Source organism: Neofelis nebulosa, chromosome 12 (genome assembly GCF_028018385.1).
Source record: "Neofelis nebulosa isolate mNeoNeb1 chromosome 12, mNeoNeb1.pri, whole genome shotgun sequence".
Lineage (NCBI taxonomy): Eukaryota > Metazoa > Chordata > Mammalia > Carnivora > Felidae > Neofelis > Neofelis nebulosa.
This window is the reverse complement of record NC_080793.1, coordinates 86,547,533-86,816,944: the sequence shown is the minus strand read 5'-3', so window position 1 is coordinate 86,816,944 and position 269,412 is coordinate 86,547,533. Positions and strand designations below refer to the sequence as shown.

The following is a 269,412-nucleotide window of genomic DNA, read 5'->3' as shown; positions in this document are numbered from 1 at the left end:
CCATGGATCAAGTAACGTGCTAAAGGCTGGGGATGGAAACTCGATGGAGACACAGTTGCTCACCGTTTTGTAGGTGATGGAAACAGGCGAGCCCAGCTAAAGAGTGGGTGGCAGAGAAAAGGAAGAGACTGGTTTTGAGCAGGGAATTTGTTTTTAAATTCAATTTATGTTGACTAGCTCATGGTTATGGTTTAAAAAGAAAAATTCAAAAGGCACAGGGTACCTGGGTGGCTCAGTCAGTTGAGCATCTCTTGATCTCAGCTTGGTTGTTGATCTCAGGGTTCTGAGTTCAAGCTCCCTGGGGGGCTCCCCACTGGGTATGAAGCGTACCTAAAAAAATAAATTCAAAGGATACAAAGGTGCATTACAGTGGACAGTTTCTCTTTCCCAAACCAAACTTCCAGTTACCACATGTGCCACTGAAGAAGCAACCACTGTTACTCATCCAGAATACTTTTTGGTTATTCTTTCAGAACTATTCTAAACAAATACAAGCTAAATCCTATCTCCATCTGCCATCTGAAAATCTCTATATTATCAACACAAATCATAGTACTCTCTACACATTGTGTTTTCCAATTAACCATGTGTCTCAGAGGTGTTTTTATGTGTGAACATAGATGTCTGCCTAATTTTGAAAATAGTCTGACAGTGATAAACATTCAGATGGTTTTATATATTTGCTCTTATGAACAATGGCGCAGCAAATAACCCTGTCGTGGGCGTTACTTTATATGTGTTTACAATGTGTAGGAAGGATCACAAAGAAATCTGATCAGACGGGGGCAGAACAAATTGGACAGATACCTTGGGGAAAGATTGAAAATGACATCATCTTACACATACATGGAACGATCAGGGTTATTTAAAATAATATTCTGTCCAATAGGAATGTGTGGGCCTTATTTGGAATTCTGATTCAAACAAGAAGCTTAAAACATTTTTGAGACCACTGGAAATTTGATTTGATGATATTTAGGAACTGTTAGAATGCTTTATGCGGGTGCACCTGGGTGGCTCAGTCAGTTGAGTGTCTGACTTTGGCTGAGGGCATGATCTCACTGCTGGTAAGTTCGAGCCTTGCATTAGGCTCCCTGCTGGCAGCTCAGAGCCTAGAGCCTGCTTCAGATTCTGTATCTCCCTCTGTGTCTGTCTCTCCCCTGGTGGTGCTCTGTCTCAAAAATAAATAAACATTAAAGAAAAGAATAAGGAATGCTTTTATGATAATGGTCTTGTCATGTAGAAGCGAAAGGCTGTGTATCTTTTATACAAACATACTGAGGTATGTATGGATGGAGTGATTGGATACCTGAGATTTGCTTCAAGATAATATAGGAGGGAGAAAGTGGGTGGGCATTGCGTTGAGTTGGGGCGCCTGGGTGGTTTAGTTGGTTAAGTGTCCAACTCTTGATTTCAGTTCTGGTCATGATCTCACGGGTTAGTGAGTTCGAGCCCCACATGGGGCTTTGTACTGACAGCAGGGAGCCTGCTTGGGACTCTCATTCTCTCTCTCTCTCTCTCTCTCTCTCTCTCTCTCTCTCTCTCTCTCCCCCCCTCTCTTCCCCTCTCTCCCCCTCTCTCCCCCTCCCCTACATGTGTATGTGCTTGCTCACACTCTCAAAACAACAAAAAAAACTGGCTGTGAGTCAGTAACTGCTGAGTGATGGGAATATAGAGTTTCGTTATACTGCTCTCCTTTTGTATGTGTTTGAATTTCTTCATAATCAGGTTTTAAAAAGACACATAAAGGATACATTGTTAGAGGTGGAATTGGCAGGTCCAAGACCCCATGTTTGCAATTCTGATCAATGATGCCAATGTCCCTGCTAACAATATTACTAATTTAAAACTCATCATCACACTTCTTCAGCTCTGCCCATTTTATAGGTGAAAAATGACATGTGGGATCATTTTTTTTTTAATTTGTAAATGTTTGTTTATTTTTGAGATACAGAGCCAGGGAGGGGAAGAAAGAGAGGGGATGAGAGGATCCAAAGGAGCCTCTGCACTGATAGCAAGGAGCCCAACATGGGGCTGGAACCCACGAACCTAATCGTGACTTGCGTCAAAGTCGGCCGCTTAACCGACTGAGCCACCCAAGCACCCCTGACACGTGGGATAATTTTAATTTGTATTTCTCTTACTGTGAATGCAGTTTGGCACCTCTTCATGTCATTAGCTATATTTTTTTGCTGTGTTTCTTACTGATTTGTGGGAGAGCTTTCTACATTCTGAGAATAGACCCTTTGGTGGGGGCTTTATGGTTTGCAATTTTATCCTTCGGTGGGTTTTTTCCCCCATGTAAATTGTTTATTTGAAGACTTCTCAGTGTTGTGTCCTATTAGGAAAGTCTTTGCCACTCTGTAATTTCTAAGAATTTTCTTCTTAGGGTTTTACTTCTCACAATTAAGGATTTGATCCGTCAAGAATTAATTTTGATGTAAAGAGTGAGATATGGACCCAACTCTGTTTTCCAGATTTTATCCACATGTCCCAACACATTAACTGAATGATTTCTCTTTTCCTCACTGGTGTATAATGCTATCTTCATCATGTAGTTCAGTTTTGATTATGCCTTATGGTTGTTGGGCCAGGTAGCAGTTTCTACAGGGTCCGCACCTGCTGTCACCGTTAACCTTTCAATAGGCCTCAAATCTACAAGCTTAAGATAACACCTAAGCAGTCCTAGGCTTTAAGTTCATAAATGCACTTCTAGTGTTCTCTTACTAGCATACGATATATTTTTTTAAGTTAAATTTTTTTTAGTATTTATTTTTGAGAGACAAAGCACTTGTGGGGGAGGGGCAGAGAGAGAGGGAGACACAGAATCCAAAGCAGGATCCAGGCTCTGAGCTGTCAGCACAAAGCCCACCATGGGGCTCAAACTCAGGAACTCTGAGCTCATGACCTGAGCCGAAGTCAGACACTTTACCACCCGAGCCTCCCAGGCACCCCTTTCTGACATAGAGTATTAGTGTTGTCTCTCCATTCGCACCACGAACTGCTTTCCGGTTTTATCTCTTTTTTATATTGTGCTCCGTTCTGTCAACAAGTACCTTTTCTCTTCCGAATCAATCATACTACTAGAAAAAATTACCACTGTTTTCATAGTTCTCATTTCCTCTCTTTCCATTGTGGTCATCGACCGCTTCTTACCTAAGCTCTCAACATCGTCGTGGCTTTAGTACTGAAAAGCAGGAGAGGTGGTCATGTTTGTAGGACCTCTCAAAGCTAAACACAACATAACCATGTCGTGGACGGAGGTGGATACCCTTGTTGGGCCCCCCGGAATGGTCTCTTACCCCTCAAATGCGTCTCTCGGTGTGGGCGTGTCGCTTGGACTTCACCCTTGGATTTTACCTTTGCAAGGGGGACGGTCACCATACCTGGAAATGCTTTCTACCAAAGAGAACGGTCCAAAAAAAGAACATGTGTGTTCCTAAAGTGATGAGTTCCTCCTCCTTGAATGCGTTCAAGAAGCTGCAGGGCAGAGGGAAACCTGTATGATCTTCAGGCTGGCTTCTGCCTTGAAATGACTCATATTCCAACTCTTTCCTCGAGGATTCATTTGCCCTGAATTCCCTTCTGCCTTTCTTCTCCTACAATCCTTGCCCTTCAGAAGTGAGCTCAGACATCACCCTCCTCTTGGAGCAGTCCTTCTCTGACACCGCTCTCTGTTTCCTCAAGGTAGGTTAGCTGCTCCTTTTCGGTGTTTCCATTTAAGGTAACACACATCACTAACATAGAATGTGAGGCACTTACTTTAATGAAGAGAGACTTAAACATTTTCCCATTAGGAAGTTTTAGAAGTGCATTAGAGAAAAATTGTAAAAATCGAGTAGAGCGCTAATCACCCGTACAACAATAATAGCATGCCCAGATTCTGAACTGTAGTAATGCTTACAACAACCTGTTGTGCTATTCCTGTCTTATAGGTAAGGAAACAGGGAAGTTAAATGACTTACTTGCGAGTGCACAGCAAGTAAATGGTAGAGCTGGGTTTTGTTCCGGACTAACCAGGCTAACCAACAGGTTGCAAAATAGCATATACATAAACACCACCTACAGTGTCATCAACCAAAGACAATTACTGTTAATATTTTAACCTGTGTCTTTCCATTCAATTACACACACACACACACACACACACATATATTTAACCTGGTCGTGGTCATATTGAACATAAAATTATAGATCCTACTGTCTTCATTCAGCATTTTCACAGGAGCAATTTTAAGCAATTTTTTAAATGTTTTATTTATATTTGAGAGACAGAGAGACAGCAGACGAGCGGGGGAGGGGCAGGAGCGAGGGAGACAGAATCCGAAGCAGGCTCCAGGCTCTGAGCTGTTAGCACAGACCCAGACGCGGGGCTGAGATCATGACCAGAGCCGAAGTCAGATGCTTCACCAGCTGGGCCAGACAGGCGCCCCAAAAGCATTTTTGATGAAAAAAAAAAAAAGCCTTTGTAAGCATTATTTTAAAGGCTACAAAATGCTCTGTATTTTGACTGTGTCATCTGTAACTAAACCAAATCTCTCTTATGGAAATAAATATGTTTTAGTATTCTATTATAAGTAACGATAAAAATAGGTTTGAGAGCTTTTTGTTGTTGTTGTTCTTAAGGGTTTTGTTTTTGTTTTTTGTATTCTGAGTAATTCTTTGAGACCGTTTGGCTAGATTTTTTTTTTACACCATTCTCTTTCAATATGGAGGCTTTCCATGTGCTGCTGGTCCTGACGTTTGTTCTTCTGAGGACAGCCTTTCTCCACTCCAGCCTGTTGTCTTTTCCTCCGGCCAACTCCTGTTTGCCTTGGGTAGGCGGAAGGCTAACCCTTCTAGCCTGTCCTCCAGGATGGCCTCCCGGCCTCCGGCAGCATTCAGCCCCCTCCCCCTACCTGTTCGGCCCCAACAGCTTCATTTGGCCTAGCAGAGCCCTCAGCTCAAATGCTATCTGCGTGCAAACAGGACTGCGAGTTCCAGAAGGGCCGGACAGTGGCTGCTTTGTTCACCGTTTGATCCCCAGGTTCCAGTCCAGTGCTTGGCCGATAGCTGGCAGTCAGAACTGCTAGCAGAGAGAGTGAAGTATTTGATGTCTATGGCCAGCTTGTTTTGCAGTTTGCCTCACGGTCCACTCTTAGCCCCGAAGAGAGGGAGTGTCTTGCACAGCGGCTTAGTCAGAACAGCTTTGCTCCTTGTTATTTGCTCAATGAGAAGTGAAAATGACATGACCCTTTTGTTTTACCCAAGTCTATACTGTTGATTCACTTCAAGGTTCCCCACTAGCCTCTCACGTCTTCAAGGATGAAGGCCGTCTTGTCTCTTTGGCCCCAACACCAAGTACGGTTGAAGACCTCTCTGTATTAGTTCTTACAACGGCATGTAAATCTGTAATCACCTTAAAAATGTTAGAAACAACAACAACGGACTGACTGCTCTGCACTGACGTAGCCCGAAGCCCCACTGGGGAGGGGAAGAAAACTAGCGAGCTCTGAGGAAAGTGGTGGGGGTCCTACCTGCTCGTCTTTGGTGACACAGATTGATAGGCAGCGTGGTACAATACGAAGGACATTGAAACTAAAGCACATGGGATTTTGCTTTCTGCTTTCTGGTTCAAAGCTTTGGGAAAATTGCCTCGACCTTTATCATCTCTGTTTCCTCATCTGTGAAAGGGAGCGCTGGGGGATTTCTTGTTAATATAAAAAGAGAACGCCCCTCTACTTTATCTTCAGTTGGCTTCCCTATGCCAAATCCTAGCACATAGGAAAGATAGGCATCTCTTCTACATCCGGCCAAGTCCAATCCCAATTCCTGATTATATACCTACGACACAAATAGATTTCATTTTTAGCTCCTGGAGTGTTTCTCGGCAGACAAATAACCGTCCCATTTGCAGTGCACCATTAAAATGAATTCCTTTATGTTAATGCAGTGTTGACTAATAGAACTTCATATGTTGATAGACATATTTTTATGGCTTAAAACGTGAGTAGTGCCACTGAGGAACAGAACTTAAAATTGTATTTAATCTTAATTAATTTATATTTAATAGTCCTGTGTGGCTAGTGGCTACCATGTTGTACAGGACAGTATTAAGATAACTTGTGCCTGGGTTGTCCCTTTTAAAATTTTTTTTTTTTCAACGTTTTTTATTTATTTTTGGGACAGAGAGAGACAGAGCATGAACGGGGGAGGGGCAGAGAGAGAGGGAGACACAGAATCGGAAACAGGCTCCAGGCTCCGAGCCATCGGCCCAGAGCCTGACGCGGGGCTTGAACTCACGGACCGCGAGATCGTGACCTGGCTGAAGTCGGACGCTTAACCGACTGCGCCACCCAGGCGCCCCTGGGTTGTCCCTTTTAAAATAGGCACTGGCCCCCAGGAGCAATGCCCTTTTAAGACATTGACCCCTCAGTCACATGAGGTTGCCAGCATAAACTGGCCTACTACTTCTAGGACTAAAAGGGAGTGAGACAGAGGAAAAGTAATTTGGATATGACAATGAATAGAGCTGCGGGATGGGGCAGAGAAGTCTGAATGGGGGCGGGGTAGGCTTGGGGGTGGGGCATTTCAGAACAGATTCAGATCCTGGGCGGGATGGGGGTGGGGGGCGGTGGCTCAGGAAGAGCCTAGAGTGCAAAGGGAGTAACTAAGGCAAGTTGTAAGAAGACCACGGTTGCTGAATGCAAACACCTTTGCAATTTTGCCCAGACCTAGTTCTGAGAAAGGCAGAGAGAGAGATTTAGTATTCACTAGAGAAACTGTATTTCCTTTAAGATCTTTGACGTCCCCATCAGTAAATGATTAGGGTTGTAATTGTAAACTGGGACATTCAGATGAAGAGCTGGATGATTAATACTCAAGCCAGAACAAAGAAATTATCAAAAAACAAAACAAAACCCAACAATCTTCCCAACTTTCAATAAAGGAAAAAGAGTAGCTTTTTGAGAGGAAAAGTATCCGTTAAGCCTGGTGAATTTCTTCCACTAACTGAATTATTTAAGTATTTGCTCACCTCCTTCTCTTGAAATTTGCCTGTGTCGTCCTAGGTAAAGTGTGCAATGAGTGGAAACAGCAAAAGATTGCAGTGTCTCAGTTGTTTGGAATCGTCACTGACCCAGTGAAAATTGTGGGTTTGGGAAAAAAGAGTGAGGGTTGTGGGCGGCTGCTTGTAACAAAACACTTTTGTTGCCAATGTCCTGTAATCAGGCTTCATCTGGTGGTGGGGGGTGCTCCCCCTTCTGTAAGCCCATCCATCCTTTAAAATTTTTTTTTTTTGATGTTTGTTCATTTTTGAGAGAGAGAGAGAGAGAGAGAGAGAGTGCTTGCGCATGCAAGCACGGGAGGGGCAGAGAGAGAGGGAGACACAGAATCAGAAGCAGGCTCCAGGCTCTGAGCTGCCAGCACAGAGCCCCCCACGGGGCTCAGACTCACAAACTGTGAGGTCATGACCTGAGCCTAAGTCAGCCTCTTAACTGACTGAGCCACCCAGGCACCCCAACATGGTTCTTTTTTGTTCGCTTTGCCCCCACTGCCACGGCTGATCTTGCCACTTATTCTGCCATTTTGGAAGTGGATGCCATCCAATTCAATGTAAAGTGTAAACATGCTGTGTCTAAGACCCTGTGGTACTTCTGAGCTGGGAGGGACCCAGTGGTCCTCTGCTCCCACCATTCACTTTAGAGATAAGGAAACTGAAGTGTCCGATAAATCAGGTGATTTACCCAGCGTCCCGTAGACAGTTGAGCTGGTACCTGCCTGACCTTGGAACCCTGTTCTCATTCCCCCTAACTTGACATTGCTCTGGCATCACTGCATCTCGTTTTTCACTTTGAACTTGTGTCCATGTGAAACAAGAAAATTAGACATCTGGGAAGCGTGCTTTTGAGTAACTTAAATATCAGATCCTGACATTTAATAGAGATCTAAGGTCCATGACCGCAGACAAATTGCTTTGGCTGGTCTGATTCCACAGCAAATGTCTCAGTCCTTCATTTTGTGTTGGACGAGGTGTAGTCACAGTTGGACTTCGCATAACTTCCAAAACCAACATCCTCTCTTTGGCTCAGACCAGAACCTTGCCTATTTTCTGTGGTACAGTAGACTCCATTGATCTTTAAAAAGTTGAGCCTTGTATAATTTGACACAGCTTCGCATCTCCGTTCTTCTGGTTTCCAGTGTTGTCCCCTGGTCTCTGCCTCTGGGTGTCTCTTTCTCCTCCACGTACTCTGAGAGGAGAAACTCTCTCTGACCAAGTCTCCAGAAGACCAGAAATGAGGCTACTGAGCCCTGCATTTGATTTAGAGAGAAATTTGTGTTTGAGAATTCTGCCAAGGGAGGGAAATACACCAGAGACCATGGAACATCTGCTCCATGCTGGTATTACTGTGATGATTGGGGCTCCCTGGAGTCGGGGTGAAGATGAGCCAGTGGATGGTCCTGAGGTGATTTGCCCATTTGAAACGTGGCATCTGTGAAAACCTAGTAAAAATACAAAGAATGTGCCTGAACAGATGGTACGTGAAGAATTCTGGACTAGAACAATTCTCGGGGAACCCTTAAAGGTGAATAAATGTGGCCAGGGGAAGGGATTATATATGATTAATAATGACTCTGTTATATTGTTAAAATTGCATACGTAGTTGCACTCCAAAGACTGTTTTCGTTTCTGGTTTTTGTTGTTGGTTTGGTTTTTTGGGTACAGATCAAAGTTACCAATCAGGCCAAATTACATAGTGCAGGTAAGTACTTTCCACCCAGCTTTCTAGAATATCATGTCTCCACATTGCAAAGGTTATTCACAAAATCAGAACAGAAGAGTTAGACCTTGGGTCATGAATGAGTGTGTGGGAGTTAGACTCACTGAAAAGCATAAACAATAGATTTAAGTGAATATATTTGCAGCTGTATTGTTCTTCTATTGACGTAGAAGAAATTCTAAGGCAGTGCAACTGACCTTAGTGAACTCCATGAGAAAAGTCAGTATTCTGGACTGAACGTCAGTTTGGAACTTGATTAGCAAGGCATTGCGAAAAAGAGTTAGAGAAGAGATAAAAATTACTTGAATCGACAGAGCAACTATTTGTATGTAACCCTATGCATGGTGCTGCTAAAAGGCTGGTGATTAATAAGTAGCTTATTCTTTCAAGAAGGGTAATGATTTTCCTTGGCCCCGTAATTTCACTCTTGATTTAAAATTATTTTGGCAAAAGTCAATTTTAGCTTCTGTTACATGAGAACATCACAAACTATGACTAAATGAAATCATTTTAAGGGGCTGTGTTTCTTGCATAGGTTATGATTATATTCAGTTTCATGGAACAGAAAGCTAACTTAAGAATTTACACGTAAAAAAAAAAAAAAAAAAAAAAAAAGAATTTACACGTAGACATTACTTTGCCCCTGTGACCAAGATTGGCAGTCCAGGGTTGGTGGAAGGTAAGGGTGTCACCAAGGATGAAGAGTCCTCATGATTATTTGTAAACTGTAGAAAGGTGCATCATTTGGTCCCAAATACACACTGGTTTTGTCATTCTTTTTTTTTTTTCTGGATGAGTAGGTTCTGCTGTGATCTTTCTATCCAGTGTCCATGTTCTAACATGAACTTGTGTTCCAAACCTCTGGTCATGATCCTGATACCTGGAGTTACTCAGAACAATCTACCTTGTGAATTGTATTGCTTCAAAAAGATCCCAGATCATGTCAAAAAAAATCAGAGAAATGTACAAAGAAGAAAATAAAATCCACCTCATATTTTATAGCCCCAAATAACTGCTAACATCATGATGAACCTTCATCCAGAAATTGTTACATTTCTGTATGTCTATATATACATATGTATGTGTACACATGCATATATAGCCACACATATGTAATTGTATACACATATTGTGTTATTTCCCACTCCTATTTTTATAAATAATTATGTATATACAGGATTGTGTAAAAATTTGCCGAGTGACTGGAAGTGCAGTCTTAGCTGCATTCTGAATTATTCAATTACACCAGGACCCGTTTCCCCGCCCCACCCCCTCGCCATCTTGCTTTTAGCCAAACATGAATGTAGAGGAATTGTCTGCAGTAGGTTGTCTTTCGATTTGGATATATCTTGTTTTATGATTCTTGGTACGGTTTTGTAGATTTGTTTACAAAAATTCCAAGCCCACCTTGTTCAGTTTTTCCTGAATGCTTTATTCACTTGACCAGCCGTTGTCAATGAGATATTGTCTATGTTGCCATTTCTAGGTACTCATCGCTAGTAGAGAAAAAAAGTTATTGAACTTTGTATATTTATGTTACATTGAGCCATCTTACCAAATGATCTTATTCTAGCAATTTTGTAAAAAAAACTAGTGTTTCTAGAAACAAAATCATATCAATAAATCAAGAGAGTTACCTCTGCTTTTTAACATGTATCCAGAATATATTCTTTGAATTTGCTCATAGCTCCAAGGCAATATTGAAAAGTTACAGAAAAGAATAGGAATTGAAAATTTACAAAGTAGCATGAGAAATACCCAATTAATACATGCTGCAGATAACTCGGTTGAACCAAGCACATGAAAAGGATGACAACTCCCACTCTAGTAAGATAAAACATACCATAATGAATGAAAAATACTGTTTCATTGTTACATATTAAAGTGACAAAAAAATAAAAAAAACTATAACAGTTATTGTTGGTGGGGCAAATCCTTTGTTGTTGTTTTTGTTTAGGACGATTGTAAAGTTTATTTAGAGAGAGCATGCAAGCTGGGGAGGGGCAGAGAGAGCGGGAGACACAGAATCTGAAGCAGGCTCCAGGCTCTGAGCTGCCAGCACAGAGCCCGACGTGGTGCTTGAACTCACAAACTGTAAGATCATGACCTGAGCTAAAGTCGGCCAGTTAACTGACTGAGCCACCTAGACCCCCTGTTTTAATTGGTATTGATATCAAGCTTTATAAATAGTTGTTATATATGTGGGGTATGTTCCTCAATCTGAACTTTTCTTTTTCTAGAGCGTGTTTGCTATTCTTGGGCCTTGGAATTTCCATATGAGTTTCAGAATCTACTTTTCAAGTTCAAAAAAAAAAACAAAAAAAAAAACGTTGGGGGCTTGGATTAGAAATGAATTCATTTGATTTGTCATTGTGAAAGAGTTGCTATTTTAGAATAGCTAATCTATATCTCTGCATTGATTCAGGCTTTTAAAAATGTCTTTCACCTCAACATCACTTATCAGGGAGATGCAAATCAAAACTACAGTGACCTATCACCTCACACCTGTCAGAATGGCTAAAATTAACCCAAGAAACAAAAGGTGTTGGTGAGGAGGTAAGAAAAAAAGGGAATCCTCTTGTACTGTTGGTGAGGATGCAAACTGGTGCAGCCACTCTGGAAAGCAGTATGAAGGATCCTCAAAAAATTAAAAATAGAACCACCCTCCTGTTCAGCAATTGCGCTCCTTACCCAAAGAATACAAAAATACAAACTTAAAGGGATATGTGCACCCCGATGTTTATAGCAGCATTATAGCAGCCAAACTATGGAAATGGCCCAAGTGTCCATCGACTGATGAATGGATAAAGAAGACGTGGTATAGATCTATACAATGGAATATTACTCCACTATGGGAAAGAATGGAATTTGCCATTTGCAACGGCATGGATGGAGCTAGAGTATAATGCTAAGTGAAATAAATCAGAGAAAGACAAATACTATATGATTTCACTCATATGTGGTATTTGGGAAACAAAGGAGCAAAGGGGAAGTAGGCAAACCAAGAAACTGACTCTTAACTATAGAGAACAAACTGATGGTTACCAGAGGGGAGGTGGATGGGGGGGGGGTGGCGGGTAGGGGTGAAACAGGGGATGGGGATTAAGGAGGGCACTGGTGATGAGCACCAGGTATTGGAGGGAAGTGTTGAGTCACTATATTATACACCTAAAACTAATATTGAGCTCTATGTTAACTAACTGGAATTTAAATAAAAACATAAAATGAGTTTTAAAATTTTCTCCTTAAGGTTTTGAACATTGTTTACTGGATTTACTCCTGACTTGGATTTTTTCTGCAATTATGTGTGCCGCCTCTGGTGATTTTAAAATAGGTTCACACCTTCTTTGAAATGCCTCCCTTTAAACGGTGAAGCTTAATTCTCCTCCTATTAGGTGTGAGACAGATTGAGAGACTTCAGACTAAGAAAAAAAATAAAGCAGAAGAAATTCAGAAACAACAGCATAAAGGCTTCCTCCTTGCTCTTTTTCAGATCGTTCTCTGTGCAGGAATGCAGCTGTAATGTCATGAGAATACTCCTGCAGTCGTAGAGAGAGGTCCAAACGCAGAGAACTGAGACCTGGTGGAGCCCTGCCGCCTCCAACCACATGAGTGGCCATCTTGGAACCGAATAGTCTAGCTGCAGTCAGGCCATTCAGGTGACGACATGCCTTCTACCATGTGACGGCAACCTCATTAGAGACCTTGAGCCAGAACCATCCAGCTGAGCCACTCCTACATGCCTAGCCCTCAATACCATGAGAGGTAAGAGGCAAAAAAAGGTTTGTTGTTTTAAGCCACTAGGTTTTAGAATACTTCATTACAGAATAATATATAACGAATATGCCTTGTTAAAAACGCTCTTTTTGTTGGCTGCTGTATGGAAACCACATTGTTTTTTTACGTTATTTTTTTTTTTAGCCGGCTACCTTGCTAAGCTCTCTTACTAATTTCATTAATAAGTTGTCTGTAGATGGTGAGATGTGTGTAGACATTTCATATGCACTTCCGGCAGCTTTCTTTACTTCCATTCCTTATTTTTTTCCTCCTTAATGCAGGTGGCTTGGTGTTCAGTGTGATGATGACTAGAAACATTGATAGTGGGTGTCCTTGTTCTGTTCCTGTTTTTAAGGGAGTTTTCTGATATTTTTCCATTGCTAGAATATCCTTATTGGGTAAGAGAGTTCTTGCTCACTCTCAGTTGACGCCCTCAACACACGAATACACGCGAACTTGTGCTAGTATATCTGTAGTTACAGACGCAGTTCACATTCTTTGCGTGGAAATGATAAATGAGAAGACACAAAGACACAAACACTTAAAATGCTGTTGGATATTGCCAAATCACCTCTCAGCATGTTGCATCATGAGAAAACTCCATTGATAGTATATGTGCATGTGCATTTACTATTACATAGTATGTGCACATTCTCCATGTGTCCTCAACCATTTCGTCTCCAGTGATAACCTCCCCATTCTCTTCAAGTAATAGTGAAAACGTCCAGTTGTAGAGCAGTTACTGTGTTCTAGGCACTGTTCTCTGGCTTCCTTTATATTAGCTCACTGTTAAAAAGGTGCTTTCATTAACCCCAGTTCACAGGTGAACATCTGTGGCACAGAGAGTTTTGATAACTTGCCCAAAGTCCCACCGCTAGTGAGTGGCACGGCCAAGATTTGAACCCAAACAACCAGCCCTCGAGTTCATGCTCTTAAACGTTATGCGACACGGCCTTTTACAGCTGGCAGCTAGTGAGTGTTTGCCCTGTGGTCAGAGCTGTGGTAACTCCGTCGTCACCATCTCAGCAAGAACTCTTATCATCCTCAGTAGGTTGCCTGTCATAACACATGACACCCCTTCGCTGTTGACTGCAAGTATTGATTCGATGGTGTCTTGACTGGATGGTTGATGTCCCTATGCAATTTGATCTCCTAGCTGGTGGCTCCTCCAGGCCATGGAGAGCTGCCCCGGGACTAGAGCTAAACTGAGATTTATTGCATGATGTGGGAGAAGGCATGTGGTTGTGGTTTGAGCATTCATATCTGTATTGAGCAAGAGACGGTCTGAAAAAGTAAGGGCTCGGGAATGAGAAGGACTGGGGTCTCCTTTTCTGTTCGGCTTACCAGGTAGGGTTTATTGAAATCTCAGAGCCTTGGATTTTCTCATCTGTGAAACAGGGACAAGGGTAGTTGCTTTGTGGTGGTGGTAAGAGAATTAAGTAAGATGACGTGTGTAGAGTGTGGTTGGTATCTGGTATGCAGTACTCGCTCTACAAGTGCAAAGTCCCTTCTTCCTCCCCGAGGACAGCTGTGTGTCAGGGTCACACATCTCAACGTGTGAGAGTACAAAACTAGCCCCAAACCGAGACCTAAAATTTAGGGAGTAATCCATCCACACCCAGACAGCTGAGACTTGATAACATGTGAGCAGATAGTTTTACTAATGTAGAAGAAGTACATGAAAACTTCCTGTGAGCCAGGTATAATTCACAATACATTATATAGATCTAATTTTTAAAATCCTCAACAAACCCCATAGGGTATGTATGATGATGATTCCCATTTTGTGGATAAAGAAACTGAGTTACGAAGAAGGCACTTGCCCTTGGTCACACAGCTAGCAAATAGCAGAGCTGGGATTAGCACTCAGGCTATCTGGTTGCAGTCTTTTTTTTTTTTTTTTTTTTTAAGTTTATTTATTTTGAAAGAAAAAGCACAGGTGGGGAAGGAGCCGCGGGGTGGGGAGAGAATCCTAAGAAGGCTCTGCACTGTCGGCGCGGAGTCCAATGTGGGGCTCGAACCCATGAGCTGTGAGATGGTGACCCGAGCCAACATTAAGAACATCCAGAGTTGGACGCTTAACCAACTGAGCCACACAGGTGCTCCTGGTTGCAGTCTTTTTTTTTTTTTTTAATTTTTTTTTCAACGTTTTTTATTTATTTTTGGGACAGAGAGAGACAGAGCATGAACGGGGGAGGGGCAGAGAGAGAGGGAGACACAGAATCGGAAACAGGCTCCAGGCTCCGAACCATCAACCCAGAGCTTGACGCGGGGCTCGAACTCACGGACCACGAGATCGTGACCTGGCTGAAGTCGGACGCTTAACCGACTGCGCCACCCAGGCGCCCCAAGGTTGCAGTCTTAATCACCATGTCATTCTATCTCTGTGACAGCTCTGAAGAGAAATTCCTGACAAACCTCTTAGGGAGAGAAGACCTACTAACACATTCACACCTTAGGTTTCTTCTTGGCAATCCATTTCCGGTGCAGTTATTATTTAAGGTTGCTTTGGTGCAACCTTAACAACGTTTGCTAAGGTTAAGTTGAATCTCTGCTATTTTGTTTGCCTCACAGAGGATCTTCCATCCACTGGCCCATCCCATCATTTCATTTCCTCATTCAACAATATTTCTTAGGCCTGGAGGGCGGGACAAATGCATGATCACCCTTGAAAGCACAAGACTAGTTCCACATCCTGTTTGTCGATTTCCGAGCTCTGTGACCTTGAGTAGGCTCATCTGAGCCTCCGCCCCTTTAGCTTAAATGGAGGCAATAATACCCACTTCTCTGGGTTATTCCTTTCATTAGCTAAGATCGTGTTGAAAGGGAAAGTGATTTGGAAACTAAAGTGCTATGCAAATATTATTTGATAGAACTATCCCACAAAGAGGAGCCAGCCAGAAGCCTTTGCTTACTTAAGCAAAAACCTGGCTTTGGGAATAGGAAGTGCATTAAACTGCTCACTGTCCTTTGATTGCTGATCTTAGCCAGGGTTTAAGCTTTAGCTGTGGCACCTGTATGTGACGAGAGAAGCTTTGAGGAAAGCTGGCGCAGGGATCCCACTTTGCCTTCATATAAGTATCTCCATGGGAATGTGATAGGTTTGTCAGCAGAGCGTGGCATCCTTTGCGGTCCAGAATACAAATTGAAATATTACGCTACAAAACCATTAGCATTTCCTTACACAGAAAAGCTGTTAAAAAATACTCAAGTGGCTCATGGGACTTGGTAGCAGAGGTGAACTGTACCAAGGAGCTCATGCTGTCACCACAGAACACGTCTTCACATCTCCCAGAACCATTTCAAACAGCAAGGAAGCCTGATGTCATTTGCAGAGGACTTCTTTCTTCTTCCAGAAAGTTTTGTTTGCCAGTGCCTGTCCAAACAGCTGGTTCCTGGAGTGACTCTCTGAATTACACTCAACTAATAATACATGTGTGAAAGTCCAATAAATACCACTTTCTACCCTTGCTTTGCAAGGATTCTTTAGATCTGAACCCAGACCTGAGAATCTGCATTTTTAAGAGCTCTGGGGTAGATGCTCATTCATAACTAGATAGGGGAAGCATGGCTGGAAGATGAGGGTGTGCCCAGCAGTGGGACGGAGGAGTTTCCGGGACTAAGCTGGTGTTGGGAATGCTCTGTTCACTCCCATCATCCATGACCTTTTTCTTTTCACGTTTTTCGAATAGTTTTCTGGACACTGGCAGCCTCCCAGTTTTAAGTCATTTTACATTATTTCTTCAAGATTTTACCTAAATTCAAGTAAGTTAACATATAGTATAACATGGCACCTGGGTGGCTCAGTCGGTTAAGCCTCCAACTCTTAATTTTGGCTCAGGTCATGATTTTGCAGTTGATGAGATCAAGCCCCACATCGGGCTCTGTGCCGACAGTGTGGAGCCTGCTTGAGGTTATCCCTTTCCCTCACCCTGTGCCCTTCCCCAACTCTCTCTCAAAATAAATAAACACTTATTTTGTTTATGCCTTGATTAAAAAAAAAACACACACAGCATGGAGGCTGCTTGGGATTCTCTTTCCCCTCTTTCTGTCCTTCCCCTCCCTCAAAATAAATATTTATTTTGTTTATGCCTTTATAAAAAACACATGGAGTGTAGTGTTAGTTTCAGGAATAGAGTTTACTGATTCATCACTTGCATAGAACACCCAGTCCTCATCACAAGTGTCCTCCTTAATGCCCATCACGCATTTACCCCATCCCCCATCCACGCTGTTTTAAAGCTATTTCATGACAATATGGATGAATCGTTTTTAAAAGCTTATATGCATTATCCTTTCAACTCATGCCCACCCCCCCACCCCCTGCCTCCATCTCCCAGCCACGGCTCCTTAAATGATGTTCAGTAACACCGTTTCATGATAAAATCTCAATGCTCACTTCTCTACTCCTCCACTTTTTGAATGCTATGAATGGCACATACTGCTGGGTCATTGCGCCCAAGGAGGAGTCCCTGCCCGTTTCCAAGAAAGAAAGAGTAGACGACGAGATGTTCAATGTGTTCTATTTTCAAGAACTTTGGAGGTGGTAGGACATAAGGGAAGGTGTGAAGTCTTAGAATTCACTGTTTCTGCGGAAGCTGACAGACGGGGCGGACAGGCAAACCTGTGACTTAGAGATGCAGGTAGGTGTGTTGGCTGTTTTTGTTGTTGTGGTTAAACACACAACAAAGGATGCCCCTGTACTCCTATCTTGACAAATGGCTTTGCGATCGATCAAATCTTTCTATTTGACTTCCACTTTCCGACCCTGTGACCAACTGGCTTGAAGTTGCCTAACCTCGATGTCTCGTATTTCCTCATCTGATAAAAAGAGCTAACATTGCCCAAATTGGATGGTGGTTTGGAAATAGAGATAAGACACGGCCCGTCAGTGTCCAGTATAGAACAAAAGCTAGTTTCTGTCCAATTTGGAGCCCACTGTTGTTCCTCCTTTTCACCTCGTACAGGAGTTCTTTGTGGAGGCTGCTGCAAGCTGGGTCCATCCTGTTAGGAAACTATGTTCAGCTGAACCGATGTGTATCAATGTCCCTTTGTAGAAAAGTAGGATGTGTGTCTGTGCATGTAACCCCATAAAGTACTGTGCAACAACACAGAAAGTAGCAGTTTAGGCATTACCAGAAAAGACGAGGCAACATAGGTTGTTGAAATAGCTGTGAATCTAAGAAAATGTTTCAGTGGTATGACTACTGGTCCACCCCAGGGTATAGTTAATGCTGACGAGTCAGCTGTCGGAGGTCTCGTTACATAGTTGGGAACATGATACCATCATGGGTGAATCCTTGCCACGTAAGAGTGCAGAAGGCAGGGATCCTTGGTTCATACATTTTGGACTAAGCAGGCGCAGACCAGTCCTTTTTTACGTTTGTGGTTGAAGATAAAACAAACAGCTAATGTTTTGCTGTGAGCCAAATAATCTGAACACAGACTGAAATCACTGGGTTCCAGATATGACATTCTACCCTTGGAAGAAGGACATCAGGATCAGGATAGATGCTTGACCTAGAAGGAGCCCCCGGACTGTGTGCTTTGTGGTAAGCGCTTAGACTCGGTGCTTCTTGAAAAGAAGGGACTCTTAGCACAGGTGACTGAGGTCTCATACTTGTCAAAACACTTGGAAAGTTTTTCTCACTTGAGCCTCTCAAGCATCCCGTGAGGCGTGCTTGAAGTCCCCATGGAAAAAAGAAGGCACAGAACCATTAGAAGACTGGGCCAGGAGGAGACCCTTGACTACTGGACCCTGGGCCCCAGCTTTTCCACCAGGCTCTGAGATGTGCCCTGTAAGGAATGGGGGTTAGATTTGGCTAATATGGTGATGGGACGGAGGCCAGGAGATCCAGAGTACTGACTTCTACCCTCCAGATGGGGTAGGTGCGTGGCCCTTGCGACAAAGAACAATGACCAAGAAAAAGTAGCTTTTTATTTACTGGTGGTTGATTGGGCTTTTCCTTTAAATCCCCAAGCTGGGAACTAGGTGAGATGGATGGGGCCACGCGTCCTAAGCTCAAAGCCTGGGAATCCTCTGTGCTTCCTCTCCCCTCCTCGGCTCTATTCCTTCCTCTCCTGTTTCCACTCACTCTCCTCTTCCCTTAACCGAACAGAGTGGGAAATGCAATGCCTATATACGGTGAGAAGTTGTAAACTTGTGGCATAACATTTTATGCTCCTTGATCTGAATTTAAAAGTGGTATAACCAAAATGACCTAATTATGATGATCATTCCCATATAGACGCTTTGCAACCTTAAAAATGAAAGGTAGATGCAATTAATGCCTATTTTCGTTTGTCAGATTTCGGTGTACATCCCCAACTGGGGAGTAAGTAGCTGATGCCCTGTGAATTTGCTTCTTGCACCTATTACTGTCATTTCCTGTATTATAGATGGTTCCCCAAACGCTCATTTCCATGGATTCCAGTTGTTCGAGATAGTAAAACTGCACATAAAAAGGCAGCTTTTAAAAAAATAGTCTAAATCGGGAATGAAATCAAGGGAACCACAGAGTTGCCTCACCAACAACAAATATTGTTCCTGTCTCCTGTGGATTGAGTCCATGACCCATGGAACCACCTCAGAATAGGACACCAGCTGTCTTCTACTGTTCCCTTGTGGTTTACCTATTCAATCTAATTTAGTTGGATAAATATTGATTGGCACCTATGCAGTGCCGGAGATTTGCAGTGTCCTACCACTTTTAAACAGCAGGCACACTGCGTATTTAGGGCCCACGTTCTCTGACCCCTTGAGCTGGGCCTGAGGAGTAAATGAAGAAAGATATCGGTGGTGGACAAAGGGAAGGGAATGACATGGGCTGAATTTCACCGTGTGCCACACGTGGGGCTGGGTGCATTCTCGGTGACAGAGCTTCATTATCACAGCAATATTCTGAGGAAGGTGTTACTGTCCCCATGAAACTGTGGGGGAAATTGAGGCTTGGAATAGTTGAGTTGCGATAAAACTCATCCTCACCATTTGTTTTGTTTTGTTTGACTTTTTTTTTTCATTATGGAAAGATACATAGGACATAAAACTGTCTTAAGCACTATTTTCTTTTAAGTTTATTTTGAGGGAGAGAGCGTTGGGAGTGTGCGAGTGGTGGAGGGGCAGAGAGAGAATCCCAAGTAGGCTCCACACCGTCAGCACAGAGCCCAGTGTGGGGCTCAGTCTCACGAACTATGAGATCACCACCTGAGCTGAAATCAAGAGTTGGATACTCATTGTAAATTGAGTATCTAAGTTTTAAAATACATGCACATATATATATATACACACAAACATAAATATTCAGAAATATAAATAAGTACAAATATAAGTACATAAATATATATTATGCAGTATATATGCAATATATTATATATAAATATATATAATATATATATAAGGGTGCAGAGTTTCAGTGGATTTTGAAAGTCAGCAAAACTAGATAATTTCCTATGTAGAAAATGAATAGTTGTCTGCTACTGAGAAGAACACAGGAGGACCATTGTGGTAGCAAGTCACAAAGATGCACATCAGTTATGCAAAGGCATCATGAGGGGTGAGGGGGCCTCCTCGCTCTGGGAAAGGATCCCAAAATGTAGGTCACGAGTCTGGTGTCTAAAGGGAGCAAGTTAAGCTGCGGACATTCACATACGCACACAGAACTCGATCCGCTCCTTCCCTGTGTGCGCACGTGTGTGTGGGTGTGTGTGTCTGTGCCAAAGGCATAGCTTGAGGTATCAGGACTGATCGTGCACCAATCCAAGGGGAAGGAGCTTTGGTCCGTGGAATGACTTAAAAGTAGAATTTTGGTGGACAGGAGGTAAGGAGAACAGAACCTCGTGCGCGTGTGTGTCCAAGCCTCTTCAAGGTGCCACTGAAGGGGTATGGTGACCCAGGCGTCTCCAGAGTGACAGCTCCAGGACCAGCTAGTTAACAGGAGGCTGTGAGAGTCCAGGGAAATAGCAACATTCCTACCAAATGTCCTGGCCCAGCCCATTGAAACCTGGCTAAACCTGTGGTCCACTGGAAGCACCCCTGGAGAGAAGTTGATCTGAGGGTGACAGCTGGGGCCACTCCTTACCAGCCAAGTGACCTTGGGCTAATAATCATACCTCCCAGAACCAGGATAGCAGTAACTCCTGCATAAGGCAAATATGTGGATTAAGTGAGGTAATTTATGTCAACAATACAGGGCCACTGCTTGGTGCAAAGAATACGGTCAGGAAATGTCACTCTCTTAATGACACAAATAGCTGTCTTTTTTTGTTTTTTAAGCTACAATTAAAAAAAAAATTAGTTTCTTTTTTGAGAGCAAGAAAGAGAGCAGGGGAGGGGTAGAGAGAAAGGGATAGAGAGAATCCCAAGCAGGCTCCACACTGTCAGCAGAGTCCGTTGCGGGACTTGAACCCACGAACTGCGAGATCTTGACCTGAGCTGAATCAAGAGTCTGACGTTTAACCAACTGAGCCACCCAGGCGCCCCCTTCCTTTTTTAAGCATTCCCCATGTTGAGATAATTGTCAGACGTTTTCTTCTCTACAATGTGCAAAGGAAGCATCATGACCCTGATTTATCACGGAGGAGGAAACTGAATCTCAGAAGTTCAGGGACAGCCACGGTCGTAGCTGGTAAACAACAGGACTAGAACTTGAGCACACCCTTCCTGTGCCCACCCTCCCACCTCCCTTTGCCTTTCCCTCCTCTGATGCCAGTTCTGGCCTCACGCTGTGGACCTTAAAAAAAGCACCATCTTCCCAAAGGCAAGATAGTGGTTTGTTAGGGGTGGAGGAGAACATAGGCCAAGGGACTTGTATGTCCTGACCTCATCAATTCTTCTCTGGACGGGCGAGGCCTTTGACTTTGATTTCTTCAGACTTGGGCAGTTTGTTCCCACCAACAGGGATAATCTCACTAAATCAGCACCACCCCATCGGGGGAGGGAGCCAGGTGGTGATGCTGAGTAGTCTGAACCCTAGCATCAATCACAGTTGTTCACCCCATCAGTATCCAAACGAGGACAGGCTGGCAGGCTAGTCGGGCAGAGAGTAGATCACAGAGGGGCTGGGAGGACCCGGGATTCTCTTGGGAGCGTCTTCTCGCCCACGAGTTATTTGTACATTCCCCTGTCACGTGTGCTGCTGTTCCTTCTAGCAGGACATGTAGACAGGGTCTGGCACGATGTTGGGACACAGAGTCCACCTTCAAAGCCCTGGTGCTCATCTGATCCCTTGTCCTAACATCCTTGTCACACTACCCTCATAGGCTGGTTTTTTTTTTTTTTTCTTTAACTCTGGGTATTTCTGAAGATTTCTCCTCATTCCTGTGGTCCTCTGTTTTCACACAGCTTTGGGGAGGTCAAGAACTTGAAGTCTCACCTCAGGTTTGGGGTGCTGTAAGTGCCACATAGCCCGGACTCCTCCTCTTTGGCCCTTCTCTAGGCTTTTCTGCCTTGAATGCTGCAGAATTCTAACCTTGAATTCTAACCTTCAGAATTTTCTTATTGTCCACCTCTTATTCAAAAACTTCTAATTAGTCTCCATGTTTCCAGCTTAAGCCTTTTCAAGTTGCATCTGAGGCCCATGTTTACCCATTTAATGATTATATCTCAAAAAGATCTATGGAATGAAAATTGAGGGCGACCTCAGTCAACCACGCGGAGAATGGGTATAATCTTCAGGGATGGCCATCTGCTCGTTTGTGCAGCCTCGTGTCGCTGGGGTTGCACAGAAGGTAGAAACCAACCCAAAGGGATTATAATCGAGGCAAGAAGAGAATTTTCTTGCTCATCTAACAGACCAGTTATTGAAGTGATTAATTATAATGTCAGGAGTTGTTATTGGAAAGAGGGTATTCAGTAGGTAGCAGAGAAAATGTCATGGGCTCTATGTTTGTTTGTTTTTTTTTTTCCTAATGGAGGATTTGGTGTTTGAACGAGACCACACTGGAAGTACTTCAACCTTTTTAAAAGGATGCGACATTTCCTCCCCATTCGCATAGCGGGCGGGGGTTTGGTGATGTTGCCAGAAATGATGGTGTTTCCACAGAGAGCCTGCTGTTTTCTGTGACGTCCATTCAGGTGCTAGACACAACCTCCAGCTCAGACTAGAGCAGCAGGGAGGCCCCGCATCACACAGGCCAGCCAGGGGTTGTTGGGATCAAGCAGAAAGCTTGTTGGTTTTCTTGCAGGAATAGACTAACCAAAGCCTTACTCTCCCAGAACTCAATCAATGCATTTGCAATAACAGACCTCGAGAGGGTGTGTTAGCACAACCTCAAACTTCCTCTGCTCTGGGATGAGAACGGAGAAGAGAGAGTTGGCCCTCTCAGGCAGACAGTGTGGTATCTGTGGAACACAGTGTCAGCAGGACCAGAAAATGGCCAGTCTTGGGGTGGCTGGGTGGCTCAGTCTGTTAAGCATCCGACTTTGGTTCAGGTCATGATCTTGTAGTTCATGGGTTCAAGACCCACATCAGGCTCTGTGCTGACAGCTCAGAGCCTGGATCCTGCTTCCGATTCTGTTTCTCTCTCTCTCTTTCTCTCTCTCTCTCTCTCTCTCTCTGCCCCTCCCCTCTCTTTCAAAAATAAATGAATATTACTAAGAAAGAAATCAATCTTGCCAACACTGTGGTCTTGGACCTCTAGCCTCCAATGAAGGAGCCAGGAATGGGGCCACCATCAGAAAGCAGACTTGATACAGGCTTGGCTCGCTTTTCGAGAAACCAACGTGCAAATGGAAAGGTGCAATTCTACCACTCACACTGTATGCCACGTGGAAACAGATCGCTTGGGACGTGTAAACCTGTTCCTGCTCTTCCCAAAAGCAGTGCGTTTCTCCAGAGAATTATCCAACTGTCTTATGTGGTGGCTGGTGTCTTTGACATCCAGACGGTGGCCGAGGGAAGCTTCACGAATGCCCCCACGGTGTTCCATCAAAGCTGAAGTTAAGTCGGTTCTAGGGATGCCGAGCAGTGGGATTCAGGCACAGAGCTCTTTGCCAGGTTCCTGGAGCTGAGAGAAAGATGTCCTGTCCCAGGCTTTCGAGAAAGAGGGGAGTTAGGTATGCCTTAGGCACTACAACGGTATTGTTTCTTTCAAGTGACCTTTGCCAAATGGCAGGTAACAATGAGCGTGGAATTCACTTTTTGTGTACCTTCTGGGTTGCCCGCTCAATTTTGATCGCTTGCCCTAAAGTTGACCCAACCCTGGAAAAAAGATGCTACCCCATTTGTCAGTGCCCTAAAGCCAAACAGTACCAGGAACGTACCTGGAGTGGAACTGAGTTGGGGTTTTTGATTTGTTTGATCGAGGGAGGCCGCAGTCTTCTTCACGACAACTGTTGAGCGTCTCGTCTCGTCTGGAAGATACCAGAAGGTTGACGTTTCAGGATGTGAGCTTATGTGAGGTGATTTTGGGGAGTGGCCAAGGAAGCAGGGGTTTCGCTCTGGGTCGTGTGCTCATCGGGAGTTTGGGAGCCAGTCTAGGGGTGTCTTCATTTTTATCTGGAATGCAGGGGAAACGGAACATGGCTAAAGACAGCCTTGGCAAGCAGGGACAGTCCCCCTTCCCAGCCGAGAGGGAGAGATAATTGGTTATTTTGGTGGTGTTCACACCTTGTTTTTGTGCTCAGACATGGTTACAGAGTGGGTTTATTTTTGTCTCGCTTTATCACAGTAATGGAATGACTTTGTCTGACATTGCCTTCTGGCAACGATAAAGTCCGCTACTTCCCGGCCAGCTCCCAGCTGTCAGGCTGCCTTTGTCTTTGTCACCCCAGATAGTTGGAGGAGCCTGATCGGGATCGGTGCAGGACAAGCAGGCAGAGGGAATGCCTTCAAAGAGGGACGGGAGGTTTCCTTCAGACTTGGGTGTACTTCTGCTCCAATCAAGGCAAATCAGGGCCTCAAGGCCTCTTCTATTCCATATAACACGAAAATTATTTTAACCCCCCACAAGTTGTAGGGAAAACTCTTGCCCCTGGAACTAACAGTCTTAAAGATTAATACTGGCATATCGATCCTGGAGCCCTAACTCATCTGGTCTGGCTGCCAGGCTTGTGCTGTTTGTGAAATTTGCTTCAACATCTATGGGTGATGACCATGATTTTTTTTCATGTTACTTACTAAAAATGTAACTCGTTGGAAAAAAAAAAAAACAATTTCACAGGACTATCGCTTCAGAAGCTGTTGTAAAAAGTTTATGAAACAGAGAAAGAACCCGTCCTCCTATTAATTACTTCAACCCACCAACCATCCTCTTTTAATTCCTTCTATCTCTTCCTGTGCGTTTAAGAAGTTTTTAATCACATGACACACAGACTATCAGAATCCTCTATTTTATAATGGGCCACCTTGCGTTTTATCTGTACTTTGCCATGTGACTAGAATCTGTTTGACATTTTTTTTTCCCAACGGGGAGAGAATTAACATAATACTGTTAACTCGATCTTTGTATCGATTGTGAGATTGTCGTGGTACGTCTATTGTCCATTACCACATACAGTCACAAAGTTTTTTTCTTATGAGAAATTTTAAGATCTACTCCCTGAGCACCTTTGAAATCTATAATACAGTATCATTCACTGTAGTCAGCATGCTGTCTATTACATCCCCGGGGCTTACTTAGTATATAATTGGAGGCCTGTGACCTCCTTCAGCCACTTTAATGATTGTTGTTAATGGCTGTATCAAATTTCACATAACATGATCACTTTCTTAGTTCTACCTCTCTGCCTGGAAATGTGTAATTTTTTTTATTCCTTTTTTGCTTTTTCTTTGCATTTTCCATTTTAAACAGTGCTGGGATAAAGATTTTTCAAGCATGTAGGTATTTTCTGTACTTTCAAAAAAACTGTCCTTTCTACCTGGATGTCTGTAAGATCTTCTCATTGCCCTGGGAGTTTGGGAGTTTTCCCAGACTATGGATATATGCTTCTCTTCTTCCAGTGATTTTGCCTCAATTCATTAGATTCTCTCAATCTGAAACTTTTTGTTTTCAGGGAAGCTTTTTTGCTTCCTGTTTCTTTTTCCTTCTTTTTCTTCCAGAACTCTACTATCCACATGTGAGTTTGCTGGATCTCTCGTACAAGCCTCTTTCCTTTTCCCACAGGATTACTAGATCTTCGTATTTTTGCTTCTGGTTCTACTCACTTTATCCTTTTGATCTTCCTGGCCCCTGGAGGTGAGTATCCACAGTTGATGTTCTCCTTAAACTCATCTGCTGATATTTTAAGAAATGAAAGCGTGTGTTCCTGGGAAGTCTTCTATCACGTGCTGAACACGAATCTCTTTAAGTGGTCTGGTTAGCGTTGTCCTTACTCTTTGAAGTTTTTTTAAAAGGTTGCCCTCTGTCTCCAATCAGCTTTATTCTACCAGGGCCTTGTTTATTTTTTGTCTTTGAGGCTGCTGTGCTTTTTTAGTGTTGTTATTTTTGTCTGTGCTGCTTAGTGGGGTTCAGCTGCTGGGACGCTTGACTGGAGATGGCTGGGGTGGTGGGGGCGATGGAGGGTGTGCCAATCTCACCCCGAAAGCTGGCAAGGCTGCAACAGGAAGCTATCAGCTCCCTATCAAGGCATGGAGGGTGGGGGGAGGGGTGGAGGAGAGTCTTTCTGCTGGCTGTCTCAGGGACAGGTGCAGGGAACCGTTGGCCTACCTATTGAGCTCCTCCTCAGGTCTCTGTAGCCTTTGGAGACCGGCCAGTGTCTGGAACACTCAGGTTGGCCAGTGTCAGTTTCCCCTGTGGGGTCCAGGGATCTCTGTGGGTCAAGCTTTCCCCAAAAGCTGACTCCTTTGGATCCTTGCCCTAGGATTACATTCCACTGCTCCTTGCCCCCCAGGCTCCCACCTGGCTCAGAGGTTTAAAGCACACCACTAGAGTCAGTTTACCTATCTGCTGCCTGGACTGGTGCAAGACCCTGGAAAAGTGAGGTGAAGCTGGGTGTGCAGTAGTGTATGTAGGGAAGGCAGGATGCGTTCATGGGCTGTCTTTCCAGAATCTTCTGATGTCATATCTTCCACAATTATTTTTGGTATTTCAGCCCAGTTATTCTTTCCTATTAATATAGAATCACTTAGTCAAGTTGAAAACATTCTGTGGGTTTTTGTTTGAAGAAACAAATTGGCATCTTTTAAATACTGAGTCATGGAAGCTAGGGCTCTATACTCATTCAAGCCTTCCTTAAGCTTCATTATTTTCTCGGTATGAAGTCACATACTTTTCTCATGAAAGTTGCTTTCAGATACTTGATTATGATAATTTTCTCATTGTAATTTTTTTGGAATTATACTAATATTAATTTTCAAGATGCGCTTTCACAGTAAGAGTTCCTAACCCTGGATGTAGCCTAGACTCATTTGAGGAGCGCTATCCCCAGCATTCATAGTCAAGTTCAAACCTTTATTTTAGGATATTCTTTTTTTTTAAATTTACTTATTTTGAGAAACAGAGACAGCTTGAGTGGGAAGGGACAGAGACAGAGAGAGAGAATCCCAAGCAGGCTCTGTGCTGTCAGGGCAGAGCCCTATGCAGGGCTCAATCTCATGAACAGTGACATCATGACCTGAGCTGAGATCAAGAGTTAGTTGCTTACTGGACTAAGCCACCCAGCACCCCTGGAATATTCTTGAAAAAAACAAAAGCTCACCTGAGAAACAATATAGGGCATATTAACAGTCCTCACTATTTCTTCTATTGACACTCTACAGGGGACCTTCCTGGGGTTTCTTCTGAATTTCCAGACCCACTTAAAGTTCAGAGATGCCCAGATGGGTCATTTCTGGGTTCTTGAATACCTTCTCTTCCTGTGTCAGTGGAGATGGGAGTTACCTCTGTGCCTGTGTAGCCTGGTCTGGTCAATCACTAGCAAGATTTTAATTTACTTTTTTCTTTTTTTTTTTAACGTTTATTTATTTTTGAGACAGAGAGAGACAGAGCATGAACGGGGGAGGGTGAGAGAGAGGGGGAGACACAGAATCGGAAGCAGGCTCCAGGCTCTGAGCCGTCAGCCCAGAGCCCGACGCGGGGCTCGAACTCACGGACCGTGAGATCGTGACCTGCGCTGAAGTCGGACGCTTAACCGACTGAGCCACCCAGGCGCCCCTAATTTACTTTTTTCAATGTAGCTCCAGAGAAAGGGATCATGAAGTACTGTGACATTGCATGAATCAGAAAACTGCTTTCCGTATACTCCATGAGAAAAAAGGAAATTGAACATTTCTTCCTTTTTTCCCCCTCATAGCAGAGTTTGATTTTTAAAAATTCTTTTAATGTATGTTTATTTTTGAGAGAGAAAGAGAGGCAGAGAGAGCATGAGCGGGGGAGGGGCAGAGAAAGAGAGGCAGACACAGAATCTGAAGCAGGCTCCAGGCTCCGAACCGTCAGCACAGAGCCTGATAAGGGGCTTGAACTCACCGTGAGATCATGACCTGAGCTGAAGTCAGATGCTTAACCAACTGAGTCACCCAGGCACCCCGAAGTGGTTATTTTAAATAGAGTAGTAAGATAGTACAGGACACATCTAGCACATAGCCAGTAATAAAACTGTTTATCTCCAGTTCCCTGGTCTCCCGGACACTCACATGGACCATCCTGGGGAGTCATTGGGCCAGTGACAGAATGCCTCACTGAAGAGATGATGTTGATCAAGAACAGATAATTTCAGAAACTTACTGGGTTATTGGTTAAATAGCTTAGGAAAATGATTAATAAAATAATTTATTTTCTTGAATTAGATCATGCTTGTTCATTACCTAAAATTAAAAAATGTACGGAATTGCAGAGAGTAAAACCATTTCTTCCTGTCCTTGTCTTTACATCCCAGTACCTTTCCCAAGAGGAAACTAGAATTATTCTTCGAAGCAGGAATTAAGGGCTAATTCATGAATACTGTACTCTTTGTGGGCGATTGCTTTCTACCACAACTATTCAAACGTATTGCTGTAGTCTACGATCAGCCACAGACAATACAGAGGGTGTGTCTGTGTTCCAATAAGGCTTGTTTGTGGACACTGAAATTTGAATTTCATGTCATTTTCATGAACTTATATTCTCTTGTTTTGGTTTTTTTCACTACTAAAAGGTATATAAACCAATGCACGACATACTGAAACAGATGGTGGGCTGGATTTGGCCTTTGGACCACAGTCCAAAATCATCCTTGTTCTAGAGGCATTCCATGCATATTCAATTACATACTCTTTCTGTTTCTTTGAATATTTACTTAAAAACAGGCTCCATGCTATATGGAATTTCCTGCACTCACCGTTTCCTGTTAAGGTTTCCTGGTGGCCATTCCATATCCATTCATAGAGATACCTCCATTTTATCAGTCAAAACCTCCTTTTATCAGTCAAGGATGTTCAGGCCTATGCTATGGTGGTTTGAGGGGCATTAAGATTCTTTTTGATCTTTGCCTTCGACAAGTAATGTGGCAGTGAATATGCTTGCACACTTGTGTCCCTGTGGGATTCTGTCTCAATAAATACACAAAGGGGGAATCAGAGCTAATGATTCAACATAAATAACAGAAGCAACGTTTCTGAGCAGAGTCTTGGCCACTTTCATTAGAGTTCATTACAGGTCATGTCCAGACCAGGCCAAGACCCTGGGTGGTTCTGAATCTTTGCAGGAGACCTTTTTTAATATGGGTCCCAGAGAATGTGGCCTGAGTTTGTAGGTGTGTCTTAACTGCCACTGTGCAGAATAGAGGAGGAAGTGGTACACAGAGGACCCGCCCCTCAGAGTACCTGGAAGGCTCCAAATGACCTTTGAGGGGTATAGGTTAGAGGGTCCTTTACCACTCACAGGGGCTGACTAGCATTTCCCAGAGCTGGAGAGGATGGTATGATGGGGTTTGGGGTAGGATACAAGAGGAAGAAATTTGAATTTTGCAAAGAGGTCATCTCCAGAAAAGATTATGAACTAATTTTATAAGTTAAATTTTATTTTAATGGCACATAGACATCCTCTAAATGAATCCTGTGGGAATCATTTCACAAAGGAAACTGTTTCCTCTGAAGTGATTTAATTTATCATAAATCCTATTTTGGATTAACATGGCAAGTGGTATTTACACATACAAAAAGCTTTTGCACCCAAGATAATTGGTACCTTAGAAAATACAAGTAGCCTGTAATCCAAACTCAGATGCATCCTTGGTCCAGCAAATGACTTCTCTTCTTTTACCTCTAAAACAAGAAGGTTGGGATATTTGTTCTCTGTGGTTCCTTCTAGTTTCATGACTATACAAATCGGGGACAATCAAGAAATGCCCAGTAGATCATTTGGTCCAGGAAAGCAGGGACTTGTGTGTATTTTTTTTCTTACTATGGTGCCCTCCTGCTACTTAGGATAGGGCATGGTGTATAGTGAACCCCTGGAAACATTTGTTAAATGAATGAAAAATGAATATACTAAATGCCCATATTGCAGAAACTTGTGCTTTTGCATTAGTAGATGATTGTTGTTGTCTTCCCCAACTGCCATTCCTCTTTCCAGCTCTGTGATAGAAATCTTATGTTGTTTATTTTTTTTTAATTCTTTTTTTAATTTTATTTTTAAATTTGTTTTTAATGTTTAATTTTGAGAAAAAAAGTATGAGCAGGGGAGGGGCAAAGAGAGAGGGAGACACAGAATCTGAAGCAGGCTTCATGCTCGGGGCAGAGAGAGAGGGAGACACAGAATCTGAAGCAGGCTTCACGCTCTGAGCTGTCAGCACAGAGTCCAACATGGGGCTCAAACCTATAAACCGTGAGATGATCTGAGCCAAGGTCAGATGCTTAACTGACTGAGCCACCTAGGCGTCCCTATTCTTTTTCTTCCTTTCTTTTTTTTAAAGTTTATTTGTTTTGAGAGAGAGAGAGAGAGAGAGTGAGAGAGAGAGAGAGTGAGTAGGAGTGAGTGGGGGAGGGGCAGAGAGAAGGAGAGAGAATCCCAAGCAAGCTCTACACCATCAACTCACAGAGTCCAATGCATGAGATCATGGCCTGAGCCAAAGTCAGACGCCCAATCCACTGAGCCACCCAGGTACCTCTAGACATCTGCTGTGGTTTAAATATCTACCCTCCTCCACATTGCCATAAGTTTCAGGAAAATAGTGATTTCATTTATTTTGCCTGTGATTGGGTTAAGCATGTTCATGCGATTAAGTATTGTGACCAATGGTAAGTCAGGGGAAAATCAGTGTAGGACTCTAGGACAGTTTCCTCAATGATGAGAAGAGATTCCTTGGATAAGACACCCTCATAGTTATTGCCATGTCTACTTGACTCCTGGAACTATTGCAGTCAGCTTATAATCAGGGGTGGGCCTACTGAGGATGGGTGAGAAGCCCAGAGTGACAGCGCAGGAATATGGAAAGATTTTGAGTTTGTGATGATGGTGTTGAAACCTTGAAGAGACCAACTGTGGAGGATCCCTGTTTCTGGATTTTTTATTAAGTGGAATGATGAAGTCTTGGTAATTTGGACAGTCAAGTATTTTTATCACTTGAGGCCAACATCACCCAAATCATGTCACTTTGCTAGTTATTATGCAGATAACTTGGGTGAAAATTAGAGTCTTCATTGCTCATAAATTACAGTTTAATAGGAAGAACACAAAGGTAGGTTTTTCTCATTGTTTCTTCTGCTATAGAAAATTGTAGGAAGCAAAAACTGTTAAAATAGGGAAAAGTCTAGTCTTGTTAAAAAAATACCCATTGCAAATTTTATAAACTTTGTAAATATATTACAGAAATGAGCAGTTTTCACAATTATTTGTTGGGAAAGATGTAGTAGAATATTTCCAATTTAAAATGGTTTAACATTTACACAGATTTTTTGGCGGGGGGAGGGCTTTGATTTTTTTTTTTTTAAGGTTGTACGCAAAAGCAATCTGTTCCATATTTTATGTGAAATTCATGGCAAGAACAAGATGCTGGCATTAATAACCCAATTGATAAAATACAGGCAAAGCACCCACAGCTGTGTCAGTATCTTTAAAATAGAGAAATGTCAGTTCAGTGTTTACTTGGGGTCCCAGCCTAGCAGGGAATTGGGTGCTGAGGCAAGCTTGGTAGAAGTTCAAGCCTCTACGTGATTAGCTATAGTATTATGGGAGCAAATCATAGGATTAGCTGAGGATAAACTATTATTAGACCTGTCAATATTTGTTAATTGCTGGATGATATATACATCTCCTCTCTTTCTCAGCACAGAATCTCTCCCTCTTTTGAGCATACACCCCACCCCCCACACGTATACTTTGAACCACAACAGTTGATTGTACGCTGCCCTTAAAGACCGTTTAACTTTTGGTTAAAATGCATTTTTCTAAGATTCTGGTGATAAGTGTCCAAAACCCTGTTCTTATGCTCTTATTCCAGAGATCACTTTACTTACAGAAGGTACCATAGAGCTCTAAGCATAGACTTCCAAAGCCACACAAATGAAGTTGTTACAGAAAATCAGCAACTGGATGATTGTGCTAAAAGAAACCTTGAAACCTTGATTGACAGGTTTTACCAGTTCCAGCAAAGGAACCTTTCCATTAAGTTATGTGATCATGAGATTCTTAGTCATGAGCTGTCCTAACTTTCATGACCTTATACCCACTATTACTTGCTTTGTTTTGCTTTCTGCCCCCTGCCCCCTCACCATGTCTTCTAACCCCACTCAGTTACCCACACTTATTCTTTCTTGTAGTGTTGATGGGATGAAAATTTCACCTTCCGAGAGCACAAAAGTAGTCTCTCAGCTTTCCACAGATAGAAGGTGTGAGGAATTACCACTGGGGCTGGATGGAAGTGAGTGATGGTGGTAGTCATAGGAGATGAAGCCAGGGAATTTGTCAGGAATCCCGTGGAAAAGGGCTTTGTGTGCTAAGATGTAAAGTTTGGGCTTACTCAAGTCACTTGGTCGCGTACCCTTGAGTGTTGGGTAGATGTAGGGTGGAAGCCAGATTACCTAAATCCAGGGCTAGGATGTTCTCCATTGTGGCTTGTTCTCTCCTTCAGTGCGTGACCTCAACACATGACCTTAACCTCAGTGCCTGCAGGGGTCATCCATAATGGAATAGTCTGGATTTGAGAAGGTGGAAGGTATAATAGCCCAAGTCCTTCCTTGGGTTGGTGAGGCATAGGCAGATCCACTGAGGGTGTTGGCTGAAGGGTCAATGGCAGGCTTGGACAAGGTAGGTAGTCTATGGCTTCTAAAGCAGAGGGAGTCTAAGGTTAGTTGCCAGACAAGAACAATAGAAGGTGTGAAGCTCATCCAAAATAAGGGCTGGGAATTGAGGATGATCCCCATGGGTCAAGCAACAGGTGAACATAGGTACAGAGTAGGAAAATAGGGGTAAAGATTGCAAGGAGGGAAGAGGGTTCAGGACTCTCTCTTCATTTTGAGCTGGGAGGCTCACAGCCCTTTGTTGTATGTTAGGTTTTTTAAACCTCTGGCTCCAGAGAGTGTGGAGGAGATAGTCACTCTTGTGAAATGCACAGAATTGGCACAGAGTGAGTTGTAATTGAGCCCATCCATTGTAACTGAGATCACATTTACAGTATATAATTTTAATGCCCCAGTGAGGGTACTTCCTACCTCCTTCTCTTGGTATCTTAGCATGTGTTTTTTGTTATAATGTCCTTAGGCCCTCCACAGGGAGGGTGCCACTGAATATTTACCTGCTAAACATTCACTTGAGGATAACTCAGGCTTTAAAATCAATTTAAATACTCATTTGTTGAAACGTCCCTGAGAACATTGTACCACTGTGGTATCTTAAGGAACATCATTGTCCCAGAAAAATCAGGCCAGAGAGAATTTGCATTTAGAGACCAGAAAGATGGCAGAAGGAAGGAGATAGAATGACCTGTGAAAACCCCACTCCAGGTCCTTCCTGGGCTCAAAAGCAAATCCATTGCATGTTTTCAAGCAGGTCATACTGGTAAACCTGTTTCTATGTGCTGTGCTAGGATTAATTTCCAGTCAAGTTGTCTGGGTATTAGAGTGCTCAGACTTTGATAACCTTGGCTTGCTTTTAGTAGAGGGATTAGTGTTAGTATGTGTCACTGAACAGTTCGTTATTTGTCCGGCTCCCCTTGCCCAACCTAGAGAAGCTTATTTCTTCAATGTCCTTTTTCAGTGACAGTACGTCTTCATTTCAACCTGTAGATGCTAATGCACACTGAATTCTCGCTTGTGCCCTAAAATGATCAAGGAACCACTGCACTGCATTGCCCACAGACCAAATAGGGCTGCACTCATCCAAGACTTGATTTTGGGTTGATGACAGTTACTGAACCTTAAACCCATGCCCTCTTGAGAAAAACCTAATGCTCCAGTTGGCAATGGTGCTGATGCTTTTGAAGTTAGTTGAGAGCTAGGAAGAGACACAGCTCTTTCTAAAATAGTTTATGAATTCAGCAGTGGACTACAGACAAGGGCACCAGAAATTTTTAAAAAATCTAAAATAAATGTACAAGGCTATGCCTTTATATGCAACAGAGTTGCAAAAGTTATCTTTTCTAATTTGTTGGAGACTGGAAACTTCTTTTAGAATCCTCATGGGCTTGGAGTCCTGAATTAAAAATACTGCCTGTCATCTACTAGATGATCCAGTAAAACCACTGGGGTCTCTAAACTTTCAAGGGCTGGGGTGCCTGGCTGGCTCAGTTGGAAAAGGATGTGACTCTTGATCTCGGTGTCAGGAGTTTCAGCTCCACATTGGGTGTAGAGATTACATACATACATACACACATATATAAACAAATAAACTTTAAACTTCCAAATGTCATGGTTAATGGATACAAACACACTCATAGCTTGCTCTTGGAAATGGGACTTATCAAAGTAAGATATAGAATAAAGACTCTTGATTCATCATCTTCTTTTTCCTTCTCCTGCTTTTCTGCTTTCGTCAATGCCTTAGGATGGTGAAAGGGGGATGGGGGGTGGTGTTGGTGAAGTAATCATTTTCCTCCTGAACAGGTCCGAAGCTTTTCAGAAGGACCATGTCTTGCATCAATTCACTCATATTTGAGAGTTGCGTTCTTGAATGACCAATACTCCCTATCTTCTCCTGTCCTATGAAATCCATTCCTGTGATTTGGAAATGGTCTGATAAACTTGGGTCAGAAAACCAACAAGTAGAATGAAAGTTTCACAGTGGGCAGAGAGCTTTGTTTTGTTAATTGAAATATCCCAAGCACTTAGAACAGTGTCAAGCATGGAATAAGTGCTCAAAATACTTGTTGAATAGTAAAAGAACGAATGAATAAGGGTGCAGGTATGTCGGTCATTAATTCAGCAGGTCCAGAGAGTACTAGGAGCTATCGGAAAAGCCGACGTTCCTTTATTCTTTTTTCATGGGCTGAAGAGGTTTGAAGCATGGGGTAGGAGTGGAGAATGATTTTAGGGGAAGTTCAAGAAAATTTGTAACTTTTAGAGAAAAAAGTCAAAGGAGAAGAAAAGGCTTAAAAATGAGCAAAGAGTTATACCCTAAAGTATTGAAAACACAGACGTGAGCAGAAATTAGTACATCAGTGTTCATAATAACATTTTTACAATAGCCAAATGATGGATGCAACTCAAATGTTCACCAACAGGTGATGGATAAACAAAATATGTCCTATGCATACAGTGAACAATTATTAAGCCTTTAAAAAATGAATTTCTGATATATTCCAAACATGTATGAACCTTGAAAGCATTATGCTGAGTGAAATAAGCTATAAACAAAGGAATGTATTGTATGATTTCACTTTGATGAGGTAAAGCAGACAAATTCATAGACACAACAAAACTAGAGGTTGCTAGGGAAGGGGAAAGAGGGTAGTGGTGTGGAATGAGTACACAGTTTGTGTTGGGGATGATGAAAAAGTTCTGGAAATAGATATTAGTGTGAAGATGCTTAATGCCACTAAGTTGTATACTTAGAGATGGTTAACAAAGTAAGTTTTATGTATATTTTGGCTTGATTAAAAAAATAAATCACAGGGGCACCTGGGTGGCTCAGTCCGTTGAGTGACTGACTCTTGATTTTGGCTCAGGTCATAATCTCATGGTTCATGGGTTTGAGTCGCCAGTTGGCTCTGGTTGAAATTGTGGAGCCTGTTTGGGATTGTCTCTCTCTCCCTCTCCCTCTCCCTCTTTCTCAAAAGTAGATAAACATTTAAAAATCAGTCACAAAAACTGGTATTTTGATATACCCAGGAAACAAAGGAAACTCCTTTTTTTTTTTTTCCTCTGTTCCTCTTTCTGGTACCAAGGACTTTGACATCAGACAGAATCGGCTCAAATCTAAACCCCACCATTTAAGGACGGGGGGCTTTGGTCAAACTAGTTGACCTCACAGAATCCCAGCCTTCCCATTGGTAAAATGGAGATCATAGAAATACGGAATTATGAAGTGAGAATGAACATCACGTGTATAAAATGCTTTAGCACAGTAGCTGACACAAGGTAGGCAGGCAACAAATGGTCAATTCATCTCTCTCCCACTCTCTCCCCTATTCCTATATCCTTACCAGCTTGCCCGGCATCATTCTCCATCACTTTCATTTCTTCCATTTTGCAAAATCGGGTTCCCTGACCTGGGGCCTAGATTTCTATCAGATGGTATTCTCCCTGGGCTGGGCTCAGGGAAGCATTCCCAGAGAGAAACACTTCCTAATCCAGGTGTGTGTGTGTGTGTGTGTGTGTGTGTGTGTGTGTGTGTGTGTTTTGAAAACTTTGTGAACCACCACTTCAACTGGAGCACATATTCCTTTCATTGTGCCTCTGCGTTGCCAGCCCAGCCTACAAATGGCGCACTGCATCATGGAATTCAGAGTCCAACCTGTTTATTGGAACAACATCTTCTATTCCTTACACCAAAGCATAAAGGACCTTCCTCGACCCTATGAGTGGATGGCATTAAGGCACTTGCTTCACTCTCCATTTCGTAGTTATTTTTATTAAGCAATTATGTAGGCATAGTTTTAAAAGTGAAAGAGTTCTACAGTGACTTTACTGTAAAACAGTAGTTTCCCCGCTGGTCCCTGACCCTGGCCACCTGGAGACAGGTACTGTTGTTACTATCCTTAGTGCTAATCTTCCACTCCACTTTCTACATGATAAGACTTGATGGCTATACCTTGTTTTTTCTTGAGTTAGATATTACCGACTGACTTTTTAGGATAAAAGATGAAAAATTTCCTTAACAGTCTTTCCCTACTTGGTTCCTCCACATTTTCCCTCCCTATAGGCTTCCATTACACACTTTTGGATTATATTAACAGTTGGTGTTTACTTTTTAGAATGATGTAAATCTCATCCCCAACTATAATATTTTTGTTTTCTCATACAGATATTTGTAGTATTTCTCTTGTACGGTTACCTTTTGTTTCCTTGGAAATAATAATCACTTAAGTTTGTATTTTTTTGGTTAATCTTTTTAAGATCTTGTATATCTGAAAACAGGTTTACTCCACCTTCACATTTGATGAGTAGCTTGAGTATAAAGTTCTAGGTTAACCTTTCTCCAGAATTTTGAAGCCATTATTACATTTTCTTTTAGTGTCTGGCATTGTTGTTGAGAAGTCTGATGACATTCTGATGTCTGATAGTTTATTGGTGATTATTTTTTTCCTGAAAGTATTTATGATCTGTACTTTGTCAAGTTTCTGAAGTGGTGTGGTGTGTGTGTGTGTGTGTGTGTGTGTGTGTGTGTGTGTGTGTGCGTTTACTGTGTTGGACCTTCACGCACGTGTGTGTGCGTTTACTGTGTTGGACTTTCTCTGGGCTTTTTCAAGCCTAGAATCTCTTGTCTTTCTCTTCGAGTAAATACTCCTGTTATTTACTTGATATTCTTCATTTTCTCTGAACTTTCTGGAACTCTTTTTGAATGCTGGATCTCCTATACTGATATTATAGTTGTCATGTATTTTGTCCTCTATTTTCTTCTTTGTTTTATGTTCTATATTTTGGAAATTCTTTTTCAACTTTAATTTTGAGTTCTTCTGTGAACATTTTTACTGGGGTTAGGTGTTTCCATTTGTTTGTGTCATCTTCAATTTCTTTCATTAATATATTTTAGTTATCAACATATAAGTCTTTCACCTCCTTGGTTAAATGCATTTCTAGGTATTTTATTCTTTTTGGTGCAATTGTAAATGAGTTTGCTTTGTTAATTTCTCTTTGTCATAGTTCTTTATTAGTGTAGAGAAATGCATCAGATTTTTGATTCTGCATCCTGCAACTTTTGTGTCCTGAATTTGCATCCTTAATCTGTTTATTAGTTCTAATAGTTTTTTGATGGAGTCTTTAGGGTTTTTAAAATATAATAGAATAATGTCATCTGCAAATAGTGACCCTTCCTCTTCTTCTTCCTTTTTTTTTTCTTCTTCGTGCTATGTGGATAACTTGTATTTCTTTTTCTTGCCTAATTGTGGCTAGGATTCAGCATATTATGTTGAATATAAATGGCAAGAGTGGGAATCCTTGTCTTGTTCGTGATTTTAGAGGAAAAGCTTTCAGTCTTTCACCAGGGAGTATAATGTCAGCTGTGGGCTGGTCGTATATGGCCTTCATTATGTTGAAGTATGTTTCTTCTGTACTTGCTTTGTTGAGGGTTTTTTTATCATAAATGGATGTTGAATTTTGTCAAATGTGTTTTCTGCATCTATGGAGATGATTATATGATTTTCACCCATTTCTTAAATGTGGTATATCACATTGATTTGTGGATGTTGAACCCTTCTTGCATCCCTGGATTAAATCTCACTTGATCATGGTGTATGACTTTTTTTTTTAATATGAAATTTATTGTCAAATTGGTTTCCATACAACACCCAGTGCTCATCCCAATAGGTGCCCTCCTCAATACCCATCACCCACCCACCCCAACCTCCCCCCCCCCCATAAACCCTCAGTTTGTTCTCGATTTTTAGGAGTCTCTTATGTTTTGGCTCTCTCCCTCTCTAACTTTTTTTTTCCTTCCCCTCCCCCATGGGTTTCTGTTAAGTTTCTAGGATCCACATAGGAGTGAAAACATATGGAATCTGTCCTTCTCTGTATGACTTATTTCACTTAGCATAACACTCTCCAGTTCCATTCATGTTTCTACAAAAGGCCATATTTCATTCTTTCTCATTGCCACATAGTATTCCATTGTGTATATAAACCACAATTTCTTTATCCATTCGTCAGTTGATGGACATTTAGGCTTTTTCCATAATTTAGCTATTGTTGAGAGTGCTGCTATAAACATTGGGGTACAAGTGCCCCTATGCATCAGTACTCCTATATCCTTTGGGTAAATTCCTAGCAGTGCTACTGCTGGGTCATAGGGTAGGTCAATTTTTAATTTTTTGAGGAACCTCCATGCTGTTTTCCAGAGAGGCTGCACCAGTTTGCATTCCCACCAATAGTGCAAGAGGGTTCCTGTTTCTCCACATCCTCTCCAGCATCTATAGTCTCCTGTTTTGTTCATTTTAGCCACTCTGACTGGCGTGAGGTGATATCTGACTGTGGTTTTGATTTGTATTTCCCTGATGAGGAGCAACATTGAGCATCTTTTCATGTGCCTGTTGGCCATCCGTATGTCTTCTTTAGAGAAGTGTCTATTCATGTCTTCTGCCCATTTCTTCACTGGATTATTTGTTTTTTGGGTGTGGAGTTTGGTGAGCTCTTTATAGATTTTGGATACTAGCCCTTTGTCCGATATGTCATTTGCAAATACCTTTTCTCATTCCGTTGGTTGCCTTTTAGTTTTGTTGATTGTTTCCTTTGCTGTGCAGAAGCTTTTTATCTTCATGAGGTCCCAATAGTTCATTTTTGCTTTTAATTCCCTTGCCTTTGGGGATGTGTCAAGTAAGAAATTGTTGTGGCTGAGGTCAGAGAGGTTTTTCCCTGCTTTCTCCTCTAGGGTTTTGATGGTTTCCTGTCTCACATTCAGGTCCTTTATCCATTTTGGGTTTATTTTTGTGAATGGTGTAAGAAAGTGGTCTAGTTTCATCCTTCTGCATGTTGCTGTCCAGTTCTCCCAGCACCATTTGTTAAAGAGACTGTCTTTTTTCCATTGGATATTCTTGCCTGCTTTGTCAAAGATGAGTTGGCCATACGTTTGTGGATCTAGTTCTGGGGTTTCTATTCTATTCCACTGGTCCATGTGTCTGTTTTTGTGCCAATACCATGCTGTCTTGATGATGACAGCTTTGTAGTAGAGGCTGAAGTCTGGGATCGTGATGCCTCCTGCTTTGGTCTTCTTCAAAATTACTTTGGCTATTCGGAGCCTTTTGTGGTTCCATACAAATTTTAGGATTGCTTGTTCTAGCTTTGAGAAGAGTGCTGGTGCAATTTTGATTGGGATTGCATTGAATGTGTAGAGAGCTTTCGGTAGTGTTGACATTTTAACAATATTTATTCTTCCAATCCATGAGCATGGAATGTTTTTCCATTTCTTTATATCTTCTTCAATTTCCTTCATAAGCTTTCTATAGTTTTGAGCATACAGATCTTTTACATCTTTGGTTAGGTTTACTCCTAGGTATTTTATGCTTCTTGGTGCAGTTGTTAATGGGATCAGTTTCTTTATTTGTCTTTCTGTTGCTTCCTTATTAGTGTATAAGAATGCAACTGATTTCTGTACATTGATTTTGTATCCTGCAACTTTGCTGAATTCATGTATCAGTTCTAGCAGACTTTTGGTGGAGTCTATCGGATTTTCCATGTATAATATCATGTCATCTGCAAAAAGTGAAAACTTCATCTTTGCCAATTTTGATGCCTTTGATTTCCTTTTGTTGTCTGATTGCTGATGCTAGAACTTCCAGCACTATGTTAAACAACAGTGGTGAGAGTGGACATCCCTGTCGTGTTCCTGATCTCAGGGAGAAAGCTCTCAGTTTTTCCCCATTGAGGATGATATTAGCTGTGGGCTTTTCATAAATGGCTTTTGTGATGTTTAAGTATGTTCCTTGTATCCCGACATTCTTGAGGGTTTTTATTAAGAAAGGATGCTGAATTTTGTCCAATGCTTTTTCTGCATCGATTGACAGGATCATATGGTTCTTATCTTTTCTTTCATTAATGTGATGTATCACATTGATTGATTTGCGAATGTTGAACCAGCCCTGCAGGCCAGGAATGAATCCCACTGGATCATGGTGAATAATTCTTTTTATATGCTGTTGAATTCGATTTGCTAGTATCTTATTGAGAAATTTTGCATCCATATTCATCAGGGATATTGGCCTGTAGTTCTCTTTTTTTACTCCGTCTCTGTCTGGTTTAGGAATCAAAGTAATGCTGGCTTCATAGAATGAGTCTGGAAGTTTTCCATCCCTTTCTATTTTTTGGAATAGCTTGAGAAGGATAGGTATTATCTCTGCTTTAAATGTCTGGTAGAATTCCTCTGGGAAGCCATCTGGTCCTGGACTCTTATTTGCGGGGAGATTTTTGATAACTGATTGAATTTATTGGCTGGTTATGGGTCTGTTCAAGCTTTCTATTTCTTCCTGTTTGAGTTTTGGAAGTGTGTGGGTGTTTAGGAATTTGTCCATTTCTTCCAGGCTGTCCAGTTTGTTGGCATATAATTTTCCATAGTATTCCCTGATAATTGCTTGTATTTCTGAGGGATTGATTATAATAATTCCATTTTCATTCATGATTTTATCTATTTGGTTCATCTCCCTTTTCTTTTTAAGAAGCCTGGCTAGAGATTTATCAATTTTGTTTATTTTTTCAAAAAACCGACTCTTGGTTTTATTGATCTGCTCTACAGTTTTTTTAAAAATTTTGTAATGTTTATTTTTGACAGAGGGAGAGAGCGAGAGCACGCGCATGAGTGGGGGAGGGGCAGAGAGAGAGTGAGACACAGAATCCAAAGCAGGCTCCAGGCTCTGAGCTGTCAGCACAGAGCCCGATGTGGGGCTCAAACCCACAGACCGTGAGATCATGACCTGAGCTGAAGTCAGACGCTCAACTGACTGAGCCACCTAGGCACCCCTCTACAGTTTTTTTAGATTCTATATTGTTTGTTTCTGCTCTGATCTTTATTATTTCTTTTCTTCTGCCGGGTTTAGGGTGTCTTTGCTGTTCTGCTTCTATTTCCTTTAGGTGTGCTGTTAGATTTTGTATTTGGGATTTTTCTTGTTTCTTGAGATAGGCCTGGATTGCAATGTATTTTCCTCTCAGGACTGCCTTTGATGCATCCCAAAGCATTTGGATTGTTGTATTTTCATTTTCATTTGTCTCCCTGTATTTTTTAATTTCTTCTCTAATTGCCTGGTTGACCCATTCATTCTTTAGTAGGGTGTTCTTTAACCCCCATGCTTTTGGAGGTTTTCCAGACTTTTTCTTGTGGTTGATTTCAAGCTTCATTGCATTGTGATCTGAAAGTATGCCTGATATGATCTCAGTTCTTTTATACTTATGAAGGGCTGTTTTGTGACCCAGTATGTGATCTATCTTGGAGAATGTTCCATGTGCACTTGAGAAGAAATTATATTCTGTTGCTTTGGGATGCAGATTTCTAAATATATCTGTCAAGTCCATCTGATCCACTGTATCAGTCAGGGCCCTTGTTTGTTTATTGATCCTGTGTCTAGATGATCTATCCAATGTTTTAAGTGGAGTATTAAAGTCCCCTGCAATTACCATATTCTTTTCAATAAGGTTGCTTATGCTTGTGATTGTTTTATATATTTGGGGGCTCCCATATTTGGCACATAGACATTTATAATTGTTAGCTCTTCCTGATGGATAGACCGTGTAATTATTATATAATGCTTGTAGCGATGTCTCTGGTACTTTGTCTCACAGGATCCCCCTTAGGATCTCTTGTAGGGCTGGTTTGGTGGTGATGAATTCCTTCAGTTTTTGTTTGGGAAGACTTTAATTTCTCCTTCTATTCTAAATGACAGACTTGCTGGATAAAGGGTTCTTGGCTGCATTTTTTTTTTCCTGTTCATCACATTGAAGATTTCCTGCCATTCCTTTCTGGCCTGCCAAGTTTCAGTAGACAGATCCGTCACGAGTCTTATAGATCTCCCTTTATATGTTAGAGCATGTTTATCCCTAGCTGCTTTCAGATTCTCTCTTTATCCTTGTATTTTGCCAGTTTCACTATGATATGTTGTGCAGAAGATCGATTCAAGTTATGTCTGAAGGGAGTTCTCTGTGCCTCTTGGATTTCAATGCCTTTTTCCTTCCCCAGATCAGGGAAGTTCTCAGCTATGATTTCTTCAAGTATACCTTCAGTACCTTTCCCTCTCTCTTCCTCCTCTGGAATCCCAATTATGCGTATATTATTTCGTTTAATTGTGTCACTTTGTTCTCTAAGTCTCTCCTCATACTCCTGGATTTTTTTTTATCTCTCTTTTTCTCAGCTTCTTCTTTTTCCATAATTATATCTTCTAATTCACCTGTTCTCTCCTCTGCCTCTTCAATCCGACCTGTGGTCACCTCCATTTTATTTTGCAGGTCATTTATAGCGTTTTTTTAGCTCCTCCTTGCTGTTTCTTAGACCCTTGATCTCTGTAGCAATAGATTCTTGGCTGTCCTCTATACTGTTTTCAAGCCCAGCGATTAATCTTATGACTATTATTTTAAATTCATTTTCTGCTATATTGCTTAAATCGTTTTGATCAGTTCGTTAGCTGTCGCTAATTCCTGGAGTTTCTTTTGAGGAGAATTCTTACGTTTTGTCATTTTGGATAGTCCCTGGGGTGGCATGGAACTGCAGGGCACTTCCCCTGTCCTGTCTGGAGTAATTTGCATTGGTGGGCGGGGCCGCAGTCAGACCTGATGTCTGCCCCCAGCCCACCGCTGGGGCCACAGTCAGACTGGTGTGTACCTCATCTTCCCCTCTCCCAGGGGCGGGACTCACTGTGGGGTGGTGTGGCCTCTGTCTGGGCTACTTGCACACTGCCAGGCTTGTGCTGCTTTGATGGGATCTCACATATTAGCTGCAGTGGATCCGCAAGGTGCACGGGTGGCGGGGGGGGGGGGCAGGCTCTGCTCGCTTTGCCTTCGGTGGTCCACTTTGGGAGGGGCCCTGTGGCACCAGGAGGGAGGCAGACCCATTGGAAGGATGGATTCAGAGAAGCACAGTGTTGGGTGTTCGCGCGGTGCAAGCAAGTTCCATGCCAGAAACTGGTTCCCTTTGGGATTTTGGCTGGGGGATGGGCGAGGGAGATGGTGCTTCCCAGAGCAGTTGTTCCCCGCCAAGCTGAGCTCTGTCCTCTGGGGTCAACAACTCTCCCTCTTGCTCTCTGAGCAGAGCTGTTGACTTGTAACATTCCAGATGTTAAGTCCCGCTGGCTGTCAGAACACACTCCATCTGGCCCCTCCACTTTTGCAAGCCAGACTAGGGGGCTCTGCCTTGCCGGGTGGGCTGGCTGCCCCTCCACCACCCTGTCTCCCTCCCGCCAGTCCGTGTAGCACGCACCACCTCTCTGCCCTTCCTACCCTCTTCGCTGGGCCTCTTGTCTACGCTTGGCTCTGGACAGTCCAATCTGCTAGTCTTCTGGTGGTTTTCTGGGTAAATTAGGCAGATGTGGGTGAAATCTAAGCAATCAGGATGCAGTGAGCCCAGCGTCCTCCTACACCACCATTTTCCTACAATCTCATGACTCTCTTAATGTATTGTGAATGTGGTTTGCTAATATTTTATTGAGGATTTTTGCACCTGTGTTTAACAGGGATATTGACCTGTGATTTTCTTTGCTTATGGTGTCCTTGTCTGGTTTTGGTATCAGGATGATGCTGGCCTCATAAAATGAGTTGAGAAGAGTTCACTCCTTTTATTTTTTTTGAAAGAGTTTGAGGGCTGGTATTAATTCTTCTTTGTGTGTTTGGTAGAATTCACCAGTGAATCCAATCTTGTCCTAGACTGTCATTTGTTGGGAGATTTTTGACTATTGATTTAATTTCCCTACTAGTGATTGGTCTGTTTAGATTTTATCTTTCATTGTGTTTCAGTCTTAGTAGGTCGTATGTTTCTAAGAATTTATCTATTTCTCCTAAGTAGTCCAACTTGCTGGAGTATAAATGTTCCTAGCAGTCTCTTATGATTCTTTGGATTTCTGTGGTAAGAGTTGTAACATCTCTTACATTCCTGATTTTATTTATTTGAGTCCTCTGGCCTTTTTTCATGGTGAGTCTAGCTAAAGTCTTGCCGATTTGTTTAATTTTTCAAAAAATCAACTGTTTTATTGATCTCTATGTTTTTTTAGTCTCTATTTTATTTATTTCTATTTTAACCTTTGTTATTTTTTTTTTCCTTCTACTAACTTTGGACTTCATTTGTTCTTTTTCTAGTTCCTTGAGTTATAAAATTAGGTTGTTTATTTGGGAACTTTTTTCTTTGTTGCAGAAGGAATTTATCACTATGACCTTCCCTCTTAGAACTGCTTTCATCACATCCCACAAATTTTGGTATATTTCAATTTTCATTTGTCCAAAAGTAGTTTTTACTTGTCTTTAGATTTCTTCTTTGACCTATTGATTGTTCAGTGACATGTTGTTTAATCTCACATATTTGTGAATTTTCCAGTATTCTCCAGGTGATTAATTTCTAGTTTCATACTACTGTGGTCAGAAAAGATGCATGTGATATGGCAGTATCAGATTTACAGACCTCAAGTTACATTACAAAGCTGTGGTAAACAAAAACAGTATAGTAATGGCACAAAAGTAGATAGGTCAAAGAAACAGAATTAAAACCCAGAAATAAGCCCATATTTAATATACAGTGGGGAAAAAGCCTCTTCACCAAAAGTTTTGGGAAAACTGGACAGCAATATATAAAAGAATGAAACTGGACCACTTTCTTACACCATACACAAAAATAAGCTCAAAATGAATTAAAGACCTAAATGTGAGCCCTAAAACCATAAAAATCTTAGGAGAGAACACAGGCTGTAATTTCTCTGACATTGGCCACAACAACATTTTTCTAGATAGTCTCCTGAGGCAAGGGAAATAAAAGCAAAAAATAAACTGTTGGGACCACATCAAAATAAAAAACGTCTGCACAACAAAGGAAACAGTCAAAACTAAAAGGCAACCTACTGAATGGAAGAAGATACTTGTAAATGACATATCTGAAAAAGGATCAGTATCCAAAGTTTAAGAAGAATGGGTACAATGCAACACCAAAAAATCAAATAATCCAATTAAAAAATGGGCAGAAGACATGAGAATACATTTTTCCAAAGAAGAGATCCAGATAGCCAACAGACCCATGAAAAGATGTTCAACATTGGCTCATCATCAGGGATATGCAAATCAAATCCACAGTAAGATACCATTTCACCCCTGTTAGAATGGCTAAAATCAAAGACACAAGAAACAAGTGTTGGTGAGGATGTGGATGAAAAGGAACCCTGGTGTGCTATTGTTAAGAATGAAAACTGATGCAGCCACTGTGGAAAAACAGTACAGAAGTTCCTCAAAAGTTAAAAGTAGACCTATCTTATGATGTAGTAATTGCACTACTGGGTACTTACCCCACATATATAAAAACACTAATTCAAAGGAATACATGCACCCCTATGTTGATTGCAGCAAAAATAACCAAATTATGGAAGCAGCTCAAATGTCCACTGATAGGTGAATGGACAAAGAAGTGGTATATATATTCAATGGAATATTACTAACCCATAAAAAATAATGAAATCTTGCCATTTGCAACATGGGTGGATCTAGAGAGTATAAAGCTAAACAAAATAAGTGAGAAAAAGACAAATACTGTGTGATTTCACTCATACCTAGAATTTAAGAGACCAAACAAATGAGCAAGGGAAAAAAATCACAAACCAAGAAACAGACTCTTAACTATAGAGGGTAAACTGATGGTTACCAGAGGGGGACGTAGATGGGAAGAAGAATGAAATAGGTGATGGGGATTAAAGAGTACATATATCATGGTGAGCACTATATGAGTAACATATAGAAATGTTAAATCACTATATTGTACACCTGAAACTAATATACCACTGTATGTTAACTATACTGGAATTAAAATGAAAAACTTAATAGAAAAAGATGCTTGATATAATTTCAATCCTCTTAAATTTATTCTTTTAAGAATAAAGAATATTCTTTTAATTTATTTGTTATTTAATATTCTTTTAATTTATTTGTTTTCTGCGTAATATATGATATAGCCTAGAAAATGTTTTATGTGCCCTTGAGAAGAAAAAGTATTCTGTTGCTTCTGGATAGACTATTCTGTATCAACCTGTCAAGCCATCTGGTCTAGTATGTCATTTATGGCTGATGTTTCCTTATTGATTTTCTGTCTGGATGATCCACTGATGTAAGTGGCATACTAAAGTCTCCTACTTTTACTATATTGCAATCTATTCTTCTGTTTCTCTTTAGATCTGTTAATATTGTTGGGTGTGTACATATTTATAAATGTTACATCCTCTTGTTGTGTTGACCCTTTATCATTATGTGACACCCATCTTTGTCTCTTACTACAGTCTGCTTTAAAGTCTATTTTGTCTGATATAATTATAGCTGCTATAGCTTTTGGTTTTCATTTGCATAGCATATCTTTTACCGTATCTTCACTTTCAGCCTGTGTATGTCCTCGAGTTTAAAATAAGTCTCTTGTAGGCATCCTAAAGATGGGTTTTCTTTTTCTTTTTCTTTTTAAATCCCTTCAGCCATTGTCTGTTTTTTGATTGGAGAATTTATTCCATTTACATTTACAATAATTATTGAAGGTATGTACTGCTTTTAAGGAACATAGACTGTGGGTACCATCTTAGTGCTCTCCTTTTGCCTTGCTCCAGTTAACTGGTATTTCCCAGAAAAGAACTTATATACTTACCTGAAGCCCCAATCTTTGTGCCTCCTACCCAGAGGACACTCCCATATTGCCTGGCTCTGGTGACCATGAGGATTTATGTTTGTGTGCCCACAAGACTGTCTATATTTGCATACTTTTAAAAGCTCCTGCTGGGGTTTTGGCTTCCATTCAGCCTAAATCTAGCTGCTGAGATCCTCCCCTTTGTGGTACTGAAAGTTCTTGGTACATCCTCAATTCCTGTGAACTATTAAAATATAACAGGGTGCTTGGGCAAGTACAAAGGTTAGAAAACAAAGAGCTGAGGCAAGGTTGAATGACAACGTTCATATATTACACAGGAGCACTCCTTCAAGACTGGGAGAGATAGTTGCTTCCTCTCTTGGATACAAATCAACACAGAAGAGTCAAGCAAAATGAGGAAACATATTTGGAATAGGTTCCAAATGAAAGAAGAAGATAAAACCTCAGAAAATAAAACATTAATGAAATGTAGATAAGTAATTTACCCAATGCATCTGAAGTAATGGTCATAAAGATGCTCACTGAACTAGGGAGAAAAACGGATGGAGAAAGCAAGAACCTCAACAAAGAGAAGGAAAATACAAGAAAGTACTGAATAGAAGAAGTCTCATAGCTGAATGATACCATAACTGAAATTATTGAAATAGTTCAATAATGAAATATACACTGGTAGGGTGGGGTACAACAGCAGACTAGATGAAGCAGAAGAAAGGATCAGTCAAGTCAAAGACAAAGTGGTGGAATACACCCAACCAGAGCAGCAAAGTTTATAGGAGTTCATCACCACCAAACCAGCCTTACAAGAAATATTAAAAGGACTTTAAGCCTAAAAGAAAGGGCATTGATTAGTAACAAGAAAACACATGAAAGACTAAATCTTAGTGGAAAAGTAAACATACAGGAAAGGTAGTGGATTAATCACCTAGAAAGCTAGTGTGAAGGTTAAAAGATAAAAGTAGTAAGATAACTATAATTATAATAATTAAGGGATACACAAGATAAAAGAATGTGACATTAAAACGTGGTGGGGAGAGTAAAGATGTTGAGGCTTAGAATGTTAACTAGACTAACACATGCCAGCTGTTACATGTAAACTTCATGGTAACCACAAAAGAAAAACCTACAGTAAATACACAGGGTATAATAAGAGAAAGTAACAGAAACATACCACTGAAGAAAGCCATCATACCATAGAGGAAGAGAGCAAGAGAAGAAAGGAACAGAGAATAACCATAAAAACAGCTAGAAAAAATAATAAGATGGCAATAGGTACATACGGATCAATATTTTACTTATAGTATTTAACTTCTAAGAGCTTTTCTTAGTCTCTGAGTGTTCCTTTTAAGAGCATCTTGTACTTACTTTATACATTGCAATATCGTTTGTCTCCAAGCTATGATTTACAAGGGTTTTTTGGACAAGTTCTTCTGTTTTTTCCATTGACATTCTTTCTTAAGTTTTTGTTTTCTCTTTGTTTAATTTAGTCTCTTTGTGGAATGTTTTTCTAAAAATTTGAGTGATCCTTGGCTTTTTCTTACTTAATAATGGACTGAAATGATGAGTAAAACTGTGCGTGAGCAGGGCTTGGTGACAGGTGGTTTTCCCTACCCATGATAGAGTCCAGGGTTTGGCCATTTTGAGTGGGAATTCCAATCATTGGTAACTGCAGATCCTTTTTCTTGGTCAAATGAAAATCTCCAAATTCTGGTCTGGTGTGTATGAAGATAGGAATATAAATCTGGTTGAATCATTCTGGAAACTAAGAAGGATTGGAGCCTTTGAAATGGACGAAGTGGGTTCCCAACTTGTTTGCTATATTTTTATCCAGTCTTTCTCATTGATTACTTCCAGAGTGTAAACTTGTGGACAACTATCAGGATTATGGGAAAAAATCATCTGGATTCAAAGGAAAAATCTAAGGGGTCTCTTACTTGTTGTATGGGTGGGAGGAGGTGGAAATATTCTTTAAAATGCTAAATTTTAAAAAATGGGATGCCAAATGAATTCCCACTAATAGGGACAAGGTTAAGTAACCTGTGGTGCAGCCACATCATGACATATTATGAAACCTATAAAAGTCATAATGTATACCAGCATACATTACTAGGAAAATGGTCATTACATATGGCAAAATATGCAGCCTATAAGATATGTGTAATAGGATAGTGTCTTTTCTTTTTAAAAAAATGTTTTATTTATTTTCGAGAGAGAGAGAGGAGAATGAAAGGGGGAGGGGCAGAGAGAGAAGGAGATGCAGAATCCAAAGCAGGCTCCAGGCTCTGAGCTATCAGCACAGAGCCTGATGCAGGGCTCAAACCCATGAACCATGAGATCATGACCTGAGCCGAAGTCAGATGCTTAACTGACTGAGCCACCCAGGCGCCCCTAGGATAGTGTTTTTTATTTAAAACAACCAAGAACTTCTTCACTGTATAGTTTCTGTCTCCATAAACATTTCAGGAGTAAGACAAGGGATTTGTTGATACGCTACTCCAGGGGACAGAGCTCTTCAGAAATAAAGACTAAAAAGTTATCTTTTTGAAAAAAAAATGTTTTCCCATGTGATACAGCTATAAGGAAATAGTTTTCCCAGTCATTTTGGCTCTTTATTTTCTACTTCTAATATTGTCATCTGTATGGCTCACAGATGGTTTTGCACGATTATTTGGCCAAATTAGGAAGTGTATGGTGCAAGCCCTATGACACCAATAATAATCTAATCTAATAGTAATCTAATAGCCTGTAGCAAGTATCTCTGGCATGAACTCAGGGAACCGAAGGACTCTGGTGCCATGAGGCATATAAAATGAAGAGTGAATGTGAGCAAGTTGGAAACATCTTTGGAAAAAAACCCAGCTTTTTTTTTGGTTTTATTTCTGACCTTAAAGGGAATGCTTCTAGTTTATATCATGATTGAATATGAAATGGCTATTGGCTTAACATTTCTATATATTTTTATCATTTTTAAGAAATGTCCTTGTAATCCTGACTTTCAAATAATTTTTATTTAAAAATGCTTAATAAATTTTACAAAGTGCCTTCGGGACATTTTTTTTTCCTTTTTTAAGACCTGTCTCATTTGATCCATTGATGTGCCACATTAGATTAGTTATATTAAATTATCCTAACATAGTTTGAGAATTATGATTTGGTCATGGTGAGTTATGTCCTTTATATCATTGAAGTTGATGTGATAACATTTGGTTTGGGATTTTTTTCATCTGCATTCATAAGTGACACCAATCTACAGGGGGATGTATGTGATTGTGTATGCAGGTACACAAATCATCATTGTCAGTTGTAGAACAGGATTATTTTACTTAAAAGCAGAGCATCAAATACATGAGCCAAAACTGATAGAAATACAAGAAGCAAAAGAGCAGTATACACTTGTAATTAGAGATTTCAATACATTTTTCTCTCAATCATTGATAAGACAGAAAGCCTGCAAGGATGTGGAAAATTTGAACACTATCAACCAATTTGATTTGACATAAATTGAATACTCCACCTGATAACAGCAGAATACGGTCTAAGTGCACATGTGGCATTTATCAAGGTAGATTTTTTTTTGTGGGTTTTTTAGTGTTGTTTTTTTTTTTTTTTTGAGAGAGAGAGAGAGAGAGAGAGACAGTGAGTGGGGGAGGGGCAGAGAGAGAGGGAGACACAGAATCTGAAGCAGTCTCCAGGCTCTGTGCTGTCAGCGTAGAGTCTGAATTGAGGCTCAAATTCACAAACAATGAGATCATGACCCAAGCTGAAGTTGGGCGCTTAACCAACTGATCCACCCAGGCACCCCTATATTCTTGTGTTTAGATCTTCATATATTTCAGATTTATCCCTAAGTATTTCATATTTTAATGATCTAAAAAGTACTGTTATTTTAAATTTCAATTTCCAATTGTTGCTGTTAAATATAGAAAGACAATATTTTTATATTGCAATTGTATCCTGCAACTTGGTAAATACACTTGTTAATGTTAGTGGGTTTTTTATGGGAAAATTTCATAGGATTTTCTATACAGATTATCATGTTGTCTGTCAACAAAGAAAGTTTACTTTTTTCTTTCTAGTATGGATGCATTTTATTCATTTTTTTTCATGCCTTATTGCACTGTCTAGACTCTCCAATACAATGGTGAATAGAAAGGGTGAGAGAAAATGTCTTGTTCCTGATTTAGGAGGAAAGCATTCAGTCTGTCATTATTAAGTGTGTTATTAGCTCTAAGCATTTGGAAAATGCTCTTTGTGAGGTTGAGGAAGTTCTTTTTTCTAGTTTGCTGAAAGTTTTTATCAGGAGTAGATACATTTTGTCAAGTTCTACCTCTGCATCTATTAGGACAATCATAGAGTTTTTCTTCTTTTAATCTACTAATGTTATAAATTACATTGATTTATTTTTAAATGTTAAACCAGCCCTGCATTTTACAGTGAACCCCATGTAACCATGATGTATTATCCTTTTTATGTGTTGTTGGGTTTGATTGGCCAACATTTTGTTAAGAATTTTTACACTGATGTTCATCAGGGATATTAATCTGTTTTCTGTAATGTCCTTGTCTTATTTTGGTATCAGAGTCCCTTGGGATGAGTTAGGAAAGATCCTCTCTTTTTCAGCTTTCTGGAAGAGATTGGGTAGAATGGTATTGTTTCTTTCATAAGTGTTGGGTAGAATTCACTAGTAAAGCCACTCGGAAGGCCTTGAATGACAGACTCAAGAGCTTGGCCTTTGCTCTGAAACCTTCACAGGCTCCAATGGTAAAAAGATGAGGTCCACAAAGTGTGTTTGGGGAAGTTGAATCTGGCAGCCTTGGGCAGGAAAGAGGCTGGCAGCTCTAAGTACTAGGAGCAACATTATATTATTACTTCCCAAATTCCTGCATGATAAAGCTCGGCTCACTCTTTCACAGGCTGTAGGAAATTCTCCACACAGAAAGAAAGGGGACTCCATTTGCTGAAAACCGAAAATCGGCTGGAAGATGCTTTGTCTTGATGGAGGGGCAATGAGGGGGCTCCAGCCATTGTCACTTAAAAATGACCCTTGGTGGCCAGGGTTTCTCATTCAGCTAAATAAATCCAGCCCGGTTGGACACTTGCTTCATGAACTGCCAAGACCACAGTCAGATGGCAGCGTTTTTAAGTGACTGGTTTTTTTTTGTTTGTTATTTGTTTTAGGAAAGGGATTATTTCAGATTTCCCTTACAGGTTGAGAGAGTCAGAAAAGAAACACAAATCTTAAGGACTTTGCCACTTTCCCCCAACACTGGACGTTTGTTGTTTTGAACAAGCCCAGCCACCTGTTCTGGGCATGATAGCCTCCAAATCCCCTTCTGCCCTGTTGATGAGTAGTGAAGAACAATACTGCAATTTGATCATCTGATGGCAGCAGCCACACTCGGAGAGTTTCATTGTATTGCATCAGTGCTCGGGATAGGTGAGGCCAGGCCAGTGCCAGCCAAAGAGCTTAGTAACTAAAACTGCAAAACTAACAATGTGAATGAATTGAAGACTGAAACCATTGTATTCTACCAGCTGTTTTCAGCGCACGAGGGAACATCTTTCCCCACCTATCAGTCGTATGTGAATAGCTTGAAGCACTTTTCTGCCCTGCAACTCAAACGATGCCTACATATTAGAAAAGCTGGCACACACCTTTCTAATATAATGTGCCATTGGGAGGGAGGCGCAGGTGACATCAATGGAAAATTCGGTGGATTGGGGAACGGCTTTCACTTGGCATCCGTGTGAGTGACTTAGCATTGTCAACATGGGTGGTGTTACTTTAAACAGAAAATCCTGCACAGTGATTTTCATTGTAAACTACACATCCGTGATGTCAAACTTCCATAAACTCTTTTTCTGGGAAGTCAACCTGCAAATTGTGCGCAAGGAAAATGTCTTTTCTTCCAAACAGCCCTGGGGGGGTGGGGGGGTGGGGAACAAACTCACATACGGGTAGTACACATCTGTTATCCCATCTGGTCCTTAGAACATGTATGTGGAAGGGACTAAGTCAGATTTTTTCATTGACTTACTTTACAGTTGCAGCAATGGAGGCTTGGAGATGAAGAGAATTTCCTAGGATTATAAAGGAGATAAGTGGCAAAGCAAAGATTGGAATTCAAACCTCTGAAGTCTGGCTTCTGTGCTTTTCCCTTTATGGCACCTTGCTTCTCCGGAATGAAAATACGGATATGGTGATTAAGAGCTTACCAGCTTGCGGTACTCAAAACACACATACCTGGTACGTCATAACACAGGGCAAGCCAGTATTACTCCCCTGGATTTGAACATTTTAGAAAGAAATTCCCAAACGTTACGTTTCCATTGAGAAAGAACCATTGTGTTTTGCTGGTAAGTAAGATATTATTTCGGTCCATTTAATACACTGTTTGGATGATGTTTCAGAGACCTGATGAATAGAATCTTAGGGAAAAAGGAGATAGTCATAGAAAATGTGAGTTTACTTAAATGTATAAATTAGAAATTCCTAACTTGGGGTGAGGGCATTTTTAAATGAAATGAAAAATAAAAATTTGTGAGTACGTATTTTCCTTTCTGGGAGTGGTTTTTGGTTTTGGTAGACATTTTTTTTAAAGTTTGTTTATTTATTTTGAGGGAGAGAACCGGTGGGGGAGGGGCAGAGAGAGAAGAAGACAGAGAATCTCCAGCAGGCCCTGCACTGTCAGTGTGGAGCCCCACGCGGGGTTTGAACTTGCAAACTGTGAGATCATGACCTGAACTGAAATCAAGAGTCAGATGCCCAACTGACTGAGCCACCCAGGCACCCCTGTTCGGTTATACTTTTAAAGAGGAGTGTGTTTCTTGAAGAACCATTACTCTGATGGGTGTAGACATAGTTCCTTCTTTCTGCTACCACTGCAGTCCCCAAAGATTTTTCCATTTCTTGAGCTCCCTGAGAGCATGTTGTCTGCCTGCCATATTGATCTGGTGCCCATTAAACATGGTTTTCTTTGTCTCGTTACTTAACTGCATGTGTAAGAAAGAGGGGCTGTGTCTCTATTATCTATGTGTTTTTTCAGAGTACCCGGAACGCTGCTGTGTATGGAGTAGTTGTTTACAGGGGCAGGGGGCACCTGGGTGGCTCAGTCAGTTAAGCATCAGACTCTTCTTGATTTCAGCTCAGGTCATGATTTCATAGTCTGTGAGTTCGAGCCCTGCTTCAGGCTCTGCACTGACAGTGTGGAGCCTGCTTGAGATTCTCTTCATTCCTCTTTCTCTGCCCTTCCCCCTCTCAAAACAAATACACACAGATTGAAAAACCATCACAGATTGAAAAATGTCAACTTTCAGCACTCTGATCACTAAGTCAGATTTTATCATTAACTCATTTTGCAGATGAAGACATCAAGGCCTGGAGATGAAAGAGAATTTACTGGGATTTTAAGGTGGGTAAGTGGCAAAATGAAGATGGGAGGGTGGATCTTTTAAATTCCTGTCCTAGAGCACGCGGAGGCTTGTGGGATCAAGAATTTTTGTAGCCATGCTGTATAAGGTATTTAGTTGGCAAATCAAGTCTGAAGACAAAAATGAAGTAACCGGTGTGATTTTCAAGTATCAGGATAGGTTTTCAGTGGTCTCCGAGGGATATAGAAACTGAGGTGAGTGTTACCGCATTTGGCGTAATCCCCTTGGCTGCTTGTGCGTTCGTTTCAAAGATGGCGCCTTTGGCTCTAAGGGTGTTCTGTAAGGTTTTCTTGTTGGGACCGCCATGGAGGGTCTCCAAATGCTCTTAACTGGCGTGTTAAGTTATCGTGTTCCCTGACGGAACACGCAGTGATTTTTCCTGTTCCAAAATATTAAGTCTACCCTCAAGGACGGAAGGTTTGCTACAATGATATGTGTGCCAAGGAGCTTTGTGCTCCCTGAACGTATGTTCACAGAAGGACCTCCAATTTGTGTGGGGTATGGGATTTCATTCCCATAGATAAATGATTTCTTAAGGGAACTTCTTGTGAGAGAAAAGGTGCAATTGAAGGCCTAAACTTTGGTATGCTTGCTAACAAAATATTGCTTGTATTCGTGGGATCAATGTAGCTTAACAAATAGTATCGGGGCACTTAAAAAGTGCTTAACTTTGCAGTATATGTGCTGTGGGAGGGGCCACAAAGTTTACCAATGCTCCGTTCTTTTCTTTTTAAATTTTTTAAAATGTTTTATTTATTTTTAACACAGAGAGAAACAGAGTGTGAGTGGGGATGGGGCAGAGGGGGAGACACAGAATCTGAAGCAGGCTCCAGGCTCTGAGCTGTCAGCACAGGGCCTGAAGCAGGGCTCAAACTCACAGACCATGAGATCATAACCTGAGCCGAAGTCAGACGCTCAACCGACTGAGCCACCCAGGCGCCCCACCAATGCTCCATTCTTAAAGCAGTTGTATTTCACTCAGGAAACCACCCATAAAAATAGGCAATCTCAGTCTAATGGTGTGCATGTTATTATAGAATGCTGGTTAGGCACGAGACCTGTGACTCAAACTGGGGCAACAGGGAAGACTTCCTGGAGGAGGTGATACCTGAACAAAATCTTGGAGAGTAAGAGCCAAGTGATAAAGACAAGAAGACACTGAGAGCAGAGAAAAGGGACAGTTTTGTGTATGAAGCAACCCTGTGTGTGAGTTTGGGGGAGAGGTGGTGTTTAACGGGGGGTTGCAAGCAGTACAGCATCCAAAAAGCCACCTGATCTCACCTTATAAAGTTAATAATTCATGACATCAGATGGAGTCACTCTGCCCCCTAAGCACCAGATAGTGTGGGCTGGAACTTCCATTCTCCATCCCGTGGAAAGTCCACTTTCTTCACCAGAGACTTCTGGAAGCTTTACACTCTGTGGATCTGAGCTCTCACAACTCCTAAGTTCATTTGAGTTACTGGATTGTTCTGAAAGTCCATTCCTTGTTCTGCTGTGTCAGCCCAGACCTAGGCCTGGGCTCCTTTCTAGGACTTTCATCAAAAGCCAGTCCCACCAGCCGTCACGGTGCCATAAACTTGACCAGAGGGCAGGAGACGTGAGAGCGTTGGGTTGGGGGCACAGAGAATGTGACCTGTCCACAGTTGTAGGTGACGTGTTCCTGTGGCCCGCCAGCTTGAGCCCCAACATCCACGGTGTACCGCCTTGGTCCTTCCCATCCCTTCCCCACCCCTGGTCCAAGCCCTCTCAGGGTACAGTGCCATTCAGCCATCTTTAGAGAGGAGAGGGAGGTCCCCCACCCTCAGCTGGGGACTCTCTTGGTGAATCCAAAGGTTTTCCTCCTCTATTCACAATATAGAAATTTCCCTTCCCAAGGATGTTGCCAGCCCTCTCCCAGGACAAAAGGAGCTACAGTCAGTTTGGGTTGAAAGTAACATTTTCCCAGCCCAACTTCCCTGGGTTTCTGAGAGAACTCACTGGTGTGCCACTAGGCAAATTGGCACTATAAATTAGGCCCCTTGAAATCTTATCTGCCCCCTAATGGAGAGCGTTCACAGAGGCCTGGAACACAGTGCCCGCTGCCGGGAGGGAGAAGCGAGGAGAAGAGCACGTAGCCTCTATGCTCAGCCGCCTCCTTGTGGGAGGATCCCAGATCCTGAGATAAAGAAGCTTGGTTTTCTTTTCTGAGTGGAAGCAGGTACTGGGGCTGACGTCTGAGAAGAGGCAGCTTTTTCGGTCTCAGAACTGTTTGTTAATATTTGGCTTCTAGTCTGTGACATGCACGGGTGCCCTTCAGAGCCTGACCTTGCTTCTTCCTACATAAAGGAAAAAACCAGGATCCTAGGATGCTTTTGATTTTCCAAAACAGTGTTCTCTTTTGTTTTTTATGCTCAAGGTTCACAGGCTGTTGCTGAGTTTCTAGCCTTCTTACAAGAGCGAACATTACGCTGTGGGTGACTTAGGGTGCTGTCTGGTGGATGGGGGTCTCCTTGCTGGGTCACTTGAGATAGACCTTTTCTTCTTCTCCGCCTGGGGCCTGGTACCAACTGTGTCAGACAAGTACCAGCCTCTGTGACCTTAGGGTGTCTTTTGACCCAGGACCCTGAAGTTTCTTAGGGAAAGTGGTTTGGAGAATTCTCCAGTGCCTCTAAGGATAAGGCAGTTAATATGGAAAATAGACAGCAGTTGAATAGATGGAAACTGCTCGATCCCATCTAAAGCCATTACATAGATGTCAATGGTGCCGCCTGCAGAAAACCTGCCTCTAGAGGACATTACTTAAGAGCCTGCACAGAGCTCTGTACCAGAATGACCCTGCCAAGCTGTGACCCCGGGGAGGGCTCTACCTTGAAGGTAGGAAAGAACTCCCTTTGAACAGGTGAAACCCTTGTACTTGGGTGAATTGGGAATTACGCTCCAGGCTCTTTTCTTCTCTATTCAGGCTTGCTTCCCAGCTTCCATGCAGCCTTGTTGAGTTTGTCCACTGATGCAGGGATGGTGCCTGTCACCCCTGCCCATTTCGGGGGGCAGCCGAACTGATACCATGCAGATAGCACAGCTGAGCTAGGAACCAGCTAGGTTCTCCTGAAGGAGGGACCACCTGTCATGACAGGTTGGCCACTCCGGGAGAAAGCCTGTGCACATCCCTGCAGGCCAGATGCGGAGTAGAGGTTTCTCGCACCCACACCAGTCCAGCCCAAGCCATGGCCTTCTACCTGCCTTCCTGCTGTAGCATGCTAATTGATTTCCCTGTTTTTTGCCATTATGTCCCTGCAATCTAGGTCAGCAGATCAGTCAACGTGATCCCTTTAAGATGGGAAGTCACTCTCCTGCCCCCAAACCCTCTAACGATGTCCTGTCACTTAAAATGCTAAATTCTGGGGTGCCTGAGCCTGAGGCTCAATTGGCTAAGTGTCAGACTCTTGATTTGGGCTCAGGTCATGATCCCAGGGTTGTGAGATTGAGCCCCATGTAAGAGCTCTGCACTGAGCGTGGAACTTGCTTGGGATTCTCTCTCTCTCTCTCTTTTTCTCTCTCTCTCTCTTTCTCTCTTTCTCTCTTTCTCACTTTCTTTCTCTCTTTCTCTCTTTCTCTCTCTCTCTCTCTCTGCTGCCCCTCTCCCCTGCTTGCTTGCTCACTTTCTCTGTCTCTCTTTTGCTTGCTCTAAAAAAAAGACTTCTAAAAATTTTTTAACATTTATTTTTGAGAGACAGGGCACGAGCAGGAGAGGAGCAGAGAGAGAGGGAGACCAAGGAGGGAGACACAGAATCTGAAGCAGGCTCCAGGCTCCAAGCTGTCACCACAGAGCCCGACATGGGGCTTGTACTCACGAACCGTGAGATCATGACCTGAGCCGAAGTCGGACACTTAACCAACTGAGCCACCTACCCACCCCCCAAAAGTCTTAAATCCCAGTCATAGCCCTTGAAATCTATACCACTAGGTCTTTGCTTTTCTCTCTTCCCTCTCTACCATGGCCAGTTTCAGCTACGTGGCTGCCTTGCTTTATCATACAAGGATCAAGCAGGTTCCTGCCTCAGGGCCTCCCACCTCTGCTGTGTCCTCAGTGGCTCATTCCCATACATCCTGGTCCAGCATCTCTGCTCAGGTCACTTCCGTGGAGGGCTTCCTTGACCACTGTACCTAAAACAGCACATTCTGTCATTCTCGGTCCCTTACTCTGTTTGGTTTTCCTTTGTAGCTCTTATCACTATCTGGCATATTAAATGTCTGTTCTGTGCTTGACTCCCTGCTAGAATGAGCCCCGGGAAGTTTGGGGCTTGGGCCTATCACTAGTTCCCCAGAATCCAGAACAAAGCCTGGTACATGGGAGGTGTTGAGCAAATGAGTGAAGCAAGGACAGAGAATGTGGGGAGTGTGTGTGTGTGTGTGTATGTGCACATACATATGCACCTTCTGAAGGGTTGGTCCACATACATCCTTCCTCAGTTTCATTAAAAATCCAAGAATGTTTTGCATTAACCCATAATGCACATTCATACTAGGACATATGAAGTATAAAACCATCTATGATACTTTAGTAACCGTCACGGTAGGCCCCCCAGAGGCCAGTTGGTAACTTAGTTATACCTAAAACCATCGTCCAGTGTTGATAAGCCCTCCTCGGGAAATCACAGGTCTATTCTTTTGGGTCGGCCAAAAGGCAAATGGGCTTTTGGCTTTAAAAGTCCTCATCCTCAGCAAAGTTCACATGTAAATGGGTGAATGTAAGAAAACATAAGCAACCATGGGTGTAAAAATCTGGTCTGTCTTCAATCAACAGGTAGGCAAAAATGTCTCCAAAGGAGAGACTACAGCTTTAGTTAAATGTTCAGAACCCAAATTTAGCATTCTCCGACATGTCCTAGATTATGGGCCCATCACATGATGGAGCCTGATGGATCGAAAGAGCATGCTAACTTGACCTTCTGGAGCAGTGCAGAGTTTCGCATTGCCCCTTCCCACTGATGAAACAGACCTCTCTGTATAATTGAACCAGTAGCCTGTGCCCTCTAATCAGCAGAGGGCCGTGCACACAAGACTTTCTGCAAAGCCTCCAGAGGCAGGAGGATTCATCTTTCTCTCTTGGGGGTAAAAACCAACGGCCAAATGCTAGCATTTCAAGGGGACACCCTTGCAAATGGGGTTGAATGTGAATGTGCAGACCACAATCAGATCTCCAAGAGGGCACAAGTGAAGTATTTTAACTTCTGTTCTTTTTATTTTATTTTTTTTAATGTGTATTGATTTTTGAGAGAGCGAGAGAGCTAGCGAGAGAGAGAGAGAGAGAGAGAGAGAGAGAGAGAGCATGGCTGAGCGAGTGGGGGAGGGGCAGAAAAAAGGAGAAAAGGGATCTGAAGCCGGCTCTGAGCTGTAAGCACAGAGCCCGATGCAGGGCTCCAACTCATGACCACGAGATCATGACCCGAGCCAAAATCGAGAGTCCGCTGCTTAACCAGCTGAGCCACTCTGGTGCCCCTGACTTACCTTCTTTTTAAAATGAACCCTGGCTTTTTGGCATGAGAGAGGAAAACATTAGTTATTTGAGTGAAGCACTTGATATTGGTTGCTTCTCTTATGAGAAGCCAACGCGAGTGGGTGTTACTTCCATGGGAGGCCAGGGCTTGGATGGCAAGCAGTTGACCTGCGGGCGTAGCAAATTAAGTAGTGGAAGAAAGGTCCAAACTCACTGCTTCCTTCTCACTGCACAGCTGGTATTCACTCAACCTTTCACTGATGAAGTGAATCCTTTTATTCATTAAGGACTTATTCTGGAGCTTTTAAAGATTTTTTTGGTGGCGGGAGCAATTTCTTTTTCCCTCAACTTACTTTTCTCCTCCCCGCCCCCCCCCCCCACTACTGTTTCTGATTCCTTGAGCCAATATCAAGGTTTAGCACACAGTAGGATTTCAACAGGAGCTACTGCTTGGAAAAATTTCAGATGGAATATCTCTAAGACTTGTAAGCATTTAGGTTCGTCATATGTGAATTTCTTTTACTTTTCTAATTCGAATTTTAGTTAACACACAGTGCAATATTGGTTTCAGGAGTAGAATTCTGTGATTGCATGCAACACCCAGTGCTCATCCCAACAGTGCCCTCTTTTAATGTTAATTTATTTTTGAGAGAGAGAGACACAGAGAGAGAGAGTGAGACACAGAGAGAGAGGGAGGCAGAGAGAAAGGGAGACAGAGGACCCAAAGTGGTCTCTGTGCTCACAGCAGAGGGCCTGATGTGGGACTCAAACTCAGGAACCATGAGATCATGACCTGAGCTAAAGTCGGATGCTCAATGAACTGAGCCACCCAGGCATCCCTGTTCTCTAAGAGTCTCTTGTGGTGGAATTTAAGAAACAAAACAGATGAACATACAGGAAGGGGGAAGAAAAGAGATAAGGAAACCACAGGAGAATCCTAGGTGAGTTTCAACACAAACCACTTAGGAGATGATGGGGGTAAGGTATCAAAATGATTTTTACTTGTCTGTCAAGACCAGTCTTGTCCTGCCACCCCAGGGGGCTTCCTCCTTTAGGCCACAAAGCATCTGTTCTGTCACGCACAGGGAGGCCTAATATTCCCTGGTAAGAGTAGCTTTGATTTTCATTTCTTTCATGGGAGGAGTGGGAAGGGGGAGTTGGAGAGGGTGAGGCTTTTGCTTCTTCTGGTGAGACACTAACTGTACTTCTAAGTATGGCAAGGAAGGTGACATCTTCCATCCTTTGAGGACGTTTTCCAGAAAGGGGCGACTAAGCCATCTTCAGTGATTGAGTTGCAAAAAAGGAGAAAGACGTGAGGAAAAGCTTTTTTTTGTTTAAGTTCTGTAGGAAAAAAGGAAAGGCTTATGACAGTTATTTCAAAAAATAAACTTTTATTTAAGTTACATGTACAGTTTATTAATAAAAGAAAGATGTTTATCTACAGGTCAGCAGGACTGGATGTGTTCCCAACATGAGACTCTAGGAGTTGAGGATCCTGAGCGTTAGAACGTCGTCATACGCTCTGGACTCCTGAGGCATTACATGCTCTTAAATCGCATTTTGGTATCGAGTGACATTTTAGAAGGGGCAAGACCGTTTTTTCAAAGCCAGTCATTTTATTTCCCCCCCCCCAAAGAATTCTTTCCCCCAGTGCTTGTGTATAAACTGAGAAAAACCCAGGTGTCAGGGGTGGATTCCAGAATACCTAAGACCCATCAGTCAGTTGAGTTGACCCAAGTTATTGTCCTTCCTCTCTGCTTGGGTGTGTCTTTCCTTAGGAGAACCTTACAGTGTATGACAGGGGGTAGTACAGCTTGTTGGCTCCAGTATCTGTCTACACAGGAGGGATGTTGCATGCCCAGCGCTTCCTTCAGAGAATCTTTACCTTTCACGTTGCAATCCAGTAACCTGCTGCTACTTGATATAGACAGCCAAGGAAAATAATGCTGGGACTTCTGGCATCTTGGCTCACAGCATGTAACTGACAATATTCTTCTGTGCTGACCCGAGGGACCGCTAGTTTTCTACTTCCGGCATGCCCCCATATTGGACGCCAGCCATGAAGGGCATCTGAGACACCTAGGAAACTGCTCAAGGACCCCTAACATCGGTAGTTAAGGGGACTCCGCAACCGTGTGGAGTGACATCCATCTTAACCTTGACACAGCTCTGCCTCCTTCTCTGAGAGGGGAATGGCAGTAAGCATGTAGAGTTTGGAATCTGCTGTTATCAGTGGCCCCAGTTTTCCCATCTATAAAATGCAGACATTGACCTACCCAGGTCCCATAAAATCACATAAAATACATAAAGATCACATAAAATACATGCCAGCATCGATCTAGCATATTCTTAAGCATACGGTAAGAAGTGAAGGGAGATTCAAAGTGTGTGAGCTGCCATCCAAACACTGTGCAGGCCACCAAAAACTCGTTTCCATGTCCCAGGCAGTAAAGCCAAAAGGTCGAGGCAGAGATATGCCAGCTCCATTTCTAGGATTCAATCACGTAAGCCTTGAAGACTTTGTAACTGTATAAAGGTGATACCACCACCTGTATCTCATCAGACAAGTGTCGCGGGAAACAGTTGGGACAAGGTCTCGTGCATGTTAGGCTCAGTAATGAGTCAAGTTACTGTCACTCTCACCGGTAAAGTCACTTAGCACTTTCTAGATGGTGCCACAACGAATAAATGGAGGCATAGCATCGAGAGCGATCTCCAGCGGAAACGCTCGCCTTACACCCGCTACGTGCCAGGCACTGTGCTGAGCCCTTCTGTGGACTCTCATTTGACCCTCACCATGGCACAGCAACACAGTCCGCACCACGTCCACCTCGAGAAGGGCTTAGCAGCTTGCCCAAACGACCACATCAAGACCGACACCACCGTCAGTGCTTGTGAACCTCCTTGCTGCCAATCTGTGACTTTCTCCTTAAGCAAAGTGAAGAAGCAAACTCTGGATGCTCTGCTCCCCTGCAGAGCCCACGACCCACCTACACCCTATCTTGGGCTTCCTTCTGAGATCATCGCTAGTAGGTTTACAGGGAGACTGTCAGTCGGTGGTCCCCCTTGGTTCCTGTTTCTTGAATAAGCCAGGCTCAGAAATGCTCAACGGATTTGGGAGACACAGTAGAGACACTCCTGTCATCTGTTCTTTAATAGCTTATCTGCAGACCCCCCAAGATTCATGCATAGGACCTCGCTGCTAACTCGTGCTCAGCTTTTGATCTGTGAAAGCAGACGAGGATGATGTACATAGAAGGCTTACTCCCCCTTGCATGAAACCGTTTTGACTTGGAAAAGTTCCATGCTTGACTTGAGAGAAATAAGTCCCCAAAATGCCATTGTAGAATCTTGAGATTCATGTCTCCTATATTTGGAAACAAGGTATCTTTGGAGACTGTTTCTACTTCTACATATTCCTGAACCTCCACAGTTTAGGTCCATGATGTGGCTAAAACATTGATCATATAATTCCCAGTTTTTCCAAAGAGTCAGGCTGGTTGCTTAATTGTGAAACCGTGGAGCTCAAACTCCATGATCAGGACGAGCAGGTTGTGTTCTAAATTCTCGAACGTAAGTTATCACAGCAAAAGTGAATAAGCCATTTGCAAGTTTCCCTCCCACTAAAATCAGGGATTCTAGCTTCCATTTGGGTTCAAAAGAATAAACCTCTTCACTAGGTAAGAATTTTAGAAAATTCCTCTAGTTAGACTAATGAGATGGAACACTCCACCAGGATCTTTTGCTTTGGGGGGGTGAAGAGAGTTAAAAGGTATACTTCAGTGAGGTCTCCCATTTCTAAGCATTAAACTGAAGAGTTAGTCCTTTTCAATGCCCTATAGTTTTGCTATTTAAAGCCCGTCTTCTCATTTTTTGAGAAGGGCTATCTGACTTCCAAAGATACAAGGAACAGAAGTAAGTGCCAAAGTCGAAGTCTCTCTCTCTTTTTTTTTTTTTTTGCCTTGTGTTCATCAAGAATAGAACACTGGAGGCTTGAAGATGATGCCATGGCTTTAAAATAGCTGTAAGAATGTCTTAAGGGGGTTGTTTGAACAACTGGGGGTACTTGCTTGCCAAACAGACAGCTTACAAAGGCCACTTAAAAATTTGGACTCAGGGACGCAGCTGGATTTCTTTACCAGGGGCCACAAATGTATTTACTCATTGTTTACCCGTCTTTGCAGCAAGTCCTAAAGTCTCTAGAGGACCCACTTTCAGTGACTGTGTACGACTCACTTGATTCCAAGCATCTTCCATCATTGTTTGATAAGTTTCATATTTTACCTCTTAACTAATTCTCGCCTTGTCTAGTAAACTCTCTGGACATAGCAAACTTAGGCCAATATGTTTCATGTAGGACTTTTATAGCTCTTATTTGGATACTGAAGCCCAAGGCTCTAGTTCTTCATAAAGTGTCATTACATGCTGAATTGACAAGCCATATTAACTATTCTTAATACATAATTACTTCATATCTTCAGCACTTGAGTTAGAGTTTCTGTCCTTGGCTACTTACAGGGGGTAGGGCAAGGTAAAAGATGGAGGTTGGAGACTCTTAGAAGGTTGGAGACTGGGACCTTGAACCTAAAAGAATACAGGTGGGACTGGAATGTAAGAGGAGATGATGGAGAATAATGCTTGATTTTATTCTTAAAAACTATGGCTTTGGGCCTTAAAGTTGATGAGCACTACACAGTCCTCGTAATGGGGGAAAACACTGGTATCTTCAAGCTTCCCAGGAGGGAACTTTGTGTTGCTCCAATTAAAAAAATAAATCAGTGGGTTTTGTAGCATAGGGTCAAAGTACCAGGCAACCAAAGGGCCTTCAGAGTTCAGATACGATGAATGCTAACCTACTTATCACATGGGCACTTCAGATACCCTATGTCGGCAGGCCACATCCTGTTTAGTGTAGTGACTATTTGAAGAGGAAGTAACAGGTGGACAGCTGAAGAATCCTGCCTTCACAGCTACAGCCTCTTCCTTCTATATTCCGGAATTGCACACCCCCCAACAAAAGCCCATGCCTTTCACCTTGATCTATCTGACCAAAATCACAACAGGTATCTATTAAACAATATGGCAGAAGCAACTTCATGTTGGATTGTGATCTCTGCCTAAGCCACAACCGAGGTGTCAGCTGCCTTACTTATATTCCACGTGCAAGTGGAATATAAGTCACCCACCGATCTGTCATCCACTTATCTCAAAATACCTCTTCATCCTCTTGCTCCCGCATTGGTCATTTAATCCCAAAAGGAATCCTGCCTTCTGCAGCAGACTCTGCACCTCATTTTGGAATTAGAGCATCTTCCCAGGAATTCACGCCTCCTATCTTCCCTTGCTTGCCCACATCCTGAGACTTGAGAGAAACGAGGCAATGGCCAACCTGATGGAAAACTTATTAAAGCCCCGTGCTTTTTCTTCTACCCAAATTCCTTGTTTGCCCTTCATACTAAAAATGTCAGACATTTTCCATAGAAGGAATCCATGCCAGCCAGACTCCAAAATTAGAAGGTACTGCAGGTTATCCATGAAGTCACATTGGAACAGTGGTTTTTCAAATGTGAGCTTACATCACAATCACCTGAAGGGCTTGTGGAAACATATTCCTGGACCCCACCCCCAGAGTTTCTCATTCGGCAGGTCTGGGAAGGGACCTGAGAACTTGCATTTTTAACATGTTCTCAGAGGATGGAGATGTTAACCCCACTGAGAACCACTACCTTAGAGTTCAAGAATGGCACTGAATGTTACCTCTCCAGCCCTCTTCATGGAAGACTGTGTACACGTATAAAAGCAGAACATACTTAGCTCAAGGACAAGAAGCACTCATCCTGGAGCTACATATAATGATAGGACACGGAAAACAGAGACTTAAGCATGAAGAAGCAGAATTGCCAGAAATCTTAGCACAGGTTTCTAGATCAGGGAACAAATGAATGAGAAAAGGAACTTCCCCCTGAACAAGAGGAATCCTAGGTATAGGCTAAGTCAGCTTCTTTTACAAAATAAATAATTGGGGAACAAATATTAAGTGGTACCTTGTTCTCTTGGTACTTGGTTGTAAGAGAAAGTAGCCAAATTACAGGCTTAGTTATGCAACATCAAGGTCTGTATCACGTAGCTTCTATAGTTCATTAGAACGCTTGATTCTACTCAGGCTGTTTATAGAAGTTTATCCTAGAGGAATAGGCACAAACCGTGGGTAAGCTGCTTGGTTTAATTGTTTTAGCACTTGAAAAAAAAATGTACAGTAGTTTGAACACTCAGTCTTTGCAAGCCTCCACTGAGGTCCAAGGTTTCATTCATACGTACAAAATTAGTTTACAAATTTTTTGGCAATTTCATCTTAGTAACCCGTTTTATCCTATTGCCATTGTCCCAACCGTTGAAAAAGTTTACAATAATTTACATAGAAATATTTTCAAAGTGCTTAAGAATAGTGATTGTTTTCTGGGATATTTACAGATGGCCTATACAATGTATGTACAGGTGGTCTACACTATAGCACAAGTGTCATTGCTGGAATATGGCTTTCTAGGGAAAGTGCATATTTGGCCAGATGTGGCAATACTGTCTAGAAGTTCAAGGGTTAGATACTTGGTAACCACATCCAAAGCTGAAGTAGAATGTGGGCAGGGATATTTACAAAAGTCATATAAAAACGGTCAAGTAGACAAGCTTGATCCATGTAAAGATATCTTGATGTTCTTCCAGACTGGAGGAAGAAAGACTTCAGGTGTTGGCTCGGTTACCATTCCGAAGTGGGGGGAGGGTATTGGTCTAGACCTCAAAGGTCAAGACTCATCTCAGAAGTCAAGCTAGATCATCATCTGTGCTTACAACTGATATCTGTGGAAGAGAAAGAGTACAGAATGAGCTTGGTGGTCACTCGTAGTAACTCCAGTCTCTGAAATGGACCTTGCTTTTGGGCTGGTCATTCAGAGACCAAAGGGGCATCGAAGGAAGTCAGATCTCAAAAAAGTATTGAGTTGTGTCCTTGATGCATTTTAACTTGAATCCATTGGTATCTACTTGGTAGACAGAGAAAACAGTGGAACTGATGCTGCCATTCTACTTAATGATCTTAAGTAGAACAGGGAAAAGACACATGTGTGCCATCAATTGACCACCATTCTTTGTTTTGCCCAAGAGCTTGAGAGAGGGAGTGCTGAGTACTTGTTTGGTTCACACTCTTCCCTAAGTGAAGGCCAAATACTCCAGTTGCGTTTCAACTGAAGAATAAGCAGCTGACTCTGCTGCTGAAAGGAAGCTAGCTATAGTAGGTGGGATAGGCCACTTCCAAGCATTTGGTATTGATGGCTAAACGAATCTCGCTTAATACACTGACTTTAAGCCAACTCCCCTATACAGGACGTGCTAATTTTTAAGTGTCCAGTAGACAGCGGCCTTAACAGTTCAAATAGGAGCCATTTGGTTCATATAAGTTGGTACATACATTTTCCATAACCAAGAAATATCTCCAATAGTACAGTGATGACCTTAGATCGACTTACTTGTTCTATATGGGGCAGATGCTTAGCAACTGACTGGCATGTGCTCTAACAGGCTAGACTGTCTACTCTCCGGTTGGTAGATGTATTTGGTGGCTCTGTGATCCCAATGGCTCTTTCCAGCCCAAGCAGCCATAGCTTGAGTCAGCCGTCTCCTTTCCAGAAAGTCCTACAGCAAGCCATGGTGTATCAAGACACAAAGCTGACTTACTGCTGGGTACGTGTGTCCAACAGAAGCACTGTGTCTGCCAATGTCTATTGACAAGTCCTCTTCGGTAGTCTTCAAGTACACAGGATTGTCAAAGTTCATGCTTTTCATGTTCTTGTGCTGCCAATTCCGCCACATCAAATAGCCACCCACCGCTGCCATTGCCAAGAGCACTGAAAAAAGTGAGAAGGTGACTAGGCAGCCTCTAGTCTCAAAACGTCCAAAAAAAAAAAGGGTCATGTTCAGGGATCGGTGATAGGTGACATGAATACAAATTTTAGGTTTTAGGAAGTTGGCATGGCTAAATGTTGGAAGATAAATGGGTCAGGAGCTTGAAACAAGTTCAGACCAGCGGTTAAGTGTCACTCTGTGGACTGGTGCTAAGCTCCACACAGCCATGTGGGCGAGTGTGGAGTCCTGGGCCCCTTCCCGGGCCAACTGAATTAAAATTGCACAAGTTTCTGGAGGGCTTTCCAAGTGTTCCCCCACGCGTGTTAGCTAGGCTTGGAATCCAGTATTTAAGGATAAAGTGACCCTTTTAGCCCAGTGCTTTAGAATCCTCATGCCCAAAAATTGCTCTAGAAGTTCTTTCCCCGGAGTTTAATAATTCTTAACCATTTTTAATTTACCCTGTACAAGTCCTCCAACTCCTCAGGAACGCAATAAAGTATCTGTATGTCACCCCTGTGTGACGCATCATATACATTTCAAAGAGGGGAAGAGACCTGTGTTCTTTACCTAAAGGGACATGTTGTGAAAGGGGAAGAGCCAGACTAACAACTGTGAAGTAGAGAGCAATGAGCACCATTCATGGAATAGCTGAGAATTTACCACTGTGAGTCACTGTGCTAAGTATACCATCGAAGAGAAAGGTATGGACTCCGTGTGCCATGCTGGGGACAGAGTGAATGCGGTCAAGGTCACGAGTACTGTGACCATGGGAGAGGGGTCTCTAGATGGATGAGAAATGTCCATCTGGTTGGTGGTGAACAAATTCATCAGACCCAGGTACGTAGGGAATGGACTTACAGAGAGGAAGGATGGCCCAGGCAGCAGAAGTGCCTTTCGGAGGAACGGTGACCTCCGTTACCGCTGTGGTCACATTGATCCCTACAGGAGAATAAAAGGAATCGGTTTAGATGGACCTGAATTCAGACTTAGAAATGTATCCATCTGGCGGAGCACCTCATACCCGGTGCTCGTTACTGATGTTTAGTATCTACTGCTTTGTATACCAGGAGCAACTGGTCTACAAGTATTTGAGAGGCACGTACTAGAACAGCTATTTCACTAACAGTTTGCTAACAGAAATCTTAATAAGTCAGAACAGGCTAAGAATTGCAGGCTCTAAGTCTTTGGAGTTCAAATGCATGTTACCAATCAGGGGCAGAATGAGTAGTTACAGGCTGCATTAATTACATAAGCAATAAATACAGGGAGTGTGGCTGTTAGTTGAGATTCACGGTTGGCAGTACTGGCCCAGTACCTCCAGGAGCTAGTCCACTAGTTGGCGAACTTTCTATTGTGTCGAAACCCTTTGTCTCTCTGTAAGTCACAGTAGTTGCAGTACCTGAATTACAAAGACCAAGAACCTGGTTAATGCCAAGGTTCCAGAGTGGCTAGCTGTTTCGTCCAGATAAATCATGAGAATGGTTATTTAACACCACGGGAGACAGACAAATCGCTGCTGAGCTAAAGTTGCACGGCCAAGGCTGAAACAAAGTCTTCATGCAAAACCAAAGACACGTAAGACTTGGGACAGAACAGTCAGCATTTGGAATTTGACAATTCTAGAAGATGCACAGCCACACTTACCCCTGTCAGCACCGTCCTGGAAGTTACAAGAAACGCTCTCAAAACCAGATTAGCAAATGTACTATTCTTACTGTCAGATTGCCTTGCAATGACTTTCTTAGTAAACTGACCTAATCTCTGCAGGAACTCCTTAGCAAGCTAATAAAAGCCTCACACTGCGAATTCCTTGCTCACAAGAAGTGACTTTAATTTGCCATGCAATCAAAAGCTAAGGACAAAAGATGAAAGTCAAGTTTAAATGTGAGTAGAAGATGCCATCGCCCACTGGGGCCGTAAGGGTTCCTGTAATGATGGCCTCTTGGGAGGAAAATATTAAGACTCGGTTTAGTTATCTGCAAGTTGGCTAGCTCAGTGCTGTTACGGGCCTCACTGGTACAAATCAGTATAGTCGCACTCACTCTTGAGTCAGCTACAGACTCGCCTGATGCTGATGTGAGTTAGAAGTCAGTTCTGAAGTACAGACATGAAACCCTGGCATGCAAGTGGCAGATACATTCCCAAATCTATTCCAAGAATCAGTTAGAACAGAATTCTTTAAAAAGCCAGGCTGGTTTTATGGCTAGTGTCTTATTCTGTTGCCTACTGTTGTGTCCCGTGGGTGGTTGTAAAGGAAAAAGCCTTACTGTGGCACTCCCGGCCGTTTTCCTCTAGATTGTACCCATTGGGACAGGAACAGGTATACTTTGGAGAGTGATCGTTAATTTGTGGTGCTGGCAGGCACAGGTATTCACATCCTCCATTCTCCATGTCTTCTTCACACCAATTTTTACCTATTGAGAAATAAAAGTCCTTTAAAATAGGTATTCTGGTGCCTGCTATACATGGAGCCCTGTTCTAGATGCTGAAGACATGAGCCCTTGTCCCCAAGGAGATGAAACTTGTCTATCTGTCAAACCTTGGAGCTCAACCAGTACAGTGAAGAAAAAATAGAAGGGTACAGGAAGCATGCTCTAAGGATACCACAGATCCAAAGAAACTTGTTGGAAGTCGCATAAGGATTATGCCTTGAACAGGTGGGTGGTGAGGGAGCAGGCGGGGGAAGGAGGTGCCCACTACTGGTCCAAAGCTTATAGTGAAGACTCAAGGGAAGGAGATTAGCATGTTCTCCTGGTCTTTGCTTTGCCTTGCTCCCACTAAGTGGAAGGAGCCCAGCTACAGGGTTGAGCAGGAGATAGTATGAACAGATGTGGTTGAGGATCTACATAGAAGATGTGTCATGATGGGGAGGCAGAGAAAGTTTCTGGCATAAAGCTACATTTGATGATAGTACAATCATCTTAGTATAAGAGATTGACGGCCAAAAGTTATGGAAAGCCTGAAATAAAAGACTGAACGCTGAGGGTTGAAAGGGAATACATGAGTTGAAGTTCTACAGCTCTTGAAGAAGTCAGAAATTTTAAAAAACATCAGCTTTGAAGTGTTTGAAGTGAGGGGAAGGAAGGGAAATTTTCCATTGTAGAGCAAGTTGAGTTGCTAAAGAGTTACCGATACCCAAGCAGGTACTACGTCATGCTGCTGTCCTTACAGTGGCCTTGCCGGGCCGTGCTCTTCCACATTACCTGATGGCTGTACAAGTTCATGATAGACAATGATGTCTTGGGCATCATTAAGGTTGTTAACGAGAGTGGCCAGCTCTGATCCAGTGAATTTATTGGCCCCATAGACTGCTTCATTTTCCCCATCGATCCAGTAGACACGATCCTAAAACAGAACACCCAAACGAGCATGTGTACCTGGGATTAACACAAGTCATTATCTGAAGTCATCATCATTTACTTGCAATTTAATGGACCAAATTTATTGAACACTGGTCTGGGACACTGGATGTCCCAGACTATAAAAGATGCAAGTTGAGGTTTCTTAAAGTGCCCTAAGAAATCAGCATAGAATTTGTCCCATGTTGTAAGTGTCCAGCCCCCTCTTCCCGCGTGCCTGTTCTTTCTCCCCCAGGACGCTACAGTAACTCAGAGGTACACACTTAGACATGAGGCACACATCTCACCTCAAATATGGTTAGTGCGAGAGGATGAGCTAGGAACTCCAGAGACTTGAGGACAATCCTACGATCTTGGCCATTCAAGTCCACGCTGGACAACATGTGCAGCTTGGAGTCGAGCCAATAGAGACGGCTCTTTATAAGGTCTGGGGAAGAAAAGAATTGTCAAGGCATGATAAGCTGTCACGGCTCTGGCTTCCATTGAAAGTATCCAAAAAGTCCAACATTCTACACTCATGGGTTCCTTCTCCAGCCCAGTTTCGTAAGGGGGTCCCACAAACCTTGTGAAGCAGCTGGCAGAATCTGTACACATATTCATTCTGGGAGACTAAGGGAGTGCCTAAGGTTCTCCAAGGAGCTGCCTTGAGAAATGTTACTTTATATAGAAGTATTAAGCTAGCGTGTTGTTCTGCCCCTACGGGATGAGAGTTTCCAAGGCCCAAGTTCAGGCTTCCCTGAATTCCTGTCACCTATTGGGTCCAAATGGACATAAAAGCTAGCGGTGGTGCAGCAAGTAATTTGTTAAGTCCACTGTCCCACTTGAATTGCTCAGTTACTCTCTTCCAAAAGTCCTGCTATGAAGGGAACCATAGAGAACTGTCTGCCGTAGTGCAGAATAAACTGTAGAGAGAAGCGAAAACTGCAGAATTGGCGGTCAAGGAAGGAAGAACATACGTACCAAGGGTAATTCCATTAGGCCATTGGATGTCCACTGTCACCAGAGGCCGTCTATCAAATCCATTCATGCCCGCTTTTTCTATTTTAGCGGGTTCTCCCCAGTCTGACCAGTAAACAAAGCTGGGAAGAGTTAAATGAGATAAGCCTCAGCAGTGTGGAAGGCATAAACTCATAGTTTGCGACACACATTTAAAGAATGAATAGAAAACTCGAGAGATGATCAGTGACAATTCAGGGTCTAAATTATGTTCTGGGGAAACAAAAGTGAACACTGAGAATCTACAAGATCATTATGGACTATACTAATCTATATAAGTGTGGCACTTCTATTTCAACCCCAAGTCACAGGTTAGGTCTTTCTTTTCCAAAAGGCCAATTCTTTCAGAGGACTCAAAAACAAATACATGCTAAGTTTTAGGGTAGGGGCTGGCTGATTATGTTCTAGTGAGGATTCATGGGGGTCAACAATGGGTACTACAGGCTCAGTCAACTTTCCCAGCTGCTTCCCTATATTATTTAGTGGCAATTTAGGGACATGTCTCCATGAAGTGTTGCTAGACAGGTCCATTTATTTCCCCCGGACTCTCAGACAACTTGGACATGTAGATGAAAGCTTTGAGGTATTGTGGTTACCACAATCCCCCGACTCGTGCTGGTACTTGGGTTTGCTCATTGGGAGCTAACGTAACAAAGAATTCAGACAAAAATTAAAAATCACTCAGAAAGAAGGTGGGTGGCCACAAGGGCTCAGGTACAGCTTTTGGTGCATGTCATAACAGACCTGTTGTTTCATTCATGTCAAGCAGCGGTCATACAGCCAGGGAGGGCCTGTAGTACAGTCCACCATGGCATCGCCGACATCTTGAACTGGATAACTGTTTGTTGTGGGGAGCTGAGTCTACGGCCACACCACCCTGAACGTGCCCCACCTGGTCTGTTGTGGAGAGCTGATAAGTCTTGGGATTTCAGTACTATTTCAGCCACGGGGATAGCTCCTGGCATACACAGATAGCATCCAAAAGGCTGTAAGATGAAAAGCAGACTACAAACCCAGACAGTGGGTCCACAGCTATGGAGGCAGGCTCCCGCAAGTCAGAGTTAAACAGGAACTTCCTCTTGGCTCCATCTAGGGTAGCTACTGAAATAGTCTTAGAAGCCGCATCCGTCCAGTAGATGGTCTTGTACACCCAATCAACAGCAATGGCTGCAGGATTATAGACATTGTCGATCATTTTAACATGTCTACCAACCTTGTCATCAATTGAGGCACTGAAACAGAATAGGTCACAAGAAATTTAAGAGTTTGACACCATCAGAGCCTGGAGAATGGACTTTCTGTTTACAAAATGGTCAACAGCTTTGTTCAGAAGAAACTCTAGTAACACCACAGCTCACCACTCAGATTATTTCACTATGCCTCTTACTGGTCCTACACAATACTGTCCATTATTTAGTTGCTGTTACATATTCGATATGCAAGAATGACCCATTTCTAAGTGAAGCTATTTGTTTCAGGAGCCATCGTCTGCGTTTCTATAGTTGGGGTTAAGAAAAAGCTGTCACTACCATTTCTAGCTTATAGCAGCTATGAACAGTTGTCAGTTAACTAGAGAGAAGGGTGAAAATAGGAAAAGTTAAGATGTGCTTTCTGATAATCCTATAGCTATAGCCACCTTGTACTTGACAGATGATTGTTAATTTCTAAGGAGGAACTGATAGTCATATAATAGTTGGAGAATCAATGAGCGTTCAGATGTAAGAGTCCCAGCTCATGAGATACTAGATGGAGCTACAAATTCCTCCAAACCTTCCCAAAGACCAAGTGACAAGGACTTGATGTCGAGACACCATGCACAGAACTGAAGTTACCTGAAGATGGCCTTTTGGCTTAGATCAGCCCAGAACAGCTTCTGAGCAGCGATATCCACATCCAGAGCCACTGTGTTTCTTAGCTGTTCAACTAGTTGGATGTATTCTTTCCTCTCCAAGCCAATCTTCCGGATGTCTCTTCGATTAGTGAAGATCAGACTTGGTTCTTTGCCTGCGAGAGAGGAGTCAGGTTTATTTGGTTTTGCTGTAAGAAGGCAAGGTCCTTCTGAGTCAGCTCCTCCTGGAGGAGGAGCACTTGTAAAGTAAAGGCAATGCTAAACACCTGAGGAATATTCTTGTTGCACTCCGTGTTCCCTGGGACTGCAAGTACTTCCCACCATCGAAAAAGGCCGTCCTGGGGTCACAGCACTCAATGGGAGGGTGGCTGATGGGTAAGTTACTTACTGGGATTGCGCTCAAGTCTGGGAAGCAGAGGGTAAGCAAACCTGGGAGGTGTTCATGGTGTCAGACGCAAAAGAAACTGACTAAGGCAGGTGTCTGGGGAAACGATAGTCTGTTTAACCTATGATACTACACTGTGAGTCAGTAGCACGGTTCCCAAGTACAGATAGTCCCCAGCTTAGGACTTTTTAACCTTACGATGGTACAAAAGGGGTTTGCGTTCTGTAGAAACCACACTTTGAATTCAGAGTTTGGATCTTTTCTCGGGGCCAGGGATAGGTGCTACCAACCTCTCTTGGGATGTTTTCTTATGATACTGCACAGGAGCTCGGGGTCAGCCCTGCGATTACACGAGTGACCAACTGATCCACCAATGCCCATCTGTACCCATAAAACCATTCTGCTTTTCACTTTGAGTACAGTACTCAATACGTGACAGGAGCTACTCGATACTTGATGATAATACAGGCTTTGTGTTAGATGATGTTGCCTAACAATAAGCTAATGTAAGCGTTCTGAGCACATTTACGGTGGGCTTGGCGAAGCCACGCAACTTGGCAGGTTAGGTATGTTAAATGCGTTTTCGACTTAGGATATTTTCAGCCTACAATGGGTTTACTGGATTGTGACATCATCGTAAGTCAAGGAAGAGCTGCACTGTTTTAATTCCATATTGAGTTGACTCCTGGAGTCACTGGCTGTAGCTTTCGTAAGCACTTGCTACTAAGGTACCAGAGCAACACGAGCCCAAGTCCATTTACCTACTGCCTTGCACACGCCAGTGGCAAGATCCATCTGATATCCTCGACTACATTCACACTTGTAACCGCCTTTTAGGTTGATACAAATTTGGCTGCAGATTCCCGGGTTTTGGCATTCGTCAATGTCTAGGAGGGAAATTAGAATCAGTCTTGCTGTGCCTAGATGATACAGAGATACACAGTCTTTTCCAAGCCCCTCCCCCACTGCCATCCCCCCTGACCCCGGCCAGGGCTCAGGCTCCCTCCCTGACTCACCTCCACAGATTTTCTTATCTATCAGTTCAAACCCAGCTGCACAGTCACACGCGTACCCTATAACAAGATCCTTGCAGATGTGAGAACAGCCACCGTTATTAACCAGGCATTCATTGACATCTGAAATAAAAAGAGACTAGAGTTACTCAGCACCTTACTCCAAATTGGTGTCTGCCCTGATGAACATTCAACCTTGGGGCTTTTTGTGATAAGGTATCTAGTTAGTCTGGCCCAACCCAAGATTTTCCTCCTCAGATCTAATAATCTGTCTTCAAGGTATGCATCTTGGAGGGTTTTGGTGGATAGAAAACCCATCTCCTTGGCAAGTTACTAGTTGGCTAAGTAGTACTTAGCCAATTTCCCTGTTGTTGATCTGTCATTTATAAGGAGGTAAGACTGTGTACCAGTTTGTCACTGCTTCGACTTCTAAGGCATAAAAATGCCACTCTGGAGCCCAACAACTGAAGTCGGTTCACTACAAGTGGTTTAAGCAGGCACTGTACGCATCTGTGTGGCATTAACTGTGGGCCACGTCATTGACCTTCCCCACCCTGTACTCAGGGCGCCGGGGTCCACTTACGGCATTCTTTGAGGGGCTCGTCACTCCAGTCCCTGCAGTCCTGCTCCTGGTTACATACTTTACCGATATCTATGCATTCCCCGCTTCTGCACTTGAACTTGCCAGGGCCCAAGCACTGATTGACTACAGAGAGAAACACAAAAGTGAGATTCCATGGTGGGGCCGCTCAGAGCAATCCTGCGACTCACCCCCAGGACGCGAGACCCTTACCGTTTTTGCAGTTGACTTCATCAGAGCCGTCCACGCAGTCTCGGATGCCATTGCACTGCCTGCTGCCGTGGATGCAGCTTCCGTCCTCACACTCAAACTGGTCAGGGCGGCAGGTTCGCGAAGCTGCAGGGGTGGGGGTCGGGGGGGGGGGGAGGCAAGACCATGGGATGGTCAGCCAAGCCGTCCCAGCTGACGCATGGAGGGGGAGGGGGAGGAGGGGGAGGAGGGAACAGGCCCTACTGATAAGAAGACTACGTACGACAGTTGACCTCGTCGCTGCCGTCTTTGCAGTCCGGGTCTCCGTCACACCGCCACTTCTTATGGATGCACTCGCCCGAGCCGCACTGCGTCTCGCTGGCGGGGCACTTGGTGTGCATCCGCGGCTGGCGGCCGCACTGCTCCAGGGACTCGTCGGATTGGTCGGAGCAGTCGGCGTCGTCGTCACACACCCAGCTGAGGGGGATGCATGAGGACGTGCTGCACTGGAACTCGTGGGCGCCGCACGTCGGGGGCGCGCAGTCCAGCTCGTCGCTGCCGTCGCTGCAGTCGTCCTGGCCGTTGCACACGAAATTCCTGGAGATGCAGCGGCCGCTGGAGCACGTGAACTCATCGGGGCCACACGTGATGTTGCCTGCGGAGAGACAGCGGGCTCCGCTGAGCACGTGTCCCGCGCGTGCTTTCCAGACTCTGGTCCCACAATGTAGCATGCGGGATCTCAGATCACGAGCCCTAGCTTTCCAGCTTCACTAAAAAGCTAACGTGGATCTCTATCAATATCCAAATTCGTGGAGTATCTAGCAAGCCGTCCCGGTATGTACAAGAGGCAGGGACTCTTGAATAAGAACAGAAATAAAGGACCAAGAAAAGAGTTGAAGACTCTCAAGTTAATTGGAGAGGAGAACCACAATCTATTGGTAACTTAAAGCGATGGATAACTTGAACGAGAAAGGGGCAGTTCACTTTGAAAGGCAAAGACTCAGTTATCTCTCAATGGATAGACCACGGATCGGATTGTTAGCTAAAACTATTGTGTACCAGGTATACAGGCAAGACACTCGTAATAGGCGTTATGACACTGTCACCAAAAAGAAGTCATCATGTTATACTACCATGCATGGTTCCTTCTCTGCTGGTCCTTCAAATGAGGATCCGGAATCACAGGTCTTAAATATTTTCAAGTGTTAGAAAGTCATTGCTAGGGCTAGAATCTCAATCTAGCAGCCCGCTAGGCTGATAACGATAAGCCAGGCAGACTAGCCAGTTTGTGCTTGGATTCAGATTCCTGCTGAATGAATCAAGGTCACAGTTTGGTGGTAATTAGGGTAGAAACCACGACTCTCTTGGGAAGCAAAGTCTAGATTAAAGAGGGAAACTCTGGGCAGCTCCTGGGCTTACCAAGCCATAAAAGCTCCATTCTAAGATTGAACACCAAAACTCACTGGACTAGGTGCAGTGATATTGACCTTGGAAGTCGACTTGTACACACGCAAGATGGACGTTTCGACCGCAAACACCCTCGGCTCACTTACTCTGCTGCATCAGGAGGCCCGTGCCCATCAGACCTGGGAGGTGCAGCTTTCTGGGCCCTATAAAAGGGCGGTAGCTTGAAAGAGTGCTCAGAGCAGTGTTTGTTCAACCTAGGTATTTTCCCAGGGCCTGGCCTGAGACATGCGGCACTTTATTACATATTTTCCAGGAACAGACACTTGAAAGCATAGGAAACCGAGCTCGTTTTTACAGGCAGGGACCGTGAGAAGAGACAAAAGTACCATCGGTGGAATGGAGTTTTCTTTGGGCATGTGCTGGCAAGATGTGAACGAACGTTTGTGCACCAAGTTACCCTTGGAAAAGGTTGAGCTAGAATCTAGCTTGGGCGTGGGGGGCTACGAAAGGCTTGTATGATGTTCACGTAATTTATTCCAATCAGCAGACCCACTGGAGACCGAGGAATAAGCTTTCTGGCCCTAGTCCACTCCTCGTTTCATTGAGCACCAGTGAGGAAGGCCCATGACTTCCTGTCCTGACGGAGACTGGAGCCCAACGCACGATTCTGTGGCTTCGCTGAGCTGCTTCTAAACGCCAGTGCCCTGAATGACTTACCTGCTTCTCGCTATCTGCCTAGAAGAAACCCCGAAGCAAGCCGTGGTCAGTTACCATGGGAACGTGTGGCCGAGTTTCAGGGCAGTGAGGAAAGCCAAGGAGTCGAGCAGAGAGTGAGATCACGGAAAAGTGCGTCAACGGAGCTGTTCTCTTCACGCTCCGGGGAGCTTCCCTGCCCACCCTTGAGAAAAGGGGTCTCTGGGATACAAGCCACTCCACACTGGTCTTCTTACCACAGTTCTCTTCATCTTCTCCACTGTCACAATCGTGTTCACCATCACATCTCCAGGACACGGGGATACACTGAGTGGAGCGGGCGCCACAGCTGATTTCATTAATGCGGCATGTTCTCATATCTGTTGACGATATACAGTCTCAAAAGAGCCTCCAAACTCATCAGGGCAAAGCTGCTGTTCCTGTGCTGCCTGTGAGTGGTCACACCTGCACCTCAGCGGCCTGGCCGGCGGATGCGATCGGACCTACCGTGGCGGAAGCCTGGGGCGGCTCGGGAGCCCTGCCAACCTGTGCCACCTGGCAGTGCACCTGAGAGCCTGGACCGTGTTACTCCTTCAAGGTTCCATGGCGCGCTCAGTCCTGGCTTTTGTTTTACTTGGCATGGTTAGGCTTACTGGCCGGCCTGCTCCTTGACCTTTTTTTTTTTTTTTTTTTTTATTTTATATCGGATATCAGATAAGGTCACCCGATGCCAACTTCATTAAAGGCTGGAAGGTCTAACACCTGTGAAGTCTTCCTTTGACTAGATTCCTTTATAGGCTTCTTCACAACCTACTTTAGACTGGCAAAACGGGGACGGCTCCTGAAGGTTGACCTCACCGGGCCATCCTCAGGGCCACGTCTTTGTGGAACCTGTCTTTACCTGTGGGGACTTACCTGCCTTGACCAATGTTCTGATCGCTCCCCTTATTTCTTGCCTAGAAAACTGAGATGGACACATTTAGCTTCCTTTCTGCTTCACTGTGTTTTGTAAATCCTATTCCAGACCTAAACTTCGCTCCTATTGGGACTGCGTATTCAGTGCTTTCACAGGTCTCTCCTGCTTTGAAATGAACGCCAAGACATGCTTCACCACGACAGTCAAAGGATCCCAATTTATCTGTCCCAAATCCTCCTCTTCTGTGATGTCACAGACCATTTCCTGAATATCAGCCTAAGGACACAGATAGACCTTTGAATACCTATGAGGTTTCTCTTATTTAAGAACAAGCTGTAAGCTTTACCCTACTTCAATAACCTTAGGTAACAAGTTTGTTAAAAATCACGATGTCCCCCTATATTTAGCCACCTTACCCCATCAGTAATTGATTTTTTTTTTCCAATCGCCTAAGCTGTGCAGCTAAAAGCTTATCCTTGGCGCAAGTGGTCCCTCATATAGCTCAGCTTCCAGGACCACAGTACTATCTGCTTGGAGTCCTAATTACCAAACATTTGCAATCTATGCACCTAGTCAAGGAGTTCTTCATCAAATCTGCTGGCTTCCGTCGTAAATATTCAATAGCGAAGCTACCCAAGAGGACGTGAGTCTTGTTAGACTAGGGAGAACATTCTTTAAAGGACACGGATCGACTGCTCGTGACTCGACTGACCTTGGAGTCAAAGGGCCTACACATCATGGTCGGCAAAGGGAAACTACAACCAAGTTTCAGATGAAACCGTACTTGGAGCTCTGAGACACAAACCAGCCTGGAAACGTTAAGGTCCAAAGCAGTCACTCACGGCACTGTTCAGGGCTTTCGTCAGAACCGTCTTCACAATCGGGATCTCCGTCACACTGCCACCGGCTGGGGACACATTGGCCATTGTTGCAAACAAAGTCCGACTCGGCACATGTCTTCTTCACTACAAAAGTGTATTTGCAGGGTTAAAGTCGAAGTCACCCAAGAGCTTATATTCCCATGGGGGGTAAAAATGAATGATGGGTGCGTTGGCTTCTAACAATAAGGCTGAGTCAATTGGCTCTCAACTGACAGTGTCCAGGAGAACACTAGAAAAACCTATTTTCACTTTTCCAGAGGAGAAAGGGGCCCACTTGAGAGAGCTGGAGGGGACAGAAGGCATGGTAAGGTTGCTCATTACCTGACAGCTCAGGGATACCTCCTAATGAACTTCTTGCAAGTTTCATATTGTTGAGTGTAAGTCATAGTTTCATGCTTTTATGCATTTCTTCCAAGTCATTCAAATAACCTCCTAAGGTTTAAAAGCCAAACATTCCATCCTATGACTGGATCACAGTACAATTGTTCTAGGGGCTTCTCTAAACAGCCCACGGGTTTAGTGTAGAGTTGGGACCCGCTTCAGGACTGAATATTGTCACTCCTACAGGTCTGTTGGGGTAGAGGAACCCGCCCAGTAAGAAACAGAAAGCTTAAACACGAGGACAAAAGAAGTCACATTTAGAGTCCTAGAGACAGAGTAACATCGACTGACTGAAAGTCACCGAAGCCGCTGTGGAAGCTACCAGTCTCTTTGAGGCCTAGAGTGAAAGTCGCCTATAACAAGGTATCACGTGTGCTGTGAATTCCTACTAGGGCAGGACTTTTCTCCCAGAATTTTGGTGACTCAGGTTGTTGTCCAAAGAAGGAAAATCTCAGGAGGAAGGGGACACTGTTAAATACCAGGAAGATAAGCATAAACCTGGACTCTCTTAAACCAGCCGGGTGGCTTGGTCACCTTCTCCACAAGGGAGTCAGAGAGAAAGAAGGAATCTCAATAAGCAGCCACACAGGGTGTTCTAGGCTCATCCTTCCCAGGCTGTGTTGTTCTTCTCTCATGTGCCTATACTTTCTACCTAAATTTCCAGTTTAAGATCTTCTTCTCTAACAAATATTCTGTACTGGTAAATCAGCGCAAACCCAATTAATTTGCTAAAAACTTGAAAGGGACTGCTTCAGGTCCAGGGTTTGAGCTGCATACAACTTGCAGGGTGTAGGGGACGCTAAAGTACAGGGCCGCTCTCGTTTCGCCTCAGACACCGTGCGGCAGGGGATATCGTGACTACGGTCAATTCTGAGAACTCACATTGTGGTGATGAATCATGATGATCTGAAAAGGATTATTCATCTCCTTGAATTGTGTAGCCAAGGAAACAAGAAAAGCCACATTGGCTCTTGGATTCGCACCTGTTTGTAAAATCCCTGAAATACTCAAACCCCAGTATTAACGGTGAAGGCCATATCCAGGGCCCATGTGCTCCCGCGCGTGTAGGAATGTGCTAGAACGTCCGTAGAGCTGCTTGCTGCAATTCGACCTGTGATGATCCTCAGGAAGAGGAGGCAGGAAATGGCTTTAAGGAGACCACACTGGTTTGAAGACAGATTAAAATGGTACAGGGATGGGCAAGAGGGGCAACTCTGCAAAGTGTGATGGCAAAAGATAAACAGGGACAGACAAATTGCTTGAGTTTGTCTCTCTCCATTCTGAACACAGTCTGGGAGGGTCAAGAAAGGCTGTTGGAATGGGACCTGAAGAGGTGGATAGAGATTCAGGTGTGCCACCGGGAAGGAGGACTACCTGTTTCCTCCTCGGAGAGCTGAAGTTACTGATTAATCAGATCAGCCCAACACTTGTAAAACAATGAGTTACTGGGACCCACGGAAGCACCTGGCTTCTGGAGTCTCCGCTTCAACTGACTGAAAATGCTGGTCGACACGTGGAAAGAAACAGCCCTGCTGAAATTGCAACCAAGTTCAGCATCAAGAGGCTGGATAGGAAGAATACTACAAGGCTTTCTGAGTTTTAAGCATTTCTACTGCCTTTTTCTTCCAGGGAGGAAGATCTCAAAACAAGCATTCAGAGCTTCCCTGAGCAGGGCTCCCATGTGCCTTCTCTACCTTCAGAACCACGAGGCAGAGACCAATTCTGGCCAAGGATATATTTAATTTTTGCCACCTCATGTGAATGTGAGTGATAACTACATCTACCTCCTCAAATCTTCCCAATCTTCCTGCTGTGTGTCTGGAAGTTATTGAGGTGGAGACTATTTTTAGGAAAAGCCAGTGGTGACCCCTAAGAGGCCCCAGGCTAGGTGCTACCAAGTTAGATGGTAAAAGGAGGCTTCTGGAAAGAACAATGAAAGACAAAGAACAATGGGTCTTGCCAAATATACATTTGGGAATGCAGGAAGAATTGTTACTTTCCAAAAGAAGAGTTGCCAAGAGTGAGTCCTTGCAGGGAGATACTTCGTGAAGGATTTATATCACCTACGTAACCTAGCAGTGGCAAGAACTCCATGTCTTGTAGGATAGACTAAAATCCCAGTGTTACGGTGTAAATAGAGGCACATTGATGCCAGGAAGATTCTTGGTCCTGAGACTGGAGATGAGTTTCTTTCCTGAGACTAGAAAGGACTTTCTGTTGTTTCCAAATGAGCTGCAAGTCCCTATTTCGATGTACAAACACCTATGCTATTGCTCGGCGAGCTCAAGCATAAGATCGTCTGCCATGATGCTTAGGCTATGCCATTTTTGTAATGATGCATGAAAAAGCAGAGAAAGGCATAACGAGATGGCAATTGATGCAATCTACATTTGGCTTCTATTTTTCTTGTGTGTTTCTAATTTGTACAGTGGACATGTGTATATAACATCTTTTAAGAGGCAAATGACAGTGTTGTCCCCGGCATTCGTACACAACATCGTTTCAGGATTTTTACACCACAGAACAAAGGGATCAAAAAGCAAACTGGGGCATATATTCAGGGTACCTCCGTGCCACCTTGATACGTATTTCTCCGCTGTGGTGGCTCCACACGAGGGTACACAGATTGCATAGGGGCATTTCTCACAATGATCTTTGGATAGATGCTGATCAATGCTTATGATGGTATATCCCCACTTTCCTGGGGAAAGACTGTCTTCCACTCTGCTTAACGCTTTAGAATTACCAGCTGTGGTAGGCAGAGAATTAAAAAAAAAAAAAAAATCCTTATCTGATCTATGATCTGCACTGGCCTGTATTTTCTATGCCAGGAGTTTATTAACCTTATAAAACCTTAGGGGATTTCTTACTGCTCATGGCTTGCTTAATTTTCAGGGGTGGGGATCAGAGCCATTTGAGAATTAAATAAAAGGAAGTCTGTTCCAAGCAAGCTTCTGTCTGTCTCTGCTTCGGGTCCTGGGGTCCCCTCTCCTTGTTTCCTCTGCCACCTGTTTGCTTGATCTGCAAACAGGTCCTGTCATTTGAAAGCACCTCCACTTTATCTTCCACGTCCCACACTCAGGTTGATAGCCCCATGTCAAACATTCAACTATATTCCTCTAGACCAGGACGTATAGACTCTTTGGAGTTTTTATATATTTTATAAATATTTTTATTATTATATTTTATATTTAATATTATATTTAACATATATGATACATATTAAATATATATTGAATATATTTATATTTATTAAATAAAAATAAAATATACTAAAATACATAATTTTTAATATATTTTTTAAAAAGTTAATTTATTTTGAGAGGGAGAGAGAGTGCATGAGCAGGAGAGGTGCAGAGAGAATTCCAAGCAAGCTCCGTGCTGTCAGCGCAGAGCCTGATGCAGGGCTCAAACTCATGAACCTCGAGATGATGACCTGAGTTGAGATTAAGAGCCGGATTCTTAACTGAGCCCCTCAGGCACCCTATTTATTTATTTAGCATTCAATCAATATAGTTCAGGGCAATTCTTAGCCATGGATCATAGTTTCCGAATCTCAATACATTTAGAAAGAGCATCACGGTAAATGCATGTGTCCTCGTGGGGAGGCCAGTGATGCTGTCAGGCACTTTACTTACCACAGTTCTTTTCATCGCTGCCATCGGCACAGTCCTCGTCCCCATCACATTTCCACAACAACGTGATACAGCGGCCATTTGTGCACTGGAATTGGGATGGTTCACATTTGGCTTTTCTTCCTAAAATCAGGAGGGAGCGCTTAGCTAAGCTGGGATACAAGTGTGGTAATTCAGACATGCAAGTTACCCCAAAACCTGTGGATAGGGTCCTTCTTGGAGGGGCAGCTGCAGACTCGTCAGGTAGAACATTCTAGGGGCCAGGGTGGGGTGGGCACTGAAGCAACGACTGACTGCGACTGAGTTCTTAGCTGGGCACATGCCATCTGGGGAAGACTAGATTTCCCAGCCTGTCTTGCAGTGAGGCATAGCCATGGATGGGGCTAAGGTCTGGCTACTGGAATATCAACAGAAATAGTAAATAGGACTTCTGGGAACTGTCCTCGAAGGGATAGGGATCCCATCTTCCTGCCCATTTTTCCTTTCTGGCTCGTGAAAAGTGGCCCTGGTGTCTGCAGTCGTGATCCTGGGCTAATGGAGCCAGACCAAAAAAGCAGCAACCTGGATTGTCCAGAAAACACGGGGAGTGCGGTCGGGCTTCACCTGCCTCTAGCTTTGTTTTCCCTCCTTTAACTCATTCCTGTAGCTATAATCACACAGCCAAATCCTAATCCATTAATAGCATTTCTTGGCCATATTCTATACTGTGATTCACAGAGGATGCCCCTTATTACAAGCAGACTGAGGGAGATTTAGAAGGGGTAGCAAGGAGGGGACAGAATAGAGGTTTAGTACATGGCTCTTCATCTTAGGATTTGAGGTCTAATTAGAAAAAAGACAAGCTTACAAAATGGCTCAAAGACAAAGATCAAGAAGGTACAGTTGAGAGGTGAAGAGATCCTTTTTAGTGACGGGGGCGGGGAAGGGCGTGTAGAACCACAGACCTGGAGTCTATTTCTCTGAATCTCCGTTTTCTGATGGGTATTGACTTCACACAGTGGTATACACTCATACTTGTAAGTAGAGGGTCTTTTTTTTTTTTTTTTTTTGCCTGGCATGGGACAGCTAGCATTCAGGTGTTTCCTACCATTATCATGTCTGTCCTTCTGGAGGATGCGATTTCTTTGAGCTCAAAGGCAAGGATCTGGTTGTTTAATGCAAGTATATACTGCAAAGAGGCAAGAAGACGAGAGGTGCCCCGTGGCTCGTACAGATTACTTAGGGAGGCCTTCCAGGCAGAAAGCCCTCCGATGCCCTGCCACCTTTCAGTATCTGCAGCTGTGGCGTTGCTGGCCTGAGAGCAGATGGGACAGTGCCAAGCACAGACTAGAACTCTTGTGCTGAGTACACAATACTCTCCTTGGCCTCCCTGCGTTCGGTTCCTCCCCACTGTCCGGGGGCATTCTAGACCCGCGTGGCTAATTCCCTGGCAGTCACGAATTTTGGTCCAAGTCAGCTTTGCCCTATGAATGTACATTCTTAGCTACTAAATGTATCGGTAGCTATATGTGCCATTCTGTTGTCAAGGGTCTAGCTAAGCGGGGCCCCAGCTACAAAGCAGTGTGGTTTGATGGCGTTCCCTACCTGTGTTTCATACTATGTGTTCATTCCACAAGTAGGTTATTGGGGGTAAGATGTCAGGGATTCAGAACGGTAGGTGTTGGGGTGCCTGGGTGGCTCAGTCTGTTAAGCGTCTGACTTTGGCTCAGGTCACGGTCTCAGGATTCGTGGGTTCGAGCCCCACGTTGGGCTCCCTGCTGACAGCTCGGAGCCTGGAGCCTGCTTCGGGTTCTGTGTTTCCCTCTCTCCCTGCCCCTCCCCTGCTCCTGGTCTGTCTGTCTGTCTCTCTCTCTCAAAAATAAATAAATATATATTTTTTAAAAAGTTAAACAAAATAAGGGTAGATGTTGTTGCCAGGAAGTGGCACCTGCTGATTTTTATACTGCTAACCGATTTGGAGTGGCTGCCTCCCCCGCCACCGGGCATATAGTCTCGATAGATTGTGACTGTTCTCAGTGCTGCTCTAGGGGCCGCTGGCTTCAGTTCTCTGTCCCCACGACTTCTGAGGGCTATAGGACTGGTCAGGATCTACTTAGAGTACTCTGTGAAAAGCAGACAAAGAACAGTCAGTCATCAGAGAACATCGATAGAAATATGGTTGGGAAGACCAGTCAGGTTGCCATGAGGACGCTGTGGAGACGGGAAGGCTCTGAATTTGTTTCTCAAGGTTTTAGTGCCAAAGGTTGTTGAGTCAAAATGAGCCAAAAACTCAGACATGGATATCTACAGCGCCCAAAAGGTAACCGCACAATCAGGCTTGGACGGGGAGAAGAAAGTAGGTGTCAAATGTCACTTTTCCGAGGGCGAGGTACTGAAAGATCGTGACAGTGAGTTTGGAAGCCGCAGAGTACATGGACACCCAAGCTGGCCAGGGATGCAGGACAGGCACGCAGTACAGTAAGGCTGGCGTTGGGTTCACTGGCACCTTTAAGGAGGGTCTCTGAACACAGCTGTAGCCAACAGTCCTAAGTGACACTAAAATTCCAGCAACGCTGCTTTAAGGGCAGATCCTGAGCAGACTCTGGACAGACATTAGCCTTTTCTTTTTTAAGTTTGTTTGTTTGTTTGTTTATTTATTTTGAGAGAGAGAGAGAGCGCACGAGTGAGTGCACGGGGGCAGGGAGAGAGGGAGACAGAATCCCAAGCAGGCTCCACACTGCCTGTGCAGAGCCCCCACGCGGGGCTCGAACTCACGAACTGTGATACCATGACCTGAGCTGACACCAGGAGTCATAACTGTTTTCTTCGTGTGTATTCCAAGTCCGTAAGACAAACAGAAGTTTACTTTCTACCTTTTGTGATCTCAGATATCTCTACTTCATCCAAGCTTCTGCCCGACTGTCATAAAAGTATGTTTTGCTGGGACACACACAAGATTCTCCATTACCATGGGGGTTAGATGTGGAGACAAGCTATTGACTGTTGCTGCTTGTTTAAAAGGGGAGCAGGGTCGGGGTGGGGGTGGGTAAGGCTGGCTGGCTGCCTTATAAAGGATGCCTTCTTTAAAGAGAGGTGAGTAAAGACCTTAAGTCTTTTTGGCCATGCCTCAGTTTCTTGTTATCTAAGCACTCAGTTGTGAGAGATGCCTCCTGGGCAGGAACTCCTCCCGGTTCGGTTTAATCCCCTGCCTCGTGCACAGCAACCAGGGCTTTGACGCCAGAATCTCGACTGCTGTGACCTCAGCCAGGCTGCAGGGCTGTGGTTCTTCTGTCCAGGTTTCAGAAAGATTCTCCCTCACCCGTCTGGTGCTCAGCTGGCAATGTGGCCGTACACAGCTCCAGGAGAACCGAAAGCACAAAACAAGTTAAGAAGCTTTTGGTTTCCAAAGCTTTTGGGGGATTACAGGATTGTGGACCTGTAGTCTATTTTCATCCATGACAGTTAAGTCTCAGGTTCAGCATTAGTCTTGCATAAAGCGAATGGGTTGAGCTTGCAATCATCTATACCCAAGGTGCTTTTAATTCTTAGGCTAAGGCCAGCGATGCCTCAAAAAATAACCCTGTAAGTAGAGGCTCTAGACATCTGTATCCCAGCATCTCTTAGCTCAGAAAGGAGAACAGTTGGAGTAAATGTGTTTTTTGGCAGGTTCCTCAAAGCCATGAGGTTTCATGGGAATGCCTTAGCACCAAAAGGGTGGATGAACCAGGGAGAAAGGCCATGACCGTGGGGAACCTGGTCACGAACCAGGGGAATCCACCTGTTTCCACCGGGAAGGCTTTCTTTTCAACACAGGAGTTTTGTGTTTAAGGATTTAAAAAGGGCTCTTTCTGTTGCTTTAAGACCTCAAACTGTTGGCCTACATCTGGGTTTTCTTTTAGCTCTGCTACTTAAGAATGAATACCCCTCCCCTTTTGGGTCAGTGGGTAGGAAGTCACTTGTACGTAGCCACCTATGGACCTAGTCACAGCTGTTTGCATTATCGTGTCATGAACGAAGGCCCAGAAGTGTCTGTCAAAGGCTAACTGCCTAACTCTGTCACTCACACACATGGAATCAGACCCTGCAAACTTAGTTCAAGGCACCCTTGTCCCAGGAACCTCGTTTACCTAAAGAGTGAATGCTGCTTCCCAGACAGGTTGGCAATTGACTGGCTCCAAGAAATTCAGAGTTTTAAATGCCTATAGAAGTCGATCTGCTGTTGTCTAACTTTCCCCGCAAAGGTTAACAGGGAAGAACAGTATGGAAGCTTCATTGAACTGTACAGATCTCACAGCAAATACAAACCATTCAACGTGGGCTACGCATTTCCCAAGAGGGCTCCGGGCGGCCCTAAGTGCAGAGGGGTTTCTGAGTATCGGGCTCAGGTGTGAATTTGAACCTGCACCAGGGGGCTCAGGCTGTCACTGTGCTGGGACCAGCAGGGCCAAGCATTCAGATGTCTCTCTTTCTCTCTCTCTCTCTCTCTCTCATTGCTGGAGCACATGGGTGTTATCTACAGGAATTTCTTGAGTCCATTTGTTTTGCCACTTCTGGGACCTCCGAGGGCATTTATTTTTAGTCCCGCTCACTTTCGCTGCTACTTTAATGCCAATCTTTCTATTTACAGGCTAAAACTCCTCTCAGGACAAGCTGACTTCTGAGTCAGCAAAGCAGTTTTCTCTCGAGGGAGAGGAGGCTAGTTAGTGACAGGAAGTCAGGAAAACAGCCTGAGTGTCAGGCACAAAGGTTGTGTCCCTGCCCTCGAGTCAGCCTCTAAAGCACTTGCCGTAACCAGTGAAAAACTGTTAAATACGTAGGGTAATCCTTCTCATTCACTGAAACAAGTGAATCTTACAGTCCCACTGACTGTTTTTCCATTGACATTAGATTCAGATAATCTCAGGAACTGTGGGTAAATAATTTTTTAAACATTGTTTGCTAAACGCAGCTCTAAGACTTTAGTCTTTTAATTCAGGTAGATTCTGCATCGTATACTTTGAACGTTACGATGCCCCATCTATGTATCAGGAAACCTGTCCACAGAAGGGGGGGGAAGTACAGCCCTTGGGTGGTATGAGAATTTGAACCCGGGCATTCTGTCTCCAGACACTAACCATGCCCACAATCTAAAACACCTAACTCAGGACTACTTCCCGCTAGAATATTTCTGTTGATTTTTGGCGACTCAGGTAGTGGAGTCAGTTGAAAGCAATCCAGAATTAGGCAGTCTCACCTGTCCGGATGACACTATCCTAACACAGTCTTATTGTTGAGGGATGGTCTTCCATCCCTCCCCCATTTTCATTTAAAAAGAAAAAGCTGCTAGTGTATCTTCAGCGATGTGGGAGGGGGGTTTCTACAAGGACTACAGAGCTTGGTTCTTGTCTAGGGCACATTGGCCGAGTCGCGGCATATTGGGGAGCTATTAGTTTCTGTGGCGGGTGGACAGCTACGTCAGCACAAGAGTTTCAAATGCACTGGGAGCAGAGCAGGGCCCACGCTTGCATTTCTGAGTTTCCAGACAGAACTGGTGTTGCTGGGCCCTGATCACACTCGGAAATCATTCCCTCAAGGTTAGGAGGCTAAGATTCCACCACAGCAGAAGGGACTATGTCATTTTAGGGATTGGACTGCACATCTCTTGCCCCCATAAGCTGTCCTGCCCATCACTGGATGGACACAGGTGACAAATGCTGGTCTTAAGGCTGACAGTATGGTGACAACCTGAGGCAGGCCAAACTCAGTCAAGATGCCTTAACAGCCATGCACCATAAATAAGTTCTAAAGTCTCTCTTCTCTTCCCCAGGAGCCCTATTCTTGAGGGGCTCCCTCCCTTGCTCGAAACCAGTGGTCTGGTAGGCAGCCCCGGTTCTTGTCCCCTGATGTTTTGCCATCAGGCCCTGGCCCTGTCCAGGCTCTCATCCCTTACTTGATGTAAATTCCTCTCCAGTTTCTCTGCCTCGGGTTGCCACAGTCTCCATCCAAATCGCCATGGCGATTCAAGCAGCCTAGAGTGGCCTGAAAAGCCAAGGGTCGTATCGCTTCTAGGCTTCTCACTGGCTCTAGGGCTGAGCCTTGCTCCCTCCCTACTTCACCCAACTTTTCCCTCTTGGTTCCCACCAGTCACCTGCTGTGAGTACACCCAGGGACCCACCCCCTTCCCCAGGCCTGTGTCTGCACCGTTACTCATGGTATTCCCATCCACTTATCCACTGGATAAGTGTGCACAGAGGTCTGCCCTTGAATGAGGCCCTCAGGTCCTCTCTTGACCAACCAGGTGAGGTCTGGCTGCTTCGCCATGGTCCCCTGTGCCTGTCACACGGCTGTCGCGTACTGGGAATACTTGCCCTACCTGCCTGTTTGCATCTCTATATCTTCTAGGCCCGTTAAGAAGGGCCTAGAATTTGTAACTTGGGACCAGGTTCCTGACCTCTAAAGATTCTTTGGGCACTGATGAGTATTCCTAGGTGGAGAGGCTCTATGCTATAAAATCCACTCTTCCCTCTGCCTGTGGGCGTACCGTCACCTCATCTTTGTGCCACTTGATTACCTAAAAACTGTGCGCTTTCCACACTGATCTGCCAGGGGGAGTGTGTCAGTGAGGGTACGTCGGCCTCATTTCCCTGTGAGTAGCAAGCTTCCAAGACCCAGGGAAACGGTAGTAGCAGCTAACTGGTAAAGTTAGAAATTTGATGTAGGGGACCCGGATTTCACTTTGGACATGTTTTGGTGCTCTTTGGTCACGTTGGTAGCAACCCACTCTTGCTCGAATCTCATCACTTTTGTAAGAACATCTGCAGAGGTGGAATAGTGTCTGGCTTGGTCAGATTCAAGTCTAAGTGCTTGGGGACGATTGGGAAAACATAGGCTATCACACACGTAGTGGGGGAGAACTCCTGTGACCTTTGGCTGCTATCTGCCTGTTGTATGATTAAGCCCTTAATACGGATCTGCTCACTTCTCTCCAGAGCTTGTAGTCCAGACTGTCTTTGGAACATTGATTTTCTTTTTTTAAATTTTTTTTTAACGTTTATTTTCATTTTTGAGAGACAGAGAGACAGAGCCTGAGTGGGGGAGGGGCAGAGAGAGACGGAGACACAGAATCCAAAGCAGGCTCCAGGCTCTGAGCTGTCAGCACAGAGCCCGACGCGGGGCTCGAACCTACCAACTGTAAGATCATGACCTGAGCTGAAGTCAGATGCTTTACTGACTGAGCCACCCAGGTGCCCCTGGAGCATTGATCTTCTGATCTGACTTCCCCACTAGACCAAATGCCATGAAAGAAAGGACCAAGTCCGTAGTTACTGTGTCCACCCCCCACCCCCATGCCCTGGCCATGCCTGGTGGTGCTCAGTAGATGGATGTCCAGTGGTTGTAAGCAGAAGTACAAGGGACGCCAGCGTGAATCTACCACCTACTCAGGGAACCTGCAGATGAGTTAATAAGTCAGGTCTTGGGAAGGCTTCTTAGAAACACGAAAGACTAGGGGCTGTCTACAACTCAACAGTATTTGGTGGGAAGAATTAAGTGGTAACACGTGAGGTAATTTGCAAGTGTATTTAGGGGAAGTGTGAGGTTATAACATCCGAACCGGGAAGCAATTTGCAAACGTTGTCTATCAGCAAGGTTTTATCATCTCCTTTGCTAGGCAAGTTGCAAGCCCGGCCCCATCCCCTACCACCAAAAGCATATACATAAATGGCTATATGCATAAAGGCTCCTAGCCAGGAGGGCCAACCCAGAAGATCTGAGTTGGTGGCAAAATCATCCACTCCAGCCAGTGGTCCCCATCTTCTAGTTTCTGCCCCCAAAGTTACCTTTTAAAAACAAGAGCGTGCATGCCCTTCCCTAACTCTATCCACCCGTGGAACATTTTTAAAATACAAAAAAGTCAAAGGCTCTCCAAGCAAACATTAATCACCCCCCTCTTTTTTTTTTTTTTTTTTGCATAATCTCTGTACTAAGTCTCCCAGCACCCAGCAGGCATCCTTGTGCTTAATTTAGGGCCCCCATATAACCAGCAGGCCTAAGCTTTCCCGGAACACATCGCACAAAGGAAAAAATAGGCTAACTTGAAGGTATCACCTGCCCTCTCAGGGCGTTGCTGCTGCGGGGCTAGTGTATCTAACCAGGTGGCATTAGCCATGCTTAGAGCTTTTACTGCTAAGTCAACAAAACAGGTTAGCCAAGGGACACCAATTCATATTGAAAAGGGCAGAGTGAAATGATCCAGCAAGATTTCTGCTACAGTGAAGTCTGCAAACTAAAAAGCGATCAGTCCTCCAATTTCCTAGCTAAAAATTCTTCAGCTGGGGAGAGGGGGAAAAAATGTCCCTGGACCACTTCTGCTCAAAAGATACATCTCCTCTGTCACCTCTGCAGAAGGTATTTTGGGGCCCTTTGTCTTGGAAGTGGTCTTCATGCTATGCCCTGAGAACTCTCTTGAGATTGACTTAAAGTAGAAGGGAACACACTCGACCATGCTGAGTCTATCAACTAACCATCTAGAGAGAGGCACACCCTGAACAGCTCTCCTAAGGCAGGTACATGTATCATAAACATCATTACAGACCTTATCACCGCCCTTTGAGGCATTTAATGTCTTCTAGGCTAGTAGGTGAAGGTGGCTTTCCAAAGAAAGGTCAGTAGCCACAGTAAACGTAATTATGACTTGACATAAAACAGGTAACCACCTACCCTTGATCGTTCTTCTTTCTACCAAAAAGGACAGCTTCACTCACGTTCTGTGAGAAATGGAAAACGCTCTAGATATTTAATCTGAGGTACCTATTTACCTATGCTGTGCTCTGAGTCTTCCCATCTTTGGCTCAAAACGCAAAGCCATGTGCCTGAGAGCTGCCTACTCCCTTGATCTTATGGCCATGTTTGAGGAGTTCTCGTGGTCTTATCAGTTTGATACTTGTGGAGTAAAAGGGGCTTGGAACTACTTTTCATCGCGTCTCGAGCAGTAGGTGGTAGTAAAACTGCTCCCGTGAAATCAAATTGATGATTATTTGACTTTACGAAAGGCAGAAACACTTCAATCAGGACTTCTTCAAAGCAAGCGGACTGCCGTGCCCTTACTACCTTTGCTTATTGTGGTAAAGTCTCAACAGTTGGCTGCACTTGGCCTTTACGCAGGCATCAGGCATCTGGGGCCTCAGGCTGGAAAAGGAAAGAATCCTAACAACACAGGACAGACATTACAGCTAAATGTCACATGGAGTAGCAACAGGCCGCTGCCCGGAAGGGAGGTGCTCCGGCTTGAGGAAGCTGTCACTTGCCTGGTGATCCTCCTTAAGGAGTCCAGACTCACATGTTCATTCCTCGGCCTGAGGCTCGTGATCGCCGTGACACTTTCCCGCGGTGCTACAGGCTGGCTTCAGTGTATTTGCTCCTTGCCCTCCAGGTCTCCTCTTACTGCCGGCTTCACCAACCGACTCCCAAAGTTAGAGAAGTTTCTGGCTACTCATTTTCCTGGTTGCTGGCCACATCTGAATACCCCTCCTAACACCTTGGTTCTTCCAAACTCTGGCTTGAAAATGTGGTACCCCACAGCCTAATCCTGAGCACCTGGGCTGGAGGAACACGTGCTAAAACTCCCAGGTGTCTGCCATCAGGCATACTACACTACTGAACTTCAACCTCTCTTGTTGGCCTAAGTTCCAGGCCAGGATATCAGGACACAGCTGCCCATCCCCCATCCTAGAATATTTTATATGGCTACCGTGAGCATGTATGGATGTGGGGAGGATTTGGGAAGAAGGGATGTAGAGAAAACGGCCAAAAGCTGGCCCATATGGCCTGGGACTTTGAACTTCAGACAGGAGCCAGTCTGGGTTGGCTTGGGATCCATTCCTCCTTCGGCCAACCCCGGATTCTATCCACGTGAAAAATGATGTGCCTCTCTTCCTTGGAAGAATTTAAGTCTTGAACGGGCTCCTACTTTTCACTACTCATGGCACCACACGTGTTTCACACGTGGACGTAGGGGAGCCAAGGTGACCCTCACTTGCCTCTTCCAAGGTGAACATAGAGCTTCAGCTAACCCATCTCAGCAGTTCAAGTGCATCCCCAGCTTCCTGTAGGATAAAGTTAACCCCACATGGAAAGCTATCACATGTTAAATTAAAAGAATAGGAACAGAACATGCACCAAAAATGAATCTTTCTCCCACCTCCTGGCCGGTTAGCAATAGTTTCTGGCATCTCAGTCTTTCGAGATGTTACGGAAAGTATAATGCACGGCACTATTGTGAGAAATCGTTGAATAAGTTGGGATTGCTCATCCATTAATGATTCATGTTCCAGTCTGCAAATTCTTGTAGGCAGGACTTTTCCAGGCTCTTAACGTGTGTGGCACATTAGAGGCTATCTCCAGGACTCGCCTTTTTCAAGGGGAAAGCATTTCAGCGAACAGTCCGGGGGAGCCTGTCGGGTCTTGTACATTCCCTTAAAGATAATACTCCTCTGGCTGCTGTACGCAGAGACATGTGACCAACCCAAACGTGCTCGGGCGGCCAGCCAATCGCGGAGGGCAGAAAAGCCCGTCCCTGCTTCACATGCTCGCTCGGGACAGCTGGACCAAAGGGCAGGGGGGCGGTCGGAGGCTTGAAGCCCCCACGTACTGCCCTGCCGGAAAGAGGCTGCTTGACAGCACACTGTAAAGTTGGCTCACTTTAGGAGACACGTGACTGCAGGCAGGCCGGCCTCCTAGGCCACCGGGCTGCAGGAGCTAGGGACTCTGAAATGGGTATTCGGGACGGGGGCACCTTCCTGCCCCACTGCCGTAGAGCTGGCCAGCAAGCCCCGTGCTGTCCTGTCAAGATCACTCCGGGGACCCGCCAGGCTTCCCACGGAATCCTTAGAAGGGCTTGCTGTCGCCTGCCCAGCAAAGTTGTGCGGCTCCAAGCGGAGCGTGGCTGAGCACAGGGCTCCGGGGCCCAGTGCGGCAGACCCTGGGGACTCCACGGCCGTCACCACCGCCACTCGCGCTACTCCCTTTGATCTATTGTTTGGAATGAAGGCTAATTACACAGTCACCAGATTAGGGCTCAATTCCTCTCGAGGAAATCTCACCGGGAACCAAGAGCAGCAAACTAACCTGATTAAGTCTTCGTTCCTCTCCCCTCCCCCGTTCAGCTGTACGCGAGACCCGAGAGGTTTACAAACACTGCGCGAAGGGGAGCGAGCCGGGGAGGAACACCCGGTGGGGAGTCCTATTTGAACCCGTACTCCAGAGCGACCACCGGGCGCCGGGGGAGTCGCAGTCCGGGTGAGCAGGCTGTGCATTTGTAGTGGCTCCCCCGGAGCCCGCCCGCTGCCGCCCATTGAACGTGCGCCCGCTCCCCGCCGCCGCCAGGGTCTCGCTGCTGGGACCTGCACCCGGCGCCCAGCGTCCCCGCACGCGCCCACCTGCGTCCATCGCCCACTCACCCCCCCCCCCCCGCCCCACCACCTCAAGTCCCAGGAGCGCGTCCCCGGTTCCCGAGCGCGTCTCGGCCCGACCCGGCCCTCTGCCTCCTTCCTAACACTCCGCCTGGCAGACAGAACCATTGTTCAGTGGCTCAGAAGCCCACATTCCCCAGCCCCGACCAAGCAGGGTGAAAAACGAGGCAAAGCAGTGGCTCTGGGGGAGACAGTGTTAGGGAATGAAGAGTTCAGGCCAGGCTTTAGGATACCCCAAATCCCGCTGTCCGCCCGTCCCCCCCCCCCCCCCCCCCAAGCCCGGCTCCCCGTAGCCGCGGCGATGACAGTCGGCTCAGAGGCGCCACCAGGGTTGGGAGGGAAAGAAGGCGAGCTGAGCGGAGAGGCGCCTCCTAGGAGGGGGGTGGGCAAAAGGAGACCCGGGCCTCGCCCCCCCCCCCCCCCCTACTGGCGCCCAGGCTGGGTCCGGGCAGCCAGCGGAGGGGCGCGTCCTCACTCACCCGCTCCGGTGGCGCGGCTCTCCCGGGGCACCCAGCACAGCGCGAGCAGCAGCCAGAGCGCCCAGCGCGCGGACGTGCCCATGGTGCCCGCCTGGATGGTGCCGCCGCTCGCTCCGCACAACAAGTTACCAGCCCTTCGCGAAGGAGGAAGGAGGTGGGGGCGGGGAGGGGGGAGGGGGGAGGAGGAGGGGAAGGAGTTAGCAAGGGGGAAAGGGAGCGGGGAAGAAGAGGGCACCCCCCCTCCCCTACAACTTGCACAATCTCCTCCCCACCAGCCACCCACCCACCCACCCACCTCCCCGGGCTGCAGCACCAGTGCAAGCCGAGCCGGCGGGCAGAAGATAATGCAGGCGCTGCAGAGGAGGGGAGGGTACAGGAGGGGAGGGGAAGGAGGGGGTGGGGTGGGGAGCCGAGAGCAGAGGAGCAAGGCAGAGGAGAGCGGAGCCGGCCGCGGAGCACCCACACTGGCGGCTGCCTCCGGAGCGCGGGGTGAGCTGCGAGGAGGGGGCAGGAGGGGGAGTGGTCAGCGAGGGGTGAGGGGGGTGTAAAGGGGTGGGGAGCGGCGGCTCCAGCCCTCCTTTCCCCTAGACGCGCTGCTTTTATAAGCTCCGGGCAGCCAGGTGCCTGCGCAGGGGGTGTGCGAGTCTGAGTGCGAGCGTGTGCGTGCGTGAGTGGCCGTGGCCGTGGCCGCCGCCGCCACCGGGACTGCTCCTGGGGCCCGGCGGCTCCGCGCGTCCGCCCGGGGCTCACGGGGGCCCGGGGCGGCCGCTGGTTGGCTCGCGCGCCGCCCTCGCCTCCAATCCCCGGTGCCTGCCCTAATTTCCTGATCCAGGGAACCTGCCGCCGCAGCAGCTGCACGCTCCCTGCGGTCGTTACTGTACCCTCCCGGCGGCCGGCGGCAGTAGTTAGCGCTGATGCAACGGCTGCTGCTGTTGCCATCGCCTTCCCGCTAACGGGGCTGGCCGCCCGGGGGGACTTGCGGCTTCCAAGGGCAACACGCATCTGTCTGTCTCTGTCTCTCTCTCTCTCTGTCTCTCTCTCTCTCTCCCCCCCCCTCCCCCCTCTCCTGCGCCCCAGAGAGGCTGGTACTCTAAGGCTGGTAGGTAGCGTCTTCCTCGGGCCTCCTGTCTCCACCCGAAAGTGACGGAGCCCCGGGGGTGGGGGGTCTCAACTGCACGCCGAGGTGCCATTTTCGCCAAAAGTGAAATGTGCCTTTAAGCGAGAGCGTGTGTGTGCGCGCGCGAGGGTGCGTGCGTTTGTGGTTTGTTCTCGGTAATGGAACGGGACTGAAATAACCCAGCCTGGGCGGACGGAATTTGCTAGCGCAGCCCTGCCTTCGCTCATCCACGATTATAGTTAATTGATAATTGCACAGAACGGTAGTTTGAGGGCCTGTAATTAAAAGCTTAACCTTTTCTTGTTTGGGGGAAGAGGGGAACCTGGGTTGGCGGTTCCTGATACACTTTGTAACATTCAATTATGAGGCTTAGGGAAAGAGAAAAAGGAAGTCAAGGCCAGGATTCCTTTTAAGGACTGATTCTTGTTTGGTGCCTGGCGGTACCTGAGCTTATGATTTGTTGTTTGGGGTGCTTCGTCTTTCTCGCACACTTTCCCTTGGTTGAGGTGCGGGGTCTGCTGTGGTCTTTTAAGCACTTCATAAGAGTTGCAGGGCATACCAAGCTATTTGGCTTTTAAGTTTTTATGTTGGATGACCCCACATTCACAGGTTTCGAGGGGATCTCATTCTAGCACGAGTCTCTTGGTGATCTGGTGGGCACTGCTTAGCTATATTCTCTTTGCCCCAGTGCTTCTGGACACTTGTCAAGGCTGGCCACCAGATGGGATGTTCGTTAGGAACTTCCTGTCTCCAGGAGATGGCCAGAGGGGAAAACTTCAGGTCAGGACACACTTTGCTGGGGCCAGAGGATGTCAGGGTGGTGACTGATCAGCCTTCAAGGGTTCCATCCTGTGTGTTGGTGGAGTGTGGCACTGTAGGGCTTTTTGCATGCTGTTTTGCCCAGCCTGTGCTTGCGCATTCCGCACGAACTGCAGCAGCCATACACATGGGGCATGTGAAACGGAATCCAAATTTGTTGTAGGCCGTTCAGCAGTGAAAACGCACGCAAGAGTTGTTGCCCTCGTGGGCATGAAGGTGTACAGCCTTTGGGGCACATCGTCTCCGGTATCCTCAGGGTTCTGAGAGACCGTCTGAGAGTGAGCTGTGTCACTTTCCAGAGGAAGAGATGAGTGGAAACGATATGGAAAAAGCGCCACGTTAATAAATAGTCATGTGGCTTGTTTCTAATAGTTTGCTCGGAGGTCAGTGCCTGGGTACCACGACCTAAACACGGGTATGATAGAGTGGGCTCACGGCTGACACACGTATTATGATTTCTGCCTCTCCAAGGGGTATAAATAAACCGCCGGTGAATTTAGCTGAGGCTCTGGGCTCCATCGTGGCGCTTTATTGTTGCTTCGAAAGGAAGCGTAACTCTTGGCTCTACCTCTGATTGGCTGTGCAGTGTAGGAAAATCACGGTGCCTCCCTGTGCCTGCCTTCTGCCTTGTAAACTGAAAACAAACCAGTCCACATAAAGTCAGAGTGCTCTCTGGTCTCAGGGACCAGCTTGCTGCAAAGCATCGATGGTTAGAAGAAAACAGCTATAAGAAGAAAGGAGTTTGACGAAGAGAGAAAAGGGCTGGATAACCAAGATGATGACGTTTATCACGAGTGGAGACTGGTGTGGTTGAACTAGCTGGTCTCAGAAGGGTTAACACCGCTAGCTCCAGGAGCCTTCAGGGAAATGCAGAGGCAGCCATTCACTCCCACAGTCCATCACATTCATTTTTTGTTGTTGTTGTTGTTGTTGAGACAACACACATCGGGCATCCTTGGCTCGTGGTCCCTGTGTTATGCGGTGGGCATATGGAGATGCCTCCCCAAGGAACTCAAGGTCTGCTGGGGAAGGCAGAGAAGCAGCAGCTCCAGCATCCTCGGCACAGCCCAAGGAATGCTCCAGGTGCTATAAGATGACAGGGGAAGAGTAGCTAATCTGGCTGGGGAACGAGCGTGTCCAACAAGGCTTTCCAGAGCAAGTGTCTTGGGGCTGAGTAGACGCATCATGTTTCTTCCATGTTTATTCCAGTTCTTAGGACTGCTGGGCACGTGCTGGGATCCCACCTTCCGGCTCCCCTGTTGGTTGGGCGGGACTGAAAGACGAATTTTGGCCAATTATTTGTGAGAAGGCACAGGGCGCCACTTGGGGACTGGAGCATTTCATGGTTTGCAGTGAGACCCCGTCTTTTGTCTGCCGTCTGATGACCAGAAATGCTCAAGCTAGGACTGCTTCGTGAACCCGATCTGTGGATGACTATGTGAGTAATTCTCTGCTGTCTATATGGGTCTGGCAGTGGTCACGTAGAGTAGAGGTCAGCAAATGGCCAGCGGCCTGCTTTTGGAGGGCTTAGGGATCTAAGAACAGTTTCTACATTTTTAAAAAAGGATTATACCAAAAACAACCACCCCCAAAACAACAAACGGACAAAACAAAGAAGAAAAATATGTAACAGAAACCCTATGTTGCTCGCAAAGCCTGAAATATTTGCCACCTGGGTCTCGGGAGAAGCATTAACTAGCATTAACCCTGGCTGACTCACTGGGAGAATGGAGAAGGAAGGTGGGGTTGAGCAAGTTAAGAAAAAGGCAAAAGAGAATCAGGTATTCAGGGCCATGCCAGGGATGCAGGATGTTTCAAGGGTGGGTTTCAAGCGGGCCAATGGGGTGAAAGAAGGCCGCGGAGGAAAGGTCAGGACTGGATTCTGTGGAGACCTGTACGTCATGGTGACTTTGCTCTCCATCCTGAAGGCCGTGGCGAGGTGATGGGCTTTTTTTTTTTTTTTTAACTTTAAATAACTATTTAAAATGATTTTACTTTAATTTAGTAAGTCATATAATTCACTAAGGAGTAATTATAAAATACAGAGGAAAAAAGTGTTTGAAACCTTACTCTGAGTATTGAGAGAGATTAACATATTCCATCTCTTAACTTTTAAAAATATATTTAACTTTATCCTCCGGGCACAAATTATATCGACATTCCTATCATCGGTACAGTTATGGCTCTCTTTATTTGCTAATTTACTTCTGTAAATATAAAAAAAAATATCCATGGGCCCACTGCTGCTCCCGAGTAGCAGAATATTGACAATAACACCTATCTATGGAGGTCATTCCCTGTGAACACATCTAGTCTACTGTTATTTTGAGTTTTGATTGGAGCCCTGATATCCAGTGCAGTCTAGAACGTTCACACTGGCAGTGGTATGAAGAATGACATATTTGGGAAGCAGGTAAGATGAGAAGAAGAACACTTAGGGGCCTTGGTAGTGAGGGGAATGTGTAAACAAGAGGAAGAAACTATTTTTGTGCTCATTCGTGTTCATATAATTTCTTTGTGAGATTTTTCTTTTTCTTTTTTCTTTTATTTTTCTTTAAAAAAATTTTTTTTAATGTTTATTTATTTTTGAGAGAGACAGAGACAGAATGCGAGTGGGTTGGGACAGAGAGAGAGGGAGACACAGAATCTGAAGCAGGCTCCAGGCTCTGAGCTGTCAGTACAGAGCCCGACGCGGGGCTCGAACTCACAAGCTGTGAGATCATGACCTGAGCTGAAGTCGGACACTCAACCGACTGAGCCACCCACATGCCCCAAGATTTTTCTTTTTCAAAAATTTTTTTAAATGTTTATTTTTGAGAGAGAGAGAGAGAGAGAGAGAGAGAGCGCGCGACCATGGGGGAGGGGCAGAGAGAGAAGGAAACACAGAATCCCAAGCAGACTCCAGGCTCTGAGCTTTCAGCACAGAACCAAGATGTGGGGCTCGAACCCACGAACTGAGAGAGCACAACCTGAGCTGAAGTTGGGCGCTTCCCTGACTGAGCCACCCAGGCGCCCCTGTGAGATTTTTCTCCTCAGTCCTTTGCTTGTATCTCTTAGAATGGAGTTTTCCAAAAACACATAATTCATGAGGCTCCCTAGCAATGGCGGCTGAAAGCGCAGGTTCCCAGATCCTCCCTTGGAGATCCTGACTCAGTGGATCCCAAGAGGGCCCAAGAGGGCCGTGTGTGTTATCTCAGTCCAGTTGATTCTTAGGATGGACTGTGGTTAAGAAACGTTGCTAGAGAATGTCTCCTTCGCTGCAATTTGAACAGCCAGGCAGCTTCACTGTTCTCAGATATGCATACATGTCTTTGTCCAATGTCTCCAGGGCTGGGAGGGTGGGGCCCCAGAAAATGCAAGTGCGAACATGGGACGTTTCCTTTTCTTTAAGCCCTGTGCACTAGCAAATAGGTGCAGCAGAAGGCATCCTCGAACTGATAGTTTGAAGCACTAATTACTGCCTTTTCTCCCCTGTAGCTGTGCCATAGGGAGAAGTGACGTAAACTTTCTCCCTTCAAAAGATTTTGTAACTTCTGGGGCCTCCGCCAGATCCTTTTCTGATCGAGTGACAAGCCAGTGACGTGCATGGGATTCACCCCACTCCAGGCTCTGTGAGCAGGGCCTGGTGGTCTAAACCCGTGGGCATGAACCCCAGCTTCTGTCAGAAATGACCCGGAGGTCTTATGAAAACATGGATTGCTGGGCCCCACCCCGGACTTGCTGTTTCAGCAGGTCTGGGACGGGGCCTGAAGATTTGTATTTGCAGCAAGTTCCCAGGTCATGCTGATGCCACTGGTCAGGGAACACACTTTGAGAACCAGTGTTCTAAACCCCTCAACATAACTTATCCCCCTCAGCCCCTGTGATTGATTCAGGGGCCTCAACCTGTCAACCCATGGCCTTCTGGCCACTCTGCTGGGATGCTTCAGCCCTAAGCATTTAACTCAGGCCTGTCTCCTTGCAGCGAAATGCAAGACTTTTCTTGGCTAGAAAGGCACCCTCTTTAGAGCAACGTGGTGGATGGACATTTGGCCGGAACGTGTACAGACATTGTGCCACCGTGAAGGAAGCCGGTTTGAAGGCCAGCCTGACTCACGGAGAAGAGGAGGCTGAGAAAATCAGAGAGACGGCCCTCAAACTTGACCCCCAGCCTGAGGCCAGTCTCCTGCAAGTTGTGATTCTGTAGGACTTCCCGCTTACCTGAGCCCGTAAATTCCCTTTGTTTGCATTAGACCTTTTGGATTGAGTTTTCACTTAGTAAGAAGTAACTGACTGACACAGGTGCCCTCTTTTTTTAAATTTTCTTAATGCTTATTTTTGTGAGAGAGACACAGTGTGAGTGGGGGAGGGGCAGAGAGGGAGACCCAGAATCCGAAGCAGGCTCCAGGCTCTGAGCTGTCAGCACAGAGCCCGACACGGGGCTTGAACCCACGAACTGTGAGATCTGAGCCGAAGTCAGACGCTTATCCGACTGAGCTGTCCAGGTGCCCCTCGAGGTGCCCTCTTAAAGGATGTAGTGGGCATCCTATAAAGCACTGGGCAAAACTCCATCCAGTGAAGGTAACTTGCCCATCCTGGAGGGAATTCAGAGGGTAGCGTACTAGGAAAGACTCTGCTAAAAGCTCCCTTCTTGTGCATCATGGTCAAGTCAGCTCCCCACCCCTCCCTCAACCCAAATCAAATGCTCAATGCCCCTACTGAGGATTACGTTCTCGCAAAACCACGTTAGAAATCCCAAGGCCGAATGCTGTTTTGCAGGCTGCTTTTGAACAATTTCAGAAAGTAAAAATGTACCCAAACTTGGTAAAGAGTTTATAGCCGGAGTAAAACTCCAAATAGGTGAGGATGAGGTTAGACCAGTGGTTCTCAACTGCCAGTCATCTTGTCCCCACGTCCCCTGCTCCCCCCACCTTCCCTCCACCCCCCAGAACATTTGGCAGTGTCTGGAGTTTTAGTTTTCATGCCTCTGGGACAGGTACTAATGACATACAGTGGATAGAGCCCAGGCTGCCGGTAGACAAACAGCCCACAAGGCACAGAACAGGCCCCCACAACAAAGAATGATCTGTCTGGTCCAAAATGTCAGTGGTGCCACGGCTGAGACATCCTGAGCTACCCAGAGAAGTCAGATGATTCTGTAATGTGCAGTATGTAATGAGTAGGGTCAGGGGACATTATTTGGAAATTGGATGGCTCGGTAGAAAGATGTTCTCTCTCTGAACAAAGAAAGCACGATTGGGGGTTTGTTTAGTAGAAAAACAGATGTGAATGCAGCATCAGAGGGCAGTAGGGGGATTTACCGACCTGGGAAAAGTAAAGTGAACCACACGAAGTTTATATTTCAAATTGAAGTAGACTAATATAGGACATCCACAGCCTGGTTGCATTGTGACACAGCTGTCCTGTATTTTCAGGGTTCGGGGTTTTGTTTTGCCTGTTTTTCAATCAAGGAACGAAGTGCTGGACCAGTTTTAAGTTTATTTTCCAGAAACTCTTGATATTTAATTCCTAAGATTCTGGCCTCGAATTTGATTGGTCTCATATGTTGTAACCACAGTTTATAGGAGGTTTTGGGACGTAGTGCAATAGCATTTAAAACACACGAGGGGCGCCTGGGTGGCTCAGTTGGTTAAGCGTCTGACTTCGGCTCAGGTCATGATCTCATGGTTTGTAGGTTCAAGCCCCGTGTCAGGCCCTGTGCTGACAGCTTGGAGCCTGGAGCCTGCTTTGGATTCTGTGTCTCCCTCTCTCTCTGTTCCTCCCCCGCTAGCACTCTGTCTCTCTCTCTCTCTCTCTCTCAAAAATAAAGATTAAAAAAAATAATAAAACACACATACACAGGGAGTTTCTAAGGAAATGGGGACTTTGTGGCTGCTATGGAGCCAGCTAAGCCTAAATGTTCATTAGGGCATAAGAATTTTAATCTGCAAGTTAGGAGTAATGCAGCAAGGTCTTTAAGTATCTATTTCATCACGATAATTCAATTTTTAAGCTTTTAGGAGTTTTGTGAAAGTGGATAGTTGAAGTATCTAATTTTCTTTCTTTTTTTTTTTTTTTTTAATTTTTTAAATGTTTATTTTTGAAAGAGAGCGAGAGACAGCCAGAGCACGAGTGGTGGATGGGGCAGAGAGAGAGGGAGACACAGAATCCAAAGTAGGCTCCAGGCTCTGAGCTGTCAGCACAGAGCCTGACGCGGGGCTCGAACTCACCAACAAATAGCAAGATCATGACCTGAGGCGAAGTTGAACGCTTACCTGACTGAGCCACCCAGGTGCCCCTAGCTACTATGTTTTTTAAGTTGCATTTATTTATTTTGAGAGACAGCATGAGCAGGGGAGGAGCAAAGAGAGAGAGGAAGACAGAATCCCAAGCAGGCTCTAAACTGCCAGCGTGGAGTCTGATGCGGGGCTCCAAACCATGAACCGTGAGATGGTGGCCTGAGCTGAAACCAAGAGTCAGGTGCTTAACCCCGAGCCACCCAGGCACCCTGAGCTGCTATTACTGATAATGACATTTCTTGTCAGCAGCAGCCTCCCCTCTGTAAAAGACATGGAAGCGATTGCAGGTGTGGGCCCTGGGGTGGGAAAAAGTGGGTGCAGTGGTCCTGCCCCCTTGCCTGCACATTCAGATCCCCTGGAGAGCTGGTCAGAATATCGACACTGAAGTTCTACCCTAGGCCAGTTGGGAAATGAAGTTTGGAAGTGGAGCTCAGGTGTGAGCTTCCTAGGCGACTGGCATTCTACGTGTGGATGCCTTGGAGTCGAGCCTGAAGCTGTAGGCTGGCCCAGGGCAGCGTAGAAGCACGGTGGGGTAGTTGCTGGAACAGGCTTCATCCTCAGGGAGACGGGAAAGTCGTGGCGGCCTGCTGCAGAAGGAACAAAGGCAAGTCCAGTGTTCCAGAATGTTCTCCCAGCCTTCCCTGTGCATCCTGCTCCCGGCCCTGACATCTCTCAGGCAGCTAGATGTGTCATCTGTAAGAGAGCCAAGGACCACGGGAGGTCAGAAGCTCTGCAGAGCCAGACGGTCAGGCACCCAGCTGGCGTCTACCTATCAGTGACGGATTACATATCACCGGTCTCAGGCCTGTATGAGTCAGTCTACCAACATGGATCTGCTGTGGGGCCAGCCACTTGCCAGGTGACAGGAGGGCAGTGGCCAGATAGCGATGTGGCTGCTGTTGGGGGTGAGTTGTTACTGTTGTGTTTGCTTTTTCTGCAGGAGCCAAAATTCAGGCTTGTTCAGTGGTAATTGACAGTCCTTTCTTCTAAGGAAGTTTCTCTCGGATTCGCTGCCAATAGGAAGTGTGTTATTCTTCACAGCACTGTAGCATTCATTTATCGAGTGCCCACTCAATTATGAGGCATGACAGAGTTTGCCATCTAAGAGAGGAAAGGCCACTTAATGATTCCTGGAGTCAGAAGTCGGGAATAAATGGATAGACAGATCAAAGACTTAAGGGGATTCCATTGTAATTGGAGGAGTACTTTTAGCAGGAGCTGAGCCCTCCCCTGAAATCTTTAAAGGAGCCCTGGAATAAATTGTGTGGGAGAGAAAGTATGGTTTTGAACATAAACGAATAATGATTTCAGCAGATCATCGGATAGGATCACAAAGTGCAGGCTGTGGCTTTGATAACTATGGTGGGAATACAATGAACACCTGCTAGAAACTGGAATTCCATCTTGCAATCTTAAGAATTATTTCCCCCCATCCCGGAGAAATGGAACTCTCTCGGAAGGTGTGTTTATTACAGCAGTTTTCTGGGCTGGGTCTGATTGTATTTCTGGATGGATGGTTCTTGTGTGGGAGGGAAATAGAATGCTTCAACCTTTGGGAGAGGCTTCCTTCTGGAGGTGAAGGATCGTTTTCGGTTACTGACCGATATGGAAGGATGATTGATGGTTAATGACCCCAATCACAGCTTGTTCCTGAGTTGGCTTGGCTTTGCCTTGGGAAGAAGGTAATGGAAGGCTATTTGGAAGCACAGATCAGAAGTCTTTATAGAGATGGAGGGGGGGATAGTATGGGAACTGGGATAAGGGGATTTGGGAGAAGACACATACCTGAGACCTGCACTAAATCTAATGCTTACGTTTCACCTCCTTAACACTAACACACCAACATCCCCAACATCCTTCTTTGCAATCAAAACTTACTCCTTTCCTGCCCCCAGACGTAAGCACCTTGAGGGTAAAAGTTATGGTTTAAATATGTGAGGGCCTGCCATGTTTGTGAAATTGAATTAGAGTGAATATACGAGCAGATCTTTTAATCAGGCTCTTTGGTTCTCTCTCTCTCTCTTTTTATGTTTTATTTTATTTATTTTGAGAGAGAGAGAGAGCATGAGCAGGGGAGGGGCACAGAGAGAAAGAGAGAATCCCAACCAGGCTCCATACCATCAGTGCAAAACCCGATGGGGGGCTCAATCTCATGAACAGCAAGGTCATGACCTGAGCTGGAATCCAGAGTTGGACGCTTAACCAACTGAGCCACCCAGGCTCCCCTTGGTTCTTTGGTTCTCTTGGTGAACTCCTGAGAGGCACCTTTCTGGGAATAAGTGACTGCAGGGAGGTTGACCACCTGACATTTCTTCATTTCTTCCTTTGCTTTTCCAAAGACTCCAACGAAGAACAGAGAGGTGAGGGAGAGAGGGCTGGTTGGCATAAAGATTATTCAGAACGCCTGATAGAAAATCTGTGAAGGTGATAGAAGGTTGTCTCTTTCTTTTCTGGTATAATCTGTCTAGAGGGGCAGTTTTCTAAAGGTGAAACCAAAAAAAAAAAAAATGAAGGCTGTGTCTTACATGGGGTGAGAAGGATGTCTTGAATTGGCACTCTACCTTTCTTCTGAGAAGGTTCAAAGCACTCTGCACGCATGACCTCATTACTCCGGGGAGGAGACAGTGGACCCACACTCGGGAATCATCTCCCTTCAGCAGTTTGGAGGAGCTGGAACACACATCAGTGCCCTTTCTGAGTCAAAGCGAGTCTTTCCAGATTGTTTGGGTTGTAAATCTCACGGAAAGATGGGCGTCCACACTAAAGGCGGCTAGCTGAAGTCTAGGTGAGGTCTCTTGATTCACCCTATGCCACAGGCTTTACAAAGGCACACTGAACATTTTTGTAGTTTCTTCTTTCCCCCCCAAATGGCCATGCTTAGAGTAGGCTTCCACCTAGCACTTGTTTCTGGAACAAGACAAAAGTAAAAAGACAGAACAAAACAAGAGATACCAAGTAGTATCTGTGTTTTCGTTGGCTCACCTCACACAGAACCTGGAGTCTTAGGGAAGGGTCGTTGAAGAGAGAAATGAAAACATCCTATCTCCCTTTGTTGTTTTGATTAGGATCTCATGGTAGAGAGCAGTAGTGAGAGATTTTGTTAATAACTTGAGGGGGGTGGGGAGCAGTACTCACTTGTGGCAGTTAAATTCCTGTGCCTGTCTTTGCAAGGAAATTTTAATCCCATCCAATAAAATTGCTTATTTGCACCCCCCCCCCCGTACCCCCTCAATCTCTGCCCTGACTCCTGACTGGCTCTCTCAGGAAATCTCAGGAGGTTCTGCCCATGGAAGGAAATTCAGAGAATATGAAAAGGAATGAAACTGTGTCTTGTAGCTCTAATATTTCCTGAAATCAGGTCCACTTCAGGGGAAGATTCGCTGGAAAAATTATTGGAAATATCACAGCAGGGATTTTTTGGAAAATGAAGGTGAAGGCAGGAACTATTTACGTATCAGGTCAATTCTCTTCCCATTTCCCTGGACTCTGATGTGAAATGGTGGTAGTTCGTTTATTTCTGCTAACAGGTCTGGTACCCCGTCAGAGGAGAATCTTTATTTTCTTCATCACCAAAGCACCTCTGGAAGGAAATGTTACTGGCCATTTAAATCTTGCTCAGCTATAAATACTTGTTCTGTATCTAGACTTGGCAGTGTGCACGTTGAGTTTACACCATAGTAACAAGGCGACTGTGCCTTTTCATGTGGCTGTCTGGATTTTTGGAGGGCTCTTTGTGTTTTTCTCCTCACATACTCCCCTAATTAAAAAAAATCTTCTTGGGGGTATGGTAGGAATCTTTGATTTATTTGCATTGAATAGGAGACTGTGGGAGCGCCTGGGTGGCTCAGTTGGTTGGGGGTCCAACTTCGGTTCAGGTCATGATCTTCCAGTTCTTGAGTTCAAGCCACATGTCAGGCTCAGAGCCTGGAGCCTGCTTCAGATTTTCTCTCTCTCTCTCTCTCTCTCTCTCTCTCTCTCTCTCTCTCTCTCTCTCTCTCTCTTCTCTACCCCTCCCCCACTTGTGCTCTCTTTCTCTCAAAAAAATGAATAAACATTAAAAAATGTTAAAAAGAGATTAAAGAGACTGTTTGCGACATTTATTTATAATTGGACCACCAAATTCATCCTCATAGATATCCTTTTTTGTACACATTACACTTGGTGAGAAATTTCCAGTGTCTTTCCTTCCAAAAGCTAACCCCCTTAGTCTGGACACTTGGGGTCTCCTGCGTCCGCCTATCTCTGTGAGCTCATCATCCCCTCTTTCTACTCAGGAACCCCTGCTACAGTCCTGTGTTTTCTCACATTCTACCTTTGACCCTGGTTGCTAGTATCCTGTGCAAAGGGGTATATGAATATTTTGGCATTACGTACATGTTGTCATACCTGAGAAGATTGGGGATCACAAAGCATTACTATTTTCCACTTAACTCTGCCTTCCATTTGTTCTTAAACTTTTGGGACTCTGTCCAGTCTCTTCAACTGCATTGATATTCTGATAATTCTGGGGATCACAACCATGGAGCCCAAACAATTAGGAGGTTCCAGCACATACACATATGCAAAGGGCCTTTAAGTGGTTCATGAGGATAATCTGCATCCTGTGACTGTACCTTCTATAAACTGCTGAAATTCCTACTGGAATCAGATCTCAGATCTAACATGTTTGAAGTTTTCATATAGTTCTGTCCTTTGGATCATGTAGCACGGGCCTCTCCTACCTGTGATGCTTTATGCTAGAATTCTTGTGTGAGTTGGCAACACAGGGTCTGGGGCCGGACACAAGAGACACCTGTCTCGTACTAACATTGTTTCGTGGAAAGAAGTTACCAGTAGAGTTCCACTGTGTGTAATTTTAACCATTGGGTGTGATCCGTGGTAGTTGTTCAGTGATCTAGATTATATGGAATATACACCATTCTTGTTAAAAAATGTTTATCCATTTCTTTTTGAGAGAGAGAGGAAGAGAGAGAGAGACTCCCATGCAGGCTCTGTCCTACCAGCACAGAGCCTGACGCGGGGCTCGAACTCGTGAAACCGTGAGATCGTGACCTCGGCCAGAATCAAGAGTCCAACGCTTAACTGACTGAGCCATCCAGGTGCCCCAGAACATACACCATTCTTAAGGAATGAGCTCTGATGGGTAGGCACTGGAGATGGGGTGGGGGAAGGGTCTGTCCTATGCCTGCAACCTGGAGATGCTCTAGTTCATGGTAGTGAGCACTGGTTTAAGGTCTCAGAAACCCATAGCCATTCTCACAGAGCGGCAGGTGCTCACAGATCTGGGTCAGCTGAGACGTGTGCAGGACAGCGATTCCATTAGCACCTGGAGAGCTCTCTGGGAGTTCACAGGTGCCCTGTGGGGAGAAACAGGTGCCCATGTTTGGTAAGGGAAAGAGAGAATGGCCCTTGTCAAAGCCACATGGGATTTCAGAACACATAGCCCTCCTGCCATGATGGGGAACATACTAAAAAGTGACACTCTTGAAAGTTTTTGCTCTTCCCTTGGTTTCTAGGGCCTTTGAGTTCAGGAACCTGCTGGGCAATAATCAGTGGTGTTTGATAATTCCAGTATGAAGTATGCAGCCCTCGGATACAATTTTCAGTTGCCTGGAGGGCCCCTGGGTGGCTCAGTCAGTTAAGCGTCCGACTCTTGATATAGGCTCGGGTCATGACTTTGCAGTTCTTGAGTTCCAGCCTTGGATTGGGTTCTGCCCTGACAGTGAGGAGCCTGCTTGGGATTCTCTCTCTCCCTCTCCTTCTGCCTGTCCCCTGCTCTCGCTTTCACTCTCTCTCAAAGTAAATAAATAAACTTAAAAATTAAACAATTTTAAGTTGCCTGGACATGTTCCATTACTAAGCAGCTGACTGAATAACAGGTAGGAGATGGTTAAGTGCGTGTATGTTGAGAAGGATTTCTGGACCCTCCTGGTGATAAGATAATGCCCAGAATGTAAGTCATGTCCTCTCTGCTTGTCTAGAGGGTGACTCCATTGCCTTGTTTAAGAAACAAAGGATACATTTTCAAAGGAGTGTTGTGGAAGGGACTTTTTTTTTTTCACTCTGGGATGGCTTTGCAACATTTTTGATTTTACCAGTTTAATGCGATGTGACCCGTGCTGGCATTTGGATTCAGAAACTGGGGTTTGCATCTAGGCTCTGTTCGTCCTGAGCTCTGCCTCCTTGAGGAGGCTCCTTAACTCCTGCTGAACCTCACTTTGGTTAGCTGGAGTAGGGAGACCAGTTTCTCCCTCCCTACTTCCTACAGCATTTCATCTGGCTCCAGAGAGAGAATGTACATAGAAGTGATTGTCAGTGGTTTGCACGGAGCATCGAGTGAAGTTTTCACTGTGACAGTGTATTGATGGTCAGAATTTAAAATTATAAAGGAATATGGCGCCTGGGTGGCTCTGTCGGTCAGGCACCCGACTTTAGCTCAGGTCGTGATGTCACGGTTAGTGGGTTTGAGCCCCACATCGGGCTCTGTGCTGACAGCTCAGAGCTTGGAGCCTGCTTCATATTCTGTGACTCCCTCTCTCTCTCTCTCTGCCCCTTCCCCACTCGTGCTCTGTCTCTCTCTCAAAAATAAACATTTAAAAATAAATAAATAAAATTATGAGGGAAGGAGGGGATGGGGTAAGTAAATCTACGTAAAGACTTTAATGACCCTCCTGGGGAAGAAAAAGGGTCCAAAATCTCAATGCCCTCCTATTGTGTTTCAGCTTATAGAAACGTTCACGGTGGGCTGGGTGATCAAATAGCATAGAAGGATAAAAAGGCCTCTATTCAAAGCACTAGGGATAGAAAAATGTACTGGAAGAAAGTGGTGCTAGATGGCTTGTTTGAAAAAGCAAGAGATCTGGCCTTGAGCAAATGGCTTGGGTGGATGAATCCGAAGAAATGGCACGTGGGATCCCAGGTTTGTTGAATGGCATCCCAAGTTCTCTCAGCTGAGATAACACTGAATAGGAGGCCCTCTGTCCCTCTAACTGAAGATCTGTGTGGCTCAGACAGGAGTCTGCACTCTGTTTGGTGAGAGACGGGGGTGGTTCTCACTACTCACTTGTTCCCTTTATGTAGTATCTTGAAATGCCCCTTCCCTCTCTGAAATGAAAATCATAGATAATATTACATATATACATATACTCCACAAGATATCAGAATAATGTCCTAAGCGTAACATAAAAAGGAATGATAAACGATTTGTCATAAGGCAATATGACACAACCACACGAGAAGACACTACCCAGTAGTCAGATACTGTGCACGCACGATATTTGTGAGCACAATGATCATGGATGCCAAGGGTGTAGTGAGTTGGAGACTCCTATCACAAGGGGCATAGCTATTACTTACACGATTTTTTGAAATGGTGAGCCATAATTAGTCGTGTTCGAAACACAATAAACAGCCATCTTCCCTGTACTGGACCTGGTAGCTGCATTCCTGGAAATTTGGGCATATGTTAAAACCACGCAGATATGTTGTGCTTACATAGAAAACAGAACCGGGATCTAGGCTCAGATCATTATCAGCAGAGGATAAATGCTTAATACTTGGTGGGATATCTTTGGATGTTTGAATCGTGTGGGCCATTTTTCTTGGTGTGTTCTATATGTTGCCTGCTTGTCTTTGTCTAGAATCCCTGGTCCTTCCCACTAAGGGACAACAGCACACCTCCAGTCATCATGACAACCAAAATGTGTTCTTACGGTCCCCCAACCCCCTCTGGAGGTAGGACCATTGTCACTGAGAGGCACTAGGGTAGAGGCCCAGCTCACCACACTCCTCTGAATGTAGCTGGAAGTGACCACGCTTTCCAGTGACGGCAGAGATAGCCAATGGAAGACTTTATATTTAATAAAAAATTTTTTATTGAAGTATGGTTGACATGCAATGGTACATTAGTTTCAGGTGTAAAGCCTAGTGTTTCAACAATTCTGTATATTCCTCAGTGATTACCATAGTAAATGTAGTTACTATCTGTCACCATACAATGCTATTATAATACCATCGACTGTATTCCCTATGCTTTACATGTTATCGTTATGACTATTCCATAACTGGAAACCTATATCTTCCACTCCCCTTCACCCATTTTGCCCATCCCCCCATACTCCTTCCCTCTGACAAATATTAGTTTGTATTCTGTATTTATGAATCGGTTTCTGCTTTTTGTTTGTTTTGTTTTTAGGTTCCACATACATAAGTGAAGTCACAGGATATTTGTCTTTCTCCATCTGACTTGTTTCACTTAACAAAATACTGTTTCTGTCCATCCATGCTGTTGCAAATGGCAAGGTCTCATTCTTCTTTATGGCTGAGTAATATTCCATTGTGAATATACCACATCTTCTTGATCCATTCATCTATCAATGGACACATAGGTTGCTTTCATAATTTTCTATTGTAAATATTGCTGCCATAAGCATAGGGCTGTCTACATTTTTTTTTTTTTTGAATTAGTGTTTTTGTTTCCTTTGGGTAAATACCCAGTAGTGGAGTTACTAGACCATAGGGTATTTCTATTGGTAATTTTTTGAGAAACCTCCATCCTGGTTTCCACAGTGGCTGCCCCAATTTACATTCCCACCAACAGTGCACAAGAGTTTTTCAACCTATCCTCGCCAGTAGTTGTTATCTCTTGTCTTGATTTCTAGCCATTCTGACAGCTGTAAGGTGATGTCTCATTGTGGTTTTGACTTGAATTTTCCTGATGATGAGTGATGTTGAGCATCTTTTCATGTGTCTGTTGGCCATCTGTAGGTCTTCTGTGGAAACCTGTCTCTTAACATCGTCTGTCCATTTTTTAATCAGTTTTTCTTTTCTTTTTTCTTTCTTTCTTTCTTTCTTTCTTTCTTTCTTTCTTTCTTTCTTTCTTTCTTTCTTTCGGTGTTGAGTTACTTGAGTTCCTTTTCTATTTTGGATATTAACCCTTATCAGATATGTCATTTGCAAATATTTTCTCACATTCAGTGGTTTACCTTTCTGTTGTGCTGATGGTTTCCCTTGCTATGCAAAATATTTGTATTTTGATGTAGTCCCAGTAGTTTATTTTTGTTTTTGTTTCCCTTGCCTGAGGGGACAGATCTAGAAGAATGTTTCCAAGGCCAGTGTCAAAGTTTTCACTACCTATGTTTTCTGCTAGGAGTTTTATGGTCTCAAGTCTCACATTTAGGTCTTTGAGGGTATTTTTTTTAACGATGTAAGAAAGTGGTCCAGTTTTATTCTTTTTTTTTTTTTCCCAACGTTTTTTTTTTTTTTTTTTTTTTATTTATTTTTGGGACAGAGAGAGACAGACAGAACATGAACGGGGGAGGGGCAGAGAGAGGGAGACACAGAATCGGAAACAGGCTCCAGGCTCCGAGCCATCAGCCCAGAGCCTGACGCGGGGCTCGAACTCACGGACCGCGAGATCGTGACCTGGCTGAAGTCGGACGCTTAACCGACTGCGCCACCCAGGCGCCCCGGTCCAGTTTTATTCTTGAGCACGTAGTTGTCCAGTTTTACCAGCACCACTGATGGAAGAACCTGTCTTTCCCACGTTGTATGTTCTTGCCTCCTTTGTTGTAGATTAAGTGACCACATAACTGTGGATTTGTGTCTGGACTCTCTGTTCTATTCATCTGTGCATCTATATTTGTGCCAGTACCATACTGTTTTGGTTATTAGAGCTTTGTAGTATATCTTGAAATCTGAAATTGTGGTACCCCTAAGTTTGTTCTTTCTCAAGATTGCTTTGGCTATTTGGGGTCTTTTGTGGTTCCAGACAAATCTTAGTATTATTTATTCTAGTTCTGTGAAAAAATGCTGTTGGTATTTTGATAGGGATTGTACTGAATCTATATACTGCTTATAAGGGGTTCCATTTTCTTCACATCCTCGCCAGTATTTGTTATTTCTTGTTTTGATTCTAGCCATTCTGACAGCTGTAAGGTTGATGTCTCATTATGGTTTTGACTTGAATTTTCCTGATGATGAGTGATGTTGAGCATCTTTTCATGTGTCTGTTGGCCATCTGTAGATCTTCTTTGGAGAAATGTCCATTCAGATCCTCTACTCATTTTTAATCAGATTATTTGTTGTTTTTGTGTTGAGTTGTTTAAGTTCTTTATATATCATTGGAAGACTTTTTTTTTAAGTTTTTTTTTTTTTAACATTTATTTATTTTTGAGAGACAGAGAGAGAGATAGAGCACAAGCAGGAGAGGAGCAGAGAGAGAGAGGGAGACACAGAATCCAAAGCAGGCTCCAGGCTCCGAGCTGCCAGCACAGAGCCTGACGCAGGGCTCGAACTCATGGACCACAAGATCATGACCTGAGCCAAAGTTGGCCACTCAACCAACTGAGCCACTCAGGCACCCCAGTGGAAGACTTTTTGTACTTAATGGGACACCAGGTGTATTAACCAACTTGGGCCACCGTACTAAAAATACCATAAACTTGGTGGCTTAAACACCAAGAATTTATTTCTCCAGTTCTGGAAGCTGGGAATTTTAAGACAGAGTGACTGATTTGGTTCCTGATGAAAACTCTCCTCCTGGCTTATAGACGACCAACTTCTTTCTGCATCCTTAAAGGCAGGGAAAGAGAGTAAGTGAGAGAGAGAGAGCAATCGAGCACACTCTGGTCTCTTCCTCATTGAATAAGAACACTAATACCATCCTGGAGACCCCACCCTCATGATCTCATCTAAACATAATTATTCCCAAAGAACTCCCCTCCAGGGCTTCAACATAGGAATTTTGGGGAGGAGGAGGGACACAAACATTCAGTTCATAATGAAACCAGGTTTCTAGCCTAACTTTATTTTCTAAAGCAACCATCGTCTGTTGGAAGCTATTATGGTCTTCTGATATCAAAGAAGGATGTGTAAGTCCTGGCTTTAGTGGATAACTGGGAGCAAGAAGGACTAATAGGCCCTTTGTCCCTGGGTAAGTGCCTGGGGAGTCCTTAGATATATTGAGGTCGGCAGGCACTGGAAAGAGAATTTAGACTTGGGGCTCTTCTGGACAAGCAGAATCCAATCAAGTTATGTTTAAGGGGGTATACTGGAAGTTAGATCTGGGTTTGAAACCTGTTTCTGTCTTGTGGTAGCTGTGTGACCCTGGACATGTTACTCGTGGTGTCAACCTCAACATGAAAATAGTTAAGACCTCTTCTTTCCTTGATGATAAGGAATTGTGACATCTTTAGTGAAGAGCTTTGTAGGATTTCAGGCATATGGTAAGAAGATAATCCATTGAACTACTGTTTCTTACGTGATACAGGCATCCTTTGAGGGCTTATTTTTGTGGGGAATGGCATTAGTCACAGTGGAGGCAACCTAGAACAGCCTTGTGACAAGGTACAGTTATATTTCAGCAAAAAGGGATGGGAGTTTTTCTAGAAAGTAATTTAGGACAACATGCAAACTCTGGTTTGTCTTGCATGGAGTGTTTGAAACGTGAAAGCAGATATCTTTATTTAACCCTGAATATGTAAGGGTATTGATTCTTCTTACTTCATACTGGGTCCCAAGGGACCTCTGAGTAAGGCATTATGACAGCCACACAATAATCTTGATACAGCTGGAGGTGAATGCGATGGCCACCATGGTTTCACGGGTTCGTTATCTTATCCTTAATTAAGCCGAGTTAGAATCTATCACTGCTCTGCGTGAAAGGAACCTGGGACAAAAATTCATGTGATTCTCCCTGACCCACACTCTTTTCCTAAAAAGCAAATATTAATGTGTGGTTATCTGGATGGAAAAGAAGCAACCAGGCACTCTCATGCACACACATTTTCCAGGGACAAACCACAGAGAAAAGTTGTTGGAATGTATTCAGTGAAAACATTTTGCTAGCTCAGAAACTTCTTAAAGAGATCCAGCTTTCATACGGAAAGCAGCCTAGGATTCTTTGAGACAATCCTAAAAGTTGAGGAAGTTTCTGTTTTCTTCTATTGGCGTTGTTTTGCCAAAGAAGATGCTGGCTTTTTCTGCTTCCATCACTTCCTGGGCACTTTTTCAAGTTTGTTTTCCTTTACAACATTAAGGCGAGCACTTTTCTTACAATTGCCTTGTTTCATAAAGACGTTAGCACAATGTAAACAATAAGAGTACAAAATAGAAGGACTAAGGGGAAAGAAAAATAGCGAAAGTTACATATAGAAAATGTGTGCTCGCAGAAAGGAGATTTAGCTCTGGGCTTCCCAGAGACCAGGGCAAAGAGGAAAAATCTCTTTGGGTTACATGATTTTTAAAAATGAGTTTTCTTAGGAGGAGCTCGCTTGTCCCTGCCACTGGAAACAGAAGTATGTGTTCTCGAAGGTATGCATAAAGAGGCTATTCTGAGCTCTGATGATGAATTTCCTCAAATGCCCCACAGTGACTGCCACTGAATTATATAGGACTGCTTTATTGAACAGCCCTCATTGTTGGCATTTTGCCAAAGTTTAATTCTACAAAGTAAAAGAAAGAACCTCCAGGCAATTCTCCATTTATACTATTCATTTTCAACTGAACTTTTGCAAAATATTGAGCAGCAAAGAGTTGGAGGTCATCTCTCCTAAGTTCCTGGAATGCAGTTCTCTGCAGACCATAGATGCAGAGCCATAGGCTTGAACTTGGTCGATAAGCTGGGGCAGAGATGACATTCCTTTCTCTGAAGAAGGAAAAGCAAAGGTATGGGGGCTGGAAGATAAGGCTGAATGTAGGGGTGCAAGTGCATCAAAGAAGATGGAGAATGTTTGGGGAAGAAAAAAAATAATCGTATTACCTTAAGATGATTACTGTTAACACTCTGCTGTGGTTCCTTCCCTTTTTTGTTTTCGTCATGGGTAATGGCAACAAAATCAGAATTTACATACAATTTTGTATCACTTTTCACTTAAGCAGCATAGAATAAGCTATCATGGTTGATATTATTGGGACATATGTCGTGCTGTGATATACTCTCCTCCATGGTTTTCAGACCTTCCATAAAATGTGATATGCCATGAGTAAGCAGTGCCCTGGGGGAAATGAGAAGAAGCTGTTCAAATGGATTGGCAATGAGTAAAGCAACTGGTGGTGGCGGGGTGTGTGGGGTGGGAGTGGTGAGATGAGTGGAGGGGAGGAACTCAGCAGAAACTGAGAATCAGAGGGAGGTCTGACTGTGAAATCAGAAGCCCCCTAAGGGTTTATGACCTTCTGAGACACCCCCCCCCCCCCCCCCCCGCTGAGAGAGGGATTGGAAGTTCAATTTCATGTGTATCTCGCGATGGAACAAGTGCATCTCCTACAGCACTTTATAAAATATACGTGTGCTTTTTCATAAAAAGAGATAGAACATTGAATGGGTCAAATAATGTGATAGAGTGGTACTCTTGGGCAAGTTTTTCTTCTTTCTTTTCTATTTATTTAGAAAACCATCTTTTTTTTTTTTAAGTTTATTTATTTATTTTGAGACAGAAAGAAAGTGTATGTGCCAGCGGGATAGGGGCAGAGAGAGAGAGAGAGAGAGAGAGAGAGAGAGAATCCCAAGCAGGCTCTGCACTGTGAGCACAGAGCTCATCGCAGGGCTCCAACCCACGAACCATGAGATCATGATCTGAGCTGATGTCGAGAGTCAGATGCTTAATTGACTGAGCCACCAAGGCACCCCAAGTTTTTCTTTTCTTTTATTTATTTATTTATTATTTTTTTAAATGTTTATTTTATTATTTTTGAGACAGAGAGAGACAGAGCATGAACGGGGGAGGGGCAGAGAGAGAGGGAGACACAGAATCGGAAGCAGGCTCCAGGCTCTGAGCCATCAGCCCAGAGCCCGACGCGGGGCTCGAACTTATGGACCGCGAGATCGTGACCTGAGCTGAAGTCGGATGCTTAAAGGACTAAGCCACCCAGGCGCCCCGTTTTTGTTTTTGTTTTTGTTTTTTTAAGTTTTTCTCTTTTAAATTAGGTTTTCCAGGTGTCCCTTTTGTTTCATGGTCAAGATTTTTCTTTTTTTTCCTGGGGAGAAAGGGGCCAAAAGTCACCTGTTGATTATAGAAGGAGACCCTGGCGTCTGCATTCAAACTCGTCCTCATATGCAAACACATCCCAGCAATCGCTCACTCACCTTGTTCAGTTTTGCATTTCTTCCTCCCAGAAATACAACATTGCTGATGTTTAAATACAATCACAAATTCACTGAAGTCCTGTCTTGAATGACCTCTAGGTTCTGACATTCCTTTACTGTAGATTTCTTATTGCGTTTCTTTTTGAATTACCTTCTGTTCCCGGAAGGGAGACCTAAGTGCATTTTCTGAAATTGTGGTAGTTTTGTGCAGGCCAGATGCTGCGGTACAATTCCACTGTCTCCAGGGACTGAAGTGCGACTATGAAGCCAAGAGGCTAACCTTTTTTCTTTTTATCATCTGTGGCTTATAGAAATCAGTCCCACTGTGAATGATTGCTTTGTTCTCTGACAGCCTTAAAAAGTACCGGGAGGGAATCTGTCAGTAGATTGTCTCAGACAATCCCTTTTGTAGTACAAGACTGTTTCTTCTGAGGAAATTCAACCAAATGTGACTTGGGCCATCTAAAATCTTCCTTTCCCAATCCACGAAGGCGAGTATTTGAAAAGACACAATAAAATTAGAACCTTTGTGTTGATTTAATTAAGCAGCTAGGATGGATGAGAGAGTAGATTTTGTCCTGCAGCTACGAATTCTCCTCCATTACCAGTATTCAGTTAATGAAAGGAAACAATCAATACATGTTTGCAATGGTTTCTTCTCTCCAACATTGAAAATTTTTTAAGCCGCTTGTTTTACCAGTGGATGGGATCAATACCACGACCCTGGGATCACGACCTGAGCCAAAATCAAAAGGGGGAAGCTCAACCAAGTGAGCTACCCAGGCCCCCTGGTTTCTTCTTCTTATTTTGATACGTTAAAAAAAAAAAAAGAAAAGCACTGGGAATAACAATTTATTTCCACCATGCAGCATTTATAATCAACATTTTGAGCTCCAAATGTCACCTTTTAGATAAAACAAAAAATTACAGATAGAAATAAAGTTCTTTTTGATGCTTGGTCCCATATCCTTCCCTGCCTGTCCTAGAGGTAACCCTTACCAAGTGTGTGTTTCACTAATTCAAAGACTCATCCGATGGCCCTTCTTTGCACAGTCATGTCAACTGGAGCTTAGCAGAAGGCTGTCCTCTTCTGTGAAGGTCCAGTTGACATGATCATTAGGTCCTGCATGCTAGCCGGGACTCTATTTCAGAAGCAAATCGAATAAATGTCCACTTTTACCCAAACTGTGTGGGAAAATAAGCAGATGGAATGGCAAACTCATGAGGAAGAATCCGATGTAGGAGACTGTAGCAGGTGCAGCTGGCCCCTGGAGGCCGCAGGGCCTGTTTCTGGAGCTCTGTCTCCCCAGCCTCCCATCTGTATAAGCAGCTAGATCCTTAATGACCTCTCCTAGTCTCCTTTCCATCCCAGAAGCCCTAGCTTGGGCCTTCAACATTCCTGATGCCACTCTTTATTGTTGTCTTGTCTTCTTTGGGATTCAGATATCCACATTTCTAACCCTGGACTCCTGGCTGTCTCCTGATTCCCTGGTCGTGTGATGGTTTGACTTTGATATTCTTAAATATACACCGTCCCCAGGCTCTGCTTGATTTAGTTGAAGAAACCCAGCAGTGGGCTTGATTCACTCTCTTTACCTCACACCCCCTAGTGGGCTTGGAGGGAGGGAGGGGCTGGTAATCCATCTGGCTAAGATGTGACTTTGCCCAGGATCTGCACGGCTTTGTTTCATTACTGCCAATTCTCAAGTCCTCGGGAGTAAGGGGGTACCCAGGAAGCAAGGCACCAAAATTCAGCACTGTCAGTGGCTCCGGAGCCTAGAGCCTAAGGTTCAACATCCCTTTTAACAGGCACCTGCAGCCTACCAGTGCCGATCTGGGAGGAAGGGAGTGGGTGTTGAGATTGGCCATGGTCCCAAGGTTCTCTTCTGGGTCTCCTTGTGGTGTTAAGCCTGGCACCTGACACCTGGGCTTCCCAGAACTGTTGGCAACACTGTGGAGCCCGAGACTTGTCATGCTGGGCCAGTGCTGGGTGTAGGTAGGGGACTTTCTCGCTAGCTTGGCCACCTTTGTGTGTAGTGGCCAATTCACAAGCCGTTTTGTGACTTTCTTGAGGCTGTGCTCCTCTTAACCCTTCTTCTTCCAGCTTTTTTCCATTAATTTTTTTCTCCTTTTGCCTTGACTTATGGGTCCCTTTGGCTTTCTCCTGCTCCATCCGGTTACCGTGTCCTCTCAGCTGGTGAATTGTAGACACACATAAAACGGGGAAATAGAAAATATTGATCAGCCCTGTATAAAGCCTGCCTGCCAAAATTTTCATCATCCCTTCACACTTTTCTCAAAAACCAGGGAAATAATATGGTGGGTAATAGGCTCCCCAACAGGAATCTGAGATTCAGGACTCAGGCTGTCAATTGTATTTGCTTTGCGGGGCTGGGGGTGGGGGGATTCTATTTAGAGTATCTGATTAGATCATGTTACTAAAGAACAACCCTGTTTTTGCATGTACCATTTTTAGTGGGTTTTTTTTTTTTTTTTTTGGATTCTGTATCTCCCCAGTGATGAAACTTGCAGTCCATGAGGAAGAGTACTTAAACCACTTTTTCTCTGTGCTGTAATGACATCTCTTTTCAAGGTTAAGATATAGTGTTTGAGGACCCTCTCCCCGTCCCCCCCCCTCATACTTTTTTAAGGGAAACAAACCGAACGACATAAAACATCAACGTAAAATAAAACTTCTTCATCCTCCTAGAAATTAGAACATGCTCAGAAATCAAAGTACCAGCCAGACCTCTCAGGGAGCCCCTCTTCCTGAGAGCGGAAAGAATACTGGGTCCAGCGACACTGGCTGGCTCTGGCATTTACCAGCCTGGGGAACAGAGACAGATCAGGTAACCCCTTTGAACATCAATTTTCTCATGTGTAAAATAGGAGTAGATGAAACAAGCCTATCTTTGGATGCTGGAATAAGCAGATGTAGTGTGTGAAATGTGCTTAGCAGAGAGGGTGGCATAGAATCAGCACTCTGGTGTGATTGCCTCACAATTATTGTTCTTCCTCTACGTCCTCTCCTTCTCTTCCTCCTTGTCTAGTCAAAACATGGCTCTGTCATGGGACTGCCTGGGGTTGACCTTGGATCCAACTGTGGTTATGTCACCTGGGACAAAACCTTCCACTTTGCTGAGGCTATTTCTGTATCTGGGAAGGGTGTTGGTGGTGGTGATGATGATGATGATGATGAGAAGGAGGAGGAAGAGGAGGAGGAGGAGGATGACAATAATGGTGATAGTCTAACCCAAATTCATTTCATGTTTTTTTAATGAAGTTGAGTCTAGAGCGTAGTGAATGTCCAATAACTGTTATAACATGATTAATATTCTCCCAGTGATCAAAGTCTTGGATCCCTGCTGAATTTCTGGGGGTGTGAGCAGACTTGAGGTGGGCATAGGGTAAACTGCTTATAAGGTTTAGATGAGCAGTCAGTGACGTTTCACACAAGATCTACTGTCTTGATTTGTTCATTTAAATTTAAGTGAGTCTCAAGCGATCGCTAGGGTCCCTTTAATTCTATCTAGTACAGCCCCCACTTCACCCCCAACCACTAGGATGATGACAGAGAAATGGAGATGCCTTACGTCCCGTTCACAGAAGCTGCTGCTGAGGGGTTGGGAGGATGGGAGCTGCTGGTCCTGCAAGGCAGCAAGTAAGGTCTTTTTTTCCTGGACTTCTCCACATCCCTTCACTTCTCCCTCCAACATGTAAATAGACATGAGGAGGGTCACCCCTTGTGGCATGGCCCATCAGCCCATCCGTTTGCTGTTTTAGAGTTAGTGGGAATTAACTGACAATTGTTTGAAAGCAAAGATGGGACCTGAGGTGGGTCCTGGGGAGCAGCGTTGGTGCCAGAGTGTAGAGCAGGTGATACCCAAAGACCAACAGCCTGTTTGATAGGATTTACTGAGCTCATTTACACTCAGCTTCTTTGCTGAGACTGCCTAGGATACTATCTAGAGCCCACTGTCTTCACCCTTAACAATCGCAGACTCTTTAACCATCCCTGGCCTTTAGATTGGCGTCTTCTATGCACTAATTTGGCTGAACTGAATCCATGTAAACTAATGTTCCTCTGTGTGTCCAGTGATAACTACATACTTCCCCCCTTGAGTATATTGAAGTCTTCTGGCTTCAACAGTAGCTCAAGTCTGGTTCTCCCAAACCACTGAGAAACAGCCTTTTTTTGGAAGGTTGATAAGCAAGTAGCAAGGGGTCCCCACCCTATAATGCCAGCAACGTAGCCAGCTTCCTTTTCTACCATTTCAGCCAACATGGCACCAGCCATCTTCCTCTGTAACGTCGTGACTCAGACTGGACTCTTGTCCACACCCTACAGAGCTTGTGCATATTTTCTGAAGTGGTTTAAATTAGGGGGTTATAGAAGTCATTACCCCAAGTCATCAAAACAGCAATTAACTCAGTAACCATGACATTAGGCCAGCTGGTTCCCTGGGGAAATGTGCAGTTGGAGGCCACTGCTGCAACGTGCTTGCCTCAGCCCTGAGCTTCCGTGAGACAAAACTAAACATTCCAAATATTGCAAGTATCATAAATAGTTCAGTTTAGAGGGGGCAGTGAACTACCTCTCTTTTTTGGGGAAACAGTCATGGGAACACAAGAAGGGAAGCAAAAAGAGTATCCAGGTCTGGGAGAACACCTTTATAAATGCATATCCACAGGGGCGCCTGGGTGGCTCAGTCAGTTGAGCATCCGACTTCAGCTCAGGTCATGATCTCCCAGTTTGTGGGTTTGAGCCCTGCATTGGGCTCTGCACTGACAGCTCAGAGCCTGGAGCCTGCTTCGGATTCTGTGCACCACCCCCCCCACCTCATGCTCTGTCTGTCTGTCTCTCTCTCAAAAAATAAACCATTAAAAAATTAAATTAAAAAAATAAAAATAAATGACTATCCACAGCCTTCATGTTATTATTTATTATATCAGGGATTACCTAAACATATTTAACATGTTAAGAATCAGTTATGGTTAAATTTCTCCCAAGAGGTTAATATGTTTGGCAACAGCATAATAGAAAATTGGCCTGAGCTCATCAGACATACTGTAGAGAGTTCCATTCCTTTAAAATTATATTTTTGAAGATTAAATTATACTTGTTATAAAAAAGAAGAGCTAATTTTGTAAAGGAGCTGTGGAAACTTTCTTACAAAGTATTTTGAGTACTTCCTTTCCCACTTACTTGACTTGATCATTTCACGATGAAAACATGATCGTTTCTTCTTCAAACCAGAAGCCCCTATACTTAGGGAATGTAGCAGTAATCTAGGGTTTTCTAACCAAATAAGGATCCCACAAATACTGCAACCAAAGGCTTCGAAAAGAAGCGCTTTTCCCTCCAGGTTGTAAAATCACTATGTGTACATGTTTGAAAAAATATTGAAAAGTATAAAAACATAAGTACTGCTAAGGTAATCCCATCATGAGACTATTGTTAATACTCTGATGTTAATACATTAGTGTGTTTGCTTTCCTGTGTTGTGTGTGTGTGTGTGTGTGTATGTATTTTTCACATAACCAGCCCATATATACACTTTTATCCTAACTTTAGATACATCTCATTGGTGGCTGCTTACTTGTGAAGGTTTTCACTGAAGATGTTTTAACACAAATGTGTCAGACTGTTTAATTACACCCATTATTGGATTTTGTCAACAACAACTAATGTTGCAGTGAACATTTCAGTAGATTAATCTTTGATTCTCTGCCCATTTCATTGGGATCTGATTTTAGAAAGGGAATCAACTTGTTTAGGCATCTGACATTTTGCCAAATTGTATTTTAGGCAGATGATACTAATTTCACTCATCAGTGTTCATGTGTGCTCTGACTTAACTATATCCTCAATGCCATTGAGTATTATTTTTTGATCCAATTTTTCATTTTCTTTTTAAACGTTTTCTTTTTAAATGTTTTTAATATTTATTTATTTAGTTTTTGAGAGAGAGAAAATGTGCGTGCACGCGGGGGAGGGCAGAGAGAGAGAGGGAGAGAGAAAATCCCAAGCAGGCTCTGTCCTGTTAGCGCTGAGCAAGATGTGGGGCTCGATCTCATAAACCATGAAATCATGACCTGAGACAAAATCCAGAGTCAGAAGCTTAACCAACTGAGCCACCCAGGGGCCCGGATCCAATTTTTCTTAACTCTAACTTTGCTTTGGAATGGGCGCAGGAGGCTTAAATAAACAAAGAAACAAAATAGGCCTATTCCTGAGCTCTACCCTAGACCAGTTAAATCAATTTCTGAGGAGTTTTGGGGGCTAAGACATCTGGAAATTTCAAAGCCCTAAAATGAGTCTAGTTAATAGGCTGTGGCACCTGGGTGGCTCAGTTGGTTGAGTGTCTGACTTTTCATTTTGATTCAGGTCATGATCCCAGGATCATGGGATCGAGCCCCGCAATGGGCTCTGTGTTGAGTGTGGAACATGCTTCAGATTCTCTGCCCCTCTCCTGGCTCATGCTATCTCTCTCTGTCTCTGTCTCTGTCTCTTTCCATCTCTCTCTCTCAAAAAAAAAAAAAAACAAAACCCAAAACTTGGCTAATTGTGTAAATGAAAACTACTTCCAAGCCCTTTTACATCAAAGCACATTAAACTCTAAGTAGTGTATGTTTGCCTTGAAAAACATACTGTGAAATTATGGTCCTGGCCAAAGTATTTTGCTCCAAGTGGATTTCTATATACTTGGAAAAAAATAAGCCACTTCAGCTTGACCTGACCTGACCATCTCACCAATTAATTTTTAGAAAAGTTTTCTAGGTTGTTTTTCCCCCTTTTTCCCATTTCACTTCTAAACTTTCTATCTCTCAGGTGCTTTTAGAAGTAGTAAGTTTCAGTTATCTTGCCTTTCTCATCCGTATTCACATGTTCTATTTATTTTCAAGTTTCCGATACCAGGCCCGTGCATTGTCAGTGCGAGGGCTTTTACTGTGTCTTACTGCCACATTTATTTTCCCGTCTTATTTGTTGTTTGGAAGATAAAAATACTAAAGACTATAAATAGCCCAATAAAAATACTAAAAAAAGCCCTATAAAGAGTTTGGCCTGCCAAGTTTGATGAAGCTTCTGGCATTTCTGGATCCTGCTGTTGATTGTGTTCGTGCAGGGAAACCCTTTACGCTCTCCCTGTTAGGGTCAGCTGATGTGAAATATTCTGCTCTTTGGTGAAATATTCTTCTGTGTGACCGAAATCAGGGAAGGCAGTGTTTCTTTGACACCTCAGTGATCTTACCTCAAAGTCTGATAATCTCTGTCAGGGCTCTGATTTCTTGTTTCTGTCTTGACCCTGGTGTCACCCTTCACTCTTCTTCAGGACAGCTTCCTTTCCCATTTCCCCATATACTTGCAGCCAAAAGTGGCCATGTGACACAACTTTGTCCAATTGCATATGAAAAAAACTTTGCTGACGGTTTGGGGCAAGAGTCTCATTTTCTGAATGAGGGCACAGTGATAGTGGAACCCTTTCCCTTACTGCCAGCCTTGAATTCTGATGTGATGCCTGGATTTGGGCGGCCATCTTGCAACCGTGAGGTACCAGACCTAAGAGAAAGACCAAGAGAAGAGCAGAACACAGGTTGTGCTGTATTTGAGCTGGTGAACTCGTACTAATCATGGCCTGCCTCCAGCCTTCCTTTGGGAAGAAAACATACTCTAGTTGAGTCAGTGTTAGATGGGCTTTCTCTTACTGTCCGCGGAAAGCATTCCTGATGACTATTGCTTCTCGAATATTAGTCAAGATCACATTTAGCCACAGACCATAGCTTGCTGTTTCCATTTTGTCCACATAACAGCTGAATTATAAAGGTCAAGACCATTCCTAAACTAGGGAAGGATGAGCGATCTCATTACCTCCTTTTTATTCTCTTCTCCCTTGGGTAATGGTGAAATTTGGGCCAGTTCTTGGACTAAGATCCAAGGAAAGTCTCTGCTTTGTTGTCTGTTTCTGATTGTGTTTTTGCCTGTGCTGGTAGGTCAGCTTGCTTCAGGCTAAAGCTATTTAGGCTAATTCAAATAGAAAAACATGGGGAGTTATTATGTGTACTAACTTCTCCAAGCTTTCCCCTTTGATATCAGGCCCATAAACACACATGGTAGTTCCTTGCCCCCTATATGCTATTGTTTCTTGTGGATTCTCATTTTCTGCAATCCTGGTAGAGTGAGGAGTTTGATATCTAAGGCAGAATATCAGTACCTAGGGTTCTAAATATCCTCTGTAATACTCTCATTTTGACACAGTTTCTCTCACCCTGATTGATTGAAACAGTTTTGGTAATGAATGCAATTTGAGGTTACATCTATTCATTCTATTCTGCCAAATGTTATGCTGGTGCCTTAATTGGTTTTGTTAGAGTGAGCTGGAAGCCTGGGGTATATAAAGCAATTAAAATCTTTTGGCATTTTGCATTAATCACTGAAGCATCATAAATTCTTGATTGGCTATGTGATGTACATATTTACCGAACGTAAGTAGACAGGATTTATGTGCATTCAGCTGGGGGTTGGCCAAGAAAATGCAAGGATGTGTGAGGTTAAAGAGAAATATATCAAATGTTCAGTCTTTGCTACAAGAGCTAAGAGCTGAATTAAGTGGGAGAGCTGAATAAAGGTAAATTGAACCTCTTTCCTCTGAGTCATTGTTACAAGCTTTACTGATTTCAAATTTCTGGCTAAGTGATTTTTAGATAGGTTTTGCACTGTTTTCTATCTGTTCACTATTTGTTCCTATTAAATGTGTAGGCATTTATAGAACTGGTCAGTATTTTGCCTCTGCACCTAGATTGTCATAAGGCTATAAAAGTATAATTAAAAAGTTAGGTACTGGGGCACCTAGGTGGCTGAGTCCGTTGAGCACCTGACTTTGGCTCTGGTCATGATCTCACAGTTCCTGAGTCCGAGCCTTGTGTTGGGCTGTGTGCTGACAGCTCGGAGCCTGGAGTCTGCTTCAGACTCTGTCTCCCTCTCTCTCTGCCCCTCCCCCACTTGTGTTCGTTCTCTCTCTCTCTCTCTCTCTCTCTCTCTCTCTCCCTCCCTCCCTCTCCCTCCCTCCCTCCCTCCCTCCCTCCCTCTCTGAAAAATAAGTAAACATTAAAAGAAATTAGGTATTTCAAGTTCTGGGCTTGAACTGAAATTAAGAAACAAAGGCACTGGTTTATTTGTAACCAGGAATTATCAAATTGATCTTCTTGTTCAAATATAACATGACTAGACCCTGAAAGCAGCTATGAAAAAGAGCCTAATTCATATTACTTACTCACTGGAGCATCTCCATCACAGAGCCTGGTCACCGCGATCCAGCTCTATCTGATTGGAAGAGATTGCTCATGGGCAGAAGGAAGCCTCTGTGGAATGTTATTTACTAGCAGAGTGCCCGGGAAAAGGTTGTGGAGGAAAACCCAGGCAGGCCCTTTGCACACTGACATATGAGATCGTGTAGCGACCTTTTCCAGAGAGAAGGCTCTGATTAATGAGAATCTTTCCTTTGAGTTCAGTCATTCACTTTCAGCTTCCTTTGTGGCCAGACACCTGGGTGTAAGCTTCAGCCACCTGACATCTTGATTTTAAATATATAGAAGGGATTTCTCTGGTCTACCCTGCATGCTGGGCTTACTGGTATAGTCTCTACCCATTTCCAGGTGATAGCGGGCTCAGTTGTCTGTACAATCAGGACGTGGGTGGAGGAGAATATATCCCTTTTTGACTCTTCATGTCCTTGTAGAGATGTTCCGACTCCTTATCATTCCAAGGTGGAACCAAAAAAATCAGACTTTATTCTAGAAATCAGCTGTCAAACCTTGAAATCCCCAAAGGTCAGGCTGGGGGGTGACAGTGTTCAACTGCAAAGGGGTGGTGTTCTTGCGGCTAACACTGTAGCCACTAATGAGGCTTCTCCATATTCTTAGGAAGTAGGGGGAATCTTACGCCTTTACAGACAGAGGGCCAGGAGAATGAAATCTCTCCTTTGTGGTGGCTCTCATTCAGACCCCACTTGGAGTTCTCATTCAGGCTCTTGGTCTTTGTTTCTGGCTTGCCATGGAGGAAAACCAGCCGAACTCCATCACTCGGTTGGGCTTAGAGCTCTACCCTCTTTTTCCGAGTTTCTCCTTGTTAATTCTCAGCCCTGACAACCTCCAGTGTGGGAAGACTTAATAAAATCCACACAGGCCTCAAGCTAGGAGGATAAGAACAACAACAACAAAAAAAGTTACCATGGAAGCTAATTATGGGTTTTTAATTAATTGTTCCAATTAGCCCCTCTCTTTTCAGTGATGCTACTCTATAACCATGTCAGCTGGGATGCTTCTGGAAGCAGAACTTGCTATAATGGTCAGGTACTCCCCAATTAAAACTCTTAGTCTGTGCAATTAGCTTTCTTCATGCTTTGGTGACAGCCCCTGGGTGGGAGGTGGGGGCACGTGTGACAGCGGTAGGGATGCGGTCCAGCCACCACTAGAATGAAGTTCGTTTCCATTCCGATCATCCTGATAGCAGGCAGACATTAGAAACGTCAGGGATCTGAGATCATACAACTAACGATGGCTTAATTTTACCAGACCTAGCTTTTCCCCTTTGTTTATTGAATTTGTTACTTAAAATTTGACAAATAATTAAAAGCAGTGGGCCCTGAGAACGACAATGGCTTTTAAGAATAAGCTCTGGAAGCATCTTTCATATACTATTGATAGGAACGTTTGCGATGAGTAGATTTATTTGCTCATTGCAGCCAGGCTTCCTTTGGGATCAGAAATGAGAAAGATGAAGTTAGGTGAGGTTTAGTTACATACCTGGGACGCATGGAACTGTTTCTCCCCCAAAAGGCAATGGCTTTGAAGAAATCATTCCTTTGACACTTGGCTCTCATTTTTATGTTTTACGTTGGTTTCATCGCTTCTTTGAAAGCATTTGTTTTCTTTTGCTTGCTTGCTTGCTTGCTTTCCTCCAGCTGCCTTAAAAAATATTCTTTTTGTTTGCCTTTTAGCAGTTTTACTATGATTTGCCTGTACATGGGAATTTCTTTATTTTATCCTACTTGGAATTCAGAGGGCTTCTGGAATACACAATTTGTTGGTTCTCGTCAATTTGGAAAATTCTCAAGACACTGTTTCTTCAAAGTTCCTTTGGCCTCATTTTTTTTTCTCTCCTTTCCTTCCAGGATTCCAGAAGAATGTTAAAACTTCTATGTTTTCTACCATCTTACAAAAATATCTCTTGGGGCGCCTGAGTGGTTCAGTCGGTTGAGCGTCTGACTTCGGCTCAGGTCATGATCTCATGGTTTGTGGGTTTGAGCCTCGCGTCGGGCTCTGTGCTGACAGCTCGGACCCTTGAGTCTGCTTCGGATTCTGTGTCTCCCTCTCTTTCTGCCCGCCCCTCCCCCACACTCTGTCTCTGTCTCTTTCAAAAAAATAAATAAACATTAAAAAAAGATATTTCTCAACTTTCTCTCTCCTCCCTTTCCCTCCCCCCCGCCCCCCGCATCTGCCCTTTCCCTGCTTGCATGCATGCTCTCTCAAAGAAAGAGAAGGAAAAAGAAGGGAAGGGAAGGGAGGAAGAAAAGAAGGAAGGAAGGAAGAAGGGAAGGAAGAAAGAAAAGGGAGAGAGGAAGAATTGAAGGAAATTGAATTGTAATATATAATGATTACATAGGATTTAATTGATGTCTGTGTCTACCAGAAGTAATTTACGGATCACTGTTTCTGCAAAATGCTTGTTTACCGTCAGATTCACTCCTTGCTCCTTTGCTTCTTTGGTTTATATCACAGGCAGAGGCTCTCTCACTCTTTGGCTTCCCAAGGAGGTGGGACCCAAAGGAGCCACTGGTGAAAAACAGGAGGGCAAGACTAGGGATCACAGAGGAATCAGGGTCTTCTCACCTGTCTTTTTGTTCCTTTGGTGTCTGTGACAGTAGCTGTGCCTCCTGCATGGTTCCAGCTCTTACTGGAAGGTCCTGGCTTCTGGGCTGCGGTAATACCACTGTCCCATGGTCTCCCTGACCCCAAAGAGAGTGGGGTTGCTAACTTGTGCCTTCCTCTACTTGGCTTCTCAACCCTTCTATAACCCTCTAAGCTCCTACCATGTCTTGACCCCCACTATTTTAAAGACCCAGTTCAATTACTTTGTCTGTGGATGTTGCTATAGTATGATGTGTATACAATGCAGTCCTTGCCCTCAGGGAAGGTATAATCTTGACAAGGAACAAAAGACATCTCTATAGGAAGAAACAACAGATGACCTTGTGTTATGTGTCGGCCTTAATGACTTACATGAGAAGGCCACGGGAGCTCAGGGAAAGGAGAAACCCCTGGAACCCTCATGACCTTTCCATGGAGTGTGAGATGGGCTCTACAGGATGTGCAATAGAATACGATAGAAAATGCTGCAGGTGGCGGATCAGATCAAAGAACTTAAATAAGAAATTCTGGGGGAAAAAATCCTGTTCAAAGTCGTCATGGAAAAGTAGCTTTTGAAATTATTTTCCACTCACGCTAAAGTCATGTATGAGTGATTGGGTGATTCTTAGGCATCCTTTGAAAAATCTTTAAATATTGAAACGCCTTCAAAACTGTGTGATGTGATGGCATTTTCAAACTCACTTTACATATTTGGTCTTGCTGGTCCATAAACTTGAGCTTCCCTGGAAATGACCCTGTCATTCCCTGCAAACAAGCTGTGTTATTTCAGATGCTACCACCAGACAAACGGTTGAAAACTGAGCAATAAATGATAGCCAGAAAGCTTTTGAGCAATTACATGCATGTCTTACAGTGACAGTTCATGATGGATGCGTGATTAGATGCTCTTCCCAAGGGAGGATGTCACTATCCTTTTGGCTAGACTGAGGTATCTGGAGTAAGGTAGGAAATTGAAGGTATTCTGTGAAACCAATGACCTGGATGTGGGTTGTTAACTCTGTGGCTGATTTTCCTGTGCTGCCACACCATGCTGGAAGCCAGTGCTGGGGATCACCGTGCCTCTCTGGTGTCTATTGTCAAAACATAGGAGTAGGGAGGAGTGTTTAATTTGGAGTCAAGTCTGAGTTAGAAGCCTCTCTTTGATCCTCTTTGGCTATTTGATCTTAGGTAAAAAAAATTCAACTTGGTGAGTTTTGCCTTCCACATCTGTAAATTAGGAAGAAGAATGCCATGTGTTAAGAGGCTGTTGGAATAAATTAGGGGAAAGTGCACAGCAAACTGTCTCACAATGTAGCTATTTCATGCCCGAGTATCTGTCAGCTGCCCTACTGTGTGAGCTACTGTGCTCGACCAGGTTATACAATTCGCTGAGGGACACAGTAGACGCTTCCACATGTGATCTTGTGCTTATCACAGAGACGAGAGAATCCCATCACTTTCTTTCTTGCTCGTCTTAATTTTCATTTTTCAATTGCCACTCCTAAAATTCCAGCACTTGGCCCACAGAATATTTGTATTCATCCTACATATGGCCCACATGACGCACTTGGCTCTGCTCCAAAGGTGGAAGTTGAAATAAGTAAATGGTCTCTTTATTTGCTTTCTAACTAAGCTCCATTTCCTTTCCTCTCTCTTACATCCTGGAGCCCTCATCCTAGACACATGGCAGAAAATGTACATGAAATAACAAGTCATTACTTGCAAAGCACATTTTTTTTCCTCTTCAAGGCCTTATTAGCAACTGATAATCTTAAAATGTCATCTCCTCAGCAGGCTCCTCATCGGGTATTCCTTGACCCCATTCTCTTGAGCACCCTAGCCTCTCATTGGTAAGCTGTCTGCTAAAAACCTTAGGAAAAAACATCTCAAGGGACCCTTGCAAACTACTAGCTCCCGCTACTCAGAAAACTGGTCCGAGGTCAGATTATGTCCTCTGAAAATAATAATAGCCTTTTATGATTTCTGCTTCTCTTGTCATCTAACCATAGTAGTAATATGTTTGACATGAACTGCATACTAATCATTTTTATTATTTCAGAGGCTTTATGACAACAGCTCTCCCTGCCCCCCCCCAAGATTCCCCAACTCCCAACCATCTAAAAATAACGTCTTCACTGTATCCTTGAAGATGAAACAAACGCTAGCATACACATTTTCCCTTGGCTCTCCGCCCCACCCCCACCACTGCTGAAAGTCGGAAGATAGCATGGCCTCTCACAGGAACTCTTGTCTCTTTGAATTCAAGAGCTTTAAAAGTCTTCTCTTAGCTCAGACAATTAGAAGGACAATTAAGCACTTTCTTCTTCTTTCCTGAAATTAAGAAACAAAACCCACCAAATCACGGTCTGTGCTTTTAATTTGGTAAACCAACTTTGAGCGATTAGCAGCCTTGGAAACAAATGTAAATACTGAACGTCTGCGTGCCAAATTTAACTGGGAATTTGAAAGTAAATAGTGAAGATACCAGAGCAGTCAAAATAAATGAAATAGCACCCGTGGATCACATTCAAACTTTTATTTTAAGCAAAAATTGATCAAGCAGTTCATGGCAGATTGGAAGCAATGAACCCAAAATGGAAATGTGGTCCCCCGTGGCTCAGTCAGCTCAGCCACCATAACAAAATGCCACAGGCTGGGGAGCTTCAACAGCAGACCTTTATTTCTCAGAGTTCTGGAGGCTCAGAAGTCCAAGATCAAGGTTGGTTGACTTGGTTCCTGGTAAAAGCCTGCTTCCTGGCTTGTAGCCTCCTGTCTTCTCACATGGCTTGTTCTCTATGTGCATGTGAGGGGAGAGAGGGGAGAGAGAAAGAGAGAGAGAGAGAGAGAGAGAGAGAGAGAGAGAGAGTGAGCAAGCGAGAGCACACAAGCTTTGTGGTATCCTATAAGAATACTAATTCCATCATGGGAGCCCCATCCTCATGACCTTATCTAAACCTAATGATCTCCCAAGGGCCCCACTTCCTCATAATGTTACATTGTTGGTTAGGATTTCAGCATATGTATTGTAGGGGGACAGTTTTCATTCCACAGCACCCTCTAAAGTCACATAGAGCAGCAACAGCCAAAGAAAGTATAAATAAGGCCTTCAATGGGGAGTGATCAAAGAAAAAACTATTACAACATTTTATTTTTAAGAGAGACCATTTATTTATGGAGGATGTCACTTTGTGGAGGTCAGTGGCTCCTGAGGGCATCATGATTGCTAATGTTCATAGTAGTGAGTCTGATTCATTAAGAAAAGTATGAAGGGTCTTCAGAGAGTTCTATTTAAGAAGAAAGAAGGTACAGGACTCTATTTTAGAATGATTTTTGTCAGTATACTTTAAATATTGGCTTGTCTACAGGTGGCAATCAATCATGTGAAATACCCATTAACGTGAAATGGTTTTTTATTGATGTATAATTGACATATAATATTATGTTAGCTTCAGATACATAACATAGTGATTGAATATTTATATATTATGAAATGATTATCATGAGTCTAGTTATCATCTGTCACCATACCAAGTCTTTACATTATTATTGACTGTATGCTCTGTATTGTATGTTACATCCCCATGTGTTCTGTATTTTATAACTGGAAGATTCTACCTCTTAATCCTCTTTACCTATTTTGTCCAGCCACCTCCCCTCTGGCAACCATCAATTTGTTCTCTGTATCTAGGACTCTCTTTCTGTTTTGTTTCATTGGTTCATTTGTTTTGTTTTTTAGATTCCACATATGACTGAAATCCTATGGTATGTGTCTTCCCCTGTCTGACACGTCACTTAATATAATACTCTCCAGGTCTGTCCATGTTGTTACAAATGATAAGATTGTATTCTTTTTTTATGGCTTAGTAGTATTCCATGGTGTGTGTGTGTGTGTGTGTGTATACACATATACACATATATATGTATATACATACACACACACACACAACTTATTTATCCATTCATCAATCTGTGGGCATTTAGGTTACTTCCACATCTTGGCTCCTGTAAGTGATACTGCAGTGAACATAGGGGTGCATGTATCTTTACGAATCAGTCTCTTTGTTTGCTTTTCATAAATACCCTGAAGTGGAATTGCTGCGTCACATGGTAGTTTTATTTTTGACTTTTTAAGGAACCTCCATACTGGTTTCCACGGTGGCTGCACCAGTTGACATTCCCACCAACAGTGCACAAGGGTTCCCTTTTCTCCACATCCTCACCGACACTGGCAATTGCTTGTCTTTTTTGGTAATAGTCATTCCGACCCATGTGAGGTGGTATCCCACTGTGGTTTTGATTTTCATTTCCCTAATGATGAATAATGTTGAGTATCTTTTTATGTGCCTGTTGACCATCTGTATGTTCTCTTTGGGGAAAAAATTGTCTATTAAGGACCTCTGCCTAGTTTTTAATTGGATTGTTTTTTATTGAGTTGTATGAGTTCTTTATTATTTTGGATGGTAACCCTGTATCGGATATGTTATATATAAACGTCTTTTCCCATTCAGTAGGCTGCCTTTTCATTCCATTGATGGTTTCCTTTGCTATGGGAAAGCTTTTTAGTTTGATGCAGTCCCATTTGTTTATATTTGCTGTTGTTGCCCTTGCCTGAGGAGACAGAATCAAAAATTGACTTTGAGATTGCTTTTGTACATGGTCTAAGAAAGTGGTCCAGTTTCATTTTTTTGCATGTTGCTGTCCACTTGTCCCAACACCATTTGTTGAAGAGACTGTCTTTTCCTCATTATATATTCTTGCCTCCTTTGTTGTAGATTAATTGACCAAATGAGCGTGGGTTTATTCCTGGCCTCTTTATTGTGTTCTATGTGTTTGTTTTTTTGTGCCAATACCATTTTAATCACTATAGCTTGGTAGTATAATTTGAAATCTGGGGTTGCGATACTTTCTCAAGATTGCTTTGGCTCTTTGGGATCTTTTGTGGTTCCAGACAAATTTTAGGATTCTTTGTTCTAGTTCTGTAAAAAATACCATTGGTATTTTGATGGAGATGGAATGGTCTGTCTTCTAAAACCTGATAAGTCTCACATATTAACAAACATTTTTAAAAAGTATGTTCTAGGGTGTCAGTAGCATGAGCATGCCATTTTCTAGGAAGAATTTCATTTTTTAAAAAAATTTCTAATGTTTATTTTTGCGCGCGCGCGCGCGCGCGAGAGAGAGAGAGAGAGAGAGAGAGAGAGAGAGAGAGAGCAGGGGAGGGGCAGAGAGAGAGGGAGACAGAGGATCCCAAGCAGGATCGAACTCATGAACCGTGAGCTCATGACCTGAGCTGAAGTCGGATGGCCAGTCGACTGAACCACCCAGGCACCCGGAGGAAAAATTCCTTTCAAACTGAATTATGCAAGAGCTAACACAATTAGCATTGATATTTCAGTCATTGAAAACAACCCATCATGTTCTCCACTACTTTGCACCATGGTTAAAAAAAAAATTTATCACAATGCCTTCTTATCCAAGCATGTCTGTGCATGCATGACAAGTCTTAGTGTCCTTTAATTTAAAGGTGATACTGCAAACCGGGGGTTAGATAGAATAGAGAACTTATGTTTGACCACAGTTCTTAGACCTGAGCCAAAAAACAATAATTTGCTGATTTGTCTGCCCTTTGTCTTAGTGCCTTCTCTCCTGTTAATAGCCACCTCCTGGACTCAATAGCCAAATTTCCCTTCTTACCCCCTGCCATACTTACCAAGTAATCAACATTCATCACCACAATGAGGCTTATCTTGCCAAAAGTCCAGGATACTTGGTCATTTGGCTATAGTTTCTTACATCAATCCCTACAGTAGAGCTGGCTTGGCCAATGGGAACATAATAATTAACATCCCTTGGCAAAGGCTCCCCATTCTCTGGATGGTGTTTATAAAGACACAGGCAGCTTCTGACTCCATAATTTTCTTTTTATATATGTCTTCATGTTGGAGAAACCTCCATTTGGCTGACACATCCCTTCTTTGGCCATATGAAAAGTTTTGAAGTCTGGTCTCCTCTTGCTGGCAGTGGTACTGGATTGTCTTGTTAAGGTGACACAGCAGATCTTGGTTATGAAGGATTCTGCCTTGATTTTAGAGTTTATGCCTGGGTGTAATCTTTTTCGTTCTGATCTGTGTTCTTGAGGAGGATGCCACCCTGTAGTATTCCCAAATCAACATGACTGAATAATACCGTGTACCACTTACTTAATCTCATGTCTACATCTAACCTGTTAGCAAATCCCAGTGGCTCCACCTCAAAAATGTATCCTCCACCCCTATCATTCTAGCCCAGGTCTCTACTCTTAGGCACCTACGCACTACCATGATCTCCAGACCGTTCTCCCCGATTCCAGTCTCATCTACTGGTCTTTGTCAATACAGCAGTGATTCTCAGAACGCAGACATACTCCTATCCCTGTCCTGCAAGGCCCTACGTGATAAAAAGCCACCTTTTTGACCTCCTTTTCTACCATCTTTCCCTTGCTCATTCTGCTTCATCTACACTGGCCTCTGTATGCTACTTCCAACATCCTTGTCCTGCCTCAGGGCTCCTGCACCAGCTGTTCCCTCTACTATGTGCGTGTCTCAGTCCCATACTCCATCCCGAGCTCTGTGCTTATGTCTTTGCACTGGAAAAGCCCTGCCTGACCACCTTGTCTGAAATAAGAGGCTCCGGAAGTGTATTACTAGTTGTGTCCCCTTGCCCTACTCATGTATATGAGTGTTAACTTTTTTGGCTGTCTCGCCCCGCAATAAAATATGAGCCCCTCCAGGGCTTGCTCACAGTTATATCCTAAGATCCTAGAATGACGCTGGGTACCTAGTGTGGCCCCACTCAGTATTTGTTGACTACTGGACACAATGATTCTTATGGGATCCTTACAGTACTGGTAATTCTGATGTTGTTACATATGGGTGTTCTGATGTAAATAAACTGCAACGCAAGCTTGGTACCTTGCTTAAAGAATCTGGTCACTATGGGGCTGAGTTTTGAATTTGGGCCTTTATGACCCTTGGTGCAGTGTTCATGGTACCATACTTTTTTTTTTTTAATGTTTTATTTATTTTTGAAAGAGTGTGAGTGGGGGAGGGACAGAGGATCTGAACAGGCTCTGTGGTGACAGCAGAGAATCCGATGTGGGGCCAGAACTCAAGAACCATGAGATCCTGACCTGAGCTGAAGTTGGATGTTCAACCAACTGAGCCACCCAGGCATCCCTATCATATCATACTTTTAACTCCATTTGGTGATGGGAAACCATGTGGCACTGTTAGTTGAGTGCTGGGTGGTGACATTCCAGGACTTGGCATTGATGTTCAGTGCCAGGGCAGAATTACTACATTATCGCTGCTTTTGTGTGTTGTTGCTTTTTTTAATGCTTATTTATTTTTGAGACAGAGAGAGACAGAGCATGAACAGGGGAGGGGCAGAGAGAGAGGGAGACACAGAATCTGAAACAGGCTCCAGGCTCTGAGCTGTCAGCACAGAGCCCAATGCGGGGCTCGAACTCACGGACCGCAAGATCATGACCTGAGCCGAAGTCGGACACCCAACCGACCCAGCCACCCAGGCGCCCCATTATCACTGCTTTTGTAGAAGATGGATGCCATTTCTTAAGGAGCTAAGCTGTTACCCATCCGCATATCTGTCATTCAAGGCCCTTCAATCTCAGGGGCACCTGGGTGGCTCAGCTGGTTGCATGTTGGACTCTGGCTTTCGGCTCAAGTCATGATCTCACAGTCTGCGAGTTCCAGTCCTGCATCAGGCTCTGTGCTGCCAGTGCAGAACCTGCTTGGGATTCTCTCTCTCTCCCCCTCCTCTGTCTCTCCTCTGCTCATGCCTGTGCGCTCTCTCATGCTCTCTCTCAAAATAAATAAATAAACTTCAAAAAAAAAAAATAAGACCTTTCAGTCTGAATCTGGAGATTATGGGGTTTAGTTTTCTGTTTTCTTGACCACTGTGTTCTGAATTAACAGGGAGAAAACTTGCTGATTGGTCTTTAGGTTGAGTGGCCATTACTGATGTCCTCACCCCATCGTAGATAGAGAAGCAGGTCATAACAGGAACTAGAGTGCATGGAGTCTGGGTCCACAGCTGCAAGACAGGAAGTTAAGATCAGAATCATTCATTCAGGGATCTGAGTCAAAGAGCCAGCCACGGGTCCAAGATACGGTATGTTAGATGTTAGATTTTTAGCAACAGGGCCTTTTATTGATGGATTACAGCCACCAGAGGAATGGCTGGTTGGTATTAGACGAGGAGGGCCCTGAAGAATAGCCGAGTACCCACATTTTCCTCTGGACGATGCTACTTGGACCAGGGCAAAGACCAGATCACGAGTCAAGCTGACCCTGCCAGGTATGTGCCTCTTGAATATGCTGCCTCAGCAGTGATGGAAGTCAAGAGGGCACCATGCATCGCTGCTGGTGTATGTATCAGTGGGGTTGGTGCCTGAGTCAGCAATGCTGACTGTGTCACAGGTGATGCCATTTGGTTTTTGTTTATGCAGAAGTACGTTTCTGAAGACTGTTAGCTCCTGTTTTAATGTAGATGGCTGCACACACAAGTCTGTTAAACTCCAGGAAGTAAGTGGTTGTACCTAAATGTGGTTTTAAAAAGTTTAAGGGTACAATGGGCTCAACATGAGTCAGCATATGGGAATATTGCTTACGGGGCCAATATTATTCTGGAACTTGAAAACAGGAACCTAGCATGAGGTTCTTTTTCCTGTATGCATTATTTTAACCATGTATTTTTAGAACATGTACTAAATCCCAGGTAATGTGTTATATGCTGGCAACATACAGATAACACATTCCAGTCATTTCTCAAGGAGCTCAGGATCTAGTGGCTTCTCTGTGGGCCACAGCTAGACTCTTGTGTTCAGCTTTCAAGGATTCTGAAAGGAGAAATAAAAACTCGAGATAAATGAAAAAGAAATCGATGAATTAGAAGGTGACTTCATTACCAGTTAGAGGAGAGAGACAAAAAATATAGCTTCTAGTTCCGCTCCCATCACACGTAGTGAGGGGGTCTATTCAGTGAGAGAGGTGATATTGACATAGAATACATATGAAGACCTTCCCTTCTTGACCTTAAAATGATGAAAATACTTGCATATATATGATGCATATATGTTATGTGTGTGTATATTTGTGTCCCCCTCCCCCAATCAAATCCCTATGTTGAAGTCTTGACCTCTAGCGTCTCAGAATGTTACTATGTTTAGAGGTAGGGTGCTTTAAAAAGGTAATTAAGTTAAATGAGGTCATTGGGCCGGGCCCTAATCCAATATGACTGGTGTCCTTATAAAAGAAAATGAGCTCACTGGCAGGCACAGAGGGGAAGACCATGTGTAGACACAGGGCAGGACAGCCATCTAGAAGCCAAAAAGGGGCTTCAGAAGAAATGCACCCTGTTGACACTTTGATCTCAGATTTCTAGCTACCAGGACTGTGAGGATATGCCTTTGTATTGTTTAAGCACCCTGTGCCCCCCCGCCCAGCCATGGTGCATTATTATGGCAACCCTTGTGAAATAGTACAAATATACATACACAATTGGAAGACTCCAGCCCTAAAGATTTTGAGAACTCACATCTGCACATATTTATCAGGGCACGTTTCGAAAGAAATATTCTCAGGTTCTGGGTCACGCTGGGCTTGTTATGCCCAATGGTCGGGTGAGAAATAATGCTGCCTGGATACTCTAGCTACGTGGATGCCAAGTGCTTTGTGTGCCTCTATGCGTTCATTTACTTGGCGAACATTTTCTAAGTTCCTGCTATGTACCGGGCATTGAACTAGGTACAGGAGATAGAAGAATAATTGGTACAGGAATCTGTCCTCAAGGAACTAGTTACAGATGGTCATTGCTACAGTGTGAGAAGGCTTGGGACAAATACTTGAACAGGGCGCCTGACATGGGAGGGTGGTGGTTCTGGCTCTGGATCCCCACAGTCCCTGGACTACATGTAGTCTTTTCCTTATTTATTTCTCCTATTTTATTTAAAATTTTTAAAAATGTTTATTTACTTGAGAGAGAGAGAGAGCGAGAGCATGAGTGGGGGAGGGGCAGAGAGAGGGAGACACAGACTCCAAAGCAGGCCCCAGGCTCTGAGCTGTCAGCACAGAGCCAACGTGGGGCTCGATCTCACAAGGCGTGAGATCGTGACCTTGAGCCGAAATGACTCAACTGACTGAGCCATCCAGGTACCTCTCCTATTTTAAAGTCTTTCTTGTTGACCTTCTCCAGTTCTTTTCTTGCTTTTGTTTGTTGGTTTGTTTTTTTGTTTTTGTTTTGTTTTTCCCTAAATGAGTATTGGATATCCACACAAGATCTGTAGTGGTTTACTGAGGCTCCCATTAGGCTCCCTGGAAATCATTCAGAGAACTTGATGCAGTAAATGAAACTCTGTGTTAACTCTGACCTGGAGTGTTATCATCTGTCTGACTCAATTCCAGAGGAGAACCACCTCCTGTAACCTCTTCCCCTGTATTTCAGGCCATAAATAGGTTCTGGGGCCCTGCCAAGTTGGGTCACTGTGGCTTGTAAGGGACTGTCAGTTCCTCACAAATATTGCACAGCTGCAAAATTACGAGGCTACCCCAAGGTGACCCATACAATCGGCCCTTCTTAAAAAGGGAATTTTAGAAATGTCACCTGCTGGCTATCACTATAATGCAACTATGAGCTCTCCTCTCAGCTGACTGCCTAGGAGAGTCCTCAGAGGAACAAATGGAAAACCTCGCACTTTGATCTGCCTGGGACAAGTACTGGGAGGCAGCTAGAGAAGAATTTTTAGGGGATATTTTAAATCCAGGACAGTGATTAAAATATAAATGATGCTTGCTAGCTACTTGTATTTTGCCAAGGCTCTCCAAACAGACCAAGACTATCTGTATGCATGTGTGTTTGAGTGTGAATAGAGAGACAGAGATTGAGAGAGAAACTGAGGGAGTCTGATTGGCTGGGACCCACCCACAGGGTGGAGACAGATCTGCTTCACTTAAAGTCTACTGATTATAAATGTTAATCACATGTGCAAAATGTTTAGGCTAGTGTTGGACCAAACCACTGGGCACCATAACCAGCCAAGTCAACACATAAGATGACCCATTATAGGGGTACCTGTGTGGCTCAGTTGGTTGAGTGCCTGACTTGATTTTGGCTCAGATTATGATCCCAGGGGAGTGGAATCAAGCCCTGCATAGATCTCTGCACTAAGCATGGAGCCTGTTTAAGATTCTGTCTCTTTCTCTTTCTCTCTCTTTCTCCCCTTCTCCCCCTTCCCCATTCCTGCTCTCTCCTCCTCTCTCCTACTCATATTCTCTCTCTAAAATAAAAAAAATTAACCATCATACTACATTTAACTGAAAGAATCTAAATTTTTCATGCTATTAAATATTAATGAAAGTAACTAGTAGTCACACACAAAAAATTTCTAAACCTCATATTTATCTCTGATTGGACGCTTTCAGTCTTGGGGTTTAGAGCCACTGCTTCCCTAGGCAGGCGAGTCTGTCTTCAGATGACTCTTAGTTGCCAAGTCTTTGTTTGACTTCTTTGAGTTCCACTTCCTATCACTGTAACTGTCACGCTTTAAATGCTGTTGTTCTTCTCTCTGGAACAACACGGAAGCAGGACAAAGACCGATTTGCCTTAGATAATGTCCAAAATATGTTCTACAGGATATTCATTTCATGTAATGCTCAGCATGGGGGTGGAGGAAAGTGAAGTTTCTGTGCTCAAATATGTTTGGAAACATTGCTTATAATTTCTTCCTTTAGAAGACTTATCATGGCTCATATTAAAGGCTTTGGAATTCTGCAGCAAAGAAACCAGCTAAGCTAAACTTTAACTTAGCATTTCCCAGATACTTGACCTTGGGAAACCCTCTCCTTCCTTTCTATTACATTCCTTTACATTCCTATGGAATGTAAATTGAAAAGTTCTGCAAAAGTCTCTGACAGCATCAATGTTAGCCTTTCATTGAGTTGCTCTGTCCCCCTGGTTGCTCTGCACCAAAGTTTTTTTTTTTTTAATGTTTAGTTTTGAGAGAGAGAGAGAGAGAGAGCACGAGTGGGGAAGGGGCAGAGAGAGAGGGAGACACAGAATCCAAAGCAGGCTCTAGGCTCTGAGTTGTCAGTATAGAGCCCGGCGCTGGGCGTGAACTCATGAACCGTGAGATCGTGACCTGAGTTGAAGTTGGACACTTAACCAACTGAGCCGCCCAGGCACCCCTGAACCAAAGTTATATCAGCCAGCTGTGTTGTGGAACACATCCTCCAAACCCTCCTCTACCTCCACTCCTTACTGGCTTAAAATAATAGCCATTAATTATTTCTCCCAAGTCTCTGGTTCTCTAGGTGATTCTGCTGATCTGGGTTGTTCTTGATTGATCGTAGCTGAGCTTGCTTATGCATCTGCAGTGTTGGGTAGGGTGGAGGCTAGCTGGTCTAGCCTACCCTTGCCCGGAATGACTCTGTGTTATTCTATGTGCCTCTTATCATTCTACTGGACTAGGCTGGGATATTCTCATTGAAGTGGCAGGGATTGAAGGCAAGAAATGGAAACATGTAAGCAAACACTTTTCCACTTCTCTTCTTGCATCAAGTTTCCTAAAATTCTCTTGGCCAAAGTGTGATGCTTGGGTGCTACAAAGTTACAGGGGAATGGGCAAGGATATGGGGTGGCCATTATTTGAGGCCATGGGTTATATTCATCTAATGCCATGATCAAATTGCAAATCTGAGAAATGGTGTCAAGGTAGCTGCATTCGATTGCCAGCGGGAGGGTGCAAGGAGTGTAGATACCTCATAATTCCTCAGAGTCCACCCCCTCAGGGTAGGGCTAGGTGCCCATGTTTTTAGAAGCTACTCTGGTAATACAGATGATAAGCCAAGGTTGAAAATCCCCCAGTCTAGATCCCTTTTCTGTTTAACAATATTAAGTGCTTATAAGGATAAGTTTCACAAGGGATATAGGAAGACGTTTAAATGGACAGCAACATGTGGAAGAATGAAACTGGACCACTTTCTTATACCATATACAAAAATAAATTAAAAGTGGATGAAAGACCTACATGTGAGACAGGAAACCATCAGAATCCTAGAGGAGAAAACAGACAGCAACCTCTTTGACCTTTGCTACAGCAACTTCTTACTAGAATATGTCTCTGGAAACAAGGTAAATAAAAACAAAAATGAACTATTGGGACCTCATTAAGATAAAAAGCTTTTGCACAGTGAAGGAAACAGTCAACAAAACCAAAAGGCAACCGACAGAATGGAAGACGTTTGCAAATGACAGATAAAGGTTTGTATGCAAAATCTGTAAAGAACTTCCCACACTCAGTACCCAAAAAGCAAATCATCCAGTGAAGAAATAGGCAGAAGACATGGATAGACACTTTTCCAAAGAAGACATCCAGATGGCCAACAGACACATGAAAGGATGCTCAATATCACTCATCATCAGAGAAATACAAATCAAAACCACAATGAGATACCACCTCACACCAGTCAGAATGGCTAAAATTAACAAAAGATGCGGAGAAAGGGGAATACTTTTGTACTGTTGGTGGGAATGCAAACTGGTGCAGCCACTCTGGAAAACGGTTTGGAGGTTCTTCAAAAAATTAAAAATAGAACTACCTTATGGCCCTGCAATTGCACTACTAGGTACTTATCCACAGGATACAAAAATGCCAATTCAAAAGGGCAATGCATCCTAATGTTTTTAGCAGTACTATCAACAGTAGCCAAATTATGGAAAGAGCCCAAATGACCATCTACTGATGAATGGATAAAGAAGATGTGGCATGTGTGTATATATACACATATATCTGCCACATGTGTAATGGAATATTACTCGGCGATGAAAAAGAATGAAATCTTGCCATTTGCAACAACATGGGTGGAACTAGAGTGTATTGTGCCATGTGAAATAAGTTAGAGAAAGACAAGTATCATGATTTCACTCATGTGGAATTTAAGAAACAAAACAGATACACATAGGGGAAGGGGAGGAAAAATAATATAAAAACAGAGAGGGAGGCAAACCATAAGAGACTCTGAAATACAGAGAACAAACTGAGGGGGGTTGCTGGAGGGGAGGTGGGTGGGGGATGGGCTAAATGGGTGATGGGCATTAAGGAGGGCCCTTGTTGGGATGAGCACTGGGTGTTACATGTAAGTGATGAATCACTGGGTTCTACTCCAGAGACCAATACTACACTGTATACTAAATAACTTGAATTTATGTAAATAAAAAATAATTATAAAGAGGTTCAAATTGAAGATGTTGGTGCTTCTTCCCATTGGGCTCCCAGTGTCAGGCCCGTAAGAATGAATGAAACGTGATTAGTTACATGGCAGGAGGTCAGCATTCAGTGTAACTGCTGCCATGATTCTTCCTTGGCCTAAAGTCTGTTCTGGCCCTTGGGATTCCTGCACTTAGATCATTTTCTTAAACTGCATCTGACATGTTATATTCTGTGCATGCCCCACCCTCAGTCAGGGCACAGCTGGGGGAGAGGGACTGAGCCAAGAGTAGTGCAAATTTAGTCAGACTTAAAAGGGGCTAGGAATAGATGATTTTTTTTTTTCCCAGAAGACTGGGGATGTCAGGGTAGCCAATGGAATTACTGTTGTAAGGGGGTTGAAACATAAAAAAACCCCACAAAACCTATTTGTCCCAAAGATATTTACATAATGTTATGAATAGTAACATATGGGCATTACTGAAGTCGTCATATCGAATTATTTGTGTGTATGTATGCATTTGTATATGATCTCAGTCAAGAGATAGTGAATATATGACTAACATCTTGTTGAAGTTCATATTATTTTTCACATTCTAAAGTTGGGAGCTATGTTCGTCGGCTCAGGTCGCCATGACATAATACCTCAGATTGGCTTATAAATGGACATTTCTTTTCTTTTCCTTTAAAATTTTGTTTTCAGTGTTCATTGAGAGAGACAAACAAGCAGAGAGGGAGACACAGAATCCAAAGTGGGCTCCAGGCTCCGAGCTGTCAGCATAGAGCCTGACGTGGGGCTTGAACCCACGAACCATGAGGTCATGACCTGAGCTGAAGTTGGATAACCAACTGAGCTACGCAGGTGCCCCGGCATTTATTTTCTCTTAGTTGTCGGGGCTGGAAGTCCTTGGCCAGCGTGGTTGGTTTCTGTTAAGGGTCCTCTTTCTGGTTTGCAAATGGCTGCTTTCTTGCTCTGTCCTCACCTGTCCTCTTCTCTGTATGTGCACTGAGAGAGAGAGAGAGAGAGAGAGAGAGAGAGAGAGAGAGAGAGAGAGAGAACGAGGACAGCTCTAGTCACTCTTCCTCTTCTTAGAAGGACATCAGGTCTGTCAGATCAGGACCCCACAGTCACGATCTCATTTAACCTTATTTACGTGCTTAAAGGGCCTATCTCTAAATATAGTCACATGGGGGGTTTAGGCTTCAGCATATGCATTTTGGAGAAACACAGTTCAGTTTATAAGAGGAACCATTGTGTATAACTGCTGAAAACAATAAAACGCCCTCACTCCTTACCACTGGCATTGGGTTCTCCTTCCAGACATAATGGGGCCTCAGAAGCTTCCCTCAGTCTTGAGAGTGGTGTCTACTGAACATTTTTGGACTGTATTGATCCATGGCAGCTCCAAAGATCCCTTGGCCTCCCTACTTCCTGGGGTCCAAATAGATTATATAAAGCAATGGGGCCCAAAATAGGTGGATTGTATACTTATTTAAAATCAAATGACAAGCTTATATATAGATTTTATATTGTAGAAAATTGCAGTATGAGCTTAAATGATAAAATCTTCTGCTTAACTTGATCATATGTTGCAATTAAAAAAACAAAATTTCTTCACATCAGTAATGAATATACTGCTGTACGAACATAGATTTTACATCTTCTTTAGCAATAAAGGCATGCTTGATTAATATCTGAATTGCAATGCCTTCCTGTCTCAGTATAGCTATTAGAATATTTTAGTCTCCTAATCTGCATAGGCGCTTCACTAGAAGTTAAGAAGGCAAATGTTAATGACATAGAGGTGAACAGTGAGAGTTCTAAAGCAAGAGTCAGTAAACTGTGGCCCATAAGCTAAATCATGCATGCTGCCCATTTTTATAAATAAAGTTTTATTGGAACACAGCCATGCCTATTTGTTGACATAGCAACCATGGCTGCGTTCAGGCTATAACAGCACAGTTCAATGGAAAATGGCTTACAAAGCCAAAAATAGGTAGGTACCATCTAGCCCTTGACAGAAAAAGTTTGCTGACCCTCAATCTAAAGTAAAGATCCTTGAGTTCAAATTCCTACCTGCAATTTCTAGCTGTGTGACCTCAGGCAAGCTATCTAGCCTCTCTGTACCTTAGTTTTTTGACTGTGAAATGAGGGCAATAATAATAATACCTGCCTCAAAGGGGTGTTAAGAGCAGTAAATGAGCTTATAAACATCTTGGCATAGGGTCTGGACTAACATAAACACAGTATTTATTAGCCAAACACTCCACAATAAACGAAACTCATAATGAAGATGCTAAACCAAGAGCAATTGATGATTAAAAAGGAATTAACAATAATTAAATTAACAATAATTAATAATTAAATGAACAATAACTGAAAACCTGACCAACTCACATCTGTAGGGGTGAGGATCCTCCCTAAATATCCTTTCTAAAAATTTACAAGAATTCTATTTCTATGAGGCATGCCCAGTGGGAGCTTTGGAACGTTGGCAAGCATTGCCGGGCACTAAGCCACGTTAGGAGAATATAGAATAAATAAATAGACCAAGTGCAGTTTATTAATAACAAATTGAGTAACCCTTAATAATGCATTTAGTAATTTACCAGTAAATAGTCTCTAGCCATTCATAAAAATAGAAGTCCATGGAATTGAACTGGGTATGTGGTTCTGTTCACAGCCTACCAGATCATCCGTCTCACCTTGACCCTTTCCCGACTGGATGGGCAGCCATCTGGTTCTCAGAGTAAATGAAATCAAGTCATGGATCCAACCCCTAGTCATACTGCCAATTTAATTTTCTCCTATGGCCACAGGATGTACGCCTTACCATGGAGGCAATTGACTGCCAGGAAAATGGAGTGGTGATATGACCTTAGCCCTGCTGGAAAATACATTCCCGTGATGACTGGTGGGTAGGTAACGTCACATTTTGTTAATAGAAGTCTACAATCTCAGAGAGGTGTAGGGGAGGTTACTCCCCAGTCCACCTTGGGGGTTATGTGAGGGTGTTGGCAGTGTTTTCCATGAGGAGTTAGTTTCGTGGAATAGCAGTCATCAAGGATAAAGTGGCTGTTTAATTAGGAGTAGGAAGTGTGAATAAAAAGTTTCTTGTCTAATCTGCTGGTTGTTTGTATCCTTATCGCTGTCAGAAGTCTCTTCACAGAATTTCAAAATCATTGCACAGGTAATGATTAACCTCAGAGGCAGGACTGGAAAAGAGCCATTGATGGTGATGGAGTGGTGCGGCCAGATCCAGTCACCACAGTGAACTCGAAGTAGAGGTTCTTTTTCAGATATTTGACAGATGAAATTAATTATCCTATGGATAGTTCTTGTTCAAAACACTCCCCATCAGATATCTGGTGCGTCCTTTCTTCTGACGCTCCTTTTGCAACTAATCTGGTCCGTGAGAATTTTGGTGATGCCTCTTCTCTGATTTCTTCCTCTCCTGTGTTTTTATTTCTTCAAGTTCTGCTGCTGCTTCCAGATCTCACTTCTGTGTTCTCCACCTTCTCCCACTGATTTGATCATTTTTCATTTCTGTCCTTCAAGACTCCTTGCAAACCCAACCTAACTTGGATTAAGTGAAATTGAGATGTCTACACCCATCGTTTTTCCCGGGTCCGAAATCACTAGATGATGTATTATGGAAAAGACAGGAGAACATAAAATAATGTATATGTGAATTTACAGCTCTTGTTTACCCTGCTTGGTTTTTAAAATAACATTTCCTGGGATGCCTGGGTGGCTCAGTCAGTTAAGCATCTGACTCTTGCTTTTGGCTCAGGTCACCATCTCACAGTTCATGGGATCAAGCCCCGTGTCAGCCTCACAGTGCATTGACAGTGCAGAGCCTGCTTGGGATTCTCTTTCTCTCCTTCTCTCTGCCCCTCCCCTGCTCACTTTCTCTCTCTCAAAATACATAAAGAAACATTAAATAAAACAACACATTTCCTGATTATGGAAGAAATGCTTGTCCATTTTAGGAAATTTGGCAAAATAAGGGATGTTTCCTTTATTAACAGGAAAAGATAATCACCCATAATCCTACTCTGCAGGGTAGACACTTAATATTTTGTTGTGTTTCTTTTCTGTCTTCTTTTGTAGTCTATGTAGAGTGCTTACTATGTACTAGATACTGTGCTAAACATTTTACATGACAACCCTATGAAGTATGGTTATATTTTTGTCATGTTAAAGATGAGGAAATAAGGCCCAGAGAATGAAATTACTTGACCAGGTGAATGAAGAAGAAAACAAATAGATAAGAATCTGTGATATTAACTCCATGCTATTCTGGTTACCATTCTGCTCCGTTGATACTAGATTTCATTATTAAAATTAAATTTATTAGTGATCAGAGGATCAACTTTCAAAACCTGATGAGTTATTATCTTGGAAAAAATAATTAAATGCATATTAATGATGGCTCAAAATTTTAATTTCTTTTTTAAAAATATTTTTAAGGGGAGCACAAGTGGGGGAGGGGCAGGGAGACGGAACAGAGAATCTGAAGCAGGCTTTACACTGACAGGCTGACGGAAGTGAGCCCACTGTGGGGCTCGACCTCATGAGCCATGAGATCATAACCTGAGCAGAAGTTGCATGCTCAACAGACTGGGCCACTCACGTGCCCCCTTTACATTTTAACTTCTTAACAGAGTGCCATTTGCCTTCTATAAAATGGGGTGGGGAATTATTACCCATGCAAAATGCCCTAAACTGAACCCCATTCTTGTCATTTTCCTCGTTTCTAATTCTTTCTTTACTGTTCTGAATGAACTGATGAATTTGTCAGGTGAGAAGAGGAAGAGAAGAATTCATCTTGTTAGCCCCCAGAGGATTCACATTCAACTTCTTCACTCAGCCCTTCTGCCGCCCTGGCAGAGTGACAAGTACCGTGAACACCACGTTCGTTGCTTTCTCTCTCATTTCACTCTCCTGCTATTTCCCCAGTGGCATTAATCATAAAATGGGCACAAGTCGAAGTTCTCAGCTGACATAGCAACATCTGACAGAATTTCCTTAATAATAGAAGGTGGATGAAATGTATATAAAACGTTGCTGTTCTGAAGGTGATATTTTATCATTATATGATGTGCATTTTCTTCTACCAGTGATGGATGTCCTCCTAAATAATATTCTACCAGAGGCTAATTAGAAGTTCTACCTCATCTCCATCTAAAGACACTTGTGTGGAAAATGTTATCTGAAGTCATTATACACGTGCAAATTTTTAATCTGCTTTTCCGCGTAATGGTTGATAGACTTACACATTTTAAAGGGCTGCATAATTTTGATTCTTTAGATATATTTATATTGTTTGTGAGCCTGTCAATTGTATCTCTTTTATAAATGAGCTTCAGGAGGCACTGCTGCAGAATTTCTTCCAACCATTGTCATTTGATTCCTGGATTTCCTATGAAATGTCAACACTACTGCTGATTACTAAGAAAGTAGAATAAATAAGCATCCAAAATGGTATTTTTGCAGTTCCTGATTTCAAGTACTGAATAACAAGGTTAATTTAAAACAATAAGATGTTATGTTGTAACAGATATGAGATATAAGTAAGATGATTCATTTCAGCCTCTTCTTTTTATGGATGAAGAAACTGAGTTTATGGCTGGCCCAAGGTTAACAGCTAAGAGGGAAGTCTCCTGCCCATGTGCAACCAAATCCTCTATAATATCTTAAAGCAGAAAGCACTTATTCACTACTTGCCAAAGGTTTTGGATTTCGAAAAACGACCTGGAAAAGTGAACACTTTGCAAACTCGTAGGATCTGAAATGGGGTTGCCCCACTCTCCCACCATTTCTGCAATCAGGGTATGCAAGACCAGTCAGTGGTCAAAATTTTGAACTCCTTACAGACTTACAGAAAATTTGCAAGAATGGTACCAAGAGTTTCTAGATGTCCCCATCCTGGTATACCCTGTTCTTAACATATTATATACTGTAATATAATTATCATAACCAGGAAATTAACATTGGTATGGTGCCATGAACTAAAGGCGTCATTTGAACTTCACTTTGAGACGTTCCACTCCTGTCCTTTTCTATCGCTGCTGTTCCCATGATGCAATTCAGAATTCCATATTGCATTTAGCTGTTCTTTCTCTCTGCCCTCCCGTAATCTGCAACAGCTCCTCAGTCTTTCATTCTCCTTTATGATCTTGACAGCTTCCAAAGAATACTGATTAGTTTATTTCACCACATGTCCCGCCATTGAGGCCTGTCTGGAATCTTAGGGTTGGATTGAGGCCATGCCTCCCCATCAGAAGCACCACACAGAAGCATCCTCATCCTTCTCAGTACATCAAATCGCAGCATTTATGATGTCCATGTTGGTATCAATCTCCTGGTCAAGATGGTCACCTCAGACTTTGCCACTATAAAGTTACTATCCCAATGGCCACAATGGAACAATTTGAGCAAAAGGATAGATAATGATGGTATTAGATTGTAACCCATAAAATAAAAATTATGAGTTAATGGTGATATAAATAAGTAACTGATAAAATAGATACAGTCAAGTCTTGTTATTTGCTGTGGTTAAGTTCTATGACGTCACTGTGTGAATCTCAGCTAGCTCATACTGAACCATTGCTCCTAGGGGAAATACAGGGTTAGGTTCCTGTAAGCCTTGGGTCAGAACCTCTTTATCAGCTGCTCCAAACCTAACCTGGTTTTATTTTTCTGTTTAAAGACTCTATTTAATTTCATTTGTGGAGTCATTCATCAACAGTACCATAACTCATGCCTGAAGGAAGCTCATTTAACTACACATTTTCTCTGTAGGGCACAGAGTTAGGGACACCGGACAGCACATCAGCACTCTGACTGGGGGACATTTTAAACAATGAAGCTACCAAAAAAAGCACAAAAATGTGAAAAGTGTGGCATTCGATTGGTCAGAAAAAGGACACTTCTTTACAGTAGGAGAGCCAAAAGAAAGAGGTAGAATGTTGCCTTGTTGGACCTCAGTGGGGAATGTGTGTACTTCATGAATCTCAAAGTGTTCACTGCTCTGGACGTGCCCATGAAGGACCAAGAGAGTGCCATGAGTACTGATTTTGAGGTTACAAATAAATTTCAGCCTGAAGGCGAATTCTCAAATTCCTAATAATGAGGATGGACTGTATATGGAGGAGAACTGACCACTCTTCTTGGCAGTAGAACTCTAAAAAAAATGAACAGACTGAAGGGCACAGCAAATCGCCAGCCCCACAGGCACCCCCTTCAGTGACCATTGCTGCAGATGGACCACCAAGGGATGCTACAACAGTGGGCAAATCTTGGAAGAACAAAGGGATTTGCATAGTTTCAAGTATCTGCCTGAAGACACTACAGGGGGAAATACAGTAAATTTATATTCACTTCAAATTTAATATTGCATTTCTTTATTTTTCTTATATTACATAGCATTAGCAGATGTTGACTACAAATACATATACATAGATGGTACGTGCTCAAGTTCTTCTTTTTTTCTTTTTTGTTTTTTATTAGACAGTGCAAGCAGGGGAGTGGCAGAGGGAGAGAGAGAGAGAGAATGAATCCCAAGCAGGCTCCACACTCAGCATGGAGCCCAACGTGGGGCTTGATCCCATAGCCCTAAGATCATGACCTGAGCCGAAATCAAGAGTCAGACACTCAGCCATCTGAGCCACCCAGGCACCCCTCAAATTCTTGATGATAAGGGGATCTCCAAATTTTTTATTTTGTTTTCACATCTGGATCATTAGCTAGTATTTGGTCAAAGCTGTTAATTTATGTAAAACTGGAGAAGAGTCACAGAAGCTGCCCCTTCAAGGAGAGATTTGGGACATTTAAGGATCACTGCCTGTGTGAGATTATCCCAGGTAGAGGTAAGCACTTCCCCTTTGGTGTTCCCACTGTGTCCTATTTGAATAGACTAGAAATACCTATTTCACCCTATAAATTGATGGTGTGCACACCTGTTTCCTGAACAGATCGTTTCCTGAGTACAGTGGCTGCCTTCTCTCCCTTTATATCTCCAGTGTAAAGTGTATCTTCCTTTATATACTCCACTGGCAGTGTCTCATATATAGTAGGTGCTCAATAAACATTAACTGGAAATGGACAGGGTAGGATCCAAGATGGCTACCTTGGGTCTGCTGGACATCCACCATCCATACTTTTCCACACAAATTTTTGTTCTTGCCATATTTTCAGATGCTAATGTTTATCTCCCACCCATGGTGAAAACAGGCATGCCTTTTGTTATAGTAGTTAAAGGTACTTGGAAATGAAGACCTTTGTAAGCACATTTGGTTCACGGGAAGTTTTTTTGTTTTACATGTCTTAGTTCAGATGTGACCTTAGGTATTTTATTGATATACCTACCTTTATCCTGTTAATGGTGGTACTGCTGTCTCTAGAGGCAAAACAGATGAGTGGCAGTGTTAGGGATTTTATGAAGCAGCTTCTCTGAAAAAGCTTTTATTCTGAACAAGTGCCATGGTTGGTTCTGAGCACTTGGATGGTTTCAGATTGAACCACGTATATTAGGGAAGCTAACTAACATAGCAGCTCCCCAAATCCAGAGACTTACCATAATGCAGTGCAATGCAGTGTTCCTGGTTGGGCAGTCCTCCCTGAGACAGTGTTTCAAGGACTCAGGCTTCTTCTCTATTGTGGCTCTACCCACCTCCAGGTCCTCAGAATCCTCTCCCTTCAGCTGGTGGGGTGGGGGGGAGGCGGTTTTACGGGCCTCATCTAGCTCTGGTTTGCTGCCTTCTTCCCACATTCTCTTGGAAGTGAAACAATCATGTTTCTACCCTTAAGCGCAAGGCATGCTGGGAAATGTCTAGTGTGCCCATGAGAAAAAAGGGCAATTGTTTGGTGAACAACTAGCCAGTCTGCCTCACTAGCTCATCCTGGCATCTCTCTCTCTCAATTCTCATATCACTTGTTTTCCTTTATTCTTCTTTAGATGCTTAACACTTTGCTCATTGTATTTATTCATTCATTGATAAACCCATTGATACCATAATGGGCTCCTACAACATGCCAGTTGATGGAAGTTGCATAGAAAAATCAGGTACAGGGGCGCCTGGGTGGCGCAGTCGGTTAAGCGTCCGACTTCAGCCAGGTCACGATCTTGCGGTTCGTGAGTTCGAGCCCCGCGTCAGGCTCTGGCCTGATGGCTCGGAGCCTGGAGCCTGTTTCCGATTCTGTGTCTCCCTCTCTCTCTGCCCCTCCCCCGTTCATGCTCTGTCTCTCTCTGTCCCAAAAATAAATAAAAAACGTTGAAAAAAAAATTTTTAAAAAAAAAAGAAAAATCAGGTACAGGGCCCTCCCTGGAATCCAATCTTGCTTAACTCTTAGCTATCAGAGTATTGGGAAGTCATGAAAAAAAATATGCATGTGATTACCTATCTCACCAAATAAGTACTTTAAGCTACTCAGGTGTCTAAATTTTGCTGTCCATTCATTTGTTCATATTTCACCTTTTTATAATCTAACTGGAAACAAGCAGAAGCAGATATCTAAGATTTAGGGAAGATGTAAAGGTAAAGAACTTTACATTCTCTCTTAGAATTTTGTTATCCTTGAACATTTGAAAAAGTTATCATTCAGTCTTATTATAGAATTGGTTTTGAGAACCAACTGGTCTTGTCTCTGATCATCTATGGGCATGGTATTCCTTCTTTGTTACTCTGTAAGCAGTTTGAATTTAGGGACCTCGTGTAACATAAAACTTTTTTTCTACCCTTTAAACTCTTAAACACTTAACTGATCCAATCATCCTTTAAGAAATGATTACTTATATGATTTTTTAAGTAAAGTTTACTTATTTTGAGAGAGAGAGAGAGTGTGTGTGTGCAAGCAGGGGAGGGGCAGAGAGAGGGAGAATCCCAAGCAGGCCCCTCAATGTTAGCTCAGAGCCCAATGTGGGGCTTGAACTCAAACTGTGAGATTGTGACCTGAGCTGAAATCAAGAGCCAGACCCTCAACTGACTGAGCCACCCAGGTGCCCCATTACTTGTATGATTTTTAAATGTACTTATCGTAGAAAAGATTGAAAAGCCAGATAAACAAAAAGACAAAAATGCTTGTTATCTTACTTCCCATAGAGACATCCTACTAAGATGAGATGTGCATTTCCAGTCTTTTTTCTGTATGTGTGTTTAAGTATGACTACAATATACACACACTTTTATAACAACGGGATCCTAAACATAAGGCTATAACTTAAAAAATTCATGTATTAACATATCCACCCTTATGTTGGACATGTTTTTGCTAGGGTTTCCTTTTGAGCTTATTAAGAGTAGATTAAAAGTGAATGAATAAAAAAAAAAAAAGCACCTACAAGAAACTTACACCTGTATGTAAAACAGGACATCAAAGAGGAAGTAATGCAGAATTGAGGAGAATGGCTGAGGGCATTTTGTGTCTGAAGCAGACGTGGTTGTTAGTGCTTAGACCTGAGTTTAAATTCAATCAACCTAGGGGCGCCTGGGTGGCACAGTCGGTTAAGCGTCCGACTTCAGCCAGGTCACGATCTCGCGGTCCGTGAGTTCGAGCCCCGCGTCAGGCTCTGGGCTGATGGCTCGGAGCCTGGAGCCTGTTTCCGATTCTGTGTCTCCCTTTCTCTCTGCCCCTCCCTGGTTCATGCTTTGTCTCTCTCTGTCCCAAAAATAAATTAAAAAAACGTTTTTAAAAAAAAATAAATAAATAAATTCAATCAACCTAATAGTCATAATCACAATGTAGATTATTTTGTATGAATAAAATAGTTACAGTTGGGTTACATGTTCAAGTCTTTTTGTTTTTTTAATGTTTATTTATTTATTTATTCTGAGGGAGAGAGAACACAGGGAAGGGGCAGAGAGAGAGGGAGAGAGAGTCCCAAGCAGGTTTCATGCTGTCAGCGCAGAGCCTAACGCTGAGCTCGAACTTAAACCGTGAGATCATGACCTGAGCCGAAATCAAGAGTCAGAGGCTTAACTGACTGAGCCACCCAGATGCCCCCGGCCAAGTACTTCTTTGTGATAAATAAAAGGCCAACATTTATATATCCTAGCTTTATAGTTTACTAACTGCAGTCTTTCTGGGCTAAGTTTATCTTCTTTGCGAGACAGGCGTGAGGCTAGTATGTACCCCACCGAGCTGTTGGGAGCATTTAATGAGCCAATACATAGGAAGTGCCTGGTGACCAGCGATGCTCAATAGCTATTAGTTATCATGACACCACATATGAATTAAAAAACCGTAGATGGTAGTCTCCCTTTAAGTAGGCTTTAAGTCAGTGATTCTCAGCCAGGAGTGATTCCCCTCACCTCATTCCCCAGGGGACATTTGGCAATGTCTGGACACATCTTTGGTTGTTCCAACTGATGGAGGGGGTGGTAGTGAAGGGGGTGTTACTGGTATCAACTGGGCAGAGGCCATGGGTGCTGTCGCATACCCTAGAGTACACAGAACACCCCCCATAACCAGGAATTATCCTGCCCCAAGTGCCGATAGTGTAGGTAACTGTGTTTCTGCTTTAAAAGGATGTATATGCTGTACTGTCATAGATGGAGGGGGTGACTTTGCCACCAAAGTCACACAATTAGGAAGTAACCTCTGATGATCAATTAACATGTCTGGAAAAGAGGTTAATAGCACTCGATTCACCTGGTGTTTGTGGAGATCAAATGAAAAACTGTATTTAACTCTTCTGTAAACTCAGGTACTGTGCAAGTACAGGTTCATTCTAAATTGTTTTCCTTACCTTAAAATTTTTTTTCATTTTCCCACTGAAGTGTCTTTTTAGACATTGTTCCCCCTAATTACTTCCTCCCATCATGACATGTTAATACTACAGGTATGCTGGGTATCTATGAAGTCCGATAGGGTTGAGAGCCACAGCCACTATGATATGCAAGGTGTGTGTGTGTGTGTGTGTGTGCGCGCGCGCGCGTGTGTGTCAGAAGAACCAATTTCACCCCTCTGTGGCCCTATCCCCATCGCTGAGAATGCATGTCCTAAATAAAAGGGAATGAATTCTGAAAACAGAAGTATTTTTTTTTGTGATGCTGTGATTACTTCTTAAATTAAAAGTAGCTTGTTATTATCTGTTTTGTATTTGGAATCACATTGAGACAGCAATAGGAGACTTGAAAATAATACCGTGGATTTAAAATGCCTGTAGTCTTGGGGCGCCTGGGTGGTTCAACCGATGGACTCTTGATTTCAGCTCTGGTTGTGATCGAAGGGTCATGAGATTGAGTTCCACATGGACCTTCGTGCTGGGCATGGAGCCTGCTTGGGATTCTCTCTCCCTCTCTCTGCCCCTCCCCCGTGCGCACGCTCTCTCTGTCTCTCTCTCTCTCAAAATAAATAAATAAACTTAAAATACATGCTCATACAAATGAGTGGGGATTTAGTAAAATCTGCAAATGCAAAAATAAGATCTGCTAGAGGACAAATATAGAAGACACACTGAAGAGATGAAAACTTTCTAGAGAGGCTGCTAATCTGAATCTAAGCTTACCGTGAAAAGGAAACATAAAACAGGGGATTGAGAGGCATAGAATGGAGGGGAAACTGCTGGATAAGGAAGCTGAAGGGACTCATGTTCTCTTTTCTTTGTAGGTGACAGGTACTATAATAACTAGGTAGCTTTTTTTTCTGATGTGTACGAAAAGGCAGGATTCTGTACAACTATGTCTGCAAGGCGAGGGGCACGTCTCGTGTCAGGGAACACTGGGGCTTAAGCTGTACGTTAGCTGTCTGGTCATCCCGCGCAGGTCTGGAAGGAATCTTCATGCTGCCTGGCCCGTGTCCATCTACTCCTGCTCTTCCTTACTTCCCCGCCTCCCGTTTGCAAATCCTCTCTTTCAGTCCCATCTCCCAGCCTCCCTGCGATCCTTGTGGGTTCCTACTTCCACACTCTTGCTTGTAACTCCTATTGCATCCGGACTGCCTTCTCAGTGCATCATTTTCTCCCTTCAGACTCTTCCTTTTCGTTCCTGCTACCCGACGCTGACCCTGAGAGGTAGGTGTGAGCCTCACTTTACAAGTGCACAACCCACCTTGGGTCCCACAGCTGGTGTGTCCAGGCTCCAGGTCTTTGGCCTCGGGGTCGGATGTGCTGCCTGCTCTGGCTGCATGGGCCTCTCTGGAAACTTGTCTGAAGCGTTGTAGATGTTCGGTGAACATTTTTTTCTCCTGGTGAGTGTACAGGTAGATACGTTTTACCTTGAAGACTGACGAATGATGGTAGATAGAACGGCCACCGTTATCTGCATTATAGGTTTTGCATTTTATTTCCTGCCCACTTGCTGGCATCTGTCAGCAACTGGAAATAAAATTTTGTAGCTTCGCCCCGCTGTCTGCAAAAGTTTTGGCGTGCGGCAAGAGGAGAGCTAAGTGTTGGTTGCACGGTATGAATGCCATACGTGTTGGTTCTCTGTAGTACGCTGTGGGTTTTTAGGCATGTGCTGTAGGTAAGTGATCACATATAAGTAGAGGCCAAGGTGTCACAGGCAGTGCTGGGTGTTATGCTGCTTAAAGAAGGAACTTGCTGCACTTATTTTTGTATCCACAGGCCTGGACTGATCATGGAACATGGTTGGCGCTCAATACATGTTTATTGAAGTAAAGGAGCTATTGTTTCTCTCCTCCTCTATATGGGGTGTCTGCCAAGTCTGTAACAATTCTCCCTTCTCTGTGAACTCAGAATTGGCATTGGCTGTTTCTTCTCCGAATTCCTGCACCCACCCACCCCCAGCCATAGTTCATTGGCCAGGGTCAAACACCTGACCATCGTTGGCTCCATTCCCATCCTGGAGATTTGGAATTGAGACAGTGAGGGACTGAGGGTCAGTCTCTGTGGCAAAACGCAGAGCATGTAAATATGGGGACTGGCGCAGAACGGTCGTACGGATTGAAGGTTGGAGAAAGCTCAAGTTACATGCTCAAAGTCTGAAACCACTGTGTTGAGAAGAGCAGACAATATGGAGAGAAATTCTGGACAGGTTCAGTTTGCCTCTGAGTCTTGGTTGCAGTTCCCATTTGATGCCTTGAGATGCAATTGTGTTCTTAGTAAATTTATTTTTGTGTTAAAGTTGGTCCGAGTTGGATTGAATTATTTGTGACTAAAGATCCTCCACCACTATATCAAAATTTCAGATTTCCCATTTCAGTGAAGGAAACCACACCATGTAGAGAAACCAGATAAAGGGGAGAGACCAAATTTAGTTTAAAAACTATTAACAGAGGGGCACCTGGGTGGCTCAGTCAGTTAGGTGTCTGACTTCAGCTCGTGTCATGATCTCACGGTCCATGAGTTTGAGCCTCGCGTCGGGCTCTGTGCTGACGGCTTGGAGCCTGGAACCTGCTTCGGATGCTGTGTCTTCCTGTCTCTCTGTCCCTCCCCCACTCACACTCTGTGTGTGTGTGTGTGTGTGTGTGTGTGTGTGTGTGTGTGTGTCTGTCTCAAAAATAAACATGGAAAAAAATTAAAAACTATAAACAAATCATTTGGGAATTGTCTATATTAAAAACAGATTTGAGGGGATCGGTAGGATAATGCTGAGGGGCTTCTGTGCGTTGTTAGTTTTGAAGTAGCAGGAAGTTTTTCCTTCAAGGTGAAAAACATGAGGTGAGAAAAACAGAAAGTGCCTAAAATCATAGACAGTAGTCAATGATACAGCCAAAGCCCAAATTGACACACAAGAAACCCAAGAGTCATTCCTCTGTGCTTCCCAAACTTCAGCCCTCCTATCCAACCCACTGCCAAATCCTGTCTCTTTTCCCACTTAGTGGTCTCTTGGTCTGTCTCAGTCCACTCTGAGCGGCCATTATTTCTCGTAAGGACTCATGCCATGACCTTCTGTAAGTGGACTGCCAGAAGCCAGTCTTGGCACCATTGTTTCTCCACACTGTGACTAGAGTAGCCTGCTAAACATGCCCAACTGATGTGTCACCTCCTCAAGGTAAGACTTGGAGAGGCTTTCTTTTGCTCTGCCCCACAAAGCCCTGTAAGGGACACTGGCTGTCCAGCTATCAGCCTCATATGGCCCCCACTCCCCTCCCTGTCTGTGTTCCTCGTGGGCTTCCATTTATTTCCTGGCCCCACCAGTCTTCTTCGGCTATGGGGCCTTTGCACATATTGTACTCTCTATTGGAACCTTCCTTTCTGCCTTCCTTGGCTTCTCTGACTAGACCTGTTACTCCTAGCAGAGTACTGTGTGCCCATCCTTTCTACCACATGCCCTAGATACAGTTTCCCTTTTCCTTTTTTCTCCTTGTTTTGTTGTGTCTCTGTTGTAGGCTGTAAGCCCCACAAGGGCAGGGAGTCTCTGCTTTGATCCTGGCCCCTGAGAGGGTGATCGATGAATATTTAATGAATGAATACATATGTGAAAGAGGAAAAGAAAGAAAAAGCAAGCAAACCCCAAAACAGTCCAATTTTCTCATTTTTTTTCCAAAGACTTGTTTTCCATAATTCAGTTGTTTGTAACTCAGTTTCTCTTAGATACTGGGCTAGTGATGAACAACATTATTAACTCTAAGCTCCCTTTACAAGTAGGAGTATAAGGTTATCAGTACCTAAAATATAATTCATGTTAGTAGGACTCGTAGGCCAGCCCATAAAGGCCTGGTTAACCCATAGTGTCTCTAAAACCGTAGTTTTAGGTCCTGAAATCTCCTAAGCTTCTGTGTGTCTTGAGAGGGACACAGGCAATATGAAGGAAAGAGGACTCCAGTTACTAGTGGAGGCAAGATGTTCTGAGAGACATGTTCTAAGGTCGGCCATTTTCGTGGTAAGTGTGGGATAGGCAGATGGGAATGGAGGGCGGGTCTGGGGACCATCCACGGGATTAAGTTGCTCATAACCGGTTGGGAGGACTGGCTAGGATAGGTCCCCTTTCCTCTTGTGTATGTCCCCTTTGAAAGTGTGTCCTCTTAAGCAGAAGACCCTGCTTGACAAAGACCTTTCTTTGCTCTTGACCACAGAAGTAGTTGTACTTTGGGCTCGAGTTTCCACATGAGCATTTTATCCTAAGAGGAAGAAAAGGGAAGGCATTTCCCAAGGTGCAGGGATTGGCCCAGAAGCCCTCAGAGAGCAGGAGAGTGAAGTCAGTTTGTGGAAGTGATACTAGATATTGTTGGCTGAAGAGGAAGGTGCATGGTGCTTGGGGAATGTCAAGGCAGGAAGGGAGAAAAGAGAAAACACAGACTTCTTGCCTGAGAGTAAGGGACACAGATATTCTCTTAATTCAAGAACCAGGTTTTCTGACAAATATTCCCAGAGTGCATGGCTCAGGAGAAGGGCCAGTTACTTCAGATACACCTTTCTAGAGACTATCACTTTTATTTTTGAAAGAATAATCTGGCTGCAACGTTAAGAAAAATCTAAAATCCACAAAATACCACATTATAGAAAGCTCCACAGCACGAGTTGTTTTCCTGAAATGAGATCATAGAACACTCTGCAAAAGCTTTTTGTGAAAATTTCAGCAAAGAGGATTGCCTGAAATTAAACCCAGTGTTCTTTCCAAAGAGTTTTGCAAATACCATCCGTGCAGTAAAAAGCACAGGAATTCTGATGAGAACACATTTTGCCAGGATTCATCACCCCCTTCTCTTTCACTCCGGAGGTGGCCTCTTATCCGTGGTTGTTGGATGGAACCAGTGAACCAAATACTTGAAACCAATTTGCTGGTTTGAGAAGAAGTTACTGATTCTCACAGCAGGTGTATACTTGGAAAATTGCATTGTTTAACTCTGCATGTGGATGATTCTTGCCTCGTACTCCTTTAAGTCAGGCTGATGGAGTGAGGCATATGGATTCTTCTTGCTTTATTGAAGTCTTCAGAGGAGTTGAAAAATACTTAACAGGTCTGAATGTTGCCTGAGTTTAAAATACTTCATGTGCTTCCCAAAATGTCTTTTTAGGTGAGGGATAGTTTTTGCAAGTATCTGCATTATTCGTGGAGGAGGATGTTGCAAGGGAAATTTCTTGGGCATTTTGTCCAGTACCAAGAAGGCAGTGGAGAAGACTACCAAGTTAAATAGATAGATTTCTGGATCTAATTCAAAATGATCACTGCTTGAGCTCTTGGTGATTTATTGTTGTCAGAACTGCAAAGCCCAATCAATGTATTATTTACATCAAGTTAGAATTTATTGGTCATATGATCTAAATTTGTATTCTTGAAATAAAAGGAAGCTTCCTCTATTACTGAGGAAAAGGAAGAATAGAGAGGGTATGGTGTTGAGCACACGTATGCTCTGTGTATTTGTATTATTTTCATTGAATAATAAAAGCTTAAAGGAATAATCAGTATTCAACTCTTGGGGTGAAAATAAACAAGAATTCAATACATTTTGGGTCAATATTTCTTCTGGATATTGTTTAAGAACATAGGGGTGCCTGTGTGGTTCAGTTGGTTAAGCATCCAACTCTTAATTTCAACTCGGGTCATTATCTCACGGTTTGTGAGTTCAAGCCCCACATCGGGCTCTGTGCTGACCATATGGAGCCTGCTTTGGATTCTCTATCTCCCTCTCTCTCTACCCCTCCCCCACTTGCTCTGTCTCAAAAATAAATGAACATTTAAAAAAAATTCAAAAAGAACATATATAGGGGTTCCTGGTCAGTTTGTTCAGCATCTGACTTTGGCTCAGGTCATGATCTCGCCGTTTGTGAGTTCGAGTCCCGCATTGGGCTCTGTGCTGACAGCTCAGAGCCTGGAACCTGCTTCAGATTCTGTGTCTCCCTCTCTCTCTGCCTCTCCCTGACTCATGCTCTGTCTCTGTCTCTCAAAAATAAATAAACATTAAAAAAATATGTAAGGCGATGAAGCCACATGCTGCTAAATATTCCCCTTTAAATCCTAGAAATGTGGGTCCCACCCCACTGCAAACCTTCCTCTTATACCTTTTTCCAAGAAACATCATTGACTCAGGGAAGGTTCATTTCAACAGGAGGTCTGCCATTTTGAACTAATTTGAGCAGCCTTTGTAGTAGGAGGAAATGATTTATTGTTCCCAGTCATCATTAATAAGACCATTGTGAGCAAGTCTGCTGATAAATGTACAGCCAAAAGGGAGAGTTTTAATTTGTGATCAGGAAAGTTTCTTTCTGCTAAACGGGGAGAGACATCTCTGGCTCCTACCTATATGGGTGTATAGTAGGAGATAGGCCTTATGGGTATTTATCGACTTCAAACCAGGAGGCTTTTTATTTTTTTATTATTATATGTTAATGTTTTTATTTTTATTTTTGAGACAGAGAGCATAAGCAGTGGAGGGGCAGAGAGAGAGGGAGACAGAGAATCCGAAGCAGACTCCAGGCTCTGAGCTGTCAGCACAGAGCCCAACGCGGGGCTCCAACCCACAAACAGTGAGATCATGACCTGAGCCGAAGTTGGACGTTCAATCGACTGAGCCACCCAGGCGCCCCTAAACCAGGAGCCTTTTTAATATAGAGTCCTCATTTGGGGTGAGTAGTTGTTGGAGAAAAGAATCCAGTTAATATTTTCTTCAAACATCTGCATTTTTGGCTTTTTTTTTTTAACTGACAAGTTATTTCTCCTTTGGACCTCATGGTTGACACACAAGACTGTCACATGAACCAGAGAGAGAACTAAAACCAAAGAAAGGATCTAGTCAAAGGCATGCCACAGGCAAGAGACAAGCCACACGTGGACAGGTAGCAGTATGGGAAATAGTGAATCCCCTTGGTGATTACTGGTACAGGAAACTCGGGAAGTACATGGCCCCACATTAAGGATCTTGTGTTATAATTGTCTAAAGAACACACGGGCACACCAGCCATACACTGAACATAAATAAATAATTATATTTCTAAACTGTTTTATGCTTTGGTGATTAGCAGCTTTGGGCTTCTTCTGCATTTTTTGAGAAAACCTCTGGAGAGTCAGCAGTAACTAAGACCGAGGCAGCTCTCAAGGTGTGAGGCTCAGCTTCTTTAGGAATTCAAGTCACCTTGGGATTCAACCTCTAGTCTAGAGCAGGTCACGTGGCAGTGAAATTCTCCTGAGACTCAAGAGCAGGAAGAAGGGTGTGGAGTGAGCCTTTCCTTCTTTGCTCAAGGGATGAGCCAAATTTAAAGGCGGCGGTAAGAACACTGATGGAATGACATTTTTAAGATCTTCACTGATGCTCCCGCTCTGGCAGTTGCTGTTGCTTCTGCCTCCCCCCCCCCCCCAACTGCACCCACAGGTCCTATATAGGCATCATTTACTGTATGGGTAAAAACGGAGTTTTACCAAAGAATGGGGGGGAGGGAAGTCTTATGATTTTCCAAAGCTAAGACCCTAAGGGCACTTAGTAGTTGAGATGAGTTGGAGCAAAGCTGGCCTCTGGTAGAACCTGAAGGTTTGCAGGTGTGCAGGCAGGGAGGTGGGGAGACATCTCGATGCAGGTGAGGTGGAGCTCCTAGTTGTTGGTAGGGAGGTGAGGGGGAAGGAAAGAAAGTGGTGGGGAAGAGGAGCGACAGAGAAAGCTCCTGGAAGTTGGGAGCCCCTCCTTCCTGTGGAAAGAGGCTTTGTGCGGGGAGGAAAGCAGTAGGTACAGAAACCCCAGAGGCTTTGGGTCGCCTTCCCTTTCCTATAGGGCTCAAGGAGACTGCCAACTCCCAGAACAGAAACGGCAAAGTGGCATCCAAGGTACAGGTGTCCAAGGAACCTGTGGGAATCGAATGCGCCAGCCCAGTGTGCAGGCGTTAGAAAGAATCCCCAGTGCTCACAAGTGCCACTGGCATGGTAACAAAGACCTTACAACCTTCCATCGGCCTCTGAAGTGAGGACAGTCTTGTGAGATTGAGCCCTTAACCTGTGGGCTCTGGATAAGTCCACACAGTGTCAGAAGTGAATTCGGGGGCGCCTGGGTGACTCAGTCGGTTAAGTGTTGACTCTTGATTTTAAGGTCATGACCTCACGGTTCATGGGATGGAGTCCTGTGTCATGCTCTATGCTAACAGCATGGAGCCTGCTTGGGATTCTCTGCACCCCCCCCCTCAAAATAAGTAAATGAACTTTAAAAAAAAAAAGAAGTGAATTGTATTGTGGGACATCCAGGTGGTATCAGAGAATTGGTTGGTGTGGAGGGAAAAAAAAACGCATGTTTGGGGACAGAAGTGTTTTGAGTAAATACACTGTTCAGATCTTTTGACTTCCGTGTTCTCCCAAGGTACAATTCAGATGTCATTTGTTCCCAGCCACATTTCCATCCTTGTGTTCCTTTGGCACTTTACACATTGATTATGGCCCTTTATCGAAGTTGGCCTCGGGTGGCAGACTGGGTCAGTGTCAGCTGCTGAGTGTGAACCCAGGAGGGTTCCGTCTTGTGTCCTCACGGCACCTGCTGTTCGTGTAGCATTTTAAGCTGCCAGGTATTTTGGGGCCTGGTACATAATAGAGCTTCAATACATATTTGTCAAACTAAATTTAAAATTCCAAAACACATAATTAGAGAAGCATGAGACACATCCTTGAAAGAATGTTTAATTGGCATGGCTTTGATTCCCTCACTGCTTTTCTTTCTCCAAAGCTTTATTTCAAACTTTTTCAGACATACAAAACAGCAAGAATCACTCACTGAATACCCATATAACAACCACCTAGCTTGTATAATAGACTCTATTGTTAAATGTGTCTTTATGTATTTACAATATATTTATCCATCTACCCATCCATCAGTCCATATTACTTCTCCCTCACTGCCTTTCCAACACAACCAGTGTTTGAGAGACCTTCAACTTGGGGGTCAGATCTGGGATTAATTCCTAAATTCAGCCCTTGTTTGTTGCATGACCCTGGGGGTGTGGCTTAAGTTGGGTCTGTTTCTGTCACTGGGGTGGACCATGCAGCCTACTTCATGGGTTATGGTGAGGATGAAATGAGATAATGTGGATAAAGGGCCTGCCACACATTGCGTGTTTCATGTAGTAGCAAGAGAGTAAGTACAGTGTAAATATTTATGTCAACCGTTAGCACTGATTTGCAATGATGTGTGCCTCTTGTGTTCTTGCTTTCAGCCCCTGCTTTGGGCTGAAATTCACAGGAACAGAGTCTCAGACTCTTTCTTGGTTATAAGCAAGAGGTCCCCAGATCTAAGAGGTCAAGGGTGGTCTGGGCTTTGGTGTGGAAACTGCATTGTGCATTCCCTGGCACAGTGTAGAAACCATAGATCTAAGAGTGGAATCACTGGGTATTTACTTACCCCAGACGAGAAGGGGTAATACCTTACCTAGAATTCAGAAGAACATTTGCTAAAAATGGAGGTAAGGGGAGAGTGTCCCTCCCATAGCCATAAACACCTCTTCCTGAGTCCTTTAGTGCAGAGATTTGCATATTTTCTGGGGGAGAGGCCCTCATCAGTACAACCTTCCACTCTAAGGCTACAGACTGTCTCCCCATCAGAGAACCAGAATTATGCTCAGGTTGTTTTTTCCTAAAATGGGCCTATAAAGTTGTGGCCTGAGAACAAAGGATGAGGTCACCTTCCTTATGGCCTCAGACCAGGCAGCATTTGGGGTTGTTGGAAGGTTGAAAAAAGAAAATCTCATCCTTTATTTCCTGCCTTTACTGTGATGTGTCCATCCCATGCCGAGTCATTTGCAATATCCTTCCTATCCCTTGGTTTAATCATGTTGAGTACAGGATGCTGTGAATATTATGCTTTGAATAGAATTGGGGTCCATCCATAGAAATTGTTTCCTCCTGCACACTTAGAGTTGGGTCTTCTTGACTGCACATTTGTGTTGGTGGATGTCAGTAGACTTGTCCCTGCATAAACTGAAAAGTGCCTAATGTTCTCCTCCTCATAATGGTTCACAACCTACATGACATATCTCATCAATCTGTGGAACTCTTTTTAAATACAGTTCTGCTCCCAACCCTTCGAGTCTGAGTCAGTGGGTCTTGGGATAGCCCACTGGAATCTACTCTTAAAACATTGTTACAAGTTATTTTACTTCACAGCCAGAACTAAGAACTACCTCTCTACTCTCAAGCTGTGGCTTTTCTTCGTAAAAACAGAGATGAAGCAGGGGTGCCTGGGGGGCTCAGTCCGTTGAGCATCCGACTTTGGCTCAGGTCTTGATCTCATTGTTTGTGGGTTCGAGCCCCATGTTGGTCTCTGTGCTGACAGCTCAGAGCCTGGAGCTGTTTCGAATTTTGCATCTCCCTTTCTCTCTTCCCCTCCCTGACTCAAGTTCTGCCTCTCTCTCTCTATCAAATATAAATAAGCATTAAAAAAAAAAAAGATGAAGCAGGTCTTTTTTTGAGATGGAAAATCTTGGTTGACCTTTCCATTTTTGCTTTGTCTTGCATCAGTTGATGGGCATAAAACAGAAAGCTAGCTGAAATGAAAAGATTAGGAAGAGTTCCAGAGTAAAAAGTTTGGGTGTAAAGGTTGGGCATAAACTCAGGAGAAGTCTTGAGGAGAATCTTACCATAAAGAAGAAGAGAGGTTATCACAGCCAGCTGGGAAAGCAGACTGGGGATGATCAGGGAAAGGGTATAACCCGGGACATAAGGGCACAGGCAGACTGAGTTACTGTATTTTATTCCATAACATCCAGACTTCACATTGTAAAATCCCAGGCATCTGTTGGCCCAGTGCCATTTGGGATATAGTTGTCATTGTCCATGCAGAACAGATTTGGTTGTTCTCCATGGTGGCAGAATGGGACAGTGTCCCTCAGAATTTCAGTCAGCAAACAAGTACTATCTGAAGAAAGAATAAAATCCTGGTTGTTGTCTGAAAACCTACTGTTGTCATTTGCTAGTTAGATAAAAAAAGTAACAACATCAAATCTTCAGATCAAGTGTTACTTGTTTGGAAGAAAATTCTGGAGAAAATAGTGGAAAGTTTTTTTTTTATAGAAATGCTTCATTCATGATGCTCTTGATGACACAGATATAAATATCATATGGAAAATGGGAGCTACATGCCAATTGTGAGTTGAAAGGTGACCCAGGAGAGCTGGATGTGAAGGAGTTTGGAGTATAATTGAATTGGAGGAGTCTTTTTTCTTTTCCTTAATGGCAGATAATAGTGATACATCTTATAACCATTGGTGTCTTACATTCAGTGTAATAGGGTGTTTGTGTTGGTTTGTACGAAGGAGAATACTGGATAGAATTCTCCTCTTAATAGTCCCCTGAAAAAGCATATATAAAACATATAACTACAGAGGGGGCCGAGGGAAACACAGATCCTTGTGTAGCAAACTTGAAAAAAATAAGTTCTCTCTCAAAAGAGAGCTGCCACCATATATTTACACAATAATAACACTTTCAAAGAAAAGAAGCTGGGTTTCACTGGACGTATTGCTATCTTCGTGGAATTTTTCAAAAAATAAGTAGGCATGTGAACCAGAAACTGATGGGTACAGCCAGATAGGCTCTCAGAAAGTCTCTTCTGTTGGAAGTCAGTTAGCTACCACTAGGTAACATGGACCCCAGTTTGTCCAGGATTCTTCACTGATGCCTATTTTCCAGGCTTAATTTACACCTGCAATCCCTTTCATTCTAAATCAGTGTCCTGATTAGAACAATATGATGTATGGTCAACCTCCTTAGGTTGAATACACTGCATAATTGTGGGAGGGCCAGGGAAAATTAGAGCAGGGCTCACCCAATCCTAAGTGTAGATACTTCATAAAATGCAGTCAGATGGACGTATTAGTGATTCGGGGCACACATCACGCTCTTGCCTTTGTTGAGCTTGTAGCTGATTGCAGTCAAGCCTCTTCCATGAAGCCACATCTTCCCTGGGTGGTACTGCTTTTGGTGGTTCTGGGGCATCTGTTCCTACTCACTTTCATGATGTTAGAATTCGACCCCTTGTCAAGAACTTTGTCGTCCAAAATGCTGCCTTAGCCCTTCTAATCTCCTGCTGTCTGAAGATAGAATCTTGCTTTTCTGCGTCATTTCCATGTTCTGATTAAAGATACTGCATAGGATAGCCTGGTGACGCATCATTTCTTTTCAGTTTGATCCCCATTCACATCCTGGGAGTCATTTCACATCTCAAACTCCCCTGCTTCTTGCCTGATAAGATCTCAGGAGAGGCCAGAAAATGCCTGTTGAAGCTTCAGATGTCTGATGCAGAGTGGCTTTCCCTAATTTATGCATCTAGAACTTGGAACAAAAAGAAAACACAGTTAAGTGTAATGTGACTTCTTAGTGAGTGTGCTTCTTTTTGGCCCCTGAGGGGCCTTGGAAATGGGATGACTGACACAGAATAGGTCACTGCTCAATGAATATTTGTTGATCCGAGCATGATTTTTTATTTAAAAACAAGCAGAAGAGCTTGCTTGTGGCTCTTGCTGTGAATAAAAAGCCTATTTCTTTACACCTGTCAAGGACATCTGCTTAGGGAAGCCCCACACACAGCTTAGGTCCACACTGGAGTATGAATCGACTATTTGCTAATCATGTAAATATTATTGCTGAAACGAAAACATGATTGAAGCTGGAAGTGTGAACCGAATGCAGGAAATGCCAGCTCTTTAATGTAAGCAATTAATTAGACATCATCTTTATGTCTGGTGATGGGTCCCCGGGTGTTAATCAAATCAAGTATCACCAGCTGCCGAGAGAAGAGGCTCATTCAGGAAGCATTCTTTGCACCGAAGGGGAGAGGGAGGTGGCCCTGAGATGGATTTCCTGAGACCCCAATAGCTGAAGACCCCTCTAGAGGAATTCTGGGAAACTGCTTTGTAGGCATATGTGTAAGAGATCACACACAAACACTGTTTTGAGTCAGCTGAAGTGGTAGAAAGGGCTAGAAAGAACTGGGTTCCACTCCTGGTTCTGCTTTGTTTTAGCCTTGGAAATCCACATGATCTGTCTGAGCCTTAGTTTCTTAAACTGTAAAACAGAGAAGACAACATCAACCTTGTAGGGCTTTTAGAAGGTTAAGAGATGATGTAGATGGCACCCAGGGCAATGCCCAGCCTGTAAGAAGGATTCCCCAAGGCAGTCAGGGTGGTAGTGATGGTGCTGGTTAGCCACCAAATGGGTTCTGATCCCCACTCTGCTGCCAATGTGACTTCTTGGACCTTGGACATACCCTTAACTTTCAGCACTTGCTCTTTAAGTCTCTGGAAAGGCAGGAGCAGACTAGATGGTGCTCCAGGGCTAAGTGCCCATCATCCTGTGACAGACTAGGAATTGGGACAAGTCTGTGATAAGTAGAATGAAATGTGGGGAAAACCCCACTGATACAGGGCAAGGTGGTCTCGTCAGCAAGGGTGATGCTCCGCTGGGTGTTCCTTTTTTTCATTCCACCCCCCGCCCCCCAGAGCAGGCTGGAGGCCACCTGCAGTGAGCCCTCCTCTCTAGTCCTCCCCACCACACCTGCCTGGCTGTCCTTACCAGCAAGGGTGGCCCTGGAGAATGTCTCGGCAGGATTGGTAGACACTCCACACCATGACAGGGCCACCTGGAAGGAAAAAGGAAATTTTGGGAGGGAGGGACCTGTATTGAACCATTGGGATATTTATTTATTTATTTATTTATTTTAAAAGTTTGTTTATTTTGAGAGAGAGAGAAAGAGCGCACCAAGCAGGGGAGGGGGAAGACAGGGGGGAGGGAGAGAGAGAATCCCCAGCAGGCTCCACACTGTCAGTACAGAGCCTGATGTGTCACTCCATCTCACAAACCGTGAGATCATAACCAGAACCAAAACCAAGAGTTGGTCGCTCAACCGACTGAGCCACCCGGGCGCCCTGAACTACTGGGATATTTAAAATAACATTTCCTTTTCTTTGTTTTTCTTAATGCAAATTAATACATGGCTGATGTAGAGAGCTACAAACACAAAATAGTTTAAAGCTGTCACCATCAGCTACGTACATCCTTCCAGCCATTTACATATAAAACACAAATGACCTATAACACTACCACCCTATCTTAGACTATACTCATTCAGGTGTCCCCCCCACACACACACACACTGCCCCCACTCCTACATCATTGCTGGTTTAACTTTTGCTGATCTCTGTTAATAGCAATGCCCTGGTTATTCAACAGAGGTCTTCAAAATAGGATGCTTGCCTCTAGGGCATCTACAAAGCAATCGATCTGGGAACAGGAAGAAAAATTTTAGAATTTATCTTGATATTTTTACGTCTTCTTTTTAAAATGGCGTGTGTGTGTGTGTGTGTGTATGTGTGTGTATGTATGTGTGTATTTCAAAACATGTAAGAATATGTCTGGAGGTGGACTGTCCAGAGCTGGGATGGTGGCTCAAGGTTACCATCAGAGACTTAAAGCTCTTTCCAACTTTCCGCTCTTGTGCCTCATGTACAGGCCTTCATTCTCAGGCTCACAGCCTCATGTTTGCCAGCTGGCTGCTTATGACCGTGCTTTACAATCTACATTCCAGGCAAGAATCACAGGAAAGAATGAAGAGCAAAGGGTGTTCTCCTAGTGAGTCTTTGCTTTTCATTCAACAAAGGGTATTTTCCTTCTCGTTGGGCAAACCAAGGAGAGGTAGCAAACTGAAAATTTTCAGCTTCTCGGCCTGTGTGGCACTGGAAGTCAAGGGCATAGGGAATTGGGAATCGTCGGGGGCGTAGATAATCCATAGGGTCTGCCACAGTCCTCGCTCCAGGAAAATGCGCGTACGTGTGCAGATGTTTGTGTGTGCGTGCACACAGCTTCTCCAGGCAATTTTAGGGACAGAAGGAGACATGCCCCATAGGGCCAAACTGAGAATGAATGGAAGCTCTGCTCAGCCAAAGCCAGGGAGCATGAAAGAAGCAATAGGAGAAGGAGATAGAAAAGAGAAGAGAAAGTAAAAGTACACAAATGAGAGTGGCAGACAGGGAAAGGAGAGTGGTTGTAAGCAGCAAATATTGTAATAACAGTAAAAAAGAAATACATTGGCAAAGAGAAATAAAAAGGAAAAAGCAATACTATGATGGGGAAAAGATAAACAGTCCTTTGGGTATCTGAAGATACAGGGAGTGTACCCTCTCTGCCCCCACCAAAGGACCAGAAGTCAGCTCTCCAATGAAGAGTGGGAATGATGAAGGTGGTCATGGAGGAGGGGACCATTTAGTAAAAGTTGGGCCAAGTTCTGTTAACTTTTTAAAAATACATATATATATATATATATGTATATTAAATACATATATGTATTTATATATATGTGTTACATATATATATGTATATGTGTATTATTAGAGACAGAGCACAGGTTGGGGAGGGGCAGAGACAGAGGGAGACGCAGAATCCAAAGCAGGCTCCAGGCTCTGAGCTGTCAGTACAGAGCCCAACGTGGGTCTCGATCTCATCAACCATGAGATCATGACCTGAGCTGAAGTTGGACGCTTAACCGACTGAGCCACCCAGGCGCCCATGTTCTCTTCACTTCTATGGAACACAGAACATGCATTAGGACTTCAAAGGAGTTCTGTAGAAGGTTTGGTACCTTGGAGAGGTGAAGTCTCATGGGGAATAGTCCAGCGGGATAAGCCCAGGTCTGTAGAATGCAGCCACATGGTGTTCCATCAGGTATTGTAAATAATTTCTAGTGGAAGGAGTTCTGTAGAAGGTTTGGTACCTTGGAGAGGTGAAGTCTCATGGGGAATAGTCCAGCGGGATAAGCCCAGGTCTGTAGAATGCAGCCACATGGTGTTCCATCAGGTATTGTAAATAATTTCTAGTGGAGTTGATGGTGGCAGCTTGCAGCTAGTTGCCTGCACATTTGTGGGAACTGATCACAGTGTTCGGATTAGGTATGTTGCAGATAATGTACAATTAAGCAGTAGAATCATTAGCAGGGTCCCTGAAACCATTCCATAGGACCTAGGACAAATTCTTCCCATTTGGAAAAATCATAGACCCTCCAGTATCTTTAGACATTGTACATAGCAGAAGCAAAACATTTTTTTAACATTTATTTATTTTTGAGACAGAGAGAGACAGAGCATGAACGGGGGAGGGGCAGAGAGAGAGGGAGACACAGAACCGAAGGCAGGCTCCAGGCTCTGAGCCATCAGCCCAGACCCCGACGCGGGGCTCGAACTCACGGTCCGCGAGATTGTGACCTGAGCTGAACGCTTAACCAACTGAGCCACCCAGGCGCCCCAGAAGCAAAACATTTTTAAAAACAACACAGGTGTCTGAGCCGCATGTATTTTCCTCTAGGGAAGTTGGTGATATCAGAGGAGGACATCACTTTGGAAAATGAGGAAGGAAGGAAGGAAGGAAGGGGAATTCCTAATATTTTCAGAGGAAGAAATACCTGATTGCTGAAAACAGTCCATATCTTGAACAGTTTCCTAGAAATGCAACTGGTTAATTTTTTTTTTTTTTTTTTTTTTTTTTTTAATTTATTTTTGGGACAGAGAGAGACAGAGCATGAATGGGGGAGGGGCAGAGAGAGAGGGAGACACAGAATCGGAAACAGGCTCCAGGCTCCGAGCCATCAGCCCAGAGCCCGACGCGGGGCTCGAACTCACGGACCGCGAGATCGTGACCTGGCTGAAGTCGGACGCTTAACCGACTGCGCCACCCAGGCGCCCCAACAACTGGTTAATTTTTATAAACCATTCCATGCATCAAACAACAAGTTCTGATGCTTCCGACTGACCAAAGAGGTAAGTGGTTTAAATGAGTTGAATAGTTTTTCCAGTATCTGACTTGGAAGTCCACCTAAAGTAAATTTTTCTATGTACATGCCACCTACTACCTGTCTCTTGTTACAAGAACACAAGCCTTGGTGAATTTGGGCCCCACACTTAGGACCTCACTTAACATTAATTATCTTCTTAAAGGCCGCATTTCCCAGTACAGTCACGCCGGGGCTTAGGACTTCGATATATGAAATGTTGGGGGTGGGGCACCATTCAGTCCATTGCAATCTGTTGGTGCCTATTTAACTCTGTTTCATAGTGTCTAATAACCCCAGCATTACATATGCTCAACATCATGTGACCCTGGTTCTGCAAGAAAGAATAATCATGCTGGTCATACAGTTTAAGAAGACAAAGAAATGTGTGCTCGTTTTGGAAAACTTATCATCTTCTGCAAATCAGTAACCCCAATGGAAAAGGGGCCAAGATACAAATCAAAATTCACAGAAAGGAAAAAGTAGAAAAAGCTAACAAGAATATGAAGAGATGGTCAAACGTATTAGTTGCCAGAAAGATGTAAGTTGACAATGAGGTATCTGTTGACATGTGCCAGACTGGCAAAACCAGGATAAGGCCAGTGTTGGTGGGGATATGGGAGCATTGGGGCCCTCACACACTGCTGATGGGAATGTAAACTGGTGTAGAAATCCTGCATGGGACTCTGGTGGTAAGAGCAGATGAGGTCTATGAGTACTTCCTGACCCAGCAAATCCACTGTTGGTACATATCAAAAAGGGATTCTCATGGAGTTCCTAAGGGTCCTGTCTGAATAAGGTGACGAGGCATTTCAGCTCCCCTGGGACGATCACAGGGCACACCTGCTGTCCTGGTGAAATTACTCATAGCACCCTTGTCACCCTAAAATATGTTCACTCTGGGTATGAGGATTGCCCTCAAGGCATACTTTCGGTGTTGGGTGTTGGAGGCAACTTGGGGAGTGGATGGCAGAGTGTCCTGAGTTCATGCTCTTTAGAGAGAAGTACACACAAGATGTACTGAATGAAAAAGGAAACAGGTTTATAACAATAAAAGCAACAATGGTTGCATGCCATTAAGACTCATGCATGTAAAGCCATATGTTTTATTTTTTTATTTTATTTTTATTTTTTATTTTTTTTATTTTTTTACTTAAAAAAATTTTTTTTAAACCATATGTTTTATAAGAACACAAAGTAACAAAAGGGGTTGCATTATTGAAATGGTTGCCCAGGGGCAGATGAAGAATGTCAGGGGAAGAAAAGGGAAGGAAGGAAGGAAGGAAGGAAGGAAGGAAGGAAGGAAGGAAGGAAGGAAGGAAGGAAGGAAGGAAGGAAGGAAGGAAGGAAGAAAATGAGAGGGTTCTTCTTAGATTAAAAAATGATAACGAACCATTGAGAAGTACGATAAACTCAGACCACAGTATCTGAAATCGAAAAGACTAGAGTTCCATCAAGATAGATAAAATTGAAGAATTCTTTTAAGTATTCAGAAAGGTTACAGCTTTCTTGAGAAACTGGCATTTGTTTGCTTATTTATTCTCTTAGGCTCTAAAAAGTATTTAAGTCTGCTTAATAAGTATCTTAAATAGGACAAAATAAACAAAAATAATTGAGTGAGGAAGGCAAAACAGAGAGTCTACAGAGCTAGGAAAGATAAAGCAAAGTTAAGTGTGAGGTTAATATCTAATATTCCTACCAAAAGGTCCTATAGAGTTTCTAGAGCTGAGTCTCTGCTTTGATGTTAAAATGCCCAAAAAAGAGACGGCCGTCACATACATGATCCATAATATCTGTAATAACAGCCACCACAAAATCACTCCAAGTATTAAACAGCCCAGCTGTTTCCCATTCTGAGAGCAGAGAGAAATTTCTCCCTTGGGCTCTCATAAGGAGGGCATTGTGTAATGGAATAGCGACCTAGAAACTTCATCTCCACAGAAAGACGCATTTTGAAGCCATGTTGAATATCTCAGTGCTAATTTACTCTAACAGAGTTCGGGCTCCTTGAATTTCTGCAAAAGAACTAGGTTTCATTTCCAGGATACTTCAGAAAGTGTTCCCGTGAATGCAGTAAACCTGTGTGGCCCACAGATGTTTGGGCTCCCCCACTTGGATAATAACCACAGAGCCATAAATTTCTGGTTATTACAGCGATAGCTGACGGAAGAGAAAAGGGTTCTCTCTCCTCCCAGATTTTGCAAGTGCCCTTGCCTTTCTGCTCCTGAGTAGGGGGCAGGAGAGGAAGAGACAGTGTCTTCCTCTATCTCTTCCTGAAACAGCTTCAGCAGCAATTAAATTTTTATGAACTAAAAACCAGACATAGTAGTTACTGCAGAGGCTGCCAGACGTAAATCTACTACGTGGAAACAGATGCCACCATAAGAGTGAAACCGAGGGGCGCCTGGGTGGCGCAGTCGGTTAAGCGTCCGACTTCAGCCAGGTCACGATCTCGCGGTCCGTGAGTTCGAGCCCCGCGTCGGGCTCTGGGCTGATGGCTCGGAGCCTGGAGCCTGTTTCCGATTCTGTGTCTCCCTCTCTCTCTGCCCCTCCCCCGTTCATGCTCTGTCTCTCTCTGTCCAAAAAATAAATAAAAAACGTTGAAAAAAAAAATTATAAAAAAAAAAAAAAGAGTGAAACCGGCAAAAAGCAATGCATAATGGAAGGGTTTGGTGGCAGGCATCTATAGAAAGAATGCACTATGAGAGAACAGCTACAAATGGACATTTAGGGTGTGTAGGAGGTGGTATGGGGTGGTGGGGGGTGGTGTGGGTAGGAGAGGGAAAGAGGCAATCTAGTGTTGGGTACCTTCTGGGTTTGGAGCAAGTATAGTTCATCAGAGTGTTTGGAAGCCTAGGTGAAATAACCCCTAAGTCGTATCCAATTATATTTGATTTTTTTTAATGCTTATTTTATTTTTTTGAGAGAGAGGGAGCATGAGCAAGCAGGGGAGGGGCAGTGAGAGGGGGACAGAGGATCTGATGTGGGCTCTGTGCTGACAGCAGAGAGCCTGATGGGGACTCGAACTCAAGAACCACAAGGTCATGACCTGAGCTGAAGTTGGGCGCTTAACCGACTGAGCCACCCAGGCACCCTTCAGTTTGTTTTCATCAAGTGACCTCTGCTTATGAATTCAATTTTTAAGAGCCCCACAGAGGGAGGCATGAAAGGTTAATGCCAAAATAGCTGTAATTATTGCTTGTATGTGACCCGGCAACTCAGCTTGTCAATAGGTAGAGACTTCTTAACCCCTCGAATATTGGCTGGCTTGTGACTTGATTTGGCTGATAGAATGTGGTGGAAGTCATGACGTGCCAGCTGTTTTTAAGTTTATTTATTTATTTTGAGAAAAAGAGTGTGTGTGCTCATGTGAATAGAGAGAGAGAACCCCAAGAAGACACCATGCTGTCAATACAGAGCCAGACCCAGGGAACCAAGAGCCCGACACAACCGGCTGAGCCAACCCGGTGCCCTGTGATGTGCCTCTTCTGAGCCTAGATTCTCAAGAGGCCTTAAGTACTTTATCTCTCTCTCTCTCTCTCTTAACATTTCGCTGAATATTGCATTGCACAGCCACCATGGAAACACGGCCAGGCCAACTTGCTCAGTGATGAGAAACAAAACTCATTTACTCACACCGTCCTGGCCGATCGCCAGGCTGTGCTAGACGTATGTTACATCAGCCAGCCTGTGGCCCAAGCACCAGGTGAGCATGAGACCCTGAGCGAGCCCAGGAGAGATCAGCTGAGCTGCCCTGCGACCCTAGATATGTGAGCAAAACCAAATTCTGATGGTTTTCAGCCTCTGAGTTTGGGCATCCTTCCTCCACAGCAACCGCTAACCGACACAGGACGGCTCCCTGATAATAGCCCAATAACTAACAGAAAAATGTGTCTATTATAAATGAAAGAATCCAAACAACAATATTAGAAATGAAAAACACCCAGCACACCTTGACATTCTGGTTTGTGTTTTGGGATCTTCTAAGCCAGGGAGCATGGCAGCCCCTGAGTCTCTGAATAAGTAGACAAAATGTAGTTTCTGGACTTGGAACGTGGAGGACCAGACCCCACACGAGTGATCTTTAGACACTCCGCTTGGGATTCCCCGCATGGCTGCAAGGCGACAGCCATATGTCTCCCTTACAAATAAAGTGTCTGAAACTGAAGTTATCATGTCCCCATCTCCTTCTAGTTTACATGACAGAAGGCTGTTTTCTCTTAGAATATCTTAATTACTCCTAAATTGCTGTGCACCTGCTACTGTGAATTCTAGAACAGTTCCTTTCTTGGGGCACTGTTTTCCACTCTGCTGGTTTATGTCTCATCACCCCAGGGAAAGGAAGGAGGGATGCAGGCAGGCAAAAACACCTGTCACAAGCAAAGCCGGAAAATACCAGCTTTTAATTGGGTTCTACGGTGGTTTCTGTGGCCACTTCTGACCCCTGACATTTTCTCTTTGAGTTTTGTCATCAGTTTTATTTGGTTCGGCTTAATGTTTGCAGCAGGAAGGAGAGTCACAGCCAGACATGGCCCCTCTTTCCTGTGAATCACCAGCATCTGCTACACGGTGGCAGAGTCTCATTAGTACTGCTTCTGCTGGGCTGGCAGGTCTTTTGAGAGGAGGTACTGGCGGCTCCGGGATTCTCTAATGACTCTTGGGGAGGTGCCAGAGGAGGGTTACTGTCTTGGGGAGGCCATTGTAAAAATGTGCCTGTCTGAGTCCTGTAAGAAATGAAAGAATCCTTTCGTTTGAGCCCAGTTACCAGACTTCTTAGGATAGCTATATTAGAAAATTAGTCCAAATTAGGATTCCACTCATAAGATATCTAGTAATTTCGGACATCTTTTTTGGAAGTTAAAAATGTTCTCACACTCTTTCTCCTTTTCAGAAATTAAAGAATTTGAGCATCATGGCATAATGGTTTTTGAGATGGGGCCAGAGTGCCTGGTTTTCAGGTATACTTGGATGGCTTCCTGGCTCTGACATGTGAACTGTATGCTTTGTGGCACATTGAGTAGCTTTTCTAAGACGTCGATTCTTATCTATGCAGTGAGAATGGTATTAAATTTGCCACGAGGATTAATTTGTTTAAATGTGTATAATTCTTAGCATGCTTGGAGCATAGATGTAGATGGTAAATGAGTTCTTTTATGTTTCCTTCTTATCACCCTTCCTGACTTTTATTTTTTGCTTGTTTGCTTGATTTCTTGCTTACATACAGTAATTTTTACTCTGTAGAATAAAGGAAGAGTTTTTTGGAAAATAAGACGTTTATACGAATATCTGAAACTGTATTGTTTACCCAATAATCTCACTTAGGGGAATGTGTACTGTAACAATGGCCCCAATTATTAAAAGTACAAAGGTGTATAGTCATAAAGAGATCCCATTGTTGCTTCAAAATGTCCTTCCTGGTCATTTTCCTGTTTATTTTTCAAAAAGGGCACTTTCCTCACCCTCTCTCTCTTTTTAATCGTTTGTGCCATTTGCTACTTATTCTCATTATTGTTTCCATGCAGGCAGTAAATTCCTATCCCTTCAACAAATCGTTAAAAAATAGACCAGTATTAATTCCCCATGGGCTCAACATGAATCACTTCCTTCTAAAAAAGATTGTCAAACAGGCTTATTTCTTCAGGCTGCCGGTTTCCGGGGGAAGCAACACTGGCTTATAACCCATCTTATATGGTTACATATCTATTGGGAGATATTTCATAATAATAAACTATGCTAGTCCTTCCTAATATTTGGAATGCAATGGTCTAAGAGCACACTAAGAAAACAGTCAAGAAGGCATTGGAAGTGAAGAAAAGGGAAATCATCTTGACCAGTGAATTACTGCTTGTTCATCCCTATGCTGGGGTTGTCCAAGGTATTGCTTTTATAAAAACAAACAAAAAACCCTACCAGTAAGCATTTTAATCCCCCATTTCCTGAAAAGGAAACTGAAGCTCCAACATTTCAGATGGCTTGCCTGAACACCAATAATTTAAACAAAGGGCTGCTTGACTTGAAGATCCATGTTCTTTTGTTTTTTTTTTTTAATTAAAAAAAATATTTATTTATTTTTGAGAGAGAGAGGGAACAAGTGAGGGAGGGGCAGAGAGCAAGGGAAACACAGAATCCAAAGCAGGCTCCAGGCTCTGAGCTGTCAGCACGGAGGCCGACGTGGGGCTTGAACTCATGAACCGCGAGATCATGACCTGAAGTTGGATGCTTAACTGAGCCACCCAGGCGCCCCTAAGATCCATATTCTTCCTTCTATTCCCAGCTGCCTCCAAAGCAGTGATTCTTACATTGGCTATACATTGAACTCATTTGGAAAGCTTAAAAAAAAATAGCAATGCCCAACACAATACTGAAAAAGAGCAAAAGTGGAAAACTCATACTACCCAATGTCAAGACTTATGGTAAACTTTCAGTAATCAAGACTGTGTTCATTGGTGAAACAAGAGACACATATATCAGTGGAACAGAATAGAAAACCACAAAATAGACCCACACAGATAGAATCAAGTGACTTTGACAAAGGAGCAAAGGCGATGGAATGGATTAAAGATGAACTTTTCAACAAATGGCACTAGAAAAACTGGACGTCCATGTAACATAAAATTTAAAAAAGTGAACCTTGTCCCAGGTGTTACACTTTTATAAAAATAAACTCAAAATGGACCATAGATCTAAATGTAATATACAGAACTTTCAAACTGTTAGAATAAAACACAGGAGAAAGACTATGTGACCTTGAGTTTGATGATGAATTTGTAAGTATATGATGCAAAGCATGATTTGTTAAAGAAAAATTGAGAAAGTAGGCTTCATTAAAATTAAAAACTGTGAATGCACTGTAAAGAAAAGCTAAGGACACGCCACAGACTGGGAGGAAATATTTCCAAACACATACCTCATAAAGGTCCTCTATCCAAACTATTCAAATGACCCTTAAAACGTGACAGGAAGAAAACAATCAAATTTTTAAATGGTCAAAAGAGCCGAACAGATGCTTCACCAAAGAAGAGAAACAGATGGAAAATGATCATGTGAGAAAATACTCAACATCGTTTGTCATTAGGGGATTACAAATTACAACAATAATGAGATAACACTACACATATATTATAATGCCTGAAATTTAAAAACTGGCATCAATTGCTGATAAGGATATGGAACAAGAAAGAAGTCTCATTCACTGCTGGTGGGAGTGCAAGATAGTATAGACGCTTTGGGAGATAGTTTGGCACTTTCTTACAGAGATAGGTGTAGTCTTTATCATTTAGTGATTGAATTACCACTATTTACTGATTTGAAAACTTAAGCTACCATTTTGAAAATTTATACCTGGGGATGCCTCAGTGGCTTAGTCAGTTTAGCGTCTGACTTCAGCTCACGTCATGATCTCATGGTCCATGAGTTCGAGCCCTGCATCAGGTTCTGTGCTGACAGCTCAAAGCCTGGAGCCCACTTCAGATTCTGTGTCTCCTCTCTCTGCCCCTCCCCTGCTCGTACTCTCTCTCTCTCTCTCTCTCTCTCTCTGTCTCTCAAAAATAAGTGTAAAAAAAAAGAAAATTTATATCCATACAAAAAAACATGCATGGGAATGTTTATAGCCACTGTATTTATAATTTCCCAAACTAGAAGAAACCAAGAGGTCCCTCAGGTTAATGGGTACATCTATACAATGGAATATTATTAAAATAATAAAAGCAATGAACTATCACACCACAAAAAAAGACATGAATGAATCTTAAATGCAACTTGCTAAGTGAAGGAAGCCAGTGAAAAGGCTCCATATTATATGATTCAAATTCTATGACATTCTGGAAGAGGCAAAACTATAGAAATGACAGAAAGATCAGTGGTTTCCAGAGGATTTTTTAGGGGAAGAGGAAAGGGTTGAATAAGTGAAGCACAGAAAACTATTTAAGACAGTGGAACTATTCTGTATGATAGCTATAATGGTGGATATATGATACTATGCATTTGTCAAAACCCATAGGACTTTACAGGACAAAGAGGAAATTTTATGCAGATTTTAAAAAGTTATTTAGTAGATCAGGATCCCGGGATGAAGTGTAGAATTGTGACGGAACAATGTATTACAAATACATTGAACAGCCTCACTGAAGATACAGAGGAGAAGAGGTGCTGACCTAAGTAACCTTGGAAATGAGTGGAGTCTGTAATACTAAAGGCAGAAGGAACTGTCCATAAGTCTGTACTGTAGTTGCTAAACTTGCTTCCCATGAGGGTCCGGGTTAACAATTCTGATACCACTACATACTGAAATTCATCAGTGAAGTAAACAGACAATGATGGGAGCCAAGTTTCTCAGTGTGGAGTAGGAAATTACAGAAAAGCAAGAGGAAGAGTGGAAACATCCATGTGATAATTGGATTAGAGTTGGAGACATCAATATGGACTCATAGTAGCTTAATGTAGAGGAAGACAGTTCCATACAGAAGTACTTACAGGTAAGTATATATGCATCGGTTATTATACACACACGTAATTTCCTCATTTTGTCAATGGAAAGAGTTTAATAAATAAGATGAACGCAGAGCATCATATAGTGCCCAAAAGTAAGAAAGTGCTCAGAAAAACCCCACCACTACCACAAAGGGATATAGGGCCAATGAAAGAACTCCCGATGGCCAAAGCTGGAACACTGGAGCAGCAAAATAATTAAAGTAGTATTGGATTGAAATCCAAAGTAGAAAATAAATGAATCTCTATAATAAATGGAAGAAAATAGTCAAATGTCCTATATCAAAGAACTCTAAAAATTTCTTGTAAATCCTAAGCCCTCAAGGAGCTGGACTATAACCCCTGAAGTGTGGGTTGCACATGGTGACTTCCTTCAGAAGAGTACAGTAAGAAAAAAGGGACAAAAGACTAACTTTGTCCTGGAGAAGCCTGACAAACACTAGCTCAGCCAAAAGGTTAGGGTCAACGTTGCTAGTGACAAGGCAGGCCAACATATATGCCCTTGATCTGGTGTGATGAGAATGGTTTCATCTCAGTGGTGTTCTTCTCAAAAGCACATAACCCCAGTCTGATCATGAGAAAAACATCAGACAAATCCCCACTGAGGGACATTCTGCAAAATATCTGGCCAGTACTTAAAACTATCATGGTCATTAAAAACAAGGCAAGTCTGTGAAACTCTTGCAGCCCAGAACAACCTCAGGAAATATGACAACTACATGTAATGTGGCATCCTAGATGGAATCCTGGGATACAGAAAGCAAACTAGGGGAAAACTACAGAAATGTGAAAAAAGTACGGACTTCAGTTAATAAAAATGTATCAGTATTAGCTCAGCAATTGTAACACATGTACCAGACTCCTATAAAATGTTAATAATAGGGGGAAATGGCTAGAAGGTATATGGCAAATGTCTGTAATCTCTTTGCAATTTTTTCCATAACCCTAAAGCTGTTCTAAAATCAAACGTTTATTGGAAAGAATTGGCTAATGCCTTGTACTACCCTGAGATTCCGATTTCATCTAGTGTGTGGCCCAACCCTCAAGACTTTAAAGAGCTGCCCAGGTGATTCCAGTATGTCTCCAGCAAAGTACTCTAAAGGAAGGGATGAAATTTCCCTTCTCCTTTCTTGTCTAATTGTAATAAATGCTCTGACCTTGTGCTTGGTAAACTAGCAGTGTGACTTAATGATTCTGGTTGTTTGAATAGAGCAGATCTTTAAGCAGACAGCCGGTGTTCTGGAACTTGGAAAGTGATACTTTTCATTAAATAAAAAATCTTGTCCAAGAAGCTTTAAGTACCATAAACAGTTTAGGAAAGTGGTGAAGGGCAGACTGTACCAAACGGATTGTCCACTTAAACGTGGGCACGGTGGGAATGCCTTCCATTTCCTTCTGCTGGGCTGCACCGTGTGTACATGGTAGGAAGCTGTCCCCGAAGTTTTAGGTGCCGTGGGTTTGGCTTTCATGAGATAGCAGGCTTATTCTCCAGGGTTTGGTTGTGACCTGTACAATAAAAGAGTCACTTTCTGGGGAGTGCGGCTTAAGGGCTCAGGGACTGTGAACTGAAGCCACCTGTCTGGTTTTCTTTGCAGGGAACCTGGCAGCAAAGGTTCTTGGGGGGGGGGGGTCTCATCTGGTGCTGGAGATGATTGGCTCCCCCAGTCGGTGAGGAAGGGATCCTCCTGACCCAGCACCTAGACCAACCTCTGTTGGAAGAGACGGAGCTTGAGAGGCATCCCGTCCTCGTGCACAATCATGGTGCTAATCAAAAATGGTGAGACTTATTTTCAGACTTGCACTGTTTGCTTAAAACTGCAACAGGCTAGGAAACTGCTTCATGTACATAAAGGGATAAAAAAGATTTATTTTCCCCATCGTTTTTCTTCCTCAGAAATGGTCGTTAGTAGACATTTCTGTTTTTTTTAAAAACCTGTAGAAATATTAACTAACCGGAAAATAATTATTGATTCTTACACTATGCTAGGCTTTGAGGGAGACTTGTAAAAAGTTAAAAAATAATAATAATAGTGGCCTTTAAAAAAATGTTTGTGTCTGAGAGAAATAGCACACAAGCAGGGGAGGGGCAGAAAGAGAGAGAGAGAGAGAGAGAGAGAGAGAATGAGAATATATCCCAAGCAGGCTCCACACTGCCAGCACAGAGCTCAATGTGGGACTCAAACTCATGAACTGTAAGATCATGACCTGAACTGAAATCAAGCATCAGTGCTCAATGGACTGAGCCACCCAGGTGCCCCTAAAAAAACTGATAGTGACCTTCTATTCTTTCCTCTAAATGATGCTTCAGTGTGTATTGAGTAACAGTAACTATAGATTTAAATTTTTTTAATGTTTATTTTTGAGAGAGAGAGAGAGAACATAAGCAGGGGAGGGGCAGAGAGAGAGGGAGACATGGAATTCGAAGCAGGCTCCAGGCTCTGAGCTGTCAGCACAGAGCTCAACGTGGGGCTCGAACTCACAGACTGCAAGATCATGACCTGAGCTGAAGTCAGACGCTTAACCGACTGAGCCACCCGGGCGCCCCTGGACACTAGAGATTAAAAAAAAATGAAACAAAAATCTAGGATCGGTTTCCTTTATTAAGTGGCCTATTAAGTAGTCCAAGAACTTACTGTCTAAGAGGTTCCCAACTGGGGATAATTTGCTCCCTAGGGGATATGTGACAGTGTCCGGAAAAATATTTGGTTGGCCCTACTGAGATGGGTGGGGAATGCTACTGGCATCTGATGAGTGGAGACCAGTGATGCTGCTAAATATCTTCCAATGCACAGGACACCCTCCAACAGCACAGAACCACAATGTTACTAGTGCCAAGACTGAGACACCCTGCAAACCCAATGGGCTCTTCCTTAAGAGCACTCTGCAGGTGCAAATTAACAAAGCAAGCCTTAAAGCCACCCCCTGCCTTCCCTTTCCCCAGTGGGCTTGGAACAGGGGAGGGTCCATAGCTGAGGGGTGAAGAAAGGGTATGGGCCATGCCATCCAGGCGGGTCTTGGTGGCCCTGTTTCAGAGGATGGTCATCAGTTCTGTCGTCAGGTCCCAGCATTTTAACTGTGACGGCACAGGACAGAGGGCACGTCCAGTTAAGTCTGGCTGTTCCACAGATGATCTGAGCCCTTCTCCTTTTTGCTGCAAGCAGCCAGGTTTCCAGTCAGCCCCCAATGTGCAGAAGGCTATTCAAATACAGCTGACCTTTGAACAGCACGGAGCCAGTTATACGTGGATGTTGTCAGTAAACACAGGACAGTGCTGTGAATGTATTTTCTCTTATGACTGTCTTAGCATTTTCTTCTCTTTAGCTTATTTTATTTATTGATCAATCAATAGATCTATAAAGCTACTTGCTTTATCTATCTGTAACATAGATAACATAAAATACGTGTTCATCGACTGTGTATGTTATCTGTAAAGGCTTCTGTTGACTAGTAAAGTTTTGGGAGAGTCAGAAGTTGGTGAAGGATTTTTGAGTGTGTGGAAATTCTGCTCCCCTAACTCTGCTGTTCAAGGGTCAATTGTAATATTACTGAAAGTCAATGACACTCTTAAAATGTAAACCTAACATTGGCTCTGAAGTTGAAACTACTATAATACTTTTCTTTTGTCTTATATTGTGTAAGTATTAACTATAAGTTTAATTTTTTTTAATGTTTGTTTATTTTTGAGAGAGAGAAAAAGAGAATGTGGGAGGGGCAGAGAGAGGGAGACACAGAATCTGAAGCAGTCTCCAGGCTCTGAGCTGTCAGCGCAGAGCCCTACCCAGGGCTCGAACTCAAAAACCTCAAGATCACAACCTGAGCTGAAGTTGGATGCTTAACTGACTAAGCCACCCAGGTGCCCCAAGTTTAAATTTTAAAAGTGGCCCTGCAACGATGCTGTTCAATATTGCCACTAGCCACATGTGGCTACTTAAAATTTAAAATTCATTCTGCAACCACACCAGTCATATTAAAAGCACTCGGTAGCCACATGTCCCTACTGACTACTGAACTGGACAATGTGGACAAAGAACATTTCTGTTACCATAGAAAGTTCTACTGAACAGCCCTGCCTTATAAGCCATTTCTAAGGATCCTTGCCAGTGTATACAGTTACTGCTAAAAAAAAAAAAAAAGCTTGTTTTCTAGCAGCTAAGGTACCAGGGCAAATGCTTTGCATGACCTCGTCATTGTCTGTTAGAAAGACAGACATGTTCTGCTGGGAGGGACCATCTTTTGTCAGACAGGCAATTTGGGGAAGGGTTTCTGTAATGGATGCTGGGTAATGTATCAGATGATTGAAACTGATTTTCCAGAAGGCGTAACGATGTAAAATTCAAGTAGATAACCTCTGTAAGGCATTTCTGATCTAAGTCAAGTGTGTATTGTTAAATATTAATTCCATTAAGGTATGTCAGCAGGGAATTAAGATATGTGACCCAAATATATTTCTTTCTAGTAATTGAGTGTAATAGCGAACTAACGCTCAGTGGATCTTAACTGGGGGTAAGTCAGGGAGGAGGGAGGATCAGAAAGTCCTGGGAGCCCCTACAAAATGCATAGGTTGCCTCCAAGTAGGGTTTGCCAGAATGGTGGGGCAGGTGGTTGGGTAGGGAAGGTCTTGCACACGTATATTTTCACAATGTTCCCCGTGTAAGTCCACTGTACCCAACCTGTATGAGTATTCTTTAGAGATATTAAAGATAAATAATTGGGGCACCTGGGTGGCTTAGTCGGTTAAGCGTCCAACTTCGGCTCAGGTCACGATCTCACAGTCTGTGAGTTCGAGCCCTGCGTCGGGCTCTGTGCGGACCGCTCGGAGCCTGGAGCCTGCTTAGGATTCTGTGTCTCCCTCTCTCTGACCCTCCTCTGTTCGTGCTCTGTCTCTCTCTCTCTCAAAAATAAATAAACATTAAAAAAATATTTTTAAAGATAAATAATTAATTTGCCTCTTTTCCCTTGTGTGATGGGGGCTGTGGCTTAAAAAAGATCTCTGGGCTCCACTTCTAGATAGGATTCTGTGCCCTTTGGGTGAGGCTGTTCTCTCTCACTGTCCTTCTTTCAAAAGACTCACTGGTTTTTCCTGGCTACCTGTCCCCTCTAAGACCTTTAGGATGATCCACTGGCTTTGGAACAACTGCCTGGGACATTTCCTTCCAGTATCAGGTATCTGTCTCCAGCAAACCTGTGCAAGCTGAGTATCACCATCTGGTCCTGGATGCATTTTGTTATCAGTGCTGGAAGTGATGATACGGTATGCCGCTGTCATGTGCCCAGTGGATGTGGGGGCCAGAGAGGACACTCAGGTAAGGAAATTCAGAGCCCCATTTGTATTTTTTGCTCAGGTTTGAAGGGAACACTTCCACAGGAAGTTGGGCCCTGGGTATGTGAATGGGGCTAACCATGTTCTCGAAAAATACCCCTTGCACATCTGTTTACATTGAGAGTTCAGAGTTTGGTCCTAGACTTCAGCTCATTTTTGTTAAGATTAGAAGGCTATTATTAACTATAGAGAAGCCTAACACTCCATCAGATTGAGAGCCAGCTCTGATGACGGATGGAAGACTTCAACACCGTTATCCTAACCTTCTTTTAAAAGGGAATTTAAGGGGCTCCTGGGTGGTTCAGTTGGTTGAGCAACTGACTCTTGATTTTGGTTCAGGTCATGATCCCAGGGTCATAGGATCGAGCCCTGTGTTGGGCTCAGTGCTGAGCATGGAGCCTGCTTCAGATTCTCTCTCTCTCTCTCTCTCTCTCTCTCTCTCTCTCTCTCTCATACACACACACACACACACACACTAAAAAAAAAACAACTGAAATTTCACTCCAATTTTCAAAGCATATTAGCTCTGAAGGAAACTTTGTGCATTTTTCACTTTTGTTTTCTCTGCGAATGCATTTATTTATTTATTTATTTACTTACTTACTTACTTACTTACTTATTTTGGGGGGGTGGGCAGAGAGAGAATTCCAAGCAGGCTCCACACTGTCAGCAAGGAGCCCTACGTGGGCCTCAACCTCAGGAACTGTGAGATCATGACCTGAACCGAAATCAAGAGTTGGATGCCTAACTGATGGAGCCACCCAGACACCCCGATGCATACAAAATAGCCCTACTCCAGTCCGTATTTTCCTCATCCTGAGGTTCAGATTTTCCTTTGGCAGAAATCCAGTTTTCCCTACGATAAGTAAAACGCTGATCACTTGGGATTTTGAAAGCATAAGGTGGGACTCCTATCACTGGGAACCTATCCAGAATATGAAGTCCTTTTGATGGCATGTTGCACAACATATGACATAAGCAAGAAACCTTCCAGCAGCCCCAGCAAATGTCCAACCCTACCTTCCCACATCTCTTTAGGGCAGCAGCACTGTCGTTTGTGAAAGTGAAAAGAAGGTATGAAATCAGGAGATGGGAACAGACTGTAAATCAGCAGGTTTGGTTCCTTCTCTACAGAGTCTTTGTGGTTGTTTCTCCTTTGAGTTTTCTAGGGCTGGAGACGTCAGAGGCATGAAATGCCCTAAGGTTGTAGAAGCCCATCAGGGTTTGTCTTTTTAGAATACCCAACTAAATGGGGAACGAGAATCTTAAAGCATGTATAGTTTTGGCTTAAAAATTTCACTACTCTCTTGGAAGGAAGGAGGGAAGGGAGAGAGAGAGGGAGGAAGCGTGGATGGAAGGAAGGGAAGGGGAGAGGGAGGATGGATGGGAGGGAGGGAAGGAGGAAGGAATGAAAGAAGGGAAAAGAACTCCAGAGTGGCTTGCTGAAACTACGTCATTCATTAGCAAATGTAACTGTTATGCACCAGACAATATGGTAGGTTGTGGCGATGTGGCATGAAATCAAATATATTTGGTCTTTGTCCCCATCCTCCGCACGGGGCTCCTAAAATCCTTGCAATTGCGTTCCTTTGGCAGCACTATACTAAAATCCTTGGAATTTCCTGAGTGATAAGTGTCTTTTGTGTGCTAAAGAGGTGACTAAATATGGGTCCTTAGTTAGCATGGGGTGGGGGAGGGAACCCACCAGTGAGAGAGCTCCAGCTATCAGCCTGGCCTCCAACCCCAGGCAGAAGAGAGGGCTGGAGGTTTAATTCAATCCCCAGTGGCCTGTGATTTAGGAAATCCAAAACTAGAGTTTCCGATTCGGAGCCTCATAGCCTCCGAAACTATGAGGCTAGAGGTGCTCTGAGGTTGGTCAAGACATTGATTTGCTGGGAGGGTGGGCACTCAGAAGCTATAGAAATTCTGGATCCCGCACCTCTCACCACTGTCCCTCTGTACCTTGCCCAATGCACCTCTTCCATTTGGCTCTTCCTGAGTTACATCCTTTATAATAAAACGGTAATAGAAAGTAGAGAGCTTTCCTGAGTTCTAGCAAATGACTGAACCTGAGCAGGAGTCATGAGACCTTAACTAATAAAAGCACAGTTCACTTAAATAAATGCTGGGTTGATGTTTGTCTGGTAGGTTGATTTTTGTTTTAATAGAGTGGACGCTAAACCAGCCATTTAGCTGCTGCTTAAGAAGGTCGCCCTGGTTAGCAATGACAAAATCACTGCATAGAATGCTTATCTTGGTAGCTCCATTGGCAGGAGAGTGTCTACTCAGTGAGGGAAAGAGATGGGGAACTGGGACATCATGTCTGTTTGATAGCATTTGGAATTGCAATTTCAGTTGCCAAAGCAGTCTTCTTACCCATTACAATTCTGGCATTAGTACTATATTCCAGGCTTTGAAGATGCATTAATAGCCCAGGATTTAATCCAACAGGATACATGCTGATGAGAGACTGATAAATGTTGCAGAAAGTCATTGTCATTACCTTGTTTTATGGGTGAGATAGAACAGGATAGGAGCACTTGGAGGCTGCCTAGAACATGTTTCCTTTCATAACCAGCATTCGTTTGTTACTGATCTTTTCATGTGAGCCCACCCCAGCACCTCCCCAAAAATCTGTCACAAGCCAAGTTTTCCTGTTGATGAATGTCTTGTAAAAAGATATACATTTATAAGTTCGTGGCCTTTCCTAGGAGTTATGTTGAGCCTCCTTTCTTCCTCATTTTGCTTCCCAAAGCCATTACTGAAATAAAGTTAGGATGGCCACACCAGACTGTCAGAGATAGTTTCAGCCTGTATATTCATTGATCCGTAGATACGAGGGAAAATTTTCTCCAAAGATAGTGTGTGATGACCCCTCAGGGGAATTGGTGAGGGGCGCCTTCATCCTTGATCATTAACCTTTAGAGATAAAAGCAATTTCAAAGGTCATTTGCCCCCTAATGCTATAGGAGAGGAAACTGAGACCCAGAGATATTAGATCGGAAACTTTGCTGAGAACACAGCTTGTGTTCGTATATTGGGGCTGCCATAGTAGAGGACAGCATACCGAGTGGCATAAACAACAGAAATTTATTGTCTCCCACTTGCGGCAGCTAGAAGTCCAACATCAAGGTGTTGGTAGGATTGGGTCCTTCTGAGGGCGAGAAGGGACAATGCTGTTCCCGGTGTCCCTCCTTGGCCTTGTCAATGGCTGTCCTTTCCCCATGTTTAGTCACATCATCATGACAAAATGATTTGAGGAGAATTAGATGCAGGATTGGCAATGGCTCTACCAAAGCCTCATCACAGGACATCTAGAAGGAAAGGTGTGTCTGTCCAATCTTCTCTTTTTACAAGTATATCAGTCAGACTGGAGTAGGGCCCATCCTCATGACCTCATTTTAACTTGATTACCTCCATAAAGACCCTATTTCCAAATGAAGTCACATTCCAAGGTGCTGGTGTTTAGGACTCCAGCATGGGAATCGGGGTGGGGGGGGGGGTTGGGGGCACACAATTCACCCCATAACAAGAGCTGCCTAAACAGTAGCTAGAACCTCGGTCTTCCAATGCCCTTGTCCGTTTCTTCCCCTTTTGCACCACGTGCCCTTTCATATTCTCATTACTGCGGAGGAGATGTTTGATTTTTGCACAGAGGCAGGATACAGGGGTGTGGTCAGAAGCTTCCATTTTCTCAGACATTTCAAGTGATTCGGTTTAGGAGAATATCAGGTCGAGTTACGTTCAGAGGAGTGAGGATGCTTATTAACACAGCCCAAAAAGAATCATCTTGGGGGTAAGCAATGAATTTTTTAGTATTCTGTGGCTGATGGTGTTGAACCTTTTCAGCGAGAGATGAAGTTCTCCCAGACTTGTTCCACAAACTGCAGCTGATACTATCACACTGTGATGATAAATGTGTTTGTCCAGTAATTTTCCTCTTTGATGTGGATCTCTCTGTCCCTGGAGCAAAGGCTTCCAGGGAGCAAACTTTCCTTCTGGATGTCCCATGATGAGGCTTTGGTAGAACCATTGCCAGCCCTGCATTTAATTCTTCTAACATCCTTTTGTTAGTGTCAAGATGCTGAAAGCATCTAAATGTTATGAGGGAGCCACGTTGTTGCCAGATATCTTAGGAAAGTGTTTGCACGTTTGTAGGCAAGATATTTTTGTTACGTTCTGCCAAGTGGTCTTTTGGAGAAGGCAGATTGAAATAAGACAAATAAAAATAACAATAAAAACTTAAAAGTTTTTAGTTTGTGTTCTGTGTCACCAAGGTCAGTGTGGCTTGCGTTAATGAAAATTGCTTTTGTTAAAGGTCGGAACAGAAGAAAAATGGCAGGATGCTGGACTCTTCCATAATGACCACATTTTCCCTGTTGTGATGTGGCCCACCATGCTCATTTTGAAACAGAAAAACATCATCAGCTCAAATGTCCTCCCTTCTAGACCAGGGTGCTTTTCACCCAGGGCAGCAACGGTGATGTATGACTCTGACCCAGTGGACTAAGGGGCCATTCTAACTATCTAGGACCTTCACAAGGGGTATACTTAGGTTTGGACAAACCCTACTTAACCAAGTCACAGAATATGCCTCTTGGCACTGAAAAGAGGTAGTAGTTTCTAGGACTTCCCTCTATATCCCACTGATTCTCAGTGTTTCCCAAAGCATCACCAGCCTTTCAAAATATACCAAGGGAAAAAATTTCAGTGTTTACATGAATTTGGAAGATGTCATATTCTACACCCCCCCCTTAGCTATTCATCATGCATATTGGGATTTTTAAAATTTTTTTAATGTTTATTTTTGAGAGAGAGTGAGAGAGAGTGAGCACAAGTAGGGGAGGGGCAGAGAGAGAGGGAGACCGAGAATCTAAAGCAGACTCCAGGCTCTGAGCTGTCAGCACAGAGCCTGACGCAGGGCTTGAACTCAAAAACTGTGAGATTATGACCGGAGCCAAAGTCAGATACCTAACTGACTGAGCTAACCAGGCACCCCGGAATATTTTTTTTTAAATGTTTACTTATTTTGAGAGAGATAGAGCAGAGGGGAGGGGAAGAGAGAGACAAAGAGAATCATAAGCAGACTGCACTGTAGCACAGAGCCCATTATGGGGCTTGAACCCACAAACTGTGAGATCATGACCCAAGCCAGAACCAAGAGTTGACTCATGATGCATATTGGAACATTGAAGGCTTTTGTGATGCCTTGTGATGAAGAAGCCATTTAACTCTTTAATCAGGTGTTTGCAGAGTCATCTGATCATGGGATCATTTGTTCATGTAAAACCTATAAGTTGCACACAACACATTTTTGAGAAATACTGTCTACGATTTATGTAAGTTGAAGAGATCTATTGAAGCACCATGTATATACTGGAAAAGAATGTAGATAAGTTCGTAGATGATCGAGCAAGAGCTTTGCAGAGATATCCCTGTAGATACTCGTGTGACAGTCCTTATACTCGCCCACAAAAGATTCCTTGTGGCTGTTGGCGGGGATGGAACACTAGGCTGGGCTGGCCAGGCTTTTCATTCATTCATTAGGTTCTTTCTTTATTGTGAGGGTGTGGATGACTGTGTGTGTGTGTGTGTGTGTGTGTGTGTGTGTGTGTGTGTGTGGACTGGATAATCAGATGGCTTACAAAAGAAAAAAGTATCGGGATAACAATCAGAAGGTGTGAAGTGTTTGTGGCCTTTGTCATAGATTTGTGATGTGACCTCTCATAGTTCTGTCCCTCCTCTGGTCAGGGTGGGTGCCACTGAATAGCCTGGTACCCCTCAGACATAAGGCAGGCCTTCCATACCCAGCAGGCCTCCCTGGATACTTGGGACCTCAGCAGAGCTGCCTGAAGGTGAAGAGGGGGAGAAGGAGGTTGTCAGGCTGATGACATCATGTCTAAGTGTTTGGGTCACCTCCAGAGGCGCAGAGTGTTGGGTATAAAGGGCTGCGATGTGGTTGAAGGAGGCGTGAATAGACTTTCGGATGTCCTAGAGCAGCCACGCACCCCAGCCTGATTGGGCAGGATGCTCATAGTTAGATGCAGCTACAACAAAGACCCTCAGAAGTGATTTTGAGCTAACTTAAGGAAAAAAGAAAATATTTGGGGTAGGTATTTGAGCACATGATGGAATTGAAACAGTTTGAACAGCCACATCTTAAGAAAGTTCAGAAGCATGAGAGCTCCAGGGATCTGCCTTTAATTCTGTTTTTGTGAGGCTCAGCTCTCATTTTGGGTAAACGTCCACTCTGGTCCATTTAGCTATGACACATCTGTTTGTTTGGGAGAGAGTGGCAATACTTTGATCTTGAGGGAAATCGGTCCTCTCTCCAGCCCCAGGGGATGAATGGTGACAGTCTAAACCAGTCACAGTAATGTAATTTCCCTTTGTCAGTAACTGGTCTAGGGGTGGCCATGTGACCCAATACTAATGTAGGAGATGTAAATAGAAAGAGGCTGGATACGGATGCCGGAAAAGCTTTTGTCTTCTCAATAAAAAGGAGCAACAGAATCATGGGACATGGCTCTTTCTTCCTTTGCTTTGCCCCGTCTCTGGCATTTGGACCCAGTGCCTGGTGATGCAGCAGCCATGTTGAGACCATGAAGTGACAAGCACCGGATGAAAGTTGTGTGCTAGGAACAGAGGGTGCAAAGGAGAAAGAGCAAGGTCCTTCTACAGCGAAGCCGCCACAGTGACGCTGGACCGAACACCTGATTTGTGCTCATTCGAGAAAAATGGTACCCTGGTACTTGAAATCACAGTACACTTTACCTAATATACTTGCAACCAAAACCATTTCTAGGTGAAAAATTAGTTAGTATAAATACAGATGGTGGGAGCCAAGTCCCCATGATCAGAGCAGGAGTCTCAGATCTTTAAGGGAGAGAGAGTCAAAACTGTCTACGAAAGCCATCTGGAGCCTTGAGATCTCACCACGGCTGCAAAACCCAGAACACCTGTCCTAGATAGAATTAATCAACTCGTTAATTAACTAATTGTACTGATTTTATTGATCCCTTGCTATCTACTAGGTGTTTTTCCAGGTACTGGGGATAGACTGGAGAAGACAGAGAAGGTGCTAGCTCTCATTAAGCTGACATTCTAAAGGGAAAACAGGCACTAAACAAGAATAATAAACCAAGGGAGTCCTTTGAGAAAGTGGGAGGTGCTGTATGAAATGGGAAAGGAGTGTCACGATGGGAATTTATAGGAGGTGTGTGCGTGGCAAGCCTGAAATGGTGATATTTGAAGTGAAAGTTGAGTTGCAGAAAGGAGCCAGCCGTGTGAGAAGAGACCCAGGCTTCGGGAGGGATGCTGGTGCAGAGTCCTGGGCAGGAGCAAGCTTGCCTGCTAGACACAGAATGCATCCTTAACAGGGGTCCCCTGGGCTGCCCGTGTTCATCTCTTGCCAACCCCTCTGGCCGCTGGGTTCTTGGGCTTGTGATATATCTCAAGGCTGCCGACAGGATTTCCTGTGGCACAGGTGACTTTTTCCATTGCCTCTGCTTCAGGCTGTGAGAGCCCAGGGGATGGGATGGCTGGGGAGGGTCTGTGTAATAGACTGTGATCAGAGTGACTGCTGTCCTTTCCCTTCGAGAATGGACCCATTGTGCTTGGCCACAGCACTGAGGCTCCCCGGGGGCCCAACTTCCTTTGGAATGGAAGACTGGCATAGCATTCTGGAAAGACTGGCATAGCATCCAGCGGGCTCATAGCTGCTTCAGCACCATGCCACAGTCACCTCGAATTACCGTCACCACACTGGACGTTTCCCTGTGGAAAGGCCAATGCAGAGAAGTAGGAAGCCTGGTACCTTCCCCTCCCCACCAGCTGTGGCTCCCAGCCTGCCATGGCTGGTCAGACCTGACATCATTTTCTTCCCTTCCCTTCCCTTCCCCCTTCCCCCATCTCCCATCCCAGTTTATTTTTGAGAGAGACAGAGCATGACCTGGGGAGGAGCAGAAAGCAAGGAGACAGAGAATCTGAAGCAGGCTCCAGGCTCTGAGCTGTCAGCACAGAGCCTGAAGTGAGGCTCGAACTCAGGAACTGCAAGATCATGACCTGAGCCAAAGTCGGACACTTAACCAGACCTGACATCATTTTCAAGGGATACTTATCAGTAAAGCAGTCCCCTGAGGTCACAGGGCTAGAAGCTTCCTCACAGGTCCTCCTGCACTGCACTCCGGACCTCATGTATCTGTCAGTATCCAGAACAAAAGTGGCAGGTTGCCTGAGGAACCAGATATTCACCTAGTTCTGGTAGAGAATCCAGTTCTCTTTTCTCTAACACTTGAACTTGGGGGCAATGAGAACCACTGTTGCAATCTCCCTGGGCTGTTAGGTTTCTTCCAGGGCCCTGTGTCATTAGCGGGACCCCAGGATTGTGATGACTGCTCCCCTTAGGAGGGCAAGCTGGTGAGGAAGTGCCCAAACTACCATTTTGAAACCTGGTTCACTTCTCCTAGATCTGGGACCAATCCCCAAATACCAAAATTGAAAGACACTTTGGTGATTAATACCCCTCCTCTTACAGATGGGGATAAAGGGGGAATGGCCCGACCCACTACAGAGAAAGACTGTTTGGGACCCACAAGCATCTTTCTCAGATGTTTACAGCGTCTTGTTGTAACATTCGCCGTGACTTAAGGGAACAAAGAATACAAGCTCACGCATCAACGCCGTGTATAAAGCTCCCCGTGCCTCTGTCTGGTTTGACTTCCCATCCTATGCGGTGGCCATTTTCTCATTTCACAGGCCAGGAAAGTGAGGGGGATGAATCCATTTAGTTAGTAGGTGGCAAAACTCAACTCCAGCTTGGTTTTTATTTAATGGTCCTCCCAAGTCCGTTTCTACTTTTGTCCTTGGTGGGGGAGGTGCAAAACAAATTAGCCATAACTCAGGCAGCATGGGGTGCACAGCCGGTGTTCTCAGGTGCTAGAGCTCTAAGGAGAGGCTGTGACTTATAGTGAACCACCCCTTACCTTGGCGGGTGAACACTTCCCTCTTCCAGCCCCCAGATCTGAGGTAGGGCCCCCACGGATCCTAATGTAACTTGGTGCTGTCATCTCAATAGCTGCCTCCACTTGGTTAAATGCCACCTCCCGGACACACTGTGGCATGTAAAAGCCCAGTCCATTAGAACCAGCGGGCTCAGTTCCAGCACTTCAGGTGACTGGAGGCATCCATCACTTAACCTTGCCCTGCCTCAATTTTCGGAGCTATAAAATGGGGCTAGCAGTAGTACCTTCCTGGGAAGGTAGGTAAAAGACATAAAGCATTCAGAAAAGGCAAGTGCTCAGTAAATGTCCATTGTTGCCCCCATTTGCTCTCCACACAACAGAAGAAACTCTGCTACAGAATTCTGCATTTTCTCCAGCGGTATGAAGAGTGTGTTCACAGTTCCTGATGACTGGTAGACATCCCAGGGTGAGAAGTATCTATAAGACACAGTCATGTGCAGTTCACAGCTTGACTCTGGAGAGTGATCTCTTCCAGGCCCTCTACTACAAGGGTATTTTCTTTTTCTGTCACTGTCACCCCTCCAACAGCAGAAGTTTCTGGCTCACCCACCGGAGAGGCTAAAGCTTGCCTGGAATTATATTGCTTATAGAATAAAGAGAAGTCAGAGCCTCTTATGTAACTTGAAGAGTAGGAAAGATCCAGTGATAAAAACCAGTGCCCTGAACTTTTGCAAAGCACGATCAATCGTTGCGTACGATCCTCCGGTCCTTGGCAAGGTATCCTTCGTCTGGTTTTTGTAGACTAGGAAAAAAATTAATGAACCCACTGCTATTAGATTGTGTATTCATGCCTAAAGGCTGTAAAAAGGGTACTGTTTCAAGTTAGTCCTGTCACCTAAAATACATCCCCTGTTTGCTTAAGGTTTCTCAGTAATATTCTTTAATTTGATCGCTACCTGTGAATTTGTGTATTTCCTCACACAGAACTGATTCTCCCTCCTCACTTTGTGTTTCTCTTTCTCTCTCTTTTTTTTTTTTGCTTATACTTTTTTGTTTAGATTATCTCTCTACTGACCTTTCAGTGGCTTACCTTTTTTTTTTTTTTTTTTTTTTTTGCAATGCACAAACGAGGCTGGAAAACAGCCAAGATGCAAACTATGAATCAGCCGCTCAGCTTCACATAGTGAGTGCACTATGTGCTATTTCTGGCCAGAGCAGATGTGGCCTTGGTGGGCTGCAGGGAACAGTATCTCTCAGGTAAAAATAAATTACGTAGATAAGGACCAAAATGATGCATATCCTTCATTCGCAAACAGATCATGAACTGGGAGCTGTGTGGAAAGACAACTGGATTGGGAGCCAGGGTCCTGCCCTGGGTTTCTTCCAGGTGACCCTACCACCCGTCAGCCGTCTGGTCTTGGTGAGTACGTGTGACTGACAAATACATTTTTTTCATGTTTGTTTACTCATTTCGAGAGAGAGTGAGCAGCGGGAGAGGAGCAGAGAGAGGGGAGACAGAGAATCCCAAGCAGGCTCCACACTGTCCATGCAGAGCCTGATGCAGGGGGCTCGAACCCATGAACCGTGAGATCATGACCCGAGCCAAAACCAAAAGTTGGACACTTAACTGACTGAGCCACCCAGACACCCCTACAAATACATTTCTTTTTAAATCAACAAAAGCATAGGACCAACACAGTAATAAAACTGTGTGCCACCATTGAGTCCCGGGCTATCCTGACATTTTGACCAGCTCACTTCAGACCTGGTTGAGTACTATGTGGATTCCTCCTTGATTCTCTTTGCCTTCCTCCTGCCCCCAAGATAAATGCTACCTTAAACCTGCAGACTTGCCTACTTCTTCTGTAGACACCTACATCTTTGAGCTGTGGCTGCTGCATACATTCTGCATGTTTGAAAACTTTAAATGAAAGGAAACACGCTGTATATATTCTGTGACTTTTTTTTTTAATTTAGCATTAGATTTCAGCAACAGAGCTCTAGTCCATTCATTTAACTGCTCTTTGCTATAGTGTTTAGTGAACAGACCACCATTCTCTTTTTGAGCAATTAGATTGCTTTGAATTTTGCACTTTCATTATAAACGCTTCAGTGAGTGTCCTTACCCATTTCCTACACTCACATACAATTTCTCTAAGATAGCATTTTTTCAAAATATTTTGGCTACACCCACAGTTAAGGACATACTTTACATGTAAACCCAGCACATGCACAGGCTACATTTGTGTGTGTGTGTGTGTGTGTGTGTGTGTGTGTGTGCACATATATGTGGAATAAAAGTTCCTCAAAATGAGACCCTTATTTTGTATTCAGGTATAATCCAGTTTAGGCTGGTCTAAAAAAATATCCTGGTTGCAATTTACTAAAGTGATCCTCTGACCCCCGTTTCCACTAAGAATTGGGTAAACACTGTTCTGGGACCTGTACCTACACATGGAATTGCTGGATCATAGGTTAGACCCATTTTCAAAGTGAGGAGTTGATGCCTTTGTGAGTTCTTTTTATGCACTGAAATGGATATTTGCATATAGCTAGCACTCTAGCTAAAGGAGGCTTTCTAGCATTCTAGAAGGAGGCTTTTAGGGTTATTTTATGTGCCGTATGTTTAGAAACGGAAGTCCTGTTTTAATTTCCTGAGCTTTAATTTTTCATATGCCACAAGATGCCAGAACAAAACAAAAATACTGGACTTTTCAGTATTTTGCAAACTGCTTTCTCTTCAGCCCCAGGGTCCTGGGGAAGATTTCAGGGACTGCCATAGGGTGTGTAAACTGGGGGTGGGCATCAGAACAGGGAAGGGGACAGAATGAGTAGACGGGCGGGGGAAGGTGTGCAGCTTGAAAATATATATTTTTTAATGTTTATTTTTGAGGGAGTCCAAGTGGGAGACGGGCAGAGAAAGGAGGACAGAGGATCTGAAGCGGGCTCTGCGCTGACAGCAGTGAGCCCCGAGTGGGACTTGAACTCACAAATCGTGGGATCATGTTGGATGTTCAACCACTGGAGCCACCCAGGTGCCCCAGCTTGAAAATAGTCTTAAGTGATGGGTTTAGATGCTCTCTACAGCTCTTTCCAGATCTAAACTTGAATCAAAATAACTTTGGGATCCCTGGACCATTTAAACTTGCAACCAGAACTAAAGAACATGACGGTTTGGGGTATACAGTTCTGGTAAGCCGTGCTGGCCCGCCTAAGAGCTGGCCTGCCTAAGAGCTGGCCTGTCCCTCCTGTCACTCTAGGAGTTGGTGTGGACAGGGTGTGGTAGGTCCTGGAGGGCAGTGGCTCGGGACACTCCAGATGGGGCTACCATTTCTCTTCTGTCATAGGGGCTTCACCCACATGGATCTGCTCTAAAAAAAACTTCTGTTTTCATCATGCTTATTGATTCTGTGATGACCAGGAGCCTAAGATACATTTTTCTGAGCTCCATTTCTGCCACACCGAGTGTCGCACATGCTCACGGTAAGGCTCATTCACTCAGCGGGGTACACGTATGGTTAATCATTATATTCGCGGAGACGGAATTTTATTATCAGTTTAATGAAACTCTTGAGCTCATCACAGGTTTATTTTTGCCTTCCCAATAATAGTAAAGGCATTAAAAAAAAGCCTGGTAGTAAGTTGGTAGTAAAGTGACTTCGGGGTGGGCAGATGGTAATTGATGTAGACTCATAGATTCCTTCATAGGCTTGCTCTCTGTCTCTTCCGCCTGCATGACTGCCTCCTCTCAGATCCCAGCCCCTCCCTGCAATCCGTCCTGCCTGCATTTCATCTTCCTTAATCACTGTTTTCATCACCTCACACCCATGCTGAGAAACTCTCTGGGGATCTTCATTCTCCACCACATCCGAATGCCAGCCTGTTTTCAAGGCTTCTCTTAATCTATTCTTTCCTTACCTCTCTGGCTTTATTTCCTTTGCCAGATGTGGTTCTGGTTCCTGTGGTTTAGAGAGAATGGGATTTGGGGGCACACATCACCCCCCACCCCCAAAATTTAAAATCTGCATCATTTTTCTTCAGCACAGTTGAGCCTACTTGCCCTAAACAAAAACACACATCAGCAGGGATTGCTTCCCTCATGCTCAGGCCAGGGCAGTGGGGCTTGGGGGCCCTCCGGGGAGAGGGGGTGCAAGGAAGCAGGGTATGCCCCTCTGCCTCGTATACTGGGAGAGGATGAGCACTGAGAAAGGTGACTTGACTCACTAAAGTCGTTTGCGGAAATCTCTTCTGTTTGACAAGACAGGTAGAATGCACACAACTTAGAAGGCAAATAGGAGACAGATAAATTTGAAGACAGATAAGGCTGGTTGAAAACCTTGGAAAATGGCACACCCCGTATAGGGCAAAATTCAGCAGATCACTGAGCCCCGGAGAAGATGCCAGTGGGGGCTGGTGAAGGAGACTCCAGAGAAGGCTTACCTACTGGAGCAGGCTTATCCCATCTGCAAATAAATTCTTTTCAACTTTTTCTTCGTGTGTGTGTCTGTGTGTTTACTGGCCATTTCCATTGTTTTCCAGAATGATTTCCAGAAGTCCTCATTCTTCCACTTAGCAGCTGTATGATTTGGGGCAAGTTTCTTTACCCATAAAGTAGAAGTAATAATGGAAATAGTTATTTGGGGTTGTTGGGAGGGCTCAAGGAGATAACGTATCTAAAGAGCACAGGGGCACCCGGGTGGCTCAGTCAGTTGAGCATCAACTCTTGATCATAGCTCAGGTCTTGATCTCAGGGTTTTGAGTTCAACCCCACCTTGTGCTCCACACTAGGTGTGAAGCCTTCTTGGTAGGCAGGTAGGTAGATAGATAGATAGCACAGAACATGGTCCAAGATAAAATATTAGCTATTATTCTTATTGTTGTAATTGTTACAAGTATATATTTTGATTTGAGCAGCTGCTGAAATTCTACTTTCTCTCAAGATACCTTCAGGTCACTCTAGTTTAGTAAACATTTACTGAGTGCTCAGTATATTCTGGGCACTGATAGGACACTGATGATACTACAAGATGCTGACCTTGCCCTTGGGTAGCTTACCTTCTAGTAGGGAAGGCAACCCTGTAAGTGGATGATTCCGGTTTAAGGCTGGGCTGCCCTATACACTCACCACCAGCTGCATGCAGCTGCTGAAACTAAATTGAGATGTGCTCTACATATAAACTGGATTTTGAAGACTTGGTTTGAAAAGAGAATGTAAAATATCTAATTAATAATGGTTGGTACAGGGGAGCCTGAGTAGCTCAGTCTTACTTACTTGTTAGTATAGTCTTGATTACCTGTTGAAATAACATTTGGGGTATGCTGGGTTAAATACGTGATTATTTTTTTTTATTGAAGCCCAGTTGACACACGATGTTACATGGGTTTCAGGTGCACAATGTAGTGTTTCAACAAGTCTATGCATTATGCCGTGCTCACCACAAGTGTGGCTACTCAGTCACCATATGATGCTATCACAATACCACTGACTACATTTCCTGTGCTGTACCTTTTATCCCTGTGACATATGCATTCCATAACTAGAAGCCTGTGCCTACCACCCCTTTACCCATTTATCAGTCTATTTCTTCTGTTTATTCCCTTTTTGTTGATTCCATATATAACTGAAATCATATGGTATTCGTCTTTCTCTGACTTATTTCACCTAACATATGCTCTCTAGGACCATCTATGTTGTATATTTAGGACCATATGTTGCTATATGTATATATATTCATATATATATGTATATATACACACATTTATATACATACACACTCACACATACTACATGTTATTTGTCCATTAATCTATCAGTGGACACTTAGGTTGCTTATACATCTTAGCTATTGTAAATAATGCTGTAATAAACATAGAGATGCATATATCTTTACACATCAGTGTTTTCTTTTACTTAGGGTAAATACCCAGTAGTGGAATTACTGGATATATAGGGTTTTTATTTTTAATTTTTTGTGGAACCTCCATACTGGTTTCCACAATGGCTGCATCAGTTTACATTCCCACCAACAGTGCACAAGGGTTCCTTTTTCTCCATATTCTCACCAACACTTGCTATTTCTTGCCTTTTTGATTCTAGCCATTCTGTTAGGTATAAGGTGATACCTTTTTGTGGTTTTGATTTGCATCTCCCCGATGGTAAGTGATGTTGAGCAACTCTTCGTGTGTCTGTTGGCCATCTGTAGGTCTTCTGTGGAAACATGTCTCTTAACATCCTCTGCCCTTTTTTAAATCAGATTATTTGAGGTCTTGTGGTGTTGAGTTGCATGAGTTCTTTGTGTATTTTGGATATTAACCCTTATTGGATATGGCATTTGCAAATGTTTTCTCCCATTCAGTGGTTTGCCTTTCTGTTTTGTCGATGGTTTTCCTTGTTGTGCAAAAGCTTTTTATTTTGGTGTATTCCCAATAGTTTGTTTTTGTTTTTGTTTCCCTTGCCCGAGGAGACAGATCTAGAAAAATGTTGCCAAGGCCAATCTCAAAGATATTATTGCCTTTTTTCTTTTAAGACTTTTATGGTCTCAAGTCTCCCATTTAGGTCGTTAATCCATTTTGAGTTATTTTTGTATGGTGTAAGCGGTCCAGCAAGTAGCTGTCCAGTTTTCCAAACACCATTTATCAAAGAGACTCTCTTTCCCTCCTTGTATGTTCTTGCCTCCTTTGTTGTAGATTAAGTGACCACACAACTGTGGGTTTATTTCTGGACTCTCTATTCTGTTACATTCATCTATGTGTCTCTGTTTGTGCTGGTACCATACTGTTTTGATTACTAGAGCTTTGTATTATATCTTGAAATCTGGGAATGTGGTACCTCTAGGTTTATTTTTCTTTCTCAAGATTGCCTCGGCTATTTGGGGTCTTTTGTGGCTTCAGACAAATCTTAGTATTATTTTTTCTGTGAAAAATGAGGTTGGTATTTTGATAGGGATTACACTGAACCTGTAGATTAGTTTGGGCATTATGGATATTCTAATAATATTGGTTCTCCCAATCCAGGAGCATATTTGTGTCATTTCCACTTACTTGTGTCATCTTCAGTTTCTTTTATCAACCTTTATAATTTTCAATGTACAGGTCTTTCACCTCCTTGGTTAAATTTATTCCTAGGTGTTCTATTCTTTGTGGTGCGATTGTAAATGGAATTGTTTTCTTAATTTTGCTCTCTGTTATTTCCTGTATAGAAATGCGACTGAGGCACCTGGGTGGCTCAGTCGGTTAGGCGAATGACTTCGGCTCAGGTCATGACCTTGTGGTTTGTGGGTTCAAGCCCTGTATCGGGCTCTGTGCTGACAGCTCAGAGCCTGGAGCCTACTTTGGATTCTGTGTCTCCCTCTCTCTGTCTGCCTCTGTCTCTCTCTCTCCCTCAAAAATAAATAAACATTAAACATAAATTAAAAAAGAAAACAAATGCAGTTGATTTCCAGGTATTATTTTTCCTCCTTCAACTTTACAGAATTCCTTTTTTCTAAATGTTTGTTTGAGAGTGAGTGAGAAAGCGAGCCTGTGTGCAGGCAGAGGAGAGGCAGGGAGAGATGGGAATAGAGAGAATCTCAAGCAGGCTCTGTGCTGACAGTCCCCAGAATTCTTGTAAGTTTTTTAGTGGTGTCTCTAGGGTTTTCTATGTAAAGCATCATATCATCTACAAATAGTGACAGTTAAACTTCTTCTTTATTATTATTATTGGCTCCTGGGTGGCTCATTCAGTTAAGCAGCCAACTCTCAATTTCTGCTCAGCTCGTCATCTCGTGGTTCATGAGTTTGAGCCCTGTGTCAGCACTAGGATTCTCTGTCACCCTCTCTCTGCCCCTCCCCTACTCACTCACGTGCATGTGCTCTCTCTCAAAATAAAAAAATTTAAAAACTGTAGTATTAGAAAACTTAAATTTATGCAGCCCCTGTTGTGCTTCTGTTGGGTGGCAGTGGTCTACGGTGATAGAGGGTGCTGTGGGAACCAACTCAGAAGGGCAGCATGTCAGGGGGTAAAGGAGTGCTTCCTGGAGGACCAGATACATCCTGAGCTGAGTCTTAAAGGATGAGCAGAGGTTACCCAGGCAAGGACACAGCTTGAGGATATTCTAGATTGAGGTGACAGGAAGGCCCAAGGAAAGTGTGCCATTGGGGAGGAGCCCTGGGAACAGTTGGTTGTTACACAGCCTAAAGTGTTAGGAGCTGGGGACTGGAAGATGATGAAGCTGCCTGAGAAGTGAGGCCTGTCTTCCTACCATTTAACATCTAGTCGTCATTAAATGCCCTGGTTCTCGTCTTACACCTGAGGTCTATGTGTCCACTCTTTGTTTGAAGTTTTGTGGACTATTGGCTGTTGAAAGTTTGAGGTTTCTGTCTCTACAAGAATAAGACGATCCTGGAAGATAAAACTAAGGCATGCACGTACGCTCCTCGGAAGGCAGAATGTTATTTTCCCTTCTGTACACAGTCCTGGAGAGTGGATAGCAGGCTCACATTTCTGCTTCAAGTGTAGACCTAATGAATGGAAACCTAGAGGAAGGTGAGAGCTTTTGGTATGCTCTCATTCATTGGGTCCAAGGAGAGTATACATGACTGCATTCACACCCATCTCTATGTCAGTGACCTTCAGTGGACTACCTCCCACCCCCAAATTTCTACCAATAAGGAATATAATTGGTCTTGGAACAACACAGCTTTGAACTGCACTGGTCCACTTACATGCAGATTTCTTTACAGTACTGTAAATGTATTTGCTCTTAAGATTTTCTTAACATTTTCTCTAGCTTACTTTAAGAATACAGTATATAATACATACATGAAATATGTGGTAATTGACTATTTAGGTTATCTGTAAGGCTTCCAGTCAACAGGCTATTAGACACATCTGGGGGGAGTCAGAAGTTATACATGGCTTTTCGACATGGAGAGTTGTTGCTCTTGACCCCTGCCATTATTCAAGGGTCAATTGTATAATCATTTATCAGATTACACTAATTTGGAAGCTCATTATATCCACTCTATCCCAAATCACCCTCAGGTCTTCTGCCTTTAATAACTAATTATTAAATGGACATTTAGTAGGTCATGCAGGGTGAAAGAGGAGTACCAAAGGAGACTGAAAACCTAAGTGGATGGAGAAGCTGGAGAGTGACAAGACATCTTCAACATCTGCTTCTCACTCTTTAACGTGCACGTGAATCAAACAGATCCTGCGAAGATACTGGTTCTAATTCATTAGGTTTAGGGGTGGAAGCAACAATATGCATTTTTTTTTGAGCTTCCAGGTCATGTCAGTGCTACTGGTCCATGGACCTCACTTTGAGTTACAAAGTCTTCAGAGTCAATTTAGTACAAATCTTTACCCACGGCTGGAAACTGCATTGCAACAGCCCTGATGAATCATTAGAAGCCTCTGAGGGAAGACCTATCGCGTGATTCACCTCCTCCTCCTTTGTGGCGTAAGTCTAATTGTTGGAATAGTTTTTCTTGTCCCTAGACGCTATCTGGGAAATTTCTATGCATTGGTCCTTGTTCTATTTCTGGAACCACGGAGATAATGAACCTGATCTCTCTTTCTCATGACAGCCATTTGGAAATTTGAAGAGTATTTTTATATTTCCCTTAATTCTTTTCAGTACATTAAATCTCATCTCCTTTCGCTGTTAATCATAGGACCCTCTGGGCTGTCCTGGGAATCTGTTCTTTAAGTGTACCTCTTGTAATTGAGCACAGCAGTCTTGCTTTGTCTAAACATCAGAGAGTAAGATGGGCCTATTACCTCCCTGGCTGTTGATTTTCTGCTTCTGCTAGAGTCCTCTGTCATCTTGGCCTGTTGACTACTCTTTGGGTGTCACTGCTTGTAAGCCCCTCTTAGTGAACAGAGCTAGAGAATACATGTATGCTTATGTGTACGTGTATGTCTATGTATTTTCTCATTTGTCCATCCATCCTTCTGTCCATCCATCCATCCATAGAAAACTCTGAGTTCAGCATGATAGATTTACTCCAATCCAGTTGCATAGGTAGATTGTAGTTTTCTCCCTTTCCATGTTTACAAGTCCCTTCCCTGGAAGTAAAAAAAACCTGCCTTCTTATATCCTTAAGATAGTTACCTGTGTGATCAAACCCTTGGGTAAAACCAATCGTCTATCCATCACCGCTGTCCTTCCCCTGTGCACGCTTGCCTCACACCACTCACTTCCCAACACACTCCCACTTCTTCTGGGACTCAGCTAATAGTTTTTGGTCTGAACTATTTGGGAAGGCAAGGGGAAAAGGAGAGGAGAAGTTTTTTTTTCTCTTTTGACTTGTAATTGAGTGAATTATACTAATAGGTTTTTCTAATATTGACTCATCCTTGGACTCATGCATTGTGCCCTGCTTTGATTTTTCTACTCTTTCATTTAAGATTTCTTGGTAAGTTAATTTATCTTGCTGATCTGAAAAGGCTTTGTCATGCAAGAAATGTTCTTAGACATTCCCTTAATTCCATTCTCTTTAATTTCTACAGGGGGAATATAAAGATTTCTCCTGACTTGTGTGAATTTTTCCAGAGTCCTTTCTTTTGGAAATGCTACAAGATGGCTGTGTTTTCAGTGGTGGAAATTATCGATAGGACTCAAAAGCAAGGAATCACAGAATATCTGCTTTCCAGTAGTGATGTATGACTCACCAAAGCCACAACATTTTTTATAATACCCTTAGTTTTTTTCATAGAAACAGAACTGAGATTCCTAATATTTCCTGGAATTTTTTTAAAAAGGAAGGAAAAAAAGAATTCAAGGAGATGTCCATTGGTTAGCCCATCACTGGCACGCATCGGCGTTGAAGAGTAATTGGTGAGTAAACCAGTACCGATACCACTATCCTTCATGTCCAGCCTGCCCCCAAAGATTTTCTTGGAACCGACAAGAAGGTTAATTGAAAATATAAATCTGCTTTGGAAAGCATTTGCATTTTAAGCAGAGATGGAATTTGGGGAAGTGCCATGTAGACGTCTGTCATTCTACAAGTCATAATTATTGTCAGTGACCCGAGACCTGGAGCAGATCATGATGGTTAAATAATGTCCATGGTGTTGCTCTTGGGGAAAGCCTTTGTCCCCACCTGATCATTCCCACATTGCCTTGGGTCTTTTATGCCTAAAGTACATATGTTGCTTCTGTTTATCTGAGTAGTTAATTTTGGAGGCAACCATTTTGCAGATCTGATTTCCTTCCTCTGACAGACAAGGCCTGGATTGCTCTCGCTTTTATATTTCATTATTCACACATTCTTCCCCATCTCTCACCAATCGTCCCACCATTTCTGTTTAAAGAAGATCTTTAATATGTATGTAGACCCATCCCAAAAGGTCTACATGCTACATGTGCACATGCACATATACCCACAGTGCACGTGTACTTCTGTATATGTTCTTTTTAATTTTTTTTTTCTTGACTAGATCACTCCCAAAAAAAAAACATTTGAGTATGACAAAAGCTGGTAAAAGAGATGAAAAGGATGATACTTTTTGGTTAGGGAGTTTGAATTAATTTTTGCCGTGACAAGTTGACTATTGGGGCACTGTGTGTCCCTGTGAATTGCACGCTTCAGCTACGTCCCTGGCTCTGTTGACCCACAGAGAGAGTAATCCAATTATCCAAATAGGGAAATGCCTGAAAACAATGAATAATCAGAAGTTGCATTTTAGAAGCATGTTCATTCATGAAACTGGTAGGTCACATTCATTTTAGAAGTGCATCAGCAGGAATTTTGTCTGAGCCTGCACTTAGAACATTCATTCATTCAGTCAGCAAACACATATTGAGAGCCTTCCATGTGCTGGACACTGTCCTAGGTGCTGGAGATGTATTAATTAGCAGAGAGAAACATGGTCCCTGATGATTAATTTAACAACTGGTTTTTTTGAACCAAAAGCTCTGATGTTTCATATTTTGCAATGCCTGTACTCTAGATACTCCCACCATAACCAATTTCAAGCTCCCCAAGTTCTGCAGTGCCTGGCACATAGAAACTGGCCACCATCATCATGTTCCTATCTTGATCATCATTAGGCTTGCTTTGACAACATAATAAAAAGAAGCTCACGACCTACAGGGGAAGAGTCTAAGATGTGCTCAGGGGAGTGTGTGGAGAAGGGTCTGAAAGATGAGGGACATTCCTTTTTTATTTTTTACTTAAAATCTGTAAGATGTGCATTTTTAGAAGTATGTATTTTATAACCTTTAAAGAAAGAATTTACAGTGCCCAAGTGACCAAGCATGGCTTTCACATGATGCTGGCCAGATGTGACCACATCGTGGATATAAGACTGTTATTCCAAGTCCCATATCACAATATGTGAATCCTTGATAAATGGCTGTTGAATTGTTTTCCTGGTGAGAAGTGACTTAAACTATTCACAGAAGATAAGCATTCAATTTGCTGCAGAACAAGTCACCCCAAAACAGTCGCTTACTCTACTGATGATATTTATTTTGCTCACAGGTTTGCAATTTTGGTGGGGCATGGTGGGCACATTATGTCTCTTCTCTTTGGCATCAGGTGGGGTGACTGGAAGGCTCTGAGTAGAATTCTCTGAAGGGGCATGCCTGTGTTGGCAGGAGATGCTGGCTGTTGGCTGGGACTGCAGTTCAATGGGGTCATTTGTCTCTCCAAGGTAAGTGTCCCAAAACAGAGCCAGGTGGAAGCTATTATCAGCTTCTATGACCTAACCTTAGAAACCCTACACCATCACTTCTCCATATTCTTGTCCGCGGTGGGGGTCGGTCACAAAGCATCACCCAGGTCCAAGGAGAGGAAAATTAGATTGTACTTCTCTCTCTATGCAGGTTCTGCAGGAAGGTGTGGGACTGGAATATTAATGTGGCCACTTTTGGAAAAGACAACCTGCTCCAAGAAATTCTCACCTTTTCCATGTCATCTGTACCAGCTGTAGCTGCAGAGAAAATGTGAAAAGTGAGCCAGATTCTCTCAGCTGCCCAGCTGCATGTGAGCATTGCAACTTCTTCACGCCAAAAATAAGGCACGGTGTAAGCTGTCAGTGCTTAGCTGGGAAACCCAACAAATTTTCATGTTGTATTTCCCATGCCTAGCACAGCCATGAGTTTTAAATTCCCTGTGAACTGTCAAATATAGCTTAAGCAAAAACAAAACAAAACAAAACAGATGAACTCATGACAGGGATGGTGGAAGTTTACCTTTGCTTGGTTGGGCTCTGTATTTTAATTATTGTTTCTAAGCTTTCTCAAAGAGCACAGCTAGGAGATTCTTCAGTGCATATAGGTGTCTTTATGCTTGCCAGCCACACGATGGATAAGGCTGTGTAGAACTTCATGTAGTGCTTGAGGGTCGAATGCATTCTTCCTATTATCTACTTACTAGGGTTGGAGTTGGTTCATTCATTTGTATCCTCAGTGTCCCTTGGTTCCCCACTGGGGCATGCATAAATAGAACATATTAGCAGGAGACTAACAGGTAATTACCAGATATGTATGGATTGTCCATAGAGTAGCACTTAGAGAATTGTCAGAAAACATCCAGTTAATGCAGTCTGCTCAATTGGAATCTTAATTTATGGTATGAATTGGTAGCCCCAAACCAGCAGTGTATTAGACCTTCAGGGATTCTAATTTTTAAAGACACTATTATTATAATTTTATACTTCTGAACCAATCCAAGTTCTTTCCTAATATAAGAAGATGAGGTCATTGTGTAACAGAGGTCTCAAAAACTAAGCTCTTTTGGCAATTCACATTTAAAACAAAATGGTTCATGGCTGGATAAATCAAATGGAATTTTAACAAAGTTTTGTCCCCAATCTTTTCTTGTTTAAGCTGAAGACAACCATGAGGTATTTCAGCTAAGACAAGTCAGTATTTTGCTTTGCAGAAATTTGTTGACATTTTTAGCAGTCCCTTTTCTCCTGTAACTACAATGCCAAATGAGCAAAATGAGTGTACTGACAGCCAATACTGTCCCTGCTTCAATGGAATTCAAATATTGTGTGTCCAGATATTTCTGTTCCTTGACATATACTTGTGAGGAACATTGCTAATATCCCCAGCTCAGACAGTTAATTATAAAAATGATCAGTGAAGATAGCCTGGTGGTTCTTCAGTTCACCTAGGGGGAGCTTGGGGCTCACTCCCCAAAGATGCTGTTTCACAGGCCCATATGAATCTTGAAAATTCCCCTTATGATTCTGGGTACCAGCCCAGGCTGGGACCAATTGAACTAGAATATTTGCTAACTCCTAAAGTAATTTTTGTGAAGAGGGTTTTGCCTTGATAGAAGTTACTGTGGCTCAGGACAAAATAGTATTATGATTCAATTTCTATCCTTGGTAAACATTTTAGAGTAGGAACTCAGGTTTCCACTAAACTTTTATATATTGACTCACTTTATAGTAGAGGCTATAGCTTTGAGAAAGAAATGGGGGAAAAGAATTCCAGTTCACAAATCACTGTTTCCCTCTTTAGCTTTGTGTTTGGGCTGAAATATTTCTTTTATATATAAATGTTCTATATGATGATGGTTATCATTATTGGCTACAAGTTTTTGTGTTTTTTTTTTTTTTTTACATTCTTCAGGCCCTTTCAGCTGGAGTTCCTAAAATAAACAATTATAAACTATTGTTTTTGGTTAGAAGTCACCAATGGGGCATGCCTCACAAGAATGGCAATTGTGTAGAGCCACAAAGAATAAATAAGATTTCCACAGGTAGAAGAGTAGATAAAAGATACTTCCAGGTAGAGGGAACGGAATAAACAAAGGCACAAATGCTTGAACTTGCTTGGCACACTCAAGCAGAGGTGATTAGCTCAGGGCAGCCAGGGTACAATAGCTATGGGAGATACCCATGGCTGGAAATATTCAGCCCTAAGTGATGGAAGCAAAGAATTCTAAAGTTTTGTTCCTAATTGTCCGGAGTGCCCTTTTGAAGAAATGTGTTTAGATAGATTCTGAGGATGCATCTGGCTCTGGGATTAATGAGGGCTCACAAGAAGGGTCAACAGAGTATCAGGGCCCCATAATTTCTCTTTCATACCTTCTCTTAATCCGGCATATAAATATGCTCAGTGTCTTTTTCCTGCTCGTGATTCTCGTTGTGGTATCTTGGAATATGTTTTGAGATCCTTGAGGGAGTCGTGAAATGTTGACTCTGTGGACAAGGGGGTTTTGCTTTTGGTTGTCATTTTAACCCTGTCGGTGGGTACTCTGGCAGGACTGTCCTGGAACATATTTAAGTGGTGAGAACCATATGAAATACACCCTAATGTTCACATCTGAATTTCTGAATCAGTGATCCAGTCAAAGGGATGACTGAGTAACTATTAATCTGATTGGCTGCATGTATATATTTTCATTTAAAAGCTGATGGGGCACAGCCCTAATTTTTTTTTTCCCAGAAGATAATAGCTAAAGTAGACGTTAGATCCTACTTCAGTGTTTACCAGAAAAGTTCACACTATCACAGCACTTGCATGATGTGAAATTTTATTTTGCTTTTTTTTTTTTTTTTTAATGTTTATTTCCTTTGGAGAGAGTGAGCTGGGGACAGAGAGAGGGAGACACAGGATCCGAAGGAGGTTCAAGGGTCTGCACCATCAGCACAGAGCCCAACACAGGGCTTGAACTCACCAACAGTGAGATCATGACCTGAGCCGAAGTTGGACGCTTAACTGACTGAGCCACCCAGGCACCCCAGGTGAATAATTTTTTAATAAACCAATGCAAATATTTTACATGCTTCAAAGAAACTTAAAATGTGTCTTTACCTGCTCAAAATCGTAATTTATGTGAAACCTCTCTTTGTTGTTCCCACTGTCTTTCAGTTCTGCCCAACAATCTCCTGGGGACAACAATATGTAGGCTTTTGAATAATGCTGCTTGAAGATTTTATATTTAATTAACATTTTTTTTTCAATTCGTGGACTTTCTTGGGGGAACACATTTTAGCTAAAATCAGGATGTGTGCATTGTAAATTCTGTCTGCATTTCCTGTTCATCTCTCACCTCCTATTCCCTCCCCCTGGTACTAGTTATTAATTCCATGCTAGTTGATTTTGCAAAAAGAAGAGAATAAGAACATGATAAATAAGGCAGAAGAGATCTTCCAGTTCCCCTCCATTTTGAATGTGGCTCTTTGTATATCCGACAGTGCAAAGTTTAAAATTATTTTGATTTAGTAAGCTAATAAGGTCAATTAGTTCTTAGTGCTGGAGCAAACACTTTGACTTTTAGCTAGATATTAAGTTAAAAACCTTAGAATGTAAATCTATGGGGAGTTTTAAAGGTTGTCCAGTCCAGCCAGAGCTTTGGAAATAGGGCCTCGTTCTTGAAGAAACTTCTCCACCCTTTAGGCCTAGAGTTGTGCTTGGTCATCCCTCAAACACTTCCTGTCCCATTATTTTGACCTTAAAACAGCAGTCTTCATGCCAATGTAAATTTTCTAGTGGCCACATATCTGTGGCATACAGGTAAGTTGTGTAATGCTCAGCAAAGTACCCAGTTTGGGCCTCAGGTCTACCACCTCTTAGATTTGTAACCAGTGAAGTTACCACCACTGAGCCTTATTCATTTATCCAAGGCATTCAGAAAATCATCCATGTGTCAGCACTAGCCCAGATGCTGAGCATACAGTGTTCAACAAAACAGACATAGTTTCTGTTCCCAAAGAACTCTGCTTCTGGGAATATACAACAAAGAGTTACCATTTGCAACCCAGAAGGTCAGTTCTCTGATAGGGAGAGCCCAGGCTTGGAAATGGGGCATGCTGGACAGGCAAACTGTTTGGTGTCGTTACCTCAAAGCTGAGACAGGAATAATTATGAGTTCCTTAACTTTCTTCCATGTAAATGGTGACACACCTACCTTGTTGGGTTAGAGTGAGAGACCGAAACAATGAATGTAACATTCCAGAGCTGTGCCCAGCCGTTCATTATTGAGCCAGAAAACATATATTGAATAGATAGCATTCCAGGCAATTGGGATTCAAAAATGAGTAGGGTGCTGTCCCCATCCTCATGGGTCTTACAGGCCAGAGGTCCAGCCCTAGCTTCTGAGGCTGCTGTATTATTGCTGTGCCCCCCACCCTTGCCTGTTCACCTGTCTGCATCTCAAGAGCACCAGCTTAGGGAAGCCAGGAATGCTTGTTTCTCTCGTCTGCTGTTGTATGTTCAATGCTCAGCAGTTCCTAGCTGACCTTGGCTGCAAAGATGCAGCCCATGCCCTCCCTCACCTTTTCAGTTCACACCTGCCCAACTTTTTACTGCCACACCCTGCATTTATTTGCCAGAAGGTCTCCTCTAGCTGCCAAAGCCCACTCAGGCCACACCTGGGGGTGTGATGGGGAATTAAGCCCCATCTAGTTGTCCCACATCCTACCCCCTCTGAGGAATTATACTTACCCCCATGGCAATAGCTTGATTAGTAATTTACCCTTCTTTGGCTGTTTCCCCTCTTTTTTAAAAAGTTTATTTAGTTTGAGAGAGAGAATCCCAAGCAGGATCCACACTGTCAGCACAGAGCCCAATACAGGGGCCCGAACTCATGAACCGTGAGATCATGGCCTGGTATGAAATCAACAGTTGGACACTTAACTGACCTAGGCAGCCAGACGCCCTTCCCCCCAATTCCTAACCAATGATTTCAGAGGGTCCCCCAACTCCACCAATTGCATTTGAATCTTTGTCTAAACGTCTGCCCAAACTAAAATGTCCACACAGCATCCAAATCTTTATCTTCTATCTAGATAATTCTGGTGCCTGTAAAGAGCCCATCTCATGATGGGAACTGAAAATGTCAGATAACCTTGCAACAATGGATGGATACTTGACCTGCACTGAGCTAATCAGACGCATGTACTCCATTCCCTATGTCATGAAGAAGGAAAAGACCAGAATTGATTCTGTTGACAGATGGTCGCAGAGACCACGACCTGAATGAGCATTTCCAGCATCCAGTGTCGGCACTCAAGGCACAACACCCTGCACAGAACATGGCTTCCCTGAATGGTTCTACCTGGATATTTTTGAGCCCTGCTCTTTTCCTTGCAACCTCTGAGCTTCTACTTCTCTTGTCCTCACAGAGATTCTTAGATCTCTCCAGTACCTTTTGTGATCAATTCCTTTCCTGCCAACCCATCACGTTCAGTTCCTGCAGCATGTGCCTAAGAAGGTGGTCTGTGTGGGTCAGGACAGAACCAAGAAAACAGTCCTCTACCTCTTGCAAGCAGTTGGGACTTAATACAGAAGATGATGGAAGATCTGGAAAGCCAACCAGGGAGCAATGAGGTAACCCACAGATCAGTAGCATCTGGAAGCTACCATCAACCCTGGAGCTGGAGGAGCCATGGGGGAAGGAAGGAGCTAGCACCACAGGACGGGGGCTACCCAGAGAGGTGACCAGTTGGGTCCCAAGACCTGAGGCCACACCAGGAAAAGAGCCAGAAATAGACCTGAACGCCAACAGGCAATTGCCATGCACAAGTAATGGGAGCTCACATAATTTTTGGCTGAATGAAGAGGGCCAGGACCAGAACCTTGTGTTATACCAACTTTTAAAGGCTAGGGGAATTAGACCTTGGCCCCTAGGGAGAAGCAGTCAGAGAGCCAGGAGGACACCGAGGCAAGAGTAGCATTCCCCATGCCACAGCTCTGAAGCCATCAAATCTGCCAGACCCCTAAATGGATTTCCACCAAACAGACCTCTGAATTATTCATTGAGTCCAGACAGGAGACTCAGAGTGCTTATCCATGAGCTTCGGGTATCATAGCTTCTAATCCAGGCTATTCCCTGGGTAACCTGAGTTATTAAGTAAGGATCACAGTGCTTGCCAACTTTCACTGGGCAAGATAAGAAGCAATGCATCATGGAGATTTTTAAATAGCTTGGCAAGATGGGGAAACACATCACAGCAGGAACCTTAATTGATAAAGTAGAGACAAGTGCACTCATTCTCACGGTTGGAAATTACGGGACTGTCCTATTTGACTTCTGTGAGTGGATGGATTGCAACATCTTTGTTAGTGGCAAAGCAGAAGACAAAACAAAGCTCTGTGTCTGGATTTGGGAGAAGGAACGTGGTGTGAAGGAAAGAGCACCATTTCAGATCAGGAGAACTTCATTTGAATCTCACCTCCACTGCTTGTTAGCCTTGTGATTTTAGATGTTGTTTTCAACCAATCGTTAGCCTTTTCGTGGTTAAAAGTGACAATGTGGGCCACTTATCATTCTGGGCACTTCATAAATATTTGTTCCCAAATCCCCCTTCTTTTTACCATAACTCTAGCCTAGGAAAAATTCTTTCTCCAAAAAAATAGCTGGGATGAATCATTTCAATAGGAAAAAGTTTAAAATGAATTAAAATCCAAAACTCGGCACTCCTGGTTATTATCGAAAGCACCACTTTCCCTGGGCAGTCTACATCCAAGGCTATTTAGTCAGAATTTCAGATGGTCTAAAAAAATTTTATCTGTGCCTGTTTTTGTTTCTTGAAAGAAAAACCTCACTTCCCTTGCATGCCATCAAATATCAGTTCATCTATATTTTGAGCGGGATTTCATCCTCCGTTGGTGCCTGGGTGTTTCTGTGACTTGAGCAAGGGATCCCTGTGCCTTTATCACCTGGTTTCTGCCTGACGTGGCTGGAAAGATGATTGCCTCCAGGCCCATCACAAAGGAGCGGGGCCTCCACGGTGCATTAGCAGCACCAAGGAGTATTGCCAAGATACAGCAAAGAACACAAGACTCCATGGTTCCCCTCTGGGTTTCTGGAGCAGCTGTCTCTAGCTCAGCTGTGGAAATTTCAGTTCCTTCATTGAAACCCAAACACCTGTGTCCCCAGACAGGAAAATGCCTAAGAAAGTGACTTCCTCCATGCTGGCTAGTCCTGTGATTTTATTCAGCCCTTAAGGACAGTGTGGGGGCTGAGGACTACACACCAGCCTAGCCAGAGAGGGAGGCAAGCCCCAGAGATGGTCACTGAGGTAGAAAAGTACTAGCCCACGTTGATGCCTGGGAGCTGCGCTCAGAGTACTCAGCGCTTACCTTGGCTTTGAAGCATCAAATGGAGGGATGCCTGGGTGGCTCAGTGGATTAAGCGTTCGTCTTCAGCTTAGGTCATCATCTTGCAGTTTGTGAGTTCCAGCCCCGCATTGGGCTCTTGGTTGACAGCTCAGAGCCTGGAGCCTGTGTCTCCCTCTGCCTCTCCCTGCTCACACTCTCATGCTCTCTCTCCAAAATAAATAAACCTTAAAAAAATGAAACATCAAAGATCAGACAAAATCAGGTATCACTTAAACTTTGTCATTGCATGGGCAACCTGTATGCCTTCTCTCTCATTCTGCTGGCTCATCTTTGGGACGATACTCTTTAATTTCAGAGCACCCAAGGGATATTTATCCCTTTGGTTACATATCAGTCATCTGCCTTTAAATATCTTACTTGACATGACTTTGTTTTAGAAAATAGCATTTCAAACCCAAATTTTTTATATTTTAAAGATTTATTTTTGAGAGGGGCAGAGCAAGAGGGAGACACAGAATCCAAAGCAGACTCCTTTTAGCACAGTGAGTAGAGTAACTCATGTAATTTTTACTGTAACACAGTGAGGTGGGCCCAGTACAATCCACATTATCAATGGGAAAGGTACAGCACAGAGAGTAATTGACTAGCAGAAGATCCTAAGTGCCAGAGTCAGGATTTGAACCCGGGCCCTCTGCCTCCTACATCTCTCCCAAGCTCAAGAAAATCCACCAGGTCATTTAAAGGTTTTTATAGGGGCATCTGGGTGGCTCAGTCAGTTGAACATCCGACTCTTGGTTTTGGCTCAGGTCATGATCTCACAACTTTGTGAGTTCAAGCTCTATATGCTAGCCTACTTGGGATTCTCTCTCTCCCTCGTTCTCTGCCCCTTCCCTACTCGTGCTCATTCTTGCTCTCTTTCAAAATAAATAAATCAACCTAAAGTTTTTATAAAGCTCTTTCTGCTGTGTGTCCTGTGGTTTCACCCAAATTGCTTGCTGTCATTTATCCCTATGCCCACTGCTCACACTGGATTTCTTCTCACTATTGTCCAGGAGATTTCCTTCCTCTCCCTCTTGCATCGATTCCAGGTTTTTGGGGTATCGTTCCTTCTTTCTTGTGGAACCATCCTTTAGAAGACATCTCAGAAAATGTTTGCATTCTGTCTTGATAGTGTGGGGTATGGCGTTCAAACGTCCTTGGAATATTTCTCTTCTGATCTCTGTTAGTACGATGTTGGGCCTCCTGGTTTCCTCTGTATTTCAAATTTTTTTGATGTTTATTATTTTTGACATCTGAAGGGTGTCAGAGAATCTGACAGAGAATCTGAAGCAGGCTCTGAGCTGTCAGCACAGAGCACAATCTGGGGCTCGAACTCACAGACTGTGAGATCATGACCTGAACCAAAGTTGGACAAAGCCATCCAAGTACCCCCCCAACTTTTTAATATTTATTATTTTTGAGATGGAGGGAGGCAAGGTTTCCTCTATATTTTAGAAAAAGGTTTTGAGTTATTTCCTTATTGTCCAAATCTTTTACAAATTTTATATTTATGAATATAACTTTAGCTCTCACCTGTAAATTTCTAAGAACTCTTTCTTATCCTAATAATAATCTCTCCTTATTTCTTTTTCTTAATAGCATCCTGACCTTTTTAAGGATAAATAGCTTCTCTCTCTGAGGTCATTACACAGTTTTATTAAACTTTTTTTGAGTTTCCTTTCTTCCTCCTTTGTTTTGATGTCTCATCTTTTATGTTAGAGACTTTCTTCACATGCCAAGTAATCTTTAGCTCTCAAGATTTGAAAAAGTGAGTAAATGCTGATGGGAAACTCTATGGAGTTGGGCATGGCTTGTCAGATGCACTGGATGTGACTGGATGAAGATTTGTCTTTTTCATTAGGAGGTTTCTATGTGTCTGTAGGTATAGGTTTGTCTCCAGGCACATGAGGTTTTTTTTTTTTGTGCTGAATTTATTAAAATTCAACGTTAGATGTGGGGGTTCCTAAAACCTCTTCTGCTATTTCTGCAACTTGGTTTCTACTTCCCTGCCATCTTGCTTGTCTTTTCTTTCCTCACTACTTGCTTCTGAGACATTTTAATGTAGAGGGGTTTGGTTCATGCTGACCCATGTCCTCAGAGGGCTCTTCTCTCTCTCCTTTTTTTTTAATGTTTATTTATTTTTTGAGAGACTGAATGCCAGCAGGTAAGGGGCAGAGAGAGAGGGAGACACAGGATCTGAAGCAGGCTCCAGGCTCTGAGCTGTCAGCACAGAGCCCGACACGGGGCTCAAACTCACCAATCATGAGATCATGACCTGAGCTGAAGTCAGATGCTTAACCCACTGAGCCACCCAGGTGCCCCTACAGGACTCTTCTCTTACTACCCCTTATCAGCTTTACAAATTTCCTAAATGCAAATGGTGCTATGAAATGATAGTATGAATTACTGTTCCATTTGTGCCACAAACCCAAACGTGTCAATTGTGGAGTGAAAAACTCTAATTGTTCTGTGATAGCTGTGGATAAACTTGACTTCTGGACTGGTGCCAGCTTACATATGATCCTTATTTCCTTATAATGTGTAATTATTGCATTTAGATCCATTCATTATTATATTTATCTTGAAGCACATTAATCTCCTTGTTGCAGTGACTCTGATAAAACCACGTGTTTAGTTATCTTCCTGTGTATTGTAAGTCCCGTCTATTGAGTTTCAATGGAACTCTCTCAACCTCTTGGCAAACTTATTATTAAGGACTCCTTCCTAAGCCCTTAAGTGCTGTAGAAACTAGTAGCCGTAGATACAGCTGGATCCTTAAACATGATTTCCTTCATGGGGCATTTCAAATACTTAATTTTCTGGCCTCACACTGGGTTGTTTTCTGCTTCTTGAAGCTTACCACACTCTTCTGATTTCATTTCTGTCCCCCATCACACTTTTTCCATTCTCCTTTGGTCCATGTACTCAACTTGACCTCTGATGTAAGACTGCCTTGAGATTCTGTACTCACCTGTTCTCTTCTCTACCAAGTCTCTTTATGGGATTCCAACCAGCCCATAGTTTTATGCTGATCGATCCCAGACATTTATCCTTAACTATGTTGTATCCCTAGGACTCCTGACTCTAGTTGCCTTTGCAACATTTTCACATGCTTAGCAGTGACTCAGAAGTTCTATACGGCTTGTGCTGTCTTCACACACACGGTCTACCCCTTACACACCTCTTTCTTCCCGTTTTGGAAAATGGTGCCAACATTTAGCCACTTGCTCCAGCCCCAAATCTGACAATTTTCCTTGATTCTTCTCTTTCACCCAACTCAAAAAAGCCATTTATCTACACACTACTGACCCTTCTCCAACATTCACCTTGAATCTGCCCAGTTCTATGCATTTCTAGGACTCTTGGCTCAGATAAAAACATTCTTTTCTGACCAGCTACAATGGATTTTAACCTGCCATTTCTGCTTTCAGTCTTGCACATAGCAGCCACTGCAAACTTCTTGAACCATAGATCAGATCAACCATCAGTTTAAAATTTTCTACAAGTCTCTATGACTATAGAAGATACGTGCTCTGGCTTTTGCCTACCAAGTCTTTCTTTGGTTCCTCACCACTCCAAGCTTATTCCCTCCTCTGGAGTCTTTAAACTAGCTCTTCCTCTGCCCACACACATGGCATATTCTTGCTTATATTCCCTTCTAAAATGTCACCTCCTCAGAGAATCTTTGCCCGGGTATCCACCAAGAGTGTTCAGCCATTTTCTTTCCCTTCAGCCTATTTTAATTCTGTGGATAACACTTACCACTATCTGATATATATAAAATTTTGTCTTTACTTATTTTCTGTTTGTTGCCCCCACCAGAATGTAAATTCTTTGGGAGCAGTGACTTTATCAATGTCATTCAATTTAGTATCATGAGTGTCTGGCACTAAGTAAACACTCAGTGCTATTTGTTGAATGAACAGACGAATAAGGTGGATTAAAGGCACTTTAGAAGTGAGAAAAACAGAGTAAACCTACTTGCCACAGATCACATAGACAGCAGGCTATTTGGCCTATTGCTTTGAATGGGATCATTGTCCTAATGACCTCTACTGCATCCCATGGTAACTAGCTTTTTTGTTTTTATTTTGTTTTGTTTTTGAGAAGGGGGGGTGCACTAATACATGCGGGAGGGAGAGGGAGAGGGAATCTTTAGCAGATTCCATGCTCAGTACAGATCCCAATGCAGGCTTCCATCTCACAACAGTGAGATCATGACCTGAGCTGAAGTCAGACCCTTAACCAACTGAGCCACCCAGGCGCCCCTATGTTTTAAGGAATTTTTTAAGGACATTTTTTAAAGGAAAATGTTGAATGAGAAACTTGCAGTCGTCCCCAGGTTTTGTAGGAATGGAGGATGGAGAAAATGGAGGTAATTTAGAGCAAAATGGAAGAACATCTAAAGAAGATCCCTAGTAACATTACCTCTATTTTCCTGAGGAGAAACCTACCGCTTGAAGAGGGCTTAAGTCACTCAGCCTAACTTACTCAGAAAGGGGTGAAACCACAGTTCAAACTCTGGTTCCAGTTTCAAAGACATGTATTCTCTACCACACCTGTTGGTGGTGATTCTCAAACCTGACTGATCTAACCCTTTCTAATTCCATCTACTTAACATGGACATCCCTCTATATGTCACAGACACATAAAAATGCTGGGTGAAATAAAATGAGACTATTTTACATACAGGCAAGGAAGAATAGAGGGAGAAATTTTGTCTCTTAGTTTCTTGGTCTCTATGTGCCAAAAATAAAGAAGAATCTCATAACTAATGTGTGAGTACATGAGTTGAGGCTAGAACAGAGGACATCAGACATGGCTAAGGGACATACAGGGGTTGGGTCTTTTTACACATGTCTAGAAGACAGGAGTGGCCCTTAGGCCTAAGAAAAATAAGGATTTGCAACTGAAATTCACACAAAGCTAGAACCCAGAAAGACCTGTTCTCACTGTATTAAGGTACTATAAAGCATTATTCCCTTACTAAAGCTACTGACAAAATTCTCACTGATCAGATATGGAAAAAAGATCCCACAACAAATGGCAATTTAAATATCTATATCCAGTGTAAGTGTAGAATTCAAATTTTAGACCATTCTCATAGCAGAGGAATCCCAAGTGGAGATATTAATGTAGATATAGTAAATATTTCTGGCCAGTGAAATTCCTGGACTCCACAGGAAAAATCCAGTGTAAGACTTCTCTGTAGAACTACTACCAATCTTAAAGTACACAGCATTCCACAAGGACACTACATCCTAGCTGAAAAAATACAAAGTACAGATTAAGGAAGCAGTCTAAAAATGGGGGAGTTGACAGATGCATGTGGGAAGAATAACACCGAAAGAATAAGATAAACTAAATGTCTAAAGCTCTCTATAAATTTAAGTATAATTGCAATCCTGAAAGAGATAGAGACATAAAAACCCTCATGAAAGAACATAAAAAGAACAGGCAGATATGACAACCCAGTAGAACAACTCAAAGTGAAACACTGTAAATAAAATTGAACAATGACCAGTTTTGAGAGCAGATTGGCACAGTTAAAGAGAGAATTGATAACATGGAGGATGTATCTGAGGAAATTACCCAGAGTGCTGCAAAGACAAAGAGGTATGAAATCAAAAAGACAGGTTTGGAGATAGGGAGAATTAAATTAGAAGTCTGAACTTAAGTCTAATTGGAACTTCAGCAAGAGAAGATGGGAAGGCGCAATGCTTTAAGTGAAATGGCTATGAATTTTCCAAAACTAAGGAAAGTCCTGAAACCTCACACTGAATCGACAGAGTGCTGCATACCATGTACAAATCTGGTATATTCATCGTATGAAGAGAACACTGAAGCAAACACTAGTTGAAGATCCGGTAGAGAAAACAGATAACATACAAGGGAATGATCATTAGAATAGGAGATGTCAGCAAAATAGAGACCAGAAAACAAATCTACCTTCAGATCATCAAAATCACCTGAGAAGCATATGAAACTATAATATTATGGTTTTATCCCAAATGCTTTGAGTGGTGGTCAGGAATACCATTTAAAAAAAAAGAAAAAAACAACTTCAAGGAGGTTTAAAACGCTTGTATTCCTGAGCACCAAATACATAAGCACACACCTATATTCACATTATCACACTGATCTCAAGTATGTGTTAGTGAAATCTGCCCCTCCCCCAAAAAAACATGGAGAGTTTTAATCCAAAACCAAGGATAATTTCTAATTTTTCTCCACACAGTCTCCAGGAGATTCATGCTAAATGGTGCAAGATGATCTCCAAAGAACTAGGTGAAGGAGTGAGTGCAAGCATCTCGGACCTCACACTTCCTCACATTCCCAATTCCATCTCCTCCAGCACATGTACAATGAGCATCAGAGGACACATCATTCTCCATCAGACCTCCACAATCCCAAGAGCATATGTGAGGAGAGCATTACGTGATACACGATTCCCAACATACTTGATACTTTATATTACATCCAAAAAGATACCTTAAGACACAGAAATTTAGCCTATGTTGCCTTTATGGACATCTGTTTTCAGACTACTGGCTTTCACTGCTGTAAAAAAAAAGCTAATTCTACATTAATACGAGGTTTTATTTTCTCTAAACCTCTATACTCAGAGGTGTTCATTCCAGTATTATATACATGTAGGTAAAAACCTGGAAAACTCCAGCAGGAGGGAGGGCAGTGAGGTTTTGTCACAGTGTCCTATGCACGTGCAGTAATGTTTGCTCTTTGGCCAGAACTCCTTATACTTTGCTTTTCCCCTTTTCATAAACAGTGCTTATGTAAACATTAGCACATCCACATGACAGAACTATGCTGGTAGAAAAATGATGTTTTGAACAGATAGTTCACAAAAGAATAAGAATGTACCATAAACACATAAATATTTAACCTCATTAGTAATAAAGAAGATAAAATTCCATTTTCTTCTATAAGATTAATTTGGGGGATGGGCACTACTTTGCTACTAGTGTTATAAATTGGTCCATAATTCTTGGATCAAAAGTTGGTGACACATAGACACTTAAAATTTTACTTTGTTTTTGTTTTTGTTTGCTGAGCAGTTCCATGTAAAGACTATATATTTTAAAAAATTGAACAAGCATAACATTGTTTATATTAAGAATATTTGGAAACTTAAGTGTCCAAAAATAGGAATTATGCCAATAAGATCTGGTGTTATACAATGGAATACAGTTAGGAAGGATACTAAATAATATATGGTAGTAACTCAAAAGTTGCAAAATTGAAGGTAAAGCAGTATTTTTATAGTTAAGAACACACAATGTCAAGAAAGAGACGTACTAAGAGTGAATAATAATTTTCTCTGGGTAGCAGGAACATATGGGTGGGTCTTTTTGTATAGAATTTTCTTTAAGTTTTGAAATGACATTTTATTGTTTTTAATAAGGAGAAAATGGTCAAAAATTTTTAAGCAATATGAGATAATGCCAATAATGGCAAAAATGAAGGTTGCCTTATGATTACAACTATATGGAAATGTGTAGATAGAAGAAAAGTGGGGGAAAGAGGGGAAGAAAAATCTCTCTTAATAATGGTGTTCTTTGGCCAGGGGCATGTGGGACAAATGTTTGCTGCTTTTATGAATTTTTCGTACTTTCTAATTTATTACAAATTTCATACTTAGAAGAACTAGAAGGAAATTTAATCAGGTTTTTTTCCCCATTATAATTTCATTTTAGACACCTCTCTGCCATAGCAAGGAGCCATTCTGAGTCCTAACACCAATTTTCTGGGCTCCATCCAGGCCACTGTCTTAGCTAAGTTTGCATAAAATATTACTCCTGAAGTTATGATTTCAATCAAAGGAGGCTGGGAGACTTTTCTAGAATCCTCTCCTGAGTCTATCAGGAGGCTGGGGGAGATCAGAACCTGTTTGTTTCCACTCAGTATTCTGTCTGGGTCTCCAGAGGGGGCGGAGAGCAATGAGATCTTGGCACCATTGCTGGAGCTCCATGTTGTAGGACACTTGCTTTCTGGCATCAGTCCCTGACACATATGCTTTGCCTCTCCACTTTCGAGCAGAGGGCTCCTTGCCTGCACTAGTCTGGATGTCAGCAAAGTGGCCTGCTGGCCCCAAAAGTTTTCCATATGAATTGCTGTGGGTGGTTTCTGCACATTGAAACTTGGCCCACAAACACACCCCTCCCCACACACATACGACATATTCCGTTAGAAGCCATCCAGGTTCTTGGCCTGAATATTGGCCAAAACCAGACTTCAAAGGATCACCTATTTTCCATCTGCTACGATACCACATTCCCTTCTCCTTTCAGCTTCCAGGCCCTTCTCCTGTCTTGTCTCCACATAGCTACGTGAATGAACTGATCTCTCACCTCCATGGCTGTAGAATCTTCTGCAGCATCCCATCACATTCAGGATAATGTATGTATTTCCATAGATGGAAAGCAAAGTCCTTCATGATGTGTCTCCAACTTACCTACTCACCCTTCCCCTTCACCAAGCATTTCCAACCTTCCTCTATTGCTCTAACTCGCAGTCTGTGGCCTTGACCCACTTCCTCACTTATCTCTGCTTTTCTACATGCTATTCCATAGCCTTCTCCACTTGGTCCCTCCTTCACTATCTTTTCATCCTTCAAAAGTCAACTTGAGTGTCATTCCCATTGGGAAGCCTTCCTGACTCTCACCGCCCATCTTCCTCCTCTGTCCTAGGTGCTCTGGCACTTGACCCCTACATATGCAGCTCAGCTCTGTCTTTCACTGGATTGTGAGGTCCTTGCAAACAAGGACTGGGTTTTCCTGTGGTCTTATTCCAGTGTCTAGCCTACTTTCATAGTTTCTAGTGAATAGCAAACACTCAAAAAGGTATCGAGCATTTCCACTCCTGGTATAAACCCAACAAATCCAAGACATGTACAAGAACATTCACAGCAGCATTGCTGGAGTTAGTCCTAAACTGGAAAGAACCCACAGGCCTGCTCACCATAGAATGAGTAAATCACAGCATTTTAAGTAAATAAATCCTATACAACAATGAGAAGGGATGAATGAATGTTGTGAATTCATCTCGCAAACATAATGTTGAGTGAAAGCATTTGCAGAAAGAAGAGTAAATGATCTATAACTCCGTTTATGTTAGAAATCATGTGAGTAGTTACCCTCGAAGGTACAGGGGAACTGACAGGGGCGTCTGGGATCCCAGTAATGTCCTGTTCCTTGACCTGGATGCTGGTTGCATGGACATTTTCACACCAAGAAAATCCATCCAGCTGTATATTTATGATTTGTGCACATATCTATCATACGCTAATAAAAATTTTAACTGAAGAAAGTTCCCTTTGTGAAACATGTCTCTCTGGTGTTTTGAACAGTGACAGAATGGGCAGTGTATGTTTGCTTCAAGTGAATTGCCAGCTTGATTAATGCTCTTTTCCCCCCACTCACGATGGTGTCACATGGTAGAATGGAAAAAAAAAATTTAAGTGAAAATCTCTTCCTCTACTGGGTCTAGCATTTGCTTTAAGAAATGTGATGCTCATTGGTGTCAACCAGGTGTTCATTTGGGTAGTTGGGATTCTCAACTTGAATTTTGGCAACCTCAAATAATTTGGGGCTGTATCACCGTATAAATAACTATAACTGGCATTTCAATCTTTGTATCTTCATCCTTTTGTATTTAAGGTTTCTGTCACCAACAGGCATAGGCTTATTGGCTTGCACATGTCAATCACACCTTCTATATACTTTATTGATTCACCTTTCATTGCTACATTTCAAAATTGGTTGTCTTCTTGGTAAAAAGATAAATTATCTACGTTAATCTTTCTTCTCCTCCAAATTTTAAAGGGTCTAGAAATACCCAGACTAGGGGACATGTTTAAAAATACATTTCCTTCTCTTTCAACAAACCAATACATGTACAAAAGGAGCCTGATGACCCTGGATGTTTGAAATGGCCATGGCCATCTTGGCTGTTCTCTGGGCCCTTCACACTGGAGCCCGTCCACCCATCCCTGCAGGGACTCACCGAGTTTCTCTCTCACGTTCTGAAATAAAAGCCTTTCAGTGTCTGCACAGATGGGAATTCTGCTGCCACCTTCTCATTTCACATTTCCTGCACTTTTCTTCCTGAGCACTTGACTGCCCAAAATAGAATCATGGTTTTCTGAGTCTGTGTGTAGGAATTTAGTGGGGGAAATGGCCCAGGTTTCTGTCATTCCCTGTAATTACCACACCTTGAGGTAGTTTTCCTCTTGGCTACAGGGTAGATCACAGATTCAGAAGAGTGCTCAGAGTGTCTTTCAGAGAAGAGCGTGGATTTTCCTTCAGGAGGTGGTTGGGGAGGGCTCCCCTCATGGCAGGGCATCAGTGTCCAAGGAGGACACAAGAGGGCACAGAAAACAAAGCCTTTGCATGCTTTGCCACCCAATAGCCCCCTTCTCCTATTCTCTGCCTTTCTGAGGTCTCTTCCTCACTGGATATCCCCTCTTCTCTGCCTTTTTAAACTCAGCTCCCAAAAGGATCAACACCCCTGCTTCTGGGTAGCCTTCCTGGATGACTTCCTCTGAAAGTGATTTCCCACTTGTCTCATTTTCTAGAGCCCCTGCTAGTATTAACTGAACACTTCTGTGCCAGACTTTATTCTTAGCACTTTACATATACATATACAAAGTCAGAATCCTTACAATGACTCTATAAAATAGGTTTGATTGTTATTCCCATTTTATAGATGAGGATTCTGAGCCATAGTGATACCATAGCTCCCTAATTAGATGAGAAGCTCCGTTTACCAGCTCTGACTTAGGGACTTGTCCCTTTCACAGCACAAGGATTGGAGATTTGCAATCACTAATTCTTCACCTCATACTTGTCCACTTTGCTGTGTGGTGAACTTAAAACCATGAGAAAAAGATTTTGAAAACCATTTCTGCACATTGTATGTTACCTTTCCATTTCTGTAAACATGGGGTACTGTGCAACAGAGGCAGGATTGATAAAAAAAAAACCACAATAACAAAAAAAAGTCCTTATTTGGTAAGTGATGGCACGGTGGTAAGTGATGTGCATTCAGTAGTCTCCTATTCCCAGCTCTTCTCTCCCAAAAGGATCAGAGAGAGGTTACAAAAGCTTGCAATAGGATCAACTAAGTAGATTAAGCCAAGGGAATACAAATGTAGGAAGTCAAACAAAATCCTGAGTTCTGTCATCACCCAAGAACACATGCCCTAAAGACTCTCCTTTGGAAGTGGAATTTGACTCTAGGCTTCCCACTGTTGGTGACAGAGAAGGACACATAACAATTCGAACACCCCCATTGCCTCTGAGATAAAGACCAACCCTCTGTTTAAATGAAGCACACATGAATGGCTCAAACCATCTCCTATTACACTTCTCAGCACAGACCAATCTCTTCTCACTGAAAAATATGATCATAATATCCATCCAAGGAGGCGGCTGAACTGTTAGGTCCAGGTATACAGTTTAATTTGATTTGACTTCAGTTATCTAAGAGATAGATGGGCTGTACGTGTTTCAGGAGATTCCCCACCAATGTTATTTCTCACAACCAGGTTCCCTACTATCTTCTCTGGATGATTACCTTTCCATCTTTAACTAAAAGCTGAATAGGTATTGTGGTATAACCCCTTTGAACGTCTGATAGAACTTGCATGCCCAGGAACAGCCTCTGGGAAACCCACTCTTACAGGCAACATGGAGCTTTAAAAATGGAATTTTCAATGGGAAAAATGAAATTCAAACTCCTTTGTGTGATTTATGATGCTTTTCACAACCCAACCTCAGCCTGCTTTTCCACACCTGATTTATTAATTCCCTTTTAGTATTTTCATGCCTCATCCAACTAAACTCCAGCATGTTCCATGAAGACACTCACTGAGACCCCGTAGATGCTTCCTCAACACCCGTTCCTGTTTCCTCTACCTTCTCTGCCTACTGGGTCCTGAAGGATGGCACCTTTTCTGGGAATCCTTCCCTGATTCACCTAACAATTAATCTTACCTTTTACTAGATTCCAGTAACACTTTGCTTCTGCCAGATCTTAATATCTCCTTTTTAGCTTCTCTGATTCCCCCCCCCCGCCGGCACATTGTGAACTCCTCCAGGGTAGAAATTTGTCTTATTTCTCTTTGTATTCCGGCATCGGGGACTTTGTCTGACCTGGATTTATTACACCAGATATTTTTTGAGTGCATCCTGTACAGACAAAGCAAGTTGGGACAGTTCCCTTCCTGTGATGTTAGGTTAAAAACAACACCACATGAGTTACTCTACGGGTGACCTAACTATGCTTCCATTATTTTCTGAAGCCACCCAGATCTGTGGAAATGGATTACTCAATATGGTTTGATATAGAAAAGGGAGGCCCAGTACATAGTTAGGTTGAACCACTAACTGATTCTACTGAACTCTGTTTCCTAACTTGGTATTTCCCGGATTTGAAAAGCTCCAAAGAATGCATGTTGCCACTTATTCCAAGTGTCTTCTCCTGTTTGTGCAACCTCCGTCAAGTCAAAGGACTTTGCAAAATTATATTTGGCATGTGGATACATCACTTCATCCGCCAGTAAAACACACATGCCCCCTTACAAGTAAAACAGAGCAACTGTCCCAAGGGACCTTGGCAATTTTATAGCAGAGGTAAGAGAAGGGTCAGGGAAAAAAAGATAGCTACTCCTCCTTGATTTCCTGACATAAATAGAAAATTTAAGAACTAAGTTACCCAATTTCATTGTCATTCAAACGACCTATTTAGGTGAAGGCTACAGTAAGTATTATGTGAATCTGACCTCAGTTCAGGACTTTGAGACTTTTTAATCAGCCATCCATCACAAAAAGCAATATTATGGACCTTCAGAGCAACATGAGCACTGCACAAATCTACAAAATCTCCATAAGTGCAGTTCCAAAAATGTGTTGATCAATGAAAGCATTCTGAATACAGAAACTGGAAGCTGGTATCTGAAAAGTTACTTTATATCATATTGTTTATATATTAACCAATCTAGAAAATAAGTTGTTTTTGCTTTTTTGGGTACATATGCAAAGTCAAATCACACTACCAACTTTTGTTGGGAAATAAGTTATTTTATTTATACTAAAGTTTCCACATGATAGAGTAAGTGCAGGACTTTATAAATTTGGCATTATTTTTTCTACTTTTCTATTCAAAAGTTTATGAAACTTCCATCAGGTGTTAATTGTGGGGGTGCCTGGGTGGCCCCATTGGTTAAGCATTTGACCCTTGATTTCCACTCAGGTCATGATGTCACAGTTGTCAGACTGAGCCCAATGTCAGGTGCCAGGTTGGGTGTGGAGCCTACTTAAGATTCTCGGGGCACCTGGGTGGCTCAGTCGGTTAAGCGCCTGACTTCAGCCAGGTCACGATCTCGTGGTCCGTGAGTTCAAGCCCCGCGTCAGGCTCTGGGCTGATGGCTCAGAGCCTGGATCCTGCTTCCAATTCTGTGTCTCCCTCTCTCTCTGCCCCTCCCCCGTTCATGCTCTGTCTCTCTCTGTCCCAAAAATAAATAATAAACGTTAAAAAATTTTTTTTTAAATTAAAAAAAAAAAAAGATTCTCTCCCTCTCTTTCTGCCCCTCCCCTGCCCATGTGCACACATGCACACTCTCTAAAATAGTGAATGGTGTGACAGCCTCTGTAGTTGGCACTAGAGAAAGATCACTAAAATCTTTATCCACGTGTAATATACAGTATCCTAGGGAAGACAGATCAGCTAAGATATCATTTCAATACATTATGATATAAGTTCTTAGATACAGGTGGTCATGAGTGCTCTGGAATCTCTCTCAGAGGAAAGGCAAAGATGAGAGCTCACAGGAAGCCCTCCCCAAAGGGCTGAGCCTTGGAAGATGAAAACCATGAGTACCATGCATGAGACAGAGATGACAGTGCACCTCCTTACAATGAAATGAGAGCAGGAGGAACCAAGGACAGGATCTGGATAGTCCACAAATGAAGGGGTGAGTGAAGGAAGGGGAGACTTTGAAGGGGATCAAGCAGCGAGGAGAAAGGTAGAAGAGCCAGGAGAGAATAGTGCCACAGAAGCTTGTTGTCCAAGAGATCACAGACAGCATCTCAAGGAGGGAGTCAATAGTCGATGGTAACATGCAGAGAAAAAGTAGAGAAGTGAGAAGAGTAGAGAAGCTGATATGGGCTGATATGGTTGGAGGAGATAACCATGAGTAAGAGGGAGGAGCTCCAGTGTTCCAAGACAGTGGGCAAAGACCCAAGAAAGGGAGCAGGGGTAGGTAAATACATGGGTGGGAGGAACAGAAGTTACTGTAGTTCAAAGGCAGATGGCTTTAGTTTTTTTATTCAAAGTCGGCAACAAAATATCTGCTGCTGCTGCTGAGGACGTAGGGACTGGGGAAGTGCCTGGAGGAAAATGGTAGTTTGGGGACATCAGAGAACGAAGAAGAAGAGTATTACTGAAAGCTGGGGACAGCACTGGGTTTGAGATGCCTCTGATTCACATGGTTGTGGTTTCCTCCATCTGAAAGCAGAAGCCCAGAGATTGAGGCAGGGAATAGTAGCAAATGTTTCCTGAGCATTTACTATACATCAGACACTAATTTCAGCATCTTTATGTTGTGTGGTAGGCAGAGTAACAACTTCCCCGAAATGTCAAATCCTAATCCCTGGAACCTGTGAATGATACGTTATACATGGCAAAGAAGAATTAAGGTTGCAGATGAAATTGAAATGGCTGGTCAACTAACTTTAAAATATGGAGAGTATGGGGCACCTGGGTGGCTCAGTCGGTTAAGCATCCAACTCTTGATTTCGGCTCAGGTCATGTGATTCCCTCTCCCCTTACCCTGCTTGTGCATTCTCGTTCTCAAAATAATAAATAAACAAACAAACTTAAAAAAAATAAAATAGGGAGAGTATACTGGATTATCTGGGTGGGCTCAATATAATAAGGGTCCTGTTAGGCAGAAGAAAGAAGCACAAGAGAAGATCACAATGATACAGTGTGAGAAGGACTGAACCTGCCATGGCCGGCATTAAAGGTGGAGGAAGGGACCATGAGCCAAAGAATGCAGGTGGTCTCTAGGAACTAGAAAACATAAGGAAATGGATATTCTCCTAGAACCTCCCAAAACAAATGCAGCACTGCCAACATCTTGATTTTAGAGCCTCAGGAGACTGTGCCAGACTTCTGACCTACGAAAGTGTCAGCTAACAAATTTGTACAATTTTGTTTTGTAAATTTGTGATAACTTGTTACAGCAGCAATAAGAAACTAAAATGCACACATTTTATTTGAATTCTCACAACAGTATTTTACCAGTTGGAAAACTTAGTGAGTCAATCCTGGTTATTGCCCTGGATGCCATAAGAGAGGTGGGGGACAAAGCGTAAGGAAGTAATGTTATTTTATAAACATCTGCCTCAAGGAGAGCCTTGTAATATTTTTTAGGCAGGAAATCATAGACCACTTCTGAAGGCACCGAGTTCAAAAGTGATGCTGATAATGTGGGGTTCTCAGATTCTTCCATCTAGATGGCCCTATGCTATCCCTATCAGTTTTCTGCTTTACTATCCGAGATTTGTTAAAGCTGCATTTCAAGCCTTCTCTTCAATCTGACTCACAATTAGGTCCTGGGCCTGATTTTCAGCCCAATCTGCCTTCTGCCTCCAGTAGTGGGGGGGGCCTCTTTAAGGCCACAAGAGAGGGCTTTAGGGTTGCACATTATGCCCTGAATTAGTGGTTGGTTATGTTGAGCCCACCAAGTCAACGGCCTTTATAATTACTGTTGGTACCATATCTTTCAAGCGTTATTGAGTGTGCGAATGCCAGTATCCCAACCCATTGGACCCCAGGTAAGATTCTTAGCATCTGTGATGTTTGGCAAGTCTGGGGATAACCCCACTCTACTTCTCTCCTCCAGGGGCCATCTTTTCCAGTTAAGACAATATCCAATTCCAGAAGCACCTGCTACATCTTAGAATTAAAATAATTTTACTTCCAAGTCAAGACAAAATGTCATGAAATACAGAAGACAGAACTCCTAGATATGGCAATTCCCTTGTGTTTTACAAAGTAAATGATAAATGTAGTTAACTAAAAGGTCCCCAACAGCTTCCAGTAGTGGATGAAGCTAAGGAAGATGAACCAGAACTGCTCTTACAATGTTATGTTCTACGTTTGCCTTCCTGGTAGTGACTTTCTCATTTTTTAAGGACTGCTGATTTCTACTTTGCTTTGCCATAATTTCTTTTTTCCTCATTTTTACTGTACTAGAATTTTGTCAGGGCTCATTGATAAATTAATCGATAGGATACAATATAAAGTAAACCCACGTGTAGCCTTACCACAAATTTTCAAGAGCCCAGGTACAATGACTTTTGTGCCCTTTATCCATCTTTTCCCTTATCTCCCTGTTCTTAGGAGAGCAGGACAGGCTTGGGATTGACTATTAAAAGGCCAAGATATCATGCGCAGGTTGGTTGGTTGTTGCTTCTGTCTCCCTAAACAGGTGCTCTCTGAGCCCCATCTTCTTCACATCTTATATAGGGATGATCAGAAAACCCAGTTGGTATCATTCTACTCTTCTCGTTGCTCAGGCTTCTCTAGTGACACTACATTGAGTTTCTACAACATGCCAAACTCCCTTGAAGGGATTCTGTACTTGCTTTTCTTCTAACATACCCTTCCTGCTAATATACCCTAAGTAGGTGACTTCTCATCTTAGATCTCAGCCTAAATGTTATTTTACTTAAATACTAGGGTGTCCTTCCTTGACCGTTTTATCTAAGTATATCACCTCTTAAAATTCACCATCGCTGCACACTATTTCCTTGATAACCCATATAACATTCTAAATTTTATACACACATAAATAAAATATATTGTCTATATATTCAGCTATAATGATACCCTTTAAAATGCTAGTTCAAGGCTTTGCACAGAATGCTCTTAATAAACATTTGTTTATTAAACAAACAGGTCAATCTATTTCATTAACCTTGAGGGTATTGATGATGCAGTATATGCAGGAAACCTTTTAACCATAAAGTATTTTTATCTGTACCAAATACTAGATGCAAATAATATTTCATAATGTTCAAAATTGTTCCTTATTAGATCAATTATCAGATGCTATGCCAAAAATAGCAGTATATCTATGAACTTTACAGATTTTAAATGCTCACATCTGTAATTCTCACAATATTTCCTGGAAGCGTGCCAGGTATTTCATCCTAAATAAATGGATTATGTGCATAATTTAAGTTAGGAAAGAATGACACATTTTGAGGGCTCTAAATGTGTAAATGATTACATATTAAGTGAGGAATTGCTTTCTCTTTTGCCCACCAGCCAAACGGTGCAAATTCCTTTGATGCTGGAGTTCAGAGAGAAAGGAAATAAATATACCTCTGAAATGGCAGTCGCAGAAGTGCCCATCAGCTCTGAGTTCTGCCTTAATTGAGCATTGGATATGCAGGAGAATAAGCTACTTGCCAATGTCACATGATTTATATCCATAATCAGAAAAATATGAGGCTTAAAGTTCAGGTGCAGATTGACATTCTCTAGCCTGCACAAAGCTGATCATGACCTTTCGAAGCCATGAGCAATCACTTAATGTCCATTTCTTCTCAGCCACCTGGAACATCAAATCAAGAAGCATCTTTGGAAAGCTAAGATTTTGAATTGCAAAGTGATGCCCAAATGATCCAGCTATGAAGCTTAGAGCTGGGCAGGGAGAAATTAATCAGGCAGTGGGTTTTTAAAAGAGAAACGTGGCTTCCATCTTTTATGTATAAGAAGCAAACAAGTTGAAAACTTTTTTCCAAAAACAAAATCCTTTGTGACTATGATCCCTTGAACAGTCTCATGATAGTAAGTCCTGGAATCAACATTGGAAATGCACAGAACAGGCATGCTGACCCCTGAGTGCATGACATTTCTAGGATCAGTCGCAAGTCCACATACATGTGACAGTGTGCTGAATTTCGCAGGCACAGTATCTGCCTCTAGTCCTTTATTTAATGGTTTTTCCAAATGACAGCTTCCTAGATTATTTCCATAGGAATGTAAAAAGCAGGCTACAATTCAAGGACTCAATAACTGGCTAGATGCCCTTGGAGTCTCATGACCTTCATTTCAAGTAGGTCCAGATAGAAAAGAACACTACCGGCTGTCATATTTGCAGTAGCTGCAATGTACTAGGATCTATTACATGTCTTATCTCATTCAGCCCTCTCTCTAACACCATGATTGGATATTTTAAATGTTGGCTACAAGGAAACTGAAACACATCATCAATGAGCACAAACTAGTAAGTACCAGAGCAGGTACACAAACCTGTCTCAAATAGGCTCCAAGGCTCATGCTCTTTCCACTACACTATCTCTTCTTCACTTGATCTCTACTGAGTGTCAACCTATTTTTCTCATCAGTGTTATGACAAGTGTCTGCTAGGAGGGCAGATTGGGTCACTGGCCTCCAAAGAATGCTCCCAGTTTTTTCATCTCAATTGAGCTCCCTGGAGTGTTTCCTTTCTGGCTCAGAGCAGTGTGTATTGACCTTGCCAGTCATGGTTGCAGTGTCTTCAAGAAAAGCCCAGCTGAGTTTGCTCCCATCAATGCTGTCAGGAGCACAAGTTGGTTTCCCCTGAACGCTATACTCTGGAGCGTTCTGTGGCAAGAACTCTTGTCAGGTGGAGTTGTTCTCAGAAATGGTGGCTCTCAACGGTGGCTCTAAATTGCCTCCTTGCCAACCCTTGCCTTCATTCCTAACAATGGGAACCCTTGGCAGCCAATAATCCTTCTAACTACTATTGACAAACCATCAGCATAGTCCTTTACCGGTCTTCCAGTCTCATGTAGCTTTGGCTACCAATAGGTAATTATAAATAAGGCTACACAGCTCTTTGGAGAAAATGTTAACAATTCCTATGCACATTTCTACTCTGATTCATACTTTTGTCTGCTGCCTCAGCCCTGTTTTACTTTGGTTGATGCCAGGAAGTACTCACCCTTCTCCGCATCAGCAAAGGAGACTATTCTCCAAGGAGACAGCAATAGGGAGCCACTTACTCTTCTCTGGAAGTACCTGGATTCAGGTTATATGAAGATGTAATGCTATAAAAATCTCAGACTCTCCCTTCTTGGGGTACAGAAGCATCTAAACAAAGCAAGACCCCAGAAGAGTCCAAGAAATATGTTAGTAATTCCAGGTAGATTAATCAAATACTATTAGAAACTAAATCTAAAGCAAGCCACATATGGGACATTTTTCTTTCTCATCTGCTTTCTATGATAATTTGGTTTTTCTTGACTTGAAAGAAAGCTTTATCTGATTGAATGGTCTCTCTGGCTATCAACCCATTTCTCTCCTGCCTTTTACTATTTATTTTATAGACTAGAGATAAACCTGCTTCAATAACCCCCTTTCCTCATTGCAGTGTGGTTCCATTCATCAAAACTCTAATATTCTTGGAGTCTAATATAGGCAATTCCAATGACCTTTCAAAGTCCTCATTTTCCTTGCCCTCTCTCTACAACTTTCCAGGAGAGAAACTAAGAGCTCTGGTTGAGCTGCTCCCCCAAAGCCGGTACCGATTTACTAGTCATACAAGGGAACCATCTTGGAAGCAAATCCTCCAGCCCTCAGTTAATCACCAGCAACCACCATCTACCTCCAGCTAACACTGCATGGAGCAGAGACAAGACTTACCCCACTGAGCCCTGCCCAAATTAAAGATTTATGAGGAAAAAAAATTACTGCTGTTTTAAGCCCATTTTAACTAAAACATGACTTTGATCCTAAAGCACGAGACCCTCCTCTGAACCCTCTGTACCCATCTATCATTGAACTATGCTATATTGTGTTACAAGTTATTTTTTAATGTGTTTAGATATTATCCTCTTGGAGACAGGTATTTTGTACTACATTTGTTGAGTTCTCGCACAGTGACTTTTTAGGCAGTAGATACTCTATAAATTTTTCCTGGTTAATTAAATCCAAGACTATGTGTTCCATGAGATAAAATTGCTTCTTATTGTGCCAGCTCTGCAAACATGAGAGAGGGTGCAGAGAAGACATCCTGAAACCCACCCAGACTCTGGGTGGATAACTGACATTTAAGATACTAAAATATGTGTATCATAGAAAATGCATATAACCACCCATTCTTCAATCTTCTAAAGTGCTTATTTAATGCTCTTTTGGAATTTGGTATCCAAATCTTGGGATTTCTTTAAAAAGTCAACCTACATTAGAGCCTTATCACTCAACCTATTTTTTTTTATTAATGAGTTACAACAGAAATGAAGTTTGCAGTTAATGAGCTACACATAATCTATCTGTAAATAATAACCACCACTAATGGGCAAATTAATTAGACTTCAGGTTTCTTCTCTTTGTTTTTACACTACTTTGTTTACCCTAATACATTTCATCTAAATATCATTAGACATAACTTCTGGAATGGCAGTATGAGGAGCTCTGAAGACTCACTTCCTAACAAAACAAACTGAACTAGTAAAAACCAAAACACCAACAACTATTTAAAATCTCTATGCAGTGCCTAAGAGAGTACAATAAATGAAGAAGCATTTATTCAACAAAATCTAATAAACTGTGGTAAGAACAGTGAGAGCCTATGTCACTTGAGTCATGATCTACTCCATCCCTTACCCTTCCCCCCAACTCAGCATGCTTGAGGTTCTGTTCCAGAGAGGGGTCCCTCTCCCCCAAGCTACCAGTCAAGTGCTATTTCTCCCTGGGATGGACATGTGCCAACATTTCTCATCCTCTCCAGCTGCCTGTTGTGAAACTGATTTCTAAACAAGGGTGACAAAGAGGTCAGGGGATCCCTTCCTCCCTCTAGCCCCACTCTTAGTCCCACTGGTTCTACTCCAGGCAAAGGTAGCTGAAAATACTAGAGCCAATTACCATCACCACAGTTTGCTCATACAGAGGATATTCCACACTGGGAGAGGCAAGCTGGGAAGACCAGAGGCTACTGCTCCTGCCCAGTGCCCTGCTCATTAGAGGAAAAATGGTGCTCCAAGAGAAGTGGGTCATTGTCTCTGCTCCCACACCCAAAGCAGTTTAACTCTGAGATTTTTTTGCATGGAGAGAGGCAAAAAGAAGAAAAGATGTAGAAGCTCTTACCAGACCAACTACATGTATTTGGAATACAATGTAAGTTTAATCCTAAGAGATTCTCAAAGAACAATGATGATTTGGGGGTAGACAATTAAGAGGAGGCTGATATCTCTATGAAAGCAACAAGGAAAAACTTTAAGGCAACTAGATTACCAGAGAAAATCAGGTAAAGAGATAACTGCTAAGATGAGCCCTTCTGGAGTCAGAAAAAACCTCCAAGACTAGCTCTATAAAAGGTCCCAAATTAGTTGGATCAGACTGTGGAGCACTGTATGTATAAGGACATTATCAAAAACCATAGAGTAATCAGCCAGCAGTAAGGGGAGCCTAATTATGCTGGATGTGATACCAACAGACAAAACGTACTTAGCAGCGAGATCAGGAAAATAGCCAAAGAGAACCCTGCTAAAACTGGTTATCCAAAGGTGACTGTGCCCACGCCCAGGGCTGCAAGTTCTCAAGAATGACATCACAGGCCTCATGCCACATGGGAAATTTCACTGAAGTTCTCCAGCCAAGTTACTAAACAAATAAGCAAATAACAACAACAAATCTGAGAGATGAGAGATGAGAAATCAGTATCCATAGTTGCTACAATATATTACCACAAATGTTCAGTTTTCAGTAACAACAAAAAATTATGAGACCTGCACAGATGCAGGCCAGTGTGACCAATACAGGGGGTAAGGGCAAACAGGCAACAAGGACTGCCTCTAAGAGGGCCCAGATAACAGACCTAAAACAAGTTTATAGCAGCCACTATACTATGCTCAAAGAACTAATGGAAACCATGCTTTCAAAAATAAGTATAATCACAATGTCTCATCAAATTAGGAATAATAATATATAAATTATAAAAATAAACCAAATGGAAATTTCCAAGTTAACAATCAACTAAAATGAAAAATTTACTAAAAAGACTCAAAAGCAGATTTGAACTGGTAGACAGAATCAAAGATCTTGAAGATGGATTGTATAACGTGTATCAACCTAAGTAACAGTGATACTGAGTAATGCCTTAGAGAAATGTAGGACATCATAAATAGCAGCAATATACTCATAATGAGACTAGGAGAATGACAGGAGGGGGAGAAGGGAGTAAAAAATATGTGTTTAATAAAATAATGGCTAAATACTCCCAAATTTTATTTTTTTAAAGTAATCTAGACATCCAAGAAACTCAACATCTTTCAAGAAGGATAAATGCAGAAAGATATACAACCAGACACTTCATAACTAAAATGTTAAAAGACAAAGAGAAAAATCTTGAAAGCAGTGAGAAAAAGAACTCATCAAGTACAAGAGAACCCAGAAGATTAACAGCTGACTTCCCATCAGAAACAATGAGACTGGAAGGCAGTGGCATGATACATTTAAAGTGCTGAAATTTCAAAAATAGGTCTCCCAAGAAACTTATATCCAGAAAAACAATGTTTCAAAAACAAAAGCAAAATCAAGACCTTCCCAGATAAATAAGACTGAGAGAATTTGTTGCTCTCGCAATATCTTATAAGAAATACTAAGGGAAGTTCAGGCTGAAAGCAAGTGACCACAGACAGTAATATAAATCTATGTGAAAAAGAAAAGAGTACTGATACAGATAATAACATAATTGTAAAACACAATATAAATGCATGTTTCTTCTTCTTTCTCTTAGCTTATTTAAAAAGCAGCTCTGTAGGAGCACCTGGGTGGCTCAGTCAGTTAAGCGTCCGACTTCAGCTCAGGTCATGATCTTATGGTTCGTGAGTTTGAGCCCCATGTTGGGCTCTGTGCTGACAGCTCAGAGCCTGGAGCCTAGAGCCTGCCTCGGATTTGGGGTCTCCTCTCTCTGCCCCTCCCCCACTTGTGCTCTGTCTCTATCAAAAATAAATAAATATTAAAAAAAAAATTAAAAATATAAAATGCAGCTGTGTCAAGGTGCCTGGCTGGCTTAGTTGGTAGAGCATGTGACTCTTGATCCAGGGGTTATAAGTTCAAGCCCCACGTTAGGTGTGGAGCTTACTTAAAACTAAAATCTTAATAAAAATAAAATAGAAAAAGCAGCTGTGTCAGACAATATGCATGTAATTGTATTTGGTGGTCTATAATGTAGAAATGCAATCTATTTGCTAATGGCAAAAAGGAGGTGGGAGCAAAGCTATAATGTAGTAAGGTAACGACACCATATGCTAACTGAAAGCAAGAGCAACAAATGAAGAGAACCGGAAATGGCAAATCAAATAGTCGATAAAACAAACTCTACAAATATGTACTTGCTCTCCTTTCCTCTCTCAGTTTCTTAGAAAGACATCAATTATGTAAAGTAATAATTACAACATGTATTTTGGAAGTGGTTACCTAGATATGGTATGCATAATGCATAACAAGAGCAGCACAAAAGAAGGGGAAGAAACAACAGAGCTATATAGGAGCATCTTTCCTGTATTTCCCTGGAATTCAGTAGAAATCTGATCTAGAGTCTGCAAATTAAGATACAGATGGTAAGTCCTCGAGCAGCCAATAAGAAAATAACTCACAAATATGTATAGTGTAATGTCACCCTAGAAAAAAAATCATGAATGTGAAAGAAAGAAGTAAAAGAATAGAGGAACAAAGTGTTGTGGCTTGATTCACATCCCCCTAAAATTCATACGGTGAAGTCCTAATCCCCGATACCTCAGAATGTTACTTTATTTGGAGGTAGGGCCATTATAGAGGGAATACAGCTAAAATGAGGTCATTAGGATGGGCCCTAATCCAATACAACTAGTATCCTTATAAGAAGGGAAAATTTGGACACACATACACAGAAGGAAGATGATGTGAGTAGATACAGGGCAAAGACAGCTAAGTTAAAGCCAAGGAGAGAGGGCTGGAATGGACCCTTCCCCCTCACAGCTCTCAGAAAGAACCAACCCTGTTGATAACTTGATCTCAGAACTTCAGGCCTCCATGTGTGAGACAACAAATTTTTGTTGTTTAAGCCCTCCAGTTTGTGGTACTTTGTTATGACTGCCTTAGAAAAATAATGTCTACATAGAAAACAAAAAGTAAAATGGCAGATGTAAATCTAACTCTATCAATAGTGACATTAAGTATGAATGGATTAAACATTCCAGTCAGAAAGCAGAGACTGTCAAACTAAATAAAAAGACAAGACCCCGGGGGCGCCTGGGTGGCTCGGTCGGTTGAGCGCCCGACTTTGGCTCAGGTCATGATCTCACGGTCCGTGGGTTCGAGCCCCGCATCGGGCTCTGAGCTGACAACTCAGAGTCTGGAGCCTGCTTCCGATTCTGTGTCTCCCTCTCTCTCTGCCCCTCCCCCGTTCATGCTCTGTCTCTCTCTGTCTCAAAAATAAATAAAAACGTTAAAAAAAAAAAGACAAGACCCAGTTATATGCTATCTATAGAAGCTACCTTTTAGATTCAAAGATACAAATAAATTATAAGTAAAAGGATGGAAAAAAAGATATATCTTACCAACAGTAACCATAGAAAGCTGTTGTGGCTATAGTATTATCAGTCAACAGAGGCTTTGAAACAAAGTGTTAATAAAGATAAAGAGAGACATTTAATTATTACAAAAGAGTCAACCCACCAAGAAAGATATAGCAATTACAAACACATATACACCTAAAAACAAAGCCTAAAACACATGAAGCAAAAACTAACAAATGAAGGGAGACACTGAAAATCAACAATGGTTGGAGGCCTTAATACTCCAATTTCAATAATGAATAAACCAAATAGGCAGAAGATGAACAAAAAGAAGAGTTGAACAACACTACAAACCAGTTAGACCTAAGAGAGACTCTCTCTACCAACAACATCGTATGTGTTTGTTTTGCAGATGCACGAGACAATCCCCACAAATACATTAAATGATAAAACAAGCCTTGATAAATTTAAGAGGATTGAAATTACAGAAATGATCATCTCCACAATGGAATCAACTTTAAAGTCAATAACAGAAAGAAATTCGGGGAATTCAGAAATGAGTTGATATTTAAAAACACTCTTAAATATCCAACAGGTCAAAGAAGAAACCACAAAGGAAATCAAACAATACTTTGATGGATAAAAATTAAAATACAATATAGGAAAACATATGGGACAGTTAAAATCGTAGAGAGAGGGAAATTTATAGCCTATGTTAGAAATGCCTCTACACAATAACCTAACATTCCACTTTAAGACCCTAGACAAAGAAGACCACAAACTTTAAAACAAACATAGACATATAATAAAGATTACAGTACAATCAATAAAATGGAAAATAGAAAAACATAACTTCACTAAAGAATTCTATCAAACATTTAAAAAGTATCAGTATCAATACTTCACAAATTCTTCTAAAAAATAGAAGAGGAAGGAACATTTCTCAACTCACTTTATGAGGTCAGTATTACCTTGATACCAAAACCCGACAAATATCACAAGTAAACTATAGATCAGCATCTCTTATGAATAGACACAAAAATCGCTAAGATATTAGCAAACCCAATCAAGCAACATGTTAAAAAAGTTATGTCATGATCAAGATATAAAAAGGATTATACATCATGAGCAAGTAGTTTTTATCCCCAAGAGATATAAAACTGGTTCAACATCCAAAAATGATTTACATATTAATAAAAATAAATGACAAAACACATCATAATCTCAATAGCTGCTGAAAAAGGCAAAAATGAAAAAAATCAAACATCCCTTTGTGATAAAAAAAAAAAAAACACCTAACTAACTTGGACTAGAAAGGAACATCCTCAATCTAAAAAGGAACACCTATGAAAACACCAAAGTTAAAGGGAACTGACAGGAAAATTCTGCCATCTGTTAAGTAGGTCTATTTCAGTTATGCATTATTTAACTGGGGAAATCACCACCCACTGGACCCACTGCAAGATGGGCCTGACCTAAAACTCCATTGACCTAACTTCCATAAGCCCTTCCTGCAATTGATGGGGCACAGTCACAGATGTTGGGTGTCTTGTACTTAGTTCAAAGCCAGTGTCCAGTAGTCCCCAAAGGGTCTGATTACTTCTTTCCCCCAAGTATACAGCTACTCTAGTAAAAAGGCTATAGGTCCCTCTAGGGAGACTGGAAGAAAGATTAACAATATAACCTTTTGGTAGTCCTAAATTCTGTCTTCAAGGGGACATCCCCCCCCCCCCCACTTGTTTAATTGGTTCTGGGTCTGTAAGTTGGCTCCAGTCTGGGAATTGATTGAGGGGCCATGACTCTGCCTTTAGGATTCAGGTTGAACTTTCTCGTTCATTCAACTCAAAATTTTTCTGCTTCTACCAATAAAGAATTTAGTAGGCTTCCTACCTATTTTACTTCTAGCTCACTCTAATTAATTATCCAGAGCCATAGTCCTATACAAGTCAGACTACTTATTGCTGCTTTGACTCTCCTGTCCATTACAGTAGCCATCTCACTTGGCCTTTGGTGGTGAGGGTTTCCAACTACTCTCACTCTCACTGCATATCAGTTTTCCATTTCAGTGACTTCAGTTTCTATGGGGGATGTCTGGCCTACAGAGAAGAGTGATAGCACAGTTCCCCTCACACATTGATTCCTCAGAGCACTGGTGCAAGGTGTACATTTTGGCCCCTTCCAGTGTAGGTGAGTAGGTCTTAAATGACAAATACACTCTAACATTCCAGTCTCTCCCAGTCTTTGAATCCCTTGCCCTACATTAAACCAAGGAATGTCTAACATTTCCAATTCACTCATGGTGAGCCATATTTTGGTCCATGTTTCATCATCCTGAAAAGAAAAAATCTGAACGCATCCCTCCTAATACCAGGAACAAGACAAGGACAAGTTCTCACACCACTGCCATTCAGCATACTAGTGTAGGGCAATTAGACAGTTAAATTCTCCCCAGGACAATTACACAACAAAATGAGAAAAAAGTGATCAGATTATAAAGGGAGAAGTAAAGCTATCTCTGTTTGCCCATGACATCATCATGTATACAGAAAATACTAATGAATCCACTAAAAACTATTAGGACTAGCAGAGGTGTTCAGCAAGGTGGCCGGGCTCTAAGATCAATACACAAAAATCAAATGTGTTTCTACATAATAGTAATGAATAAACCAAAAATGCAATTAAAAAATAACTTCATTTACAATGGCATCAAAAGGAATACAACACTTAGGAATAGGTTTCACAAGAGAAATGCAAACATTATACTCTGAGTACTACAAAATACTGCTGAAAGAAATTAAAGACCTAATGAAACAAAGTATCCCGTGCTCATGCATTGGAAGACTTAATATTGTTAGTATAGTAATACTCTTCAAAATGATCTGTAAGCCCTATCAAATTGAAACTGGCTTTTTAAATAGAAATGGACAAGCTGATCCTAAAACTTATATGGAAATTTAAGGGACCTTAGAAGAGCCAAAACAATCTTGAAAAAGAACAAAACTGAAAGACTTACACTTTCCAGTTTTAAAATTAACTACAAAGGGGCGCCTGGGTGACTCAGTCAGTTAAGCGTCTGACTTCAGCTCAGGTCATAATATCACAGTTTGTGAGTTCAAGCCCCATGTCAGGCTCTGTGCTGACAGCTCAGAGCCTGGATCCTGCTTTGGAGTCTGTCTCTCCTTTTGTCTCTGACCCCCACCCCCAATTGTGTTCTGTCTCTCAAAAGTAAATAAATGTAAAAATAAATAAATAAAATAAAATACAAAGTTACAATACTCAAAACAATGTGATACCAGCATAAAGACAAACATACAGAGCAAGTGAATCGAATTGAGAGTCAGATTTTACTCTCACACTTCTGGTCCATTGATTTCAAAAAAGGTAGTAAGATATTCAACAAAGGAAGGAATAGTCTTTTCAACAAATGATGCTGGGACAACTGGATAATCGTAAGCAAAAGAAGTTGGATCCCCTAACTCACATTATATATAAAAGTGCAACAACATAAATGTAAGAACGAAAAGTAGACAATACTTAGAAAAATATCACAGGTATACATTTTCATGACCTTGGATTAGGCAACGTTTTCTTAAATATGACTAAAAGCTCAAGCAACGACAAAAACAGAGAAGCTGGACTCCATCAAAATGTAAAACTTTTGTGCTACACCATTAAGAAAGTTAGAAGACAGTCTATAAAATAGGAGAAAATATTTCCAAAGTATATATTTGAGGAGTGATAAAGAACTCTTACAACTCAATAATAATTAAAAAACAGTTAGTAGGCATAGGATCTGAATAGACATTTTCCCTAAGAAGATTTATAAATGGCCAGTAAGCACATGTAAAGTTACTTGACATTAGCAGTCATCAGGGAAATGGAAATTAAAATTACAATGCAATATCACTTCCTTCCACTTTTTTGGATATTATGAAGAATGCTGCTATGAACATTCATGTGCAAATTATTGTGTGAACATATGTTTTCATTTTTCTTGACTATATACCTAGGTATCAAATTTCTGGGCAACACAACTACTGTTTAACCTTTTTAGAAACTGCCAGACTATTTTCCAAAACAAGTGTACCGTGTTTCATTCCCATGAGCAGTGTATGAGAGTTCTAATCTCATCGACACTTGTTTTTCCTTTTTAATCCTAGCCGTCCTTGTGGATATGAACTCAAGTGTCCACTAACTGATGAATGAATAAAATGTGGTATATCCATACCATGGAATACTATTCAGCCACAAACAAGAATGAAATACTATACCTACTACAACATGGATGAATCGTGACAAAATTTTGCCAAATGAAAGAAGCCAGTCATAAAATGTCATATATTGTGTGATTTTCTTCACATGAAATGTCCAGTTGAGGCAAGTAATGGAGAGACAGAAAGTACTTTTGTGGTTGCCTAGGGGTCGGGGCCTTGAGGGCATATGGGGAGACTGCTAATGGGTCTGGGGTTTCTTTTAGAAGTAATATAAATGTTATAAAATTGATTTGTGGGGCACCTGGCTGGTTCAGTTGGTACAGCACACAATTCTTGATCTCGAGGTCCTGAGTTCAAGCCCCACATTGGGTGTGGAGCCTACTTAAAAAATATAAAATTGATTATGATTGTACAACTTGGTGAATATACTAAAAATCATTTAATTCTGTATTCTAAAGAGAGGTAAATTGTATGGTTATATACTTTTTATCTCAATAAAGCTATTATTTATAAAAGATCATTATAACATGTTTAACTTATATAAATATGTTCATTCCTCATTTTAAGTTCTTAAAATGTCCCAGAAACCAGCTCACAATTCCCCCAATGCTTTGGGCTGCTCTAAAAAAAAAAAAAAATGGTTCCGGACATATAGACTGTTTTTAGTTTTAAACAAAAGTACTTCTCTGGATGAATAATTAAACTCAGAAGGTGGTAAATCTTCTCCCTTCTCAGCCTTTTTGTTAAAATGGGGACTAGGCTCAGGACTTGGCCACTACAAGTGGCCAAATAAGTGATCACTGAATTTTAGAGCAAGAAGGGGGTCTAGTGACCAGCTAAGAAGCATCCCATGAACAAATTTTTAGCTTGCTATGGATTCTACCAAAGCAAATAAGGGCTTGGATTCTGATAGTTTCCTCAAGTGGTAATTGCAGGAAGACTAATAAGTGGAGAAAGACACAAAAGGAAGAAAAACCAATAAAAGATATGATGAAACATGGGTTGCCTTAAGTGGGCAATTGGGGCTCAATCCCACTGGGGATACTCTGTGAAGATATGTACAATATGTCTCAAAATTGCCCCAGAGGAGTATAGGGAGACTGAGGCATGTAACCACCAGCTCACATGTCCTCTTAGTTGGGGACTGGTGTCGAAGAGTTAACTCTCCCTCACGTCTGGGCTGTGTCTGCCTGCCAAAGAAGAAGCTTCTGCTGAAGAAATCCTTCAGGCTTAGATAAAGAGCAAGGCAGATGCTTGAGGGGAAAGCCGTCAGCTTTCTGGAACTTTCTACAGCTTTGAGTGAGCTTAGGTGGGCTGTGGAGTTGAGAGGTGGACAAACAACATCAACTACAGTCTCTTGTGACAAAGGACACATAAGAGGGATGGGATTTCCACCACTGCTCTGGCTCAAAAGGGAATTTCCAATTCACCTTTCCTGCCCCATCTTGATTAGGAGGTGGATTTCCCTTCAGTTTCATCACCCCACAAGTGACAAAGTCCTTTTCTGATCTGTGGGACTGGTGAGCATCTAGGACCTCCACCAGTAGCTTGTCTATAGGAGATGGATGCATGCAGAACAGTGGAGGGTTCTAGGCAGAGTCTCACAGGCAGCAACAAACCTCACTTACATCCAGGGACTCCAATGTCCAGAGATTGGTCCATAATGAGAGAAAAGGGACATTTAGGTGTGGAGTCAGTGTCCTCATAGCTTCTTGGCACATGAAAGGTGCCTACCTTCTTACCACGGTTCTCAGCTTCTCCTTTTCACCTTATTGAGGCTTAGCTACTGAGAGAACTCATTCTGCTGACATCAGTGCAAACCTCTCTGTACTATAGCCCCCAATGATTCGTGGTAAAACATTAATTTTGGAAATTAATAATGTAAATTCCACATCTCAAGGTTAGAAGAAGTCAATGTAAAGAAAGCCAAACAAGGTTCCTTACCACAGGATTTCCAAGACCCTTCAGTATGCCTATAAGCCTTGACTACCCTCAAGGAGAAGTTTCAAGGTCATAGTATTTCTTAAAACTATTCTCCCAGAAAAGATTTTCCTATAGATTTTCATGGAACTAGTGTTCTATAGAACACACTTGGGGCAACACTGGTATAGCCCAATCCATTTGTTTCACTGATGAGGAAACTGGAGTCCACAGAACCAAGGTGACTTGCACAAGTCATGCTGTAAGTTGCCGATGGAGCCAGAACTTAAACCCACAATTTCCATCTTTCCTATCTCCATGCCCTCTGCTCAGTGACAGTACAATGGTCATGGTTTCACCTGTGATGGAAAGCTCCTGAGTTGTCCTTTCCCTGTCCTTTGTGTCTTCGAGAAATGTCATCCTCCATCACTATCTGAACCAGAGAAATGAAACATTTGTATCATTCCTATGGTCAACAACTGTCAACTAGGAGAAGCTAAATGTGACAAGCTCTCACTAAGGATATATAAATGAGGTTTCTAAGCAGCAAAGATACTTTCTCCACTCTCTCTTGCCCCCTCTACTAGATGAATGCTAAGAACACTGGGACCCTAGGGAGTGGCAAAGCCATCCAATAGAAAGAAGTCTGCTTTCTTGAACCTGCATGCAGAGGGAAGCCACTGGCTTACCTGCAAAGAGTCCCACATAAGCAAGAAAGAAACTTCTATGAGGACAAACCACTGTAAGTTTTGAGTTTGATACAGCAGTTCACATTGCCCTAGTTAATACACTTAAAGACAAGTTATATGTATATATATATGTATATATACCTGTATATACCTATATATACACATATATATGGATTAATAAATTTGGGGACACAAAGCAATTCCACCTCAATTAGAAAGAACCTGGAACAAAACAGATCAGCCCTTATTCTCAGGGACCAAGAGCCTGGCACAGACATAGCCACCCTGAGCTATGCCCTCCCTCACCATACCTTCACTGAGTCTTGATCACAGCACCTCTCTCAACCTCCTTCAGTGTCACCCACATTTCCCCAGCCCCACTGCCAGAACCCCAGGCTGAGTCATTTTCATCTTTGGGCTGGACTATTCCAAATGCTCTCAAAAGGGTTCTATCTTCTGTATGCTATCCTCCTCCTTTCCCCCGTATTAAACCATTCTCCATGCTGTGTTCAAAATCACCTTCAAAACACACGAATCCCATTTTGACCTACATTCTATCCCCCATCCCCCATGGCATGAATCCCTTCAATTAATTCCAGATGTGATTGCAATGAAATTCAAACTCTTCTGCGGGATATATGGCCCTCCTTTTCAGCTCTCACCAACCCTGTCTTTGGACCCTGTTCCCCAGCCATTTGGAACTTCCTTTGGCTCCTTGGTTGGATCTCGCCTCTCTTGCCTCTTAGCCATCGTATAGGATGCTCCCACGTCCTGAAGTGTGCTGCTCCTTTTCTTCCTTCCCAACCAAGGCCTCATCTTCTCCTTTGCAACAGTTTGACTCTAACTCAACTTAGCTGTCACTTTTGGGAAGGCTTCATTAATAATCTCAGACTGTGTTAGCTTTTTATTGTCTACTTGTCCTTAGTACCCTGCCCATGCCCTAACACAGGACGTTCATGATCTAATTGTATACCTATTAACATATTCCTCTGGAACAATCCCGGAGGGCACAAATACCTCATTCACCTCATTCAGTGGATCTGACCACTGCTTGGGGCTTGGAGCAAAGCAGGTGCTCACAAATTATTTCTTTTAGAGATGGTGGAGGGGAGTGGATGGTTGGATTGGATGCCTATTTTGTATGAGCCACAGAGAAAGCTTTACTTAAGATAGTAGGCAGTGTTGTTTAACTCTTAGTGAATATAGGATCCCATTTTTTTCCTATTCATTCTTCTCCACAAAACATCTTTTAACATACGATATTCTAAAGTTGCTGTGTTCGCCTGTTTTAAAGGATTTAACTGGTTTTGTTTACTAATGTTAGTGGAGAACCCAGCACATCTCGTTCTCTGCCAGTCAGGACTACAAAGAAATCTGGCTGGTTGGTCATGAGGAATGAAGCACGCATAGGGTTAAGATCTTGGCTCTGAACTCAGGATGTCTGTGTTAAGTCCTGCCCTAAGATTTACCATAGCCAGATGACCTCAGGCGATGAAATAATGTTTCTACAATCCTTAGCAGAGTGTCTGGTATTAGGAGCTTAACAGCTGGTAGCAAGTTATTAATGTTGTATTTGCTACAGAAACTAGTATCAATGTTATCATTATTCTGCCCTAATAATGTCCTTAGACCATGACGGAGACTACTGGGGGGAGGGGATGTACACTGTGTGCAGGAAAAGTAACCAACCAAGACCAGTGCGTGAGATTACCAGGGAAGACCCAATTCTCCTCATTGGACAGACAAGAAAAGCCACAGTCAGCAGGTTGAGGAGACCTGCTCCTAGTCACGTAGCCAGTCAGGGCAGGGCTGAGACTCAAACCAGAACTGATTCCAAAGCCAGTTCTCTTTCCACCACACTGCACTGCCCGTGGGCATTAGCATTTCCAGGTCCTACAGGCTTCCGAATTTCGGAGATCAAATAGGACTTAGGATTCCAAATAAGCACACCGCAACTGACTGTTGCCCTCTCTCCATTCCTAGCTGCTTGAGATTGTGGGCTTGCAGAGCATTCTGCCCATGAGGTGCAGCACTCATGGATGTAGATCCTCTGCTCAGGGTGCCCTCTGCCACGAGGACAGACTGGCTCCCACAGAGACCATAGCGTCCTTTTATAAAGTAACTGCTGTGTCTCCCCCAGGAAGAGGGTGGGAGTTCCATCTACCTCCTGCACTCCAAAGGCCAGAGATGCTGGGTAGATGTATACCACTGAGACCAAATACAGTGGCCACTTGAATGAACGTTAGGGTGTGCTAAGTCTCTGAAGTCTGGTTCTCAGTGCAAACGGCCAAAGCAGATAATGTACAAAGCCCTCGAAAAGTCATAGATTCTCCAAGCTTGACAGGATCTGGAGCCTTATCTTAATCTGAACTGTTTATTTTGTAGAGAAAATCTGGGCATAGCAAAGGGCAGGAAGAAATACCCAGGCTTTGGTGGTGGTGGTCATGGGGGTGGTGTTCTGAGTTTCATTCCAGTGTCCTTTCCATCACACCAATAAACATTTTTCTAGAGCATTGCTGTAATGGGATGGCACTTATGGCGCCTGCCTGACTCAGATGGAGAAACCTGCTTAGGGCATTTGCCATCACTGTAGCAAGCCATTTCGACATAGGTCCTCTTGGGTGATCTGGAACACCTTCTCAGGATGGGATGATTTTTGGGTGGTGGGGGAGTATCTTAGTTTGAGGAATTTGTGTAACAGGAACTCTAAGAGAGGCCAAATAGAAGTGTGGACGATTCTAGAGGGTAAAGAATGTTGCTCATTGCTAGGTTTTCAGTATAGAGAGCAATGCTCTGGAGAGATGAGACCTTCATTCAGATCTACCAGTCAAGACAAAAGGCCAGATCAGGGACATGGCCATCAGCCATCCAGTTGCCACAGGTAGCTCTTGAATGGGCTTAGAGAATTCCCAGGCACCTGCCCTACCCATAGTCTAGTGCCCTCCCTAGGTGGGAGGGAAATTTTGATTATTTTTGATGTTTTATTTTTGAGAGAGAGGGAGACAGAATACAAGTGGGGGAGAGGTAGAGAGAGGGGGAGACAGAGAGTCCAAAGCAGGCTCCAGGCTCTGAGGTGTCAGCACAGAGCCCGAGGCAGGGCTTGAACTCCTGAACTGCAAGATCCTGCCTTGAGCTGAAGTCGAACACTTACCTGGCTGAACCACACATGTGCCCCTGGGGAGGGAAATTTTAAAGGGACCAACCTATGTTCATTAGTTCCAGGAAACTCTGATGTCTTTGAGATCCTATGGAAACTCAGAGGACGTCCCTGAACCAGGATATGCTCCAATCAGACAGACAGACACCGGGGATTAGATACATCCTCTGTTCTTCACAGTGTCCCAGTCACAAATCAGGGACAGGCAACTCTCTATAGTAAGGCAATGCCAGAGAACTAAAGGAGGTCTGTCCAGAGCAGACAGCCCTTCCCAATAATGGAGAGCTGAAAGCAAAACTAAAGAAGAAAATCTCTCTCTTAATTCCATCCCATCTAAGTCAAGAGGACACGGCTTTTTGTTTTTTGTTCGTTTGTTTGTTTTTAAGTCTTAAACCTTCATTATCCTTTTTGGTAGGGGTGCATGAAAGAGTCTGAATAAACATTTGACAGGTGACTAGGTAAATAAATGAAGGAAGGAAAGAATAAAGTGAGCGTTGGAGTTAGTGACGAAATGAACCAACTATCCAGGCAGAGAATGACTGTGGAGATGTACAAATGAATTGCAAGACCTTCATAATGCATGCATAAATTTGCATAATTCTATGCTGGAAAAAGAAGTTTATCTGTTTGTATAATTCCTATTGGTACAGCATTTCCTCTTCTTTACTCTCCTGAAGTGTGTTTAACAAGAAACCTTTAACTATTTTGTTCTCTGAACATTTGGGCAGAATTAAAATAACTCTTTGGTGTTGTTTCTTTTATTTCCCTAGCCAGCCGAATGAGCTATTTTTCACTTCAACTCTCTCCGTCTTGCCTGCTGCCACCACCTGGTCTTGTCACCACAACATTCCTTAACACCCCAGTAGGGAAAAGGCAAACCAGAGGCAGGCAGCCCTGGGCCCTAGAGTCTCAAGTCCACCATCTGATGAAGTGGCTTTGGGCAGGTTACCAATCTCTGGGTCATAATGGAACACGCACTGTGAATATCGTAAGTAGTCATGCAAGGAGAGTACATTGTAGCAGGTGTATCACAGGATGAGTGCTCAATAAAATTTAGTTACTGTTATATTGTATTGATAGATAGGATTATATTAGGTTACATTACCTCCTATTACATGCCCTACCTTATTGCGTATTGCGTTTATTGCACTGCCTGGTGTTGTATCGTATCATATTACATACAGTACTAGTAAATTTACACTTCCTTGCAGAACCTGTGTCTATTGGTGTGTTGGCCAAAGTAACACCCTTCAAAAATATGTCCTCTAAGTGCTTCTTGACTTTCTTCCCCAGACTCAAGACCACTCCTTAGTTCTCTGTTGGGTGCTTCTACGAAGTAGAACACAGTGCTCATCACGAAGAAAATCTACTTGTCCTTCTTCTCAGACTTTTCAGCTGCATCCATGGCAAATTCTGGCTGTCTTGCAGGGCTTTCTCCGTCTTCCCACTCAGAAGTCATGGGGGTTCAGAATCCTCAAAGGGAGCTCTGTGTCTGCGGAAGAAAATCAGCTTCGATCTCCTCTGTTGACCTGACTTTCACCCTTCCCCTCCAGCATTCCAGGCTCCCACTCACATCAACAAGCTGCATTTTTAAGAGTTGGTTGAGACTGAGCAGTTAAGGTTAAGAGAGCTCAAGAATGGGGCCAAAGCACTGGGGGGGCCCTGGGAGGGCTCAGTCAGTTGGGTGTCCCACTTCAGCTCAGGTCATGATCTCATGGCTTGTGAGTTAGAGCCCTGCATTGGACTCTGAGCTGACAACTCAGAGCCAGAAGCCTGCTTCAGATTCTGTGTCCCTCTCTTACTTTGCCCCTACTCTGCTCATGCTCTATCTCTAAGAATAAATAAACATTAAAAAAATTAAAAACAACAAAAAAAAGAAGAATGGGGCCAAAGCAGAGTCTGACAGCACTCAGGCCAGTGTTCGTGAAGGGCCAGGGTTTGCCAGTAGCCTTGGACTGTTTGCCTTACTCTGGAAAAGGGATTTAGAGCTGAAGACAGGGCATCAAATCAGAGAAATCAGGTATGTTGACCTGGCACAACTCTAAGCTTAAGCCAGGGGCACACACAGTCGGTGACTTTCTCTTCTTTCTATCTTCTTTAGGTCATGAAGTCCCCATTTCTAAGGAGTGAAACATGCTCAAGGAAGAGAGCAACTTCCCCCCAGCCTGACAGAATGCAACATAATTGGTTTATGCCAAACATGGCAATTCCATTCCCTTTTCCCTATGATTGACTTGGGAGCTGGCATGTGACCCAATTCTGACCAGTGAGACTAAAGAGACAATCTGTTGATGATGTCTTCTCCCAAGATTTATGTTTTCTGCTACAAAGAGTAACAGCCAGTTCACTCCTGCCTGACTTGAATGTAATTGCATGGGAACATGATACTTGGAGCTACAGCAGCCATTCTGTGATCATGAGGCAACAAGCCAAAGGGCACAGGATAAAACAGTGAAAAGACAGAATGATATCACTAGATTAGATGATATCATTAAACTGCTGAACCAATCTGGAACCAATGACTTCTAGACTTTGATAATTCGCGAGATGATTAAAAATTTCTATTGTTTTGGGGCGCCTGGGTGGCGCAGTCGGTTAAGCGTCCGACTTCAGCCAGGTCACGATCTCGCGGTCCGTGAGTTCGAGCCCCGCGTCAGGCTCTGGGCCGATGGCTCGGAGCCTGGAGCCTGTTTCTGATTCTGTGTCTCCCTCTCTCTCTGCCCCTCCCCCGTTCATGCTCTGTCTCTCTCTGTCCCAAAAATAAATTTAAAAAAAACGTTGAAAAAAAAAAAAATTAAAAAAAAATAAAAATAAAAAAATAAAAATTTCTATTGTTTTACCCACAATTTTTTTCCTGCTACTTGTAACCAAACACATCTTACATGATACAAACACTATCCAACTTGTGTTACCATTTTTCTAGTTCATGTCTGTAGATTCGGTGTCTAACTTTTGTATTTTTAACTTTGGGTATGATCCTGGCACTCAGGAAGAGTCACTAAATGTTTGTTTAGGAGGTGTTTTGGTTATAATAACTTCTGAAACGTGTGTATGCACACAGTGGAATATTACACAGCCATAAAATGAGATCTTGCCATTTGCGACAGCATGGATGGACATAGAGGGTGTTACGCTAAGTGAAATAAGTCAGAAAGACAAATGTCATAGGATTTCACTCATATATGGAGTCTAACAAAAAAGGAATAAGTCAACAAAAAGCAGAAAGAGACCCATAAATGCAGATAATAAACTGACGGTTGCCAGAGGGGAGAGGGATAAGGAGACAGGCAACCTGGGTGAAGGGGAGTGGAAGATACGAGCTTCTAGTTATGGAATGAATAAGTCATGGGGGTGAAAGGCACAGCATAGGGAATATACTCAATGGGACTGTGACAGCGTTGTAGGGTGACAGATGGTGACCACACTGGTGGTGAGCATAGCATAAGGCATAAACTTGTTGAATTTCTATGTTGTACACCTGAGATTAATTTAACGCTGTGTGTCAACTATACTTAAAAAATTAAAAACAAACAAACAAATTTCTGAAGTTGGTGAAGCATGAAGATTAAGATTCAATTTTAGGTTTTACAAAATTCTTGCTTCCCTCCCTGCTAGGAACTTCTTTATTTCTGTCTGACCCTCACTAGAGCCAAAGAACGGTAGAGAAGAACTATCAACACTGACCGGTATTTTGGCTTCCACTGAGAAGTATTTCCTGAGAATTCTCAGCAGTTTTCTCCAACCACAGTTTGATCAAACTCTACAGGGATCAAAGGTTCTGAATTTAAATCAGCGAATATAGCCAATGGAGTATTTAAATTGGCATTGTCCTGGAAAATTCAGGACGTGTGTTTTATACATTTAGTAAGCATTTAGTCAACGTGTTGTACCTGCCAGGCCCTTTAAGATGCACTGGGATGTAGAAATGAATTACCACAGAGCCCCTATCCTTGCAAATCTGAAAGTGACAAGACAGGACGTTACGACCTAACCAGAGGTATTTGCAAAGTATCACATCCAGCCGTCAGCAGATCACGGAGTATGCATGCCAACTTGCCACCACTGAGTTAATTAAGAAAATCAATTCGTGGGGCGCATGGGTGGCTCAGTCGGTTAAGCGTCCGATGTCGGCTCAGGTCACGATCTCGCGGACCGTGAGTTCGAGCCCCACGTCGGGCTCTGGGCTGATGGCTCAGAGCCTGGAGCCTGTTTCCGATTCTGTGTCTCCCTCTCTCTCTGCCCCTCCCCTGTTCATGCTCTGTCTCTCTCTGTCTCAAAAATAAATAAACGTTAAAAAAAATTAAAAAAAAAAAGAAAAGAAAATCAATTCGTAGGTGCATGCCTTTGACAAAATGGCATCCATTAAAACTTCCCAAGCATGGTCCTCCCCAGCTGACTTTCTTTTGGGGTGTGTGTGGAGGGGTGGCTTTTATGCCGTCATCACCCAAAGTCCTCAACATTTACCACCTATTCTCCAGAGGCACCCCTTGCCCAGAATACACCCTGTGCACGGTTCACGAAGAGTAGTTATTTCACGGGGGGAAATAAGTTTGGTAACTGTGCAAAGATTTGGGGTAGGGGTGTTTTTCTAGGTGAAGGGGGTTATAAGGAATGCCGTGCTTGCCTATGCATCAGTAAATGTAAAGAAAAAACAGGTCAGATCCCATTCTCCTACATAGCTGTGATTTCTGAACAAGGCTAGAGCTCTTGTGCTCTGCAGCTCTGGTCCATTAGCCCCAAGAGCAACTTTCAGTTCCACATGGCCCTTCAGTGTACAAATGTAGACTTTCTAATTTCCCCGCTGTTCTACCTTTTATACACGTTGCCAGGAACTGGTTTTTCTATTACTCTTTCCTAACCTGTAAGCCTTCCCAACTTCCCTTATATACCTTTCTCCATCCCTTCTCCTACTGTTTAGTCATCAAGCCCTTCAGAATGTCCTGGTCTTCTGCTGGTTGCCCAGCTATTGTTTCTTCTTCTTGGAGAAGCACTGATTCCAGAGCCTGACAGCCTAGCAACATCCCTGAGCTTCTCCACTTGGGATTCAAATTACTCTTACTCCCTTTCTCTCAGTGAAGGCTTCTGTAAAACACAGATTCACCACCTCTCCTCCCAGAGTCACCATCACCGGCTTCCAATTTGCCAACTTGGATCACTGACTCCCTGTCCACTCCTCTCCTACTCTAATTGTTCACCATCCAGATTCATGGTGGGGAACCACAAGCAGAACCACCACTATTTAAAATTCATTCTGCATCTGGGTCTATGCACCTTGTGAAGAGTCAAACTGTGTATTTAGTATTTGTGTATTTTTTTCTGTACATGTTAGACTTCAATAAGGTATTTGCTTAAAATTTTTGCATTTGTGTTAAATCCTCTTTGCCAGACAAAGCATACTGCCTCACTCAACTCCTTTTCTCTCTTGCTTTCTCTGATTCAAAAGGATTACACATGTATACACAGTTATTTTAGAAAAAGAGTATAAAATAGAAAAGCAAAAGAACAAAAATTAAAACCCATCCATTATCATTCCTGGCAGCCAAAAACAGCCCTTTTAGGTGTGAATCATTTTTACAAAGAAAAAAAAATCCTACATTAATAGTATTTTCTAACCTTTTTAATGGTATCCAAATTCCAGGCTATTATTTTTAAAGGCTGTGTTATACTCCATTAAACAGGTGCAGCACAATTATTTAACCAAACCCTACTGTAAGACACATAGGTGGTTCCAGTGTTGGGCAGTGTGGCTCTGAACAGCTTTGGGGCTAAATCATAGCACAGAGCTGGGGTTTCGTTCAAATTGCATTTCAATTATTCATACCATTCATTCCAATGCAGTTTAGATTTCTGGGTCTGTGCAGGAGTTCAGAATTGCCTTATTATGCACTTCATCTTCTGGGCTTTCCTTCTGAAAGATTTGTATTTCACTGCAACAAATCATGAGCTTTGATGCAGCCGTTTTCAGAGATGTGATGGGAAGGAACAGAGGCACTTTGGGTCGTATGTCCCCTTTGCAGCAGTGACCAAGCACAGGGGTATCACACTGTAAGACCCCTGACTCACTAGGGACTGATGTGGCTGGGAAGCCCTGTTCCAGCTCAGAGTGGTATTTGCTTCCTGAGTGTTATTTGCAATGTTTCCATGGTGCTAATGACTACAAATTGCTAATGGCTGTGAAAAGCTAATTGTTGTGCAAGGTGTTTCTGCTCTCCCCCACCTGCCGGCAGAGCTCACAGCCACGGTTAAACAGAGATCTCATTAGTGTCTCAGACACAGTCCTCAAGGGGAGCCCGTCCTCGCAGCCTGGCAAGTAACCAAGCCTCCTCTGCAGACCCAGAGCCCCGAGGCCTCGCGCCTGGTCAGCAACAACGAAACGGGGCAGCAGAGATGTAGAAAGCACTTACCAAGAGGAAACAGGATGGTGTGTGCCACGATCTGGCTGCAGAGTCAGAGAGATGGAAAGGGTGTAGGTATATCTCCCAAAATAGCTGGCCATGCCAGGCACCCTGCTGAATGCCTCCTGGCTTTTTCTCTTTTCGTCACACCCACTTTTCAGAGGAACACACCGAGGCTCAGACACTGAATAATTTCCCTCAAATCCTTCAGCTGATTATAGACCTGGGACATGCCTCTTGGCCTTTTTACTCTAGAGGCCAGATTCTTCACCACTGCCTGATAGTACTTCTTAGAAACCAGTGGGCTAGCTTCAGAGCATGCTTGTGTGTGTGTGTGTGTGTGTGTGCGCGCGCGCGTGCATTAAGAATTTGAACCTTGAATTTAATGCATCATAGTCCATGATTACTCAAGAAAGGTGGTCCCATTAAAAAACCAACAGCAAGCTCACATGGTTCATGAATGTTTTTTCATATAACCTAAGGTGAAGTGTCTCCCCGTTTCCACTCAAGTCCTGTATGCTCAGCTCTCCATTTAGAACAATCTACTCTGTTGATAACCTATTATTCCCCTGTCCTTTGACTTAAGATGAACAATCTAATGACACAAACTCAGGCACAGTAATGCTTATGTGAATTAATTGTGCTTCAGGTTTTACAAACTCTCTTTCCCTTTCTTGATGGTCTCAGTGATTCAGTTGGAAACCTGAGTTTTAGAACTACCTTCCCCCAGCCCACAAGTTTAAAAGTGTACCCCCAACACTCCACTTTCCTTTTCCCGGGCCCTGTGGCAATTTGATGCTTTTTTGCTGGTAATTTCACATGCAGAATTGTGCTTTCTGTGCTGTACAACAAAAACATTAAACCAACGGCAACAGAAATCGAAAGGGAAGCCATGCCTTGAATCGCCAAGATGATGGCTCGTTCAAGTTCATTCTATATCCTCTTTGAGAAAATAAAGACGAGAGGCCAGTTGATTTGCTAACACAGGACAGACAGAAGAACGTTGAAAAGCAAAACACTGCCTTTTGCAGTTGTGGGAGAAGTTGCCTGGGCAACGCAGACACTCAAGAGACGAAGGCTGGCCGCACCTGCCATCCTCAGTGTTTCCCCTGCCTCATTAGCTTAACAGAGAGAGCGGTTGCCTTCATCGCCTTGACTGTTAACAGGGCCAAGAACTGGTGTTGAAGTTAATGTTCAACTCACAACCATCTCGATTCAATAATAAGATTTGGTGTGAGCGGAAAAAATGAACACCAACAGAGGAGTCCGTAGGATTTCCACTGCCTCGGGAAGTGACATGTGCTGACGGCAGCTGATAAACTATCTCGGCCACAATTATTCCAGGCAGATGATTTAGGGCAGGGAGAGAACTGGATGTAAAGGATGTGATCTGAAAGATCAGAGCAAGTGAGGCTGCTGAAGTGCTAAGAAAATGGTCCCATGAGAGAGTCAGTCCTGTGCCCCGCCCCACCCTCAGGTGCTAACAGGTCTCAGTCTAGGCTGGGTTACTCCGCTCAGGTTGAGTACAGAACAGCTCCTACCATCCCTGTGCTTTCACCATGGGCTCAGGCAACATGAGAATAACTCTTTCCCCAAGTTGTTGAGCTGACAATTGTCCACAGTTGTCACCCACTGGTTGGTTGGCTAGGACCATCAACGTGAGAAGGTCCCTCTAATGCTTGTATCTGGGAAATCAGCAGCCTTCCTCAATAGCTGAGTTCACAGCCAGGGTAGGAGTGACAACTTGCAAATGATTTCACAAAGCAGGTACATCCTTGTGGTTTCTTTTTGCTGGAGTTTGGGACAAGTCCAAGCATATTCACGATTCCCAGAAGAAAACCCTTTCCCCCTGTGTAAATGAGAATCATTTAGGAGACAAGGCAAAGCCATCTACTCCCCAGAATCTGTTCTCCTGGGTTTCTTTTCTTGGTGAAAGGCTCTACTCCCCATCATTTGCCTAAGCCAGCAACTCAGCAAACGTCTCCAACCCTTCCCCGTCCCTTCACCAGAGATTTCAATTTCCCAGGCCAGCAGCTCCTACCTCCTTAATATTCCACTCATGTCTCTTCTCCATTCTCATGTGTTCTGCCCTGCTTCAGGATGCCATATTGTTATTGCTTGAATTATTCACTACAACAGGGATCCAAAGGTCTCCCTGCTCCCCAGGCTTGTTAGCCTCTAAGGTATAGCATTAAGATAATTTTTTAATCTAAATCTGATCAGGCCACTTCACTGCTAAAACTATTTGGAGATTCTCCCAAGCTCTAAGGCTAAAATTCAAACTCTTTAGCTGAGTATGCAATCTGGAAAGAGCCAACCTTTGCCCACCTTGTTTCAGAAGGTTGCAGAAGGCCCTGAACACGGAGAGGTCTAGCATTGCCCTCTGTGTAGGCAGAACAAGGGAGTGTTATGTGAGCACCAGCCAAGTGGTTAGATGGAAGGAGTGGGTTCTATAGCATCAAAGCCAGAGTGAGAAGCTTCATTCCTAGCATGGTTGCCAAATGGAATATAAGATGACCAGGTTAATTTGAATTTCAGGAAAATAGTAATTTTTTTAGTTGAACTATGTTCTATTCAGTATTTGTTTCTCTTAAGTTCAAACTCAGCTGGACATCCTGTATTTGTATTTGCCAAACCTGTGAACCCTATTCCATAGTGCTGGGTGTAGGGTGGAAGGTGAGGGTGAGGGGGGCCTCCAAAGACAGAGTAGAAATCCAGGGGTCAGTGTAAGGAAAAGAACTGTCAGTTAAATATGGCCATCTGAACATTGCAAGTCTATCTCAATTCTGTCCAGGAAAATTTTCACAATGACAGAGAATAAAGAAGAAAATCCCCAAGTTATGAAGGCAAATAGAGTAGGGCATGACAGTAGATGACAGATTTTGAAAAATTGGTGGAGATAGACAGTAATAGTGGTAACTGACTACATAGTGGATAAAGCCTGCAGGGGGAGAAACTGATTAAAGCTGCAAAAATCTAGAAAGTCCAGGAATTAGGAGAACCCAGGGGCCTCAGAAGGCATTGGGGGTGGGGAAGCCTTAGTCTGCCTAGAAGTGAGTCATGCCCAGACACCTTCTTCACTGCCCCAAACTCAGAGGAACTGGCAGGTATATTGGAGGACAGGAACAGGACAGGCTTTGTAGCTGAACACATCAGGCACAGAAAAGCACGGAAGAAAACACAATACTGCTGAAAACACAATACTTAGGTCCACACCGCAAATGCTAAGATGCCCACTCCCTTCCTTCAGATTGCCAGTACCCTAGCTTAAGGGAAAACATCCACTGATATTTGCGAGCAATTCACAGGAAAATTACTGGATCCCTGACCTATCGCTTTACCATACTACCTGCCATCAGCCAGCCCTGCCTTTGCAGATAGATCACTCATTCTGCTTCTTCTCACCATATTCTTAGCCGGGGATGGACCACCAGGGGTGAATGATATTTAGGGAAACTTTCAAAAATGGGAGAGACCCCAAAATTAACAGAAAAAGATAAAAGGGCCTACGAAAAACATTCAGGAAAATTTTAACTAGTAATCTCAGAGAAATAAGAGAATGTTTTGCATGAAGGAAACAATGAGGTATCATTTTTTAAAAAAGATTCAGAGCAAGAAATAACAAATACAAAACTAAAAATGGGGTAACAGAAAACCTTCTGTAAGATGATCAGAAGGCCAAGTTAAAGAAACCTGAGAAAGAACAAGTGATCAAAGAGATGAAAGATAGGAAAGGGGGCTGAAAACTAGAGAAAGAGTTTGTATTAGACCTCTACCCAATAGAAATTCCAGGAAGAAAAAGGGAGAAAAATGGAGAAGGGTAAATTATTTGAAACAAACAAAATAAGAACATGAATCTCAATTTTCAAAGAGCTGATCAAGAGTTTTTTAAAAAAATCCAATTTTTAATTTAACTGAATTAAAGTCATGACTTAAAAACAACTAAACAGAGGGAGGGGGCCAAGATGGCAGAACAGCATGGAAGGTTTTTTTGTGTGTCTCTAATCCCTGAAATGAAGCCAGATCAACACCAAACCATCTTGCACACCTAGAAAGCTGATTTGAGGATTAACACAATCTGCACAACCTGAACCACAGAACTCAGCACACACATGGTGCAGAAAGGTGAACTGGGGGAGAGAGAACTCATGGAGGGCAGGGAGCTGTTTTGCTTTTGGAGAGAGGACAGAGACAGGGTGTGATTTGCCATAGTCCCTGAAATGCTGCTGGTACACAATCGCACTTTTTCTGGGGTGGGCTGGCACCCAGCCGCAGTCTCTGGGCATTGGTACAGTCTCATGGACATTCTTGGGGGTGGGCTGGCACCTGGCCATTGCTCAGTGAGACCTGACCCAAAGGGTCAGAACAGGTCAAAGCCACAGTCCCTCAGAAGCGAGGGGTCGGGAAACACAGATAAAACTCAGGAGGCAAATGCTTCCTGGCAGCTTAAGGGCTTGGTCACAGACAGCATAGAAGCAGAGAGTGGACAGAAACTAGAGACAAAGGAATAGCGCTTGATTGCCTGTCAGGGAGAGCACAGAGTTCTGATACTAGAGACTGAGTATCTGGGTGATGCCATTTTCACCCCTCCCGCTCTTGTGCATACGCACATACATGCACCACAACAATCCACCCCAGTAAGCTAAGCAGCGCCATCTAGTGGAGAATGGAGCTGTTACACTAAGCCCCGCCCAATTGGGCCAACTAGGCACTTGAGGAACAGCACAAGTCTCTCTGCCTGCTTAGTTTATGGACAATAAAGTGCTTCATCGTCTGACTTCTAGGGGAAACCGGTTGTAATTTCAAGAGTATTTCATTCTGTTTGCTGGTCCGTCTATTCAATTTTTTTTTCTCTTTCTTGTCTTATTCTTGAATACAGAATTAGAAAAAAAATTATTTTTATTTTTCATTTTTATCAAAAAGGTTTTTCATTATTTTCTACATTTTTTATCTTTTTGTAAATTTTTAAAATTCTATTTTACTTCCATCATTTTATTTTATTCTATTTTATTGTATTCATGTTTTCAAATTTTCAAATGTTTTCCTTTTTTTTCCTTTTTTCCCCTTATCTTTCCCTTTTTTCTCTAATCTATCAAGCTTCTTTCAACAACCAGACCGAAATACACCTAGGATAAAGCATCCTTTGATTTTTTTTGTGTTATCTTTATTTATTTATTTATTTTTCTTATTTATTTTTATAAATTTTTTAATAAATTTATTTATAAATTTTATAAATTTATTTTTATAAATTTATTCATTTAATTTTTTAAAACTTTATTAATTCCTTTTCTTCCTTCAAAATTACAGAATGAAGGAATTCACCCCAAAACAAAGAACAGGAAGAAATGGGAGCCAGGGACCTAATCAACAAGCAAGATACAAACAAGATGTCTGAGCCACAATTTAGAATCACTATGATAAGAATACTAGCTGAGGTTGAAAACAGATTAGAATCCCTTTCTGTGGAGGTAAAAGCTAGTCAAGATGAAATATAAAAATGTCATAACTGAGCTGCAATCTCATATGGATACCAGGGTGTCAATGATGGATGAAGTAGAGCAATGAATCACAGATACAGAGCACAAACCTATGGAGAATAATGAAGCTGAAAAAGAGGAAGACTAAGGCAAAAGAACATGATCAAAGAATTAGAGAACTCAGTGGCACAAAAAACACTCAAATCAATGTAACAGAATAAAGAACCCAGAAATGGACCCACAAACGTATGGCCAACTAATCTTTGACAAAGCAGGAAAGAATATCTAATGGAATAAAGGCCATCTTTTCAGCAAATGGTGCTGGGAAAACTGGACAGTGACATGCAGAAAAACGAACCTGGACCATTTTCTTACATCATACACAAGAATAAACTTAAAATGGATGAAAGACCTAAACTTAAAACAGGAAGCTATCAAAATCCTCAAAGAGAAAGTGGGCAAAAAACTCTTTGACCTTGGCCGCATCAACTTCTTACTCAACATGTCTCCAGAGGCAAGAGAAACAAGAGCAAAAATGAACTATTGGGACCTCATCAAAATACAAAGCTTGGGCACAGTGAAAGAAACAATCAGCAAAACTAAAAGGCAACCAACGGAATAGGAGAAGATATTTGCAAACAACATATCAATTAAAGGGTTAGTATCCAAAATCTATAAGGAATTTATCCAATTCAACACCCAAAAAACAAATAATCCAGTGAAGAAATGGGCAAAAGACATGAATAGACACTTCTCCAAAGACAACCAGATGACTAACAGACACATGAAAAAATGCTCAACATCACTCATCATCAGGGAAATACAAATCAAAACCACAAAGAGATACCACCTCACCCCTGTCAGAATGGCTAACATTAACAACTCAGGCAACAACAGATGTTGGCAAGGATGTGGAGAAAGATGATCTCTTTTGCAATGCTGGTGGGAATGCAAACTGGTGCAGCCGCTCTGGAAAACAGATTGGAGGTTCCTCAAAAAATTAAAAGTAGAACTACCCTAAGACCCAGCAATTGCACTATGAGGTATTTATCCAAGGGATACAGGTATACTGTTTGGAAAGGGCACTTGCACCTCCATGTTTATAGTAGTGCTATCAACAATAGCCAAAGTATGGAAAGAACCCAAATGTCATTGACAGATGAATGGATAAAGAAGATGTTGTGTGTATACACACACACATAATGGAGTATTACTCGGCAATCAAAAAGAATGAAATCTTGCCATTTGCAACTACGTGGATGGAATTAGAGGGTATTATGCTAACTGAAATTAGAGAAAGACAAAATCATAGGACTTCACTCATGTGAGGACTTTAAGATACAAAACAGATGAACATAAGGGAAGAGAATCAAAAATAATATAAAAACAGGGAGGGGGACAAAACATAAGAGACTCTTAAATATGGAGAACAAACAGAGGGTTGCTGGAGGGGTTGTGGGTGGAGGGGAAGGCCTAAATGGGTAAGGGGCATTAAGGAATCTAACTCCTGAAATCATTGTTGACTATATGTTAACTTGGATGTAAATTAAAAAATTAATTTAAAATGGATGAAAGCAGGAATCAAAAAAGAACAACATCAACAAAATAACTAAACATATTAAGGTACATTATCATTGATATGAGGGGCAAAGAGATGATACTAACAAATGGGGCCAATGGCAGAGGAAAAGGTCACGTATAGAAAACAAAGAATCAGGAGCTCTTGAGTGACTCAGTCAGTTAAGCATCGACTCTTGATTTTGACTCAGGTCATGATTTCATGGTTCGTGAGATCAAGCCCCTCAGCACAGAACCTACTTGGCATTCTCTTTCCCCCTCTCTCCCTGCCCGTCCCCAGCTCATCCTCTCCCCCCTCAAAAAATAAATACACATGAAAAAAAATGAAAAAAATATGAAGAATCAGAAATGGCATATAACTCTACACATAGTGAAAGCCAGGAATAAGTGGGCAATGCCATAAGAATTCTGAAGGAAACTTCCCATCATGAACTGTTATCTCCTGCCAAAGTATCAATCTACAAAGGATAGAATAAAGTCATATTCAGATGTGCAAGGTAGCAATGGAATTAGCTCAGAAATGCAAAAGGAAGGCACCACAAACTGAGGAGACCAGCTGACGATGAGGCTCCTTACTTGGATGTAAGAATTGTGAGGTGTGTAGTTGCCCTGGGCTGCCTTAAGCTCTAGAGAGCTCTCCTCCTTTGTTCACACTTCTTCCCCATCCAAGCCCCCAGTCCGATCACATCATTTCCTGGCAAGCACAGGAATGAACATCCCCTGACTCTTGAAATTATTACTTCCCCTTGACTTTCAGTCCTCTGTATCCCCACCCTGACAGATATAAATCCCTTTACATGCTGGCCCTTCCCCTTTAGACATCAGTTCTTGGAGCGTATTCACTTCAGGGGAACCAGGCAGTAGCTCACAGTGAAGTCCCGAGTAAATATTTGATGGATGGGTAAATGGATGTATGGCCTTCAGGGAAACATACCATTAGCCAATTAATAGCCACAAGGGAGGAAGACTCTTCATATTGAATGTGGGTGCTAAAAAAAGAAAAAAAGAGTTTCATCCTGAATCTCCCCTAAGGAACAAAATGCCTGTATTTTCCCATTCATTCATTCAACAAGTATTTACTGACTGCAGTGTCTTCTGCTTTACTACAGTTAATACAGCATATTGGATAATGTCTTCTGCCATGTCATGCCTTTAATTTCAGTTGAACAGAAAAGGAAGTATGTCTATTAAATCAGTAACAGAGGACCTACATAACAACACAAGAGAGATTACAATGCAGGACAAAACCAGGTGTCGAAGTAGAATTCTAAACGATGCGTTCAGACTGGGGAGACCACTGAGGGCTGTATTAATCAAAGGTGGCTTCACAGAGGAGGTGTGACATAAGCTGATCTTTGAGAGAGAAGATTCAGGATTAGTAAAGAGAAGTGGGGCATCCAACTGGGGAATAAAGAGAACAAAACTGAGAATAACACAAGCTGAGTGGAGTAAAGAGATTGTGTCAAGCATCGTGGATGGAGAAATTGGACTAGGGTAGACACAGTGACTGAATGTTTGTCTCCCCTAACAATGCATATGTTGAAAACCTAATGGCCAAGATAATGGTATTAGGAGGTGGGGCCTTTGGAGTACTAGTGTATATTAATTAATTAATTTATTTAGAGAGACAGAGTGGAAGAGGGGCAGCCAGAGAGGGAAAGACAGAGAATCCCAAGCAGGCTCCATGCTGTTAGCACAGAGCCCAATGAGGGGCTGGAATCCACAAACCGTGAGATCATGACCTAATCTGAAATCAAGAGTCAGACACTTAACTAACTGAGCCACCCAGGTATCCTGGACTAGTGCACTTTGAAGAGAGACCACAGAGAAAGCCTTTGTCCCTTCTGCCATGTGAGAACACAGGCAAAAGAGCAGTCTATGAACCAGGAAGCCCTGACCAAATAAATACCAAATCTGCTGGTGCCATGATCCTGGACTTCCCAGCCCACAGAACTATGAGAAATAAACTTCTGTTGTTTGTAAGCCACCCAGGTCTATGGTATTTGTTATACCACGCAGTAAATGGTATTTGTATATGGAATGGTTACAGCAGCCCAAACTGAAAAAGACACACGTATTGGAGACCTGGAATGCCCCACCGAAAGGGTTGGGGTCTGTAATGGGAGCCATATGTGAAGGCTTCTCCAAATTTCAATTCCTCTATAACCACACAGAACAAGCAACTTCCTCCTCCATATTCTCACAACCTCCTGTACGATTTCCAATAGCAAACCCATGGCAGTGAATGGTGATGATCTGGTTTTGTAGATGCCTTCTCCTAGAGACTGGGGGATCTTGAAAGGCAAGGCTGTCATTTTTGCCATGACAGCTTGGCACCATGCCACGAGCTTAGTGGAGGCCTGGGGTATACTTGTTGAAGGGAGTAAGAGGCTGATGATAGGGGCAGATGCCGCTCAGTGCAGGGAGAGGTATCTGATGCCCTTCCTGTGCTATCTCCTGCTGCCACCACCCCTGGTTACCGAGACTCCTCCCCCAGCCTAGTGCTATGAAAGCTCTAGCCCTGGACAAAAAACACAAACAATTAATGCTTCCACCCCACTCAGATGTCAGCCCCAAATCAAAACCCAAAGTAACCCCACGAGTCTCTGTGCCCATGCTATCCTTTATAGACCACACTACTTCTGATTCTGAGAAGAGCTGCCCTGTCTTGTCACATGCCTTGGTGCGATCAGCTCTTCCAATCTTGCACAACAGCTTAAGAAGGCTCGTGTACCTTTAACCCACCGACTTCTTGGCCGAGAAGAGCAGGCTCTCCCTTCTGCCTAAATATATACGACTTCTCAATTGTTCAGGCTTCAGCCTTAACTCCTGGCTTGGAGAATTCTGCTAATTTAGCATTAGTCAATTCCTGATCCCTCACACAAAGGCCATTTAGCGTAAGGAGCCAAGTATCTGCCTTATATATCTGAAGCCATTTGCTCTGACCCCCTCAGAGTACTGCCTACTTCTGGGAAGTGACAGGAGCTACAAAAAAATGCATGCTGTGCTGGGGGAGTTGACCAGATGAATTTTCTGCATCTCTAATTTCTGTAATTACCACTTGGGGAATATGATCTACATTCATTTTTATTCCTAGAAGCTATGCCACAAAAGTCTTTTTAAAAAAAACCCTCAATGATTACTGCATTACCTTGTTTTCCCTTACATAATAAACACACAGTTTCAAGCAGTTACAACTTGGTGAGTTTCATCCTGAAATGGTGCCACAGCCAAATGCAATTAAAATGAAAGAACTGAGTTTTATTTCTCCCTCACCCTCAGCTCAGAATCACTCTGTATTTCTTCCCCTATGAATCAGGAAACAGCTGGTAAACTAGTTCATCCTTTTTATTTCTTTTAGCTGATGTTCAAGCTGGGAAGGCCTTCTAAGCATAATCTCTTCCTAAATAAATAGTTCTCTGGGTTCACACTTGGAATAATTTACTGAGCAGTTACTTTAGGGGGGGGAAAAAAAAGTTTTTCTTAGAAAGAGAAAATGACATGTGGTTTTTGCCCTTAGCAGCCCATGAGGGAAGGCAGACATAAAAGGGAAATTAAAATGTAATGTTTTAAGTGTGATGCAGAAGTATCCACATGGTGCTGGGGAAACCCAGTTGCCAAAGCCTTGCTACATCTAGGGGATGTTAGAGAAGCTTTTCCAGAGGAAGTAACACTTCATCTGGGTCTTGGCACAAGGGATTCCTGGGCAAGAATGGGCTTTTCATGCCAGGCAAATAGTTCAGGCATTTTTACAAAGGTATCAAATCACTAGGGGTATATGTGAAAAAATTTAGTGATAATCAGCTAATGGAAAAATGATGTTACCCATTTCAACAGGTAATGGGGGATGAAATTTCCTTCCCTTGGCTCTTCAGTCCCTCAGCTGGCTTCCCTTAGAATAAAGGGCTTAATGCTTTAATTCTATGTTTTGAAATTCACATTTGTCAAGGTTGTGGTTTGTAAGGTGTTCCTAACCATTTACTCTGGCAAACATCAGTTTATGCTAGTTTTCCTAGTATAATCTTTCATTCTCAAACATCTCTATGTCTGGAAATAAATAATATGGCTCTTCCACCCATGTGAGAAAAAAGAAATCCATAAGATATGTGTGTGACCAAGAGACTAGGACATTCTCTTGATAGATCCAATCATCTTATTTCATAGAACAAGAATGGCCTCATATCTTCTGAAAATCAAATACCCTTTCTGAGATAGATTACTTGTAGGGAATGGAATGGATTCAATGAATGCCCAAGTGTTTCCCACGCACATAATTCTCCAGTCAGAGATGTTTCCTCATTCTTTTGAGCTAAAAGACAAAAACCTTACCTCTTCTCTTACCTAGAATCATTTCTCAAAGGCCAATAGAACATCTAGTGTTTTTAGGAAATACTGTAGCAGGTGACTCATCTTTTGTATTGCTTTTTCCAATGGGCTTTGTACCAAACAAAATGATTTTCATTTGTGACTAAGTCAACTATAATTATCCCTCTCTTCAGCTGGAAAGGTGGATGGAATATATTGGGGATTCACAATCAAATCTCACAGAAGATCAGAGACCCCATCATTGCAGTGTCACTACTGGGTTTAGAGAGCTCTGGTTCTCAACTTTGACTCAACAATCTACACTTATTGTTCCAGGACTTGTGCTAGGATACGGAAAAGACAATGAAAAATAAGCTATCCCACTTACTCGAATCCATCAAGAAAGGTTGGGTTATGCTGCAGTAACACACAACCCTAAATCCTCAGACAACAAAGGCTTATTTCTCACCCAGACTCCATGTCAATTATAATTCAGATATAAACTCTGCTAAGTTCTCATACTGGAACCTACGCCAAAGCAGCAGCACTATCTGGCACATTGTCTGTTTCTATGAAAGAGGAAAAAGAATGTGGTGAAGCACACATTAACTCTTATAGCTTCCAAGAAAGAGTATCATCTACCAGTCATATGGCCACATTTAAGCTAAAGAGAGAGGAGTATAACAATCCTACCATAGGCTTCAAAGACAAAAGAGAGGAAATTACTGTGAACAGATTTAGTGACTATGATAGCCAGCACAGAGGTTACTCTTTGGAAAGGGAGATAGACAAGGTAGTCAGTCACACTATCCTAAGTTTGCTAAGAGGCTTGTGGTTGAAACTTCTCAGATAAAATTTT

General features: G+C 43.1%; 1 protein-coding gene and 2 long non-coding RNA genes across 26 annotated transcripts; 2 read left to right on the top strand and 1 right to left on the bottom strand.

Annotated features, from left to right (window-relative positions):
* Positions 1–61,861: 61,861 nt before the first annotated feature.
* Positions 61,862–97,273, bottom strand: VLDLR (very low density lipoprotein receptor). Of its 4 annotated transcripts, XM_058695791.1 has the most exons (20): positions 96,615–97,273; positions 96,320–96,453; positions 84,418–84,537; positions 80,360–80,482; positions 78,859–78,981; positions 76,785–77,156; positions 76,526–76,648; positions 76,316–76,438; positions 75,736–75,855; positions 75,481–75,606; positions 74,318–74,489; positions 73,499–73,717; positions 72,450–72,568; positions 71,777–71,916; positions 71,334–71,475; positions 70,398–70,544; positions 69,446–69,529; positions 68,989–69,069; positions 67,963–68,132; positions 61,862–67,089 (listed from the first exon to the last, which is right to left on the bottom strand). In XM_058695791.1, the coding sequence occupies exons 1-20, from the start codon at positions 97,256–97,258 to the stop codon at positions 67,054–67,056; spliced, it is 3,318 nt and encodes a 1,105-aa protein (XP_058551774.1). In that variant the 5' UTR covers positions 97,259–97,273; the 3' UTR covers positions 61,862–67,053. The 4 variants fall into 4 exon arrangements, with proteins under 4 accessions (XP_058551774.1, XP_058551775.1, XP_058551776.1 ...); XM_058695792.1 differs by lacking the exon at positions 69,446–69,529; XM_058695793.1 differs by lacking the exon at positions 78,859–78,981.
* On the top strand, positions 96,360–172,994 carry LOC131492122 (uncharacterized). Of its 3 annotated transcripts, none has more exons than XR_009251882.1 (4): positions 96,360–96,473; positions 99,472–99,693; positions 163,046–163,259; positions 172,951–172,994. It is a non-coding gene; the product is annotated as an uncharacterized LOC131492122 (long non-coding RNA). The 3 variants fall into 3 exon arrangements; XR_009251883.1 differs by lacking the exon at positions 96,360–96,473 and adding an exon at positions 96,718–96,808; XR_009251884.1 differs by lacking the exons at positions 96,360–96,473; positions 99,472–99,693 and adding an exon at positions 149,307–152,658.
* Positions 172,995–173,330: 336 nt separating this feature from the next.
* On the top strand, positions 173,331–253,363 carry LOC131492120 (uncharacterized). Of its 19 annotated transcripts, XR_009251864.1 has the most exons (16): positions 173,331–173,402; positions 173,698–173,954; positions 176,987–177,183; positions 183,496–183,677; positions 187,003–187,203; positions 196,564–196,960; positions 197,500–197,603; positions 199,077–199,218; positions 206,679–207,006; positions 208,715–208,829; positions 209,002–209,161; positions 211,716–211,880; positions 224,550–224,658; positions 244,979–247,694; positions 251,569–251,786; positions 252,900–253,363. It is a non-coding gene; the product is annotated as an uncharacterized LOC131492120 (long non-coding RNA). The 19 variants fall into 19 exon arrangements; XR_009251880.1 differs by lacking the exon at positions 224,550–224,658; XR_009251875.1 differs by lacking the exon at positions 244,979–247,694.
* Positions 253,364–269,412: the final 16,049 nt, after the last annotated feature.

What these genes read in the sequence shown, in the direction of transcription:
- VLDLR (XM_058695791.1), bottom strand. Translation starts at nt 97,258, where the DNA reads ATGGCAACAGCAGCAGCCGTTGCATCAGCGCTAACTACTGCCGCCGGC. An exon ending in TGAAGTCAACTGCAAAAACG is followed by an intron (nt 76,439 to 76,525) that starts GTAAGGGTCTCG and finishes TTCTCTCTGTAG; the next exon opens with TCAATCAGTGCTTGGGCCCT. An exon ending in CGAGCCCCTCAAAGAATGCC is followed by an intron (nt 75,856 to 76,315) that starts GTAAGTGGACCC and finishes TTTTTATTTCAG; the next exon opens with ATGTCAATGAATGCCTGGTT.